The sequence below is a fragment of the Glycine soja genome, chromosome 19 (assembly GCF_004193775.1).
Source record: "Glycine soja cultivar W05 chromosome 19, ASM419377v2, whole genome shotgun sequence".
NCBI classification, from domain to species: Eukaryota; Viridiplantae; Streptophyta; class Magnoliopsida; order Fabales; family Fabaceae; genus Glycine; species Glycine soja.
The window spans coordinates 47,141,053-47,406,154 of NC_041020.1; the positions used below are offsets into that span (position 1 = coordinate 47,141,053).

A 265,102-nucleotide genomic window follows, 5' to 3' on the forward strand; every position below is an offset into this window, starting at 1 on the left:
ATTTAAATTTACTATGTATATTAACAAAAATATTTGTTGGTATTAAGGGAGTTAAGGGAATTAGTTTAGTTAGTTTGACACAATGTGTAAATTTTTGTATATCTTCTAGTATAATATTTAAAATCCTCTGTTTGAATAAATAAAAATCACTAATTAATATAATGTTTCATATTTATTAATAAAAATCGTTGAGTTAAGGGAGTATATTAGGGATTTCATTTCTATTAATTAAAAGTTATAGAAGCTAGCTAATTTAATGCTAGGTGATAAATGTAAAGGCAACAAATTAAGAGACATGTAACTTGCCTACAAAAAGAGAGACATGTAACTTAGGATTGAAAATGAATAAATGATTGACTTAAAGTTTAATTTGTATACATTCTCAAAATTTAAAAAAATTGCAGACATTTAATAAAAATTATTTTATTACCACATCATATTAATGAATGAAGAAGAATTAAAAATCCTAATTATAGTATTGAAAAAACAGAAAGTATGATAACCGAAAACCTAAAATAATATTTGGAAATGGTCTTAAGAATACTATTACTCTTTCTATTTAATTCTTTTAAGGAAAATATAAATACTAATATACTTTCAAAATCTCATAAAAAATAAAATATTAGGTGATTTTAGACCATCTCTTATCTATAATTTCAACCAATCTTCACTTGAAGTGTTTGAGTTTTTTAATTTATGATAAAAAAATAATAATACTTGATAATATGTTATGCAGAGGTATGAAAATCATGTGATTTTGGACACCTAATAATTTATTCTTTGAAAAAAAATAGGATGCAAGAGAAGAGAAAATAAATTAATGAATTAATTTAAATATATTGTCAATGTAAATTTTTACACATTTAACAAATTAAATATACATTTTTTTACAGAGAATTAAATAATACCTTAGATATGACTTTTTTTTTTTACGAACCTTAGATATGACTTAGTTATCACAAAAGCTAATGATTTTAATTTATATGTACTAATGTACTGTGATTATATAACCGTTTTATGAGACTTGAAATATATCCCTATAAATTTTTATTTTTTGGACTAACGGTAATATTAATTCTTAATTTGAAAATTATTTATAACTTAACTATTTGTCGCTTCTCAAAGATATATTTTGTAGAAATTATAGGAAGGTCTATCTCCACTGGCACTCGACGGACATACTTTGCCCTAAGATTATGATTTCTCCTACATAATTTTATATTTCATTAACGTTATTAAAATTGGGGGCTTCTGCCTCAGTAAATATTTGTTTTATAATTTAAAATTTATAAAAATATATTACTTATATTAATTTTGTGTTTATAAAATAAAATATTTGTTTTAAAATTAAAATTCATATCAATACAGTTTGTTACATTTGTTTTGTTCTATTTTGATTTTCAACAGTTATGTAACTTGAAATCTTTTGTTGTTGGATAAGGTGATCTATGTTTATATATATTTCTCTTTTAACAAAAACACCGGTTTTCTTTTTTTTTCTAAATTTTTTCATTTCCTTTTCTTATATAAAAAAATTATCTTCTTGCAAATAAGAACATTAGTGTTAAGGTTTGAGATGCTTTCACATGCGATCAGAATTAATAAATTGTTATATCTTGAAAGATAAATACAATCAAAATTGTTTAATAGTGTACGGAGAATATTTGCGTACTTTAACCAACCTAATAAAAAAAATTATATTATTGATTCATATTCTGTTATACTAAAATTACATTGATACTGTTATTTAGTTATTTAGTTTAGACATTACATTTTCTTATTATTTATTTTATTTTAATTTTCTAAAAAGGTACATGACCGTACTATTCAGGAAAGTCGTATGAAGAGAAGAAGCAAGACCGACACATAATTTATTTATTTCCTGTGTGTTGCTTTTGATGCGGTGTCCTATATCCTCGTTATTCTGATCCCCCATTATCGTGTTACTGTATTGCGTGCATGTCGCACTTGCTGTCTCTTGGATTCTAATCTTTCTGATGAGAGCATTTCCACTTATTTGTTACCACGATTTTTTATTCCGAAGAGAGTGAATAATGGGTTTGACATATTCTACGCAAAGGATCTGCTCGCATAAAGATAAGTACGTGTTTGGTTCTACATCCATTGAACCAAAATTATGGTACCGCCAGTTTAACGTAGAGGCAATTCTACATAGCTTTAGATTTTTACCATTCGTGTACATTCGAATAGTCTCCAGCAACATTCTTTTCCAGCCTTTTTTTCATTCCAATTTAATTTAAGTTCTCTCTCTTTTATATTATCTTATCTCTCCTCTTTATGTGTTTCTTGCTGTAGAGGCAATTCAGGCAAGAAGCCAGAGGGGATCCAAGTTACATTTAAGCACGTAATCATCTCTTCCACGTGGAATAATGTTAATTTTTTTTATTGTTTAAAGATTAGAATAAGTAATATATCTAGTAGGGGTATTCGGAGTGTTTATTGATTCGATTTTTAGAATAAAATAATTAATTAAATCAAACATAAAATAAAAATGTGGTTCAATTTTATTCAATTTTAATTTAACACAAAATTCAAATTAAACAAAATCAATCTTTTGTTATTTGATTTAGTTCAATTTAACATTTTTTTAATATATTATCATACTTTAAAATCTATCAACTAAAGTTAAGTAATTATTATGTTATATTATTTAAAAAAGAAATTTATTTTTTATTAAATTTTATTCAACATATTTTAGTTAAAAATTATTATTTGTATTTATATTTAATATTAATATAAAACAATATTATCAATTCGTTCTGTAACATAATAGTTATTTATGCATAACTTATTTTTTGTACTATTAATATATTTTTTTAACATATGAAAGTAAATTATGTATATTGATTATAAAACAAAATAAATTTAATAAATTATTTAATACTTATTATTAATTATCATAATAAAAATAATATAATTATAATATACGATTTAGGATCTAAAAATCAAATCAAATGATAAAAAAGTATGTAATTTTTTAAAAAAATTATTTTGATGGTTTTCGATTTAAGTGATTTTTGATTTTTTTTAAATCGATTTAACGGTTTATACACTGTTCAGTTTTGAACATCTTTATACCATTAACCCTACATGTATTGACAAAAAAAGAGAGTAAATAGAATATATACTGTTGATACTAAAAATAAATAATATTTAAGTAATTTTCATTTGCGAATGTCCACAAGTAAAGGTATCTTACTATCTTTTTTTTATGAGGTATTTTATTATATATCTATCCACACTATAAATAAGTGAGAACTCATTAAGCCTTAAGCTATCTATTTTATACTAATAATATTAGAGGATATCTACGTATGCAAATTTTTTTGTCATCCATTTATACGTACAATAAACTTCTTAAATTTGATAATATCTTAAAAATCAAATTAAGGATAGTTTCATATTAACTGAATGTATAAAAACTCTTATACCAAGAATGCATGTCAATTAAACTCTTAAAATAAATAAAGAATTAAAATAAAAAATAAATTAAAGGATTAAAGTACTTATTTCACCTACATGTAATTTGAACCCGGCTAAAGTCAATAATTTTCCTTCATCAAATACGGATTTTTGTCGTTTTAAAGAATTTCTCGTTAAGTTGCTACGATCAGAATTCAGAACTGTGGCTTTGGCGAAGCGGAGGGAGAAATTTATTGGTTCTCTCTTCTTTTTGGTATAAAAGAATGACGGATTCTTCATTGTTCTTTTCCCCTTACATTTATTGGGTTGAAAAATGATAGAATCGCATACTGGGTCACACCTTTAGACAAAACGAACTACTGTATGATATTCACATCATATTCCAATGGAAAATTATCATAGCACTTCTCGCTCTCTTATTCAATGTATGGGTGAAAGAAAATAAAACGACGTACGTGGTCGTTTCTTTCTTCTAGTACGGATGAGTTTGATTGTATAAAAAAAAATATTTAAATTAAAATAGAGAAAGAAAATATGAGACTCACAGTAATTTTTAAAAGTTTACTCATGAATAATAATTTTTTTCCAAAACCAAACAAGCACGTGGTTATGATTACAGGAGAATATGGATTATAATATCGCCTGTAATCTGTTTGTGATCGGAAAAGAGATCATGATGGAAAAAAAGGACGTAGTAAGATCCCTTGAGTATCCTAGTGATTTGAATGTTCAATGCAAGTGAATGCGCACATTAGTTAAAGCGAGTCACTTAATGCAAGTGAGGACACTTCTCTCTCTCGACAAAATCGACACATATGTATATAAACAGTTAAAAAAAAATGTAGATGTAAAGCTTGAGCACGCGTCAAGACATTTGAGCTTCCCTGTTGATGACATGGTGCTTTATGGTAGGGACCTTTGGTCGCCAGAACGTGAAATGTGTTCCAATTAATAAACAATATCACTATCGGAGTTTCAATTCGTTGACGTCACAAGTCCTGGAGCAGCGGCAATGATAAAGTCCTCAAAATTATTATTAAGATAAATTCTAATTAATATTCTTAAGTTATTGATCAAAGAATCAAAGAATTTTTTATTAAAATGTTTAAAATCGTGTTATTTATGATTTTTTTCCACTCTTCAAATTTGATAAATGCTATCTTCCAATTTAATTAAAAAAGAAAGAGATAAATATGTGAATAAAAGAATAAAAATAATAGTACCTTGTCCTCTTTTTTTTTTTTTTTAAATTATTTTCTTCACCTGTATTTCCACTCTTTGTTATTTTCAGCCAACGGTAATCCCACGGACTCAAGTGAAGCAAATGCCCAAGGCCCCAACCCAAGCACACGAAACTATGTCTGTGCGTAAGCGCTGACGCGATCCTCTTGATCTCACTATCCTATTAAGCTATTTTATTTTATGCTCGAATCCACTGACCTACCATGGCATAAAAATAATCTTGGAGTAAATTATACTCTATTACTATGACATTATGAAGATATATTCCCACTATGGGCCTGAACAATTGTATTTTCTTAGTGTCATTTCAACTTGAGGAGAGTAGCACAATTACGACATTGGGAGATTGAATAACCTCTTATCGAATAGACGTCTAGACAGACTAGACGAATTATGTTCCATGTCATTTTGAACCAAAAAAGGAATGACACACTTATGTTTGTACACATAAAAATTGAAAAGACATTTTTTTTTTTAAAAAAAATGATTAAGAATTATAAAAGTGGATCATTCTGCATTTGGGCTAACACTTGCCACAAAGATGAGCTCAATTTTTTATCATTAATATCATATTGTTTTCATTCACAAAATTTAAATTTAAGATATTGTTAAAAAAAACCAAATCTAATACCATTCGTTTTAACAATTGCTACTTGCTGGTAAAAAAAATAAAATTGGTGTTAAAAGTAAAATCCTAAAGAAACTTAAGTTGTCTTTGACCAATCAGGAGCTGGTTGAGATTGCCAATTCTGGAATTTGTCCACCTCGTCATCCTCATGCAACCATTGTGCAGAGAATTATGGAGTTCAGGAACCGTGACTGGCATATTTCGTTTTCTTATGTTGCTAGAGATGCCAACTGCATAGCTCATTCTTTAGTTGGTATTGGAGTGCGTCAGCTCTATAGTATTTGCATTTGGGATTCCCCTCTCCCTTCTCTCAACAATATTCTTCGTAGAGATAGTGTCAATTAGTTTTCTTTTGCTGTAAACTTTCAAAAGTTATAAGATTAGAAAAGTAAGAACAAAAAAAAAACCATTTAGTCCATTATTTTCCAAACAAATTTTAATTAATCTAAAAAATCATACGTATCAATTTAGTTACTAAAATCACAAATTAAAAAAGTCATCTTTATCCTTAAGTTTATCTAATTAAGATAATTTTAATATTTAAAATTATAAAAAGAAGGACTAATTATTATGAACTAAAATGGTATTTTTATAATTTTAATAAATACATTGATCAATTCTCATAATTTTAGTCACCAATTTGACGTGTTATTCAAGTCACACTATAACCTTATTTTTAGGAAGGCGGAAAGGAATTTAATGATATCTCTTTTAAGCTGGTTCTAGAAATATCTATTGTTAATGTTTTATACAAATCTCCATATAAGGGCGTTGGAGCAAAGAATACCACAGAATTTCACACTTTCTATTTCTCTCTTTTTCTTCTTGCACTGTATAAACACATATTAAGAGTTAAATTCAACACTTAACATATCAAGAGGAAATATCAAAATGAGACGGACACAAACTCGAGTTCATAGGGGCCCAAAAGCAAGGAATAACCCAAATCTGCCTCAATATATTTGTGAATTGTGATTAATGTCGCTACATCCTTTTTTTTTTTTGGAACAAACTGAAGTTCACCAAGGCCCAAGCATGAAAATGGCTAGGGTCGCTATCAATTTTTCTTTTCTTTTCTTGGAAACAAAAGTGAAAAGTGTCCCAAAAATATGTGTTTGAAAGGAAAGATGAAAATAATATTAGAGGAATTTTTTTATTGAGATGGGTTCCATACGCGTGGATCCTTGAGTCGCTCGGTTTCTTACGCGTGGACACTAGGGATACATTTGAGATGGGTTCCATTTTGTTGTGTACATGAGGGCCATGAAGGGTTTGATTAATAAGGGGTGTATTTTATTTTATTTTAGATTAAAGTGTTGAACGACTAAGATTTTAACTATTTTATATACGTACATGTAATTATATTGATTTTTCTAAAATGTGCCCCTACAATCTGGTTATTATTTTGTCAAGTACACTCATTTTTCTTTATTGTATTAAAATTGGAAAATGATTAATTAATTGGAAATGGATTGGGCAGGGGGAGCAGAATTTGTGGAATGTAGCAAGTTGCAAGATGATGTAGTTGGAGGGAGACTACATTCAGGAATTTGAAAACAAATTCAGTGATGCACCTATATATCCTTTGGTTTGGGAGTGAGTGCATGAGAATTGAAAGGGTTGTTTCTGGTTATTGTTCTAAATTCGACCTTACATGGAGATATAGCGAGATGCAGAGGGAGAGGACATAAAAGGTGCTGATGCAGAAATGGTGGGATATCTAGCTTCTTGGCTAGACTAGAAGGCATTGATGGTGTTGACACTGAACATGCTGTATCAGATGTTGGTCATATGCATGTTCAATATGTTGCGGAGATTCACGTCATGCACGAGAACAAGGAATAAAAAATAAAGCAGCAAGAGAAGTGAGAATGAAAACGTGGAGGAGTAGGTGCAAGGCTAGCTTTGCGGTCCAATGAAGGGAGGTTTCCTTTTCTTCTTTTTGTGTATAGATGGGAGCTCTTCAGCTTATGGATTTTTTCTTCTTCATTAAATCCCCATCTTTTGGTTTAATTAGCCTCTGTTAAGATTCATGGGTCTGTTCTCACTGTTCATAGTTTTGCCTCCTGTAGTAAATTAACCCTAAACCCAAAAATCGATATTGAACCCGCTTTTGGCCAATTTTCTGTCTTTTTATCTTCATTTCTTAAGATGTCTTCAAGTTAATTAAATTGTATCCCTTAAAAAAATTCAAGTTAACATCATATTTAATCAATTTAAATTTTTATGTTATAAGAGATACAATTGATGATGATTTCAATTTTGATCAATTTTAATTTATTATGAACATAACTAAACATTTCAAATATCAACAGCACTCTTTAGAAACTGAATGTCACAGCATTCTAATACATAATTGATAACAATCAAATATATAATTATTATTTTATTATTCTATATATTATATTGGATAAATATTTATTTAATATAATTATAAATTATCCTATATATTATATTGGATAAACATTTATTTAATATAATTATAAATTATCATACATATTTTTCATGAAATATAAGATTAAGAGATGATTTTTTATAATCTCTTCCTATTTAAAATCCGATTACTGGTAGTCTAAAATTTACTTTTTTTAGATTTTTTTTTCAGATTGCAAATCTTTTGTATTACTCCTTCAAATTGACTCTATTCAAGTCTTCCCTAAGTAGGACCTTCTGTCATTGCTACTTTCAACACATATTTGGATATTTCTTTTATTCTAAACTCTTCCCTTACATGTTAAGATATATGATGTGTGCGATTCTCTATATGATTGTTTTAGAATTTCTTTATTTGACTTATGTTTTTGTTTGGATTTTGAGTTTTTTTTAAATGATTATTGTGAAAAAATAATTAAAATGAGCACTAACTATTGTAAATACATAAAAATATTTACATTTGCAATAACAAAACACTTTTACAGATTTTTATTTTATAAAAAGTGACGAACTTATTATTTCAATACGAACTGCGAAGCAATTCAAATTGAGGTTTTTGAAATCTTAAAATCAAATACTATTAGTTATGATATATTATAAATTCAAGACATTATATTGGATTAAATTATCTTCCGCAATTCCTCTTTAAGATGCATTAAAAGGAATGTTGTTTGTATTAGATTAAAATTTGCTATAATATTTTTTTTTAAAATTAAGCATTTAAAAGCACGTTATAAATGCTTTCTTGAAACTAATAGTTAGTGTAAAATTAGTAATTTTAAATTTATTGATTTTAATTATTAAAAAATGATAGATGTTTTTTTTTAAAAACAATTACGCTTTTAAAATGTTATAAATTCTTTTTTGATTACGGTAGTTATAAATGCTTCTTGAAAGTAGGTTTAGTTGGTGTTGATTAATTAAATTTAATTTTACTAATTTTAAAAATTGTTATACATATTTTATTCTTAAAATTTTAGGTTTTAAATATATCATCTTATAAATTTTAATTTATAAAAAAACATTATTTCATAAAAATATAAAATTATATTTTCATAGATTTTTGTCTGATATATCGCACGAATTTATAATCTAATTAGGAAGAAGGAGGAAGTTATAGATCTCTCTTTAAGGATGCATAACTATAATGATCTCTTGTTAACGTTGTAATACAAATCTTCACAAGGACGTTTGAACAAAGAATACCATATAATTTTTCACTTTCTATTACTCTTTTTTTTTTTTCTCTTGCATTTGTATAAACTTAAACACATTATTAAAAGTTAAATTCAACAGAGCTACGTACTGATAACAAACTGAGAGTTCGCAGAGACCCAAGCAAGGAATAACCCAAATCTGCCTCCATGTGTGTGGTTGATTTTATTTTATTTTTATTCAAAATCTAGGAGTGCGACTCAGAAGAATGCGAATTAAGAAGCTATTAATATGAACCCGACGTAGACCATACTCATGATGAATGGGAAAGCACTGGTTATGAGTATACATGGAGATATTTTTTGAAGCAGAGAAAGCTTTGACTGCATTAGAATGAGAAAGAGATTGTGCGAAAGTTCAAGAGTTGTTTGAGAGTCCAGCCAGGTGCACCTAAAGTGGGTCCAAGTGGCGAGACCACAAAACTTGATGCTGACACTCGGTGACCGTGACTGCGTGGCATGTGAACCATGACTTAGATATTGCCATGGACCCTATTCTAGTCTCTTCTACCAGATACTACTACGGTTCCCGCGGTCACCCTTTTCCAGAACCTTCCCATGATGATTCCTCCCCGTTGGATCATTTAATTTGGACACGTGGCAAACATACAGTTTACGATCTCCTAACTTGCATGATCAAATGTAACCACAAATTCGTCAAATCACACCATCCCCACCTCATTTATACACACACCCACCCCCTCCCACTCTCCACCAACAAAACAAAACTTCTGCATTACTCTCTCACTCTCTTTTAGGCTCACTCACCAACACTTTTTTCACTACTTTCATTACGAACGTATATTATATGGCTCCTGAACTTGTCCCCACCGTTGCGTTCACGAAACCCGCAACCCTTCCAAGGCGTGCCTACGTGACATTCCTCGCCGGAAACGGTGACTACGTGAAAGGGGTCGTTGGTCTTGCCAAAGGGTTGCGAAAGGTGAAAACCGCGTACCCATTGGTGGTGGCGGTCCTCCCAGATGTGCCGGAGGACCACCGTAAGATCCTGGAGTCTCAGGGCTGCATCGTCCGCGAGATCGAACCCGTTTACCCGCCCGAAAACCAAACCCAGTTCGCCATGGCTTATTACGTCATTAACTACTCCAAGCTCCGTATATGGGAGGTACGCCTATATGCCTGTGTTTTTTGTTTTTTGTTTTTGTTACACTTAGATTCTCTACTCGGTCGGTTTCTTACGCGTGGAAGCCTCAGGATACACATGACGTGGCCTCCTCAATTTCTGCACCCTGTCTTCTTAAATTTTAGTACTCTTTATCTCACTTCTATTTATATTCCTTTCGTTTTTCTTGACGAAAATACCCTTGCTCTTATCATAATTTAGGGTTTGATTTTAGATTAGTACGTATTTAGGTGTTAATATATTATGTTATATTATATTGAATTGATTTCTTGATTGAGTAAGGTGTGAGAATTGTTGGAAAAAAAATGCTATACTATAGTAAATTGTGAAAATAATTAATTGGAAATTGGATTATGGATGCAGTTTGTGGAATACACCAAGATGATATACTTGGACGGAGACATTCAGGTATATGAGAACATAGACCACCTATTTGACCTACCTGGTGGTTACTTTTACGCTGTGATGGATTGTTTCTGCGAGAAGACATGGAGTCACACCCCTCAGTACAAGGTGGGGTACTGCCAGCAATGCCCGGAGAAGGTGCAGTGGCCCACCGAATTGGGCCAGCCACCTTCTCTTTACTTCAACGCCGGCATGTTCGTGTTCGAGCCCAGCATCGCCACCTACCATGACCTATTAAAAACAGTGCAAGTCACCACTCCCACTTCGTTCGCAGAACAAGATTTCTTGAACATGTACTTCAAGGATATTTACAAGCCAATCCCTTTAAATTACAATCTTGTCCTTGCCATGCTCTGGCGCCACCCAGAAAATGTTAAATTAGACCAAGTCAAGGTTGTTCACTATTGCGCAGCGGTATGGGGCTAATTTCCCGAACTCATTAATTAGTTTAAACAAATTCTAGTCCGTGTTTTTAAGAAATTTTTTAAAAAATTAAAAGAAAATATTTGTTTTATTGAAGTACGTAAAACTATGTTACTGTTTATGACTTTTTTTAATATAGTTTTCAAAATAAGTATTTTGTCCTTTTAGTTTGTTTTAATAATGTTGCTGCACGTACGTAGAAATTAAAATGGTTTTTGTTGTTAAATGTTTGTAGGGGTCGAAACCGTGGAGATATACGGGGAAGGAAGAGAACATGCAGAGGGAGGACATAAAGATGCTGGTGAAAAAATGGTGGGATATCTACAATGATGCTTCGCTTGACTACAAGCCATTGATGAGTGCAAGTGAAGCTCCAGCACCGGATGGTGTTGACAATATTGAACCATTCGTGCAGGCTCTGTCAGAGGTTGGTCATGTTCAATATGTCACTGCGCCCTCAGCAGCTTAAAAAAACAAGGAAGTGAAAAAAAATATATATATAAAAAAAGAATTGTGAAAAGAGAAGGTAGAAAACGAGGAGGAGTAGGTGGAAGACTTTGCGGTCAAAACAAGGGAGGTTTCTTTCTTTCTTACTTTTTGGTGTAGTTATTGGGAGCAGTCGTGGCTTGCTTTAGAAATTGGACCTCTCCAGCTTTTATGTATATTTGTTTTCTTTAATTTTGCTCTTTTGGAATATTCTTAATCTTTGGTGGGTCTGTTCATAAGAGTCTGTATCTGGTCTTGGTCTACAAGTATATGTGTTTAATTTATGTATATTTCTGTTGTCTCCTTAATTTCCTTTGGTTGGACTTTGCCATTGTAAAAATACTTTTAACTTTTAAGGCAATGCTTAATGATTAAGGGAAATGATGTCCTTTTTATGGTGTAAAGGGTTTCTTGTCTGTTTCCCGTAAAATTTAGGATATATATTGATCGCTCAATGTGGAATGATAGATTGCTCGAGGAAACAATGCGATTTGTTTTGAGGAATTTCCGACTTTAATTGGTTCTTCCTAGTAAAAGTAGTAAAATGAACCACTGGTCAAACGACATCAAGTTCCATTTGTCCTCCATATTGAAGCAAGGGTTTATTTGAGCAAGAAGCTAGATAAAAAGCTTTTACTCCTTTTATTTTAGTGAATAACATAAAGCGTGCAAATCTCTTGATACCATCATGTGTCTCCCCCAGTCTTCGGAATTAGTTCTTTAATTTTTTTTTCTTGAGGATATTATGTTAGCATGAACGGCAGAAGAAATAATAAGCCTGTCAATTTCCCGAATCAAGGTATGCTTGAAATAACTTTCCGATTAGACGCGGATAATTTGAGTGATCATATATAGAGTAAATTAAGTATGTTTTCCTTAGAAAATTATACATTTTTTTTAATTTTCACGTATTTTATGATATTTAAAGAAATTACACTGTCTTTTTTAGAAATATTATCTAAATATTTGATAATAAAAAATCATATGCATTGATAATTTTAATTTAAAAGATTAAAATATATTTTTTATTCTTATAAATATAAAAATGTTTAAAATTTATCACTTTAAAAGAATTTATTTATTTTTTATATTTATAAAATTTAAATATGTTACTGAAGTGATATTAGTCTTTTATTAATTAAAATTGTCAATAAATATGATTTATTACTTTAAATACTTAAACAATATTTAGGAGACCTATGTAAGTTTTAAAAATAAAAAATATATATGTAATTTTCTTAAATTTTAGGAGAGACATATATAATTTTTTAAAATCTTATAATTCTATACATAAATAAAATAGACATGTATAATTTATTTTCTTTAATATCATATGAGGTATATATAAATGTAACTTTTATACATTCTTTAGGATTGTTTGGATATGGGTGAAAATAAAAAATAGAGAAGACATAAAAGATAATAATGTGTTTTTATTTTTTTTCCTCTTTAGATATTAACTTGCATTTTGTTCAACAGATGTCTCCTTCGTAGTAGTTTCCTTCCTAACACCTTCAAAAGTGGTTAAGTTTTCTTTTCCAGACTTAATTATTACCAAAAAACTTTATTGTTGCAAGAAAACGACACTTTCAAATCAATAATAATATAATATTAATTCACTTTATATTGCTGGATCGGTGCATATTACGTTATTATGCTTACAATTGTTAATATAATATTTACATTTATTCCAAAATAAAAGTAGTATAAGACTAATATCATCGTGTGTTCATTTTTGGAATCGTTGGTTAGCTCTGAAGGATGGATTGCTTGACATATTGTCTATTCAATTTGTTAATTTTATGATATATCTATGTAGGGTAGGGAAAACTTTGATAAAGATTAAATTTTCAAATAATTATTTTAGAACATGGATTATAGATGTTATTTATTTTTATATTATTTTTTATTCGATTCTAACTAATTCTTATAAAATTGACTTGTAAGATGAGAATTACTTCAATATATTTTCACATAAGAAGTTCATCGTATTAGATCTAAGATAAATCTAAATATCATTTTAGATGTCATAAACTTAATTCAATCTTACATTATCACAATATAAATATATCTTTAGGTCAAAACCAATAATATACAAATAACATTTTTAGAAAATATAATAAAAGAATCCTAATAAAGATTTTTCTTATAGTATATTCTTAGTACTCAAAACTTGAAGTGTTACAACTATCCCTCACAAATAAGTCATGATAAAAAATGTAATATTTTTCTATCAAGATCTTTTTTCCACAAGCATTCCCTTTCATTCAAAAAGCTCCACATCTATTTCCCTACCAAAACTTTATTTATTGAAGACCTCTATTTTTTTTATCCCTAGACCCCCTTTTTTAATAGGTGAACACACCACTCCCCATTTGATCCCAGAAACTTTCCCTTCCTCACCTTTGACCATCCACAAAAATTCTTTTTAAATTCTATTAAGGATAACAATAACTTTTGAAGGTACTTTTAAAAAAGAAAAGAAATACAAGGATAAAGATGACAATACTGATTTGATGAGACAAATCCTTCCTCCGAAAGACAAATGTCTTCTACGCCATGGTGCTAACTTCCTCTTCATCATGTCAATGATTGGTTTCCATGTTACTAGCTTTCTTGCATCCACTCCCACAGGAATACCCAAGTAAACAAAGGTAAATTCATAGTTGCATAGTTGAGGATGGTTGCACACCTATGAATCTCCCTTTGATCAACATTAACACCCGCCAATCTACTCTTGTAAAAGTTCACTTTTAACCTGGCAACTAAGTCAAAGCATCTAAGAATCACCTTCAGTTTGATTGCATCTCTCGTACATTCCTTAAGGAAAAAAATGGTGTCATCCGCAAATTGGAGAATTGATATCTTCAACTTACCACTTCCCACCTCTGCACCAAAAAATAGCTCCTTCTGTTCAGGTTCTCATATCAAACCGCTCAAGCCCTTTGCTACCACCAAGAAGAGAAGTGGTGCAAGCATATCACCTTGTCTAAGCCCCTTTGTTGCTACAAATTCCTATGTTGGACTTCCATTAACTAGAATTGAGGTAGTAGACGATTGCAAGCAACCTCAAATCCAATCGATTCATTTAGCACAAAAAATCCCAATCATTGAAGCATGTAGAACAAAAATTCCCATCTCACAAAATCATAAGTCGGCCTTAAAAATGAAGCACAATTTTTTTTTTGCTTTAGCCCCATCAATAACTTTATTTGCTATCAGTAGTCCATCCAATATGTTCCTCCCCCTTAAGAAAGCTGATTGCCTATGATCCACCACTTTGTCCAAGATTTTGCTTAATCTTTTAGCCAAAAGCTTAGCAATATTCTTGTACAAGCATCCAATGAGGGATATTGGCCTATATTCTTCTAAGCCTTGTGGATTATTTCTTTTCGGAATAAGAGTCATGAATGACGCATTTGTTCCTCTAGGCAATCTACCATTTGCATGGAGTTCATAAATAGCTCTAACAACATCGCAATCCCAATGGCGGCTTTAATATCCTCCTTTGAAAACATAGTAGTGAGCAAATCATTGTCTTCCTCATCAATAGAACTAAGCTTTATTCCCTCCAATTGAACCTCCATGTTTCCTTCCTCAAAATTTTGTTGTTGAAAGAAGCCATGAATTTCCTTTTTCACCTTCCACTTGTATGCCTTTGATGCAGTTTGTTCTTCTCTTCCAATTTACCGTTGTGTGAAAAAATCTAGTATTTGCATCCCCTCCATGAGCCATTTGATTCGTCACTTGTAAATTGTAATGGCAAGACAAGACGAGCTAAAATTATTCATCGAAATCCAAATGGTAAGCTCATAAAATGTCGATTGAAATGAGAAGGTTAATTATGCATTCTATCTCTGGACTGGTACATCCTCTTTATATTTGATTATATGTAAATTCGATTAATATCCATTTGATAACAAAGAATTCTTTTAATATAAATGCATCACCATGTTATGTATACTGATGGCATACCATGTAATTGATAACATCTAAATGATAAATGCAGCCACGAGGACTTTCAACTCAATTTTTTTTTTCAAAAAAGAAAAATGAAAAATGGAAACATTGATGCAACACTGAACTCGACGGTTCGATTAATGAAAAATGGAAACATTGATCACTAAAATGTGAAGGAGGAGCAATAAGACTTGTTTGACATTGTGTCAGGAAGATTTGCCTTTGTTTTTAGGATAACTAGGAGGATACCCGTGTATATTGTAGCACCTATCAATAGTGTGGCTAGATAATCCATAGTGGGAGTTGCTTGGGGCATCCAGCAACTTTTTAAAATACAGAAAATACTCTTATGATATTTTCATTTATAAATAGCAGCTGCTTTTTTTCATTTCTGCCGTGTCATTTTTATTGCAAATTGTCCGTAACTTAGTGTAAGTCCTTTTCATTAAGGACGGTTTGGAAGCGTATTTCGTCTTCAATGATGTGTGTGAACTTGTTAAGTAGGAGTATACGGTGATTTGTGGTTGGTTTTCATCGTCGGAAAAGGAGAGGTAAGCAAAAAAAGTGGTATGCACATACGGATCAGCAATTCGTATGTCCATACGGATTGTCAATCCGTACGTGGCCCATAAGATTTTTTTTCTCAAAAATATAATTTATGATTTAATTTAAAATTAATGGTACAAATAGGGATCAAACTTGTGTAACCTGCATTATTAATAGAACACTTAAATCAATTGAGTTAAAAGACACATTATGTTATAAATAAATAGTTATATATAACACTAAAATTTTTAATTTATATTTAATGTATATGTAAATTTACATAATAAATTTTGTGATGATTATTTTTTATATAATAATTAATTTGTTTACATATATAAATTATAAATAAAAATGATAAGTTTAATAAGTATTAACAGATGTAACAAAATATCAAATTTATTTAATTATCAATTGCTATAAAAAACATCTAAATACATCATTCAATTAAATATCATATTTTTAAATTTGATTTCAATCATTATCTTAAACTAACAATCTTATCATATTTTTAATTTTAAATTTTAGTTTCAATATTTTTTATAACTACAAAATCAAATATATTTTTAAATTTACTTTCAATCATTATCTTAAACTAATAATTTTATCATATTTTAAATTTTTGTTTCCATATTTCTTATAACTAACAAATTTAATATATTTTTAAATTTGATTTCAATCATTATCTTAAACTAACAATCTTATCATATTTTAAATTTTAAATTTTAGTTTCAATATTTTTTATAACTACTAAATCAAATGTATTTTTAAATTTGATTTCAATCATTATCTTAAACTAAAAATCTTATCATATTTTAAATTTTAAATTTTGGTTTCATAATTTTTATAACTAACAGATTTATTGTACAATTAAAAATTATGTTTCAATACTTTTATAACAAATTTTAATTATTACAAATTTTCATTTAAATATTTATTCTAACTAAAAATTTAAATCATTTTTAATTATGATTTCAATATTTTCATAAGTAACAAATTTAATATCTTTTAAATATTTGTTTCATTTTTTAAAAAAGTTAAACAAATATAATATAACAATATTGAAAATTAATTGTTTCACCAATCTAATCTTAATTTTAGTAATCTAATTTAATCTTAGTAATAACTAATATATTTTTTGTAAATAAAATCAATACTTAACATATATATCAGAAAAAATTATAAAATTTCACTAACATTACAAAACAACATGACACTACGAAACAATTTAAATAATAATTGAAAAATAAAAAATTTCAAAAAAAAAAATTTATTCAACAAGAAAAACAAAAAAAAAACTCATACGGATAAGCAATCCGTATGGTTCATACGGATTGCCAACCTGATTCATACGGATTGCCGATCCTTATGGTTCATACGGATTGACAATCCGTATGAACCATATAGATTGATGATCCGTATGGGATTTTTCCATAAAAATGCCATTTTTTTTTGTTGGAGACGAAGAAGAAGAATCACAACGGCACGGGAAGCAGACGAAGAAGAAGAACCGCTAGGAACAACCATAAACACGAACGGTGACAGAAAGAAAAAGCGGCGTAGGAAGAGGAAGACGAACAAGAAGCGAAAGAAGAAGGCCATAGGAAGAGGAAGAAGAAGATGAATGGACCATAGGTGGCCGTAGGAACAGGAAGAAGAAGGATGCGTATGCGGTGGTGGTGATCGTAGGTACAGGGATAGGAGGAAGAAGAAGGCCATACGGACACTAGCTTTATTTATATCATTAAGGTGAAGGACATTTTTGTCATTTCATCCTACGTGTTGGATGCACCAATGCTGGGTGCACCAAGTAACTCCCCTCCATAGTTTGTGCATTGAAGTTTGTCCTTCTTGGCATTGTTGGGTTTATCATCAATAGAGGAATTCAAATTGGTAGGCTTTAGAAAACAAAGGCTAATTGAGAATGAACAAAATTGGTAGGCTTTAGAAAACAAAGGTTAATTTTATGTTTAATATTTATGAATAAATGTAAAAATTTCAATGATAAATTGACTTCACAAATCGATGGGTAAGACAAATGCCTTTTGGTTATACACGGAGAAAAAATGCAAATTATTTTGATATTAGGTAGTAGACAATCTGTTCTTTATCGAAGACAAATAATACATGCTAGAGAAAATAAGATTCTAAACAGGGTAAGCACATCAAACATTGGAAGTCACAACCGCTAAACTCAAATGAACTTTGATGCAACCCATGACCGATAATCACTATGCCTGCAATCACAAATCATCAAAAAGAAAACAATTTAGTTAATGCATTCAACTGAAATCTTTCAATCTGTATTTAAAATTGCTGAGTCCCTGAAAAAAAAAAAGAAAATCTGTATTAACCTTGTTTGCAATGTTGTTTGAGAGCCAGTCAAGCCCTTCATAAAGCCCTTCACCAGATGTGGCACATGTGCTCTGGATATACCTGCACGTGAAGAACATGTAGATGACAATGGGTAACGGAAGGAGCAAGGAGACAAGTAAACTGCAGACAACAATATTTTATATTACCAGTGACGCTGACGAAGAGAATGAAGACCAAGCTTATCAGTTATTTCAGCAGCATTCATAGCATTTGGAAGATCTTGCTTGTTTGCAAAAACTAGAAGCACAGCATCTCTCAACTCATCCTGACAAAAATTATAGGCAGCCATACAAGAGAAATAACAAAATTAAGCTAGGAAAACGGGTCCTCTAAACTAAACTAAGCCAATTTCTCATATTGAATCGTTTACTACCTCATTCAACATCCTGTGCAGCTCATCCCTAGCTTCAACCACACGATCCCGGTCATTGCTATCAACCACAAAGATAAGCCCTTGGGTATTTTGGAAGTAGTGTCTCCACAGAGGACGGATCTAATAGGAAAAAGTTAGAAAACATTCGGTGTTCACTACTGTATCTCAAAAATTTAATTCTAAATAATTCTGAGATAAAAAAAGATAGCAAAAGGCCAAACATTAGACAATTTAAGCCATATATAGAAGTCAACCTATATAATGGTAACTAGATGTTCAGGACCATAGCCAGACCTTGCTACAGTATTGGATCCAAGCAACATACATTAAAAAAGAGAGTAGAAAATGCCAATTTAGTTAATGGTTTAATTTTTATGTGCTTTCCGTGTAAAGACTAAATCCCAAATCTTTCACAATTTTAACTAGCTGGATCAAAATTGAAATTGATAAAAGTACTCACAGAATGTATAAACAGCACTATTTGGAAAGGAAAAAAAAACCCATAATTACAAATTACAAAATAAATGAAATGCAACCCCAAACAAAATATGCAGTTTGAATCATATGTCTTGTAAAGGAGAGTGTATGTATGATAGCACCAAGTTAATATTATTCACCACCAACCAACCCAACATTACTAGTGTAAGAAATTAGAACTACATTTCTCTCTCAAATAACACATAAAATGTAAGCAATTACAGCGAATGATAATAATGTTATAAAAAAAATCAATGAAAACATTCAGAATCTGACATGAGTATAGATAGAGAAAGGGAAGGGAAAAAGAAATACCTTGTCCTGGCCACCAACATCCCAGACAGTGAAGCTGATGTTCTTGTATTCCACAGTTTCAACATTAAACCCTATAAAACAAAAGTTACAGATTAACAAAAACCACATTCTTTTTCATTTTATTTTTTGATCACATATATTGTTGAGTGCATAATTTACAATGACATTGGATTTAATTGATGGAAAGGAATGGGAAGAAAAAAAAGGAGACGAAACATACCAATGGTGGGAATGGTTGTGACGATCTCTCCTAGCTTGAGTTTGTAGAGAATGGTGGTCTTACCGGCGGCGTCGAGACCCACCATAAGAATACGCATCTCCTTCTTCGCAAAGAGCCGGCTGAACAGCTTCGTGAAAGACAGCCCCATTTTCAACTATTCTGGAACAAACGTTAAAACATCATCGCCACATTTAAATTACCCTAATTTTATCGCTGAAAATTCAAATTGGAAAAAGAGAACGAAGATTGAAATCGTGATCTGAAGACACGGGACGCAGATCGAGGCCAAATCGTAGATTAAAACTCAGATCGGGGACGGAGAAACAAAATGGAAGGTGAGCATTTCAAAATTCAAATGAGAAGAGAAGGGACTTGCCTTGGTGATTTGAGAAAGAGAGATCTGGTTCTTCTCCTTGTGTTGTGTTTGGTTTGCAAATTGATTGCAGAAGAGAAGAGCGTTTAGTAGTAGATTTTATTTATGAGGGAGGGGTACCGTTCATTTTACGCGTTCCAGTTTTCAAAATCAGATTCAGAGCTTTGTTCTAGATGCCTTCTCAGGACTTCTTGTTCAATTTTGGGTGGCCCCTATTTTTTTTTCTTCTTCTTCTTATAACTCTATTCACAGGGATTTTTAATATTCTAAACAACAAATTATATTGCGTCGATGTGGAAATTAAATTCTTTTTTTCTTTTATCATAATTCCGTTTCATTTAACGAATAATATTTTTACATAATATAATAGTATTATGTTAAAACATGTACAGTAAAATATATTTAAATTTTATTATTATTTAGAAGTTCCAATGATAATAATATAAATTATTAATTTAAGATTGAATTATTTAAGTATTATCTGAGTTTAATTATTAATGAAAATAATTCATAATCAAACTTTATTTATTTTCCTTGGACTGATTAATAAGAATAATGATAATAATTTTAAGGAAAAGATGTGTATATTTGTCAAAAATTTGTCACCTTGGACTGATTAATAAGAATAATGATAATCATTTTTAGGAAAAGATGTGTATATTTGTCAAAAATTTGTCACAATTTAAGAAAGTTACCGAATAAAATTGACATATTATGAAAATGAGTTAAATGATAAACATAATTAGTCAAAAAGATTAGAGAACATTTTTAAATATTATGCTATATTTTGACTTAGTATAACTTTTAACATGATAAACTTATAAGAATTTAATTTTTATGCATTATCATTCCATATTATTAATAATAAATTATTTTAAAGAATCTCATTCCATACTATTAATTATAAATTATTTTAAAGAATCTCATGGGCTTAGATATGTAAATATTTCAAAATTTTATTCTGATTTAGGAAAGTTAGAAAATATTTTAAATGACGCACACATAATTAGCCAAAAGGATTAGACAATATTTTAATATTATGCTATATTTTTGTCTTTTTTATGTGAATATTATAGTACACGAAAAATGAATAATGAGATGAATGTAAAGTTTCTTTACATTGTTAATATTTTCTAATTAAATTCAACTTGTAAATATTATGTCTATTTCTTTAAACTTTAATATGTTTATATTATTTAATACATAATTATAAATATATGTATATATATATATATATATATATATATATATTATTTTTTATCAATATATTATTCTATTATTAAATGTATAAATAAAAATAATATATATAGTTATCACCATTTTAGCCACGATTATATTAATAAGTTGTGTTTATCAAAGTTAACAATAATAAGGTCAACTCATAAGGTTATCAAATAGTACTTGTATAGACGATGAGTTCCATGGTATTTTCCCATAAAAACAAAAGAAGTTAAAACAAGAGTTAAAGGATGTATTTAAAAGTAAACAATTAATTGTCTATCAACAACTGAGCCAATTAAATAAATTAGTATTCTGATGATTAAAAAATTAATATGTAATTGACATAGTATCAAATTACTTTGAAAAAATTTAAATGCAATATCATAGACATTGATATCATTCTTCAATCGAAAGTGGCATTTCATTGATTTTTGTCACAAATATTAACATAACAACAACTGAGATTAAATATAAATTTTAATTAGAGAAATTACGCTCACACTTATGGCACTATATCTAAATTATGTCATTAACTTTATTGCACATCTTGGTGTCATATGGCATATGAAGCAACTCAGCATTTGTTTATTATTTTCTCTCAGTTTTCTTCACCACATAACTACAGTGCCCTTCCAATACTGTCTGTCATATACATCTTCCCACAATTAAGTGCAAGACATATAAAGCATACAGCATAGTAAATTCAATATTCCACAAGGGTAAGAGAAGCAGATGACAAATGCTTATCTTTCATTCCAACCAGTCATACAGCAGATAACATGTCACTTCGGCCCCCAGTCATCCTAGCTGCCTGCTCCCCACGTTCACCTGGAAAATTCATACTCAAAACCTGAGTGGAAATGCTGACAACAGAAAATTATATTTTTTGTTAGTTTGACAACTCCAGGAAGAAAACGGTTACCTGTCCGAATTCTTATAACATCTGAGATGGGGATCACTGCAAAATCAAAGTTCTATTAGAGATGTGACTCCAAATTGAGGCCATTACATTTACTTGTTGACTTTAGAAATTGGAGTTTAATTCATATTGCCTCAAAATCTTTCGGCAAGAGTAAGCATGAACAATCTAATAGTTCTTGAATCATAAGATCACTCTTGCAAGTTTCTAGGCAATCCAATATATTAAGGATTCTGAAGAGTTCGGCGAACAGGCATGGGCGCTACACGTGAATATAATAATGTCAAAATGTCCATTTTCTAGATTAAAGACTCCCAGACTGTATTACACATTCGGTTGTGTTTTTAAACCGTGAGAACTGAGAAGGATATTTACAATAAACAGAAAAACAAAGATTTTCAGCTTGAAAACAGGATTCATAAATTGTTATTATCTCAGACTGCATAATTCATTTTAGTTTTTTTACTTCTTCTTTCAGTTGATAAACATTTTTATTCCTGCCCAGTTGCAAGAAGAAAAAACAAATCAGTGTTGAAAATGGAATAGCTATTGAGCTTCTACATTTAAACAGGATAAGCTGTTTGCCCTGGACACCAAGAAGAGTGATATCTGTAGTTTTGTACGAGTCAGCCTAACTGACTAAAATGGCCACATAAATATCCCTAGATTAGCACATAACATAATGATACAAACACATACAAAATAAAGAAAGCTTCAAATAGCTCACAATGTACAGTTCAACACCAGATAAAGTAGGTTTAGGCCTTACAGAAAATTTTGCCATCACCAATCTCCCCAGTTCTTGCCTCCTCAATAATTTTGTCAATAACTGCCTCAACCTATAGACATGTGTGGCAATATAAGGGAAATGAACACTTTCGTTGGTCCAAAAGTTATTGATGTGAAAAAAATTCAGAATAACATTGAAAGTGCTTATTGCAACTTCTCCAATCATGTTCTTTGCTGTTACAAGACAATATTCTGTTTTTCTTTAATCTTTTTAATATCCAGAAACTTGAAACAATGACCAGTCCTGTCACTGCAATAAGAAATTATGAGAGAGACAAAGCAGACCTGATGGTAATGGAATTATCATATCCATTAAAAAAAGTTTGTGCTTTTCTGTGCCTGATTGTTCTGGTGATGAAACTTGAGAAGATTTAAATCCATATGGAACGGATTTAGATTTTAGAACCCATGAAAACTATGGAGCAGCTGATACAATGGTGGTTATGGACATTATCATATTCATTACCAATAATATTAATCATTTAAATAGTAATAATTTGTTGATTTTTTCAGAGAAAATGGTTACTAGAGATTCAAAGCATATAGGCAGTAACTGAGGAATCTCTCATTCCCCACCTTGCTTTATTGCACTAATAAGAAAAGTACATTCTACAAAGTCAATTAGAGTGTATGAAGCAGTGATGTTACTGCCAAATGTCTACATTCTACCTTACCTGGTCCTTTCTCACCACTACTTCCATTTTAACTTTGGCAACAAAATTGTCTTCTGAAAATTCGGAGCCTGTGAGGAATACACGATTAGTTAAAGACAAGGGTGTAAGTGAAAGTGAGCATGTGACATTACTAAAAGACCTATATGCATAAAAGCAAGTATAGAACTCAAAGCCAAAGGAAAAAATGTATCTCTTGCACTACAGGTGATTAAAATGAGTTACGAACTTAAAACACAGCTAAAGTTGGTTGGCCACACAGGTATGGATGAAAACTAATTACTAACGATTAGTTTCAGAATGAAAAAAAAAATGGAATGAAGACAATAGAAGAAAAAAAAAACTACTTTAAAGTGAGTTTGTTTGTGAGGTAAACAAGGGTGTATTTAGTATTTGCCCTAAAATTTTAGTGGGTTAAGATTGCAATGCATTTTAAATTAAATTAAGGGTGAATGCACACTATCACTTTAAATAATAGCTCAATTTAGGAGTCTTCTTTATGGAAGGACATATATTCAGTTTTCAAGTACTTGTAGTCAGCTATGACTTACCTCCCTGCCTCTCTTTTGAACCACCCTGAGCACCAAAGCCCCTGACATCAGATACAGTGACACCACGAATTCCCATTTTCAACAAAGCCTTCGAATCAAGAAAACTAAAATTTAGTATCAGCATAAACTTGGTAAATCTAATGGCACAAGACAAAAAGTCTACGAGCTACATTAGCCAGCCAAGCCAAAATTATTCAAGAGTGGAGAAGGTAGTTGCTTTTCTCTAACACTGTCAATTAGGACAAAAGCAACTTACCAACTCATAGCATGTTTGGCTAACAGTTGCAACTTTTCTAAATGCTCAAAATAAAATATACAAAGAGTATTCTTCTCCAGGAGCATTCAATTCATTATCCAAAATCAAAAAATACCTTTAGAACAGTTATCCAAACAAGCACTCAATTAACAAAAAGCCACAACTCTCTTTCCAAAGAAGATGCCCCTTTCCATAGACAGTCAGTGAGAAATCAATGCAGTATTTTCACTTCTTTCAGAACAAAATTATTAGTAGTAATAACAACAACTAACAAGCACCTCTTAATTTGCACGAATTACCAACTGCTAGAAATCTACTGCTTAGCTCCACTTCAAGAAAACACAAGTATCAAAGTGAAGGGATGTTGTGGCAGTGCATTCAATACAGTGAAAATAACAATACTATATTTTGCTGTAGATACCCCACGGTATATATAAATTAAACCCCAAAAAATATCAGTCAAAAGGTAATGTCGTACCGCAGAAACCTGGGGAACTCGCCATGGCCTGTTCCACAAGAATTCAACAACATAAAAACGCCGAATATATATACATCAAGCTAGAAAAACTCATTTCAACTAATTACATAGCAAGAACCTCCCCGAGCCACAAAAAAAGAAGAGGGTTTTAGCTTGTAACCTGAGAATCGCTTCTACTTTGTAAAACTCGGATTTTGGAACATAATCTGGGAAAGAAAAACAAATAGCAAACAACAAATTAAGTAACATTAGAGTCATAGAGAACACATGCATAATGCATTTGTACCTGGAAGATTCTGGGCTCTGATTTGGGGAAGAATTGTTCCATTTACTCTGCGTCTTAGAGCCACATTGCGCTGAGGAGAATCTCCAATACGCTTGCGGATTAAGCAAGAACATGCAAAAGGCATTTCAGCTTGTTTGAGCTGAAAACTCACAACACCAAAAACGTGCGTTCCCGCGATCGCAGTCATTACTTCTCCTCTGAAGCACTCGGTCGGAGCAAACGCCGCTTTTCAAGTTTCAAGTTTCAACCCAGACAAATTTTATTTTTTTTATTTACTTACTTTTTGGTAATTAATAATTTTAATTAAGGTTTGGTCTGCCGATAAAGTAGATTAAGAGGAAGCCCAGCCCAATTGAAAACGGGCCCGGCCCAGTTGGACAAGCATGAGTAACGAAACGACGTTGACAGTTACCGATTTGGGAAAGAACATTGATTTTGTGTTGGTTGAAGATGAGTGAATTGGTGTACAGAATCAGTACGACGAATGAGTGGGAGGAGTTACAGAGCAATGGGTCCAGTTTGGGTGGGGACCTTGACAAGTCTTCTGGTTTCATCCATCTCAGCAAGCTCGACCAGGTTCATTTTTCATGCTTTTGTCTTATATCTGATGCGAACTTATATTAATAGTTCTAATTGATTTGGTGGTTTACGGATTTCGTATGCTTCATCGAGGTTGCGAATTTCTACAATGTCCGATTTTTTTGTTGAAAGACGAGTTATGATGTTGATATTATTGCAGGTTCGGTCAACATTGGAGAACTTTTTCTTGAACTGCAAGGAGGAACTCTACCTGCTTCGAATTGATGCTAAAAAGGTTTGCACGAAGTTTTCTATACTTTTCAATGGCTTTGGGTTTGATTGTCATTCTAGGAAAATTAATGCTGTTTGTAAAATCAACTTAACATAATAACATGTCTGTCTTAAGATTAAGATTGCGTTTGGATAGAAAATTTTAACTAAGGAAAATTTGAATTTTTGTAATTTAAAATTCATTATTTGAATGTTTTTTATGAAGAATTTAAAATTTTGGAATTTTAAAACAGAATTTTAAACAACTTAAAATCTGAAATTTCAATTTCCTTCTAAAAGATAAACTCTTAAAATATCGATCAGGTATAAGCATAGAAAGGAACACGTATAACTAGTACACAAAATCATATTTTCTCTTTTTTTTTCATTCTCATAATTTTAATTTTTTTTATCTAAACACAAAATTTTAAAAATAAAAGAATTTGAATTGAAGTATTTGAAATTCTTAAAATTTAAAATTTCTCAAAACTTTAAATTTTTCCATCGAAACACACTATACATTACTTTCATTTATTCAATGAAATAAAATCAAATGTACAATTGAATTAAGGCTTTTCAAGTTATATTTGACATTAATAACTGCCGAGCAAGCCCGTGAAAGTTGAAACTTGGAACTTCCAAGCAACCAATTACTCCAAGATAAAGCGGCCGAAATGCAGGCTCAAATTTTGTACTTGCGTCAGTGTTAAGCTCTGATGTAGATTGTGAGTATATAGAGTCTCACTTATTTTCTTGTTAATAGTAATATTTTCTCTTTCTGTGATACTGGTATCCCTCAGCTTGGTGATGGTTTGGTGTATGAAATTGTGGATGGTTCAAATAGCTTCCCTCATTTCTATGGGCCATCTAGAAGCTTTATTCCTCTCCCTCTTGATGCAGTAACAAAAGCAGAAAAGCTAACACTATCAGATGGTCGATTTAGTTGTAGTTTGCTTGATTTATTCTGCTGATCATTTGCCATCTTGTTGTTGTCTCATTCTTCTTTGTATTGAGTTTGTAATGAGAATGCTTGCTGCGTGTTATCTATCTAAGAATCTCTGTAATGGATAAACTAGACCTTAATACCTTAATGAAAAGGAGATGGATGCTGAAATGTTGTTAGAATCTTATGTGGGTTTTTACAGACAATATTTTACTTTTATTTTTTACATATCTCAGTCAACATTCTACTCTATTTTTTGTACCCTGCTTACACCCTCTTTCCCCTACAGTATCACCAATATCCGATACCTAAAATTAATCACCTGCATAATTAAATCCCATTGCTTGCAAAGTGAAGATTAGACCCAAGAACCACGCATTGCTGACAGTTAGAATGGCAGAGTGAAACACATGGGTACAATAATTTCATAGTGCAATGGCTGGGGTCTTCGAGGATGCATTACCTAAGTCGGTATTTATGCAATTAATTAACATCACCACAATTGTTAAGGTTTTTTTATTCAAGACATTCATGAAAATGAAAAGGGGAAATCATCAAGTTGCAAGTTTTCTTTGTTGGCCATTGTAGCAAGCTTTGCTTATTAAATTGTTCCAGGTTACTTTTTCCAAGCAATCTCAATTATTTCCTTGGTTTGCTTGATTTGAAAAAGTTCCATCACTTTAGTAGTTTTTGAGACCATTTGGCCACCTTAAAGAGTTTTTGGTGATAAAATAAAATGCTTACTACTTAATGATATGTAAGTATTCTATCATGGAAAAAGTTTAATGGAGACCCAAAAGTCTCTGCAACACTTAGAAAGACAGTAAAAAAAATATAAATATGATAGAATTTTTACGTGATACGAAGAGAAAAATAATGAAAAATGAGACCAATTTAATTACAAATGAATCATTTTTTTATGGAATGTTTAAAATAATAGAGTGTTTGTGTATGATACTCTTCTACTATTCCCATTCCATCATCTCCGCTAAGGATTGGTTAGTAGAAAGATTAAATGAGACCAATTTAATTATGAAGGAACCAAATTGCTAAAATTGATTTGTAAGGAAATATGAAAATATTAGCAAGGGACGAAAACACTGAAAGTAGGGGTTTCGTCGTTAGGATATCAGTTCGCATTTGTGAAAAGCAATTACAGTCCGAATGTTACTTGTCGTAAAGGTTGTTTTTACTCTTGCAACGAATAATCAGAGTACATAAGTTAAATGTCATGTATAAATAAGTGGTTGTTGGAAGAATAAGGTGAGATAATTCTCTCACATTAAAGCAATTAAAATTTTATAATATAATAATGATATTTTTTTTTAATAATTCGGTTGATACTATTGTTGTAACCTTTATGGTTGTCCATTTTTCGGTTATTCTCACACTCTAACATTTCATATGATAGTATTTCATTTAAGATCCTTATAGATTAAAATCCATTCATTGGTCAAAATCTTTGATATATAACCTTATAAGACCTTTACAATCAATTCTGACATAGTTCAACTATTCTCAAGATTATTTCTACAGACCAATTCAAGATTTTTTAACATGTTTTATCTTCATTTATGTTTCTGGAAATTTTTTTAAAAGGTTATCCATTCCATAACTACTCCAAATCAAGCACTCTTATCTATGAAACTCTTAAGTGATTGACTATCGAAAAAAATAGATGCATCTTGTTGGTACAGTTAATACCAATTAATTCCTTTAAATTACCTATATAATCTCACATTTGTATTATCTTTAGATCCCTTTTATTTTAATATGATTCGATTGGAATATTACAACTACACTAGCATTGCATCTATATGGTGGAAAAATTAATCTATATACACAACACCAATTCTTTGTTGGAAAAATAATTAGGTGGTCTAAAATTATTACCTATTCATGATTTTAACCATTTTTTTATAATGTATTCAAAATTTTAATTTAAATAATAATAATAATAATAATAATAATAATAATAATAATAATAATAATAATAATAATAATAATAATAATAATATCTGATTGTATGTTATGCATAAATTAACAATAACTGTATAACCTAAATTACCTAATAATTTATTCCCTTAGCAGGTGTGCTGCCAAAGAACTTGCATTATGTTCTCACAATGACATTGATATTGGCACCTTTAAGGAGCTTTTAATAAAGGGATTCACGGTAATTAAGAGGAGACCGGAATTGCATGTGGTGAGCATCCATAGACAAGGTTATCAAACTCAAGAATTTATATAAATTCATGAGAGTTCCATAAACTCGACTCATGGGTTCAACTTGTAGACTTGTAAGAGTTTACTTCATATAAAAATAATAACAAAATATCTATAAATAACATATTAATTAAACATTTCAACAATATAATAAAACAAAATAATAAATAATAAAATTTAGAATATTTAAATAACCAAGTCTAGTAATAATATATCACTAATAAATAATAACTTGCAGACGTTATAGTAGTGTTAGATTATTCTCATCGAGAGTTTGATGTTATTAGATAACAAGGATTTTATATTATTAAAGGTGAGAATTTTGCATTTGAAAATAACACACTAAATGAATGTATGTTGAATGCTAAACATACAAAAAATAATTAAAAAATGACTTATATTTTGGTATAATTTTTTTAACTTGTTAACTCGTTGATTCGATAATAAACTCGAGAGTCTACCAAATTTACTTAGAATTTATAGAAGAGTCAACTCATAGAAGACAAGTGTACTTATAAACTCATAAGAGTTAACGAGTTAACTCGAGAGTTTGATATTCATGTCAAATATAACATTAAGTACCACCTCAATGCCATCTATATATGTCTAGAGGTTGATTGTTTTTTTTTAAATGCAAAATAATTCAATTAAAATATAAATATTCGATGTTGATTGTTGACCAAAAAAGTAATAAAAATTGGATACGCAACTGTTACATTTGAAAGCATGGATTAATTAGCTTGAAGACATTATTTACTCAACAAATTTTTAACATATTTTATAATTCATTTTCTCTCTCTATTTCTCATCGTACCACCTATTTTATCTCACTATTTTCTTTTTTTCCTCTTCCTATCTCTCTCTTTTTGGTAAAAGTAAAATAAATTTGATGCACAATATAACTTTTCATTAGTTTGTTTCTCTTTGTTCTGATATACCGTTTTTGAAGATCCATTGATGGCTTGTTATGGATATGGGATTGAAAGGCCTTCAAATAGTTACAACGTTAATATAACACGCGACCAGCAGGCAGATTACTATAATATGGGAACTGCCAAGATAGCATGTTATTGTTCAGAGCATAATAAGCGCTCAGTGAAATTATGCGACAAGTTGCCCGGAAATGATTCAACACTAGCCACAAATAAAATAAAATTTCCAATTTTTTGAGGCGTACATTTTACAGCTCTCCTCGTTATGTTCATGAGCATGATTGCTTCCTTGTGGATCTGGTTCAATACATTTCAATGGAATCGCAAACAGTAAAGTATATGTCAAGAGTCTTGACAGACAAATAGTCCTTTGAGAAAAAATAAATAAGAGAGATAAAAAGGGAAAAAAGAAAAAGAAGAGTGAAAGTGTAATAAATGTTTTTATTTTGGTGTTATAAATATGGTAATTGCGTGTGATGAGAAAGAAGGGAAAAAAATACATGGTTGTAATTAATCTTTCCACTAAATTCATTTATTTACAAAGAAGCTAGCAAAAATACTGTTCAAGAAATAGGTGCACATTTTCAACACAACACATTCTAATTATATGTCTTTTCATTTTTAAAATTGATGCACACATTTTAATTAACAAAGTATATGCCCTTTGGTGACACTAATGCAAAAGTAAGACAATTATGATTAAGTATCATGAGCTAAATTGAAGATTTGAATAAAATTGTGAATTTTTAAAATTTTAGTGATTACAATAAAAAAAAGGGGTCTGAAATTGCAGACTATGAATTAAAGGGGACAAAAAAATGCAACTTAGCCTAATTTTTATTTGGGATAGTAAATATTTTTATTGGAGTATTTTTTTTAATATGTAGGCTAATAGAGATGTTAAAATACATTAAATTATGCGTTTTTTTATACTATTTTTATCTATTATATATTTTTGTATTATGTTGCCGTTTTCAATCCTTATTGAATGTTTTCTTTTCTTTTAACACATTCATAACTTCACACGTATAGCAAGACAATATATGCGGGCATAAATCTAACAATACAATTGGCTAGGGTCAATCTATTGGTCTACAAAGTACAAACATTGCCACCTGCCTAATGCCTACCAAATGTATATCATTGTGGGGTATAGGCATGAGTAATTGGATCAAATCAATATCTTTGCTTGTGGGGTTGAGGTTAGGGAGTACAACAAAAGAGGTAATTAAGGAAGAATCAATGTTGGGAAGAAGCTGAATTAAGTCAATGGCAAGTTCTACTTTGATGAGTTCGTGCTCTTTTGTCCTCTTGTTCGAAGTGGAGGTGATGAATCCCACACGAACGGCCAAGACCAATTGACATTGATGATTCAAATCGATGCTTTGAAATTGTTATAGATAGGCATTATCTTTGTCCAAGGAAGGAATATCCGTTGGGTGTTTCTAAATGTAAGTTCACTTTCGCCTACTTCATCATGTGGCCCCTTCCCTTTGGTTTTTACTTTTACGTGCAATTTAAGCCACACAGTGTTGCTAAAGCGTTCAAGTCCTAATGATTAATTACCCATTAAACCGGTTTTACCATATGAGGTGGAAATTCATGGATCCGTTCAGACAAAGATTTTGGTTACAAACTTTGTAGCAAATCTAATCGTCCAGATCATCAAACACGTGGAAAAGTAAAACAAATCCACATATATTCGAATAATTTTTGTTCACGAGTCTCACCTGAAAGAACCTTAACTCCCACGGGTAAAATATTTGTGGGAACTGGGAAGTACCTCAAAGCAGTTTGTGATGAATTTCTCTCCCTTTTAGGATCTCAATCATATGTTATAGCAGCACCTAATCTATTTTTTTACTACTATTTTCATTTTTTTAATAAAAGAAAAAATAGACATTTAAAACTAATTATCAACAAATATTACATTCTTCTAGCAATTTAGATTAAGAGTATAATAAATTAATAATCATGTACTAAGCTTGTTTCAGTTTAATCTAATCGATAATTTGGAGTTGACCATGATGATACTATAAAACTCTTAACAAAACTACTTTTCGTAAAGGATATTTGTTGTCTAGAATGAAAAAAAAATAAGAACATAATATACAAGGAATGAATATATGTAGGGACGTCCGGTGCTGTTATTCTAACTTAATTTTGACAACAAAGGACATTGGACGGTTCAATTATATTCTGAATATTAAAGCTAGCTAGTGACAGAGATTGGGGAGAGCTGATATATCACAGATTAGGCTATATCAAAGGTGCAACCGATCGTTGTGTACATAGTACATACATTGACTCAGCCTCATATAAGCCAAGCATAAAACAGTATGTGAATACCAACTAAGCTTTCGGTTGCAATTAGTCACAGGCTCTAATATTTTATTTTTTAATAATTTGGTTTTTGTGGAAGCATGCTTTGTATATTGTTCATCAGTTACCTATAGTTTTCAAAGAAGTACTTATATGGAACTTATTTTACTTAAGCTGCCAATGGTATTCGTGTTAGTACCGACACCCATGTATCCATCTCTTTGGCATGGACTATGGGAATGGGAAATTAATGGGGTATGCGTATTGGTGCTTTTGGTACATTCTGTCTGGAACCAGATTCAGCAATATTGTTGAATTGAAAAGGCAGACATGATTATATATAGTTGAAATTGATTTTTTGTTGAAGGAATTTCCTTTTTATGGACAGGGTCAGAAGTAGAGATATGGACGAGTTGATCTATTTCTAAATTATTCGAGTTCGATATTGTTTGTTTAATTAAATAAATAAATATAAATTTAAGATTAATTAAATAAGTTAAACTCAAACTTTAAAAGTTTGACAACAATAGTTTGTGATTATTTAAATTGATGATGCAGTTTTTATCCTTTATTATTTATATATTCATTATGAAAGTATGTAAAATTTTATTAAGAGTATTAAAATCAATCTTCAATTTTACATGTTGAACACATATTTTAATATGTAGATTATCATCTAATACTAAAATATTTATTAAATACTAAATAAAGTTAAAAGATAATATAAGGAAAAAATTCATAAACATAATAAAATTATAAAATGAGTTAAACAAGTCGAGTTTAAACATTTTTTAACAAGTAAAACTTAAGTTTTCAATTAGACTTTTTTAAGAATCATAGGAATTGAACTCCTTTAGTTCAATCCATTTTTCTTAACAAGTATAAGCCTAAAGTTGAACCTTTGAAATAAGTCAAATTGTGATTCCATAATAATCAGGGTAAGGAGGAGATTTGTTGGAAAATATCTTTTTCAGGATGGCATTGAATAATTGATTGTTAGCAAATCAAGTCTTTGAGAGAAGTTTAATTAATGAATTGTTTTCTGTTATATTTTATTTCTAAGAACACTATATAATAACAATACTAATTTAAAAAGATTAAAAACATTTTTAAAAAGTTTATTTCCGTTTCATATATAATAATTTGTTTGGTTTTCCGTAGGCTGCAAATAGACGTTCCAGTTGAAAGGAATAATTTTTTGTTTAAAACGCGGTGTCTTGGAATGAGTGCCATAGCTGATCAAATGTGTAAGCAAACATAGCATATTGCGTGCATGTAAAAACACTTCTCACAGTAGCATGACAGGCCCGTAGAGAGTCCTTGTGTTGCAAATTAATAAAGTATGACTCTATGAGCGCCATTTACTACTGATGTATGATGATATGATCCATTTTATGAGCAATCAAAACAATATAGCCACACAATTAGTTTACAGCCTTCCCCACTCTAGCCTAGACTGAAAAAAAAAGTTAGAAATTAGAGAAATGAAGTAAATTAAAAAAACTTCTTAGTATACAGCGAATTGAAACTCCAAAAAAGATGTAACCAATTTAGTGAACTAACCATCACACAATAGAATGGACCTACCACTTTGTCAATGACTCAATGGTGTTGAACTTCACATTAAGTAGGGTGCTTAATGCTTATCGCCTTTATTGGCAGGTTTATTGTTCCTTATTTGCCTTTGACATCTTCAATCATGTGTAAGACTAGAATAAAGTTTTGTGCTCGACAAAATCATTTCAAGCCTAGCAACAATTATAGTGGAGGAAAACTACTTTGGAGGGACAAGTTTTGTGTTCATATGAACCTTCCCCAAGTTGTTACATTAGGTGTGCGACTGAGCAATAATGGCATGCGATTTTTTCTTTAATCATTTAGATGAGTTTCAAAGTGTGTATATGAAATATACTAGTTTAAGATAAACAAACTGAGGATGAAATTATTCGCGCTTGCACATGATAATCAATGATAAAAAATTTGTTCTGGATTGCTTTATTACCAGAGTTTCATTATTGCAATATCTCTAATATTAGTTCAGCCTTTAATCATTGATATTAAAATTCTTAGATTCAATTCAGAACCATAATGCACAACGCTTTAAACAAAAGAAACAATTAATTAAATTAAAAAGGCTTATGGTGGTGAGGTTACTGGATAGTGCGATACAAGGTTTCAATCTTTCTGACAAATTAGGGCATAAGAAACATCGTTTGTTGCCAACATACGAATAAAGAGGATTTAGATATTCTTATTTATTAGAATTTAATTGAAATATAAGTGTAAGTTTTTTTATTCTGTTATCCAATAATGAATTGTCAAATGATTGAACATTGTCAATTATCATTTATAATAATCATTTTAAAAATCATATGTAGGTAAGTTTTAATCAGTTTACATTACAATAAGAAAATCTTCACACTTTTGCGTAAAAAAAAACTTTACACTATCAAAATTAGACTCGATTTATTAGCATCGTCACTCTTATTATTTTTTCTAAGCAAAATGATTTTTGTTAATGTAATTCACATTAATATCTATCTATATATAGATATACACTTAATCTAATACAGTATTCAATTATTAATGTGTATGATAAAACTCATTTCACTAATTTATACGTTTTAAGGAATTAGTGTTGTGGCTTTCCGCTAAAAGATATTTTACTTTCAACGAAAAAGAAAACACTAAAGATTACAGAGAAAAGCGAGCAATCGAAGAGTAATTAATAGAAGAAGTTTTTTTTTTTAAGAGATAAAAATATTATTAAAATCACTTAACTTCACACGAGACGTGCTTAAAGCTAAGCCCAGAAAAATTACAGTCTTGTGAGTAATTAGCTACCGTTTTTCAAATCAAGAAGATCACAACTATTTGAAAGAGGAGCACGCCCAGTCATATTCGCATAATATATTATCATGATGGGTCCAAACTTTATAGATACTAGTACGAGTGTTAAATGTTATTTGTTTAAAATTGAGTTTCCAAACAAAACTTTAATATACAAATACATTTTTAAAGGTAACTATGAGAATATTTGGAAAGCAAGAAAATAAATATTTGAGACAAAAGTATTTTATAAAAAGATCAAGATTTTTATTTTTATCTGTTGGATGATATTAAAATGCATCTATAATAATTTAAACTTTTTAAGTGTAAATCAAACATGTACCGAATGTATTACAAAATTGAGTTTACTATGCAAACCTGAAATGCTAAATGACGTTGACCGATGAGCATCTTTTTAGTCCTTTTGCAGAGAATGAACGTTGGGCAGCACAACAACATGATCTGCATTGAATAGTGAAAATGTGATGAGCCCGAAAAGCCCAACGCTATTTTCACAATTAAAAAGCCACCAGATTTAGAGAATAAAAACAGAATAAATGGATTTTATATGGGCAAGTTGCAAATTTTTGGCTCAACGACAACGAATCTCTCTTTAGAATTGGAGTTTGTTACAGAGACTCGGGGCAATTGGGCATGCTCGTGCATGAATCCTTCATGACCTAGCTAAAGTTGTTAATGCTACTACTTTATTAATACGTCTGAAACAGATATTGGTCCCATGCCAATACCATAGCATGATGCGACATTCTAAACTTAAATATGTGCGACTCAGTGTCCTATAACATTATACTCCGCATCATTATTATTCTTAATAAAATAAAAGAATTTTATATGATAAAGATTTTGTTTTTGCTTTTGCGACATAGTCCTGTTACTATTATTTTGTTTAAGATTCAAAGCATGCATGCTACTTTTTTTTTATACTAATTTAACTTTTTTTTTGTGCTATACTAATTTAACTTTTAATTATAAAATATAAGACAAACAATAATTGATAAACATATATGAATTCTAAATTAGAAACTCAATTTTGTTATATTCGCAATTTTCACGTACTTTGTACATTTATGATTTCTTTTATAAAAATGACAAAATGAGTCAAACAATTTTGTAAATGATTGAGTCAACTCGCCTTATTTTTAGAAAATAGATCCAACAGGTTAATTCACTCCATTTTAGAGTGAGTTAGCATGATAATTGACCTAAAAATTGAAAGAAGACAATGAAACCAAAAACTAAAGAATAAAACTTAAAGTTTCACTCAAATAAATAATGAATTTAATCAATTAACTAGAAATAAATTAAAAATTCACAAGTTCACAAAGAACTATCATTTATAAAAATTGCTTAAGGTGTAAAAAATATACTTTAAGTATACATCTACAAATAGCGGTCGGCATTCTAATATAATCCCCGACAATTTATTTTGAGTTCAAAATAATTTTAGATATATTTTTATATATGTTTGGTTTTACCTTTAAGAAAAATTTAGAATTTATTCTCATCTAAAATTGATTTTTGGATCCAAACTATTTGAATAACTTCTATGTTTGATTCAAAATTTTGTATTAAATTTTATTTTAACTTATTTTATAATAAAACATACATGGATTACATTATTTCAAAATCAATTTTACAAAATCAAATTTTATTTAAAATTAATTTTGTCAATGTCCATCTAAATAAACAGTATGTTTTTTCTTTTTCAATTTTTCTTAATTTTTGTGATTTTTCTTTTTCATCAAATGTATTATTCAAGTCAAGTACTAACAAAGATTGATTCAGTTGGTAAGAATGAAACTTATATTTTATAAACATGTGAGTTTGATTTTCTCGTCTTGATGAATAACTAGGATCCAATTCATCTAAACTTTTTCTATAAGAAGAAGAAAAATTATTGTAGTATAAGGTTTTCATCCTATGACCAAAACCAATTGATGTTATACGTGTGAGTGTCAACCATTAAGGAACACCGGGAGGTATGTATAAACCAAATTCTTGAACGTAGAATTATACAGTTTAACATGACAAGGGGAAGCTAATAAATATCCCGGAACAAACCTCTATATGCATGACAGCATGAGTTGTCAAACTTCGAAAGGCACATGGGCAAACAAAATATACATTATGGGGCTTTGTTTAGGTGTTTAATAAGCTGTTGAAATTTCTAATGTTGTCTTCAGAACAATTTGGAGACTAGTTTGATACATAGAGAATTCAATGTTGGTTTTGTTCAATTTAATAAACAAACCATAGCGGTTCTGTCAACAACCAATCATTCTGAAATGTTTAATCGTTGAGTGAAAGTTTAGAAAATGAGAGAAAAAATAATTAAAAAATTAAGTGGCGAATAATACCACCATTCTTTTGATAAAATAATGATGACGTTTAAATATGATTTACTTCTGTTAAAATAAATAGATTAATACAACTTTAAACTCATTTATTATTTTTTTTCTTTACAAAAATCCATTTATATTTTAGAAGTTTAAGTTGCTATTTAAAGGTCAAACATTATATATGAGTTTAATTTTTATGTGTAAAAACAAAATCATTATCAAGTGATTAGACATTATGATACATTAAAATTTGTTATTGAATTGAATGATAGTAATTTTATATGAGAGTACATATATTATTTTCTCTAAATATATATCCCTAAATCTTTAACACGTGTTTTGATGTAAAATTTGACTCATAAACTTTAATTTTGTTTTAGAAAAAAACGAAAACACTACTGCATTCTTCGGAACAACGCGAGCAGTCATGTACTCAGCGAAATAAACCGAAGGTGGTGGATCTAAAATTAGATTAAAAAAGTTAGAGAGTCTTTCATTGGGTTGTTTTGTATTTTAATTTTTACTGAAAATAAAAAATAGTGATAAAAATGTATTTGATTGAATTTTTATTTTTAGTAAAATTATTTTTCCAAATGAACCAAAAACTAGGAACAATAAAATTTCATTTTTAATAAAAGGAACCTCATTTTGGGTAATAAAAACGCGGTGACAATATAATTTTAATCAAATTAAAAAATATATTTTCTTTTAAAAATGCATTTTCAGTATTTTTATTTTTTAAAAGCAAAAAATAAGAAATTAAATCAAACATGTTTTTGAGAATTTTAATATTTTAAAAATAAAATTAATTTTTAAAAAATGAAAAAAAAATAAAAATATATACCAAACACACCCTAATAGTGAAGTAAATCGGTTGCTATATACTCAACGAGGGATGATATCGCATCTCTTGCCACTATATACAGATTGATATCACCTATCAGTTGCATTACTGCTTGAAAGTTATGATATGTTTTTAGAGCCAATAAGCTGCTGTTGACTACTCGTGTTAATTACCACAACTTTTTTAAAACATTATCTTGTAAGTTAAGGACGGCATGGCGTAAGTTACTTTCTATAAAGGATTCAATATGTACTTCTTTTTGTAAACTCAGCAATTTTTATTGAAAGATCCAACATAATTCAGTGGGTCCGGATTATAATTGATGCTGACTTTTTGGCATAAAAGCATTGAAGGACTATTGATGATGAAGCTGGAAAGATTGGACTGATCTGTAGTATTTACATTTTACGAGCCTGCCAGTGGCACACAAAGTGCTTTCCACACCAAATCTACCTTCATTTTTTCTTTCTCCAATGCTTGCTTTCTTTTTTAAAGCTTATAAATACTCTCTACCCACACACACATTGTTGTTATTAGGAAGAATACAATACAAGTTGCTCTTTTCGTGGTTCTAAGTGCTAACCAATAAGAGCATCTATCCCGAGTTCCAAACACTGCTTTTTGGTACAGCTGGCTTCTCGGCATATTCATCCCATTGAACCTCTCACTCTCCCACATGTCTCTTGAAGCCAGACTGCACCATTCATGCTACATTCTTGTTTAATTTGTCCCCACATTCTTCTATTTTCCTTCCTCAATTTGCTTGTGATTGAGCCTTGTCAAGAAATCTAACCAAAATAAACTCAAAACAAGAAAAATCATGTAAATTATACATTGTTAGTTTCTGGTTAGCATTTGAAGGCCTATATTGATTCCCTTTGACCCTTTTTGGTGGGGAAAAAGATATGGAAGAAACATTTGTACCCTTTGAAGGAATCAAGAATGATCTGAGAGGAAGGTTGATGTGCTACAAGCAAGATTGGTCGGGTGGAATCAAAGCAGGTTTAAGGTATGTAATGTATATATATGCTAGCTGAAATTGTTTAGCGATTAGTGGGGTATGTATGTACTGAAAGGTTTTAATGTTTCTAGGCTTCAACCAATGGTGTTTAATTAAACAGACATATATATAAGTTTCACAATTTTTGCTTCCCTTTCACAGGATTTGGGCCCCCACCACATACATATTCTTTGCTTCCGCAATACCAGTCATTTCATTCGGGGAACAACTAGAACGAGATACTGGTACTAAATATTTTGATTTCAATGGATTCTTCTTTTTCCTGAGAAAAAAAATAGTAGTATTATAATATATGATCCTTTTGAATTGAAAGAACTCTGGAAATAGGACGGTATTATAATTTATAACTACACTATCACAACTTGATGTTGTTTTGCATTTGCAGATGGTGTTCTAACTGCTGTTCAAACATTGGCATCCACTTCAATATGTGGCATTATACACTCAATCCTTGGAGGTCAACCTTTATTGATTTTAGGAGTGGCAGAGCCTACGGTGATCATGTACACGTTCATGTTCAATTTTGCGAAAGAGAGACCAGAGTTGGGCCGGGATTTGTTTCTGGCATGGACTGGATGGTGAATAATTTTTTTTATTTATGTTCTTGATGTCTTCATATGGAGACCTTGATGCAATTGTTTTCTAGTACAATTCATCATGATTTGGCTTAACATTGTCCTATTTTCTTTTATAACTTGACTTTGTAGGGTATGTGTCTGGACTGCACTGTTGCTATTCTTGTTTGCCATCTTAGGGGCTTGCTCTATAATCAACAGGTTTACCCGTATTGCAGGAGAGTTGTTTGGCATGCTTATTGCAATGCTCTTCATGCAGCAAGCTATCAAAGTAAGAACAGTTATCAAAGTTTACCTTTGCCATTCATTTGCTGTTGCTTAATACTAAGAGTTCACATGATATATTAGTATCTGAATTAGCAATGCACTTTGGCCAAATTCATTTTAACATCCTACCGGCATCATTGTTTAGGGACTCGTGGATGAGTTTCGCATACCAGAGAGACAAAATTCAAAATCAATCGAGTTTATACCTTCATGGAGGTTTGCTAATGGGATGTTTGCTTTAGTCCTTTCGTTTGGCCTTCTTCTCACTGCATTAAGAAGCAGAAAGGCTAGATCATGGCGTTATGGTACCGGTAAGTCTTTGTGTTCGGATCATAAAGGACAGGCACACAAGCTCTAATAGACTAATACCATGTCATAAACTGGCAATCCCAAAAACTATTAGCTGAAGACACTTAACTGGTTTTATATTACATCTCTTAACACTATGAATTTATTACAGGTTGGCTTCGCAGCCTAATAGCTGACTATGGTGTGCCTCTTATGGTCCTAGTTTGGACAGGTGTATCCTACATACCAGCTGGAAGTGTTCCACATGGTATTCCAAGGCGTCTGTTTAGCCCAAATCCATGGTCACCGGGTGCATATGAGAATTGGACTGTTATTAAGGCATGTAAATTGCAAGTTCTCATCTAATTATCCATTGTTTACTAACAAGTTGACTTGTAATAGAAGTATATATTGTACTGATTTGTTATGAATATAACAGGATATGGTTCATGTTCCTGTTGTGTACATAATCGGAGCATTTATCCCAGCAACCATGATTGCAGTACTTTATTACTTTGACCATAGTGTGGCTTCCCAGCTTGCCCAGCAGAAAGAGTTCAATTTGAGAAAGCCATCTTCTTACCATTATGACTTGCTCCTTTTGGGATTTTTGGTAAGCCAGTTCTTTGAGTTCCTTCCTAGCTTCAGATTTTAGCATTGAACTTTAATTTGTCATATATTCATACTTAGAGAATAAATTCTCATCCAACCACTGCCTTAAAAGTCATTTCAAAGATTATTTCTGATTGCTTGACGATATAATTTTTTTTTATACTGATATTTAGTACATGCCTATTAAAATTATACTTAATTGAATAATTCTTTTTCTAATGATAAATTTCAAAAAAAAAATTCTGGATGGAAGACCTTAATGTGTGGCCTGATTGGAATTCCTCCTGCAAATGGAGTCATACCACAGTCTCCAATGCACACAAAAAGTCTGGCAACTCTTAAACATCAGGTAAATCAAGTTGTCAATTTCTCCCTAATTAATTTCTAATTGCAAGCACTTTGTCAACAAGTCTCATTGAAAAAGAGCAATGGTGGTACAGTTGCTTCGTAACAAACTGGTGGTAACCGCACGAAAAAGTATGGGAAAGAATGCTAGTTTAGGACAGTTATATGGCAACATGCTAGAAGCCTACAATCAAATGCAGACCCCTCTTGTTTACCAGGACCCCTCTGCTCGAGTAAGTTTACTAACTTTTTTTCTTGTGTCACTGAAAATCATTGCTTAATCACTTTTAATCATTGCACAGAACAATTCCTGCTTAGGTCAGAGTGAACCTTATTATTTGTACCTCAAGTCATCAGCATATGACTTCTTGCTATTTATGCCACATATTATTATGACCATTGTTCAGGCACAAGGACTAAGAGAACTTAAAGAATCAACCATTCAAGCAGCTACCAGTATGGGAAACGTGGATGCCCCAGTAGATGAGACTATATTTGATGTTGAGAAAGAAATAGACGACCTGCTTCCTGTTGAGGTAAAGGAACAGCGTCTCAGTAACTTGCTTCAATCAACAATGGTGGGAGGATGCGTTGCGGCCATGCCTTTACTCAAGAAGATCCCAACCTCAGTCCTTTGGGGTTACTTTGCCTTCATGGCCATTGAAAGTTTGCCAGGAAACCAGTTTTGGGAAAGAATCCTATTACTCTTCACTGCACCAAGCAGAAGATACAAGTAAAAACAAAACATTCTATTTCTTATATATCCTTCTGACGTTCAATCCTCTACTTCATTCCTCTTACTGATCAGCAAATTTCTTCTTTATGTGCAGGGTGCTTGAGGATTACCATGCTACTTTCGTAGAAACAGTTCCTTTCAAGACAATAGCAACATTCACCATTTTCCAAACCATTTATCTTCTTATATGTTTTGGACTAACATGGGTTCCTATTGCCGGGGTCATGTTTCCTATGATGATCATGCTCTTAGTTCCGGTTAGACAGTACTTTCTCCCCAAGTTTTTCAAAGGGGTACACCTTCAAGATTTGGATGCAGCAGCATATGAAGAGCAAACAGCTCTACCATTCAACCTTGCAACAGTATGATTTTTTATCTTATCCAACAAACATAGCTTAAATTTACGACAGAATAAAACTTAGATACAGTTTCGTAAGTGTTTTTAGTACTGCTTTCCAATCAGAATTGAAGATTCACCTCAGTAATCTGCATAATAAATTTTTCCATTAAAGGTCAACATAAATTACCAACAAGATGAAACTTCAATTTTGATTGTAGAACAACACCAGAAACACCAATGCAGCCTCATCTAAGTTTTGCCCTTTATGATAATCCACATTTGCGTCATTTTTATATATATATTTTGTGGATAAACTTAATTATATTCCATGCAACTGTCCTAACAGCACTCGGAGTTTGGAGCTGGTGCTTCTCAAGTTGGAGAAGGTGAAATCCTAGATGAAGTTATTACTAGAAGCCGTGGAGAGTTTAGGCACACTAGCAGTCCAAAGATCACAAGCTCCACCCCAACACCAAGAACTGATCCTAAAAGCCATTTAAGCCCACGCCTCTCATTTAGTGCTCGCGTGGGTGAGTTCAAAACTGAGCAGAGTCCACGATCTGGTGCAAGAGGTCCCCTCAGTCCAAAGGCAGGAGAAGTGAGATTATCAAATCTGGGAAGAAGTCCACTTAATCCAGATTCAAAACAGCAGGACCAAAACTAATAATTAAACGTAGAAGATTGCAGTCATATGCCTTAGAAGGACTTTATAGGAGGCTTATTTGTTGCTACATTTCCATTCTAGTTTGTTCTTTAATTTTGCTTGTCATGGTTGTAACTTGTAAAGTCCTTTCCCTTGTCCCATATTCGACAGATATGAGATATGTAACAAAGTGTGGCGCTTTCCTATATCAATTGTATTAGTGAATGTTACTATATTTGTGCAAATGTATATCATCATCACAAGTTTGTTTCAATAAATTGTGACTAGTTTGAGTCTTGTATTACTTCTGATTCGTGTATACTACAATTGGATTTTATGGTTCATATCCCTCTATCACTTAGTATAATAGTATCTGTCTTCAAACTCATAGAAGTATCTACGAATCACCAAATAAATTATTTGATGCTTGAGATTACGTACCATGTATTTATGGCCACAGTCAATTTTCACATGAGATGTTGTTGAGTTTTATTAAAAAAAAAATCATAAATTAAAAATTCGATTAGAGAAAATTAGACAAGAACATCGACACGTGACAGTTTCAAATCATGCAATCATTTCTCATCAACAACACATATACATACTGAATGTTGAAACCATGATCGTAGGATTCCTTAAGGAATACAATAATATAAATATTTTGAGCATGGGTTCAATATATATAACATCTAGATGTGTACATCAAATTAAACCCGGTAGACACTAGTGGGTATATTCGTATGTTATTCTAAGCCCTAGCCAATACCATGGCATGCAGATTAAAGCATGTGAGTGGTGTTCATGTACTGTTTGTGTGCGTGGACTAACTTTTGGGGTCACCTTTTTGGTGATAGGCATAGCAGCGTCCTGAAATCGAGAAGATTCATCATCCTCTTATTGGTGGTCAAAGTGGTCATCATTGCAACATGAAAACAAGACCGCACTTGGCAACAGAGTTTACTAGGAAAAGAGGCTTTTAAAAGAGAGAGAGCGAAATAAAGTAAAGAAGCAAGTGTGAGCAGAATCGATTTCCAACCGCAAATCCAAATAAAAATGAAGAGGTAGCTCCCACATGACATTGTCAATTTCAGGAAGTAATCGTGGATGATCAAGCAATGCTAATGTCGTATGCTATTCTACTATTCCGTGGTGGGGTTAATTTCATTCATTTGGTCTAAAGAGGTTACATCTCTGTCAAATGATTCCTAAGATCTCAGTCGTTTGAGTACAAATCAGCAAAAAGCTCCAAAATAAATAACGTAACATCGGGTTATATATAAAGACAACAGAATTGGGTGCGGAATAAAACCAGAATAGGAGTATTCAAGAAATGACACCTCAGTTGACCATGGACCACTGCATGAGGCTTTGCAGAATGTGAAGTTATAAAAAATCATTTGAAAATAACCTTGTCAAAATTTGTGACCACACAAGGCTGGCACCCCTTCAAGCCACCAACTCCAAGTGCATCATCTTCAACCCTTTACATATACGAACAAAAAATCACTGAGCCATTGACACATCTTGTTTAACACAAAAAACTAGTTATAGAAAAAGGGTTCCAACTTGTAATGTGTAACATTAGAGAGCTGATACGTGCTCACTACTTATCTATGGAAACAGTAAGAAAGAAACTTATTTAAGAGAACTACACATGACATGACCCAGCAATTAATCAACCTAATGTATATACCAGTTATAGTGAAGACTAATTAATGAAGGACTAGTGGTAGAAATCAAACACAACTTTTTTACGATTCTATATATGCTATCAGCTGATTTTGGCATCAGTGGAAGAAGACAGAAATACAATGAGTCGTGAGATGATGGTCCCGCTAGCAGTATGGGTGTTGACCAACCCAAAGGCTAGGTAAGTAGATATCAGCTCAGTATCACCAATTTTAGAAACTTTAGAACATAATGATTAATGAAGTAAAGAATACTTGTAGATTGTTGAGTGGTAGAAACAGATGTAGTAAGCTAGATTCCTCATGTCGTCTACTCTGGATGAAGAATGTGCTAGAAAAATTGGTGGCCATCATTATATGCAACAAAGAAATAACGAAAGAGAAAGCATAGTGCCATAGTACTATCATGATGTGTATGAAAACTAAAGTTCCTCTTGGTAGAGAAATAGCCCATCATAAATAGCCATAATTATTCATGATTATACATGATCTTATGCATTCTTAGGTCTTTTGGTAAGGAGATATCCTCCAAAGAAAAACATCTTTTCATGAAAAATACAATCTTTTGTACTTATAGCTTTTCATGTGAATAGATACATACTGAAAGAAAATAATTCTTTTTTATATTTACATCTTTTCATTAATAAACATACAATTTCATGAAAAAATATCATATTTCATTAATTTAAAATTCCCTCTATTTAAATTAAAGAAGTTGTGTTTTGAAACATGACTTTTAATTTTTTTTTTAAGTTGTGTTTTTAATCATGACTTTTTATTTATTTTTTAATACATTTTGTTGAAGTTGTGTTTAGCAACAAGACTTTCTAATTTTATTTTTTTTATTGAATTGGTGTTATTAAACATGACTGTTTTATTTATTTTTATTTTCTAAAATCGTGATTCAAATCATGATGTTTTATATTTTTTCATTTTTTATTCAAAAATCAGTTCATTTAAAACAACTTTAATTTATTTTTAAAAAATGAAAGTCATGTTTTAAAGGCTTAAAAAATAGTTATGCTCTACTTAAATATTAAGTTATATAAACAATTATATTATATTAAAATAAATATTGATAAATTATATTAAATTAAACATCAAGTATAAATTTCATCTAAAATCTTAGAATTTTTTTGCATAGCTCTACACTTGAAGGAAGGTGTAAATAGTGAGTGCAAGAATATATATATATATAATGGTAACCATGGTAACCAATAGGGATGAAAATGCGGACCAAAATTGCTACATGCTTAAGTATATATGGATCCAAGTATGGGTATTTTCTTTTTCAAACATAGGTTTTGGACAAATGTTATAGTACCTACTCATTTTCTACCCTTGTCATCCTTATTCAAAACATGACTTGCCCATTTATGTAATGTTTTCAAAATTTACCTGTTTTTCATTTTCGTTATCTTGAATAAAAGTAATCCCTCGTGTAAAACTCCTGAGTGAAGCTATTTGCCTATTTTTGAAACAGGGGAGGCCCCGCTCCCAACGCACGCTAAAAATAAAATTGAAGAAGTCTTTTATTTTATTTTTAATTAGGTCCAACTATAAACTGAGTTTTGCACCAATTTTTTCTTGAGGAATTTAATTCCTAAAAAAAAATATTAGTTATAATAGCACATTGAATAAAATAAAAAATAGAAAATAAATAATTTTATAAAATATAAAATGGAGTACAATCGCTTACTTTTGAAGTTTGAACTTCTACTGGTACAAAAGCAAAAAGAATAAAATTTGTATATGAGTAAGTCACATAAGATTTAACTGAGAATTTCGGGAGAACTAGGACATGAAATTACTTAAACAGGAAGGCTTGGAAGTTGGAACGTTGTAAAATGCCTTGGGGCTCCAACAAGCACTTGATCTTAGTCTAGGTTTGACTAGCTGACTTGGCCCTCAAGTGAGTTTGGGCCTGTACTCTTAGATGGGCCTATACCATAGAGCAAGCTGCTAAAAACGTACATTGCTTAGGCCTAGTTTGTTTCGCTGGAAATAAATTTTTTGTTCGTTTTACCAAAAATATAATACTGCAGTTAAAAAAATTCCTTGACTTCAAAATTTACGATTAATTGTTTGATTCCTACTCACGTTCTCACCACCATACACAAATAGTTAAACTTTATATAAATGGATTACATTGTAGATATACATTGGAAAGCAAATAAAGACTCAGGTAGTACTAAAGTGTGTCCCAGTTTTGTTAAGTTCACTCGTAATTTTTTTCAAATATATTTTTTTGATAAAAGAAATACTCTTAAAGGAAATACATTTTCATCGAATATTGCAAAGTCAGACGTTTGAGAAAATACGTATTTGTTATGTATTTCAACTAGGCATGACAATGAAACTTATATCCATGGGTGTCCGCCCAAATCCGTCCTGATTTTGACAGAAAATATCTGAATTGATCGGGTATGAGTTTGAGTTCGGTAATTATCCGATTTTTTTAATCAAGATTGGGGTCAAGGTCGGGGATGAGAATGTCATTATCTGTTCCATATTCATTCTCGTACCCGCTCCGATGATGAAATTATTAAAATTTTATTATTTACTTGTTAAGTTTTTTTTTATAATTTTTACATAATTTAAGATTATTTTTCTTTGATGATTTTTGTAAACAAATAAGTTGCAAATAAAGTAGTTATAAATAAATGTGTAACAATCAACTTTTTTTTAAATCAGATTTTTAATATAATTTAAAAAAAAAAAAACTTTTTTACAAATCAGAATCGGCAGGGGCGGGGATATCCGATATCCAACGGGTATGAGGATGAGGTAACAAATTTTAATCCATAAAATATTAGGGACAGATACAAGTTGGGAATGATCAAATTGGAGAGGATCGGGGAACCTGAGAGACAATATCCGTCCCCACCCGTTGTCATATCTAATTTCAACAAGATATCTCAAAAACATATTTTATCCAACAAATAAAATAAACTCTGAAAGATCAACAAATGCAGTAAAACTCCAATTGGCTCGATAGCATACTGACCAACACATTGTTACTTGATACAATCTTATTTGCATTCCTGCCACATTGTGACTTTTTCTCCCCCAAAGATATTGAGACAGAAGAATTATTGTAACTGTGAAATTAATTACAATGTTTGCCTATAGCCTAACACGCCGGAAAATAAGAATAATTTGGATGCTTCTAAATTTGCATTTTCATTCTAGAGTACACTACAATTTAAACACAATATCTTTCAGCAGTAGGTAAATCGGGAAAATAATTTAAACACAATATCTTTCAGCAGTAGGTAAATCGGGAAAATAATTTAAACACAATATCTTACAGCAAGAGGTAAGAATGGGATTTTGTCTGCGATATGGGCAATTGGGCCCTACGGTTTTGGTAACCACCAACACCAAAGTTTGTCAATTTTCCATAAGAAAAACTGGGACTACTAACAGATTCTCTTCCTGATGCCATTTCTTTCTTTTTTTAAAACAAAATTTAACTATAGCTTTTTGAATAAATAGTATAATTAAATTTATATTATTATTTAAGTTTAAATTATTATGTAGGATAAATTTATTATTAATGTATTATAATTATTTTAAAATTTATATTAAAAATTGTTTTTATTAATTGATAGTGTAACAATTTTTATACTTATAGTACATAAAAGTAAGATTACAATCAAAAATTTATTTAATCTAAATTATTCTAGTCTAGGATAATAAGCTCATAGTTTAGTCTTATTTCATCATTGAAAAATGAAAAAAAGACTTCTATCTCTAAATTTTATTCAGATATAATTCGCTTAATCAAAAGATCCTGAATTAATGTTTTTGATAAATATTTGAAAGAAAAGTTTTATCACTTGTCTATGTAATTCAAGTGAAACAAGATTAGTTCTGGTAAAAAAAATATTTATTGGAATAAAAAAATTTACGCAAAAGGAATTCACAGAATCACATTAAAAAGATTTACGGAAAAATATTATAAACAACTTATTAAATAAGTACTATTTTTCAACTAAATATATTAAAAACTAGTTTAGTTAGTTGCCACTCTAGCACGGAGTTAACTGCCTCATTTATATACGATGACGGTTGAATCCGGGAAATAAATTCGTGAGTATAGTAAAAAATCATCGAGATCAATTAATCAAACTGTTAATTATGAAGAAAAAAAGTACTTGGTTACAATTTTCATGATAAAAATTAAATTCTGGGGAAAAAGGGAGAGAATAAGGATTCAAAGAGGATATAGAGCTAGCTAGCTAGAGAGAGAGGTTGAGATCCAGAGAGTGAGAGTGTTGGTCGTCGTTCTTACGTTGTTTGTCTGTGCCACCGCCACGTGGCGAAGGAGATGCAGATGAAGTTGGGAATCGCAGAGGTTGTTGTCCTCTGAATTCAGCCTCGTTTATGAAATCTTCCAATTCAAACGATGGCACCCAAACATGGTGTTGCTCTGTCCCCACTTTACTCCTCTTCTTCTTCCTCTCACTCTTCTGTAGTTCCTCAAGCTCCTTTCGTCGTCCATCGCGCGCGTCTCGGAACCTCCGCAACAGCGTGTAAAACTTGTTCATCATCTCTTCTTCTTCTTCTTCCAGTACCCCATCGTCTTTTCCCTTTCTCTTCTTATTTTCCATTATTAATGAATCTGCACAAATAATACCAACCTGAGAATATAAGAAGAATAGATAACAGTGTCTATTACGGGATCGACGCGGGGAAAAAGTTGCAAGTGTTCATACGCCGTGTCTTAATTTCCTTCTATCATGGTTTCTTTTATAAGCATACTTAACAAATATGGAATGTGATGTGTTGTTCATTTTTATGACAAGAGGAAAAAAATTTACTAAAGCTGCTCAAACTTTAGATATTTTTTATTTTATTTTAATTTAAGTTTAATGGTAATGTATACTCTCTTAAATAAAAGTAACTAAAATCTCTTAATTTTAAATGTAAATAAATCTTAATTACTTATATCTTATTTAATAAGATTTTCTTTAAAACATCATTAATTTAATAAGGTCAAAGGTTTTTTTATGTTTGATATCAATTTTAATAAAAGATAATTTAATAAGAATATTTATTTTTTTAATTAAAATTAACATAATATTTAATAAAGTTAACTAACGTATATTATAAGTGTAGAGTATTTTTTTCTTCTTCTTATAATCAAGTCTCAAGAAAATATATGAGTACATGTCTTTTAAAATAATTATTGTGAATATAACAAATTTAACATAAGTAGTAATTCGTGAAACATAAAAAAATATATAATAATTTGTGATGGGATAATAATATAAAATTACTTTATATATCCTATTTTTTTAGTTTCATTTTAATTATATTTTAAATATATATTTTTATAAAGAAATGTTATGAACACTAATTTTATTCTAAGTAAGCTTTAAATTTTAATTTAATCTAATTAATTATTAAAAAATTTTATTTTTACAATTATTTCTTTCTATAAGGTTATAGTTAAAATACTAATCGGAAAGAACCAATAGTTTATTTATTGTAAATGTTAATTATCAATTTTAAATAAAGTATTTATTTGTAAAAAGAGTAAAAGAATCAATGTGTACTTGTCAAAAAGAGATAAAGTTTATGTTTTCTTTATTCTTTTTCCATCACACGTATATTTATTATTTTTTCTTGCGAACATCATTATTCTAAACACAATAATGGAACACAGTAAAAAGGAATGCAAAAAAAAAAAAAAACACACACACACACACTTAGGAGTAGTTATTTAATATGTCAACTAGGTCCGAATTATTTGTTTTTTTAAAGTAAATAATAATATGAAATTATTGTGGGTAAAGAAAATGTCATCATTTATACAGTAATATGATTTTGTAGAACTGTTAATTAAACGAAATATAATAAAATCAAATATGAAGTATTATAATGTAAGATCTATTTCGAAAATAGTATAAAATAAAATTAAAAAAACATTATTTTGTTTTCTAAAAGAAATAAAATTAAGAGGAAAGGATTTTAGATTTGTCTATACTCCAAGTGTTATTTTAGTATTTTTTTTTACACTGTATTGATAAAATATCAATGTTTTTAATCAACAGTCTCACATTTTGTTTGTTTTGAGAAAGAAAATATTCAAAATAGATGTGACTATATAAAATAGTTCATTGATTTTATTTATTTAAAAAATAAAATTAGAAAGAAGAAGATAGATGCAATTATATGAACAAGATATGTTAATCTCATATTTACAATTTTTTAAGAAAACAAAAAGCTGAATAGCTTTTCATGCTAATTAATTTAAAATAGAATAAAGTTGATGATGTATCTCTTTTTTCCCTTTTCCTAATTCTTTTCTTTCGTTGGTGGGAAGAAGGGGCATAATAGTAAGTTCAATATTTGCATCATCAATTGGTATCACGTCATGTGATCATGTTAATCACGAAGATGGATGGAACTGGAATCTGAGACACCCATCAACTTACACAGAATTCTTTGATGACGTGCCATTGTTGGCGTCACAGCTTTGTGCTAAGTTACGTTAATAATTGGTCCAGAAAAGATTCGCAGCTGATAACTTGTATATAGTCTAAGTTACGTTACTCAACTTTAAATTAAGACATTTATTTAGTATCTAGCGTGTGGATTTAATTTTTGTATAAACTTTTTTTTTTTTAGATAAACTTAATTTTTGTATAAACTGTTTTGTTTATCTATGTCCTTCATTTCCCTGATCTGATATAAATTTAATAATTTGTCATGATTATTTTATTAAATAAAAATACTAATATAATTAAAGAAATATATGTTAATGACACTCGTTTTAACATATTCTATATTAATGAATTAAAATCATTAATTTTGATGACTTCTAGTTTAATGATTATTTCTTTTGATTTAGAGTTCATGAAAATAATAATTTTTAACTAATATCAGAGAGAGTATTACTAATAATTTATTTAATAATACTTATTTATAGAAATTATTTAATATTTATTTTTAAGATTTTAAAATATTTGATAAAATAAATTAAATACTTCTTAACTAGTATTTTTAAAATATTAAATATGATTTTTGTCTCTTAAGTTTAAATTTTTTTCTTTAGTCTCTTAATTTTTTTTTTTTAGTTCTTCCATAGTAAAAAAAATTGCCACAAACATAAGTCGTAAAAAATTAATTTAATTAGAAGAGAATTTTTTTTTCTTTTGAAACTAAGGACTAAAAAATTTAAATTTAAGATAGAGAATGCATATTTAAACATTTTTAAAACAAACGTTATTGTAATCAAAATTAATTAAGACCATCCTTCCACGTGGCAGTTTTAGTCAAAAGAATGCTAAACACAACTTGAAAATGCATGCCATACCACAGTGGAGAAACGGGGGTAACCTAATTAAGTTATGAATAAATATATAGTTCTAATTGTATGTATTGATAATATACACGAATAGATGAAGTAATTGAGAGATTGAAAAGTACTTGACAAATAAATAAGGGGTTATAGAAAATTAATTAATAATAAGTAGTTAAAAAAATTATGTAATTAATATTGCATTTGATCAATTATCATATTTTAAAAAAAATCAAATTATTAAGTTTTAAAAATGAAAATCTATTCATTCAAAATTCTCATTCTAAAGATAACATAATAAAGAGATGATGATGATTTAAGGTTAAAAAAAAATTGAAATATCTTAAAAGGAAAACAAAATTGAATTCAAATAATTCCATACCCGTGTCGGATAGGATACTATAGTGTATCTGTTTTCATATCCGCCCTTTAAAAATAATATTCATAATTTGTTCATATTCATATGAATAATAATTTTAATCATAATCTTCGTTCCCACTGAGTACTTATATATTTCTTATGTATAAGATTAATAATAAAAAATTAATAAAAACAATTACTACAATTATAATAAAAATTTATTCTTAAATAATTCAAACATTACATTAAAAATAAGAAAACATAACATTTGATTTGTCTAAAATTAATTCATAAATAAATAAAATTATAAAAATAATTATTCAACATAACAATTATTAAAGTTAATATTTTAATTGCTTAACAAAAATTCTAATTAAAAATTTAGTATTTTTTACTCTTTTAATAATATCCTATTAAAGATTAAAGAAATAAAATATTAGTCATAAAAGATATGATTATTTTTCGCAACAAATTATATGATATATACAGGATAAACCGCACTCATAATCACATAAATTTATAAGTATATATTATCTCATAACTGATCTCAATATTATGAATAATTACTCATAAATATTTTTACGATCCCTATAGGTTCCGGGTTTTGCCATCCCTACTTCTGCATGAACAGAAGTCTATGCTGAAAATAATTATCCATGTTGCCCCACCCCACCCCTACTTTCTTGCAATGGGAAAATATAAGTGGTCCCAGGAGGGTTGAGTAAGTAAATCACAAAAGCTGTCGATCTACATTATTTAGCAAATAGAAAGATACTTAAAAATCACTCTTTTCCAGTTTAGAGAAAAAGGTATATAGTTCAATTCCAATAGCCCTCAAAAATAAAAATAGGGGAGGGGAGATCAAAAGAACTTCTCTAATAATTCTAATTCTAGTTACCATTGTGACTTTCTCTTCTCAACTACTTATTAAGATATGAGACGTGGTTATACCTTTTTTCTATGAAAGGATATGATAAAAATGTATGATAAAAATGATGAGAATAAGAAGAGTATGAATTTTTAGAAAATTGACACCTTAATTTGAATTGTGCTTATTAGTTTCTTGATTTACATTACCAACTGAGTTGTTATAACTTATGTCTTTATATAGGTTATATAGGTGATTTTTACGCACTTCTATACTACTTAGTCCTAAAGTCTTCTAGACTCATCTATCATCCATCTTTGTAATATTTTAGGTGTTTCTGAGTTTAGATAATAAGATATTTTTCTACATTCATCAAAAAGTTTTTATACACTACCATATCTCTATAGGTGTAGAACTCTCTAAATAATGAATCACCAATTATATATCTACATTTTTCAAAATTAACCTTCAACACTACTACCAAGGATGTGTAATAATCAAGAATTCGCGGCGGGTAAAATGATTTGGTCAATCTTGCTACCATGGATTTTGGACAAAAGTTGTTATTGAATAGGAAAACTGAACAATCTCTCATCCATTAATTCTCATAATTTAATCTATCTAATTATGATTACAATTGGAAAAGACTCAAAGCTACTTACACACACAGAAAGAAAAAAACTATTTAAAGTAAAACTATTTATTTTTAAAAAACTATCTTAAAAATTTAATAAAACAAACAATAATTTATTTAAAGTGAATTAAACAAGAAGAGTTATAAAATTTTTTTTGAATAAATGAGAGCGTAATTTGAAATAATAAAAATCATTTAAAATATTTTTTATGAATGGATTGAATATTTTACAATCCAAATACAAAATATTAATGGATGGATTTAATATATTTTATTAAATGAATGATGGACATATTAGATTTTTTTAATGGATTGTTTTTAATCCATCCATTATAATCTAAATACAAAATTAACCAATCCATTTATTTAGCAGGCTGTTATAAACTTGGTTACAGTGGTCAGAATTATGTTCAAGAATGGAGGTGGGTTCGGGGTGTAACGATGTTGTTGCTGGGGTTCTCTATTCCACTGGTATTCACTATTTATGCCCTATTTATGGTGGGATGGGTTTAGAAGTATTTTGTGTGTTTCAGTGAGTTGGGTTTTAGGCACATGTTATTTTATTCTTGTTTCATGCAATTTTTTGCACTGTGTTTCTCGATGGATTTCTCTGTGCTATTTTGGATAACCTTGTGCTTCTTAAAGGATCTCTCTTTAATAAATTTATTTAGCCGTTTAAAAAAATTATTTAGCATACCTACTTTATTTTAACTTAGAATTTTTTTTTTATTATAAACCTTTGAGGTATTCTCTCAAATTTTAATCTTTTAAAATGATTATGAGTTTAATTTTTAATTCAAAATTTAATCACTTAAAAGTTTTTTATTTTTTTTACAAAAATATATTAATTGGGAATTGAACCTGATGCTCCCAACATCCTACTGTAAATCGATTCATTGAATTTGATTAATTTTTATGCTTGTTTCATTTTAATTATATCACAAATACTAATAAATATTCTAAGAATATTAATTAAAGAATATTTTTATTGAGAGACAAAAAATTATTCTTCTATTATCTATATCAACAAATAAAAGAAATATAATTTTATGTAAGCAATCTTGATCTTCATAATTTTTAGATTATTTTATCGTTAATAATATTAAAGTAGTAATAATAATTAAGTTTGTATAATATCTTGCTTTTTTATAATCCAGACCCACGCTCCGACAAGAAGCCCAATTTCTCTCACTTTCTTCAAAACAACGTGGTGCACGTCTCCGTCTACAGTTACTCACTTTCTCCATGCACCAATTTTCTAAAGTCCAATAACTCTTCGGATTTTCTTTGTAATTCAAATAACCTTTCAGATTTTGCCATTTGGAAACAAATCCTCCCAATGATATATAGTAATCCATATCAAAGGAAATATAACTAACTATTAACTACCCATTAATTACTCTCCAGTGTTTCGTTTATATATCTCCTATTTCATTTTAATATATCACATACCTAGACAATAAATTGAAAATGGGAAGTAAAGAAGAAAGAGGAAAAAGATATGCTACAAAATCTCAAAAAATTAATCTTTATTCTCATTTTTTTATATTCCAATTTATTCTTATACTTCCTTTTATATTTTATTTATTTATTTGTTATTAATTATTATTTTAATTAATTTAACATGCCTTTGATGGGATATATAATCAGAAACTCTCATGATCAATGAGACAATTTATAAACAAATGGAAAATATGTCATTCATTCATTCAATAATATAATTAAAGATTATTGTAGTATATTAATTTTTGACACAATATCATAATAGAACTACAGACATATATGTACCACAACATCTAAGTTTCCACAATAATTTACATAATAAATATCTTTTCTTTCTAGTTTATTATCCAGGACATTACTTATCAAGATCCTAATTATATTATGTATGCCGTTTGTCAACTTATAAGTGCCACAAATAGAACCACTCACTTTGTTAGTGATAATCAACTTAATTTTTTATGGATATAATTCAAATTTAAAAGGAATCTACAGAAGTATATTAGAATATTTGTCTCCTTTTAGAGATACTATTGGATTTATCACAGTATAGCGAATGGTGTAGTAGCAGCTAATTAATTAAAACGTGCATTGACCGGTATTCATCTTATGGTTCTAGAATTTAGATTGAACCAAATTCGATTCGCACAATATATATACATTTCCCGACAACAAATGACATTATTCAGTTTGAATCATTAGACAGTGAGAGATCGATCGAATACATATGGATAATCACACGTTTCGTGCCCACAACATTCGCGACTGCGGATAATCCAAATCCTGCATGCCATAGATTTGTTTCTGAATATTTCATCCTATCATTTTTATTTTACCGCTATACTCAGCACACTCCACATCCATATATTGCGATTAGAAATATCCATGGACTCCTTAATTAATGTTCATTTTGAGAACTGGACAAAAAAAGAAATTAATAAGACAGAGCAGAATGATAAAGTTTTTTATTTTTTTTCCAACATCAAAATGTCAATGGTAGATCACGGTCTCATTTGTGTTCATTTTCTTTTTGGCTCTCTCTCCCCCTCTCTTTTTTGTATTTTGCTTTTTCTTCTTTTCCACACGGTCTCTTCAAACATCATAATGGATAGAGAAAGTGATATATATATGTATGCTATCTTTAGATGTTTTTTAAAAGAAAATAAGAAATATAGTATTAGTATATCAGATGGATCAACTTGCAGTTGGAAGGAATCATGAGATGCCATAAAATGTCCTAGATTCTTTTCTCACTTTTTTCGTTAACTTTGGAGCTTGGACTTTATTCCATACCCACATTCATGCATTGTCCTTTGGTAGTTTCATTAATCATTTAGGAGTTACTGCGTCTTCTCCTTCCTTGAACCTGCAATAATTTTACAAAAAGAAGATGCAAAGGAAAAAAATTACCTACATAACACCACTATCCACAGGCCACAACTCATTAGACCCAGTCTATGTTACACTATCTCGAGCCAGTAAAATTAGGTTACTTGTGAAAGATTTGAATAATTTGCATAAGCTATATAGGTTATAAGTTTCACACCCCGTTGCCACTGATATAAAAAGATGTTCATATATAGTCTCCTATATATTTTTTTTTCTTGGAAAAGGCTTTTCAGTGTATGGTTACACGTGGTGTTGGACTAGGTGCATTGCACGTTAGTGACCTTCGTGACTCGTGAGGACGCCTGGTCCTGAACAATGAAACAGAACTTGAAAGGAAATTTGAAAATGGATATTATGTGTAATTGGTGTATAAAAGGAGTGCAGAATGATCAATGATGAAGTGAACTGGATTTGGAAGAATGTCCCACCATTGTGCTGCAAAATAATCGGTGGACTATAGAAGAAAAAGATCGTGGAGCACGAAAAAAAAGAAGAAGCAGAATGTGTGATAGAGCAGCAGAAACCTCAAACACAGATACAGGAACAACAGGAAATGAACTCACCAACAAGGAAGAACAGAGGGTGCAGATAGTAGAAAAGCCCAAACGAAAGGTGACAAGGCCTGCATACCTGGACGACTAGGCATGAGGGTAAACCAGGAATTGAACCACAACTTCAGCATATCCAGCCAGCATGAATCCATATCCAGCTTGATTGGAATTATCTTCCTTAGCTAGACAAATACAAACTAATTCTGTTATAGGAATATTCCTGCATACAAGCCAGTCCAAAATCTGTTATCAGGAATTATTATAAATACCTATGTAATCAAACAATCAAGCATGAAGAAAATAATACTTTCCTTTTCATTGCAATTCTCTTCTTCCGTAGTTCTGGAGGCACTGGTCCTCGAAACCAGACCCCTTTTGCACCTATCAATGTGCCTAAAAGCTGAAATCGTTATTTTATCAAACATTTAAAAAGGGTAATTAAATACACTAGCAGAGACGATTCAAAACGTATTCCCTTGAATCCCAATTTAACAAGCATATATTAATTACTTTCTTCTCATTCTATTACCTGTCATGTTATCTCTGCAATTATGTGCTGGTAACAAATAATATCAAACAAGATTGAAAAAAAATGGTTCAATTTGAGGACGCCCGGGGTATTTCAATCAGTTTAATTAACTTGATTTGACACTAATCATGAGTTTTTTTTCATTGATAGGAATCGAAATTGAACTTAATCAGGAGATTTGTTACAATTTATTTGCACTACTCAACCAATTGCTAGTTATACTCCCTTAGTATATCAATCATGAGTTTAATTTTGTGTTTGTGATAATTTCATCTTCTAAAACCCTAATGGCAACATTAGTTAGCTTAACATGTGCTAAGAGCTACAGAAAAGAAGAATAAAAAACTTTTCAAAGGTTTCTTTTTTTTAAAAGTAACCTTTTAAAAGGTTGGTTTACTTTAAAATATATAGTAACATATTTTTTAGAATGAGAAAGTGTAATGTTTTTATTTAAATGTAAGTTTACTTAATTTCCTGTCATGATGGATCAACAGTATGACCTATGATTGCCGTGGCCACTGGGCATGCATGACTGAAAAGGCAATTTGTCTCAACTTTGTCAAGCGGAGTCATGGGGGTACAAAATCCTCTTGAAATCACTCATGCTCACTAACTACTATGCTATTACTATCATACTCTTCTTGCTTTGATTTCCGGAGCTCCTTCCATAAGAATATTCTTTTTGTTAATTTGTTTACACTCTTGTCAGTCATGGTCATGAAGACACAAATGCCGAGGGAGTATTGGAATCTCTACAAGTTTCTGGTTTAAATAGTAAACTGATTCATGCTGGACCAAATTATATCACTTTCCGTGGGAGACAAAAGTTCGGTGCTTCTGTTAAAGCATTGAATTCTATAAAAAGAAACAGCAAATTCATTAAGTATCAGACTATAGGTTTGCTAAAATAGCGTGGTATCATCCATAAACAATTCAACTTCAATGTTTTATTTTCTTATGTAGGAGGTCCATTGGTCATAATGGGATGTGAAAAATGGGGACTGGGATCTGTCAGATATATAAAGCTATTCAAGACCCTCCACCGGTCCACTTAATAAAATAACAGTTTATTGACGATAATAATGGAGTTTTTATAACCAAATCTCATGCTTTCTAATGCAACTAGTAGAAACTTTTCACACAAATATATGTTGCGAAAATCATGTTCATGTGGGAGGAATGACTAGCAAATTATTTATGACCAGTTGGACTGTGATGAATTTCAATCGCTGACTGTAAGAAATTAGTTGTGTCCATAAGAGCATATTATTGTTCTGTACCCCTCAAAAAAATCAATGATTGACACATAATCATATTTTTTTAGCATATCATCAAACATTCAAACATCTGGTTTTTAAATTCTAATTTATGAAATAATATTTGTTAAAAAAATGTCAATTTTTTAAATAAATTTTAGTACTTCATCAAGAGATTATTAGATAACTGTTAACTTTGGGTTCACCCAACAAAATATAAATAACAACAAAAATTAGATACATTAACAGAAAAATTAAAAATGTGTCAGGATTATCTCTTTTATATAAAATTAAATTGCTAATATTGATATCGATAAATTTAATTTAGCTAAGAATACGGCACATAATGCTAGCAAAATCATATATCTATTTTTTTTTTTGAGAGAGGATATATCTATTTTTAAACAAACGGAATTGTGTGTGTTATAAGTAATTACTGCATTGAGGTTGAATTGTTTTATTAATACTCTCGATAAAAAATAATATTATTGGTTAGATTTTATTTACACGATCGAATTCTACATTAGTTAGATTCTTTTTCTCTAATACTCAGAAGGTTATAATAAAAAAAAACCCATAAAAACATTAAAAGCATATGTGTTTCACATAATATAGTCATGTCTGAGCAGTGGGGATCATAAATTTGCTCATCATACTGTTACGACACAAGCAATGAATCAAGCAATTAAGTACTTCAAACGTCAATTCCAATCCTGAATAATCACGCGAGATATTTAGTCTACAATTGGGGAGGAGTATAAAAAATACAACTCAACAATCATATAACATAATTAGATTCAACATCATGCTATACATATATATTCCCTAATGGCCTAATGAATCACTACTTCCCTAGCTAGCTAATAATTAATTATATACACGCGCTCATTTTTTGCTCTAGTGGGTCAGCAACGAGTTATGTCATAGTCTAACACTGACTGAGGAGTGCCCTCAAGCAAGCAAGAAACCGGTGGAATGGTTAGTGTCTCCAAATCTCCATAAGCATTCCAACAGAAGGGGTCATGCACAATATCTCCTTGAGAAGGAAGAAGCTCAATATCTGAGAGTGTTAAGTTGGTGCATGGGACAGAGTCACTGCAAGCAAAACGCATAGGTGGACTCCTTATATCATAAGTGCCCTTTATGTTTGTGTAAATGATATTTGAAACAGATACTGCGGAGGTCTTGTTGGTGCACTCCTTAGTGAGGCAGTAGAACTGGTCAATTATGATGGGATTTCTTACACTAACCATGTGGATATTGCTGAATGTTACTCCAGATACTGATCCTGATCCACCTTGCCAAGTCTTGATCCTAACCCCATTATCTGTCACTTTTATGAAGGAGTCTCTCACCATAATATTTGAAACACAGGCTCGAGAGTTGTGATTTCCCAGACTACCAATGCTGCATGCATAAGTTAACCAGGTATAGAACAGTTAGAGATGTCATAAAAGTTTAAAGAAAAATGCGTAACTGCACATTCTTTAACCCACTCTTTTAAATACATTACTTTTATTCACTAAAATTTATTAGAAATCACAAATTTTTTTAGATCTGCTTCTTATCTAATAAGTCTTACATGTAATTCTGTAGTTTTTAATAAATTTTAATCAATCATAAAGAATGTGTTAGGAATGTTTTAGAATATGTGCTATTAACCCTCCTCAAAATTAAATTCGTGTTCTTTTATTTATAATAGCTTGAGATTTTGGGATACATAGATCAAGGTATGGTGCTAGAGTCTCAATGACAAAGTAATCTAGAGTGTCATCATTGTCTCTTCCATTCTACGTTAAAAATTCAAATAGTGGACTGAAGCAAAAGTTAAGGGAGTAGTTGGTTTATTTTATGTTTTTACTTTCAATTCATGAGTTTTTATTAATATTGCAAAAAGGAAAGCTTATTTTTACTGTTATCATAAGCCCGCTATCAATAAGCCTATTGATGCAATATTAGATAAGGAGATTAAAGCTTTTTTGAAAGCAAAAAATAATAGGTTACCTAATTCCATGACCAGGTCCACATGTAATGTTCTTAATATCGACATCGTTGCAGCCGGATCCAATGGATACACAGTCATCACCTATAAAAGATAATAATTTAGCAAACAAACATTAATAATGCCTTTTGATGCATTAGGTGTGGAGAATTACAAGAGTTTCTCGTGCCTAACCATTAGAAATAACAGAATTGTATATTTTCATGTCATTGGTATTTTCTATGTGAATTCCATCAGTGTTGGGGCTTAGTTTTGGAGCTGTTATGTAGATTGATTCTATATGGACGTTTTTGCAGCCATCAAATCTGAAATGGAACTGGGGACTGTTCTTTATCCTAAGTCCTTGCACAGTCAAGTTGGAACTCATGAAAAACCTTATGGCCTGCATCACGTAGAATTATGCTCAATCACAATGCAATTATACAAATTGAAGATGTAGTCATGTAAATAGAAGAAGGGCTTTGAAAGCTCACAATTGGGCTATCACAAGGTCCTGGGAGTGTTGTCCCATGAGGCCCCTGAGGCATTTATTGTAGGGAACTTGGTGTCAGTGGCTGTTTGCAGCACCTTAAAAAAAGGGGGATTAAATGTGTTTTTAGGTCCTCAATTTACGGCTGTTTTATTTCCTATACTTTATAAATTTAATTTTGGTCCTTGTATTTTTCATAATAGGTAAACTTCGTTCCTTTCTATGAAATTTAAAATACTATATGAGAGATGAAATTCACCGATTATAAAAAAGAGGGACCAAACTCACTAATTATAAAAAAATAAGAGAACAAGACTCATCCTTTCTAAAGTATAGAAATTAAGACAAATTTTAACAAATTTGAGGGACCTAACTGAAACACATTTTAGCCTTTAAATAATCTTACAATTCAATTTCATGAGTACCTTGTGAGGCTTACAGGGAAGGTCCCACCATTTTTCTCCTCTCCCATCTATTAAACCACTTCCTTCCAGTGACATTCCATTGATTCTATAAAAGACCAGCCATTGATGCCTACTGTTGTTCTTAGGCCAAGATTCAGGTCCATCAGGTGGCATAAGAGTTCCATCAACCTTAAATTTGAGACAGAAAAGTTCACTAGTAAAATTTACCCCTTAAAACAAGTAACGAGATAATTATGAACCAAAAGAGGAAAAATATGTATACATTACCTTCAATACCAAGACACCTTGACAAGGACCAGTGAAGATAGTGGACTGAATGAGAAAGGAGAAACCTTGTGGTACAAGGATAACATTAACTGCTGATTCACTTTGGCAGGCACTGTCCCATGCCATCTTGAATGATCCTGTATCATCTGTTTCTCCATCTCCTATTGCTCCAAATTTTCGTACATCAAGAATGCCAGAGGCATTGTTATAGTTCTCATTATGTGGAGGGCTAGGAGGTGGTGCAGGCTTTGGAGTCTTACAAGATTTATGAGAATGTGAGTGTTTGTGTTTTGTATGATGAGAATGATGCCTAGCTTGGACGAGAATAACTAAAGTAAGGAAAAATATACAGAATGCTAATGGTAAAATGTGAGAATGCTTCATTCTGAAATTTTTCTAGCAGGGATTGAAAAAGAAAAGAAAGGAAAGAAAAACTAGTTGAGGTAAAAGAAACTAAGAAAGAGAAGATGTCTAGTCTCTAAAACTCAGAAAACCTGAGACCAATTGGCTTAGTCACTCAGTGCCAACAACTAGGAGAATGAAATCAGTACTTTCTAATTGTTGACTAATTAGACCCTGAGATTTGGGAAGTAGAAAGAAAGAAAGCAGTGTCTCTCTAGTTTTGTAGTACAAGTGAAGTGACCACTATGAGCACTAGAACACAAGTTGCAATAAGTTTAACTGAGTTTGGCCTTTGGAGTGCATGCAGAATCGAAAAAAGCTTATGTTACTATATATAATAACAAATCGTAGTGGATGGTCTGCTAAAGTTTCATTATCACGTTTCCAATTTTTTTAAAAGATTTTCGGAGTGGGAAACGACAAATAACTCATAGCATTGTCTTTCCTTTGAGAATGTGGAGTCTGCATAAGACTGTTCTGAAAAGAGCCGAAACGGAATAACAAGAAATCAGATTAGTGGGTAGTCGACAAGCCTCCCATGTTCTTCCCATAACTGCCATTTTCTTTTGGCCCCATATTTTGTTATTCTAACATATATAATTATATATATTACACGTATGTTAAAGCTATATCAATAAATTTAAACCCTTCTTCTCATATTTGAAGAATAGATATGCATGTATGTGTGTATAGTAGACACACAAATCGTTTGTACAAATCATTTGTATCTGGCTTGCCATGATGATGGCAAAAAATAAAATAAAATAAATTTATGGCTGAGAAAAATTATAGATATATCAATAATCTTTTGTAACCACCGAGCATATAGATGGTTGTTCTTGTTTAACAAGGGTCTCAAATTAATTCGAGTTCTTGAGACTTGTTATTTATGCATCCATCCTTGTTTTATTACTAAACATTCATAAATGATTGCACATGTAGTATCGTATTCTATGCAATATATAATGTAAGTCCTACTAATGTTCAAGTGACCAACCCAACAAGTAAGTAACATTACTGAACCAAATAATTTTCATTTGGTTTCAGTCTCAAAAATGAATTATGCCAAAGGATGCTAAATATTGATACCTAATTACCTATACTCCATGTAAGATGCTAATTGCTATATTAAAAAAAACAAATGAATACTCAATTACAATCTCAACGTTAATATAATGTAAATAATAGCAGAGAAGACAAGAAGTATGGGGCCGACTGAATTTTGTCTCTCGATAGTTTTAAAATTACATGAACGCAGTTCTGAAAGTATATAATAGTTAAGCTTTGTCTAGATATTAATTCAAAATATGAATCCTGTTAGAGAGTATCTAAGAACACTAGTTAAAGAATAAATAATAAGCAGAAGGTTTCATTTAAAAATACAGTGAACATACATTAGTTTTTTTAGAGGAACATACTTTATTTTTTACTATAAGAGGAACATTAGTAATATCATATGTTATAAAATATTCTCTTCAATTCTTTAACCAGAAATTCACAATATGTGAATATACAATATCTTAGATCTGTAACCGTCCATCACTCTGAAGTTTAAAATTCATCTTTCTGCTTTCCTTCCCCTCGATCAGCCCAAATGGTGCCACTAATTCGGGTCAGGGTTTCTGAATTTCCTTGTGCTACTGATAGCCAATGATGGCAGTTTGGTATTTTTGTCAGTAACAGTCTCGAGTGGCTACTCAAATGTCTTGCACAAGCCTTTCTTCCCGTGGTGTTATTTAATCCGTTTCAGTAATAAAGAAGTTGTAACAAATTAACAATTATTATGTTTTTTCCACATTTCAGCTAGGGAATGGCTTTCCATTGTCCTGAGATATCACATTCAGTGGATCGAAATTCCAAAGCACCAATGATAATCTATAAACTGCGTTCAGCATGCAAAAAGTTACTAGCTAAAACCCAATCCAATTGTTCAATACTTTTTTACTTTAAAAGCCGAAAGAGAAAAGTGGATGGTCAAGTGGCTATGCTGTGCTGCACTAGACCAATCTGAATTTCTTAATCCGAATACAATTGGAAAGACAAATGTTAGCAACATATTGCATTCTCTATTATTATTAGTGAAAATTTATTGAAAAATATAAATTTTACAGGTCTAATCTCTTATTTGATAAATTTCTCTCTACTTGATAAATTTTAATAAATTTTAACTAATATCATAATATTTGTTAAAAAAAAAGTATGTCACAGATAATTGCTAGCACTTCTCTAATTGAAAAGAGAAGAGTGTTAGCAAGAATAAAATGCTCTACTTAATATCATCAGTTAGTTCTTATTCAAAATTATAAAATCACAAGCTAGTAAAGTTTATTAAATAAAAAGTAAGACTTAAAAGAAAATTGTAATTATCAATATATTTTAATTAATAATAAAGAGAAAAGAATCTGAAACAAAATAGATGTAAGCCTAAGAAGGCGTACCTCCATAAATTATTACTAACACCCTAATACATTTTGAAAAATCAATTCAAAATGTAAAAAATTACATTTTGGATTTTTTACATTTTGGATTGAGGTTTCCAAAATGTAATGTGTTGTGGATAGCAATATATAGAGGTACAGAAGAAATGTGAGAAGGCTTTTTGTGAGTATAAATAGGTGTATGGGCTTGACCTACAAATAAAATTGTGGTCCATTTAAATATAAACTTATTTAGCCTGGTAACCCTTAACCTTGTAGGCTAAATGGTTGGGATCCACAGATTACCAAGCCAGTCTACAAACCATTTTTTAAAACCTAATATTGCTCTTAAGGTTTTATTATTTAATGTTTTATCATAATTTAGAATAGAATCTTAACACGTAAGATTTTATTATTTGAATAATTCATGCTTTTATTGGATTTTTACTATTTGAATTTTATTGTTCATTACAATCTTATTCGACCCGAATAAAATTGCTTTATGTGAAAAATATTTATGATCTCTTACCATAAAAATACTTTTTTTTCCTTAACACATAATTTCACCAAATTAAATAATAATGATATTTTTCTTCTAGATATATTTTATTTTTTTAATTTTTATTTGAACTTTAGAACAATTGTGCAGTAATGTGATTAACTTGCCAGTAACTTAATTGATAATATTATTTTAAATAAATAAATTCTTGAATTTTTTATATAAGAGACTACGATTAAGATTACTTAATCATTAAAAAGTAATTTTACAAGTTAAAATGAGAGTTCTCATTTTTTTTATCCATAAATAAAAAATAATGTTAAAATTTTATAAAAACTCACATATTTTTACTCAATCAATTGAATTAAACTTATTGGGAGAGTTTTTATGTAGGTAAAGAAATAAAATCAAACTTGCTAAGAATAAGTTTTGAATTTTTTTTCATTAATTGGATTAAAAGTTATTAAGTATTCTTGAATATGATATGATAGCATAAGACCTACACTCAAATAAAGAAGTCAAATTGAATTCATACACCGGTTATAGTAACCCGAATAGCATGCGTTTTATATTATTATTATTATTCCTGGAAGATAACACGTGTCTCTTGATATTTTAGGAAAAATCTTCATCAATAAGTTGCATATCCGAGACAAAGCAAAAATTCTAAGTGTTAAGGTAGATACACATGAAGCAAAGAAGGAGAATGTCCAAGCAAAGGTATGGCTTTCATTATTCATTACATTACGTACCCTCTCTATAGTACTCCCTGCTTAATACAGTATATATTTTCTGTAAGGTGGCTATTGTCACCGGTGGAGCCACCAGAATAGGCGCAGAAGCAGTGAAGATATTTGTGGAAAACGGAGCATCCGCAGATCATAGCAGACATCAAGGACGAATTGGGTCACAACTTGGCTACTTCATTTGGCTAGAGAAAGTGAGTTACCGCCACTGTGATGCGAGAGAAGAAAAACAAGTTGAAGAAACAGTTTCTTTCACCTTAGAGAAATATGGTAGCTTAGACATCCAAGGCCCTTTATCAAGCATTCTAGACTTCGACAACGCCATGGCCGTGAACCTTCGCGGTGCAATGGCAACCATAATTTGCACGGCCAGTGTGGCCGGTTCCTTCGAGGGATGCGCCGGCAATGCATGATTACACCGCATCCAAACACGGCCTTATTGGCCTTGTTCGATATGGAGCCTGGTGAAGTAGAAGCTATGGAGTATGCTTTGGCGAACTTAATTGCATGGAATCACGTTGAAGGCTACTCATATCGCTGAAGTTGCTCTCTTTCTTGCATCTGATGATTAGGCTTATGTTAGTGGACACAACTTGGTGGTGGACGGAGGCTTCTCCATCGTTAATCGTGGCCTTCCTAGCATTAAAAATTAATAAATGAACCCATCATCTGATGCAATAATGCACTGTGTCCAATATGAGAAGCCAATATTATCTATAACTCTATAGTCTATATTTTTCTTTATCTTGTTTCCATTGTGTTATAGGATTTGTGATCGTAATACACAATGAAAACACATTTTTTTATTGTGTATTGTGCTACATTACATAATAGAAATATGTTTGCATTTGTGTGTTGCAACCTCAAAGTTGTGTATCACAAAGGAAACAAGTTTTTGTCAAAGATATTGCTGTTTATTATAAGAAAAGGTGAACTTAGAAAAACGGGAGTGGGAATAACAACCAAAATCTGCTGCTAGCAATGGTAAAAGAAGTTCAGAAATGCTTAACCTAACAAGTACCAACTCAATGAACACAAAATAACTCGGTCGACATACTTAGGCCCAAGTTGCTTATTAAAGGCAGCCCATATCTTAAAACCAGTCTTCACCCCTTTCCAGCAGGGTAAAAAGGAGACAACATGATTTTTTCTGGAATTATTAGATTTTTTTTATAGATTTAAATATGTTTTTCATATTTAAATAATAAGTCATTTTTATTTTATTATATAAATTTTATTTTTTTATCTAACTATTTAGTATTTTTTAATATTTTATTGTAATATATATCATTAGTCTTATCTTGTAAAATGATGACTTGAGTTTAAAAGATTCATTTTATTTGACTTAACCACGTCAACAAAATTTACACATCATTTTTTATTCTTTAAAAAATTCATTTTATATATTTTATTAACTAAAAGAATTAAAAAGAAAACTTGGAGTTTCCTTTTCAAACCCTAAGGGAGGCATTTGGGTGTTGTTGTTTAGCGGTTGATCCAGCGCGCGCTGGATCGAGAACAAGATCTTGCCATAGACGAGGTTCGCGTTGAAGTGGTAGAGATGGAAGGAGAGGTACGGGAACGTCGCGGTGATGATGCGGCGAAACTCAGTGCTGCAGTGCATGGTGGCGATGAAGTGGAACACGACGTTCTCCGGACAAGACACATGCTGCAGCATGGAGAACACGCCAGCGAAGGAGACGCGGAGGTAGGTCACGTCATCGCGATGTGGATCACGGAGTCACTTTCGCATGCAGTTGCAACATTCTCTTCTATTGCGGAATGCCAGCACCTCGTGGAACGTTGGAAGCTAGTAGGTCGCCGAAAAATGCGCATCCACAACAGCGAAAAACAGCACCACCACACACTAGTGAGCGTGAGAGTGTTAGGGGCATGGTGACGAAAGGGGAGAATCAAGAAAACCAGAGAGTGGAGAATGATTAAAAGAGTATTTTTGTGAAGGTATAGGGGTATTTTCAACCCTTCACACAGATTTTGCTGGTACAAATTTTGCTTGACGCAACAGTGATTAGGCGTTCATGGTACATTCCATCTCTCAGGTCATCATTTCAAAGAAACTAATGATAAATATTAAAGTGAAATATAAAAAATATCAAATATTTAGATGAAAAAAATAAAATTTAAGTAATAATATGAAAATAATTTATTTTTTTAAGTATAAAAAATATATTTAAGCTTTTTGTTTAAATATTGGAATCGGATACTTTGTCAACAGACAGACCTCCGTGATTGTATTCTACTTTTGGAGAGCATGTTTTTTCTGTTCAAACTAACGTTCGTCGTGAATTCAGTAGTGCACCAACGTGAAACCATTCTCTAATTTATTTATTTTCTTATTTACGCTATGTTTAAAACTTTTTCTCTTTTACATCCACGTCAGAAATTTGTCTCGTCTAAATTGGAATACTCACAATTGAAACACCAACACCAAATGTGTCTGAATCCTTGTAACCTTTTGTCACAGTTCACCTCGAAAGATCCCAAACCTGATAGCCAAACTTGTCCCCTATGAAAGTTCAGAACCCAAACTCAGGAGACTTGTATGTACGCTTGTTACTTGGGTGGGGTGTCTTTCACACAAAGCCATTCCTACTAATATGATGTTCTTCATTGGCCCGTCCACATTCATTAGGCTTATGATTTGTGACAACTACATGTGTGCGCATCTTAATTTCAAGTTTTAATAACAATTTTTACAAGGAATCAATTATAAAAAAGTTTTGACCAATTATTGGACCTTATAGTTTAGTCAAGTAGTATTGTTCTGCATTAATGCGTTTGTATTTTATACACACGTCTCTTTACATTACATCAACGATAAATACCGCATTACATATTTGTTTCTTTTCTCTCTCTATCTCTCTTTGTGTATTTTGTTATATTATATATATATATATATATATATATATATATATATATATATATATATATATATATAATTGCATAAATAGAAATTCTTATAAAATTATATGTTATTGGTAGTTCTTCATATGTTAAAAGTAATGATTAATTGACATTTGATTGGTATATAAATATTTTTTTCTGTAAAAATTAAAAACAAATATAGAAATTTATAACAATTCATTCAACCAACTAAGTTATATCTTGTTAGTGATGAATATATAAATATAAATTTGATAATGGAGTATATGATTCGTATTTCGTTGCATATAGCGGCTCTACATTCTTTTATAATTTGAAAAAGGGGATATTAATTTCTTCAAATCGGCATGGAAGAATTATATAATATAGTCTTAAACATCTAGAGAACAATTAAATTCTATAATTGTATGATTGCATAAAAAAAGTAAATAATAGTGTGGTTTGTACGAGTTGGAATGCTTGACCTTTCAACTGTACATTAAAAGCATGATGAAGGCCATGTGATTGGAAACAGAGTGTAATGAATTTTATATGCTATGCACACAGTTGGAAACGTGTAATTCACCTAAATAATGAATGCATAATCAAATTTCTTCAGCCACAGTTCATGTATATTTATTTGATTACGCATCCTTAAGTACTGCATTACGCCAAAAAGAAGATCAAAGACGGAAGCAAAGAAAGAGGATTAGTCTCAATTAGTTTGAACAGTCGCCACAAGAAATATCTGATTAACAATATTTTAATTTCAAATATAAGATCAATAAGACAATAGTTGTTGATACTTAATCACGATTATAATGAACATTTCAACAGTTAGTTCGCATCACATATCTGGAGCTTTGCACTCTACAAACCTTATAAATATAGGTTATTACTAGGGGTTACTTCAAGAGCTTTTTTTCCAGGTTTTGGGGAGAGCTCATTCACTCATCACTGCCAATGACAAAACAAAGGTGCCCCTAGTTAGATCTATCTCAGACTCAATCTCTTTTTTATGAACTTTTATTGTGTGTGTGTAGTACTAATATCATAGTTTTATGGTTAATTTTGTTCATTCAGATTTATATATACTTTGATGAATTTTGATTAGTTGACTTAATTTTTTTTTATGTGATTAATTAGTTCTAGGTTGGAGGGTAAGGTGGCTCTTATCACTGGAGCAGCAAGTGGGATTGGTGAAGAGACAGTGAGATTGTTCGCTGAACATGGAGCACTTATTGTTGCAACAGATATTCAAGATGAACAAGGTCACCGAGTTGCTGCTTCAATAGGGTCAGAGAGAGTGACTTACCATCATTGTGATGTGAGAGATGAAAACCAAGTTGAAGAAACAATCAATTTCACTTTGGAAAAACATGGTCGCATAGATGTTTTGTTCAGCAACGCTGGAGTAATAGGTTCCTTATCTGGGATCCTTGACCTTGATCTGAATGAGTTTGACAACACCATGGCCACAAATGTTCGTGGTGTAGCTGCCACAATTAAGCACACGGCACGTGCCATGGTTGCTAAAAGCACCCGTGGATCCATCATATGCACCACTAGTGTGGCTGCTACTATTGGTGGAACAGGTCCTCATGGTTATACCACATCAAAACATGCTCTTCTGGGGTTGGTGAAATCAGCTTGTAGTGAACTTGGTGCTTATGGAATAAGAGTTAATAGCATATCCCCTTTCGGAGTTGCAACACCTCTTGCATGCAAAGCTTTCAACTTTGAGCCTGAGCAAGTTGAAGCTAATAGCTGCTCACAGGCTAATCTGAAGGGTGTTGTGTTGAAGGCTAGGCATATAGCTGAAGCAGCTTTGTTTCTTGCTTCTGATGATGCTGCTGTTTACATCAGTGGTCACAACTTGGTGGTGGATGGTGGGTTCTCTGTGGTTAATAGAAGTTATTCTTTCACACCAGCTTAATTACATGTAGAGCCAAAAAAACATAGTTTTGTGGCTGGTTGGCATTAATTTCCCTAGCCTTCATCAAGTTGAGAACATGATGATGTCATGCAGTGCGTCAAATTACCTTGTTACTGGGACTTTTTTTTCATTTGCACTCTACTAATAATTCTGCAATGTCTCTTCTTTGTTTGTATTTTCAAAGCATAAATTCATCAACCTTGTCTGCTTGTGACTCAAAAGCAAGTTTGCTTTCTGTGTACTTTTCCTTATCTTGCGTTTAGGTTCTTAGCTCAACTGTTTCACTCCCTCTTTTTTTTGTCCCCCATTTCTATTAATTTGTATTTCATGTTTTGTTTATATATATTTCTTATGTTTCATACTGTGTTGCCTGCATATATATAAAGTCAAGGATAGTTAATTTGCTGACTTTTTCTGTGGTCTAAACTAAAGAACTACAACCCTGCAACGAGAGACAATAATATTAAAAAATGATGCATACACAAGGTGTTCATATAATCCAGAGAGAAAAAGTAGTCGAAAAAAGAGAAATGTAGATATGATATCTGCTTTGAACTAGTTTCTTGCCTTCAGTTGTGTCTTATGTCCACCCTTGATTTGAAACCAAACTATAGAAAATATGATATGATAAGAGGAAGAAAAAAAAATGAAATTTTGTATAATATTATTCGTATATATTTTGCCATTATAAACTATATCAAGATACTATCTTCCTAGCTTTTTACACTTTTCGTTTCCTTAAAATAAAAAGTTGAAACACATTGTTTAACAATAAAAATTGAGCTCAACAATTTTTTTTAAAAATATTTTTTTTTAAATGAGTTAGGGGGGATTTTTTAAAAGAAAATTAACTTTTTTTCTCTTCCTTTCTCTTTCCCTCCCCCTTTTCTTTCCATCTACAAACTCTCGAAATTATTTACCGATAAAAAAAAAAACTCTTGAAATTTGATTCTCTCTTATAGTCGAATTTCTCCACCACAAAGGGCGAAGCATGAAAGTAAAAAAAAAAAAAAAATTAAGAAAAATAGGTAATTAATAGAGAGAAAAATAAGCATATTAGATAAAGACATAAGGAACAGGACTACAGGAGAGGGATGTGCTTTAGAGGGATTCAAATTCCCCTATTTTGTTATTTTTCTCTCCTCTCTTTCCATTCTCTCGTTGTTTACCTGCTCGATCACTCTTTTACATGCTATGCTCTCGTATGTCATTTTAAAAAAATTTAAAAAACAAATATCAAATAATTTTTATTTTTATTTTTAAATTCTTGTTTTTTAAAGTTAATTTTAAAAGAAAAAAAATAGATCAACTAGTGTGTCATTCAACATGACTGTGTATGTATTGAAATACTAGTTGGGAGACCTTACACATCCAACTCTTTCTTTTCTTTTCTTACAAGTATATATTTGTTTTAATAATTTTGATGGAGATACAATTAATTAGCATTAAGCATTAAATATAGACATTTTGATCAATTCACTACATCATAGAGATTAACTTCTTCTACTAGTATCAACTACTTTGATCAGTAATATTTTTAATTTGGTCCATGCTAGTCAACTTCTAACTCGAAATGCCTCCAAGTAACCATCATAACTCTAACAAATATGTTATACTAGTAATTCTACCATTTATTCTCTTAAGATAATGAATGTCATTTGCGGCGAAATTGTCGGCCACTAAGGACCAATCTACAGGTTTGATTCCAGCATCGATATTTACAATTTGAAAGATTCAATTTGCTTGGCAGCTAGCAACTCAAACCGTTCAACTCATCAAGGGTTTATTTAGTGACTCGCAACATTTTAGTTATTTTTTAATTTTTTTATTAATTAAAAATTTATTTGACTGTTGAATAAATTATTATTTTTATTAATTTTTAGTATTTTTTAAATGTTACTTGATTAATTCAACTAATATTTTTTAAAATGTTTATTTATAGTTTTTTATATTTATTAGATTTTTTTAATTTTTTTAAGGTAAATTTTTTTTATTTTTATTCTTTATGTAATTTTACATTTTTTATTAGTTCAACATATAATTTAATCAACACTTATGATCAACAAGGGTTTGTTTAATTTTCGACCATCAACTAGCTTTCTAACTTTTAATTAGTTTTTCAGTTAATTTTATTAAATATAATTATAAAATAATTTTCTCATCATAAATATTTGTTTTAAAATAAAATTTATAATTAAAATTAAATTTTAGATAATCATGTTATTAATATGAAATATTCACTAACTTATTAGTGACTAATCTTACTAAAAAATCTAACTGATATCTTTAGTGAGTTCTTTTATTCCAATTATATTTTTTTATTTAAAATACTCAAATTAAAAACTTTAAAGAATATGATTATATCTGAGTTATATCATATTTCCTCTAGTCTCGATTATAAGAAGAACAAAACGATTTCACACTTATTAATGAAATTAGTTAATTTCATTAAATTGTATTACTATTAAAAAAATATTATTTTTTTTAACTATTCTTCATTTAAACTTAATATCAAACAAAAAAATCTTTATTCCTATTAAGGGAAGGGTATTTTAAAATTTATCTTGTTATATAAGAAAAAATTAATTAAGATTTGTTGATATTTGAGAGAAAAAATAATAAATTTTTGCTATTTACATTTAAGATAAAAAAGAGTATACAATATTAACAAGTATTATCATTATGAATATACATACATACTATTGAACTTGTGGATCAATTGAGATATTATTGTTTCAGTTTAATTAAAAAATTTAAATTTAAATATTAAATGTGTAATTATATTAAATATTCTGAAAGATAAAACAGACGTGAATTTGACTCCAGTAGAATTATTTTTCGTAAAAAGTTCATACAGTTTTTTTTATAAAAAAAAATATTTATACACTGTTATATGCGGCCACAGACCGCAAGGAAACCAACGTCAAGTGGCCACAGGTTTACTAATTAAAGTTGCAAAACCATTGGGAACTAACTACAGGAAAGACAAAACAAATGTGTTATTCAGTCTCTTTGTCCCGTTTATTTAGGCTTTGCCATTTTAATTTTAGTTATGCATATTATGCTAATATGAAGACGTGCGGGGCTTGCCGGCTTCATGCATATATACAATTATTTTTCTCACGAGATAAAATTAGGATGAATAATTTTTTTCGTACGGAATATAGTTGCACATCATATATAATTATTTTTTCAGTATTAGCACAGTTTCCCAAATATGCATGATTGCAAACAATACCATCGATCAAAGCCAAAACAGATTTATACTCTATTTATATGTATAAATAGACATTTATACACACAAACAAAAAGTGTAACGTGATTTAGGGTATGTTTGTTTACCTGTTTGGACCTCCAAACGGCCATTCACGGAATATTGAATGCCACTCCCATATGCTTGGCAAATTTTTTTCCGTTACGTTGAATACAATTACAATGAAAACGTACGTAGAATCCAAAGTACCTTGTCACTTATTTTTCACTCAACTTGGGTTTAGAAAGCTAAGTTTAACTTAACTTTTCTAACTATAATCCAAACACACACTTAGCAGTCCCAAACGAGTGTTATTGAAGTTTGTTATCAGGCGCGTGGTTCTTGTATATACCAAAAAATGTTTTGACCTACTTTAATATATTTTTTCTCATTAGATAAATTTTATTAAATTAATACATATAAATTCATTCACGCGGTTTATACAAAACTCATTAATTTAATAAAAAATATTTTGCTGACATCAATCAATTGTTTTTTTTTATAATTTTCACTAATAGAATTTAAATACTCTCATATATTAATAGTATGTTATAGAATTCTATACAAACAATATCACGTTGATTAATACCATGAGGATATTAATCTCACTTGTAGTATAGATAACAAGTAGTTGAATGGCTGGAGTGGAGAGAGAAAAAGAAAGAAGAACAGATTACGTGTTCGCGTCACATGCACATGATGAAAATTATATTATAGTATACCATTTGGAGCTAAGGGGAGAGACTTTGTGTATAATCTAATTAATCAGTTTGTCGCTTGTCAACCCCACAATCGCAGGAAGAAACACGTGAAGTTTTAGTAAATGATAAATGTAACGCAAGTGTACACATTTTCTTTCACACCAGTTAGAGTAACCCTAAAATGCATCCAAATACACTGATGAAGGAAAAAACGAATATAGCAGAATGATAACTATACTCTAGTAAAGGCTATGACTGCTGTGCATGGTGTTGAAGTTGTGATGATATTTGTTGAGAAACCATATTAATGATTCATGAGTAACACTTGCATTGCGATTAGGTAGCTAGAAAGTTATGTCAAAAAAGGTTGCTAGAAAGTAGTAGAGCCTCCCATCTCAGTTTTATTTATTTATTATTATTAAAGAGAATACTACAGCTAGCTGTGGAATATTATTCATTATTGAAGTCAACCGATTGACAAACACCAAAAAAAGGTACTATAAGCCATGAGAGACAGGGGACTTATATAAAACCACGTACTATTTCTTAGATTCACATATAACACATTGACCTGTATGCTGTAGAAATAATATATTAATTAATACTATATATAAACACTTACAAATATATTATCTATATTTACATGATTTTTTTTATTTAATCTGGTTAACTAGTACTTTTAAGGCTTTGATTAAGAAATTAAAATAAAAAATATTTATTATATAAATTATGGGAGAGAAAAAAATCATGAATAATTTTTCAACTTCTAATAAAAATATTTATACTTTATGTTTTTTAACCCATGCTTTAGAACATGTTAGCATTTGCCTTTTTTATTATATAGTTTTTGTAATATTAGACATTTAGCGCATCCTAATTTTATCACTCAAGTATATTCCTCCCACCAAATCTGCTAGAAGCTTTATCATAACCCAACTTGCTAGCTACATTGTTTTCGGTGGAATCAGCACCTCAACCCCTGCTGCACAAAATCCAAATACAGAACGGGCTTTTGTAATAATCCATAGCTAGAAGGTAGGACAACCATAGCAAAATACATAAAAACTTAAAGGGCCCAAAATCACTTCCCCAACATGCTTAAGCCCAAATTGCTTATAAAACTTGAAATTTTTTTGGAATTCATATTTTAAATATTGGGACCAGATACTTAGTAACAGACAGGTCACAGATCATTAAACCAGTCTGTAGTGATAGTGATTTACAATTTTTAATTCTCTTAGTTTATGACTTTATGCTATCGTATTTTACAATTTTAACTTTTTAAGACTCGTTTTCACTTTTACATCCGCATCCAAACTTTGTCCTCCTCATCCAAATTCCAATACCCACAATTGGAATTCAACACCAAAATACTAAATGTTTCTGAACGTTTGTACTTTGTAACCTTGTTTGTTTTTCTTTAAAAAAATTTCAGCCCAAAAGATCCCAAACCTGAAAGTCAACCTTAAACTATCAGTATTGAGTTCCATGAAAATTTAGAACCCACAGCTCCCCCAAGAGGCGTGTAACTAACTGCAACAACAATCATGGCATTGGAGACAGCATGGTATGACCTTGTGTGTTATGGCATAATTGGCATGGCCTTACTAGGTGCCTTGTGGGTGCTGGAAATGAACGAAGGAGCTTCCCGAAGAGATTTTGAGACCACCTTTGCGAGCCTTTTGTTGTCTCGACCTGAAGATGAAGTGGTCGTGAGTGTGTTGCACAGAGGCCACGTCAGCACCCCACAGCTATGGACAAGTTGTTGGCGAGGACTTCACCCCTTTTGCCTCCTTGTTACCCGTTTCCTTTCCTTTGTGATCATGCTTTTGTTCTTACTCTGGGATGTTCTCGCATACGATGCAAGCATCTTTTTTTACTACACTGAGTATGCTCTTCTTCTTTTACATTCTTTACTATCTAAATCTTAGTTTTTTTTCTCTAAAATTAAGAAATTGTGGTACTGTCTCTATGCCAAATACTTTAAACTGATTAAGAAATGTCATGCCTAGGGTGGCAGAACTTGTTTCCATGTCCATAAAGATTTTATTTTCTTTCTATTGTTTGCCCCAACACTCAATGTATTCCCTTGACTAGAAAACTATGGAAGGAATTGAATAACATGCCAATTGTAGTGTTTATATAGGATTATGAAGAGTTGAAGACTTTTTAATTGTATTGCATTTATTTGCAGGTGGACTATCATATTGGTTACCATATATTTTGCGGTATGTCAACAATGACAAATTGACAATCCCATCTGTTTTAAATTTGTTATCTAAGATGGACTGGGAGTGGGAATCACGTTCTCTGGGAACTAGCAAAGTAGGAGTCAGTAGAAGACCTATAAAACAGTAGTTGTTTCTTTAAGAACAAAGTCTCGTTTCTTAGGTGTGTTTAGTGTTGTTCTTTGATAAAAAATGAAGTTTCACCTTGATGATTTTTATAGCAAAAGGAGGGCAAAGGTTTATATTAAAGGTCAACAATCAACATAAATTACCAAGATGAAACTCAAATTTTATTAGGAGAATAGCACCAAAAATACCCAAGAATTTACATCTAAGTTTGTTATTTTTATTACTAGCATCTAGTTTGCATTTATTACTTCTTTGGAACTTTGGTTTCAGTTGGGGACCATTGTATCTGCTCATGGATGTTGGCGGTGCTTTAATAAACCCCTCATTCACAATGGAGCAAAGGCTGAGTTTCTGAGAAGGGATGTAGAAGAGACAATGTCTACAAACTTAATCGCTTCCAACAAGTTGGAAAGCCAATATGTTGAAGAGGACTTTCAACAAAGAGCAGGGTTTTGGGGTTTCATCATGCAAACTATATATCAGGTCAGTCAAACACTTCGAATTCAATGTTTCCTCTGGAAATTCACACTGAAAATTGTTATATACGTGATGATGGTTTTAGTATAGGTTAACTGATATGCTAGATGGTTAATGCACATACCTTCTCAGAAAGACTACCTTTTTGGCCTAAATGTGTTAGCAACAGCTTTCAATTATTTGATTTTATCTGTTTTTGGGTGTGAGCTAAATTCCTATTTTATTTCTATTTATATCTTAAAATGGTTGATATCAAGATACATAGTTACATACGAGGTATGCAAGATATTAAATAAATTTGTGTTTAATAGGAAACTAGGAGAGTCGGAAAGACTGTAAATATATGAGAGTATTGGAATTAGTCAAGGCATGATATAGGATGGATTGAGAGGTTTGGTTGAGATATTGGAATAATGGTAAGGAATTGTGGGATGTAGGAGTTTGAGAGTGTCCGTATGTATCATCATATAATCTTGTTATGAGTGTAACTTAGTTGACAACATACGCTGAATTTGTGGGAGAAGACCTAAGTTTGATTCCCGTAAAATACACTCTTGGATAGGGGTGATAAGCTTTAAGTGTAAATAACTCTCCATAGCCGGTCAAAAGGACGAAAGCTTGTGGGAATACCTTGGAGTATCACTCGGGAATACCAAAAAAAAAAAAATTTTTAATAAAGACTTTCCTCATTTGTAAATGTTAGGATTGTGTTACTAGTATTTATCAAGTACATGTGGAAAAGGGATGGAATATTCCCAATTGAGTTTCTGTCGATCGAAATCATTACAGAGAGAAATAGTGACTGATGATTAAGTTCAAGTCTAAAGTTCAAATGTAAGAAAATAGCTTTAAGCCACAAGGCAAGCATAAGTCACTGGGGCTAGCTTTTGCAGTTCAAAACCATTCACAGAACCTAGTCTGAAAAGTTTTTTATTTCCTTTTCTTATTGTTTTATTTCTTTTTCTAATTTGTTGACAATATTCAGGTTGAATTGATTACTGCATTTAACAGACTTGTGCAGGGGCTGCCATCCTAACAGACATTGTATTTTGGGTTTGGGGTGTTATAGTCCCATTCTTACAAAATCCTCACTTAAGACTAAGCCCAGTGAGTATAACTGTAAACCTTCTGTAAATTAACTGTTCCTGTTCCTAGTGCATAATTCTCCTTTCATTCACTGTGTTTCTGCATACAAGCACTAGAATTACTTCCAACTAAAGATTATTTACAAATTCCTCCTCGTGCTCTAGATTGATTGAATAAACAAGTCACATAATGATTTCACCTACTCATTGCTCGTTTCACTCCCACGGCGTACATTATTATCATAAAAACCTTGATAATTCTGTCTATGCTATTGATTGTATAATAATTCATCCTTCTAAGAAAGAAACTCTCATCGATTTTTATTGGTCTGTACTTGACAGTTGACGGGTTGCATGCATGCGTTGAATGCATTTTTCCTCCTTTTGGATACATCTCTCAATAATCTGGTAAGTGCCATACACCCATGAATAATGTTAGAATACAAGTATTGAGGTGAAGTCCCGTTGAAATTATACCGGTTGCGCAACAAATAAGTTTAAGGACAAAACTCAAATACACACATACAAAAAGGTACTTTTGATGCTGTTCTTCAATCAGAATTAGAGTTCTACCTTGTGTTGTTTTTTTTAATGAAAACCTTTATTTGTAGAGATTACCGAAGTGAAACGTTGGAGAACAGAATCAAAAGTACTTAAAGAAACTGCATCCAAAGTTTTTTCCAAAGTTTGATTAAGTTCTGGTTTAAAAGCATTAGGCACTTATCCAGCTCACGGTTGTGATATTGGTGCATTCATTGGCAGCCATTTCCTTGGTTTAGAGTCTCCTATTTTGTTCTCTGGAGCTGTGGCTACGTCATTTTTCAATGGGTCATCCACGCCTTTGGTTTTAAATGGTACAATAACTATGTTTCCTTCCTTTCCATTATCAGCCACAAGCTTTGTTCTACAACATTAGTTGTAAGCAAATGTTGTTGTTCCCAAACAGGTGGCCATATCCCTTTCTGGAGCTTAATAACAAGTGGGCTCCTATATGGTGGGTGACACACAATATCAAATTGCTCAAGTCTTGCCTTATTCGAATTGCCTTTTACTGATTAAACTACATACAATGCAGGTATTTGTGCCTGGCAGTAATTCATGCCCCTTGCTATGGCGTGTATTATCTGATAGTGCGAGCCAAAAATACGATTCTCCCCAGATTGTTCCCTCAAGCATTTTTGTCATAGGAAGTTTCAGAAAAACTAGGAAGGACATGCTTGTTGCGGATACATGGTCGTACACATCAAGAACAATCCTCAATTTCACATTTCAAGAACGATGTTTAATTCTACGTGAAATTTTTGCTGGTTCGTATAGTAGGAAATTTCTTTCGGTTTTTGCACAAATTTAACAGTAAAATTACGATGTTTAATATGTTTAACAAAATTACTATGAAAGACCTACTCAACTAAATATGTGTTTGAATAACACATTGAATCACTCATTAGAAAAAGTCACAAATCACAATTACTGCGATGAAAGAACCAAAAACTCCAAATAGTAGAAATCTAAGCTCAGCTCTCTTGAGCACATTCAAAAACTGTCATCTCCAATACCAATCAGACTGAATATTGAGACTTAGCAGTTAGCACGTTTGGTTAAAGTTTATTTCAGATAAATAGTCGTTTCTTCTTTAAATGTGAAATAAATTGTATAAAAGGATAAAAATAAACTACCTAAATATCTTTTTCAGGTTTATTTTATCTATAAAAATTAAAGATAGTGTCAAGATTTATAATAATTCACACATTCTAATCAATCAATTGAGTTAGACCTCTTTGATAAGATTTTTTTTTATACATATGCTATAAAAAAATTACTTAAGCGATTATTTTATAATTTTTAATAGATGAGAGATTATTTTATAACTTTTAAACAAATAAGCAACCAAAGTGAAACCTCAAATAAGATAAGGACCAACTGAATAATTTAGGCAATATTTTAAAACTTTTATTACCACCCGCCTAAAACTTTTAGTGCTACAGTTTTGACCTGCGCCACAAGCAGCCTAATACAAAAAGGGAAAATAAGTCAAACTTTATCTTATCAGAGTATCAAGTTAGTAATACTCAACCATTGATGCATTAAATGCTTCTACAAGCTTTTCTCTCAGCTGCATAAATAAGATATCAGACAAAGACGAAGTTGTTTCTGCAAAGGCTCTCACAAGTCACAACAAACCCTTGCAAGATTTCAATGACAAGTTTTTGAAAAAACTATGAATATAAGATTTCATTATGAAGATAGTTAGAGTTCTAAAAAAGCGCTCAAAATCCTCTAAGTATTTGTAAAAAACCTTCTGTATAAGCTTTGTGCATCTTCTCTATAAAACCCTTTTCTTAAAAACTTAGTTATGAGTTTTTATACTAGACCTTCAGAGTTCATATCCATCTTTTAGACGATTGTATCTAGTCTTTAAACCTTACCCACAAACCTCTGTCTATGTGCTTTTGGTGAAGCCTGAAGAGGCCTCCTGTAAATAATACCTGAGATATTTACTTGGAAGGACAACTAAAATACTACTTGGTTTAAAGCGATAAGTGACTAGTTAAAGAATGCTTGTAACTTGGATAAGTTATTATGAAACTTTTGTAGATTTGCTAAGAACAAGTATAAAAATCATTGTTTTATATTCGTTTATGTTTTTGTAAAAGTGTTTTACAAAGCTTTTGTTTATATTTGATTATGAAACCCTTTAAACAAAAACACCTTTATCAAACGAAGTCAGAGTCTTGCAACAATATTTACAAAATATTTGAAAACACAATTCATCCTGCTTTCTTGGGTACGTTTTCTAACCTTTTTTACACCATAGAGACTACCATTAACATGTGTGGGCTGAGTATATTACCTTATTATGTTACAATGACCATTTAAACCGGTTTCATTTTTGGCACTTCCGCCGTTACCTCTTGAGATGGACATTCTTGAATTTGACCATGTATGACTTTCAGTGATTCATTCGATGGCAAATGTTCATCAACAAACCTAAATGGTTCCCCTTAATATGCTTAACATTTAGCCTAGTCAATATTAGTAATGAAGGCTTATGAGCAAATTTCAAAAAAATTTCGTTCGTTATTTTGCATGTCAATCTCGTGAGAAATGATCTTTATTATACGTCACATGTTAGTACATTTGACCAGCCTAATATGTTAGAAAATTGGATAAGATAATCATGTCATATTATTACAAATAACCAAATAACTTATTAGAAATAAAAAGAGTTAATCTAATCGATAAGAATTGAGTTCATATCTCAATGTGAATTTCAATCTCACTATCAACGTGAAAATTTTGATGAATAATTTAAAAGTAACTTTACAAACTCTTATTGAGTTTTTGGCCTTATTTTATAATCTTGGCCTTAACAAGCCCAATTCATCTAAAATTTTTGCAAAGAAAGAAAGAAACAACTTGATAAAAATATTTTACCTCATCATATACTCACCATAAAAGAAATTTAACGTTTTCCTTTTTATTTATTTATTTATTTATCCTAAAAAGAAAAAAGAAATGCAAGTGAGGAGTTGGGATTTGGTTTGAGGAGGCGGTGGCGGGTGGCTGTGGTCTTTAAACCCTTTCAGTTATTTATTTATTTTTATCTTAAATAAATCAAAGCACACACATGTTGACATATAAGGTATTTATCTTACCCATCGCAAAGCAACAGTCCAATAATTTAAGATCAGGAAGCCCGATCGTTTCTAATCCTAGAATCCCAATCTCTGTCTCTCTCCCTCTCCTTATTGCAATAACCTAACCTCGTGTCGTGATCCGGGCACTGGAATTAGGGTTTGCGCTTTCTGTGATCCATAATCAAGAATCGAAAGGAGAGAGAGAGAGATGGACGACTGTTGTGCCGTTTGTGCTGAGCCTTTGGAATGGGTTGCGTACGGACCCTGCTTGCACCGGGAGGTGTGTTCCACGTGCGTCGCTCGTCTCCGTTTCATCTGCGACGATCGCCTTTGCTGCATCTGCAAGACCGAATGCAACCTTGTTTTCGCCACCAAGGTATACGCAATGCCCAATCCTCTGTTTACCCTAATTTTTTTATATTTGTTTTTGTTAATAATCGGTGAGATGAAATTGTTTTGCATATGTTGCCCTAAACGTGTGGAGTCTTTGCTAATTGCTATACATTGCAATCTGAATTGGTTGAGTTAAAATGTTAACGTGCCACACATTGACGCTTACTGTTGTATTCGATTATGACATGTGTATTTTATCATTATGAATTAGAAGAATCGTTCGCATCTTTTAGCTCTAGTTTGAAGTTGTGCTGAGTTATTCTAGGGTAGAATTTGTCCCTAATTTGAATCATGTTGTGAATTTTCTACTACTAAGATTACTGTCACTTGTCCTTGGGCAGCTTATTTTTCCTGCATTTTGGGACAAGAAATTTTAACATGGATTGCATATTTTCTTCTTCTTCTTCATTAACTTGTTTGTAATGCATCCAGAATTGTATATGCTTATATAGTGATATAAGCTTGGGCAGCTTATATCACAATATAACTTTTTTTTTTTTATTACTGTCACTTGTCCTTGGGCAGCTTATATCACAATATAAGTGTTTTTTTATCCTTATTGTCATTTCTAAACTACTGAATTTATCCATTCATGACTTGGTAAACTTACTTGGTTTGGAAACCATAGTTTTAATTCAGAATTGTAGCCTGTAACCCTGTCACGTTTGCTTAAAACCTTGGCAGTAGGGCTTCTTTTGTTAATTTTACATTGTTGTAATTGGTTTTCTCTTTCAATGTTGTTGATATACAATTTTACTGTATACTGCCAGGCTCTAGGTGATTATACAAGGATGATCAATGATTTTTCGACCCTTCCTTCAGAGGTGAGGGAGGGCAAGGTTGGATCATATTGGTACCATGAGGATACAAATACATTTTTTGATGATATGGACCATTACAGGATGATCAAGGCTATGTGCAGACTTTCGTGCAGTGTATGTGACAAGATTGAGGATCAACCACAGGATGCTGCATCAAGGCGGCGAGCGAAGTTTAGGAATATAGGGCAGTTGAAGGGTCATTTATTCCACCGTCACAAGTTGCATATGTGCAATTTGTGTTTAGAAGGAAGGAAGGTGAAATTTCACGATATGTCCCATATGAATTCCTTGGATAACAAGAATTTGTAACCTTTGTTTTGCTCTTTGATTGATTCTGAGACTTAACCATTTCTATGACATAGGTTTTTATATGTGAGCAAAAACTATATACCAAAGCACAGTTGAATCAACACATAATCTCAGGTGATTCTGAGGTGGATGGAAGTGAGAGTGAGAGAGGCGGTTTCATGGGGCATCCCATGTGTGAATTCTGTAGAACCCCATTTTATGGAGACAATGAATTATACATGCATATGTCTACAGAACATTATACTTGTCATATATGCCAAAGGTAACAGCTAAGCTAATTCCATGCTCAATAGGGGTGTAATAAACTGAAGATTCATAACATTGTGCTTCTTAATGCAGGCAGCATCCAGGGCAGTATGAGTACTATAAGAATTATGATGACCTAGAGGCAAGATATCTGCATTAGGATTTTCTCTTATTAACTAAATGGATTTACAAAAGCATTCCTGTCATTTGAACTGGAAATACATATGTCTTATTGCACAGATCCACTTCCGTCAAGAGCACTTCTTATGTGAAGATGAGGCTTGCCTTACTAAGAAGTTTGTTGTTTTTCAATCTGAAGCAGAGATGAAGGTGACTGATTAATTATGCACATGGATCTTTTATGTTTTGTCTCTCGTTTTTAATGATTTGTTTGGAGTGTGCCTGTGTGCTGTTCATGCATCTGCTTAATGATTTTCCATGCTTGTGTGTTTGGATGCTGATTGTTTTTATCTTATACTGTAAAATTATTAGATGTGTTGGTCCTCCATTGTTGAATTTCATTTTCCTTGTTCATGGCTTAGAGGCATAATGCTATTGAACATGGAGGGCGGATGTCACGGTCCAAGCGTAATGCTGCTCTTCAGGCAAGTATAACGACATTCTTTTTTTTTTAACCCACTTCTTATGTCCATTGACACTTCTAGTTTTTGATGACAAATTACTTCCTAGATCCTTCTCACTCCCTATGGAAACGTAACTGTAGCTTTCATTCCTCCCTTACAGATACCAACTAGCTTCCGATACAGACATGGTAATGAACATGAGCAACGCCGTGGAAGAGGTCGTACGTTTCGTCGTGATACTGAAAATCAACTTTCTATGGCCATTGAAGCTAGTTTGGAAACAGCTAATGCAGAGCGAACATTTCGTGATCAATCGACATCAAGTATTGGGCAAATTGCTGTTGATGATGGGAATGATGATATTGATTCTCTCATTCAGCCATTTGAATCATTAGCTGCTGGAGGTTCTGAATCATCTGCAAGATACCTTCAAGCCTTGGGGCATAGCTCTAGAAATGGGCCTCTGGAAGATTCTTCCTTTCCACCTCTACCCATAACTTCCAGCAATGGCCAGCAAAGGTCCAAACATGAACTGGAAGGTTCATCTAGTAACACTATGGCTGCACGTCTGCGTCGGCATGGCAACAGAACTGTATCCGTTGTCAATTCTGGTAATGCTTGGCCAGCAGCAGGCCGTGGACTGGTACAAACATCAAGTAATCCTTCACAATCTAAACCGTCAACAAATAATGTTCTTGGACTGTCTCGTAACACTGGGCAGATGAAAACAGTAATTAACAGTGGACCTTCATCATCAACTTATGCAGGTTCTATTCAGGCTACACAAAGAACTACTCACGGACAATTACCTGCTGGTTCATCGAGGAACACACGCGACAATGTCAGAATTGTTCACTCTGCATCTGCTCCAAATCTCATGGAGAACAACTCTGTTGAAATTTCAATTTCTGATTTTCCTCCAGTTTCTGCTGCACAAGTGAGTAAGTTACCTGCCAGCAGCCAGTCTAAATTAAACGTGGAAAATTTTCAATCTGCTAACAAGTCTTTGGTTGAAAAGATTCGTGGTGCTCTTGATTTTGATGAAGAAAGATACAGTATATTTAAAGACATATCTGCCCAATATCGCCAAGGCACAATAGATACAGGTACATATGTGGACTATGTGCAGCAGTTTGGCTTGTCTCATCTTGTGCTTGAGTTGGCAAGACTATGCCCGGATACTCAGAAACAAAAAGAGCTTATTGAGGCTCACAACGCTAGTTTGCAAAGAGATGCTTTCCCAGAAATTAACTTAGTTCGAGGCACTGCTAGCACCCATCACAAAGACGGTAATTTAAACAAGAAAGGTAAAGGTAAGTCTGTAGATAGTAGGGGGAGTAACTCCACAGAGAAATTAGCAGATAGCTTTTTAAGCACTGTACATCAGCTACAGGCAAATTATAAATCTTCAGAAGAGAAAGTGGAGGTGCTATCAAGGGGTGATTACCGCACTGACAGGGGCAAATTAAAAATCAAGCAGCAGATTGATTCAAATCCTGGTAGTCAACCTACAATGAAGCTTGGTGGGCAGACTGAAACATCAAATGGCAGTTTATCCGATCAAAGTAAAGAGGATGGGGGTGGTGGGAACAAGCAACGCAAGAAAACTTCAAAGTTCCTGAGAGTGCGCCTTGGTGATGGTTCTGTTTCATCCCTTCTTGATCAATCAGATCCTGGAACAACAGACAGCTCAGAAGGTAACAATGATGACGTTGGAGGAGGGCCTCCTGTGCGAGGTGTTTGGCGAAAAGGGGGAGGTCATAAACTTTTTCCCTAGTTTTGCTTCACCGTGACTTTGAAAACGTGAAGCATCAAACGCAGTTGAACTTGCTGGCTAAAGCCATGGTTGAACTGCAATATAAACATGAATTTGGTTTTCGGCTTAGGGAGTGGTATTGGATTATATCGGATTTAAGTTAGATTTAAAGTATATCAAGCTGGGATGTGACTTTGACGTTTTGTTGAAGGCCAAACGCCATTGCCTGAATGGGCTTATATTTTATTTTTGGTTTGGGGTATACTTCGATTTTGATCAAAGACAGAGGTGTTCATATGCCAAGTGTACTGTTTGCTTTTTACGAAAGTGGCACTGTTTCTTACTTTGCGATTTGCTGTCTCATCTATCTTCTGCAATTGTATTAGCTTCTGAGGCCAGGCTAGACACTTGTCGACTGGTCTATGTCAGGTTTGTTTGGGTGTCCGGAATGTTAAAAAGAATCAGTAATTAGTAATAATATAAATAAAACAAGGGTATCTTTTATTTATATTTCGTAGAATTGATTTTAAATGAATTTTGAAATACTAATCAGTTTGCAAATTATGTTAAACAAAATTATTTGGGAATGACTTAACTAGGATTGGCTTTACATACAATAAGTGAAAATTTTATTCTTAAGATAACTTATTTTTACCTTCAAATTATTTTTTTATTTTTAAATTAAACGGTAAAATTTGTTTTTGCTTTTACGAACAGCCACTTGGTATTTTAAACAAACAAGCTTTAAAATATATAACCGACAGATCGTGTGTAGAATTCCTGGTGGAGATTTGGTATAATATTTTTAAAAAAAAAAAATGTATAGCAAGGAGGGTTTAAGTCCTGAACTAGAAGAAGAATTCTACGCTGGAGACTAGTTTCTATCAGGTCAACAGACAGAAGAAGACTACTCTATCCATGGTGTGAGAAAAATTAGCACGCCCATCACTAGGATTGACATAATGCAGCGAGACAAATATCGTTTCTCTAACAAGAATACAATTAAAGGGACTTAGTTGGCTAAAGTAACAATTAAATCAAAGAAATGTTGGAAAAGGTGAAAAAGAAAAAGAAAATAATTAACTTGGACTACTTTTTTTTTCATAAGTCCTTATACTTACAAAATTCTTAATTAAATCTCTAAGTTTATAAAATTATTTATAGTTAAGATTCCATAAAAATACATGGATTGATCTAAAAATTCTGAAATAATTGAACAATTAACTTTTTTTTAAGGAAACTGATCAATTAACTAAATACTTAATTAATCTGTAAATCATTTGAAAATGTCAAATAATTTCCTGTGCTTTGCTAAAATCTAACAAAAAATTCAATTAAAAACAATATACAAATTCAACAATTTATACAAACTCTTAAAAAAAAAATCTAAATTAACAAATTAATTTAGCCAAAAAGAAACAGCGCGCAAGCAAGCTTATAAATCCTTGAGTTCCGTCGAATGGACTCATGCTTAAACCCTACCTCACTGTATCGTTGAAGGAGCTAAATGGATTCGGCGAACGGAACAACTGCGGTGGAGGAACAACGGTTAACTGAACGGAGCATGCACCGTGGCCCCTATCTCGGTGACATCTCAGCTCTCTGTTTTCTTCGCATTCCCAATCTCTCTCTTCCTTTTCTTCTCGCCGGTAATAATGTTTTGCTCTCACCGTTTTCAAGTTTCAATTGCACAGTGTTTGTTGTACTTCACTTGTTTTGACCTCTTCAATGCTTCGTTCAGGTCTGGGTTCGGAAATTACGTTGTACGATTTAGAACTGAGTAAGAGAGTAAGATCCTTCTCTGTATTCGAAGGAGTTCGCGTCCACGGAATCGCTTCTAGTTTCCCTCAAGAGAATGTAATTGCTGTGTTTGGGGAAACGAGAGTGAAACTGTTTAGCTTCGCATTTGATAGCGCTTCTCGGAGTCCAGAGTTGACGTTCGTTCATTTGTTGCCCAAGTTTGGTCACTGGGTTTTGGATGTTTCCTTCCTCAAGGTGAGTGAGAGTGAGTACTTAACGGATTTCAATTTCGAAATAATGAGTGTTTCTTCGTATTGTGTTCTAACTTGGGTTGCTTTTCTTTTTTCTTTTTACTTGGTAGTAGGGATCCTTACCTCATTCCAATGTGGAGAGTGAGTTTCTTGCTGTAGGATGTAGCGACAATTCAGTTCACGTTTGGGATATTTCTAACTCTAAAATGGTTCTTAAGGTTCAATCTCCAGGTTGGTTTCAACTTCACTATATGCCATGGATTGGTTTTTATGTATATATATATATATATATTTTTTTTTTTTTTTTTTTATTATTTTTTTTTTTTTATTTTATTTTAATGAGGTTGTGTTTGTCGATGGATCATAGTGCGGTGCCTTCTGTACTCAATGCGATTATGGGGTCACAATCTTGAAGTTTTCCGAATTGCGTCTGGTACAATATTTAATGAGGTAAGAGATTTGCTGATATTTTAATGTTCACAATTGATGTTCGAATTGCCAGACAAGACTTAGGGAGAATATGTTTTTGAACATTTTAATGGAATTCCTTCCCTCATCCTTTCTTTTACCTGGTAAGTAGTAAATGATGGTGAATGCTTCTTGGCCTTAATGTTATCAAAAGGGATATAGAAGAGGGGCATAAAATACGTAAGGAGTTTATAAATCATGCTTTTAATGACAATGGAAAGGTTAAACGGATTCTGCAAATGGAACAACGCTGGGAAGGATGTGGAGTAAATATCCCCTGATAACAGGGGAAATTTAATCCAGATGCCTAATAACAGATCAAATATCCTCCATATGCTTTCGTATTTGTTAGTCTAAATTCAGCTTCTACAGCTCCAGTAGATTGTTGGCTGGAAAAGCCTTCATCATAAGTCACAACAATAGTCAAATAGAACCGTTGTGCTGTTGACTCAATCTTGCTTGGTTTCCACAGACTAATACCAAAGTTCTCATGCAAAAACACTCAAAACAGTTCAAGCAAATCCCAATTATAATCTTGGTGGAATACAAGTATATAACATAACTTAGTTGTAATTGTTTATGCAAACCCTTGTGCTACATGCATAATATGACACTACATGACTAACTTTGTTATTTTTATTTAAGCTTGGACATGAAGGATCTTTTTTCTGCACTGTATCTCTTTATGTTTTACTTAAATATTATCTTTGGTTTTCTTCATAAAAGTGTTGTACTGAAAATACTTGCCACTATCCTTTTTAAAAGATCTTTGTGTTTGTTATGGCCTGGTGTTTAATGTGTTGATGTTTCTATTTTCTTTTAATTACTTCAAAGAGTTTGGTTCGGGCAGATTATTGTTTGGAAAGTTGCCCCTCAACATAATAAATCTTCAAGTCATCAAGAAAACCATTATCATCAGAGCATTTCATCCTCCAATTGCTGTCAGATAAAGGATCAACTGTATGAGGCTATTCATGTATGTAAACTTATTGGACATGAAGGTTCAATATTCCGAATAGCATGGTCGTCTTGTGGATCTAAACTGATATCTGTCTCTGATGACCGGAGGTGAGTTAGTTTTCTCAAGTCCTATTGTATCACTGATTTATGTTTTTTCTTAAAGATAATGACACATGTCATGATTGTTCTCCTTTTATTAATACAGTGCACGTGTCTGGGCTGTTGCTACTGAAAGGGAGCATTCATTGTGCCATGATCCTGTTGCCCTTGTCTTATTTGGACATTATGCTCGGGTTTGGGACTGCTGTATGTATGATAACGTAAGCCAGTTCTGTTTGGTTTTTATTTTCTAAGGTTAAATAGGATCTTTTAATACAATGAAAAAAAAAATGGTCTTTCATTTCATACAAATGAAAAGCATTATCTTAAGAAGATACCTTTACTGATAGTCTAATATTGTTTACCTTCCTATTTTTTTATTCATTATATCATATTCTGCTCCTCCACCCCCAACAAAAAGGTAGAATTGTTAGTGTTATACCATAAAATTTTCCACTCTATACCAATCTTACCTTTTTCCGAATTTCCCCTTCCAATGATCACTATTAGCAAATGAATCCATTATTCTGTTCTGATGTAATTTATTTTAATTGGAATGTCTATTTACCTTTGAGATAAAAGCCTCTTCATAGACAGATAGATCATATTGTCAAGATTTAAGATTTTCACTTTTATTTATGGCCCTTATTCGCTTCAAGTGATTTAGACACTTCAGTCTTGTAACCTGTTCCTTTAATTATTTGTGACCAGCAAATACATAAAAATTGAAATGTACAACAATATTTCAGATATTCATGTGCTGCTAGATTAAACTTTGTGGATCATTTTACCTCTTAAGTTGTAATTTTTTTACTTTTTGCCACTAAGAAGTGAGCTTTTTCTAACATAATCAATTATTATTTTCACCTGTCTGAAATTTTTACTGCTAATGATAAATTCCAGTTGTTCAATCAATTTTTTATCTACTATTTTACTCATTAATGCATTTTTTGTGACTGTTTCATAAATTTAATACTATTTTTTATAAATATTGCTACTACTTTTATAAGTGGTAATGTCATCCTTCATAATATCATTCATTTTTCTTAAATTAAAGTTACAAATTACAACAACTAAGCCTTTTTTTAGTACTCAAATTTAGGCACAACCAACACTGTTTTGAATGCATTTGACAACATTAACATTGTACTCATACTGTATTTATTTGTCTACACAGATTTTCATTTATATTGACTAATGGGTTTCTGCAGTTGATTGTCACTGTCAGTGAGGATTGTACATGTCGTATATGGGGAGTTGATGGTAAACAACTGCAAGTTATTAAGGAGCACATGTAAGTTATAAAAATGAATTCTTGATTGTTGAGAGTTAAAATTTTAATTGTTAATATTTGGAATTTTCTGTGGCTCTAATTTAATAAGCATTGAAGATTATCTAGACTTTTTGACATTCTCTGAACTGAGTATCTACAGGAAATTGCCATTGGTAGTTTGTTATCTTGAGTCCCTTGAACCTGTAATAAAAGTCATTGATTTATGTTAAGTTGTTAACCCTTGAAAGACCTGACTCAAATATCATTTGTTAATTGTTACGGATTTTTTTGGTTGATAGATATTTGCATGAGGTTTAAATGAACCAAGGAATCCCATGACCCGAATCTTTGATTTTCCTACAAATGGATGTTTCAATTCTGTCATTTCTAAAAGTAAAATTAATTGGATGTATGACATAGTATTGTATAAGCCAGTTCTATTTGCCTTATATCTTGCAATTCCAGCGTTCTACTGCTTCACAAGAGTCATAACCTGAGTACTACCTAAACTGTTTTCTCTGTTAGATTTTATGAGACCAGAGCTGTCCATATTTTCATGTCTTTAAAGTTCTCACAGTTTCACTTGTAAGAGGAATTAGAGTCATAACAAAATGTGTGCATTCTGTGTTGTATACAGTGGAAGGGGTATATGGAGATGTTTGTACGACCCAAATTCATCACTTCTTATAACTGCTGGCTTTGACTCTGCTATTAAAGTACATCAACCTCGTGCTTCTCTGCCCAGGGGCTTGGAAGCAGCACAAGGGTCCCCTGGTAGGACAGAGATGTTTTCCATTTGCATCCCTAATGTGTTGAATCATAGTGGATTTATGGACAGGTAGGGTTATTAAATATAATGAACTCACTTGGGATGACTACTAACATTAGAAAATTTGGAACTGCTTTTGATATGCCTTTGTCTTCATACTCAGTTGTGTTTTCCGATTTCCATGTTGACTGGCCTTTTTGCCTCCTTTCTTGTTGCAGCAAGAGTGAATATGTTCGATGTTTGCGCTTTTCCTGTCAGGATTCTCTTTATGTTGCTACCAATCATGGTTATCTCTACCTTGCTAAATTATGTGATACTGGTGGTGCTCAGTGGAATCAACTTGTCCAGGTCAGCAATGGAGCACCAATTATCTGCATGGATTTATTGTCCAAGGACTCTTTTGAACTTGACTGTGGTGCTGAGGATTGGATTGCTATTGGAGATGGTAAAGGAAATATGACAGTTATTGGAGTTTCTAACGATGATTGTACTCCTACTGTGAGATTGTGCTTTACTTGGCCTGCTGAAATGGAGAGACAGCTCTTGGGTACTTATTGGTGTAAATCTCTGGGATGTAGGTAATGAATTTCTTAAACCATGCATAGATACATGATGCCTGTTGATGAGATGTGAATCTATCCTTCTTTCCTTTCCCCTGATGCTTGTCCTGGCCTCGCTATTAAAATGACAGTATGTAATAAAAAAAGAAATGCACTCCACGCCATTATTAAACTTTAATCAGGGAAAAAACTCACTTATTCCGAATGTAGTTCAAGCTATATCTCTCTTTGGTTGACAGGTCATAAGATCATACAATTCAAACTGTGTTAAGCATACTCATCTCAGTTTCATCTTACCATATATATCACATAGCACTATCAAATGAGAGATTCTAGTTAGTATGTTATAATCCTATGTAGTTGTCCTAATCTGTTTCTTAAACTATTCTTTTATTTTGCTTTGTTTCAAATTAATAAAATATTCTCATTCTCTGGTGACACAATTGTGTAGGTATGTCTTCACAGCTGATCCTAGAGGAACATTGAAACTCTGGAGGTTGCCTGACCCTTCACAATCTGATCTTCCGAGCTCCATGAGGAGTAACAACGTATCATGTATAGCAGAGTTCACATCAAATTATGGAATGCGGATAATGTGTTTGGATGCATGCATGGAGGAAGAGGTATTCATCTGTCAATGGATTAGTATCCTCTCGTCTTTGTTATGAGAGAGAAAGGCATAGAATAATTAAAATATGACCCATCATTACTTGTGTAGGATTCATTCATTTTGCTTGTGGCTCTCTCTCATAACATGGTATTTTCATGTACTTCTAGCATGAAAGGATCCAAATCTATCTCTCCATATTCTACATTTTATTCTTATTGGGGGTTAGTAGGTGGAATTTTGATGTGTTCATTGTTGCTAAATGATTCTCTGTGGAGGACTATTAGATACTCAATAGAATCTGACTTTATGATGCAATTAAAATAGCATTTTAACAAAAAAATGCTTTTATGTAGAGATAGACCTTAATGAGATTGTTCGATAACTACTCATGAGGAACAGAGACATGGGATATTTGTCATTCTGAATTTTAAAATATTATGATTTGAATATACTAGTTTACAATTCAAAAATGGAAATTCATCTGAAATCTGAATTGCAGGTCCTAGCATGTGGAGATGTACGTGGCAATATGGTCCTGTTCCCTTTGCTAAAGAATCTGGTGCTGGGCATATCTGCTGCACAAGAAATGAAGATACCTCCAGTAAATCATTTCAAAGGAGTTCATGGGATTTCAAGTGTCTCCAGTGTTTCTGTGACTAAGCTTGGTTATAATCAGATTGAGATATGTTCAGTACGTTCAGCTATTCACCCTTCTAATTGTGGTGATCCAAATTTAAACTATTTGCCAAACATAAAATCCAGAGCACTCTTAATATTCTAACCTGAAAGTGCAGATATGGTTGTGGTCTACCTTGATTCTAATTGTTGATTTTTATTCTTGTTCAGACTGGAGCAGATGGCTGTATATGCTATCTGGAATTTGATAAAGAAATGCAGAATTTGCAATTTACGGGGATGAAACAAGTGAAAGGGTTATCTTTGATTGAATATGTTTCTGTGGATAACAACTCCGGTGATAAATTGTCAAGCAGTTATGCTGCTGGTTTTGCATCAGTGGATTTCATAGTATGGAACTTAGCTAATGAGAATAAGGTACTTTGACTACCTTTTCTTTTTACTCTGCTAAGTCAATATTTACATTCCCTTATGCATTGCAGTATACCATTACCACTTATTATAGATGTGATGATAACGTATGGTTTTATCAGGTGGTGAACATTCCATGTGGTGGATGGCGACGTCCTCATTCCTATTATCTAGGTGATATACCAGAGATGAAGAACTGCTTTGCCTTTATCAAGGTTTGCTTTCTGCTTTGAACCCTTAACTATTGAAAAATTCTGTATGCATTTCCTTGAGATTTATCTGTCCTAAAGCCCATTTACACCTGTTCATTAGTCATTAGATCTTTCTGCTCAAACTAAAAGTTGTTAAACTCTTGTTAGAAAATCTATGTAGTTACTGCTTTGAATTTGAGATCATTTTATGGATTGGGCTTGTATATGAGCTCTATAAGATATTCATGGCTTCAAGCCCCTTTTTGTGGCTTCAATGTGTCACCTTTTTTATTGGTTGAGCCTAACAATGAGGATGGACTAGGTAAATTTAAATAAAAACCAACTTTAACCTGATTTCCTTCTTGACATGTGCTTAATTTTTTTATATGTAAAAAATTTCCCAATCATATGTAAGGGTATTTGAAAGAAACATTTGGTCAGCTTGTCTAGCTTCCCTTTGTTCTGTTTCTTCTATAACATGGGTGTAGGTAGAAGTTAAAAAATTACTAAAATTAGAGTTGAAATTTATCACTGCAATTGTAGCATTAATCTTAGCAATTTCTTAAGCTTTTTCCAGCAGTCACTTTATTAGGTACTAGGCCTATTTTGTTCTGGATGATTATTTTTTGTTATCACAAACAATTTTCTGCATAACCCTAACAAATAAGGGCAATTATTACAGGATGAAATGATAAATATACATAGACACTGGATTCATAATAGAGATGGGAAGGTATATCCTCAAAGTTTGCACATGCAGTTCCACGGTAGAGAGATACATTCCTTGTGCTTTATCTCTGATGATGTGCTTGTTGGAGATAATTATAAGTGTGCCTTATTTTCTAAATCAAGTTGGATTGCAACTGGATGTGAAGATGGAACTGTGAGGTTGACATGGTAAGACCATTGTTGTCTGCTCCTGTAGAACTTGCTTGAATGCTTTATTATACCTAACCTGTCTGTTTGATTTAGGTACTCTCCAGGTATTGAAAATTGGTCTACATCAAAACTGCTTGGTGAACATGTTGGAGGATCGGCGGTAAGATCAATTTGTTGTGTGTCAAAAGTATACACCATTTCATCAGATACGGGCAATGTACCTGATGGGAGGATTGAACTGAATGCTGCTGTTGAGAACAATGATAACCCAACATTACTAATATCAGTGGGTGCAAAGCGTGTCTTAACTTCTTGGATATTAAAAAATAGGAGGCTGGACAACAAAAATGACTTCGTAACTGATCATCAGTGTAATTCAGAAGGAGTTGATGATCAGTTTTTGTCAAATTTTTCCTCATCAATGACGTTCCAGTGGCTTTCCACTGATATGCCCGCCAAATATTCAATTACACACAATACTCCCGAAAATAATGTGGAGAAAATAGTTGGTATTGCTGAAAATGTTTCTAATACAAATAGTGATGCTAGAATGGGATCTCTGGTTTCTGAGAGCAGAACGGCAAACTTGATCAGAGATAAGCATGAAGATGACTGGAGATATCTTGCAGTCACTGCTTTTCTTGTTAAATGTTCTGGTTCCAGGTGAGAAAAGAGGCTTAATATTTGCTTTCTTGCTCATGTATTTGGTTAAACTCTAACTAATTTGATGCAAAAAATAAAACCTGAAACTAACTTTCCATTTTGGATATCTTTCAGGATATCTGTCTGTTTTGTTGTTGTTGCATGTTCAGATGCTACACTTGTGTTACGAGCTTTAGTTTTGCCCTTTCGCTTGTGGTATTTATACTTAATCCTGTCAAATTCTATTATAATTTTTCTCTGCTTTCTTATTTTTCTTTCTAACATTTCACATGGTTCTTTTCCTTTTACCTGATGGCAGGTTTGGGGTTGCTTTACTGGTTCCTTTATTGGCACCTGTTTTATCATTGCAGCATATAATCTTTCCCATGTGTAGGCCTCATAAAGGTTTGTATGCCATGCCAGTGATTACTGCCAAGAGTTCTCCACCTCTTAATTCCTTCATTTCACGTTGATGTGGTAGTTTTATTGAAATAGCCCATAGTATTGCTAAGTTCAAATGCACTGGCATTGAGAAAGCCTAAGTTCAAAGATGAAATTGTCTCAAAGGTTCGGTTTAGTTGTGATCTCAGGGCTGCTTTTTAATAGTCCAAAGGCCTTGCTAGAATAGTTACATGGGTTCATTAGGATAATAGATTGTGACTAGTTAATTTGGTATTTGGTGCTAAGTTTTTCTTATCAGTCATTAGTAGTTGGAACTTTGAAGTCTTAAGTTTCAGAGGGTTGGATTTATGCTAACTCGTGTGTAAGTTATGGGAAGCTTATTCATAGGTTTGTAATACTTTCAATAAAATGATTTTTTTATTATTATTTTAGATGTGCTTCTGCCTCTTGTATAACGTCCCAACTCCCTACTAAAAGCATACCCTGCTTGTAATGCTAAATTTGTTATGTAATGACATTATTTAGATAATGGTGATTTGTAGTGTTTTTTTTGTCATGCTTAGTTTATGAAACGACAGAAATAATTTGTCAAGATGACAAGTTGACTATACTGTTTCCTTTCTCATATAATTTTTAAAATACTTGCTATAATAATTTCAGGGGTTGTTGCTCATATATGTTCTGTCTAGCACCTGTTTTGCATAATTTTATTCATCTTATGTCTGAACTTTCTTTTGCAGAAAACATTCAAGTTGGAAATGTTTATATTGTGATTAGTGGGTCTACTGATGGAAGTGTTGCTTTTTGGGACCTAACTGATAGTGTTGAAGCTTTTATGCAGCAAGTTTCAGTTTGTAATGTTGAAAATTTTTTTGATTGCCAAAAACGACCACGCACAGGCAGAGGAAGTCAGGGTGGAAGACAGTGGAGATCTTTAAGCAGAGACTTATCAAAGAAAAGACAAGACGGCAAACTGGTCACTTTGAAAGCCGAAGACAGGACCCAAAGCATCAGTTATGCTACACAGGGGACCTCTTACATGCCAAGCAGTTCTGCTGACTGTGAGATGGTTTGTTCTCAATCTACACATATGGTTCCCCCAGAGTTAGAAAGCAAGACTGATAATTTGTCAGTGGAAATATGTGAAATACGGCCTCTATGCCGTTTGCAAAATATTCACCAATCTGGTGTCAACTGTCTCCATGTTTCAGAGATAAAGGGTGGGCAAATTACTGATAATTGTCATGTGTACAGCATAGTTACCGGGGGTGATGATCAAGCACTTCATCATCTCATGGTTGAATTATCACCTAAATCAATAAATTCAAGTGAAGGAATTTTGATCCCAGACATCATACATTTCGTCTCTGTACCTGAACATGGAAAGGACATCAATTTACAAAGTCAGAGCAAGAATTATAAGATTAAATTCTTAAATTACCAAAAATTACCCTCTGCCCACAGCTCTTCTGTCAAAGGTAAAGCTGTGTAATAATACCTCTCTATCTACATGTTTTATTTCCTTGGTTTATAAAGAATAGTTGGCATGTCAGTCTTTCATTGTTTGATTCAATGCTCTTCTCTTTCCCCCAAAAAAGTTCAATTGCTTCATCTAGCATTTTGTCCCACTAAGAATGTTAAGCCTATTATTCCCCATATAATTGTTATAGTTTACAAAATACAAGAATATACTTGTCTGGTAGATTTGCCGAAAGATTACATTTGCTTTTCATTTGCTAAATTACTTATGGTCCTTGAAAACAATATATCCATTTTTGAATCACTTCATCAGATTGAAGCCAATATCTGGAAATGCATATTAACATTTCAATAAGTTTGATCATTGGTGCATCATAATCAACCTTTATTGTATGAAGGTGTCTGGACAGATGGATCTTGGGTGTTTTCGACTGGACTTGATCAGCGGATCAGATGCTGGCATCTTCTGCAGAGCAAACTAATTGAGCATTCATATCTAATAGTTAGTGTGCCAGAGCCAGAAGCGTTATCTGCTAGGGCTTGTGGCAGGTGATTGTTATATATGGTATGATGATCAAGTTAGGTGATTTATTGTTGCTTCTCTGAACTCTTGCTTTTGTCTTATGTAGGAACCATTATCAAATTGCTGTTGCTGGAAGAGGGATGCAAATAATTGAATTTTCTGAATCTTTAAAGAAGATTGGTGACTAGTGTGGAGAGTGAAGTGATTTTTTTTTTTTTTTGTTTTATTTATTTATGTGTCAGACTAATTTATTGGGGGGGATTTTACCAACCTCGCTCAGATGAATCAAATCCTGCTGGTATTCATTTTTTTGTGTGCATGTGTGTGTGCACACACCCAAAACATCTCCCAGGTCCCAGCAAACAGTGCAGCTGTTGATTATGTACATCTACATGTGCAGTTTGCCAGGTGAAATTTTCTGTTTTAAGCCAAGGGAGCATTATCAGTTATTTCTGACAGAGACCTCTCACCCTCACAAACACAACCCCCCCTCTGTCTTGGAGCTGGGTTCTGCAAATGCCTCTGGATCAAGTCCCAAGGGGTCGAAGTTGTCACCTGGATAGAAGGGGGACGACCTAGTCAACGGTATTCAGCAGTGCAGTAACCAACTATGACTCGAGTTGCATGTATGGTTGTTCATTGCGCTAGACATTGGACTTGGAATTTTGAGATGATGAATCATCCTCTCATTTTACAGAGGAAATTAGCAGTAGAAAGGCAATAGCTTCTGCCTCTTCCTACCCTAATGTCAATTGGAACTCTCATTGAATTTGATGTCATTGCTACGGAGGAAGAATAAAATATGCAATTCTCTACATGAGCTCTCATAAAGCTTATGGGAAAAGATGGTTTTCCAGCTGTTTTTCCAACATAGGAGGTTATCAAATAGAAAAAATGGTACTCCTCATTCCAAAGACTGACCACCCAGATTTATCAATCAATTTAGATCAATGTCCCTATGTAATGTGCCTTATCAATTTAGATCCATCTTTGCAAGCTACCTTTGTTCTTGGTAGGAATATAATGCAAACATCATTTTTGCGCATGAGCTAGTGAACTGCATGAGGATGAGCGTAATAAAGCCCTAGTGGAATAGACTTGAAAAAGCATATAATCGAATCTCTTCGTCCTTTATTCATTATTGTTTGGAGGGGCTAAATACCCCTTTGCTATATAAGCTAAATAGTAAATATCGCCTCACATGGAATGGTGATAATAGGGAAACATTCTATCCCACCAGAGGAGTCGGAGATCCAATGTCTTCGTATTCGTATTCTTTTTCTTTCTAATGATTTGCATGGAGAAATTCTCGTTTTATTCATGATGCTGTGGTCACAAATCTTATGTTTGTTGACGATCTCCTTAATCCTACAAAAGCTGCAGCTCAGCAATTGCAAGTTATCTTCACATTTTGTGTTCTGTATCAGGTCAGAAAATAAAAACACAGAAGACCACCATCTCTTTTTTTTTTTTCAGGAATGTTAATGAGATTGGAGACCTCATCACGCGAGAAGTGGATACTTAGTGGCAACAGGTCTGGGCAAATACCCGGGATCACTCCCTTGTCAATGAAACAGAACTAGCTTGCTGGATGAAACAGACAATGCTTATCAATAGTTGGGAGAATCGTTTTAGCCCATTCAGTGTTGGGGTCCTATGGCAAGTTTCCTGATGCAACACCCCAAAGTTCTTGGAATTTCCAATGCGAGAGAGAGAGAGAGAGCAATTATGTAGAACACATTAAAAAAATGCTCATAATCCTTGACTATGTAACCTAAATCAAGGAAAGCACCAAGAGTAAGTATGCTGATAATAGGGGAATTCCTAGCACCCTTTCTTATATCAGGTAGGCCTTTCCTCCATCACATTGGAATACCTTAAACACGGATACGAAGGCTCAGAGCATCTTTAGTGGTGTTGATATAAGCAATTTAATTTGTGTCACTCAATCTTAAGTAATTTAATTAATTTTCTCTCCAATGAGCATTTCTATTAATAAGTTGTTTAACTCAAAAATATTATATTTCTCTCTCTTATATTTAATATAAGGTTAAGCAATACATGAGCAATAGATGTTTATGTAAGCATCTCTCTAATTTTTAGCAACTCAAAATCATCTTTAGTACATCAAAATATATTTTTTTTGTTAAATAACTTCCATTGTAAATGCTCTAAAAGACACCAGGGGAGATGGCGGTCACTGCATTGCAAGTTAGCAACATTTATATTGGGAAACTTCCCAATATTCTGTTATAATATTGGTCACTAACGCCTTCTTGGTTGAGCTCTGGGGACTGGGGAGTGCTAAAGGATCTTGAACTTCCCTAGAGCCTTGGCATCAGGAAATTTATATTGGGAATTATTACTTGTAATTCCAGCAATTTCATTAAGAGAATTACAAAGTGGTTGACCGAGAATTGGATTATCAAAGTGAGTTAAGATTATGATATTCTTTAGATTAAATTAAAAATAATGTATTTTTTATTTACTATCTATAAAAATAAATTTACTAAGAATATGATGATTTTAATTGTTTTTGTTATGATTTATGAAGAGATACATCTTAATTTTAATTTTAACTTTAACTTTAGAAGAATTAAATCCTTAATATAATTTTTTTAATCTTTACGTCAAGTCCAGCCATACTCTCAACGTGGATTACGCACGCAAAACTTCGAAAGAAAAAAGTAGGTGTTTAAATAAGAGAAATGTTTGGGGAAAACTTGACTGTCTATGATCAACGATTGGAGATTATTTCTTTCTAGGCATTGTGAATTTAATTAATGCTTCATGTTTTTCAACCCAAATAAATTAAATATATTATAGTAGTTTTTTTTTTTTTGGTACATGTCAATTAATTCTTTCTCCTTAAAGAACCATAAACAAAAAAAAAAAATGGCTGCAAGTTGTGTCTTGGCTGGTCGATAGCATGTTATGGTAGCGTGTTTTGTAACGAACTATGAGACAAATGCACGTTACCACATTAATGGTTTTTTGATCCAGAATCCTAGAATATCAGATCTCCACCTTTGCGTAGAAAAGTTGCCAGTTTGCCACCACAAGCCCATAATCAGCTTCACAGTGTGGAAGCTTAGATACCCATTTTTAGAGCTTCAATTTAAACGCGGACTCCATCTGTATCTCTGTCCACAGACTGTAAAGTTCAATCCTTGAGTTGTTCTTAGCTGCTTCTTTTTTTTTCGCTTCTCAATTTTTATTCCGTGTGAATAAAAAGGGAAAAAGGAGAGTTTAATATACATGTGTAATTTTTTATGATGTCAACCAATCAATAAAAAATCATAAAAATTTTAAGATAATTATTTTAAAAATTAAAAAAGTTTATTATGTATAATTACAACTAAATTATAGTGTAAAAAAAATTACACTATACTCCATATGTATTATTTATTAAAAAAAAAAAGCATATGATACAAACCTATAAAGAAGCATGGTGTGTTCCTTCTCTTCACGTTCCTTTTATTCTCTATCTTTGTGCTTTTAGATTAGAGACGCACATGGTTCCGTTCGTTAGCCATGGAAGAAAGGAATATATAATCAAGTGCGCACTCAAAATAGAAACATTATGTGCAGTGCTCTAAGAGCAAATAGCAACATATTTTCATGACGAGAAATTAATAAGGTGAAGTGATTTTCCGATGCTGCCAAAAACTGAATGTTGGGGAATCTGATCAAGTCGAGTGATTCTATTCTAGATATTAAACATTGTCAGCTCAGTGCAGAAAGTTTTACAAAAAAAATATATTAATTATCTCATTATGGAAGATAATGGATATAGGTTGACAAAAAAAACCACGGTGATATAGAATAAATTAAAGAAGGATTATATTTAAGTACTTCAGACTTCAGAGGAAGTTAAAGTCATAAGTAACCTCATATTGTCGTTGTAAAGTAATGATAAAAAATAATTGTCATTGTAAAGTAAAAAACATAAATATATGAATAACGGTTTTATTTTATTTTTAAAAAAATAAAACAGCATCAGGTCCCTAGTTAAGTTGAGTAGACGCGCGTGCCTCTTTACATTCATTTTGTAATTTAAATAGTATGTGATTTTCTAGTTGAATTTTTAAGAAAAAAATTATCAATGTTCGAATGAATTTTATTATGCTAAAAATAATAAAATACGGATTGTTATTTACTTTTTAAATGTATACCAAAAAGATATTCTCTAAGCGATAATTAAAGACCAAGTTTCAGACGTACGTTTTTATACATACAATCAAGTGTGCTTGAAAACATAACTATTTTTGTGAGTTCCTCTCAAATAAAAATGTTGTGTTTTGTCAAAAAAATTCTCACTGTTACATAAAAAAAAATCTTTAACAAAAGATCATTTTATCTAATTTTTTATATTTTGTCTTTAGATTAAAATTAGCAACAAATATACTGTCAATAAATTTGAAGAACTCATAACTAAAATTTAAAAAATTAAAGAACTCAAATATTTTATTATATAGAAAAAGTAGACTATATTTTACCTTATCGTCCAATTGTAATTCATTATTTATAATAAAATTATTCATTTTAATAAAAATTATGTTAAAAATTATATCAACCATATTTTATAAATAAATGAGAACATAAACTACAATGCATGATCATGTATTTTATAAACCTTACGTGTCAAACGTGATTAAATATATAGTAGTATCAACGTAAATTTAAAATTTAACTACATGAATTGTCAAACTATAAAAGACGTGAGACCTAAACATGACTTGAGTTTGCAGAGATAAAAAAGATGTGACACTGATTCTTGATAAAGAAGCTTACGCAGAAATCGTGACACTCAGACACCAACCGCGTATCACCGTTACGTGCCAATTTGCCCAATCTTTTGAGGCTTCACTGACACCATTGACACACCTATGATTATTTTATTTCATTGTTACTCTCTTTACTTCTTTCTTAAATATAAGACTTGATTTATATTTTTTTTAACAAAATTGATTAATATAATTAATCATATTAAATTTATTAATAATTTATATTATTTTGATGAAATTATCTTTAAAATTATTAAAACTTATAATTTTTTTCTTTCTATTTAATTATTTTCCCCTAATTAATTAATATATTCTAACTTTTTTATCCAATTCTTATAAAAGAAATAATGTACTTATTATTAAGTAATTGTGTAAAAATTATTTATACTATAAATATATCTTTTCTTTTCTTTTTTTGGAACCACTTTTTAATAATCACCGGGTTCTTTATTTTTTTAATTGTTATTTCAAAAAATAATGTTATATTCTCTTATAAGTTATTCTTCTATCTTTATAAAGAAAATGATAAATAAATTAAAAAATTATTTAATATATTAAAATATAAAACACATTCAATACTTACTATACAAAAAACAGTATAAAGATAGTAAAAAGATTTAGCACATATTTATTTCGTCATTATAACTTTAATGACGTTGGGCGTAATACACTATTAAAGTACTATAAGTGAGAAGTGAGATCTTTCTGTTTACTTTTGAAGATCATCACACTTGACTGTCTTTGACTCTTTGATCTGTACATAGCTAATGGGTTGTTGAGTTCTAATATGCTCAAAATTCCATCACTTGTTTACTCATTTAGCTTCAATTTTGTTGGTTGGTCACCACTCACCAACCTTCTACTTAACCAAACCACCTTTCAAATAATTAACAACCATAGAGGATTATGGTGTTTCCACTGGCAATAATGTATCAATTAATTATTTAAGATACTTCAGCTCCTCAGTCATCACAGACCCCATTATATGATTCATAGCTTTAATTACTTTGACCATTGTTAGCATGCATGTAGTATACATTTTCTCTGTACTGTACGTGTTCTACATCATCTTCCTAATTCACAGTTATCTTTTTGTTGATAGCTAGCTAAAACTATAAGTTTTTAATTTCATTTTCCACGGCCGTCAAAAATTAATTTTAATCATTTATTGTTTTTTTATTTGGATTTGATTTTGTAAATCTTTTATTTGTTTAAAAAACTATTGATTCTTATCATCACTCACTAATACTTCAAAATAACTACTACTAATATAATACGATTAGTTATATATCACATTAAGGGATGATGGAATTATTTTAAAATAATAAAAATAACTCTTTTTTCAAAAAAAAGTCAAAACTAAATTTGACCTTATTTAGAGCCATTAAAGCTTTATTCAAACATTTAAACAATACTGTAACTGACAGCTTAGTCAACACTTATAACATTGATTAGGTTAATTAAGTTAATTTATTGTTGAAAAAGTGATGAAATACCGGAAAGTGGTAGCTGCTTTCTTACCCAACTAGCTCCATCTAGTGATCGATATATAAAATCATCCAGAATCCTGTTACTGACTAAAAATTGTTATTTTGCCACGGATTTTGAATACGACGGTCATATTCCAGATGCCCTTACGAATCACATTGCACACTAATCACCATTGTCTCCACTGATTGCTTTAGCATGAAATTTTGTCATTATGCATTTTGTTTTTTCTTTCCTTTCTCTTCCAGCAAGTTCAATCACTATTCAGCATTTTTATAAATATATTTTTTTCCCATTTCCCACACCACGATACAGCACAAGAACCATACCGTATAATAAAACAAGATTAATTATTCAAAGAGTCCATAACGATGTTGCCTTCACGAAGATTAAAATAAAAGTGGTCATACTTTTAAACTCAGCAAAATGTTTTTAATATACTCATTAATTAATGTCCAAATCTGACATAGGTTCACATACATGCTCTTTTTTTTATATAAATTTTGCATTAATTAATCTTACGCATATGGAGTATGTAATTTTTATCAGATTAAAAAACACAAAAAAAATGAGAAAGTGAATATTAGTGGATATTTTTAAATTGAAAAAAAAAAGAAATTATGAATTATTTTTAAAATAATGGTATTTTTTTACTGCAGTTATTAGTAGTATTTTTAAAATAACAGAAAAAATGCTTACTAGTGGTATTTAAATAGTAGTAATAAATTACATTCAAGTGCCTTTGAAATTTTAACCAACGAATGATAATGGGATCTACCTGTAACATATAGTGCTACCGACACGGACAAGGACACGTTCTCGGTTAGGGTTGGTGCGTGACCGGCCGTATCCAGTTACAGAAGTGCTCCTCTCGCAAATCGCAATCTCACCAACCCCTTTGATTTGGGCGTCAAATCTAACGGCGACACCGCAGGTTCCGGTGTCCGGTCATGTGGGGCATTGATGACTATAAATAGCGAGACAACGTCCTTTGCTCTTCCCCACACCAAACGAGCCATTTGGGAGTTAGGTTCTGCACGCTCTGCTTCCAGCGAGTGTTCTTTCTTCGTTTCAACACCTTAATTTGCACACGCTGCTTCTTCAGGTTCGGTTCATCACCCTTCTCTTCTCTTCTTTGTTTTCTTTCATAACCCTAATCTTTCTTTAGCTTTGCTTTGCATCATTTTATATCCCTAAGTAGCATTTAGTTACCAAGTTAAACTGCTTGCTGTTTTGTCCTATCTAGACCGTTACGGTTATGGATCTGAATTTTATTTATAATTTTTTACTTTATTTAAATGAAATACTACTATTTTCTGCTGAGTCTTGGTCTTTTGTGGTATAGATCTGATGCTTTCACTACAATAATCCGTTCTAATTGTTTTTCTCTCACTGGATCTAGTTTTTTGTGCCTGATGTGATGCTGTTCATTTAGAATTTTTTGCTTGTTGAACTCTAGCATTGTGTTCGTTTACAAATGATTTCAATTAGGACTAATTTTTTTCCTAAGCGCCCTTTCAGTTTATGTTTCCATTCAAAATTAGAGTTTCATATCAGAAATCTGTGTAATAACCGTTTGCTTTAAAGTTACATGTTACAGGTTTTACCAAAATGAAATTCCAATTCTGATTGGAGAATAAGTGAATAACACCTAAAGAACTGCTTCCAAGTTTTGTCCTTCTTGAAATCCAATATATTCTGTCCAACTTGATGCCCAGGGATTCTTTATATATATATATATATATATATATATATATATATATATACTTTGCTATCGTTTTGTCTGCAATTATTTTTTTCAGGACCAAAAGCTTTTTCAAAAAAGTAGATCAAGATAAACTATTTTAATCAATCTTGGCATAAACTTTCGAGTTTTTCTTTCAATTTGTTGTAGAGATGCGTGCTTTAATTTATTCCTTTTGCAACATGATCTCGATTCTGGAGCTATCTACCATTCAAAAGCTCCAAGAGAAGTTGTATTTTTTTAAGGCTTTTGTGCTTTGTAATAAACATTGTGTTGTTTTTTTGTTTCCTGTAGCTTGAGAAATGGCACAAGAAACCTTTCTATTCACATCTGAATCTGTAAACGAGGGTCACCCCGACAAGCTGTGCGACCAGATCTCTGATGCAGTGCTCGATGCGTGCCTTGAACAGGACCCTGACAGCAAGGTTGCCTGTGAGACATGCACCAAGACCAACATGGTCATGGTCTTTGGAGAGATCACAACCAAGGCCAACGTAGACTATGAGAAGATTGTCCGTGACACATGCCGCGAAATTGGATTCATCTCTGATGATGTTGGTCTTGATGCTGACAAATGCAAGGTGTTGGTCAACATTGAGCAGCAGAGCCCTGATATCGCCCAGGGTGTGCACGGTCACTTCACCAAGCGCCCAGAGGAGGTTGGTGCTGGTGACCAGGGTCACATGTTTGGCTATGCCACTGATGAAACCCCTGAGTACATGCCCCTCAGCCATGTCCTTGCAACCAAACTCGGTGCTCGCCTCACCGAGGTTAGGAAAAATGGTACCTGTGCTTGGCTGAGGCCAGATGGCAAGACACAAGTAACTGTTGAGTACTACAATGACAATGGTGCCATGGTTCCAGTTCGTGTCCACACTGTCCTAATTTCCACCCAACATGATGAGACTGTGAGCAATGACCAAATTGCTGCTGACCTTAAAGAGCATGTTATCAAGCCTGTCATTCCTGAGAAGTACCTGGATGAGAAGACCATCTTCCACCTTAACCCTTCTGGCCGTTTTGTCATTGGTGGCCCTCATGGTGATGCTGGTCTCACTGGAAGAAAGATCATCATTGATACCTATGGTGGGTGGGGTGCTCATGGTGGAGGTGCCTTTTCAGGGAAGGACCCTACCAAGGTTGACAGAAGTGGTGCCTATATCGTGAGGCAGGCTGCAAAGAGTGTTGTGGCAAATGGCCTTGCCAGAAGGTGCATTGTCCAAGTTTCCTATGCCATTGGTGTCCCTGAGCCCTTGTCAGTGTTTGTGGACACTTATGGAACTGGGAAGATTCCTGACAAGGAGATTCTTCAAATTGTGAAGGAGAATTTCGACTTCAGACCTGGAATGATCACCATTAACTTGGACCTTAAGAGGGGTGGCCATAGGTTCCTCAAGACAGCTGCTTATGGACACTTTGGAAGGGATGACCCTGACTTCACCTGGGAAGTTGTGAAGCCACTCAAGTCTGAGAAGCCTCAAGCTTAAGATTGTTGTGAAGTTAATCACTCCCTTCAATGGATGTCTTGCTAGGTGTGGATGAATAATTTGCGTGTTCCATGACTACTACTACTTCATTCATAGGTCTAATGTCATCTCATCAATACTTAAACTGTTTTTTTTTTTCCTTTTCTCCTTTTACTCACAATTTATTTTTTGGTTATGCAATGTTACCGTTTTGATGCAATGGAAATTTTATCAGAATTTTGTACCAATTGATTGCATTTTGAGAGGGTGAAAAAGGTCTCTGCAATGTATTCTTTAACGAAATTGAAAAATTGTTTCCTTTGATCCTCCCAAGCAAACCGACATTGACCTTGGGGAGGAGTTCAAGTTCAACTCAGTTGCGCAGGTCACATTGACCGGTTTGATTTTGTAATACGATGATACAATAGGATTTGAACTCAAGCAATGACTTGTTTGGAATGCATCGACAATATTGATTTGATAACAATGATTTCCATTTCTTTTTTGGTACATTATTGTTATCCTATTTAAAAACTTGAGAAGTTATTTGTTGAATGAATGCTTTGCTGCGATGAAAGAAAGAAAAATAACTGTTATACATTGCTTTATATTTTACATTAAAATCTTATAGGAATTGTTTCTGCTTCAAGCAGGACATTTGCATTGTGTACTGATTGCAGTAGCATATAAAGAAAAACGTAAAAAAAAGTTATATGAAAAACTGTGTATGAGTATAATGATATTCCACGAGTGTAAAATTTTTACAAATTATTATAAATAACTAATGTAATTATTATGAAAAAAATCATTTTCAATTATATGATAATTTATAATTGAATAATAATATAATACTAAGAAAAAAAATTAATAATTTTTATTTATTTATATCAACATGTTTTAAAAATTGGTCTTTTCTAAAGGCAAAATAGACTTGCACAGAACTTTTACTTTGCTTGGACGTATTCCATTTCATCAAATCGTCCATACGTAACTTTTGGATAAGCTAAGCAACTAGAAAACACGCATATTATGTAAGAGACGGATATGATGCCACGTAGATATCAAAATGAGAAATGGTCGGAATATATTCTCTAATATATGCTTTCAAACATACTATTATTGACTGAAATATAAGATCACAAAATTTTATAAGTTATTTTTTATTTAATGAATATTACTTACGATTTTGTAGTTTTAATTAATGTTAGTCAATAATAAAGAACGTGTTAGAAAAAGTACAATGCTACTACTCCTAAATAAAAATATGGTAAGTTTTAAAATTATAATATGCTACATATTATCGTATACATTTATGGACGTTTTGAATACAATCCGAAATTGAAATAAAATTCTCGCCTTTTATGGATATTAGTTTATTTATTTAAAATTATCTAAAATATCATTTGCGTAGCATTGTTTTCTCCAAATATATCTTCTAACACTTAAGGATTAATTATTTTCTCTAAAGAAATCTTTTAATGGATAAGTGATGTTTGTTTCATGGTATAATTTGACATTCCTGGAAATAATGTAATTAAGAATGTTTTCCTGAATAAATTTTAAAATATGTTTGGTTAAATTTTAATATTTCTGGAAATATTTTAAAATTTTAAAATAATTATAGTAAAATAAGTAAAAATAGAAATTATAAACGTGTTAGAAAATGACTTCTGATATTATTATAATAATATCACTTTCTCCTCCCTCATCATCAAAAATAAATAAAGTAAAACATGACATTATTACTTTTCTAGAATTCAACAATACTCTAAATAAATTTTCAAAGCTGATAACAAATACTATATGAGTATACGAGACTAATTAAATTACTATATCAAAACAAAATGATTGTCCTGTCAAAACAAAATGATTGCAATTCAGACCTATATAATAATTTTTAAAGTTGGGACATAAAATCTGAAGGAGAAAGTGAGAGGTTAGTGGACAGTGGTCTTGCTCTAGGGCTTGAATGCGGACTAGACCCATTTTTGTTTAATTCTTTAGAATGTGAACTAGTTTATTAGGTTGCAGCTTAAGGGGAAAAAATAAGAGTGTTTTGTTCATTGTAAAGACTTTGAAACTCTTTGTATTAGTTTTTTGAAAAAGAGATAGAAATATATAAAAAATTGACAATAGACTAGTAATTGGGTTGAAACTAGACAATTCAAAAATATCAAATATAAAAAAAAATAGAGAACCAAAACTATAATATCACAAAACTATAGAAATCAAAAAGCGATCTGAAGCCTTATTATTTGTTTCAATCAATTGTCAATAGTTATATTAAAACTATCCCGCCATTGTTACATGTTGGCTAGACAGTTTTTCAATTTATTTTTTATTCACTTGGTTGCTATTTTTTTTCTGTTTTTATTTCTTAAAAAAATCGTGTATTGCATGAAGGGTAAACCATTTGTCAAACTATTGAGCTGTCATCTTTTGTTTCATAAATAAATCCCCTCAACAAATCAAGGATAATCAGCATATACAATGCTACTAGTCTGTTTGAACATTATAATACTTGGCGACGATTTTAGAGGTCTAATTGATTAAAACGTAGGTGATTTGAGAGGTATTTCTTTAGTAGCATAAATATCTTTCGAGACATATTTTCTTGTTAAGTAAAAATCATGTGTTTCACCTGAATATGTGAGTTTCATTTCAGAACAGGTAGAACTCACACAACCAATGAGAAATAATGTATTTAAAAGAGAATGTGAAAAAAAATGTTAAAAACTAATAAAAAAATACAATAGAGAAATTATAAAAAAAAATATTTATCGAAGATTATTATTAATAGCATCTAAGGACTGATTAAAAAAATAGCTTCTAAAGGGATTTGAATACGCATACGTAGAAATGATATTTTTTTAATTCTTTTTTTGTAATTTTTTTTTTTAAATTCTGAGTCCGTGTTGACTTTTAAATTACTATTTCAAGACAATAAATTTCAATCCGAAAGATTGAAATTCAATGTATCTATTATGCCAAAATAAAATAACCTTATTTAGCATAAAGAGTGGCTTGTTTACTTCTTAAGTCATCGTTAATTTATTTAAGTGGGTGGGGCTAACATAGTGACAAATAATTTGACTAAAAAATCATTATTTGATACTTTATGGAATATTATGGAGCTTATTTGACAAAATAACAAAGAAAAGGAAATGCATCATGGGTCTTATTACACGTTAATTGACTTTTTATGTTATACTCGAATATTTAGGGCATCGAATTAAAATTAGTGACTATTTCATGTATTAACTTCTAAAATTACTTGAAATTAAAAATATTATATATATATATATATATATATAATTTGGTAACAATCTGAAATTGCATCCGGATGATCTTGCTAACGTATAAGAGAAAACAAATGATTATACATTAACTAATGATTCTAGGAGTTGTTAAGTGTGATGTACATCTACTTATTTGTTAGATATAGTATATAGCAAATTATATCTATGACCTTAAAATACACAAGTGTAACTTCTTTAACAAACTTTTCCAAAAAAAAGTAAGTATACATTAGCAAATCATTATATATATATATATATATATATATATATATATATATATATATATATATATATATATATGTTTGCTTTTTATATAAAATTATCATGAAAGATAAAACAGGTAAAAAAAGAAAGCATACTTATATTTAAAAATGCATAAATAATTCATGTTAATGATTTTTTTTAACTGAATATGTTAATAAGTTATGCCACAAAGTCTATACTATTTTTAATGGTAACAATCATACAATGTGATTATTTTTTAAAGTAAATAACATGAAGAGAAAAACCAGTTTTTTTAAAGGCTGAAATATATATATATATATATATATATATATATATATATATAATATTTTTCATACATTTAATATGTTTTTTTTAATTTACTATCTGAAAAATATTTTTATTATTATTTTATCATATGATATTTTCAAAATTTTACTTTTGCTATTTGTTGTCAGTATTGATTTATTAAATGATAACTTAACAAGTTAACAAAATATCTCATCATTCATTAAGTGATGATATAATAAACTAACATAATAACACATTATCATTTTAATAGATTTAGACTAATAATAAATAACCAAAGTAAATTTTGAAAATATGAAATAATAAAATAATTTTTTTTATGAAATAAACTGAAAAAAAATATATTACACATGTGAAAAACATTTTTGAGTATATATATATATATATATATATATATATATATATATAAGCCTATACAATGACACAATTACAAAAAGTATACCCTTGTAGACCCCTAATTCTACTCGGGCTTCAAAAAACAGGCCTCACCCAACCCGTATACAGTAACTATATCCGCTAATGTAACAAAAGCTTCAAGGAACTTCACAGAAAAAAAAATCTGTTGTTATTAGAATTTCTCATTGTAAATTATTTTTTTTATAAGTAAGGATCGAAGATGAGTATAAATTTTTTTACAATAACTTATACATCTTCCTCAATTAATTAAATTAGAATTTGTTGGTCCATTGTATTAAAAGTAGAAAATAGATTATATATAGATAATATAATTTTATATCATAAATTAATATGTATGATAAATTTATTGATTTTTAAAATAATTATTTTAAAATTTAAACTAATAATATTTTTTTATTAATTAACAATATAAAAAAATTTACATTAATAATTGATAATTATTAAATAATATAATATTGCATTACATATTATTGTTAATAAATCACGTAAATTCCTTGTGAAAAGTTAGTGATGAGCACTTTTTTTTTTTGTAAACTTCAATTTTTTTTTAAAAAATATGAATTTTAGTCATATGGACATTAAAAAAAAACCAATTAGTATGAGTCCTTTGTTTTCTTCCAAAAGTAGTGGTTAAAAAAATAATTTATTCGACTCAATTAATTGGATGTTAGTTGAACCCTGAACATGATATGTATATAGTAGATTCTTGATAATAGTAGCAGTAACAAATCGGTAGTTAAAATTGGAGTTTACTGCTACATTATCACATTGTGTGTAAACGTGTAAACAATGTTAGTTGGGTTAAAATCTTTGTGTATGTAATAATGGCATTACATTCTTTACTCTTACCTAATTATAAACATATCAAATTCCAATCTAGTCAAAATCTTGGACCGCTTTATCCTACGCCCTCCTCCCTACTTATCCTGCGCATATTTCGCCGTTTTCTCGCCGAGATCTTGAACTATCTCCTCCGTGTTCTCACTTTCTCAACTACACAATATTCTTATTGAATTCCAGGTACTCTTCGATCTATTATGCACTCTTCAATGCCTCTTACCTTTTTTATATTCTTAATTTCACTATTTTTTTTTGTGCAAAACGTGATATGGACGTGTAATAGTTGGTTTTGTTTTAGACTGATCCGTAACTGTTGGCTTCGATGTCAGTAGCAATTTTACTCTGATTGACGGAAATTCAATTCGTTCTGATTGATTTGCACTTGCCAATTGAATTTTGTGTGTGAGGAAAAGTTGATGTTGTGTTGTAAAATTTTCATGCACTAAAATGGAGGAGGTTCAATTACTGGTTCAAGATCAAATTATGGTGAATTAACAATATTAATCAATGTACTTGGACAAAAAAAATGCACAAATACGCTATTTCCTTCGTTCTTTATTTCTTTTGAGTTGTTCAATTTTGCGATTGCATGCTGCTATGATGTATCTTTTTTTTGGCAACGAAAATCTACATGGAAGTAGTATTTTCTTTTTCTTTTTTAATTGTAAATTTAGACTTTATATTCGAGCTTAGTATGTTAGCTATTAACTAGTGTGAACTGATGGAGTTGTGAATTATTATCAGCGGAAAGAATCATGAGTTGCTTCGGCTGTTGTGAGGAAGATGACTACCAGAAGACTGCTGAAAGTGGAGGACAGCATGTGGTAAAAAACTCAACAGGTAATTGGGTTCATATTAGCTTGAGGAATGCCCCAGGGATAATATACAGTGATCATAACTAACAAGACATCACCAGAGCAATCATGCATCTTTAAGTGACATTTCCATCTGAGTTTATTGAATCGTTAGTATGGGATTTAGTTGTCTAGATGCTCTGTTATGACACTTCATTTTGTTAATTTGTTTGATGTTATATTGCCTGAAATCAAATTTGATTTAATTAATGTGATAAATTGTATTATGCAGGAAATGATGGAAACAGTCGTGCATCCGAAACTGCAAAGCAGGGGACTCAAGCTGTTAAAATTCAGCCCATTGAAGTTCCTGAATTACAAGTGGATGAACTCAAAGAAATCACCGATGGCTTTGGAGAAAGTTCTTTGATTGGAGAGGGATCCTATGGAAGAGTATATTATGGTGTTCTTAAAAGTGGGCAGGCTGCGGCAATCAAGAAATTAGATGCCAGTAAACAGCCTGATGACGAATTTTTAGCCCAGGTATGTGTCAACCTATGCTTACTGTCTCGTCATTGAGGTTGTTTAGATCCAATAGACAATAAATCACTTGATTTATGAACTTTCAGGTTTCAATGGTTTCACGGCTGAAGCATGACAATTTTGTTCAATTGCTTGGTTATTGCATTGATGGAAACTCCCGAGTTCTTGCTTATGAGTTTGCATCTAATGGGTCTCTTCATGATATTTTACATGGTATGTGTGGTTTTGCTTCAGGAACCTACTATTGAGTATTGACACTTATGAACACTTGTTGAATTCTTTTTCTGTGTTAGAGGAATTGAGAATATTTTGGACTTTGATGTTAGTTTTTTTTTTTGGTGCTGTGACAAGCAACGGTACCACTTGAAGGATATATTTCTTTTATTAATTTTTTTTATTATATATTGTTATGATTTTATCATTGTCGTTTATATGCAGGCAGAAAAGGAGTTAAAGGAGCACAGCCTGGTCCTGTTCTAACATGGACTCAGAGAGTTAAAATTGCTGTAGGGGCTGCCAAAGGGCTTGAGTACCTGCATGAGAGGGCTGATCCCCACATTATCCACCGGGACATCAAGTCAAGCAATGTACTAATCTTTGATGACGATGTTGCTAAAATTGCAGATTTTGATTTGTCAAATCAGGCTCCTGACATGGCAGCACGTCTCCATTCCACCCGTGTCCTTGGAACCTTTGGTTATCATGCACCAGAGTAAGATGTGGATATCAGATTTTCAAGAGATATTGTATGACATGCCTTATTTGAGCCACATTGGTTAACTTATCATAGACTTCTTGATTTTGAGCATAATAGGTGAAGATTTAATGAAAAAGTAATAGGAAGTTTTCCTTCTTCCCTAGTTGACTAGAAGACACCGCCAATTCCCATACATTCTTTTTTGCGTCTGTGTTTCTTTATTAATTTTAACTAATGATCAATTTGGAAAAATTAAACTATTCTTGTATATTTAGTTAGTGTCCTTGCAATACCTTTTTTTTTTGTAAGTAAAGATTTATTGAGATAAAGAAGGCAGAACAAGTACATGATGTACAAGTTTTGTAAACAGTAAATATATGTTCCAGACTTTATAATAAACCTTCTAAACAGCACATCCCACATAAAAAAAAATACAAACAACCAAAAAGCCCCTTATATGTCAAAGATAAACTGCAAATTTGACTAATATCCACTGACCTGTCTAATCTCATGGATGCAGATATGCAATGACTGGCCAATTGAATGCCAAGAGTGATGTATACAGCTTTGGTGTTGTCCTTCTGGAACTTTTGACTGGAAGGAAGCCTGTTGATCATACACTACCACGTGGGCAGCAGAGCCTGGTTACTTGGGTAAATGCAAACCTCATTATTGCAATATAATTTCCTGTTGTCAAAAAGGAGAAAATTTAAAATGTAGGCCAGCTAGCTGATCCCGGTAACTGATGTGTTTCAGGCTACACCAAGACTCAGTGAGGATAAAGTCAGACAGTGTGTAGATGCAAGACTAGGAGGAGAATACCCACCCAAAGCTGTTGCTAAGGTATTCACTGTGTGTTGTAGTATATTTTTCTTCCTTTCTTTTTTTGTTATTATGCCATTTTCCTTGCCGAGGTGTTGTGTGTGGACTTGTTTGAAATAGGCCTATGAGTTAACAAACTAATCAAAATTACCTTAGATTAGTCACCTGCAGAATTCTTATATCTTTTGCAGTTAGTAAATGCTATGCATGAGGCCAAAACTTGAATCTAAAACCTTGTTATATAATTCCCTTTGGGAGAAATTTTATTGAGTGATTTAATTAGTTGGACGGCAATGGCTTTCCCTGTAGTTTTGTTCTCTGTTTTTGAACTTGAGAGCCAGTAACAGATATCGTAACATCACTAACATGAGAGCAGATAAATACTTAAATATAGTAGTAGTATACACTTTTTAGATGGACTGTCTTAGGAACCATAGGCACCCAGGATAGCCCTTGGAAAAATTGACTAATTACTTAACTAAGGCCAATATTAATGTATAACAGCAAGATATTTCTTAATTATTACAGATGGCCGCTGTTGCTGCCCTGTGCGTGCAATATGAAGCTGATTTCAGACCAAACATGAGCATTGTAGTCAAAGCTCTTCAACCTTTATTGAATGCAAGACATGGGCCTGCTGGTGAAACTCCAAACTAATCTTTGTCTATATTTATATCTGTATCAATGAGTATGTGCATAAGTGTGCACGTGAGATATAAGAAAGTGACTGCTTCAGAAGCGGATGGAAATTTGCTTGAACATGTTTATATATCCCATTGTTTACATTGCATTTATTTTGTTCATAATCCATAGGTTCTCTGAGATTTACTTGCTTTTATTTTTCTTTTTTGTTACTTGTTTGCTTAATTGTTTTCCTTCTTTCCATGTTCCTTCTGCCAGGATCATCGCCATCTTAGGTGAAATTTTTGCGAAAAACAACAAAAAAGAATACGAGAAATGTTAGGAACTTACTGCTCTTATAAATAGGGGTTATAAGATTGTGATGCAGGGAGAAGGGAGGAGAAGAGAGATCATGGATTTGAATCTTCCACTAACAAAAATAAAACTAACAATTAGTAATTAACCTTTGCTGATAAAAAAAAAAATACTACTCTTATAAATAGTTAAATACATTCTTTTCTATTAGTTGGAATTTTGTTGAAAATCATGAAATTTTGTGGGTCAAACTTCTCTTTCAACAAGCTCCATCCACGATTATAAATCTTGTTATTTTGACTAATAAGATCCAGTAGCATCCGTTTGAGCAATGAAAAAGATGCGGGGTTGCTATTCTCACCTCCAAAATTGCAATTCACACCCCTTATTTTTCAGATTCCACGGGAAGGTATTTTAGGAAATAAGAAAAAATTTCAGCACATGGGGGTGAAAATAGCAACTTACAAGTGATACTACAAGTAGTCCACAGGAAAGATTAAGAGAATAAAGCACTTTCTATTTACACTCCATATTTGCGGAGTACATCCCAAATCCCTCTTTTTACATCTTAATTATTCATTATGTCCTTTTCAATTAAAGGAGTACACTATCTTTCTGAAATATCATATATCTATTCTAGAAATGTATTTCCAGAACTATATATTATAGTTCAGAAAATAAGTATATATTATTTTAGAAAGACATTTATGGAAGAAATAAATTTAAGATCGATGAAGTTGTAAACGCTTATCTTGCATTCCCATGTTTGTTAGTCTTGTTTTCATCCTATTATTAGTATTCTTTAAACCTATCTAAAATCTTATTTTTATTCTAACTTTATTGTTTTTTAAACTCTAATTATGAACCCCATCTTCAACTAATGGTATATAAAAAAATATGATTTTGGCAAAGTTATGCCAAAAAGATATGCCAAACTTCGTCAAGAGTGTTGAAATCTTTGAAAATGGAGTGTCGGGATGCATGATGCATTAAGAAGCTCGCTCATGCTGATCGTAAATTAAGTTTAGTTTTGAAATTTTATTTATAGTATGTTTTTTATATTCTTATCATCATGCTTGTAAATTAAATAAGATTTTATTTATATTGGCAATATGTATATTTTTTATACTGTAGTAAATTGTTATATAATTGAAAGTGATTAACTTTTGTAATAATTATTGAGAATTGCATTTAAATGACTTCCAATATATGATTATTGCCATTAAAGAACAATATAAGATAGAATAAAAATAAGATTTTAGATATTGTTTAAAGAACACTGATGATAAAATGAAAATAAAACTAAAAAATATGAGAATGTAAGATAAGCATTTACGACGTCAACAATCTTAAGTTTATTACTGTTGGAAATATCTTTCCAGAATAATATATACCTATTCTAAAAATGTATTTCTAGAACTATGATGTATAATTTCAAAAAACACATTTATGGAATAGATATATGGCATTATGGAAAGATATTTCTGGAAAGGAAACCAGATACCTAGGGGTGTACTCTTTTAAGTAAAAAGGATATAATAGATAATTAGGATGTAAAAAAGAAGCTTCAGGTGTAATTGAGGGTGTGAATAGTAAGTGCCTAAGAATAAATGGAGAGATAGTAATTATTGAAATTTTGATAATTAATAAGTAAATTTTTTAATTTATGAAGTGTATATTTTAATTTCTAAAAAGTTAGACTTAAACGTTTTTAATAATAATACATTTTTGAGAATTAAAATATAAATTTTAGGAATTAAAAAATTTACAAAATTAAAAAAGATAAAATTAAAAATTATAAGAACTAAATAAATAATTAAACCTAAATAAATTATGTATTGCAATATAATGCATTAAACGGACAAGAACTGGGACACCTCAAATAGCAAAACCTCATGTGCAAATATGCACATTTGTGATCTGTTGTCATTGCAAAAATTGCAGCAAGTGGAATTCTCCTCCACATGATACCTTTTTAATAAAGGTGTGAGAAAAAGTGTGAGGAGGATAAGTATTTAAGTGAGTCCTGAAGAAGTTCTTTAGTGGACTATAGAAAATTCATTTCCAAAAATTTGAGACTTAGTTTTAATTTTAGTTTTTCAAATTATTATATTTATTGTTTAACATTAATATATTTACTTTTATTCTATAAATTACAATCATGCTCTAAAGAGTGAAATTCAATTAGGCAGTCATGATATTTTTTTTATCTTTTTAAAAATTCATTCTGCACAATATTTCAAAATTAGTCAAAATTTTCTCTCTTAATTATTAATTATCACAAACTATCATCCTTTTAATCCTTTTCTCTTTTATTTCAAATTAAAATTGTAATATTTTTAAAATAAATTTTAATAATTAAAAAAATTATATCACACTTAAATTGCTTCTTTTTTAATCTATGACTCAAAATATTTATTTATTATAAATGTTAATAATATAAAAATAAATATATATCTCTTGTAAATATCGAGACGAACAAAATCTCATTTTTTTACTAATAATTTAAACAAAATATTTATTTGTTAACAAATATTTGAGGTAAATAAATATTATTTATCTAAAAGGTTTTTTCTGAAAAAAAACAAATATCACATTGTTCTACCCTGTTAGGTTAAAAAATACAATTTAGTTTATTTAATTTAACAATGTTATGGTTGAAAAGAACATAATGTTTTTTTTTTTTTTTTTTGCATGGGAATCAAATATAGCATGAGAAGGATACAACAATTTACACACCTCATTTAATCAATTAAACTAAATCTCGTGTGAACAAAATGTTTCTTTTTTAAAAAAACATAATGTTAAAATAAATTATTTTCCCCTCCCTAATGGATGTGTCATACAGTGTCCTCTCGTATGTTTACATATAAAATAAAGTATACATTTTTTATTAATTAATTTTTTCAATGATTTTTAATATATAGTGATTTATTGAAAAAGTTATATATATTTAATATACACATATCATCCTCAAGTTTATCAAATTTAATAATTATATTATATTTAATAACGTATCAAAAAAATGTATATTTAATAAATATAATAATTAATAATATATAAAAAAATATTTTTTTAATTTATATGTTTATATAAATATTAAAGTATCAATATTAATAAAATACTAACTTAATACTTGTATGTAATTTTATTTTATTTTTAATTTAATTAATTTAAAATATTTTTATGAAAATAGTAATTAAAATAAATATTTTGTAAATATATATGATTAAATTTATCACAATACATACAATTTTATTTCATAATAATTAAAAGTATAAGTTCATATATATATATATATATATATATATATATATTATGAAGTAAAACGTAATATATACTAGGAAAGAGAGTGTACATTTTAACACAAGGAGAGAAAGGAGTACAATAATTGTATCTCTAAAGAAATAATAACGTAAATGATATTTTAATAACAACTTTTTTAATGAAATGTTAACAAAATGTTACTGAAAGATTAAAATAGAGTAAAGTGTCATGCACTCGAATTTTTCAGGAAAGAAAAGTATAAATTTTAACAAAAAAAAATAGTAATTTAACAATTATTTGAGAGGATGTAAATAAAAAAATTACAAATAAAAACTCAAAATTTATAGTGATTTTAAATTTTAAAAAATAAAAGTAAATAAATAAATTAGGGAAATATAAATAAAATTACACTCATTTTACAGTGATTAAAAAAAGATTTAAAGCTTGAAACTTTTTAATGGAAATCTTTCCTTTTAAAGTGAAGGACAAAATCTCGGATTTATCGCACCTAGCTTCCTTTGTTGCAATTTCGGTCGCGTTGCTCTGATTCTGATTTTATGTGTTCCAATCTCTGGCCTGCCTGCCTGCATTCGCCATTCTATTTTTTCAGATCATCATAGCCTAGCCGGTAAATTCTCTCTCCTCTCTCTCTCTCTCTCTCTGTAATGTTTCGTTTTACGATTTTCTCTCGATTTTTTCCCAACTATGAAACTCATTGAATTTTGTATTCTCACAGTTATTCTTAATTTTCTTTATTGACCTTGTTTGTGTCGTGCAAATTCAGTATTACACTGTTGAATCAAAACTGTGTCGGAAGATTCTTAACTTTCCACGTACATAACGAATTCAACAGTACCCTCGTTCTATTTCTACGATGTGAATGTTGGTCGGTGCAACAACCACTGGGATGCTTTGCTTTCAAACACACATTAGTTCCAAATATATATTAATATTAGGAATCTATGCGGAGTGTGCTTTTCCTGATTTTAGTAAAGCACTTTAGTTCTCGTTTTGCACTTTCTTAATCAATTTCACTTTTAACTAAGAAATTGTGTTTATTGATAGTGAGCTGCCTGTTAGTAATTTTCATTTCCTTCCATTTCATATTTCATATTTGCTAGGGAGTTTCAAAGGGAAAGCTCTAATTGAGATCTGAGTTGAATACTTGCTAATCTTTTCAAGTGTGCATGACAATGAGAGCATTTTTCTTTATAGTGTCCTTTCTTTCTCATTTCAATCCATTATTTTTGTTTCATTCCCTGTTATACTAATCTGTGTCTTTGAAGAGCAATGACTGTGCCAATGAAGTTAACTGCACCAGAATAATAATGAACAGAGATAACTGGCTATCCTATGTCTAAAACTCTTTCATATGCTGGATTGCATTGAGTTTTTCAGGTTAGATATGGCAGTCGCTATGGCTATAATGACCAAGCAGCATCTGCTGACCTACATCTACCTTCTAGTTTACATTTCACTTTCATCAGGGGTTATTCTGTACAACAAGGCAAGGCACAGATATGCCAACAAATTCTATCTTTTCTGTTTTGTGATTAGCCTTATACTGTATAACTATAATTTATTTTGCTCAATCTCTTTCCTTTTATTGGCTTTGGTTTATTGCAGTGGGTCCTCTCCACATTGTATTTTAATTTTCCATTTCCAATAACACTCACTATGATCCATATGGCTTTTTCTGGTGCGGTGGCCTTTTTCCTTATCCGTGTTTTGAAGGTACAAGTTTGTTGGAGTTCCCGATGTCATTAGTTCTTGACTAGCTTTTTCTTTGCACTTCTCTAATCCCTTCTTTATTATTCTGTTCACTTACTGCTATTCTCATTAATAATATACATTAGATTTTTCTTGAAAATATCACTTAATTAACCAGATGATGTCTTTCCCCCTTTTCAATTGATGCAGGTTGTGTCGCCAATTAAAATGACCTTCCATATGTAAGAATTTTACATAGACACACCGTTTCACATTTCATTCAATATTTCTGGCTTCACACAGAGTGTCTTATTTGCAGATATGCAACTTGTGTGGTCCCTATAAGTGCCTTCTTTGCAGCTAGTCTGTGGTAAGCAACTGAGTTCATTGACTTAAAGTTGTAATTTGAGCAAAGCCATTAGTTAATTCACTAAATTGTAATGCATGTGTCTATGCCTTAAATACTCACCCATATTCAATTCTATGATTGTAAAATTAAGCTGGTGTCAGTTATTAATTTCCCTGTCGTTTTAGCAAAGATGATGATTGTCTGTTTCTGTCTCTGTCCCTGTCTCTCTCTCAAATGTCTGATCAGGGTTAAGGTGATCATATTTATCCTCCTACCCTTACTATGATTTCAGCGTGTGTTCTTCATTTTCATATTTGTGACTCATGAAAGCCTTTTGGTGTATGCACATGCTTGGGTGTACAGGGCCATTCTGTGTTGTGTCACAAATGATAATTATGAATTTTTATTTGTAGTTATGCAAATATTTAACTAACTTTTTTTATCAGAATTTTATAATGTATTTGTTATTCATTCTGCTGATAACCTTCTGCTTCTAGTTGGAAATCTGATATAACAAATGGTATCATTACAAACTTCTTGGATCAAGAAAAACAGTCCACCACAAATACAATAATCAATTTCTGTTTGCAGATATGAGAATTAGGAAGATTTAACTATCCTTTTATGAGGCATGTATGATGCTATGATATATATGATATTCATTATGTAGACAACCTGACAATCTCATGCATTTAGTAGGAAATTAGCTGACACAGCTCATGATTTCACAACATTTTCTGAGCTTAACAAATTTTTTAAAATCATTGATTCTATATCATTTAGATTGGGTTTTAATGCAATGGATGGCTTTTATATTGGTATCATAGTTGATTTATATAAAATCAAATAGAAATTGAGGTAAAGTTGTATTAATAAAGATTACTCTATTGCATAGCCTTTAAATAAAAAGTTCTATTAGTTGCTTTAAAAGCTAGTAAACTGCTCCTCAGTTTCATTACATGACTGTATTGTATATATTCGTTAAATTACTCTATTGTCTATTTAGGTTTGGGAATACTGCTTATTTGTACATTTCAGTGGCCTTCATCCAGATGCTTAAAGCCCTGAGTAAGTTAACTTTTGTGTATCATCTTTCCATTTGACATTTTTTTTTGCAGATAGACTTCCTTAATGAATGGTTGTCCCTTTCCTTTAATTTACAGTGCCAGTAGCAACATTTGTTGTGGCCGTTACTTGTGGAACTGAGAAATTAAGGTGTGATGTATTCTGGAACATGGTGCTGGTCAGTGTTGGAGTTGTCATTTCCTCCTATGGGGAAATTCATTTTAATGTGCTTGGTACAGTTTATCAGGTCACGGGAATAGTTGCTGAAGCTTTAAGACTGGTTTTAACTCAAGTTCTTCTTCAAAAGAAGGGCCTGACACTAAACCCTATTACTAGCTTGTATTACATAGCACCTTGCAGGTAGATGTGTTCTTTAGTATTTGAAAACCCATATATAGTTCTGATTATACTGGTGGGAGGGTAAAAAGCACGTGAAACCTTTTTCATCTCTATGGGATGCTGATGTTGATTTTGACCTGTATGTTTATAATGCCACTGAATATTGTGGGTTTTGTATCCCTCACTATATATGGCTGACTTTTTGCTATTGTTTGAATTAGCTTATTTTGTGTTCAGAAAAAGCTTATAGTCAAAATGTCACATGTATAAATCAGGCATGCCCTTCTGAAAGAATTTTCTATGTCTTCCTATTTTTCATCATGCATGTTATGCCCTGGGTAACGGAATACACATGGTATAATGGGCGAGACAAAGCATCATGGATAAAATATTTTAGGAACAAGAAAATTATGATGATTTTTTTCTTTATTATTTTTTATCTTTTGATCTCTGGTTCTTGTAATGTGTTTATTAATGTTCTTTTATCAATATGACTTTTTTTGGGTATCTTTGATTAATTTGGTGCTTAATGGAAGGCCTGTGGTTTGACATTGTGCTTCACCTGTAAATGATTGCTCTGCTGCTTCCTTCTTGGGTCTTGGGTGTATACTTATTTAGACTGCACTCACTTTGACTCAAGAAGGGGAATGAGGCTGTGTGGGTGGCACATTTTTAGGATACCTGTGTATTGAAAAAGTCACAGTACATTAAAGTTCAAGTTTACGTTTTTGTTTTATCTGCTTTAATATTGACCATTTACACACTACTGTATGCAGCTTTGCATTTCTTTTTATCCCATGGTATATCCTTGAGAAGCCTGAGATGGAAGATCCACATATGCAGTTTAACTTCTGGGTATTTTTCTCGAATGCACTTTGTGCTTTCGCATTGAATCTTTCCACATTTTTAGTGATTGGCAGAACTGGGGCAGTAACTATTCGGGTGGCTGGAGTTTTGAAAGACTGGTTACTTATCACTCTTTCAACTGTCTTATTTCCTGAATCAAAGATTACCGGGCTTAATGTTATTGGCTATGCTATTGGTATATGTTTCTTCGTTGAAAAGACATTATAGCATTTCAATTTCATTCATTCCATGGATTTATTCTAAGTGTCTCTTAATATGAATATTTTTGAATGGGCAGCTTTAAGTGGTGTTGTTTTTTACAACTACCTTAAGGTCAGGGATGTTCGCACATCTCAACTTCAAAGTATCCAAGATGAATCAGCAAAGGTCAGCCTTTTAAGTAATTTTTGTTTGCTTTATAGTTTGATCAGTATTCGTGCATTGTTTGTCGTAGGCCTATTCTTGTGTTAGATACTTTGAATGGTGATTCCATTTTATAATTTATTTCATGAATAAGCATTCCCATCTTTGTTAGCAGAAAAAAGCCGGGAATGGTGATTCCATTCCATGACCATTCCTTCCTAGAGAGGTGGAATCGGTGATTCCATGCTCCATGAAATGAGATTTATTTATTTTATTTAATATGCCTTCATTTATTTTACAGAATGATAACTATTATCCATTTTATTTTAATTTCTACATTTTAATTTATCTCCAACCTATCGTTCGTGTCCTATAAATAATTTTGATTACTTATCTCATGTAAAATTTTATTGAATAATAATTATATAAATATGTAAAAGAGTTTATACTTGTAAAACATAAAAAAAAATGTGAAACTTGATTATTATTCAAAGTATCCTAAAAAAGTATTTGCAGTATTTTATCCAAACATTGTACACGTGTTAATTTTTTTAGACATTATTCGTGAGAAAAGTTGCTTCATACTTTTTATCATGAAGGGATTTATATAATTCAGATAAAGTTTGATTTCATTACACATTAGTTTTAAGGAGGCATATTTATTGGTTCAACTTTTGTTCTTTGCCTTTTTCAATAAATATAGGAGCTGCAGACGGAGAAGAAAGCAGATGATGCCATGGACAACAAAGATGAGGCTTCATGGAATGATTCAGTTTCTGATACTCATTTAGATGAAGAAGCACCTCTAATCTCTTCGCGGATATCTCATTTTGGAGTTGGAAGAAAGCCAGCTTAGTGGCAATCTAGCTTAGAGTCTATAAAGAAAATCTCATATTGGAAGAAAGCCAGCTTAGCAGCAACCTAGCTTTTAGGGACAAAGAGCTTGCAGGAACCAAATCAAAGTATCTGTCTTACCTTTCTTCCCAAAAGGAACACACAAACGCCTCCTTCCAAAAGAAGAGGGATAAAGCAAGGAGAAAAAAAAAAGAGCGGAGGAAACATGCATATTCTTTTGATAGAGTTTATTAGTTTCATGTTTAAAGTATATCCAGTAGTAAATCGATTCATTCTTGTATAGGCTTGGCTTGACCATGCAGTGAGGGTTCTGTTTCCTCCAAATGCACCGTCTCTTATAACTGATTGATGATTCTTGAGTTGTCAGTTGCTAGTGTAGCCAATATGGAAACGCAGATTGACTACTGTTAATTTTAGTTTAGTTAAAATTTGAAAATGATATGGTTCAACAACTGCTGTGCCACCTCATTTTCTCCGGGACCTGCCTGCATCTTAAAATGAAAACTTTTCCATTTCATCCAATTTTAGGGAGATTGGTTATTCTTAAAATTAGTGGTTCATTAAATTGGGAGAATGATTATTCCTTGTAATTCATATAGGAGGAAAGAAATTCTTTACGTACTCTTTCATTTCACCATTTTGTAGTAAGGAAAGTTTAAAAAGAAAAATAGGAAAAAGACGCCAAAATCATAAAAGCATTTCTCCACACCCCAAAGATTAAATTCCATATGTGCATTTTCTTTCCAATGTCGTAGACCGTGTGGTTTTTGTTTTGTTTTCTTATTGGGAAGAGACCCTTGCTGATCAAACAGTCATGCAGAATTTGACTTTCCATTTGTATGTTTGCTCGATCTCAATTTCTTCATTTTTTTACTCAATCTCCAAATCTAGCTTTACTTTGTAGTTTGTAACAATTTTTGACAAATTTTGTTATGATTTGGTTTGGGAAGCTTGTCCGAGAATTGACGCATTGAAGACCCTGTGACCGAGGACATTGACCAACAGATTGGAGGAACCAATATTCAGTGAAAAGGATAAACCTACTGTTGCATGTTGCCATAGACCTATAATGCTATCCAAATCACATGATGCTGACCTTTTCATTGTATTTTTATTTTTTGAATTTCTTTATGAATATTAATTGAGCTGATTGCAATGGAAATTGCTGTTTTGTACGAAAACTTTTTCGTGCCACTTGCACGAATGTGTGTTTTCTCAAAAACATATTTTTATTTTTTTAATTAATATTTTTTTTTTAAAAAAAGTATCCATCCGGGTATGTGTTCCTGTGTTTCGTGCAACCTTTCCTTCGTGCTAGATAGCTCTGCTGGATTGCAATTGGACATTTTTATTTTTCTATTTCTTTGTTTTTCGCTATCGGTTCAGATTTTAGAGTGGCCCAAACTGGTTTGAACAAGTGAGGAGCAGCAACTTTGGGTCTATTCTAGTCCAAATCAAAGAAACGCGATAATAATAATAAGAATTAAATAAATAAGAGAGTGCATGATGCAAAATTAGAAATAGAAAAGTATAAATAAAAACATTTATTATATTACAAAATATTAAATAAATCAATGCTTACTATTTTTAAGCCATGTAAAGCATTTTATAGAATGTATTGAATGTTTCCGTTTATATATATATATATATATATATATAATGTATATTTTAAGTTTTATCTGAATTTAAAATTATTAATGTAATATGTATTTTTTAAAAGAACTTTTAGGAAGTGCAGATGTATTTTTATCCTGGAAGTTCCCAACCAGGATAAGCATGAATTTGTCTTGCAAGCTGCTATAAGTTTTATTTAGTTAATAAAAGGAACGAAAGGAAAAACTAAGCAAGGATGCAAATGTCGAGTGCTAATGCTTTATAAAAACTCATTAAAATAGAAAAGAAAATAAAAGAAAAAATTTGTGATTCTTAAATAACTTTAAGGAAACAAATATCACCAAATACAACAAAGGTATCACTTTAAGGAAACAAATATCAATTTACTGGATAGCTCGAGGAGAAATCAAGGAAGAAATGGATTGTGTGAAGGGTATTCATCCTTTTGCCTTTTGTAAGCCCTGCGAGACAGTAGCAGAAAGAACAACTACTTAGTTTCTTAGTAATATGAAAAGAATCAGCCACAAGATTAACTGTTAGCCACCTCGAAGCATTAAATCCTCCAACCGCAAGTGTTCACACAATGATTAGAAGCAATGGGACTTTAATCATAGCATGACTTTTTCTTCCTCCATGAGCCCTTGGTTTTTAAATGACACACAGGAGGTTATGGAATACAAATTTACCTGAACTTGAAGCTCCTCCTCTCCCACCTGTGTAACAATTTATTCAGTACTTAAAAGGGGTTGCAAGACAAATATAAAACAAATGCAGTTCTTATTTTTGTTAAAGCCCTATAATCAGTAGCAAAATCTCAAGGTCCTTTCAAGGGAGGTTTGCAAATAAGAGTACAGGGTGTCTGGACAATTACTTACCAGATTGCAGGCATGTGTAAGCTTCTGAAATCTGCAGCACAACGTAAGAGTTCAGTTGGTCTTTCCACTTAACAACGGGGTATGACAATGGCCAAAAGAAGTGTCGTCCCCTCTTCAAGAAAACCAACTCTTTGTTCAATTTAGCACAAAATAAAATCAAGGCCAGACATTGGGATCCTTCTCAATGCTCTGAGTAATAGAAAGAATGGGGTGAGGGAAATAGAGGGTGACCAGACACAGAGTCAATATAAACTAATGTAAATTTGTTCCTTTGTATTATGATAACATTTTTCCCCCACCTAAAATCATATAATATGGCAATCTAAAACAGACTAAATGACCATCATCTTCATTCACTACACAGTTAGCCTTTTGTAGGGAGGGATGTTAAGACAAAATATTTCTCCAAAAGATCACAGACTCTACGTATCAGTTTACACTTCACAATGAGCAAGCTCTGAAGAAAAACACGCTGAAACACTCGGGCTTATGATAAATGTTTTACTGTCAATCTGTCATAGTCTAACACCAAGTCAAGTCACACCAACCATAACAATTCAACACTGGAGTAGAGTTATAAAAATGCTCCTATCATCCGAATTCTTGTGATGATATAGGAGAGAAAATACAAAAGAAAAAAAAAATGGATGAACTGCTCACCAGTTTGAACTTAGACTCAGTAAGAGGCTTTTCAGAGAAGGAAATAGATCAGGGTGAGATTCCCACACAAACAGCAAAAGACAAAGTACCTGTTCATCGTCTAAGTTCAACAGTACTTTATTTAGAATAAAAAGTGTTTTATTATTATTATTACTATTAATGTTAAGTAATAATAAACTTAAAGAAAACCCAGTAGGAATTGGGGAAATAAAGCTGAGGGGTATTAATAAAAAATGGGTGAGGCTCAAAAACTGAAATTGAGTTTGTTAAGGGAGTGAATTTTGATTTGGCAATCGCGATTGAAAGAATTAAAAACCCTAGACACTGGGAATGAGAAAATGAAAAGACTTGGGAAGGATTTGGACGCGAATTGGGAGGGAAACCGAGCAAGATTCTGGCTTCATCGGCATCCATTTGTCAGTGACAGAGCAACATTTAGACTCAAGGATTGAATTTTATTGCAGAGTGCAGAGTCAAACAGAGTAACTTCAAGACTTCAAGCACATCCCGTAATAAACGTTTTGTTCCCGCGACCCAAAAACCTTTCCGAGTAATAATTTAACCGGATTGAATGGAGAATGGAAAAATGGTTTACTTTTGAAATTTTGATAAATGTTAACCTTTATTCTAAAAGAATTAAAAATAATAATATTTTTATTAAACCATGTAAACTTATATTATTTATGATTTTTTCAATATTTTCTCAGGATTTTTAAAAAAAATTCGTAATTAATATTCTTAAAATATTAGTAGGATCCTAAAAATTTATATTTTGTGATTGCTTTTGTGTGTAAGAGAGAGAAAATTTAAACGAATTGAATTTTAGGGGCTCATTGGTTTTAAGGTTTAAAAAGGACTTATATACTACTTATAGATAATTTATTGATGAGATTTTTACGTTGATAATAAAATTTAAATTTTAAACTTGCATTCTTGAAAGATATGAGCTCAATTTTGATTAATTTAACCAATATTGGAAATATTTTGTATTGATTAATAGTATAAATGTTTGATATTGTATTATTAATAGTGTATGAAAATTACACCTATTCATTAAATGGTAAAATATAATTTTAATATCTTGAAACATATCAAATTCAATTTTAGGATCTCCAAATTTAAAATGCCCTATATTTTGATATTCTATTTCTGAATGTGAGTTATATGTTATTTTTATCACTAACTTAAGCAAATGAAAATGATATATCATTCACTTTCACTTTCAGGTGTAATAATAATAATGCAATATTTTTACTCTAGATGCCTCGTGGTTAGAAAAAAAAAAATTTCATTACCTTTTTTTTGATGCAATATCAATATTGGCATGTATATGTATACCTTGGTTCTCAAATAATTGTAGCAACATGTTGATCATTGTTATCCTTTTCTCTGTAAAAATTTCGAGTTACTGATTAAATAATGTATTGTTAATTTGACCTTATTGATCAAAATTCATAAGATAATATGTAACTAATTTTACTAATATTATTATTGCTATTATTATTATTATATGGCAGCAATATTAAAAAGGGATATTAATAAAGAAAAAGATTTTAACTAACTTGTGTTATCGTAAAGGAAAATAATTCTTGAACTCTCCCATATGATATGCTAAAATATACCTAAAAAAAGAAAAAAATAAATAATAAAGAAAAATGATAGATATAATAAATATTTGATCTAACAAGTTAAGAAGTGTAGGATAGAAACAAATGAAAAACGTTAATAAGATATTTAATTAAAATATTGGGGTCTCCAAATATTACTACATGTATAAAATACTTAGAACAAATGAGTATAATTATTATCTCTTAAAACATTATCCCAATGGCCAAATATGTGATGAAGAAGCCCGAATACAACTTTCTCATTCAATTTAGGTTAATTACTTTCTCATATATACTACATCAGTATTCAGTTGATATGAAACCTCCCAAAATTTACCATTCCCACACGTGTTACTAGTCATGATGATTACACTTTTTTTTTTATCATTTTACATTCTTTCATACTTTAAAGATGATAAAGTCCTGCTGTAAAAAAAGTATAAAACCCTCCTAAACAACTGTGCTTAAAAAAAAGACTAATTGAATTGTACAAAAGTGTAAATTAAACACACGTATAAATGATAAAAAAAACGTATAAATTTCTTGCTAGCAAATATAGTATATATCCAAATAAACCGTTCTCAGAACAAAAGACAGATATAACAAGAGCAAATAAATGTGAAGTATCCATAATCCAACATTGCATTGTACGTATATAACATGATAATATATATAAATCAAATTTTCGATTACGATCCAGAATATCCACAAATGGTCCAACGGCCACACAAAAACCTCTCAATGGTTTACCTAGAAAATAGCACGAGTTGAGGTTGAAGAAGTGTTCTCCTTCAGCTACGTACTATTTTTTAGGCACCAGAAAACCAGTCATGAAAATAGAAATACCGTTTCTAGCAAAACATCGCTCACAATTAAAAATAGCAGTGCATGCATGCACGTGTCCTAAAGTTGAGAAGCCAACGGCACCTAAGAATTGGCAAAAATATAAACAGTTTCATGAATTCATTGGTGCAGAAACTTCGAACAAGCACTATATAAACCCACCTCGAGGCCATGGAGTCTTCAACGGCCTCTCCATATCCCCCCCTAGCTACAGAGCAGCCAAAGGGGAGGAATAATAATAAGCCTATATTCTAAGGCCGGAAAAATAAAAAAGGAATAACAAAAATGTCTGGAAAGGTAATTATCTCGGCTGTTTCTCTCATCCTGGTGGTTGGAGTGGCCATAGGTGTGGTGGTGGCCGTCAACAAGAAGGGCGAGGATCCCACACTTCAATCTCAACAAAAATCAGTAGGGGTTATCTGCCAAAACACTGATGACCAGAAGCTCTGCCACGAAACCCTAAGCTCCGTGAAGGGCATGGACACCGCTGATCCAAAGGCTTACATCGCCAAGGCGGTGAAAGCCACCATGGACAGCGTGACCAGGGCCTTCAACATGAGTGATAGGCTCAGTACCGAGTACGGAGGCAACGATAACGGAACCAAGATGGCCCTTGATGATTGCAAGGACCTCTTGCAATCCGCTATCGAGAGCCTCCAACTCAGCATTGACATGGTTCACAACAACAACTTGCAGGCCGTGCATAACCAACAGGCTGACTTCAAGAACTGGCTCAGCGCTGTTATCTCGTACCAACAGGCCTGCATGGAGGGTTTTGACGATGGCAAAGAAGGTGAGAAGAAGATCAAGGAGCAGTTTCATACCGAGACCTTGGACAATGTTCAGAAACTCACTGGCATCACCCTTGACATTGTGAGTGGTTTGTCCAACATCCTCGAGAAGTTCGGGTTGAAGTTTAATCTTAAACCCGCGTCTCGCCGTCTTCTCGGCAAGGATGGGTTGCCCACTTGGTTCTCTGCTGCTGATCGTAAGCTTTTGGGTCGTGGATGGAGATCACGTGTCAAGCCCAATGTTGTGGTTGCCCAGGATGGCACTGGTCAGTTCAAAACCGTTGCCGATGCTATTGCTTCCTACCCAAAGGATAACAAAGGTAGATACATTATCTACGTTAAGGCTGGTGTCTATGACGAGTACATCACCGTTCCCAAGAGTTCAAAGAACATTCTCATGTACGGTGATGGCCCTGCTAAGACCATCATCACCGGTCGCAAGAACTTCGTCGATGGTGTCAAGACCATGCAAACTGCCACTTTCGGTAATTCAATTCATCCTTCTTCTTTTAATTATTATATGATCCAATAACACGGGTATTCATGACAGTGATCAATTTCTCTGCGTGACATGTAAAATTGTATTAACATAAATTGTAAATAATTCATAGAGATTGATCAGCATCATGAATACTACGTACCTTTTGCATGGATGAATTGATTTGATTTTGCTTCCTCGTTGCAGCCAACACTGCAGAAGGGTTCATTGCCAAGGCAATGACATTCCAGAACACTGCCGGTGCTGAGGGACACCAAGCCGTTGCATTCAGGAACCAAGGAGACATGTCCGCTCTCGTTGGTTGCCACATCTTGGGTTACCAAGACACCTTGTACGTCCAGACCAACAGGCAATTCTACCGCAACTGCGTCATCTCCGGCACAGTCGACTTCATCTTCGGCACCTCCTCCACCGTGATCCAGCACTCCGTTATCATCGTGAGGAAGCCCCTGGACAACCAGTTCAACACAGTCACCGCCGACGGAACATCCCAGAAGAACATGGCTACAGGAATCGTGATCCAGGGTTGCAACATCGTCCCAGAAGCCGAACTTTTCCCTACAAGGTTCCAAGTGAAGTCATACCTTGGAAGGCCATGGAAGCAATTCTCAAGGACGGTTGTGATGGAATCCACCGTGGGTGACTTCCTTCACCCCGAAGGATGGTGCCCATGGGCCGGTGAACACTTCGAAGACACCTTGTACTATGCTGAATACAACAACGATGGACCTGGTGCCAACGTTAACGGAAGGATCAAGTGGAAGGGTTACCGTGGTCTTATTAGCCGCGAAGAAGCTACCCAATTCACCCCTGCCCAGTTCCTACAGGCTGGAGCCAACGGTGGAAGCGACTGGTTGAAAGCTCTCCGTGTTCCTCACGCACTTAGCTTCATGAAGGCTTAATTGAAATTACACAAACACATATCCATGCATCATCAATTGAGTACTGTTAGAGAGTGTGATGATGAGGGTCATAGTCCGTAGACAATTTGTTATTCTTTGTATTTATCTTTGGAGGTCTACCGGAAATATTTTTAATGAAAATTTTTAAAATTGCTTTGATTAACATATGCTTCCATTTCCTATCATCACAGAATTTTGGTGCACCGGCAAGAAAATTGATTATTATAGACTTGGCTTTAGTGCCAATCATAATTGCTTGTGAACACCAATAACTTGTTATTCTTAGAATAATTATAATTTTGAAATTAATCTCAAACAAAAATTTATTTAATATTGATTTAATTATTTAAAACTACTAGTTAGCTAGTAAGAAGCATGAATCAATAAATAAAGAGGAGGAATAATGTCACCGTTAAATTAGAGGAGAGGAATCTACTATATATGTGTTATTTTACTCGTTTGAATGTTTTTTTGACATAACTTGTTTCAATGTTAAGTTAGAATAGGAATAAAAAGTTTTTTCTTCTACACCCTAAAATCTTATAGTCTATCTTTATATGTTCCCAAATTATACATTTTACTTATTTAAAGAATGATTGAACATCAAATGTACCAAGAATTCGAACCATTAATTTCGGGACATTATTAGTATCACTTTCCTACAATGTTTTTTTTTGGTACTATAGTATTATTACTTAAATTTTGAATCCTCTAGTACCTCGTGGATTAAGCAAAGGAAAAGTACGATGAGTGAAATAATAACTAGCCAATTTGTTCATATAAGGTGAGTTGAATTTTTAAGGGAAAATGAAAGGAAAAAAGGTTTGTACTTGAATTTTCTTTATCAACAAAACTAATATTGTAATGGATAACATTTGTCTATAAAAAAAATGACTACCCAAATTATTTATTTTTTAGATAGTGAACGAAATAATGAATTAAACAATTTTATCCATTGCGAAACCTCAAAGGGGCCCAAAAGGCCATGGTGGGAAGGAAAGAAGACCAGTTTGCTGGGCCTAATGGGCTTATGTAGCGGGTCGAATCACCACAGTTTTCAGTTATGAGTTTCCACTTCACCTCACTGGCTCTGCTGAAACATGAAAGCAAAGCACAGAAGAGGAGCTGCGGAATTCTTCACTTCATCTCAGCGAGACAGATAGAAAAAGCATTAACGATGAGGTTTCGCGGAACCTTTGTTATTATTTTCCGTTATCTTTATCGGCTGCGAAACCATTTCAATTCAAACTCCTGAATTTCCGGCATCGAGCTTCATTCTTCCTCCGTTCTTACTCTGCCGGTAATCCTTCCTTCAATCTGTTTATATGTTCATATTTTACGGTTTATATAATTATTTTAATTTCAACATTATATTCGTTGATCGTAGTGTAACTATTGTTGTTAACAGAGGTGCAAGCTCAACTGTCCCCGGAGCTCTTAAACATAATGGAACAAAGACTCTCCGCTATTGAGTACATGACTGCTTCTTTTAACAATTTTCTAAATCAGGTAATGCAGTTGCTATTCTTTTTTTCAAAATTTCTCTCTCATTCTCTTAGATGTTTTGTTCATTAGTTTTAATTGAACTACTTATTAGTTTGAGAATATTTTGCATTTTGGTCCTCTGTTATGGTTAATGAGTAACTGCAATTTTATTCATCCGACAACATTTTTATCAAATTTAGTCTCCTTTTCTTTTAATTGCTACAATATAGTCTTTTTGTCAGTTTCTCTCTGCTTGAAACTCAAATCTTCCTCTTTTTTTTTTTTTGGGGGGGGGGGGGGGGGCGGAGGTGTAAAATGGATTTGGAATAGGAAACGATTTCAATGATTCTTATTCAAGAAATTAAGGATTTGATTATATAACAATTAAAGGATTAAATTTGAGCAGAAATTTGCTAAGGGGCCATAGTCATGCATTAACCGGACCAAAATACAATTAAGCCTAAACTTAATCTTATAATTGAATTATGTTTCAGTTGATTATCTTATGTTTAATTTCTGTTGCTCATTGAAGACAGCCAGAAGCATCACCATCAGAGTATGCAAGAGCTAACTAGGAGCTTTGGAAGCTAAGTGGTTCTATTGACCTTATTAAGGAATTGAGGGGCAAACAGAAGGTAATGAGTTGGTGCAAGTTTACCTTAGAAAACAGCAACTTGACTAAATGGCAAGTCGTGTAGGCTTTTGTTTTGTTATTCCTTCTGTGGTAATATTTTACCACATAGGCCATAGCCTTTAGGCATACTATCTATCTCTTTGCATTACTCGAGTGCTTTATTTACCATGCTTTTCTAGTTTAAAGAAATAAGAAGGAAAAGGGGGAGGAAAAGTTCTTCTTTTGGGGGGTTATATTATCTAATGTTACCTTTTTACTATCTGCAGGAAATTGATGGCTTGAAGTCACTAATAGCTGAATGTTCTGAGGATAAGGACATGCTTAATATGGCTACAGAGGAAATTGGTCAGGCAGTGGAAGAAGAAAGAAGACTGCAAAATTTTCTGTTGAAGTCATTACTTCCTAAGGATGATGCTGATGATAGGGATTGCATTTTGGAGGTGCGACCAGGTAAAATGTTGCTGTTGAAAATGAATATCTATTATTAATGTTCATGAAACAAATGATTCAATGAATGTTTGCTAAGTTGTCTTAGGACTTGTTCATCACTTTGCTATTATACCCGTTTGCTTGTCTCTATGCTTTCTTTCATCCCAATTTTCATTTTGTTATACCATTTTTGTCCAGGCACTGGTGGGGAGGAGGCTTCCTTGTTTGCGATGGATATCTTTAGAATGTAAGGTTACATTTATGTTACTGGAATTTGATCAGAGTTAGGAACTCTTGTTAGTTTTCTAAAAGGGATCTTGCCTGACATGATGTAGGTATGAGAAGTATGCTCTCAAGAATGGCTGGAAGTTTGAAGTAGTAGATATAGCTCAATCTGATCTTAAAGGATACAATGTACATGTTTCATATATTAATGCGCAATAAATATGACCTGATTTTCAGTGCTTTACAAGTGTTTTGAAATATTGATTGTGGCATCCACCATGCATTGCAACCTTCTGTTAGCAAGAATTGAATTTCATCTTGCAACTGATGTACTTTGAACTATTCTTTCTCAGGAGGCTAGTGCAGCAATTGCTGGAGTCGGTGTTTTTGGGAAACTAAAATTTGAGAGTGGAATTCATAGAGTCCAGAGTTTAGTTAGCATCTCTCAGATATAATCTATATGTCTGTAGCTAAATCTAGTTTTGGCAATCACTAACGTTCTTTTGTAACAGCGAATTCTTGTGACAGAAAAGTCGGGATGTATTAATACCAATGCTGTTTCTGTTGCAATCCTTCCTCAGGCTGATGAGGTAATTGGCAATCACCCCTTATGAATCAATGCCCTGTGATCAGAAACTTGAATGTTTGTTGTTTTTAAAACTATAAAAAAGTGCGTTCAACTGTTGGTTACTCTAAAAATGATTATAAAGGAAAAGACTTCACATACAATTTATGTCTCTATTTTTCTCCTTTGGTTCTGTTAGGTTGATGAATGGAATTACAAAGACCAGGTTAACACCTTAGGAGAACCACACCACAAAAGTTAGCATTGTGGTTGAAGAACCCAAGGCCTTGTAAATCCCACATTAGAATCCTATACTTCTGATGTGAGGCTCAAGTCCCATATCTTACATTTGCCATGCTCCACAGCCCTAGTGCCCACACGGGCTGGCTGTGCACTAACCCTTTGACAAGTGCCGAGCAAACACTACAATGCCGGTGTCACCACCTGCGCTGCTTGTTTGCAACCAAGAATCATTGTGGAAAACTCTCATATCATTGATAGAAACCTGGTATCTTTATTGCAAAAATAAAGGAATGAACTTCTTAATTTACAGAACAGAACACTCTCACACACTCGGCAGTTCTCAAAGGGACTGCACCTCCCGAGTCGAAAGCCCTAATTCTCTTACAGATTACAAGATGCGCCTCCCTCTCAACCCTTTTTCGTATTTATTGGCAACATGCCTTCTTTTTTTCTAATTATCTCAGTTCCAATCTAACTAACTAATTATTCCACTAACTGTGATCTGTGGGTTATCTAACAGAGATGTTTTCCTACTTTTTCTCTTGCTAGTGTCTCAGATATTATGCATGTGCTCATATGCAGGTAGATGTTCAATTGAAGCATGAAGACTTAAGAATTGATACCTATAGATCTGGTGGTTCAGGTGGTCAGCATGCAAATACAACCAACAGTGCTGTTAGAGTAACCCACATTCCAACAGGGACTATGATTACTATACAAGATGAGTGTTCTCAACATATGGCTAGTGTTTCAAAATATTTGGCAAGGTTCACATTTAATATTTTTTATTGGAAATGTGCATCTTTGTTTTGTTTTAGTACATACTCTCTCTCTCTCTCTCTCTCTATCTCTCCCTTTTTTGTATTTATAAAGTGCTTCAATTAACTCCAAAAAGCTCTCTGTGAGCTGGAGTTAATAATAGTGCTACAATTCCTCTTATTGACATGTGATTAACTGTCCCTGAATAAATTTTACCTATAACTCCAAAAGGCAATTTGTTTTGGTGTGTAACTTGGTAATTTCTTGTAGTAGTTGTGCTTTTCACCTGACATGGATGAAGCCATTAGCACGTTTCCAATTAAGTGAATTGCATGCCACATTTGTTTTCTCAGTTGAGGCAGGGAGGCAGCTTAAATTTGGAGTACGCTTTGTGTTTATTGTTATTGTGTTCATTTAGGAAAGGAAAGCATGCCTGTGGTGGAGACTAGAGTTGCATTTTAGTCTGCAGACTTTCTGTCTGAGTTCCCCCCTCCTAATATTAGGTTTCTTTCCTCAGGGCCGTGTAACTGATCATACAGTTGGTATCACTTATCACTCGGTAGATGATGTGATGCAAGGTGAAAATCTTGATTCATTGATGCTCTTCTATTGCAAGAAGAAATGGATGCAATGGCCACTTTTAGCTCGTCTCAGTAAAACCTGTGGATTCAATTAAACTTTTCTTGATTATTAACAATGTCTTATTGGTGTAATTTACTTCTGAAAAGATTAAAGTTTCATATTTTGCTTCTGATGCAAGCAGGGAAGAAGTTGAGATAACATATCACCGAGTGGTGTGTATATGATTATATTAGTTATATGATCAGCATGTTTATTTGTGTTTCAATATTATGGCAAAAGTCTGCCCTTTATTTTCTTTTCAGATTAACTTATGAGAGGTTTGAGAGCTGGTGAAACATGAAACGTAAAAGATCTATATTTCTGTTTCTGTATTGGTTGACCAGAGAGTGAGCATTCTCATGTCTTAATTTTTTAAATTCCAAACATAAGAAAAGAATTGGTGGTGTCAGACTGCATAATTTCTGTTTTGTACACGTGTGAATGCAATGAAGTCTCATACTACTGGATCAAATATAGTCAAACTTTAAGCATAACATTACTTGCACATAAATTTATTAAAAAAAGACAATTACATCATCTTTAACTCATTGCATCAATAACATTGGTTTGATATTATTATAAAAGATTCCACGGGATAGATTCAATGTGTCTGCGTACATTACTCAAACTTCAACAGTTAAACTAACTGCAGCAGTAAGCGAGCCGACTTAAGAAGATAAATAAATGAAATCAATTTCCCTCCTTAAAAGGGATACTTCAAAGGCTAAAATTTGGACTACCAGAAAACGTTAAAACGGTTTGGTTTATTATGATTAGAATTAATTGTCACGACTAATTTCAAATACACATTTTCGGTTTTCAGTCTACACTATGTGGTCATAATATGACACATATATACTGATAAAAAAATGACACATAACATAAAAAAAATATCTAAAAAAAATAGAAGCCCAATATTTACTATCAATTTATCCAAGCTGAAGTTGCATGGCATTCACACACCTCCAGCTTGTGGGGGGTAAAACAGAAGAAGCCCAATACCTTATTGGCCCAATCTGGTCCTCATTCTTCAGCACATTCCTGATTCATTTTCTTCTGTTATGTTTGCTACAAATATTAGTAGGTTGTAGAATACATTAGCTGTATTTTTTTTTATGTCTTTTCTGTTGTCCTTGTTAGTGTTTATCCAAATGGATTTCACCTTGTATATATATTGTCCTCGTTGGGATATTCAATACAACAAAGAATATTTCATCATTTTTTTTGTCCTGCATATTTATCTTTTACTCTTTTAGTAGGGTTCAACCCTGTAAATAATAGTATTCAAAACAAAATATTCCTTTAAACCATCAAATAAAAGAAAATAAGAATTAGCTTTAGGATCTAGAAGAAAATTTACTGTTTAGAAAGATTATATCAATACTAGTAAAATTATGTTAGTAGGGTTATTTCTTAGTTAAACTTTTTAGTCTAATATTTACAATCACTAAACTTTTGTTATTGAAAATTGAATATAACAAATTTGGTTTTGTAGTCCTAGCATGTCCTGCCCCCAAAGTTTTAAAGATCGGTTACGTGCTTAATTTTCCCCTTCCAGATCTCAGTCTTTCCACACATAATAACACTTGAAAGTGACCCAATTTTACTTGGCAGGCATCGAATCGCGTCGAATCTTTCATAAAGACAAAGCATTATTCAATCGTAATTCCTTTTCTTGCAAGGTAGACTATTGAAAATTGCAAGAAAAATAAAATAAATGATGATAGATAGCTTGCGATTATTCCTTGCCGTTCATCTTCCATGTTGCACCCATAAAATATAAAAATAAAACGCATGTACGTTTCAAAATGACATGCTCTAGCTCCACATGACATCGATTGCTAGATATTTTGGAACAATTAATTGCTAGATTTGGGACCCTATAAAAAATAAAGATCCCAACTTGGGCAATAAATGGATAACGAGTTATTACTTTATTTAATCCTTTGTTTATCATATGTTTCCTGTTTCAGTGCCATAGGATCCACTTTTTCATTATCACAAGTATACATCATAAATCCGAAAACGTAAATCGACAATATTTGTATAATGCAAAGACTTTTTTTGTTTTGGGTACATAAAGACCCTTTTAAATACATGAATGATAACTATTTATACAAACACACATTGTTTTGAAATTTCATTTACATTAGTACCCCTTCTCCGGTGTATTAATTTTATTTATCTAGAATAATCACATTATATGATCTTTTAAGAAAAATTTTATGACAAAAATACTCTTTTTTCTTCCCACCAACACTTTAAATCATATATTTTATGGATTCTTCATTGGTTTTTGTTTGATTTATGTTGGTCAAATTGATTTCTTCATACCCTTGTTCGATTTCTTCATGCCGTCGTAAGTTATTGATCGGGAGTCATGGATTTCATTTGTATTTGTACCGGAGGTTTCACAGTTTGATGCAAATCACAATTTGTCTCAAAGTTAGGTGTATTTTTTTTATTTCCTTTCTATATTTATTTGGTACGTTTTTTGAGTTAAAGGTTTTCATTTTAGGTAGTTAGGTGTTGTTTTTTGATGTTGGGTGTTGTTGTTGTTCATTGTTTTCCAAATTCAAAATGCTATATCATTGTGTTTTTGTTGTAAGGTTTTTGTTTATTACTTGTAGAGTGTTCGATAAAATATCTCATTCAAGGGTTACATCTTATAACAGTGTTAGTGGGAGTACAATATTTGTGAAGGATAATTTCAACCTTTCACAAACACACTAATAAAGTTAATTAATGGATTCAGTCAGAAATACAAAAAAAAAATATATTTTAAGAGAAAAAATACAGGTGTAATATATCCAAACTTAAGTGAGTGTTTTTGTAATTTACTCATAACTATGGACACATCATTGCAAACATCTAACTCTCCATGAACATCATAAGGGGGTGTTAGATTTTGTCTAAAGTACATATACCATGAAAATCACCTAATTTGAATGGATTACTAGGAAATCCTCAATTTCCTCAAAGTACCCTGAACGGATCCATGGATGATTTTGCTAAGAGTTTGTGTGGATGGAGTTGGGAGGAGAACAAGTTGTTTGAGCTAGCTTTGGCAGCGGTGGATGAGCAACACCCTGAACGGTGGGAAGTGGTTGCAGCCATGGTTGGAGGAGAAAAAAGTGCTGGAGATGTTCAAGAACATTATGTGATCCTTCTGGAGGATTTACTCGTTATAGAATCTGGAAAATTGGACAATACACTTGGAGAAGTTATGCCTGTTGTCCTTGTTGAGTGTAAGGAGTCCATGTGCTTGTCCCATGATGATACAAGCTCGTAACTCCCTTTTATTTGGTGGAACATAATATTTTTAGAATGGAAGCAAGAAATATCAATTATGAACTTGCTTGGTCTCAAGTTTCTGTTTATCAAGCTGTTTGCTGTAATATGTTGATTCCAGCTTGGTCATTCAATTGGAAATAATATGGTGTGGTTACAGAAGTCATCGGTGGAGCAACTTGGCTCATGATAATTCGTTTGTGCTTCTCTTTTCTCTCTTTGTTCTTTTTCTGTTTGGTTGAGTAGAAGTTGCTCACCAACACCTTGCGCTTTTCTGTAGGGGTGCACTTGATTTTTTGTTCGAATTTCTAGAGTTTAACTATTCAGATTTCGTTTTGTAGCTGCTGTATTTGGTTCATTATTTTTATGGGGAAACCAGGTTGATTCTTGGTGATCTTTTTTTCTCCCATTTCATGGTTAGATTCAATTAATCCAAGTCCCTTGCTGTTGGCTATTCTCTCGAGTCTTGATGATTGAATTTTGCCAAGAGACAAAGGTTCTGCCAGAAAATCAGACCCATTTTAAGTGGTAATCACATATTCAAATTGGCTACCTGGCATTGACTAAGAATTCGAACAACATAGATAGGGGAATCGGGCAATCGTTAGAAAGAGTCACCGGGCCAGCTTTAAATTAAGACACAATTAGTAAAAGGGTCTAGTCCATAATTGGTTTATCTCGCAGCACGTCAAATAAAATTAGATGATTTAATGCTTGATAAAAACATAAAGTAATACAGTACAAAAAGCTAAAAGAAATGCCTGATTTCAGTGTCCATCTTTATATATACAGAAATGTATGTGCATTGGAATCTAGAATGCCACGTTACAAAAATCCACTCCCACGTACTTCTTTCCTTAAAATAATGGCAAGATTTATACTACAATTGGTCCGTCAATGTAATCATCTTGCAGGAACCTTGGTTGATAATTCTTGCTTCACACACCGTTGCCAGAAAGCTAAAGATCTCAATGAACTACCCCGCTCAATGTGCTTCTGAACTGCTAATCGAAGTGTGGCAAAATCAATATCATGTCCATCATAAAAGTTATATATGACTGTAATCATGCTTGTGGAATGAGTTTCACATGAAAGAAGCAAAATTATTTACCTTAAAATAAACAGACAAAAATTGCTCACAGCCGGGCAACTGTGGATGTATGGAACTGAAACAATTTTGCATAATCAAACAGAGCTGCAGCAATCAGAGCCAATCTAATAGGGCTATTGCATCAAATAAAGCAGTAACACCTAGAGCAAATCTAATTGCTTAGCAGATAAAATGTTCATTTGAATAACAGATTACAGAAATGGATGAGGGAAGTGGAGTTGGAATAGGAAAGAGACAGAGCCAGGGAAGAGGCAGTGCATGAGCGTAGCCCTAACAGATCTCTCTCTTTCTCTCCTCTCATTTCTCACTTCTCCATTTTCTGTTGATAGCTCCATTCGTGCTCTGCCTGTTCCCAGCCTTTGCCCTGTCTCTTCCTCTTAACTCTCACTCCCTTTGGATGGATTAACTTACCTCTATCCTTATCAACATTATTAACCACCTTTGCCCAAAAAAATGTCCCTTCTGATAAGGTTCTCTCAATTCTCAAATATTACCCTCTCAAAATTGGGTTTTCAGATTACTCTTGAGCATAGATTTGATATAATCCCTCTCTATATATAATAGTAGTAATTATAATAATTATAATTGTACCACAGGGAGGAATGAATGGTTTGTAGTACAAGCATGTACTAACAAATTTCAGTTCAACGCTGCCCTTTGGATCCTACATCTCCTCGTTTGTGTTATAGAAATAAATTGAAAACCTAATTTGGTTGTTGTGGAAAACAGGTTAAGGTAATTTGAGGCGCAAAAAGTCAAATGGGTGAATGAATATAATGAGAATGGATCTAATCATGTGACGCTGAAAGCAACGGTTCTTCTTTCAGAAGAAGTGCAACTAGCACCACCCAAATGTTACTGCAATTTCACCAAAGAAAACTAGCGAACATATCCGTGTTGTTCGAGTTTTTGGTGTGATTACCCGTGACGTGAAGGAGCTGCAACTATATAAATATCCCTAGTCACGATAATATTACTACGTCTGAGTTTAGGAGGGTAATTGTCATTTATCCATGTAATAATATGCATGTCCCACGATAAGAGCTACTAATTCAATTTTCATGGTTATGGTCATTGCATGGTTAAACTCATAATCAATATCGCTACCTTATTCATGTTAAATATCATTAATTTTGTCATGTCATAATATAAAGTAGATTAATGAACTTGATTGTGATATATAACCAGAAGCTTGTATACATGTCAAGTTAAAATGTGGAATGCTGGAAGGAAGAGTGTGATTTATTTGCCTTATTGCTCTTATACCACTCTGATGTAAAAAATAAACCAACATAATAATAAATTCTATAATAGAGTAATAGAGACAGTGGAAATAAATTTTTTAAACTTGTAAAAATCCTGTTAGGAGCACCAATAACATGCATGTTTCAGTTCATAGAGAAGGGACTAACCAATGACATATCTAGAACCTATACATTCCATTTCAAAAAAATAAAATAAAATACAACATATATATTCATGTTTAAATATGTATTTAGTCATGTAATATATTACTCTTTTAATTTTACACTTTATAAATTTTTTTAGGTTAATTTTTTTGTATTTTCGTTTAAATTTAATTTGATCTTTTATTTTTTAAAATTTAATTTCATATTTTTCTTTTAAATTTGATTCAATTTTGATCATTTCAAACACTAATCTTTTTTATTTTAAACTCTTTTTATTAATGCTGGAGATAAAATATAAAATCCAACTAATAATGGAACATAAAAGGACCATAAGAATGGTAAAAGTCCTTGAAATTGAATACAACGAGCAACCCAAAGATTAAAAATCTATATTAGATCTTTTTTTTTTTGTTCATAAAATTCATTTTTCAACCAATTTGTATCATATTTATGTTTTGGATCTTTGTGAATCTAATGGATAAGTCTCACATAATTTGGATCTTTGTGTCGTTCGCTTGATTCATAAAATCTGCTTGCTTCTTCTGTCTTGGCTCGAGATCTAGACCAAGCACAGAAGAATCCGATTCTGATTTGCATTTTGTAGAAACTGTTTTGGCTTGCTTTTGACTTTTGTATAAATGGCTTCGAGTATTGTGGTCCTTTGTTCTATTATGTACTGTGTGGCAGGTGCAGAAAGTGTCAAGTATATTTTCTTAGAACAATAAAGCAACGCGAATTCGTTCGTTGTCAATACAAGAAGAGATGCGTTGCGTGAATAGATTATTGTCGCGGACGCCATGTTCCTTCCCCCGCAACATGTGTACGGTTACATCCGCAAAGCTTAACTACATGATCGACGCTTACATACAAGGCAACAACATAAACAATGCTCGAAAACTGTTTGACGAAAACCCCTCGTCCCGCAACCTCGTATCCTGGAACATGATGATGACTGGTTACGTCAAACACCATCAAATTCAATATGCCCAGTACCTGTTCGATCAAATGCCCTTCAAAGACACGGTTTCTTGGAATATCATGCTCTCTGGTTTTCACAGAATCACAAACTCTGATGGGTTGTACCGCTGTTTCTTGCAAATGGGAAGAGCTGGTGTGCCCCCCGATGACTATACCGTCTCCACATTGCTCAGAGCGGTTATAAGCACCGAGTTAGATGTTTTGATCCCCCAGCTTCACGCTCGAGCGCTGCATTTAGCACTTAACTTGAGTGTGTTTGTTGGGTCTTCGTTGATCAGAGCTTATGCCAGTTTAAGAGACGAGGAGGCTTTTAAGCAAGCGTTTGATGATATATTGGGGAAAGATGTCACGTCTTGGAATGCTTTGGTTTCTGGTTATATGGAAGTGGGAAGTATGGATGATGCTCAAACAACCTTTGATATGATGATGCCTGAGAAAAACATAATTTCATGGACTACTTTGGTGAATGGTTATATCAGGAACAAGAGGATAAACAAAGCAAGGTCTGTTTTTAACAAAATGAGCGAGAGGAATGTGGTGTCTTGGACGGCAATGATTAGTGGGTATGTGCAAAATAAGAGATTTATGGATGCTTTGAATCTTTTTCTTCTGATGTTTAATTCGGGAACTTGTCCCAATCATTTCACGTTCTCAAGTGTGTTGGACGCATGTGCTGGTTGTTCATCCCTTTTGACAGGAATGCAGGTGCACCTGTGCGTTATCAAGTCTGGCATACCAGAGGATGTCATCTCATTGACCTCGCTTGTGGATATGTATGCAAAATGCGGGGATATGGATGCAGCATTTCGTGTTTTTGAGTCCATTCCGAATAAGAATTTGGTGTCATGGAATTCAATAATTGGTGGCTGTGCCAGGAATGGAATAGCTACCCGAGCACTGGAGGAGTTTGATAGGATGAAAAAAGCTGGTGTTACACCAGATGAAGTTACTTTTGTAAATGTGTTGTCAGCGTGTGTGCATGCAGGTCTTGTTGAAGAAGGTGAAAAGCACTTTACTTCTATGTTGACCAAGTATGAAATCCAAGCAGAGATGGAGCACTATACTTGCATGGTGGACCTCTATGGAAGGGCAGGGCAATTTGATGAAGCTTTAAAGTCGATCAAGAATATGCCATTTGAGCCTGACGTGGTGTTGTGGGGTGCGCTGCTTGCAGCTTGTGGCCTGCATTCAAATTTAGAAATTGGAGTGTATGCTGCAGAGAGGATCCGCAAACTGGAGAGCGATCATCCTGTTTCCTACTCAATTCTTTCAAAGATCCAAGGTGAGAAAGGAATATGGAGCAGTGTAAATGAATTGAGGGACATGATGAAGGAGAGACAAGTCAAAAAGCAGAAGGCATCGAGTAAGCTCTTTCTGTAAATCCAGCCGAGTGACAAAGATTATGTGCTGTTTATGAGAAAATAAGTTCCCCCCCATAAAAAAGAGAAGTTATCATTTCTCAGTCTTTTGTGGCTCATTATACTCCAATGAATTCCTGAGGTACATTAGAGTAGAGCCCATGTGATTTGGGAGTCTCAAACATCCTCAAGCCACTGGCGAGGGAGCATGCCAGATGAACTGTCAATCACTCATTTCCCTTCTTGGCTTCTGATGAATCAAATGCTCATTTTATTGAAGATTTCTGTAGTATGAACTGTTGTTAAAACGAGTGGGGTTAAAATGTCCGAGTGAACTTTTCCAACTCTTGAATTTTCAAATACAAAGTTACAATTGGAGGACAATAAAAGCATTGGTAATTCTCTGTGGTGAATGGGGATAAGGTTATTCATGGTTACCAAAAAATATTGAAAATTGAGATATACGAGGGGAAAACACCATTGGGTTCCAAATATGTAGACATTGTATATCTACATTTACTTTTTGTCAATTTCTTTTTTTTTTATGGGTAATGAACATCAGTTATCTTAGGGTATATGTTTATTTGCAAAGGTCGAAAACAGGAAGATGTAATTTGGAGAAAGTGAAATGAATAACTTGGAGTTTTGACTACTTGTTACGTGGCAAATTGTGAAAGATAGCTTTCAGCTTATTTGTTTTATTATAGGAATTAGGAATTACCGAAATATATGTGAAGTTGCAATTTACTTTTATTGTAACCAAAAGGATGTATGAGGTGATTTATCAATTTTCATTCTAAAGTTCTTACCTGCTCAAATTATATAATGTTAGACTAGTCAATTAGAATCTAGTCATCTATTTTCCATTATGTGAAAGAAGAAAAATTAAAAGGTTAACTACATTATTATTATAATATTAATATAAAGTTGTTACAATATACCATATGCTACTGTAAATTTATACATGAAAACATTCACTTCAATTCCTCAATTTTATTCAACTCCGTAATGGACTGAAAGTTCTTGCGAAAACTGCATTCTAAGGTACTGCAGCAACCAGTGAATCGGTCACATTACAATGATAATCAACATGTTTTCAACAATCAAAATAACTACACAAAGCAACTTTGACAGTCTATTTCAACGGAATGCATATATTTGAACCAAACCTTTTGGTACCACTGCAGGATAGTTGGACACTGGTTTAATGTCTGAGTTGTGAAAATATGAGTAACAATAAATTAGTCAAAAAGAATGGCAACAAATAAATAGGAGTGACAATAAACACGCCCAGCTTAGTATATGGAATACTATCATTCAAATAACGAAATACGCCATCCCCGCATTTATATGAGTATCTCTACTTTAGCGAGACTATTATTCTAGCAATGCTACAAGGAACTTGGCTCTTTTTTAACTTAACTAACGACAATTAGTAGTTCTTTCAGATGTAGTAATAAAGGGTAGTACAAGGCGACAGCCACGAGGAAATATCCAATTCAAATCCAAATCCAAAGGCCAAAATGGTGTGGGATAGCTAAGAAGATACACATAATGCAATTTTAAAGAAGTTATAACATTAATTTGATGGTTGAAGGGAGAATGTGTGTAGGAGGTGGTAAGTTTGACTGAATTCCTCTTACTAACAAAAAAAAATAACAAATTAACAATTAATATTGGTTGAAGAAAAAAATTAAAAGTACATTTTTAACTCATACTAAGAAGAAGTCTAGTCCGTATGATTCTATAGACAAAAATATCATATGATAATATATATATATATATATATATATATATATATATATATATATATATATATATTAATTTATCATTTTGGGATAAGTTTCAAATTAATATCCTAACGGGAGTAAATCTTAACAGATGTTATAACCTCTGAATTGAAAGTTGTAACATCTGTTATCATTCCTATTTTTTTAATTGAAGATATAAAATATTTTACGAGTTCAATTTTTTTTTAATTTATGACTTTAAAGCTGTAGGATTTTTGTTTTTTTAATTACGACATTAAAGTTGTATAATTTTTTTTATTTTACGACTTTAAAGTCTTAAAGTCTTATTTTAATTTTTTTATTGAAGTCATAACTAAATTTAGGACTTCAATTTTTTTATTCCTTTAAAAAAATTGTAAAAAAAATTAATATTTCTATAAATAAATATATTTTTACTTTTTTTAGTTCTATTTAATATTTTCTATATATTTTTTATATGGTTTTATTTAATATTTTCTGTATTTTTGTATATTATTTTATTTGATATATTTTCTATGATTTTTATATGATTTTATTTAATATTTTCTTAATTTTTGGTATATTATTTTATTTAATATATTTTCTATATTTAATATCTTCTATATTTTTTTATATGATTTTATTTAATATTATCTATATTTTTGTATATTTTTCTATACTTAATATTTTATATTTTTTTTACTAATGTTAAGGATTATTATTTGTTTTTAAAATTAAAAAATAATGTAAAAGACTTAAATTTAAATAAAAATATTAAAAATGTACTACATGTTCCTTTGACAAAAATATTTTTAGAATGTACTACATGTTCCTTTAACAAAAATTTAAATAATTATTTGTTGTTGTTGAGGAACATCATTACCACCATGACCATCATCATTATCATCATCATTAATATTTTGTTTTATTAAATGAACATGTAGTATATTTTAATATTTTTATTTAAATTTAAGTCTTATGCATCATTTTTTTAATTACAAAACAAATAATAATCCTTAACATTAGTAAAAAAATATATAAAATATTAAATATAGAAAATATTAAATAAAACAGTATAAAAAAATATAGATAATATTAAATAAAATCATATAAAAATATACAATATAGAAAACATAGAAAATATATTAAATAAAATAATATACCAAAACTTAAGAAAATATTAAATAAAACTATATAAAAAATATAGTAAATAAAATAATATAAAAAATATTAAATAAAACCACATAAAAAATATATAGAAAAAAATATATTTATGTATTAAATAATTAAATTAAAAATTAGTTACATTTTTTAAAAAAGAATAAAAAAATTAATAAATTTTTTTAAAAAAATATTTTTTTTGACTTTAAAGTCATAGAAAAAAGTTCAACAATTTTAAAGTTGTAAATTAAAAAAAAAAATTGTAAAATATTTTCTGATTTTAATTAAGAAAAAGATAGAAATCTATTATAACTTATCTCTCCATCAAGATATTAATTTGAAACTTAACCCAAAATGATAAATTAAAAAAACATGCCCACTTTTGGTACTTTGGCCTGACCTTATCAGCTGTCTAATACTTCCAAACTAGTTTTTGAATTCTGACTCTGGCTGTTAGAATGACATCGAAGTCACTCAGAGTCCACTCTGCTACTTCATCTTGTGCACTAACAAATATCTCAGTTCCAGTATCAATAGAAGTCCATATTCTTTTAGCAGGAGGAGTGCCAGGATCCTGCACCAAGAAATTCAAATAGTTTACCAGACTTATGATCTTCCAACACTAGAATGGAAATTCAAATACTGACCTGATAGAAGTAGAGTCTACTGGAGAGTCCACCAACATCAAGTTCCCAAGTCCTTGGATCCCCAACCCAACCATCTCCTACATAAGCACCCCATATAGGGTGAGGCAATAACTGAACAATCTCTTGTGCCTGAGGATTGCTCCAAGTGTTTGGGAAATTTTCGGTGTCATTTCGATAAATTTTCCTGTTATCTGGAGTGATATGAAATGGTGGACAGTTCCCCAAATCTGTGGGGCTGCACCAAGCTGGTGTTTTAGGATTAATGATCATCTCACCATATCTAGTGACATCAGTTAGCACATCTCCATCACAAGGAGCACCATTGTTCTTCCAGCAGCTACTCATGTCTAAAAGGTAGAACTGGCTCTTAGGTCCTCCTCCTTTTTTTATATCTAATCTCAACCTGACTCTAAAATTTGGTGACTCTGGAAGCTGAATCATGAAACCAAATGGTTAAATTTGGTCAATCAAACCAGATACATTGAAGGAAATTGAATGTTGACTAGCTTACCAATTTTATGACTATTCAAAGTTTGAATCATTATAAAGGAAATTGCGGACAAATAAAACCTCTACTTACGGTTTTAAGCATTCCTCTTGTGTCATAATGGTAACCTCCAGAAAATCCTCTGGTTGCATCAGCTCTCAGGTACAATATCAACCGTGGATACTTGTTTGAAGTCTTGAGCTTATGTTTGAACACCCAACTTCCCACATTAACTTTCTTCTCCCAAGCTACCTCGTAATAAGAGTGATTACCATTTCCACTACCCTCACAATCAGAATCCAAATCATAAGTACCATAGAATCCTCCTTGCATTATGGAATCATTGAGCTGTGTCTGTCGATGACACAAAATGGGTTGGTTCATGCCACCCCGTCCAAAGCATGAAAACCTCCCCGGATTAATGGTCGCACCTTTTCCCCGTCCTTAGGGCATAAACCAGACATTGTGTCATAGTTGCCATTTTTCATCATTACCATCCAAAATTGCCAAGGCTTTAGGGATGGGGTGTCTTCAACTTGACATAAAGAACCCAGATACAGTTCCTTTTGAACTGCATAAAGATCTGTGTTTTTTATATCTCCTGGTCCCAGACCATGAAATGACTCCAAGTTTTTTATCAGCTTCTGTGACCTTGTGTTGCACTGAACCTGAACCTGAACTTGTGTTATAATATAGTCAATGTCTGTTAGTGTCATGTGATTTGGCTTACTTGAAAGATCAAAACAATCAGCAGCTCTTGGGCTACCCATAAGAGGAGCTTCTTGGCCAACCTCATTGCAAAAGTTCCATGCTTCAAAGGCCACCCTCGATCAGTCCATTTGTCTGCATTCCTGGGTCTCCTAATGCAGACACATAGCTTGTGGCAGCTGGGAGACAAGTCACGCTTGACACAAACACAAGCACATTCAGCAACAGAAACAAACTACGTAACTGCTTATCTAGTATCTTTCCCATTCCCACGGGTTCCCTGCCTCAGTGGCCTACACACTAGACTAGATAGAGAGCCTCTAAATATAGTAGCACTTTACGTGGTTATTTTGCTTACCTAAAATGATCTTATAGAGAATTCCTCGTACAACTTAACTTTTTCACATTTTATGGTAATTAAATTTATTATAATATTTGTAAAAAAGAAAAGAAAATTTTCTTTATTACGTAATATACACTGGTGGAAAAATTTCTCCCAAAAAAATTAAGGTTATTTTTGTAATTTTAAATACATTAAAACAGTAATGTTTAATAATAAATGATGCAATAAAAAATATCATTTAATTACCTACCATGCACTATTTTATTGCAAATAGAACAGTTCAAAAAAATATTTTGATAATCATGCAATTAGAAAATCCGATTTAAATTTTGTTCATTAAATACACGTTATAGAGTGTTACTCACTCTAATTTTTTTCATGTTACCAAAAAAAAGAATGTGGGAATAATAAAATTTAGTATGGTGAAATAATTAAATGATAAATCTATTTACTCACACTTTTTTACTTATTATTCTTTTTAAAATATATAAAAGTCATTAAACATTAATATATTATAATTCTTTTTATTTCTCTACAAGTTAAATGAATAAAAGGTTAAAATAAAATTTTAATTCTTTTATATCTTTATTTTTTGTTAAAAATTGATCCTTAAGTTTAAGCAGTTTTACTTTAACCCTTTTAAGAAGAATTGTTTTATTAGACCGAATTGATTCGTTAAAACTAGATGATGGATGCCTCACCATTAATCTTCATAATTGCTACAGTATCCATCCTTTATATCACAATTTTTTTTAGATTCATCAATCTGTTGTGCCACTAAAATCAAATTGTAATTTAAGCACTCGAATTGTATGAAAGAATACTTATCTTGGTATTATTCAAGAGACTTAGCGTTTGTCACTACTCACCAATCACCATTGATCCCACTTACATCATCAACCTAGTCAACATTTGAAACCACGACATTGGCTACTGCTTCCAATGTCAAGGCTTGTACTGCATTTGCTTTGATTGCTTAATATATTGCCACGTTCAGTTCCTCATCCTGTTCCAAATAAATGTAGATGAAGTTTTACGTAAAATCTGGATTTAGATTTCCATATCAAATTTTATCATGCCCGGTATATTTTAGATAAAACATTGAATTGAATTTGGGTCCAGCACACCTAAATATATAAGTTAAAAAAATGCTTACAAATATTCTTATTTAATAAAAATATTTTTACGTTCTCTTATATTTTATATAATAATTTTTTTAAAATTTTTTAACGAACGCTCAAATCACTTATACCAAACTTTTTGTCTCTGCATAGTACTGCAAAATGCACAATTGCACAATTGCACAAATGTCAAATAAGAAATAAATCAATTGACCTATTTAATTGTTGTTTTTCACGTGCGTTTATTCACTGACACAACAAAAAGCCGAAACCAGTTTGTCGTTTGGTGAATTTACGAATGCCCAATGTGTACAACTGATTAACGTGGGCTTCTTTGGGCAATGTGTTCCGGTACCTTAAAATAACGATACATCTTAAATATCTCATTAATATTTTTTATTTTTTATCTTTTTCCTCCCATCTCATAAATCTTAATATAAATTTGATTCTTTGAAATAAAAGAAAAAATAATTAAAAATAAATATTTAAATTAAAATTACACAAAACTCACAAAATTTTAAAAATTTCTCTCATTTCTTACCAATTTAATCACAAATCAAACCAAAAACAAATGTTGAATAGCATATTAGATGTTTATCAAACATTTTCCTTTTTTAGTGTACAACGAGATAATAAAAAAGGAACCTATGATTTTGTACAATTCAACTCCATAGGATGAAAAACCAATACATTAATTTTATTTACTACTTACCATTCAGTACAACTAATTGACAAATTATGTTTGAATAAAAACATGAGTGCCGATTAACGGGAATCAATGATGACGAAACGCAAACAAGAATTGAATTTTAACACAAATAAATTTGATATAACTATTATTAATTAATTATGGGAAAATCAATTAAAAAGAGATTTATTTGAGCTCATTATAGAAGTAGTTAAAAGTTCCTCATAAGGTGTTAAGTCGAGAGAGACTGCAGCTTTTTCTCATATAAATACACGTAGCGATAAAATGTGTGGCCAGCAGCAAAACAAGCTTCGTCTCAGCTGTTTTCTCATGACGATCTTGTGGTCCTTGAATATAACTTGTGGCGTGTTTGCTTCCACAGCGTTGTGATGTTTTACACGTCAAGTTAGAAACAAATAATTCTAGCTAGCTTTCACGTTTTTCACTAGAATCAACGTGATTTCGCTGCTTCAAATGGGAGTCCAAAACCCTGTTCTTTTCCAACGAAAGAGAGTGGGGGTATCGAAGAAAAATCACATTTTCACAGTTCGGTTAAGTATCAACCAACAGTAAATTTGGTTCGAAACATGAGGTTCACCTAATTAAGTTTCTTCCCAAAACCGAGTAGATTTGTGAAAAAAGATGACAGAAATCGATACGTTTATAAAATTATCCTCTTGTGTGGGAAACGCGCAAAGAGAGCTCACATTCGAATATACACTCCCCAACCACATTCGATTTTGTCCAAGCCACAACTCCAGCTCCCAGCTCCAATTCTACTATGCCACCACCCATATTCGATTATGCCATGTTGCACAATTGAATATATGTTTATGCCGTCCACAATTAAATACTGGGTTATATATATATATATATATATATATATATATATATATATATATATATATATATATATATATATATATATATATATAATCAAATAGTAGGTAATATAACAAAATGTATTAACAAAAAAAAATAAGTTCGTGAGTCTCTCAAGATAAATAATACATTGAGAATTAGTTTGTTTCAAAAAAATAAATTGTTTTACAAAAAAATAATAAAGCAAAAAAAAAAAAACAAGACGTGGGTACAATTGTAATTTCACAAATACTTTATTTATATTTTATTACTTACTATTATATATCACTTTCTTTCTTCTCTTTTATCTCTACCTAACAACTCTAATTTTCACACTATTTCATCTTTCTTTCTTTTTTTTCTCAAACTTTCTTTTCATTTCTTTCATCACAATCAAAGACACAGTTAAGTAATAGGCTATAATCAAGTCTTGAACTGTCATTATTGTAACGTTCATTTCAAACACAATTCATAAAGAGGATGATTCGTGACTTGATGTTGATTCTGATTTAAAATAAATATCACACATATAAAAAGTAAATATATGTTTCGGAATAGGCTTTCTCAGAAAGTCTAGAGACAACCAACCCAGAACATTAGAATGTGTAATTTGCCTCACCTATAGGACAAGCATGAGTTTTTTTATACTTGTGTTTGATATCAATCTATCATCGTGATTTTCGAAGGTGATATATGATTTGACCATGTTCTGTGACCTAGGGAATAACAAATTGGATAGTTGGGTACGTAGTAACGATACTAGAATGTGATTTGAGTCATCGACGTGTTGGGACTCAATCGATGGGTCACTGAGTCATGGGTTAGAGGTAGACATTTGGTCTTATGATACCGGAGGGTACAACCACCCCACCTCAAAGTGTTGTGGCACAAACAGACTAAATATATGTTAAAAACCTCTGCTGATAGATGATTGGAGAATACACAATATTTATAATTTTTCTTAATACAAATATTAAGCTAGCACTTAGTTTTATTTTAGAATTTTTATAAAATAAGTTAATTTAATTACTCATTGTTCAATGAATAAATACTTTACTTCGCTTAACAGATACTCTTCTTCTTAACTAAATTTCCCCTTTTTAATTTCATATAATTCAAACTGATTAATTTTAAAGTATTTCTCATTTATTATAAATTTGAACAAACTTACACTGTAAAGATTAAACTTATATTGAATCAACCAACCACACTATAAGAGACTAATTCAATATATTCAGTTTATATAATTAAAAGTCCTAGGTTTAAAAATAATTATTGTGAGCTAAATTCTTGCACCTATAAATCAATACATAAAGATATAGTAGGTTAAAATGTTTTACTGCAGCAAAATAAAAATCATTATTTGAAATTCCGAACTTTCACCATGTCTGTAAGCAGTTGAACGGCGAGAGAAAGTGAAATAATGCATCTGGAATCAGTTCAGAATGATCGGTCCCTTTCTATTTTTCCTTCTAGTAACTTCCTTTGTACTTATGATTTGCAACCACCTCTATAATTGATGTAATTTCTGAACAAAATATTGCTCCAAATAATTCAATTACTATCACCCCTAAGAAAAAAAATATATTTATCAACAATTTTTGCAGGGGAGGATTATCTTCCCTGGTTCTTCCTTTTGCAAAAATAACGCTTTGCCACTTGCAAGCTTCTGTACCGAAACAATTAATGTATTCTACTCTATCATAAACTGCCCCCCAAGAGATGAGGTAGTGTTATCTTCCCACAGTTAGAGGGGTCAAGCTTCCTGAATTGGTCACAAATTTGCAACACATCTTTTTCCTGTATTTTACCCATCTCTTTCAGCATGAAGATTACATACTCTGACTTGCTGAAAACAAAAGCCAAGTGGGAAAGAAGAGCAATGGCAGATGGAAATTTCTAGTAAGAACAGTATCTAACAAAATAATCCTTTAAAATAATTCATTCATGACTCGCACTCTCTGCCCCTACCTCTACAATTCGCATGGTGCATGAAGCATCCAGACACGGTTAGTATTATCTTTATTTAGAAATTGACATTTTTCACAAGAGATGACAGTTCACCAAAGTAAACAAGAAAAGAAAAAGAAAAAAAAAAAAAAAAACTCCAATCTATAATGCTGAATTAAACAAATTATAATTATGCCCGCACATGACTACTGCTTTTTATGTTTTTGTTAAATATATTTTAATGCACCTCCAGATTTCAGGAATCATAACATATGCACTCCATAACCAACCATGATGTTAGCTATTGTACTTGAGGGGCATGGTATTTATTATTTAATTAGAATATCCTAATAATGGCATCCAAGGTATTAGGAGCTATTTTCCTAGTTAGATTAGATTCCCAGAATTGCAATCAGGCCCCAATTGGTGACTTCACCTAACACTCAACAATCACGCCCCAGATGCAGACACAATTGTGGTAGTGATGCAGCCACAGTGAGTAAAAGAGTCTTGATGTTGTGGCCGCAATTTTGGTTGCTGGCTGTTTTTTTTTTTTTTTTAATTTGGTAACAAGATTTTAATTATTGATCCATGATGGCAATTTCAGTAGCAATATCAAAGTTTCAAGACTTTTTTTGTAAGTGCATAAGTGGCTGCATTTATATGTTGTAATTTCTTACAATGTTAGACATGGCGATGAAACCGCAACCGCAGTTTAAAACATAATAACAAGAGCAGGAAAAGATTGGAGCTAAAGTGATGATGATATTGATACCTAATGAAACCAGTGTTGTTGATATCAGCAGCAAGCAAATCCTGGACGGTAATTTCCCTATGCAAAACCTTCTTAGCCATTCTCCGATGCCTTCTATCGATTCTAGCCTCAGCCAAATAGAGAAAAGCCCGAGCCACCATGAGAGTAGAAAAGAGCAACCAAATAGCCGCAAACAAACGACCAGGAAGCGTCTTAAAGGCTCGGTCCCCATACCCAACCGTTGTGACAGACATAACCGACAAGTAAATCGAATCAACCCAATCCAACCCTTCCACAAAGTACAACACCAAACTCCCAATCCCAATACACATCACCACAACCCCAAGCGCCAAACCAACCTTCAACCTGATCCTCATCCTTCCCTTCGCCACATCAACGATGTAATTCCGAGCAGAAAAACCTTCCCTTTCACTCGCACCCATTTGCAGACCCGTTAGGATCATGTTCTCTTGCAAATCCAATACGAAGTTCACGAGCCCGCTGAGGAGTATGTCTATGAACCCAAACCCCACCAACACAAAAGCGCAAGCGAAGATTTTGGTGAATGGGGTTAACGGCGCTATGTCTCCGTAACCTATGGTACACATGGTGACTATACAAAAGTAGAGTGCGTCGACCACAGGGTGTGTTTCGATGCCGGAAAAACGGTCCCTGTTGAAGGAGTATATGACTACTCCTATGGAGAGGTACACGGCGAGTAACCACATGCCTTGTCGAATTATGGAACTTGATTGAGGTTTGGGGAGTTGGGGTGTCTTAGGTTTGAGGTCTCGCATGGTGACCATCGCAGGTGCCGTCTTGCAGCGGCTCAGTTTTTTCTTCTTGGGAGGTTGTTGTTGTTCGGATTGAATCTCCTCGGCGGCGGCGGCGGCGACGTCACGCGCGCGTGTGGTGGTGACGTCGTTGAAGGACTTGGAAGATGGAAGAAGGCAATCGGCGATGGGTTGGGAAGTGGTAGTGAGAAATGGCTCGTCTTCCATGGCAGAAAACAAAAGAAGGAAAGAGAACATAAAGAAGAAGAGATGAGATTGGTCTGTGGATGTTTTTACGGTCCTCACGGAGTTTGAGAATGGTTTTAAGTTTCATTATTGTATTGTTTGCCTCATTACTACTCAGCCACCAAACACAGTCATCAGTTGGAGGTGGGGGGCCATGCCACGTCATGCTTGGGGGTTCTGGTTATTTCAAGCAAGCCACATGAGAGCCTTGCATTTTTATTTTTTTTTATACTACTTTCGGGGGAAAGCCATGAAAGAAATTCAGACATAATGTGACTTTCGTTACTTAAGTTATATTTTAATTTTTAAAAAAATATTTGGTTCATTTATGTTTTTGAATGCTTTATTTTGATATATTTTTTATGATTTTGCATTAGTAACTTCTAACTTTACTAATATTTTAAATTTTAAAATAATTAATTTAACGATTAAAATTCTTATTATTTTTATTTTATTTAAAAAATTAAAAACACCTTAATCTTTAGGTATGTGTTTGGTTTCTATTTTCATTTTTTGTTTTCATTTTTTTTTATTTTTTGAAAATTATTTTCATTTTTAAAAGATTAGAATTCTAAAAATATGTTTAGTTTGACATTTTAATTTTTGTTTTCATAAAAAAATACTAAAAATGTATAATATATTGACTTTTATCTTTTTATATTTTTAAATTTATTTAAGATTATATTCATTATAGTCTAGGAAAATGAGATTTTTGTTCTCAATTAAAAACGAGAATCTCATTTTTCTTGTTGTTTCCTGTTTCATTTTCACTAAAATGTTTTAAAAAATTCAATCAACTAAACATATTTTTATTTTGATCACCTATTCTCACAGTGAAAATAAAAATAAAAAACAATTAAATCAAATACCCATTAAATTTTCTCTTTCCCCGAAACACCAACAACTACCCTAACCCCATGTACCCACCATCGTTGGCGCACCACCGCCAACTTCACCCATTGTGCCGCATGACTCCACCCCCCACAAACCATCGCACCACACCTCCAGTCTCGCCTTCGCCAACAATGGTTCTGTTTTTGTTTGTTTTTTTTTTCTCAGATCTCGTTGTGGCAGTGTATGTTGGCACTGTGTGTGGGTTTATTTTTTTTTTTCAGATCTCTGTGGGGGAGGAGATGGTGCACCACGTCGACAACGAACCACCGCACCGTTGGCCTTGCCTTCACCAACAATGGTTGTTTTTGTTTTTTTTTCTTTTCTTTTCTCCAAATCTACAATTTGCAGTATTAAGATGAAATAGTTAAAACAATGTTTTTTGTCGAGTTTGCAAACAGAAGGGGAAATATTCTAGATGTGGGTGTTCTTCACACAGAGGAAAAGGGCTTGGAAGGGTCAACAAGGGTGGTTGTGTTGATCCCAAAATCATCATAATCACATAACATGTATTAATTAGTTAATTTGTTAGCCTTGTGTAATTCATTTAAACACCGAGCACAAAAATAGTTATGAAATGTAAGGTAATGAATCAATCATCTATTACTCTGAATTTCCTTTGTAACATGCTGAATCAATCATGTATTATTATTTTGATTTTGAAAAAGATAAAAATGCAAAGGTAGGTTAATGAGGAGAATAAGGACCTTTTGAGCGTAAATAAAAATAATGATGATTTTAATTCTCATTATCTTAAATTAATTATTTTAAAAATTAAAATATTAACGCAGTTAAACGTTACTAATGAAAAATCATAAAAATACCAAAATAAAACTAAAGTATAATTTAATTGATTAAAAGTAACATTGAGCCAAATTGATACTAACAAGTAACAATCAAACAAGCACAACACACATAACAAGTAATTTACTCTTTCTATAAAACTTAACAACAAAATAAATTACTTATTGTATTCCAATTTTAAGACTTTTCACAAATATATATATATATAGACCCTCAAATTTGTAAATTTATCTTTTAAGACTTTTTCTATCGACAATTCATTATTGTATTCCATCTAACAAAGTTAAGTGCATATCTACATTACAAATAAGCTTGCAGGTTGGTCTGATCTAAAAACTAATGATGTTAGACAAATTTGATGGTCATCACTTAATTAAACCTATTTTAAAAACAAATGATTTAATTGAACTCAAACAAACCGAATATTTTCGGTTAATTGATTTAACTCAGGTTGAATGGGTTGGATTATACAAATTAGTGGCGTCAACCCAAGAACTATTTATTGTTATGTTTTTATCAACCAATGAAAACTTATAATTCTCTAGAAATGAAAACCTTTTTTATCAAAATTTAGAAATAATTTTTTTATCGATTAATGTTAATTATTAGTTTTGTTAGTTTGTTATGGTGATAAGTATTTAAACTCACCATCTTTTCCTTTTTCTTTCTCCCTTTAACTAGTGAATTAATCTTACAACTCTTAAAAGTTTTATTATCTAAATAATCCATGCATATTTGTTATATTTTTTAATCTTAAACATTTTCTAGTTTTTTTTATAATTTTTCAGATTTTTTTTTTAGATTTCCAGATTTTTAATATTCTTTTATTATTTGGCTCGCAGACCATATCATTAACATACGGGAAATGGGCTGCACACAAAGATTTCCTTTTAATTTCACCTGTTAATCTAGTTCCATCTATTATTATTATTATTATTAGACCAGACTAAATGGATCATATTGACTCGTATAAATACATATAATTAATAGATAAAAAAAGAAAATTAAAAATATGATAAATGTTATGATATACAAAAGATAACAGGGAAAAAGAGAGAATATTAAATGTATAATATCAATGTTAAGATTAAAAATAAAAAACAATTGGGTCTCATTCAGTCATTTGTCTCCATGCTGTGCTAGTGAGGGTTCTACTATATGTTGTCCGGGTAAACACAACTTGCTAATTAAATTAAGTCCAATTATTGGGTAACTATTTCTCCCATTCCTAGCAATAAAATAAAAGTCGTAATAAGGGTCTATGCCAAATAGGATGGCAACAAAATGGGGTCAGGAATGAGTTTAGCTCTTCCCGTCTTTGTTATTGCAATAGGCAAGGTGGATAAGAATTCGGTTATAAAATAGAGGGTTTAAAATTTTAATGCCCATTTTTATTGATGTTGAATTTCATTAGGTTTGGATATATCTACATATAACTCATTATATTTTTTATAATTTTAATTTACTTATATATTAAATTTTTTATTATATTTTAATTTAAATAATATATAAATATAATGAATAAGAAGTAAATTAAAATTAAAAATTCAATTATATTTTTAATCAAATGTATATTTTTAACTTTTTAATTTAATTATTTAACTATTAAGCTAATTTATTTATATTTTTAAAAATTATAACAATAAAAACTTTAATATTATATATATATATATATATATATATATTCTATTTTTTCACAATACATATACATATTATTATTATATGATATAATATGTATATATATGTTGTGACAATAGAATTATTTAAAAAAATGTAATAAGAATATAATAATAACACATATTGGTATAAGTATGGGTGACAGATATGAACATGATTTGATATTTATTTTTATTTTTGTTTAAAAAGTTTGGATAATATCTAATACCTATATTCATATTTGAATGAAAAACGGATATTTTTTGTCAAAATCATAATGGATTTGGGACAATACTTGCAAGTTCAAGGTTATTTGTCATATTTAATCTTAAAATGGAACGAAAAGAAAAGAGATAGAAAAAAGTGACAAATGTAATGAATAATATAATTAAGAAAATATTGAAAAACATATTTATAATTAAAAAATATATTTACTGTAAAAAATATATAATTAAGAAAAGGAAAATTGAAAATGAGATTAAAAAAATGTAAGTAAATATTTATAATTCTGCTAATAAAAACATGTTTAGACTCATTTGAGTCATGTCTCATTTTGCAACGCTTTTTATACAAGATACAACATTCTATATATATGCGGATAGTTTCTTGCAAGGGTCTTGTTAACGGTGTATTAAAGATATTGATTAAGAAATTAAAAGAAAAAGTTATATTGAAATTATATGAGAATATATATATTTTTTTTTGAAAAAAAAAACAAATTTTTATGTATCTTCAAAAAAAATAATCTTTTTACCTTATAATGAGTTTTAATTACGTTCTTGCAAAAGTCAAGATATACAACTCAGTTTTGCCATCTCACTCTTAAAATTGGTCTTAATTACATTCGGTTTGTTGCTACGTAACTACGTTATTGTCGTGCTATCTTCTAAGAATAAAAGACAAAAACCAATCAGTAAGAAGAGACTAAATAGAGGATTAGAGATAATCCAGCTTCATTAGAGAGCGTTGAATGTCTGAGAATTTTGCTGAAACCGGAACTATTATCTCGTTTGGCTTTTTTTAAATAAAAAAAAATGTTTGAGTACTGACTTTGATGTGAATTTCTATCTATATATGTTTTGAACTTCAACTTGAACTTGCACACGCACTCATTTATTTGCATATGCTTTTACTGCACCTGAAACCAACACAAGTGACAACCCACCAAACTCATTAATAGTCCGACCAAAATGCTCTTCTTCTCAATAAGTATCTTCTTTTTAAGGTTGCTAATCTGTATCTTAAAAACACTTATTAAAAAGTTTTAAAAAATGAAAAGTTTTCATTTAAAAGTATCATTAGATATATTCTTACTGTAATTTTCAATGTAAAAATATTTTATTACGAATTCTTTAATATAATTAGTTTCCTTAGCTCTACCCTTCATATAAACATACGATCCAATTTAATTTAAAGACGCATTTATACTATACTTAACAGATCAAAATCAATTTTATCAAGAGAGAAAATAAATTAAAGTAAGGAAAAATTATATATGTAATAAATGATGTGATGAAAAATGAAGAGAAATTATAAAAATAAGATTAAAGAAAAAATATATGTAGGATAATCATAAATAACTCTATTTACAGTGTCCATATTTGATTTATGCGTAAATCTTTTTATGTGCATGTTAAACTTACATTCACTATTAGATTAGAGTACGTGGCCTTCAATTCATGAATGTCTTCACCACACACGCCATTGGCCCCCTTGGCAACAACTGGTCAACGACCTTCGCAGCCTCCATATAAGGACCTCATCAACCACCATAGAAACATGTGTGCCCTTCGCTTTGTTCTTTAATCTGTTTTTTCCATTTTCTCCATATACCATTTTTTTTTTATCAACTAGTACCTTTTAAAAAAATATAAAATCACACTGTATTAGTATCCTAATTCTTTTTATCCAATTAGTTTTCAAAAAAAAAATTATTCATTCAAATTATTTCTTTAGTCTTTTTATGTAGCTACTTTAATCTTTTGTAAAGAAAAGTATAAAGATATTTTATTTTTTGAAAAACTATTTTAATAAAAAATATTTAAAAAATAATTACTATAGCAACATTTTTTGAAGGAAAATATAACAACGTTAATTTTAAGCTTACTTAGTTGGTGAGTAATTTTTTTTTAGGAAAATACATCATTACTTCGTGCAGTTCGTGCTGTTTTTTTCTCGTAACAAATAGTATTGCTCATTTTAGATATGTAATTCAGAATCAAACGCTGATGCATGTGACATAAAATATTTGACTATTTTTATTTCCATTCCTCTTCATTACTTCATTACTAATAGACTCCCCTTTTGATTTTCTTTTCCTATGATATCCTACAAAATACACTTCCCTTTAGATTAAGTTTTCCTCTTCCAGATTTTGAAACCTTCGTCCTCTCCCTTTCTCTCGTTCAAACTTCAATCTCACCATTCTTTTTGTTCTACCTCTCAACACTGCCACATTCATCATTCAGTCCTAAGAACAATTCAAGTAATCATCATCCTTTGGCACTTTGTGATTGGTTCAAGTGATTATGTTCACACAAGGACATTGATACATTCTAACTTTGTCTTGTACTTTCAATAATTGATTTCATAGATCCAAAAAGACTCACTAGACGTCTAAAAAACTCTTGACATATCCTGCATGAAGTGAAGTCACCGTACCAGTATACTGTATACACATGACTTTATGTCCCTTTGCAATCTTGTTTCCATCTTTTACATCTGGAATATACGAAACATTTTCTCTGCCAATTCCCCCATATAATAAGGATTTTATTATAATCTCTAGAGCAATTTCTTGAATGTAACTCTGTGACGCGGAATGAGAACAATTTCATTAATACAAGACTTATGCTTGTGTGCAAAGGGAAGTGTATTTTTTGGTATTTTAAAAAAAAAAATCAAAAGAAGAGTATACTAGTAACAGGGGTCGTAAAAATAGCAAAAGCCTTATATTTTTATCTTTTGGTTTCTGGGCCAAGTTTTTCCGTCAAATGTTTCGTTAAAAAAATTTGTTCAATTGCTCCAGCATAAGAAGATAGTAACAAATTATTCGCCGCAAAAATAAAATGGTAACAACAAATACATTTGTAATAAATTTTTTATAATGAAAAAATGTGTTAATTCAACATCTTTTTCTACACCAGAGAGTCTAACGAAGTATAAAAATGAGTGGTATCAAATGAATATTTTCCTTAAGAATCCACCTAAAACCAAACTCTTCAAGGGAAAGATAAAAAATAAAGAGAGTAAATAAAAAATAAAAAAAACTCCCCATCTATCAACTTATTACATTTTTACTTTTTTTTTCATATTCTTCTTTTTCAACTCACTTATAATATTAGTTAGGATTTTTCGATGTCGCAGTTTAATCTAAAGATCTAAAGAGAGAATGACAAATATATATATATATATATATATATATATATATATATATATCTTTTGTTTTATTGGTAATATCATAATTAGGATATTTAATTATCCAGTGAAATTTCAAAGTATATTTCAGTCTTTTGAATTAATTATAGAACTAATTTTTACTTTTAGATTGAGGTTTAGTTATATTTACAATTTTTCGTTCCTAATTAACGACGTGTTTTGCTAAAAATTGAACATATATTTTCTCTATAAATATAAATGTATAATATGTGTTGTCAATTAAATTATACTTAAAAGTTTTGACATTATTATTTGTCGGTTAAATTAAATCAAGCTATTTTTTTTTTCATCCTTGAGGATTTTTCACCGCCTAAACAAGTGAAGGAATTTGTAACTGGTCATCGCTGACATAAAAATTCAAAGATTAAAACTTTTGAAGTTACAACTTAGATTAAATGGCAACAAGCAAAAATCATTTCACCACATTGCAACTGGGAGAGTTGCATGGCTGCACCGCCTGATAAAAGCACCGTAATATTATTGTTAGTGATTAAGTTATAATATTTAATTATATTACTTTGTTGCTATTATTATTTTTTTGAGTGAATGATATTAAGCAATTGACGTTCAAGTCTCTTCCTCCAAGTGTGCGCGTGAGTTGAGTTAATTGTGTTTGTGGGTTTATTTTATCCTCCCACTGTTATCATTTTTGTAATTTTATATGAACCTAATTTTTAGTTGTTTGCTTCAATTTGGAATCACATTCATACTATTTTATCAATATTTTTGCTTTGTCGTCAATCGAAAAAAATAAATCAGGTCCGGAAAGATGTGTTTGATTATGAAAAAAGTTTGAATGGTTGAAAATGAAGCATTGCTTGATGTGATTAATTGCTGGATACTATTATATATAAAATTGGATGTTTGTTTCCATTGGGTCCTAGCATTAATTATGTTATGCACATTAATATACTATCTTTGGTGTAAATGATTTAACTCTTTTTTTTTATGCACAAAAAGGATTACTTGAATTGGAGATCATAGTATAAAATAAATATATGAAAAAAAAAACATGAACTTTTTGTACTTGAATATGCCTATTCTTTGCTTTATTCATGAATACGTCTATTCTTCTACTTATACTAGTATGGCTCCTTTCATTTTGAGACTAGATTAAGTAACATGGTGCCTTGGAGAGAGATACTTTCCTTAACAGATAGACTCTGATAAGAAACAAACCTTAAACTCTATATATGTAATGTCAAAAAGGAATCTCTAACTGCCTCATTCAGATTCCAAATATAAAAAAGTCTAACATTACTCTTATGTCGTCTTTACAAAGTAACACATACGTACGTACTCCCTCCATCTTAATTTCATTAAAAATTAAAAAATAAAAGCAACCCCAAGATTTGAATACATAAATATTACTAGTCCTTAAAATATAAAACGATAACTGATTTCATAAAATAATAAATTATGACACAATGCTTGGCGGAACAGTTTTTCCTACACCAAACAAAGTTTAAACTTAAAGCCAGGCCAAGGAGATCATGAAAACATAAAATATGAAAAGAATGACTTATAAATAAATCCTATGATGACATATCATATGCAGATTCTTAATTTCTTACTAAGCCTTTTTTGTTGTGATTCAGTATCATCATCATGGCAATGTCCGTGATAAGAACAAAAGGAGGCCTAGTTAAGCCAGCAGAGGAGACTCCCTTGAGCACAGTTCTGGACCTATCAGCCATCGATAGATTACCTGTTCTAAGATGCAATGCGAGAACCTTGCACGTGTTCAAACACGGTGGTCCTGAAGCGCCAAGGGTCATAAGAGAGGCCTTGTCCAAAGCACTGGTTCCGTATTACCCTCTTGCAGGAAGACTCAAAGAATCCAAACCAGGGTGCCTTCAAATTGAATGCTCTGGTGACGGCGTGTGGTATGTTCAAGCATCTTCTGATTCCACCCTTCACTCTGTCAATTTCTTTGATGATGTTCACTCTATTCCTTATGATCATCTTCTTCCTGATGCTATTCCTGAGACCCAATGCATCGACCCCCTCGTGCAAATGCAGGTATATAAATCATCACGTTACAATTTTCTTGATAGCTCAAGTTCGACAACAATTGTTCCATAAACATAGTGCTTCCAAGCATAACCAACCAATCAAATGGTTAAAATAATTTCACATTTACTTATTTTAATACTTTTTTTATAATAAAAAAATCACTATTATTTTGTAGGTAACAAAATGATGGGCTTCAAATTATGAGACAATGAGAGAAAAATGTAAAAATAACAAAAATAAGAATTTTAAAATGAATGTGTGATTAAAAAATGACAGGTTAACATTTGAAAACGAAGAGATATTATAATATAGTGTAGTATTGGTCGAGAAAAAGATGATAAAAGATCGGTTGAAGTGATTTAAGCACGTATAAAGAGATACTAAACATTGGTGAAAAAAGTAAAGTGTATAATTTTTAGTCCTCTGAAAGCAAAAAACCAAGAAGAACATTGTTAAGGGAGACTTTGTTGAAAAATAACTTGTATAAAATTTAGTCTTCAGCATGTTGTATTATATGTTGATGGAAGAACAATTCTTGAGGCAGTTAGTGTTGTTATCTTTGAGTGAATATGTCAGTCAATAAACTATGGAATATATTGATTTGCCTCAGGTAACACAATTTGGTTGCGGGGGTTTCGTGATAGGCCTCATATTCTGCCATAGCATATGCGATGGTCTTGGTGCTGCACAGTTTCTAAATGCAATCGGGGAACTAGCAAGGGGACTCGAAAAACTCAGCATTGAGCCAGTGTGGAACAGAGACTTCTTTCCATCTCCTCAAACACCCCAAGAAACTGCATTGCCACCAACACCACCTACAATGCCAGATTACAAGCTAGAACCTGCCAACATAGATATGCCCATGGATCGAATCAACAGTGTGAAGCGAGAATTTCAACTAGCAACTGGACTCAATTGCTCAGCCTTCGAGATTGTAGCTGCAGCATGTTGGACCACTAGAACAAAGGCCATTGATCAATTCGAGGCCAACACTGAATTGAAGTTAGTGTTCTTTGCAAATTGTCGCCACCTCTTGGACCCTCCCCTACCCAATGGTTTCTACGGCAATTGTTTCTTCCCAGTGACAATCACAGCTTCGTGTGAGTCACTTAGAAATGCTACAATTGTTGGTGTGGTGAAGCTGATAAAAGAAGCCAAGGCCAAGTTGCCCGTGGAATTTGACAAGTACTTGAAGGGTGAGCATTTGAAAAACGGAGAGGACCCTTTTGCGCCTCCGCTCACATACACCACTCTCTTTGTATCTGAGTGGGGGAAGTTGGGATTCAACCACGTGGACTACCTGTGGGGCCCACCCGTCCACGTGGTTCCCATTCAAGGATCCAGCATCATACCTGTGGCCATTGTGGGGTCCCTGCCCCTTCCCAACAGAGGGATTCGTTTGATGACGTGGTGCGTGGAGGAGGCACATCGCCTTCCTTTTCTTCATCACATGCATGGTGTCGTGAATCATGTAAGCGGAAGAATAATTAAATGAAGATTCTACTTTGCCTTCTTTTATGAACCTGAAATTGCTATTTCCTGTTCCTTTTAATCCCTGATCTTACCATTTGAGATAGATTGTAATTTCTGAATTGTGTTATGGGTGGGCTGCTGCACGAGTGAAATTGTAAGGGTGGGTGTTCAAGAGAGCCTCCTTTCATAAATAAATTAATTAACTAATTTTGTTTTGACTTTTTAAAAAATATTTATTGATATTGTGATGAACATGAGGAAAGTATAGCAAACACCCTCTTAAGTCACGAATATTTTGTTATGCAATACTGCAATAGACATGAGTAACAATCATCCTAAGTTTTTTCCTAAGCTTAACTCATTGTGAATCAGGATAAACCGTTATTTCTTCTCTTTTCTTATTTCCAAACTCTTTAGATTTACAATTGTGTAGACTATAACTTTATTTCGAAAGAAACATTTTCTATATTCTAATCAATGTTAGATTTTTCATGCCACGTAAAAAGGAATGCCGGAGCTAAGTAATTCCGAGGTGATTACGATACCTTTAGTTTTGGTGCCACCCTGGACGTGGTGGTTTCCGCTGTCCTGAATATATGCATGAGAGCCATAAAAAGGAAAATAAAAGCCACATGCAAAAAGTAATGAAAATCACGAAACTTCTTCAGATAAATATATACAAAATTACAAGTCCTCGTCACTTTCGTCACTGTACGAAACAAGGCCAGTTAGGGCAACAACTTGGGACTTATCAGCTTCACCATTCAATGGCTGTACTGTTTCCAACGACTTACTCTTATCATTCACAGGAGTGTTTCCTGCCTTTGAAATTTCCTCAGCATTTCCTTGATCCACCTTGGCTTTTTTAGCTTGAGGCTTGACTTTTATAATCATGCCTAATGGGCCAGAGGCTGGATTCTTCTTTCCAGCAGACTTCTGTTCCTGCACGAGAAAACAGGGTGATGAAAAGCATGAAAATAGCAACAGCTAGAACACATGATTTCTTATTTAAAACTGCACGCATTGTTGCAATAACTAATGAATTAAACACCCCTTCAAAGATTGGCAATTGAAGGATTACAAATTATGGCTTCTGAAGATTCCAGATGAACAAAAACAGTGCAAGGGACAAAATAAACAAGGTTTAATTGTATTTTTAGTCCTACTATAGCTGTGTAGTTTTAGTCCCCTGACAGGGTTTTGAGCAAATATAACCCATCAAATTTCCAATAAATTTCTAACTAGTAAGACTATTTCAAATTATCCAATATAAGAAAGTTGAGGAGAATTAAATTAATTTAATGTTAAAAATAGAGGGGCTTGATTTGCACAAAGTCTAAATTAAAATTAAAACTTAAGAGACCAAAATTGCACGAAGTCTAAATTAGAGGACCACAAGTGAAATTAAACAAATAAATAATATCGTTGAGCAGTCTAGGGAGGATAAGAGGTTCTAATCTAGTTACACTGTTAATATAAAAAAACAGCCTCCAATCATGAGATTTGAAAACCACCAAAAATAATAGCTCGTATAAACTTTAAATTTCAGAAAACAGAACTAAAGAAAGGACAATAACTATAGACAAGTGTTGGTATGAGAGTCAAATTGATGGCAGAGGTCATCCCCTTCTGATAATCTAGCATTCAAAGATCTGATTCAGCATAAATAGACCTCAATATTGGCCTATTATGTAAAACTGCTATTGTAGGAATCAGGAAACCAGTTGCAACATTATTGTGTGAAAATGAAAACATTATTAAACCAAACCCTTGAAAAAATGGTAGCAACACATAAAAGTCACCAACCAACCTGGACGACAGGTAATGGAGTTTTTTCCTTTACTTCATGCACGATGTTGGACTGTGCTTCCACCGCTGCCTGAAATCAGCATACAAGAGCAATATAGTTAGAAAAATCATTGACCAAATAATGGACATGTGATGATAAATATACTTCAGCCATGGCAAGTCCAACATACTCCAAGAGAAAAATCAAATAACAAGTACAAGGAACTTGCATTTTTTATTTAAAATAAAGCAATTTTCTCATACAGTAACTGTAATGACTTAACTTGAAAGCTTCGGATTTGTTGGGCTTCCTCATCTGCCACTTGTCGTTCATATTCCCTTCTTGTCTGAAAGGTGAATAAAAATTAATATTAGAAAGACAAACAAGCACTTGAATAAACTTTGCATCAACAATTTGTTCAAGCATTTCATTTGTTGATTTTGTTCTCTGTAATGTTAAATGTCATCAAATTGTTTCCAAACGATCTAAAATAGCTGTCTTGCCAGTGGTCTGTACAACCATTGAAGCAAAGGACACATATCTAAAATCCTGTGGTTTACACTTTCAGGATCCATCTATGAAAATTTCATGAAACAAGATGCTGTAAAGAGAGAACCAGAACTCACTGTTTCATAAGTATCAAGAAACTCAGTCTCATCTTCGTCTAAAGCTTTAGGAGGTCCTGTGAATGTGATAATTAGAGATTCAATCCAGAATAACAACAAAAGACAACCATGTAGAAAAGTGGGGTAAAAAAAGCTGCCTATACGTAAGTCAAACAACTAGCACAAACTATGCCTATCTCAAAAGGGCAAACACAAAGTAAGCACGAAAGAATTAACAACTGCCTTGGCAGTTGGCATTGCCAAACACTAGCACATTCAATTAATGTAAAAAAAAAAGGCAAGGAGTTTCACTGTACTCCTAAGTCCTAAGGTGAAGGCAAAATATAATGGTTATGCAAAATGATGGTTGAATACTCACTGTGCTTGAACCTTTCATTAAATTCCGCATCTTTTTTATCCTTATTCTCCTTTAGAATCTGCATTCGAAAGCTTCTTCAGTAAGCAATCCCCTTATAATCAATTCGTGAGGATTACAATGCAAATTTTGCTATACAAGAAAATGAGAAAACAAACCTCGTAGAGAGGTCTATCCCTCTGGGCAGTGCCGTCTTCAACTCGTTCACCTCTTGTTTTTTTAGCTTCTACCAACTGTTCCAACAATAAATCGAACAATCACGCAGAAAAAAAAAACATTGAAACGGTAACGAAACCCTAATTTATTATGCACAATTGGTGGATTCGAGAATGAAGTGCGAGTTTGAGACTGAGAGAGTTAGTTTGTTTACTTGGTCTTCGGAGACGAAGTTCATAATCCTGATAGGACGATCCGAATCTTCATCCATGGCTTCAAGTTTTGCGAACTGCGACTGAAACTTCAATTCCGAAAAGACAGAAAAGAGAAAGTAGCAAACTAAGATGGTGAAGAAGCCTTTGGGCCGTTCTGTGTCTTTTGATTACGGGTACCGAATCCAGCTATAAATTGTTACAAAAACAATAATCCAACTACAAATAATAAATAAATACTAACATCATGTTTTTATTGTCCTATTGGGTTTAGTATGTTTTAAAAAAACGACATTACCTTCATCATAAATGTCTCGTCAACTTGTATTGGCATAAATTCTTCAATAATAAATGTTTACCATTTTATTTAAGATGATTATATTATTGAACACACATACAAAAGTTACATCTCATTTATGTTTATTATATTGTTGAATTGGATTTCATTTCATTTCCTCGCACTTAAAGGATGTCAATATTTCATCACAAAATACATCTCAAAGGTATTCTCGAGATAAAATAATTACACCAATGGAAGAGGATCCAACATTGCCTCGTGAGGAACCTCAAGATTCTTTTAATGGATTAAGAACCCAAATGATATAGTCATTAAATTCGAGAATCGTTATAGAGAACTCAATTTGGATGTTAATGATGAAGAAAATCACACAACATATGATAAATCTTTGAAAAGTCTTGATGACAAGGAGTTGTGGATGGAGAAAAAAATCTCACATATGAGATATAATTTAGCCAATTGTCCATTTTAGGGGAAGTGTAAGCTCATGAGATGACAAGTGAAACAAATACGAGACCTGCAGAGAGAGATTTATATTTGAAGGGGGTAAAAATGTTTGGAAAAAATAGATATGGGACTTCTAACACTTAAAACACTTGGATCACTATTTATATTACAAATATTTTAGTGTTTTGATATAAAAAAATCTATGGTCATAAGGAAAAGGATAAATAATACGTGAATTGAAGATTTCAAACTAACTAATATCTTAAATGTTGACTTCATATAACTAGGTTTATAATAAATATTTTAAATAAATACATTATATTATAACTAATTTTTTAACATATAAATTATATTTTTTATCCTTTCGAAAAGCTTGTATTTAAATGTGTTTTAAATTTTTTAAATTAATTCTAATTTTTTATTCCTTTTATTATTAATATATATATGTGAGGAGTAGAAGGTGTCACATATGAGATTTTCTATGATTATTGGTATGATCTAGATTACACTTCACAATGAGTTTTTTCACCTGATGAGACTTTTAAAAAAGATGAGTCAGTTATTTCTCAAGTAGGGCAAAAAAAAAAACCAATCTCATTGTTGAGCCTTAGCTAAGGAACTAGGGCTTAGGATTAACAATATCTTTTCTCTAAAAATGAAAATTTGACATCCTATGGGGCATAGCCAAAAGCATATGTCATTAGGATGCATTTATCCTAAAAATTGTGAACCAAAAGTATGAGTTTGTTGTTGTTGTAATCATGTTTATTTTTCTATCTACTTAATGCTAAATTTGGCAATTTTCATTAATACCTTTAATCAAATTGCAAGAAATGTAAAAAAAAAATCATGTTGTAAGAAGAAATGTGTTATTTCAATCTCCTAATGTGAAACATTATAATTTTTTTTTCAGTGAAAGGTTTAGAGGCTTGTGTTGACGATGATTTTTCATAGCCTTGCATTGATTCAATAATGTCAAGAAAACTCAGCAAATTGTTAGATGATAGAATGAAGAAGGGCTATGGACAACAAATATAATAATTCACTAGAAACATGAGAAGCAAAACAAATAAAAGTAATAAAAACAACGAAAGAAAGAAAAATCAACAAACTTTTCTTTCTTGTTGGAACTTTATATGTTTTCTCCTCTAGATGCTTGTTTATCTAAGAGGACGTATGTGTAGGCTTTATGAATGAGTTTTTAGTACAAAGTTCCCCACCCTTTAATCTTAGGCGATGCTACTATTGATAGATTGTTACAAGGGAATGACACATAAACATGAATTACTAAACCACTAACTAATGTTATAAACTCCTTATTTTACTCGATACTCCCCTGATGTTGATGTCAGTCAGACTAAAACTAGAAGAGAGGTCGTCAAAGAGCAAAACTTAAGCACAAATTATTATTGCGCTTTGATTAATCCTTCAGACTCTAACTTAATGTTCTTATTATTTGAGCCTTTCTATGGGCCTTATTTGTCCTTTTACTATTCTTGAAATGCTCAAGGACTTCCTCCCACGCACCATCACATTCCTTTCCACCTTTGTTGTCTGTACAAAATCCTGATCAAGCACAAAAACTTTGTATTCTTGTTTGGATGGTCTAGCTTATGCCTTTAATCTTCTGTCATGGATGCATGAAATGTTTTGAAGTATCATTTGTTTCTTATAAAAAGAATCGATAGTAGTAAATTATATATATATATATATAGAACTATATTGAGTACAAAAGTAGTATGAAAAAAAATAGATAAACAGGATATTATGGATAATTACATGTAAACACTTCAACATCATTTAAAAGGATATATGAAACATTTGAATATTTCATATACGAACTTCTATTTTTGTCTTTCTTGTAAAAGGATTGAACATTTGAATATTCTCACATAAACTTTAAGCATTCTTAATCTTCGCGGACTCATTCTTAAGCTTATCATTAATTATTTATAAGTTATCAATCTAGATGTACATGAGATTTTAACTTGTCTTTGACTTAAAATATTTGATATGAAAGAAAGAGATAGGGAAAAAATGAGATAAAATAAAATATGAGTATAAGTTAAACATTTTTTAGAAGTATAGTTAGATATTTTTATATGTTAGTTAATTAGTAGCAATATATCTTAATTTTATTTTATGAATAAATAAGTATTTTAATTCTTGAAAGTATGAGATGATAACAAATTGATAATGAAAGATGAAAAATTTAAATTTAATTATTGAGTGTTCAAAAAGTATAATTGATTATAATATTTAAGAATTAATTTAATGATAAATTATATTTTTTTATGATAAATTTAAGATTAAATTATAAAATTTAGGATTCATTGTTAAATTATTTGTAAGATTAATTAATCGTATTTTTACTTTTACTTTTTTGAAGATTAAATTAAATTTTTTCATCATCCTTTATTCACACTTCACAATTCACACTTCAGACTTTCATGTATTTATCCAAAAATTTTAGTGATAGTAAATTTTAATCCTTTTGGGCACGTGTTTCCGTGCTTGACAGTGGGCGAAGTAGAGACGTAGTGCGGACGTTGGAGGTCACGTCCTAGTGTCGCAGGTAGCGAGTAGCAACGTGGCAACAAGGAAAGCAACACTTAAGAGATGAAAAAAATGAGGTTTCACCTTCACTTTCACTGCGTGCGCGTTGCTGTTGTTTTTTTTCTCTCGCGTGTGAAAAATCTCAAACCCCACCCTCCCCAGTCCAAAATCCAATTTACGAAGAAGGGGACATAACATTATAACACAACTAGAACAGCATTTTCTCTAATCCTACTCGCGGGACTCGGAATTAACAAGAAGAGTGCCCAAAAGTCAACAATTTCGATTCTTGCCCCTTTCACCACCATTACTTCTTCATTCATTCATTCCCCCAACCTTTCTCGTCTCTCTCTCAGGTACCCAAAATCCACACTTTCTTTCTTCTGACCAAATCTTGATCTCCATTTCAAACCCTAACTCGTTTCTTGAATTTGGGATCTAATTGTCTCTCTGCAGAGGGGATCTATGACCAGCTGATGATGGATGGTGGCTGGGTATTCACCTGAATTTGTTCATTCGTGATACCCTTTGATTGAGTATCTGAGCAGGTTTGGTAGAATTTAGTTAGTGGATTATTATTTTGCTGTGAGTGGAATATGAATCTTGATTAGGTTCTGTTTGTTTTCTTGGAAGTTTTGATTTTTTTCACTTCAATTGTGGCTTTAGTACATTACATTTTGTGAAGCTTGCTTCTTGATATTGGGTTTGTGAGTGTTTTCTTGTTAGTGGCCTCCTTGATTTTCAATGGCTAACCCAACACAACCTAATGTTGGGTTCACCCCTGAGAGAGAGAGTTCAAACCCTGAGAAGAGTCCAATTCCGCCCCCTCCAAGTTTTGTAGCCTCACCACCTGGTTTTCCTCCACCAAAATTGCATTTACAGCAAGATCAAGCTTCTTCCCGTTCCGTTAAAACCCCAAACGTTTTATCACCAGCCAATGGGGTTACCACTGGCAGTCCTGTTCCTCACTTGAGCACCCCTCCTGGACCCCCAGTTTTTACGTCGCCGGTCCGTCCAGCTGCTGTTCCGTTTCGTACGTCGCCTGCATCACCTCAGCCACTTGCATTTTCTTCCGCCTCTTCTTTGCCAACATCATCATCGCCGCTGCAATTTTCAAATGGATCGTTTGAGTCGCAGCACCAAGTTTCTGATAGTATAGAGGACCATGTTCCCTTGGGAGAGTCATCCTTTGTTCTCTTTTCAGCTCATAAGGTATATATGTGTATTCTGGTTTCTTTAATTCATAATCAAGGCATGGAATTTTCCATTGAATTATCATTCATCATGCTTAATTTTTTATAATATATTAACTTTCCCTTCTATTTGCTAAGTAGGTATTGAAACGGAAGAAACAAGCTAATGTACCCAGTTTGGGTTTTGGGGCATTGGTCTCTCCTGGGAGGGAGGTTTCAATGGGCCCTCAGATAATACAGCGTGACCCTCATCGCTGCCAAAGCTGTGGTGCTTATGCTAATATATATTGCAACATATTGCTTGGATCAGGCCAGTGGCAGTGTGTTATATGTCGGAAACTGAATGGAAGTGAGGGGGAGTACATTGCGCACAGCAAGGAAGATCTTCACAGATTTCCGGAATTATCTTCACCCATGTTTGACTATGTTCAAACTGGGAACAAGAGACCTGGTTTTGTTCCAGTTTCAGATTCCAGAATGTCTGCCCCAATTGTTCTTGTTATAGATGAATGTTTAGATGAACCTCATCTACACCATCTACAGAGTTCTTTGCATGCTTTTGTTGATTCTCTCCCGCCAATAACTAGATTAGGAATTATACTATATGGTCGTACTGTATCAGTGTATGATCTTTCAGAAGAGGCTATGGCATCTGCTGATGTGCTTCCTGGGGACAAATCACCAAGTCAAGAATCTTTGAAAGCATTGATTTATGGTACTGGTATATACTTGTCACCAATGCATGCTTCGCTGGCTGTTGCACATTCCATATTTTCATCATTGAGGGCATATAAATTGAATGTACCAGAAGTTTCTCGTGATCGGTGCCTAGGAACTGCTGTTGAGGTTGCTCTTGCTATAATTCAGGGCCCATCTGCTGATCTGTCCCGGGGGGTGGTCAAAAGGTCAGGGGGAAATAGTAGAATTATTGTCTGTGCTGGCGGACCAAACACTTATGGGCCTGGATCTGTTCCTCATTCTTTTAGTCACCCTAATTATCCTTACATGGAAAAGACAGCAATTAAATGGATGGAGAATCTTGGTTGTGAGGCTCATCGACACAATACTATAATTGATATTTTATGTGCTGGAACATGCCCTGTAAGAGTTCCTATCTTACATCCTCTTGCAAAAACATCAGGTGGAGTTTTGGTTCTCCATGATGATTTTGGGGAAGCCTTTGGTGTTAATTTGCAAAGGGCATCTGCCAGATCAGCAGGCTCTCATGGTTTGTTAGAATTGCGCACGTCAGATGATATTCTCATTACTCAAGTTGTTGGTCCTGGGGAAGAGTCACATGTAGATACCCATGAAACATTTAAAAATGACACTGCTCTTTATATTCAAATGCTAAGTGTTGAGGAAACACAAAGTTTCTCTCTCTCCATGGAAACTGAAGGAGATATCAAAAGTGATTTTGTCTTTTTTCAATTTGCAATTCAGTATTCAAATGTGTATCAAGCTGATGTGTCGAGGGTCATTACTGTTAGACTGCCAACGGTAGATAGTATTTCTGCATATCTTGAGAGTGTTCAGGATGAAGTGGCCGCTGTACTCATTGCAAAAAGAACCCTGTTACGAGCCAAAAACCATTCTGATGCAATTGATATGCGAGCAACAATAGACGAAAGAATCAAGGATATTGCTCTAAAATTTGGCTCCCAATTACCTAAATCTAAACTTCATAGCTTCCCTAAGGAGCTTTCTCTCCTACCGGAGCTCCTTTTCCATCTCAGGAGAGGACCACTATTGGGAAGCATTATTGGCCATGAAGATGAGAGGTCTGTGCTGAGAAACTTGTTTCTGAATGCATCCTTTGATCTATCACTCAGAATGGTAGCTCCTCGTTGTCTAATGCACAGGGAGGGGGGAACTTTTGAGGAGCTACCGGCGTATGATCTTGCTATGCAGTCTGATGCTGCTGTTGTACTTGACCATGGCACTGATGTCTTCATTTGGTTGGTATGTCTCCTATTACGTGTTCTAGCATGACATATTCTTAGTTGGAGATGTGGACCATTTACTTATAATCTCTATCTTTTTTATGTTTGGGGTGGGGGTGGGATGGTACTTAATCAGTTATTGTTACTACACTTGCTCTCCCGCTAAAAGATTGCTCATGTTGTTTTCAGTTAGCTTCCTGCTTTGTATAATCAATGAAAACAAAAGGATAATTTTCTTCATAATGGATTGTGTTATGAAATTTAGAAACCAAATTGAGTCTGGTCATAGTTGTTAATGATGTGCAATAGTGTGTGGTGTAATTGCTATGAGCCCCGGGCAGTAACACCCAGATGTTTTTGTCCCTTGTTTTTCCTAATTTTTTTGTCTTCATTTCTCCTTTTCTGTCTTGTTTGTCTCCAGCCTTTTCTGCTATCAGGCCAGTGGCTGCTGCCGTTGCTAACAGCAGCTGTGGCTGGTGGTCAGATGGCTAGCCAGGGTTTTGGCAATTAGCAACCCATACTAAGGAAAAAGAAACCGTGTTCTTTATTTTTAGTGTCTTGACTTAGATGGTGCATAACAGTTTTTTCTGCTTATGGTGTGGCTTTTTTGTGCTCAGGGGCATTGCTCCCTCATATTTAAGGTTTGAGTTATTTGTACTGTAATAGTAAGGGAGCTTTCTTTTAGCCATGGAGGTAAATGAGGGCTTGGGTCTGTAATTTTTCATCTTTTTCATTATTGGATGCCAGGACGGGTTATTGTTGAAAACACCTTTTATTTAAGGTCTGTTTACAAATCTTTATTAAAAAATTTGTCTAAATTACACATTTCTGTTTTCAACTATTTGTAATTAAGCCTCCTACAAATTTTGTTGATAATTGGCATGGCAAAACATTTTTGCTTATGTGGTGTCAAATTTGATGATGAGAGACCCTTTTTTGCTGCCTTTACTGACATGGAGAATTAGAGATGGGTGGATACTAGGGTACTGAACTTGCTCACATTTGAGGACTATAAATAGAGCAGCATGAGAGCAGACCCTGTTTTGTTTGTCACGTCTCCATATTCTTTCCTTGTTTAGAATTTTCGTTTTCTTGTTCTGTTTGCATTCTCCTAAGATATGTTTTTGAGTTTTTTTAATATTCATGGGTGGATCCTAGGGTGCTGAACTAGCAGCTGATGAAGGAAGAAGTGCTGCTGCTCTAGCTGCATGTAGGACATTGGCTGAAGAACTGACTGAATACCGTTTTCCAGCACCTCGAATCCTTGCATTTAAGGTTAATTTTCTTTACTTTTAACGTCATACCAAGTTTCATCTTCTGCTTATAAGATATACTTTGACAGTTTACATTTGAAACAGGAGGGTAGCTCCCAGGCTCGATATTTTGTCTCTCGTCTCATTCCTGCTCACAAGGATCCTCCTTATGAGCAGGTAAACAGCACTATCACTTTTTTCTTAATCCTGAGACTCAAATGTGTTGTTTGGACAGGCTATATCTACTTTGGTAATGATTTCTTCACCTCAGAAGGGATAGTCTCATTAACTTTTATTTGAATGATGCAACTTTTGCAGGAGGCAAGATTCCCACAACTGAGGTCGTTGACATCAGAACAGCGAACAAAGCTGAAAGCCAGTTTTGTTCACTTCGACGATCCTAGTTTCTGTGAATGGATGCGAAGTTTGAAAGTGGTGCCACCACAACCAAGTTGATGTTGGAGACCACCTAAAGGGTCTTGGGTGCATGTTCCAACTCGTTCGTTATTCTTTGTTAAGTTGGTGAAGCCAAGTTTGTTTGCATGATTTGGGGAACACAATGAGATCTTGCAGATGTCCCCCGAGACTCTCGCCTCAGTGCCTCCCTCCCATTCATTTTGTTCACTTAAAACGTCCAAAAAATTGCAAGGTGCAAAAAAAGCTTTTTTTTGGGGGGTGGGGTGGGGTGGGGGGAGGGATGACTGTGACAAAGAAATTTTTCACAATTTTCGGTTAAGATGTTACCATAGAGCAATAAAAGGATTTCTCGTTATTTATATTTATACCACTTGTTGGCTGCCAAGTGTTTTATTCAATCTCTTTCTTTAGTCTCTCATTCCTAGTGCCTGCTTGTTTTAGATTTTGTAAATTTTAACTACTGAACATGATTGAGATGCGTTTAAACTATTGAACATGATTGAGATGCGTGTCAGAATTAGTTTTAGTTAGAAGTTTTATATTGAAATGTGACTCTGCGTTTGGAGAATTGATTTTGGTAACTGATAAGATAGGTACTTGTGGCATGTTGGGAAATTCATTGTAAATGGAAGAATCATGTTTGGGATGTGAAAGTTATAACTATTAGATTGTGAAAATCACATCGGAAATGTGGAAAGTTACATCTAAATCATGAAATCAAACATGTAATTAGTCTCTTAGAGGATGTTTAGAAAATTGAATTTGGTTTATAAATAACTTTTTGATTGAAAATTTACAAATAAGTATGAGGTTGTTTGTTGTGTTATGATAGGCAGGGGATGCTACAACGACAAAAGTTTTATTTCTACTAGGTGAGATTATGTTATACCATGTGATTCAATTGAAGATCAATTATTAACTATAACATTCTTCTTATTAGTTTTTTTTTTTTTTAGGTTTGGTAGATGTTTTTACTTTTTTAAGAATTTTAAAATGAAAAATTATGATCCTCATGTTTGGTATGTAATTACTAAAAAAAGATTGTAAAAAAATTATGATTTTTGAGAATCAATTTTAACTTATTTTCTTGCAAAAATATTTTTAACGAGGGAGGTAGATAGAAATCTAATTTTTCCGAGTGGATGAAAAGTTTTATTTTACATATTTTCAAGAATTATGTTTCTCAGGTGTGAAAAAATTTTCTCCTTGTCAAACTTTTAAATGCTTTTCTATGTGTTCCTCATTTAATAAGAAGTTAAAAATAATAGATTACTGTTAATTAGTGTTTTAAGAATATTGCTTAAAGGGGATCTTAATTTGAAAATTAATTTTAAAATATAATTTTTATTTTCAAAACAAAAAAAAATATTGTCCTCCAGATGTTTTGGAAACTTGTTTTTCAAATTAGGTTTTTAAAACTAAAGCAACTTTACGACGTTTTAATTTATTTATTTTTCCTAATCTTCCTCTAATTTTTCGCAAGTCTAATATAATATGTCTTAGGCAATTCTCCTCGAGTTCTCTTTTTAGATTTCTACTTCAACCCTTTTAAAGTTGCTCTGCATTGATCGGTTCTGTAATAGCCTTTGTGCCTCAACAATACAAACAGCGAATTCCTTTCAGTGCTTACCTATTTACTACTTTGACCTCATAGATTTTGGAAAACCTTCACGAGTCCAACAAAATTGGTGCTTATCGTGACATTTTTCTCATTAAATCGGTTCCATGACCTTCATAAGAACCTTTAGGTAAGAGGATCAAATTTTGCGGCCAGAGTTTGAAACTTAAAAGTTATTAATTATATTCTTTTAGAAACGGAAAATCAATTCAGGAAATTTTTATACGATGGTTCAATTAGTTCATATTTTTTTAGTCATAGGATCAAGATAAAAAAAAAAACTATTGAAAATGCCTATTCTTCTTTTGTTGAAGACCTGAAGTAAATACAAATGGTTTAATTACACATTTTCTAGAAATTGACTTGGTGAAATCCCATGTGTTAGTTTAAAAGAAATACTAAAAACAATTTTTTTGACATATTCGCACATTTTCATTATTAACAAAAAAATTATTGAAAATTATAAAATTATGTAAGTTTGACTTTCCAGTAAAAAAAAAATGTAAGTTTCACTCTTATTTAATGAACCTTATTATTAATTCCTTGCAAACCGGATTTCAGAAAATCATCCTTACAAAACTGCCACCAATGTGGAGATTTTTTCATCATTATTTATTATATTTATTTATAACGCAAAATATTATCGAAGGTAAGGCAAAAATTTACTCCACTTCACTCGTCGCAATAAAAAGTAATACGTTATTTATGGTGGGTTTGGATGAAAAAAAAAGTAGAAAGAAAGAAAATAGATAACAATATATTTTTTATTATTTGGTTAAAGAGAAAAAAAGATTGACTTGTTGAAATAAATATTTAAGTTTTTTTTTCTTCTCAATTCAAATTTAAAAATTTTCTCTTTTTTTTTTCTTCAATTTCTTTTTGGATTCAGTTTTTTTGCTTCAATTTCTTCGGTTACATTGAGAGTGAGTAGCCGAAGGAAGCTGCAGAGTGGAGTAAAAAAAAAGAGCAGTGTAAGAAATTAGAAAGGGCGAAAGGCGCACTTTATCTGAAAGCAAAAACCCTACCTAGGGTCAACCGTGACGCCACAATCGCCTTCGGCATCTTTGCAACGGGTAGCACATACCTTGCATTTGAAACCCTAGCCTAGATGGTTCTCTGCTTCAGTTCCTAATCGGTAATAATTCTCTTTTGGCTATTGCAGGATCAGGTGCTCCTCGTCCTTCACGATGGCGGGAACTGAAGCCAAAAAAACTGAATCCAAAAAACCTGCCGCTAAGCAATCCGGTAATTCGCATTACTCGTTTTCGTGCATGTTCGTTTGCGTTTCGTTTTTTCTATATGTTCGTTCTTCTGACGGCGTCCGAACGAAGCCTTGCAGGTGCGAAGAAGAAGGAGGTGAAGAAGGAAACTGGCTTAGGTCTCACGCATCGGAAGGCGGAGAACTTCGGAGAGTGGTATTCCGAGGTATTCTGAGTCGTTTAATGGTTTATGCTTGTTGTTTTGACCTGATCTGTGTTCGGTCAAAGTTGCTCGTTCATCCTTGAACTGATATTGTTTCACTGTATGACAATTTCAGTAGTGTGTGTGTTTTGGTTGACTTTGGATTTGGATTAATTTGGCAGGTGGTTGTTAATGCGGAAATGATTGAGTACTATGATATTTCCGGTTGCTATATTCTGAGGCCTTGGTCAATGGCAATATGGGAGATCATGCAAGTTAGTTTCTTCTTCTTCTTCTTTTTAGATAAATGAATAAGTGGATGCGTTTGTGTATAGTGTACTTGTTTTATACTAGAGTTTCATTCAATGCATGAGTGCTATATTGCAAGAACATGAATACAGAATTGCAGATTTATTTCTTTTAAATATTTACATAAGTCAGAGTTGCTTTAATTTCGAAAACAATGTGCAGGAGTTTTTCGATCCAGAAATAAAGAAAATGAAAATCAAGAACTGCTACTTCCCATTGTTTGTATCTCCTGGAGTTCTGCAAAAGGAGAAGGACCACGTTGAGGGTTTTGCTCCTGAGGTGAGAGTTTGTGAATCTGTTGGGCCATGCAATGTTGACTGTTCAATAAGTTAGTTTAAGTTTTTTTTTAACTAAGGAATATTCTCCCGGAATATCCTATAGATTGGTTTGGTTGTAAAGATTTGGAGATTGTTGCATGCTTAAATCAATTATTTGTTCAATGGTCTAGGGCTTTCTTGATCAGGGACATGCTATGCTGTATTGTGATGTACAAAAAAAAAAAGTTTAGCAACGTTTGTTTCATTTAGCTAATGGCAGTTTTATGTGTTGGAATGGTTATTTTTTATGATTTGCTGTTTCTTTCCAGAAGGACATTTTATTTTGAAAAGATTAGTACTTGTCTGATTGTCTTACTTTTCCATCAGGTTGCTTGGGTGACAAAGTCTGGGGAATCCGAATTAGAAATTCCTATAGCTATTCGTCCTACTAGTGAAACAGTGATGTATCCCTACTACTCTAAGTGGATAAGGGGACATCGTGACTTGCCTTTGAAACTTAATCAGTGGTGCAATGTTGTAAGATGGGAGTTCAGCAACCCCACTCCATTCATCAGGTAGTGAGTAGTTTTTTTTTTTTTTTTTCTTTCACCTTGTTTTCCTTTGGCCATGTTATATAAGGATTAGTTGGCTGGTGTTTATACAATGAACAATTTCAAACTTAAATAAGAGGCTTCAAATTATGGAGTATTCAGCCTTTGTATGTATACTCTTACATTGTGCATTCTCCATGTTTTATTTATGATTGGATGTTCCTCCAGTGGTGATTATGACAAATAGGTCATAGCGAAGCAGGCTTGTATTTCTTTTTTTCTTTTTACCTTAAATTTGCAAGAAATAATAACTGTTACATGTTAAATATCTTATCAATATAAAGAGGGTAGCCTTGGCCTTGTGATCTAGAGGTCATGCGTTCATGTCCTGGTACATTTAATGCCAACAAATTGATGGACGATGCAGTCTTCCTACTATGGTCGTGGCTCAGAAATTTGGAGAAGGACTTTAACACACACTATAATCACTGGTCTACCAATCTTAGTGCAGGATTTTTAAGCATACCATGATATGTGTATTATTACCATTCCTGTATCCACACTCTATCTATGGTCAGAATTAGGTCTACCTGGAATCTAATTTGATCTGTAAATTGTACCTTATCTAGTACCTCTGGTACTCTTTAATATATATATATATATATATTTTATCTTTGCTGATCAAAAAAAAAAAATCAGGTGGGAGCCTAATGCACTAGGTTTCCCTTAAGAAATATTTAATTATTAATATGGTTTTGGATACTGTTGCTGTTATGTAAACTAATTTATATTATGGAACTTTGTCTAGTCCATTGTGTGGTGCTCATAGAAGTTTTGATTTCAGGAGTCGCGAGTTTCTTTGGCAAGAAGGGCACACTGCTTTTGCAACAAAGGATGAAGCAGATGCAGAGGTATTGCATCAAATAGTTATTTTAGGAATTTGTCTTTTTGAATCAGTTCAGTTGTATAAGCTGCCTTGATTTCGTCATCTTCTGTCTTTGCATGCTTAATGAAGAGTTGTCAAGGCCCTTCTCTCGTCTTGTGCTTTATGAACAATTCTTTTTCTTAAATGAAAAATATAAAATGTCACTATCTTTTCTTTCTTGGGGTTCTGTAGTACTTAAGTTAGTTATGATCTTCCCTTTTGCTTTAGGCACATACTATCTGCATGTTATTTTGTATTTTCCTTCCACCCAAGCAGGCTGATGTCCATCTTTTGGAAATTTGTTTTCAATATATTCTAAACTATACTGCTTCAGGTTCTTGAGATTCTGGAATTATATAGGCGTATATACGAAGAGTATTTGGCAGTTCCTGTCATAAAGGGTAAGAAAAGTGAGCTTGAGAAGTTTGCTGGTGGACTCTACACTACCAGTGTTGAGGTATATGTCTGATTCTTGCATAAACAGTTGTGTTATTTTAATGGTGTAAGCTGCTTATAAAATTTTGATGTTCAATTTTGCTAGGCATTTATTCCAAACACTGGTCGTGGTATCCAAGGTGCAACTTCTCATTGTTTGGGCCAAAATTTTGCTAAAATGTTTGAGATAAACTTTGAAAATGAAAAGGGAGAGAAAGCAATGGTCTGGCAGAATTCATGGGCCTATAGTACTCGAACTGTAAGCTTTAATTTCTTGAATATACATTCATTGGAGGATTCCTCTACATCATATTGCATCTATATTTGTTTTTTTTAACAGATTGGGGTCATGGTGATGGTTCATGGTGATGACAAGGGATTGGTACTACCTCCTAAAGTAGCATCAGTACAAGTTATTGTGATTCCTGTGCCTTACAAAGATGCCGATACTCAAGGAATCTTTGATGCCTGTTCTGCAACTGTGAATACATTGAATGAAGCAGGTATTCGCGCTGAGTCAGATTCTAGAGATAATTATTCTCCTGGATGGAAGTATTCCAACTGGGAAATGAAAGGGGTTCCTCTAAGAATTGAAATTGGGCCAAAGGATTTAGCAAATAAGCAGGTCATCAACTTTGCCAGTGTTTTATCAATTCTCATATTTGTCATTTTGCTTCCACACTGTTAGTTTTTCAGTGAACACCAAATAAATCTCTTTGAATTTTGCATAGGTTCGCGCTGTTCGACGTGATAATGGTGCAAAGATAGACATTGCTAGTGCTGATTTGGTTGTGGAAATAAAAAAGTTGCTCGATACTATTCAACAGAACCTGTTTGATGTTGCAAAACAAAAACGAGATGAATGCATTCAGATCATACACACTTGGGATGAATTTGTGCAAGCTTTGAACCAAAGAAAAATGATCTTAGCTCCTTGGTGTGACGAGGAGGTATGAATTGTGTATTTTCTTTCAAATATAATGTTCCTGATGTCTTGATATGTTTTGATTTTTAAGGAACTTCATTGTTTGAGTAGTACACTACTGTTGTCACTCTTTGAATGAGATCAATTGTGATTTATCTAGCTAGGGTGCATTTTTTTATTTCGCATAGTTGTGCATAAGAATATATCCAAACTATTTCAAAACTTCCAGTCTGTTGATTCCTGTATAGAATGTCTTTTGTCATTGCAAGGTTAATGATATACAATGCATTTGACTGGGCCAATCCTAATTAGTCTACATTTTATAATTTCCTTCTAGCTTGCACTTCATTAGCTATTAAGAATACCATAAAATCCAAATAGAACTGAATTGGTTGTGTCATCAATTATTTCCTCTTGAAAACAAGGTGTTTATTTGATACTTTTAGAAACTCCATCGTGTAATGTATATTTTCTTTTTATCATGGGACATTACATAACTGTATTATGTGTAATAGTTTTTGGTCTATAATGCTTTAGGAGGTTGAGGCTGATGTCAAAGCGAGGACAAAGGGTGAGATGGGAGCAGCTAAGACTCTTTGCAGTCCCTTTGATCAGCCAGAACTCCCAGAAGGTATAATCCTTTTGCATATTTAGGTGTTATTATTTTATTATGCAATAGAGCTTTAAAATCTATATGCAGCCTTTGCTTCTGTATGAACTTACTATCTGCTAATGTTTTCCCCCTTTAATGAATAACATCATTAATATTTGTGTTGCTTATTGATTGTGGTTGGTTTACAGGCACCAAGTGCTTTGCATCAGGAAAGCCTGCAACAAAGTGGACATACTGGGGAAGAAGTTACTAGGCTACTGGCTGTTGATTGTGGTATTTTCTGGAATTAATTTGGTATTTAATGGTACCTTGTACGAATTTGTGGATCACACAGATATTAGTTTTCTTCTCTTGGGAATATTTTTCAACTGATAGTTTTACTTTGATTTTTATATGGTGCAATATTTATTTTGGATTAAAAGATGAGTATTACATTTGTTGCCGTCCAATTATTGTTGGGGAGCGTATTGGACTCTTGGTTGTGATGATCCAAAATTTCGGATAAAATTTCACTCAATTGAACGACATCATTACTGGAAGTGAAAATTGATTGTACAATCAAATGTAGTTTGTATATAATATAATATGGAGGAAGAAAGTCTAACGAATGTTAAGCTTTTAAATGAGTTTTAATTAACACTTCTATACTAAAAAATATATTTACAATACTTGCATTTGAATGTGTATTTATTCCTTACTGGATAATGTCTTGAAGAGTCATTGATATTATGTCTTCCTAGAATGCCTTCCTGAATGATTATAACTTTTTTGTGATTCATCTAATTGAATTATTGAATTATTAGGAATATAAAGTGGTGTGCTGGAATTGTGTATTGACTATTGACACCCCTGCCTAGTTTTTCTCTTGTTCTAGGGTTGTGGCGGTGGTTTTGGTTGTTAATGTGTAGACTGCAAGTTATCTTTGTTAATGTGTAAAATTTTAAGGTAAATATATTTTTTTTATTTATGCTCAATTCTTAAAATGAATGCTTTTAAAACGTTGGCAAATGCAGATTTATATTTTAGGTTCCTATATTTTCATGCGTTTGATTTTGTACCGAGATTGCTAAGTTTAGGGTGCTTTTCATCACAAATGCGGATGCTCTCCTTTTGTCCTCCTTTTTTTACATTTACATATTAAGTCAAGAAGCATCAATGACAACAAACTTCTGACAAAAGGGTACAAACTTCCATCCAATGCCAGTTCATTGTTGGTCTAAGCGCGTTTTATTCTTAATAATAATTGGTTAAAGAGTTGATAAAATGGATTTGATCTGATGAGTCATTTATACTTAATTTTTTTATATGTTGTAGGTTATTATTAACTCATCAACCTGTATGAGGATGGAATAAATTGACCCATAGGGGGCATTTGTATAACAATGTAGTTTTATGTTCTTGATAATCACATTTTCAGCAATATTATATTATACCTTGAAATATTATTCCTATAGACGTGTTTGATTGATATTTAATAATTTTAGAAAATTTTAAAATTTATTTATTTGAAAAGTAAAAGTTAAAAAAAGAGATGCAGAAGAATATAGTAGGAATATATAGTTATTGTAGAAAATAGTTTTCATTATCAATGGAATGTTAGATATTCAACCCCTCTTTAGAATAGAAATTGCGCCCATTAGATTTTTTTCCCTTCCTAATTTTTAATCTCAAGTTCCCAATCTTAAACTCATTTTTTTTTCAGTTTGTTTAAAATTAAAAAAAAAAGTGCTTCTAAAAAATGGTTGTTTATTATTTATTTTTTTCAGTAGATGGGGTTCACTTTAAAAGTAGAAAACTATTTTTTTTTTAAAAAAAGTTTAAACAAACATCAGAAAACTTAAAAAGTTTCTTATTCTATTGAAAAAAAGTATTTTTTAACAGATAATTTTAAATAAACAGACCCTTTATCTTATTTCATTATTTTTTCAGTTTATATTCTTTATTTAAATTTTAGGTGATTGCTATTTCCACTCCCTCTTTTTTACTTGTACACTTCCTCTTCTCGTTTGTTTTCCTAAATTACCCTGTAAGACTCACTCCCTCACCTCTTTTCCTAAAAAAGCAGAGACAGTTGCCATTTTATGATCCCATCACCAAAATCACTAACTTTAAAATTTTTGGTTTTTGATATAAAGTTGGGATGGATAGAAGGGATGGATTTGGTGGTGACAGAAGCCTAGGTGAGGTTTGTTCAAAAAGAGTAAATAGAATTCTAATGATGCAAAGTGGATGCATTAGAACAAAAGGTGTCGAGAATGGTGCTGATTTCTTTGAACGTTGATCAGCATTATCCTTGTATTTAAATTGTGTTTAAGAAAGGGTATCTACATGTGAATATGCAAGGGTGACAACCTTTGGTCAAACCTTCGTGCCTGCAACTTTAGGATTTGACATGTAATATGCAATTAGTGATGCAAATTGCAGGAGCAATGAATCAGCCATGTACTCAACCACATAATCTTCAAGGTCTTGTGGGTTCCAACCACGGAGAAGAATTTCAAGGTCTTGTGGCAACCCAATTCTTGTACCTCATCAAAACGTGAAGCATAAGAAAAGGGTATGCGAGTGTAATGTATTTTCTGGAAGAGGGTTACATGATGAGAGAGACAAAGGAGGTTTGCTTATTATTCTAAAATTTTAATGTTTAGAAGTTTTTTTTATCAACAACTCAACATTATTTTGGAGGCTGACCAGCCTTTCAGTCACAAAATAGAATGGACATGCCTTTTTTAACTCAATTTCGAAAAATAAAACAAGCCTATTATCCCTATTTGTTTTTTGTGGGTTGGTGATGATGATGCAAGTCAAACCGTTTTACTTTGCCAACATTAAATTTAACTAACTTTTTGGTCCATTAAAACTAACTAATTCTAAATGAGCAGTTGTGTGTGCATGTTTCGGATATACTTGCCTACTGGGAGTCTTACTCTATCTTATCTCACATCTTCGTTGCCAATGGTATCAACTAGAATTCAGATGCATAAGACTACCCAGCTGATTGCGTAGCAGACCCAATGGCAGGGAGTATGAAACAAATTACAAAGAAAAGTAAGATATTTGTGAAAAGTCTTTGATAGACCAAAATATTAATGGAAAGAAAAAAATATTGTGACCTGTTGTAAAAATTTAATAAAGCTGATTTGTTTATATCCTCAAGAACAAATCCTCAAGAACAATGATCACGTGACTATCAATCATTGTCATTTATGTAACTATCACTATCAATCAAACATATCCTATTAGTATAAGCCTTAAGTATGAAAGACATCCGCCACATTGTGCAACGGATCGCTTTGAGAGATGAGATAGGTTTATGACGAAGGAACCACTTGACATTTTATCCGTTTACCTATAAATATTCCATGACAATCCTAGCCAGACACACTATTCATATATCAATATTGTTACTCTGCCAAATTCTGACTTACCACACCTATGAATCCTAACCTATCCATGCTTACTGTCCACAACCTTATTCACTCCCATCACAAGTCTTGGAACTGGGATATTATAAAATATATTTCCAATGAGGAGGACATTGAGGCCATTAAGAGAACCCCTCTCTTTGACACTACTACCGAAGATAAGCTTATTTGGCCCCTTGAAAAGAATGGTGTTTATTCTGTTAAAATCTCCCTATAAACGGCTTATGCAAAATTTCACTACCCAATTTGATCTGCATGTCCCTGGTAACTGGCGCCTTCTATGGTTTCATCAAAGTTCTTCCCACCCGCATCAAACTCCACTCCAAAGGTATTAATTGTTCCCATTCTTTTGAAAATTGTTCCGCATCCCAGTTCTGTCAATTGGGGTTTGTGCATCAAGAATGAAGCTGGTTTTTTCATCATAGCTCGCACAGCTTGGTCGAATCAACCTCTTTATGTTTCTGAAGGTGAAGCCATGGGTCACCTCCTCGCTATACAGTGGCTTCAGGAGCTTGTTGTTTCCCATGTTATCATTGACATGGATTGTAAGATTGTTGTTGACAAGCTCAGGGTTTCCTTTGCAGATCATTCTGACTAGGTTCTATCATTAAGGAGTGTCGTCGATCCCTCCTCTCTTATTTAATTTCCAAACTTTTCTGTTAATTAAGTTTGTTCCAAGGCAAACTAATGCAGTAGCTCATTCCCTTGGAAGGGTTGCTGCATCTCACGCTAGTCTCTTTGATTATCATACCATTCCCTAATGTATTGACTCTCTTCTTATTGATGATATGAGTTAAGTTTTGTTCTCTCTAAAAAAAAAACGAGGTAATATGGGTTCAGAAAATTTACTAGTGTTCCATCGTGTTTGTTGGGCGTTGGGTTCATTGCTTTAGTTAGGAATATTATAAAGCACTGTTGGTTATTTTTAGTAAGGGGGGAGAAGGGTATATACTGGTTCATTACGTATTTATGTCTGAATTTTATTTGTTGGTTGTTATTGTCTTTTGGTCTTTGAGGAAAAATAAGGACTGTAATTTTAATATTTTGTCGGGCTTCATGATATGGTTGAGTATATTTATTTTTTGTGTGTTTATGAACATTTATTTTCATATCTGAATTTGTATTGAGCTCGTCCTCACCACATAGGTGTCACAAAAATGTCCTGTAATTAAAGGGATGGGGTCCAATAGAAGTAGGCTTCCATTTTTGTCAAATCATTGTATGATTATATCTCAACATTTAACCATTTTCTAATCTTCATCCTCACAGTTATTAATTCCACTACTAAATCTGTTGCCATGCTCAATTTTTTAGATTTAAAATATGGATTCATAATTCTTATCATGTTACTAAAGGGGTCTATCTCAAGTTGAATAAAATATATCAATTGTAAACTTATGATCGTGATATTCTCTTTGATTTCTACTTAAAAAATAAATTCTTATCGCCTTGGTTAAAAATATTAAAATTCATAAAATTGTTAAACTAAAAGTAAAATAATGAATGACAAGAAGGTGATATACTTCAAGGCACACGCATCTGCCAATTCCAACTACCCACATTGATTCAACTAAGCGTTAAGATGGGCTAATTAATATTTAATATTTACCAACTAATTCTTACCGTGAAGTATGGGTTGACCAGAGTTAAATTTTTCATTGGGGTCGTATTTTTTTTTTTTTTTAAATTATCATTGGGATCGTATAATCGTACTCATGCATAGATTCAATTAAATTTTGAGATTAAACGTATTTAAAATTAAAAAAGTATGTAAAGCGAAAAAATAAAGATATATACTAATCTTAATTTAGGAATTCAATTAGAATGCATGAGTATGTAATTTTTTTTACACTATGTAATTACATATTGTCATGTACGAGAGATAAGGTTTTCTATATAGAAGGTTAATAATCTTTTGGTTTCAAAGAGACTTACTTTGATTCAATCGGTCCTCCACGCAATATCCATTTAGTGTGTATTTAGATTGGTGAATTTTGAATGAAATTGATTTTACATAATTGATAATTATAGAACTGATTTTGATAGAAGTAAAAATTACTCCTATTTGCTTCAATTCTAACATGATTTTTATGAATTATAATTGTTTTTATCATGATTTTAAAAATAATACAAAAATGAAAAATTTAATCAAAATCAAAATTGATCTATGTCACCTTAGTCTATCATGATTTTGGAGACTATCCAAATACACACTTATTCTATGCAGGAGACTTATCTTTGAGGAAAATATGTGGTGCAGATCGATGTCTTAGACAAAAAAAAAATACAGAATTTTTGTGGGGTGAGCAAGAGAATTCTAGAGAATAACATTTGATTTTGTGGCAACAAGCTTGACAATTGAAGGTCTCGGGAGATTTGGGATCAAGGAAAGCAAGAAATGTGAATGATGCCATGCTTAGGAAGGATGCTTGGAAGAATAGACAATTAGGCCCTCGGACTTATGAGTCTCTATGGTTAGGTCCAAGTACAAATGTGACTCAAATAATAAGCATTATCAAGCAAAGGAAAAATGCCTCGAACTTTTGGATTGACATGTAAAGTTTAGAATCATGTGGACAACCTTATTTGGCTGCAGGTTGGGAAGTGAAATAACATGAAGTTTTTGAAGGACACTTGAGTTCTTAGTATATGCATGCACCCTGCTAAACATAGCGACTGAAATTATTCCCAAAGAACAACTTTACATGCTAAACAAATAGAATAAGAGCAAGTCTCCCTCCATCAAACTCATTGGATGATGGTTTTCTAGCTTGGACTCATTCTAATGATGGCCAACTCATAATTACTATTACTCTTCAAACCATTTTGAGACACATTCCTTATCAAATAGCTCTCTCTTTTTTCATGACATTTGAAAATGACAAGGTCCCTAGCGCCTAAAGACTTCAATAGCCAAAGATATTCTTCCTAATTTGCTTGAAGCCAAAAGACATACAATCCAAGACAACACCTACCCTTTGTGCCATAAGCTAGTGGAGAGTAGCATACATGTGCCTAGAGATTGCAGCTTAGCATAACAAGGTCAAGGTTAATTGGGTTTGTATGCACTTCATTTTACTAAACCCTCTCTTTTTCCATTGGAAGAAATATCATTGGCTTTACGCCAATATTAAGAAAATCCAGTCCTGGAGCACTTTTTTTTTGGAGCCATCCTAGATTATATATGGAACCAAAGAAACAAGCATGAAAGGGTCCCACGATCGATGAAGCTAAAGTTTTGTATTCACGCTTATGAAAGCCAAATCGTCTAAACTTTTGCTTACCAACCTCATATTTTACATCAATGGTTGAAACCCCCCACGCCCTGAATGGATAAAATTAAACTCAAATGGTTCACTTCATACTTGTCACCAAATCTCAGCTTGTGGTGGAGTTCTAAGGGACCACATGGGAGCATTCATGTTGAAGCTAACTCTCATGTTTTGAAGCCAAATGTGTGTGTGTTTCTTAAAAAAAAAAATTTCAGGTTGTCGTTCATTTGCTTTTCTAGAGGACGTGATAGGTTTCGTCCTTTTTACTCACCTTTCCAACTTATATATTCTCGATCTTACTAAGGAAAAAAGTCTCTCTTAAATAGAGCCAATTATTTAGAGAATTCAATCAATATATACTCTAAAAAAGTTCAATATCACCAAGTTTATTTTGTCATGTTACGACAATCAGAGTTGGTTGCATTTTATGAGAATGAACTTATGAGAAATAAGTCTGTTATGTTTTTTGTTGTTATGTGTTATAGTGATAATGCCTCTATAATATTTCTACGTGGTTTTGAGTTTGACAATTACCCCCTCCCCCAATTCACAAAACGAAGAAATAGCCCTCATATTGCAAATGTTTTCAACCTTAATCCAACTTTGGCAATACTACAGTATATCTTCAAATTGAAATGCATATCGAATCGCATGTAATGGTTTCTTTTTATTCATTAGCAAGTGTTGAGTAGTACCGATGATTTCTTTACAAGTGATAAAAAAAAACAATGTACCTCCACCAGCATATATAAATGATTCTAACGGTTTAATTTTTTAAAATTAAAACTAATTTTCAGTTTTTGTAGTTTCATTTTTTTTTTCAAATTTTAGAATTATTGTCAAACTTATATTTTTGTTTTCAAAAGTTCACTATGAATATATATATATATATATATATATATATATATATATATATATATATATATATATATATATATATATATATAAAAGGAGAGATTAAATTATACCGGTGTAACTTTGATAATTATTATATTATTTTTATAACTTGATATAAAATATAATTTTTATTGATCCAATCGTTGAATTATCTACATAATATCAAGATCATTTGAGTCAAATTTTATCAAAAGTGAACAAAAACATAATTAAATAATTCATATTTTAATATATTTTGAAATATTTATATTACGTCGATTTTAGTTTATATGAATGAGGTAGGAAATAATTTTAAATTAATATGAAATTTTATGTATGTGATCTATATGAAATGAACTTTCAATCCAATAATAAATTTCAAAAAAATATTATCGAACTAAAATTTATAAAATAATATAATTATCAAAGTTATATAGGTATAATTTAATCTATTCTCTTTCTATATATATATGGAGGCCATACTTTAAACAATTGGAACTTGGTGATCAAAATTACATAATAACAATACTTAAAGGATCAAAAAAGTACAATTAAACCTAAAATAAAGTTATTTTAGTGATGATAATTAAAAATTATCAATGTGTTACGGTTAATTATTTTAAATATGTGTACTTACTAACAGTTCAAAAATTTAAATGTCAAAAAGTGTAAAATACTAACAACAATATTGTTAAGCTGACAGAATGAAAACATTGACTCAAATTTAAAAATTAATGAATCAAATTGAATAATTTAATAATAAAAGGATCAAATTGAATAAATTAAATAAAATAGGAGGATAAAAAATATAATTTAACCAATTTTAAATTAGCTGAAGCAGTTGATCTGAATAATTTTACTTATTGGATCTCACTGAAATCTTAATTTTGTATCAAACAATTTGCGAGATACTATATAAATATTTCCGCTCTCTTCCTAAAAACGCAAATTTGAAGAGAAGTTGATGATTTATCGTCACCCTTAATTGTTAGAATCCTAAGGCTAATTCACGTTGTCTGATGATTTCAAGTTATCTAATTATCTATGTCGCGAAAACCCACGCATTTGATTTCAGGCATGTTCGGAATGTGTCGGGTGTTGGTTAATTCTGTCATTAATTAGATAAACAACACATGAAATGTGTACCTCATTAAAATCTTAGTCACAAATTACGCAAAGCATAAACACTATACTAAGGTTAATGATGCTGCACAAAGCATGTTCAGTATTATTTTTCTTTGCGTAATACATATATATAACCACATCAAGCTTTGTACGGAAAGGTTCATGTAAAGGATATAAAATCTACCAAATTATGTGACCGTGCTTTAATAGCTCCTTTTATTAATTATGCTTGCTATCAGACTAATAGCGTAACTTTTACATAATTAAACGAGTAAAAAATAAAAAAATAACCTTAAATCAAGATATGATATTGTGGTTAAGGGGCTGCTTTTAACTTTACATTCATTGACTGAGTCCAAACTTTAGCCAACAAATTAGAGAATTCACTCTCCTAATATTCATAAATCCACCATGCTAGTAATTTATATGCCACAAACAAATCACACAATGTATCGGTAATTTACATTATTTAAAAAAGAGTTAATTATTACAAACAATTACTTAAAATATTCTTTTCCACATCAAGGGAGGGGATCGGGATTTGGAGCATTATCCCCTAATAGAACTGGATTTTTTTTAATGTAAACCCCTAATAGAATTGGAATAGGTATTATTTTTGGTTTTGTCAAATATGTACACATTTTTAAAGTGAGACTCCAGCTTTGAAATGCTATTTACGTTTTATTAATTCTATTGTTTAAGCATAACTACCATCATTATAAATCACACATTAAGGAATAAGGATGAAACCAATTATAAAGCTAGAATGGATAAAAAAAGATTTTTTTAATTTATAAATTTTTATAATGAGATAAAAGAAGTTAATAGTGTGATGTGATTATGCATAAGAAATATTGTTCACAATATTAACAAAGAAAGCAAATGACATAATGGCTTGTTTTAAAGTCATGTTCCTAACCCATGTATATGGGTCAACCCAACACACCACCCTTCGAAATGGACCCAAAAAAAATTACATGAGTTATAATTGGTTAAAAAATTGGACATGACTCACTTATGATGTGGTGATCCATTTTGGGGGATCGAATTGATTCACCTAAAAAAATCTAGTATTTTATAATATTATTTAACACTTGAAAGTTTTAGACTTTTATATTTTGTAATATTGTTGTAAGACTTTAAAGTTTAAAGTTATAAACTTTAATTTTATTTATTTAATGTCTTGTTCAAAATTATTTTATTTTAGATTGTTATGTAAACATGAAATGTTTATCATTTTTCTAAATTTTTGTTATTACAATTTTAACTTCTGAAAATATGTCTTGTTGTAGGTGTAGTGTGTGGATAGTGAATGATTTAATTTAACTAATATTTTTTTAATTTATTCAAATTTATTTTTCTAAAAAATTTGACTTTCTATTGATTTTTTATAAAATAATTTTTTCAATTTTAGGTGAATTATTATGCTAACTCATTTAACTCATCAACTCGATGTGCGAAAATAGACTAATATTTTCAAGACTCAACCTTAAATGAGAGTCAGGTTGATTGATCTATTTATAAGATTGATTGAGAGGAATCGAGTCCAACATATCATATTAATCCATTTTTATAATTCTAATTTTTTTCCTTTCTTTTATCTAAAGATTATGAATTCCATTCTCACCAATGACTTAGATTTGATAACACAGATCAAAATTTAAGTCAATAATTTTCAAAAAAAAAAAAAAAAAACTAATGCACAAGTTGGCTATGAAATTATTGCCTTCTAACGTGACAAAGAAACTGTTTTAGTCAACTATCAAGAAAATACTTTTAAAGTATATAAAAAAACAACAAAATGAAAAGTGTATTTAATTCACTGAAAATAAGATCTAAAAAGACTAAAACAATACTTTATTGCCCTGGAGTGAGAGGTGTTCCTTTCAAGACTCGAGCTCTAGTTAGTGAAAACGATATTTTCGATGGGTTAATTTTCTAAAAAAAATTCATGAATAAATAGATTTTGAAAATATTATAAATCTTGATTTAAAATATAACTTTAAAATATCATATATTTTTTTAAAAATTCTAAAATCGTGTTTTTATTACGTTTTCAGTATTTTTTTAATATAAAATACTTGAAGTCTTGATAAAAAAAATATGATTTTAATATTTTTTTAAAACAAATAAAATATTTAAAGTCTTAATACAAAATACGATTTTAGTATTATTTTCAAAAAATTAGAGTATTAAAGTGATATTTTAAAACACAACTTATCCCTAATCTATAATATTTTTAAAATTCATTGCTTGTAATGTTTTTTTTTTAAATTACCCCCACCCCTGTAAATTTGCCGATATTTTCAGTTTTACATGAAATACTATATGTTTGTCAATTCTTTCATCCTTATAATGGTATAGATGCTTTACTGTGTGGAATAAAATCATTTCAATTTAGTTAGGGTTTGGTTTATCAGGCATAGGATACCTGACTTTGGACAGCTTAACTTTTCACATGCCAGAGGGTGAAACTTAGACCTTTGTGTCTCTGATATTGTCTGTTCTAGGACCCTGTCCCCCTCTTTCTAGACATATATATGTTTTAATAAATTGATCATTCGTTGAAGAAATAGTTTACAGTAAAATTTGTATTTTTTTTTTCCTATTAAGACAGTTTATTTGGTGGTGGAAAGAGGGGCGGGGTTAGTTGTTTCCTTGTGTGAAGCTCAACTTTGTAACACAATTAATTTTATTTTTTTAAAAAAAGGACTAGATGAGATGCATGCCATGGTTTGGATTTGTTTGTTATGGATGGGAAAATGACGAATCTCATTTTATTTTATTTTTTTTTTTCTGGTTGGCCAATAAACGACGAACTTCATTTCGGTCCAATACACCACAAAGCCGAATTTTATATTAGTATTTTTTTATTTAAAAATACCATTTTATGCTTTTTTTTACTATGTTAACATAATCAACATAAATTAAAGAGAAAAGTTATATTTATATGCTTGTGTATAACTAGTGAAAGAGAGAGAAAAATATGAATTTAAATGTAATATATCATAGTTTAAGTCATCCAATCACATGTATGATAACTCCGTCGATTTCGATTATATTTTTTTAAGTTATATTTAATATAATATCGAAACGCATCAGTTAAGAGATACGGTTGAAGGGTAAATAAATATTGTTCCCTCAATTTATCTTTTCTGGATCCGCCATTGGCTTCCAGAGATTAGTTTCTGATTTTTATTTGAGAAATATCTTGTGTTAAAAAAAATAAACTCTAAAAATATTATATAATGTAAATCAAATATGATTTTTTTTTGCTGTTGATTATACGCATTATAGAATAATGGATTAGAAGGTCAGATAGAAACGGAAGGAATGGTGGTTATCCTAAATTAAAATGACTGTAGTCTTCTTGAATGAAGGGAGAGGAATCCCAATTGAACCATGGTTAGGATTGAAAATAAGTAAATTTGAATGGAGCTCGGGTCAATTCAACTCATCATCTGGTTAATATTTAATTTAGTTTAAAATTTGATTTAAGTATGATATAAATAAATTTTTTTAATTTAAACTCGACTTGATTCGTGTACAACTTAATTCAACTCATTAGTTTAAATTACATGAATCAATTTTTTAAATTCTATATATTTTTAATTTTTAATTTATTAGTAAATTTTAAATAAAATAATTGTTTAATTTTTTTAAGAAGGTAAAATTGAGTGCATTTTATTAATTTTATATAACCACAAGATATAATATTAAAAAAAATATAATTACAACCATAAATAAAAATTACCTCATCTTGCATTAATAAAACAACAGAAAATTCAATCAATTATATAAATTTAATATATATAAATACATCAAACCAATTCATAAATAATTAAATTACAAGCATATTTATTTATTTAACGAGATTAATTTTTAGCTTAAATTTAATTTATTTGATTAATGAATAAGTTTAACAAATTGATTTTCGAATCACATTTTAAACTATTTTTTAGTTGATTCGGTTGATTACCACTCGTAAGTACGAGGATTCAGCAAATCAGCGAGCGTTGCGAGTGTGAACTCTATTTTGTATTATTATCATTATGTTACAAGGTTGTGGTTCCCTGACATGACAAGACCATCACTTCCCCATGCTCACCGGTTTTGCTTTTTATGGCTAAATTTTGTCCCCCTCCCATTCACCCTTCATTTATATTTTATTCTATTCTTTTTTTTCTTCTACAAAATCACATACATAAAATTAAATGAACACTTTTTTTAAATCAGGATTTATACCGTGATATAATGTCTCGTCACATTAACACGTAGAAAAAAATAATTTATTTAATAAAAGAATCTTATTTGATTTTTTTATGTATTAACTTTCTTAAGTGAGTGACAACAATGTAAACGAAATTAATTTATATCCAGTAAATTGTGATATATCTGACTTAGAACAAAGAAAATTAACCACTTTTTAGTTTATTATTATTTTGACAGATGGTATAAGAAAAACATTATCATAGAATAGAACAAATGATTAGTAATATGAAGCGGTTAAAGTTGAAACAACATAGTATGATGATTGATCAAGAATCTTGACTTGACGGAGTTTACGAAAATGGGGATTGGAATCAAAGTAACTAAGTTAGTAACAATTGTGACTTGTGTGTGAGTGAAGTTAAACAGTAAAGTGAAGGTAGCTAGCTACATCTACATGCAAAGCTAAGCTAAATTATGAGGAAAGGTGCTGTTACCTTTGCAGTTGGCGTTGTCTGAAGTTGTCTGTGTCTCTGTGTATTGCAAGTCACTGTCTCCGCTTTAGCAATACTAGAAACCAGTCCTGTGCTTGTGCTTAACGAGTTCATCACCAGTCCCATCTTCAAAATCATTTGCGTTTCTCTTTTTTTCTGGAGAGTTTTGATTTTTGAAGAAGGGAGGGTGGTCCTACTTCTTATTGTTTGGAGGGCAGTAACAGTCCCTGTCAATGATTTTTACTTGGGTGGTGAATGAGAATGACCCACCCAATCAATATCACACTCACACTTGCTTATTGCTGCTGCTGCTGGGGTGGGGATTTTAATCAATGAACCAAACCTCCTCCTCCTCCTCCTCCTCCTCCTCTTCTTCTTCTTCTTCACCCTTTCTTTTCTCTCTGGGTCTTTTTCATCACTAGCAAAACTTGGACTTGGAATTGGAGTTGGTTCAAAAAGGGAAACCTGGATCTCAGTCATATGAGGATACCTTCAACTGTGAGTTCTCTTTTTCATTACTTCTTTCTCTCTCATTTTCTGCATTCTCCCTTGGAGTACTCCCAATCTCTAGCTTAGTAGTGGATGATGGAGTAAGATCTACAAGCAAAGTTAGATGAAGAATAGCACTTGTTGGATCATACACTGTTCACCTTGTTTTGTAATTTGTATCACTGATTCTTAAAGAAGTGGCACTCGGTTAGTGGAAAACTAACTGGCTGGTGATTGGCTTTTTCACTTTTGCTTGTTCTTTTTGTGTTTAATTTAAGCCTCTTCTTGCACTGTTAACTGTGTGGAGAAAATGTAGCTGATGATGATCTGAGGAGATTTTCAATTCCTCAATGTTGAATCGTGTGCTGCTGTTTCTAGATCCTACATGAATTTCATTTATTTTTTTTTGGTCTTCTCTGAAGAAGCATGTGAATTGCTGTTGTTCATGGCTTGATAAATTGGGAAAATTGCTCACGTTCTCGCTGGTAGCACATGGTAACTGAAGGTGAAATTTTCTCTTGCAGCTCGTGGAAGTGCTTCTTGTATTTGCATTGTTCTGTTCTAGCCCATGGACAGTGTGGAGCAGCAACACTCTTTGCCAACAGACGAACGAGGAAGTTCGACCTCACAGTGTCAGCATCACTGAATTTGGTGCAGTTGGCGATGGGGTCACTCTCAACACAAAAGCATTTCAGAATGCCATCTTCTACCTAAATTCCTTTGCAGACAAAGGTGGAGCAAAGCTTTTTGTTCCGGCTGGCCGGTGGTTAACTGGTAGTTTTGATCTCATCAGTCATCTAACTTTGTGGTTGGACAAGGATGCAGTAATTCTTGGATCAACGGTATGCCACTCTTTGTGAATAATGTAGGACAAAAGAGGAAGTTTAATATAGTTGTTAGCTGGCTTATCTGCAGTTTTTCCAAAGTAGAAGACCACTCTGAGCATAGTTTTCTTATTCTTACTAGGCAGTGGTCTCTTTTAGTTAATCAATTGCCATAAAATGCAAGGATTGTATTTTAACTACTAAATTTGGTTAACTTGGGTTTGAATTTTTTGCACTGGGATTAAGTCCTACAAATTTTTTGATAGTCTAATGAGCTCAGACATTGCAGTTTCAATTATGATATGTTTATACTACTTGTTACAGAACCCTGAAGATTGGCCAGTTGTTGATCCTCTACCGTCGTATGGGAGAGGAAGAGAATTGCCAGGTGGAAGGCATAAGAGCCTCATTTATGGGCACAATCTGACTGATGTTATCATAACAGGTCAGTAACATTCAACAAAATTATCATTTTCTCAATACATATTGGTATATTGAAGCTATCAATGTTTCACTGAAGGTAATAATGGAACTATCGATGGTCAAGGGAGTATCTGGTGGAACAGGTTTATGAACAGAACTCTGGATTATACACGTCCCCATTTGGTAGAATTGATGAATTCAACAGGGGTTCTCATTTCAAATTTAACCTTCTTGAATTCTCCATTTTGGACAATCCATCCTGTATATTGCAGGTTTGTCCCCCACTGAAAGATTGAGTTTATATATTATTCCTTGTTTTCCGTAGTTCAAGTACTTCCATTGCCTTTTAAAAACTGTGCAATAGAGGAGCTTTCATGAGTAGGGGGAGATTTGAGACTGTTTTTATGGATGAACAGCCAAGTTACAGTTCAGAATGTCAGGATCCTTGCTCCTCATGATTCACCAAACACGGATGGAATTGATCCAGGTGAACTTTCTCCCTTTATGTCATAATATCATACCATACTATTGTGTAATTGACAATTACCAAATATTTTACTTTAACTTGAAAAAGTTTTGGACTTTTGGTGCGGTATCAAGCCTTTTTCATAAAGTGTTTTAAAGAAAAAAAATTCATTTGGGCTAAATGAAGACTGAATATCTAAATTTATGCAATTGTGCATCATGGCGAAGGTAATTTCCTAGCTTTAGAGCAATGTACCCCTTAAACAGTATTAACATCCTCAAAATTAAGATTTATTAGATTCTCACACACATTCCTTTACCATGTGTCCAGATTCTTCTGACAACGTATGCATTGAAGACTGTTATATAAGCACTGGTGATGATCTGATTGCCATCAAGAGCGGGTGGGATGAGTATGGCATTGCATACGGTCGCCCAAGCACAAACATTATCATCCACAGGCTAGTTGGTAAAACTCAAACAAGTGGGATTGCTATTGGAAGTGAGATGTCTGGTGGTGTATCTGAAGTTCATGCAGAAGATATTCAATTCTATGATTCATATAATGGAATCAGAATAAAGACTTCTCCTGGCAGGGGTGGTTATGTTAGAAATATCTATGTCTCTAACGTGAGCTTGGCTAATGTAGATATTGCTATTTGGTTCACTGGTTCATATGGGGAGCATCCGGATGATGCTTATGACCCAAATGCTCTACCTGTAATAGAAAAAGTTACAATCAAGGATGTGGTAGGAGAAAATATCAAAACTGCAGGTCTTATAGAGGGTATAGAAGGTGACAATTTTGTCAACATTTGCCTGTCAAACATTATCCTTAACGTGACCTCAAACTATCCATGGAACTGCTCCTACGTTAAAGGATATTCTGACTTAGTCCAGCCAGAAGCTTGTGAGCCTCTCAAGGAGAGAATATTCCCTGATCATTGTTCAGATTGTTACTATTTGACAAATCAAATTCAGAGTTCGAATAGTCAAAATAGAGGTGCTTGGTTTATGTCTTGGTAAATTGTGGAGTTTATAGCATTATTATGCTACCAAAACTCACTTTATAGCTGAAATTTGATTGGTGCATTTTTTCAGCAGGACAAACTTCAGGTGACATAAGAGGTTGAGTGGAGTTGCCCAACTGTGATTGTCCATCTGCAGAAAGATACCGAGAAATGATTGGTTTTTGTAACTTGTGTGCAGTAACAAAATAATTGAGTGATTTATCAGAAATAGGAAGTTGGATGATTTCATGTCTTGCTTTTTCTAGCTACATATGGCTTTGGAAAAGAAAATTGCAAAGTTTTGTGTTTCTAATGATTCTAAGGGAAAGAATGTGTTTGGCTATTGATAGAGGTGAGATATGGCTACCCTGACATAATTCCCTCTTGCCAAAAATGTTATCGGACACAGGAGATTTTGCAGTAGTACGAGGCTGGTGCTTGTTGGCTTTACATCCCTTTTGATTGAATAAGGAATCCAATAAATAAACTTCCTAGAAAGGTGGAATTTACTCAAAATTACATACTTGCCTCCTCTTTTACTCTCACTACATCAATAGGGTTATTATTTGCTGGTGTTTTCATTTCTCTTTTAGGCTGGTACATAGAGGTCTAATGATCTCAGGATTGTACCTGGAACTGGAAAGAATAATAAGAACATCAAGGTGCAGATGTAATCGAGAAAGAGAAAATGTTTCCTCTCGAAAATGAAGCCAAAAAAACATGGTAATAATTAGATGAAACCTATGCCTATCAGCCTATGGTAGGGGCACAATGCTCAAAACTCAGAAGTTATAGCCAGTGATTGAAATGCTAGGAAAATTAATATCATGATTGCTTTAATACGAGAATTAAAAAATTGACATGGTTAGGTTCAGCTGTATTTTTTTTTTCTTTTTTTTTGTTGAACCTGAGGTGTCCTTTGATTAAAGTTAAAGATTAATCCTTCGAGATAAGGAACTGATCTCTCCCAACTTATTAGACGTGGGTGTTTAAATATACTGATTAGGATTCTATCATTAATAGTATATAGTATACATAGAAATAGAGTTTATTTTTTATAAATTTATTGCCATATAAGGATGTCCTTCTTGGGCTTGAAAGCCTTCAAAACAGTGAAATCCTTCAAAGGTTGTAGGGCCAAATCTGCATTTCCTATGCATTCAATAGTATGGGCTAAAGCTTACGTGAAGCGGTGACAGTGAAACTTCCGTTTCTTGATCAAGGGGCTCTGTCTCTCCAATTCTATTTGGCAACCTTTGAAACCCATAACAAATTACTACACTGAAAGGTTAAGAAGAGCGGCGTTTAAAATGATGCAGTCTATCTTACCCAAGATAATAATACTCCAATATTCATGCTGTCTAATACAGACTGGAGACTGCAAACTCTACATGAAGCTCCCTCTCTCAAGCTCCTTTTCTATTCCTGTGGCTTCTATGACCACAATTGTGATAATAGACACTTCAAAAACTTTGATGGTGCTGCCAAAGTAATCGCAGATATAGATCATTTTTTTTAAAGGGTTTTGTTAATGCACACACTATTATTATTATTTTTTATTATGAATGCTCATAAACCTCATCGATGAATGCAAAGCTTGCAAAGGAAGATAGAAAGAGATCAGATATTGAAGGAATTGAATAACATGAAAATGAACTAGCCCACAAAGTTAGTTATTATAACTGATTATATAGTTAGTTGTACGAGTCATTAACTCATAACTAACTATAACTAATTAAGTTAACTCTAATTAAATATAGACTCATCAACTAAACTAACTTTAGTTACGTAATTATTCATGCTAAAAATGATTTATTAAAGTACACATTTTTATTTTTTAATATGAGTACGTTCACTAATGCTAAAAAAATAAAGGTATCCATGTTAAGAAATCCCTTTTTTAAAACCTCTCACCATGTAAATAACTAAATATAACATTTGAATTCCCTCTTCCAATGATGAGTTGTCCTTTGGAAAAGATTCAAATTTAAGTAATCGCTGTTAGGTAGTTGGAACACAATTTTTTCTCAGAAACTGAGACTTTACTACTGGTGAGCAAAAACAGGACGAAAATGATTACAAGAAAGAATATGTTGGCCTGTTGGGTAGTTCCTTTTCCCAACAGAATTATTCCACCAATTAATTGATAGTTTACATTCTAAATACTCCTATGGTTTGTTATGGACATAAATTGGTTCTTTTTCATCAGGTAATGAAAGAGAAAAATGCTTTAAAAATGTCAAGTACTATGGTTAACCGACAAGTTTGTTTTTTGATGATATAACTATTTTTTTATATAAAAGTTAACTGTTGACATAAATATTACTGCACGTATTTACACTAAAGATATGGTGCATCATACTAACAAATAATTTTGTTAGTATAAAAAGTTAATGTATACTATCAACATATCATATTATTAGTATAACGTATTCTGCTATTTGTGTATATTTATAATAACATCTATAGTAATAGCTTATTTTTTGTTTTTATTTTATTTTTTAAAAAAGACTATACTATTAAAGATAATCCTAATGTATAATTGTCTTTCGTTAATATATGAATGTTTTTATAGGCTGATCATCTCATGCAAAAACTACAAGGCTTGGTTTGTGTTTGGTTTATTATCACACATTCTAAATCTTGTGCCCGGAAAAGTACGTGTCATGATAGATTAACTTAAACGTTGGTTTGAGTTCTAGCAATTGATATCCAAATCCAAATACACTTCAGCAGCAGCGTTTTTACACAACTTATGAAATTTCAGGACAAGTTAAAAAAATATTAATTAGGTCCAAATATAATTTTAAATAATAAATTTAAATTTTTTGTTCTTTAGGATAAGTTAATCTTTGTATATTCTTAGCTTCTTTATATATATATATATATTCACTTATCTTCCTTATATTATAATATATATACATTTTTTAATTAATATTTATATTTATGTAATAAAAACTGTATTTTAATTTTTTAATTGAGGTATGCTTTAAATTTTAATAAACACCAGGAATAATAAAATATTTTCAAATAACCATTAAATTATTTGTCAACCAATTAATCTATGCTTTTAGATTTTCAAAATTAAAATTTTGAAATGTGCATTTTACAAATATTTATAAATATTCATATAGTATATGAAATATTTACTAAGTTTTAGCTTAGTGCTTTTTAAATTTTGTTTAGTAAAAACCTAAATCAAATTTTAATGGAATGATTTTTTATTTTATTTTATTTCGGTAAATCTAAAAATAAGGCCAAAGGAAATAAGATTAATCTCCATCCATCTACAATAAGGTTAAAGTTCATGTCTCTGGGAGGAGCCTCCCATAACATTAAGCGTATGTTTGTTAGTTTGTGTAGTTTGTTACCAATGTAGTTTCTATCTTCCCAATGCTCAAAACGCAAGGGATGTAGTTTTCTTACTTGTGCGTTTATATATGCCTCTGAATGACAGAATATGGGTTGCAACGTGTACTCAAACATGTCCTAGCTAACTCATTAAGAAAACACCTTTCCTGAACTTTTTCCATTGCCATTCTACGAGAACGTTAAAGTTGATGTCGTTGGGTGGAGCCTCCCATAGCATTGTCTATTAATACGTCTGAAATAGGTGCCATTAATGTAAAAATATACTTGTGCAGAAACCAAACTTCAGAATTCAGTTTGTTAGGAGGCAAATAAATATCGTTGCTCACACTCTTCCAGGGATGACAACTTCTTACGTTATACTCAGTTTTTTATTATATACCCTCTTGTATCTTCCAACTTAGAATGAAAAGTCATGATTCAGTTTCTGTCAGGAAAAAAAAAACTCTCTCCATTGCTAGTCAATCATATGTGTTCCCTCATTTTTTCAAAAAAAAAAAAATTAATAAATCAAGATAGTAGTTTTTACATTATTCATTTGTTGTCAAAATTAGTTGATTTTTTAACCCAAAATATCTAATTGATATCTTTGAAATGATTATTTAATGATATAATCTCTCTTAATTATTTGATGTGCTACTCGTTGGGTAGCATGCCGGCTAAAAAAAAATGGTCTAATGCTGACCAAATCCTTCTTTTTATGATCTTTTTGGTCCAGGCTGGCTGAATCCTTCAACAACGCGACTGCAGGTTCTTCCCTGTTTATTGCTTACTCCTTTATCCTCTTATTATTATTATACATCGTTACTCTTTTTATTGCTTATAAAAATAGCACAAAATCTCTATATATGTTCCAGGACCCTTTCCAACACTCAGCTTAAAATATTTAGTTTCTCTTCCATTAAATGGGCCTTCCAAACCTTATTGTAGGCCCAACTCTTGCCGTGTGCCGGTGGGCTGTTGCTTTCTTGAATTTAATGTTGCTTCTTGTGCTCTTTCCAGAATGATCTTTTAACCTTTCAGAATGTTATTCCACAAGTTAAAAAGGAAGTGCATTTTATAATGTAATTTTACATTTTGAAATTAAACATTCCAAAATGAAAAAGTGCATGAAATAATATGGAAAGTGCAGAAAGCAATAACCGCCTGCCTGATCCCATATCTTCTCTTTAAATCAACGCAGTATTCCAGGAAAAGGAACACCGACTAAAGAATGACAAAAATAAAATAAATGTGTAATGTCATAATTGGGTCACATAATTTGTAGAACTTATTAAAACAAATATATTATGCTCTCGTGCTTTCTTATTTTGTGTTCGAAATAACTTATTTTTCTATATTGGTTTGATAAACTCTTTCATAAACACTTGCGAAAGAAGTGAATATAAAGGTAAAATGATTACATTTCTTTTATAAGTTAAAACTATTGGATTAATTAATATGTTGGATTTATTAACAGGTTAAACATACTTTAGCATACCGAATGAATAATAACATGTTAAAATTTTATTTTAGAGGAACTAAAATGAGACGAAAATTTTTAGATAGATTGATTCAAAATTTCCATATTTTAGAAGGATAAAACATATTTTATCCAACCAATTTATACATATTAGTCTTTTAAAAAGTCAATTGAGGTAATTTTTATAAAGTTAAACTTTATAAGTTGATATAAATAATGAAAAGTTACTTCATTTTGCTTGTTTTTCTTTTCTGATAAATGGTTTTAATTTCTGTAAAAAATAAAATAACATAAATGTTTTTAATTAGAAAAGCTTATCCAAACGTGATTCTAATAACATCAAAAGAATACGCACGACGCTTGTCAAAAGAGAAATTCTATTAGGTTGACATTCAAACATTGATAAATTTGGGACTTGACATTTGATTCTAAATTAGAAGTGGCAGTCCACTCCATCCACCAACTAACCTGTCAAAAAATGGGAAGGGTAAAAGGTTAACTAATTTTTTTGAAAGTAGGTTAAGAAAGTCAACTGACCACATTTTATGATTGGTTTGGTTCATCCGTCAACTCACTTAGATAATAAAAAATCAAATTAAATAAAAAAGTATTTTAAGTGCATCGAACTAAACTGTGCTGTTTGAAGATTTCTCCATATCTGTAGGAAATCAATTTCGGGTAATCAACTGACCTCCAATATCTTTAAATCATGGAGATATCTGGATTATGATCTTATCCTTACAGGCTTCTCCATATTTATTTTTTATTTTTTACTACAACTTCTCCACTTTTCTTATTTACCTGAGAATTGGGATACTACTTTTTTAATAAAAAATCCATGCATGTACAACATTTTATAAGGAGTTCCCATTCCAAGTATGATCATCTAATCTTAATAAAAGTATACTCTCTAATTCATTTCTTCTTACACACATTTTATTAATATTAGTTAAAATTTATTTAAAATTACAAAATTATAAATGCAGCTCATTAAATATGAAATAGAATTTACGAAATTTTTTATTTTTAATGAAAAATTTATTTTTATTAGAGAGCGTGTTAACATTTCTCTCTTGCTGACGATACTCATATATGCACCTAAGAATATCAAAGTTCACCATCATAATTGAAAATTAACAAGGCAACAAGATAGTAGTAAGGCTGCCAAAAATTCAACATTCCATATTTCAGCCATTTTCAGGTAAGGCCAAGTATGTTTATATTGAGATTTTAATTGGGAGATTTGAAATTAGTAAAAAAAATCAGTCCAACCGAGATCCCACCACAACTTGCTAGTTAATTCAGATTGACGAGTTAATATATTGAGTTTAATTTTGATACTGTAGTTTTTTTTTTTTTACATAATCACATGCATAATTAGAAATTATACCTTAAATATAATTTTTAAAATAATAATTATAAAATTCAAATTATATGACAATACTAGCACTTATTGCTCACCTCCAACACTTATTTATTTTGCTTTTTTCTTAACTGCCTTATTTATTTTGCTTAGTCAATAGTCATAATGAAATAATAGTGCATAGACGTATGGGTACCGTGGGAAAGAGCTAGGGTGTAATTGTGGTTTCCAGATCCAATATCTCGGATTTCTACACCTAATTTAAATAATGTACGTGCAATATATAGTACTGATAGTTGTTTCCATTCGACTTCCCGATTGACTATTGTCACGCAGTTTTGTTATGTTATCAGATCCGCATGAATGCAGGATATGCTTTCGGGATCTTCAAAAATATTGGCACACATCTTTGAATGGATGAACGTGCATGTCTCCTAAGGGCTAAGGTTGTAAAGGCGCAGATTAAAAAAGAAAATATTTGTTGTTTAAAAAATACATAAAAATCACAGTATTAGAAACAATTTTCTTTTTAAAAGTTATTCAATCATCATGCTCGCAACTATTAATTTAAAGGATTATGATTATTATTTAAGAATAATACATTAAAAAATTTAGAGGGAGAATGTTATGGTTTCCAATAGTTATAATTCATTTTAGTTAAATTAGTCAAATGTCATATTTGTATATGAAAAATATTTGATGACACCTATTATGTTATAATATACCTAAAGAAAAAAATAATATATATTATAAATTTATGAAGTGCATTATTATTCTTTGCGTATAGTGATGACTTTAAATTAAAAAATACATTTACTTTTTTCAAAGTACATTCTAATTCTCAATTTAATTAATACTTATATAAAATATTAATTTAGTTCTTTGCGTGCAATGGTTTTGAATATCCTCTTTCTCTTGCTATGCTAAACTTGGAGAATTGAATGAAACTATTAATTATAGAAAAATGACAAGACTTGGTAGATTGAATTAAAAATATTGATCAGTCACATACAAAAAATAAATATAATATTACTAATCCTTATACATTTTATTTAACTTAATTTCGCCCCCAATGTTAATTTACTGTATCATATAATTCTGTCGACAGACGGTGTTATAATTAAGTGCGTGTTAAGAAATAAATTAATTTAAGGAAATAATTTTTCAGAAATTGAGAACCAAATAATAATTTTTTATCCGTAAATACTTAATTAAAAAAATCACATGGGAATTAAATTGCAAATCTGTGACGTATATAACATAAGTTATATCCAGACTATTGTACCAAAAGCATCAACTTACATGCACACTCCTGCAAGTCGAACTTGAGGTTCAAACGATTTGTGTTTATAGAGTCATGCATTCAGAATCAGAGGTGACTCTTAATTAATCTGTTTTACATATAAGTAAATAAAAACAGTAAACACCGCGCATGCCTAATCTTCTCTTTTAAGTTGTGTATATACATAGAGAAATTAAGTATATAGTTTCTCAAAATTCCGCTAGTTGGTGGAGAAAGTAGTGCATGACTGAGGAAGCTGTGGTGACCCTGGAATAGCACCATTTCCATTGTTATTATCATCACTGCTTCTTGGTACTCCAATGATTGATGAGATTGCTGCCATCAAAGCTGCAGTGAAGTTCGGATCCGAAGCAATGGCTGCACTAACCGTTTCGACCATCGACGACGAAGGTTGTCGTTGAAGAAGGGGCATTAATGCTGCCGGTGGAAGCTTCTGTTGGAAGAACAAGGGGTGACCTAGTAGGTGGGGACCAGCAGCTGCCGCATGCAGTGGCAGAGGGAACGTGGCGCCATGGCCTGCTGGTACTCGGTGCAGCTGCATGGCGTTGTTGGGGTTTTGGGTCAAGTCGAGAGTGATGGTTGGGAATGGAGCTGAAGCTGATAGGGTTGCCATTGAAGCATAGGGAATTGAAGAAGAAGAGTAATATCCTGCAGAGTTTGTTAGCGCTTCCTTGCTTGGGGCTGCCGAACCTGATAGCAGCATGGCTGCGGCTGCTGACGTAGTATTTGCCATGGCGGTGGCGGCCGGCGGCAAAGGGTGGTTGTGATTGCCTTCGTAGGTTGTTATCAACACTGCTTTGTCATCTGCACATCTTTGAACCTGTGTTGAATATATACCAGTATATATTTTTAGCAATATACACACAAATGAGTACGAAAAATGATTCTTTCACATCTCTCTAGGTGCCTTGACAAAGATAAGAAGAAAGAAAAGATAAATAATTGATTTGATTGATGATGTGATGATATGAAGAGATATGTTAATAGAGTACTATCTGTAATTTGCGAATGTCTAAAGATCATCGTCCAAGGAATATAATGTATGACATGAAGAAAAGTACCTGTTTTCGGACCGGGCATCCTACAGCCATAGTGCAGCGATAGTAAGCACGAGGGCAAGGGTTACCCTTGGCCATTTTTTGTCCATATTTCCTCCACTGACATCCATCGCTTATCTGAAAGGGCCATAGCATCGAACATTAATTGTTCATTCAATTACTGTGTGTTGTTGGACAAGATGCTAACAATGGAATTTTTCTTATTGTATATGGTATTGTCAATGTTGAAGACAAGTATGTGGTTTTTGACTTCGCTGCACCAAGATCCAGGTGATAAAAAACAATTTGGTTGAAACATTATGTCTAACATTCAGAAGATAACAGTTTCACTTATTTTTTGCATTCATGCATGAATAACTATTATTTGTGCATGATTCACGGACTAATCTGTCCATATATATTATAGTATGACGACCACTCTAACATTAGGTGTCTTACATTAGGAACCAATTTGTTAGTATGTTTAAATTATAAGTTATTTTGATTGTTACTTATGTTTATATACAATCACGTAGGGTTTGGTTCCAATAGTGAGAGGTTCTTCCTAATGCTCCTCACAAGATTTTCATTTTTATTTTGATAAGTGGGATCGAAGTGGAGCTCAAAGAGAAGCTATAGGCAGATGAAAGAGGGATGCCTATTATGTGTTATGCATTTATGGAGAAAATTAGAAAATTTTACAAACCATGGAAAGATAAGGAGCTTAGGGGATTAATTTCGAAATGTGCAAGGGCATCAAATGTATCAAGAATTTGACCAATGCATGGATGCCGTGAAGATGAAGAATGATTAGTCTTTGATGGATTAGCTGCAATTTTCTTTGTTATGTTATTTTGAAAAACAAGTTATTTTCTTAGATTAATCTTTTTTGGAAATTGTGCTGAGACAATTTTATGTTCTACATTGGATAGAATCAGCATGTTAATCCATGAAAAGATCAACATTTAAAAAAAAAATTCTACTCACAATTTAGTCTAAATTAAACACTGTTGACGGATAATAAAAGTCTTTCAAAGCACGTGCACTTATCATGTCAACTTTCACTCGCCACATATACACTCAATGTTAACAAAGATAACTTGACACTTGGACAAATTAAATTGTTGATATATTTATATTTTTATAGATTAAATTGATGATTTTCATAATTTAGGAATGAAATTATCACCAAGTACAACGAAAGTGCTTATTCCATATCTTAAAGAGGTTATAAGATTTGGTGGTGAAGGAGAAAATAGGTTGTGTGTGTTCCAATCTTTCTAACAATAAAAAATTAACAATTAACAACTAACATATGTTTAATATCTTAAAATTAATCAAATTTATTTAATATTTTTATATTTAATAAATAAAAGTTCAATGTCAAATAAATATTATATATGTTGAAATTCTAAAAGTTGTTATTCAATCACACAATGTTATATTAATGATAATTCCTTTTTGATTAATAATAGTATTTTTTATTCCTAAGAATAAAAAATATATATAATTTTTTTAATAATAATTTATATACTTTGTTAATTATTTGAATTAGATTTCTTTGACTTTGAGGTTGGTTGGTAAGACCGTGTGTCTATTAAACTTTTAGTAATGATAGTATTTTTTTTAAAAAAAATTATTAATGATAAAAACTTTTATAAACAACGGTTCATGTGTCTATTAAACTTTTGCGCTCTCAAAGTAAAAACTATGATTTAGAATTGCCGGATCTTTTGTTAATTAACTAGCTAAAATTGAGTATGCGGAGTTTATAAAATGGAAGGAAATTAATTACCATGGGAGCTTCTGATCTAGCACGGACGGAAACCCTGGCTTTTCTGAGAGGAATCTGTTCTGCAGGAAGTTGTTCTGCAGTTTTGGGTTGTTCCTCTAACTTGGATGATCCCCAACTCTGTGAAGAGGACCGGTCAAGAACATCTTCTGCAGCATCAGGACAAGCCTGCTTTCCAAGATTCAGTTTAGTCAATTGAGGGTCGTCATCACGATCATGTGTTTTTGACATTACCTCCGCGTTGTTTGAACGATAAACCGATACATCTTGATCAGTCTTTTCATCCGAAACCGATGCATTATTGACCACGTCTAATTTCGTGCTTGCTCCTGGGTCCACAATTTTTGTTTCCACATTCTGTTCCACAAGTATCAGTTCAGTACTATGGACATAGATTTTTAACTGTTAGTACAAGTACGTGTGTGCATGAATTTTGACAGTTGTGTTAAAGTACTTTGAGTTTTAACTGCCGGTAGAAGTACGTGTGTGTGTGCACATGAATTTTGCAAAATGAATTTTTTGCAGTTATCTCCGGAGTGCAATATCTTCTATCGGCAGCTAGATAAGATTTTTTTTTTCCCATATGCTAGGGTCAAGTCAATTTTATCTGGAAGTACTGCTTAGCTGAAATGGGTATTTCATAGAGTCTGAACAGTGAAGGTGCTTTCAAAGGAGGAAAAAATAATGAGATTTGTTAAGAGTTATTTTCATGACATTAATTAAATACATTTAAAAAAAAGTAGAAAATATTGTATAAAAAATAAATTAGAAATAAAAAAGTTAAATGTTGAATATATTTTGTAACTGTTTGAAAAAAAACTTATATCATAATTTGTTTGAAAGAATGTATTTTTATTTATATATGCTAAGTAGAATGAGTTTGAAAAAAAGGGATGAATGAAAATAGCAGGCTTTCTAATTTAAGTGAGGCACGCTACCCTGCTTCTTCACTTACATATATATATATATATATATATAAAGAAAAAATAGCACACAGACATATAACAAACAAATCATTTCATAATACTGCTTGAATAAAAATAAAAATAAAAATGAATTTTTAATCAACACGGCAGGAAAAATTTATATGATCAGCTCGTTGATGAAAATATATCCTTACTTTAGGTTATGCTTGTGAGGATGAAAGGTGTTTCATTTCAAGGCATATAATTAAAAATTGGAAATTTATATATATAAACTCGCCTTAGGAAGCTTTTGTTTTTGCAAGGCGTTGAACAACTGAGCTTGTAGTTGGGCATAGTTTTTGGTTATCTGGTCCAGCACACTTCTTAACTTGCTATTCTCTTCTTGTAGTTTCCCCAATTGGTTTTCAAGAGAACTCAGCTGATAACAAAACAAAAATTAAAAATTAATAAATAAATAAATTCTGCCAACACGCAAAATAATTACATACCATATACAAACCTCAGTTTCAGGATTTTCACTATTGTCTGCTTTTTTCATTCCAGCACTTGCACAAGTTAAATTGAGTCCAGTCTGCATATATATACAAACATCAAAATAAATTTATTGAAAATTCACCTGCATTAAGTACACAGGGATGCAGAATTTGACAAATCCATGTCTAAAACCTCACGTTTACATGGTGGTCAGTGGCGCGTGTTGGTGATCCATCGGCGGTGATGCTTCCATGGCGATCATGAGTGTCATGTTGATCATCACGCTTCTGATAATCATCATTGGTATCACTGCTACTAGTGTTATTTTTATGATCAGGTGCCGATGAAGTTGAGAAGAAATCCATTTCTTTGACAGAAGGAGGATCTGTGTGATCTATACTATGGCTGAGGAAGAAGGTCAATTGACGGTGGTGTGGGTTGTCCATGTATGTATGTATTTAGTGAGATGCAGAGAGAGAAGAGGTAGAAGAAATAAAGTGGTAGTTTATGTTGGCATTCAACGCAATGGGTTTAAATGTGGCATTGCATTGCACCCCCTTCCTCCTTGGACCTTGAGCTAGGGGTCCCACAAAATGGAAAAAAAAGGTAATGCTGTTATGCAAGTAAGAGGTCCACGGAAAAGGTTCAACGCTGAGATTAACTCAGGAGGGACCCAACTTTCATTTCAATTGTCTTTCCGTCTAATTATTTTCTTATTTAAATTTTATTTTTCTCTCTCCTCTACAGTTTCAAGAATAGGTTTCTAATTAAATTAAGGATAAATTTTTAAAAATATTATAGTTATAAATAAATTTAATTTTAATAACTAATTTAATTTTTTTTTATAAATATAATTGAATGCACTAGTTCAAAACAATATTGTTAAAACTTTTTATCAAACAAAAACTCATCCTGTTATTTTCATAAGAGAAACATTTAAATATATTTTTGGTATTTTTAATTTAATAATTATATTTTTTTTAAAAAAAAATTATTATTTTTAGTTTTTATAAATTATTTTTGTTTTATTTTTAATGTTTAAAATATTTTAAATAATATTTTGAGTAGTATTTATCTGTAAACAGACCATAGCAGTGAAAAAAATGAAAAATAAAATAAATATTATTTATAAGGACTAAAAATAAAAAAATAATTTTAAAAATTAAAAACACTAAATTATAAAAAAAATAAAAAATGGGAAAGAAAACGCTGAAAAGTGAAAACAGATTTTTATGGCGATTTGGGAATGGCGTTAAGAAAAAACGGGGTTAGGGATCGGAAAAAGCCTATGGTCGGGCAACCCATCCACGTGGGGTAGTCCCATAAAGTCAACCCAGTTGACGGCACGGCTCTCTCTATCGGATGGTAGTTGGAGTGAGTGGGGCCCACAGGATTGGAAAACCTAATCCCACTGACTTTGAAGGCAACGACGACGTCATTGGGATCAACCGTCCATCTCAATCGAGGTTTATTGAAGACCCAACCTTGCAATCCTTCCTCATTTTTTTAGGACAATCTTGTATTCCTTTCTTATTTTTAAGGACACACGGACTTTACATGTAGATTTGAAGGATTTTTTATCTTCTTCTTTATAATTAGATTTAGAGTTTTACTTTTGTAACATTTACTATAATAAAGATTTATATTAAAGGTCCGGATGCACATAAGTTAATGATATGAAAAGAAAAACATTAAATACCTAAAATAAATTATATTTAAGTTTTTTTCATTCTTCTATCAATATAAAGTATACTAGTAGAAAAATGAATATAAAATTGCTACATCAACATTCATTTTTTTTTTAGAGAACCGATGTTAACAAAAATATGGTGACATATATTCATAAATAAAATTGGTTGGTTAACATCGATTTTTCTAGAAAAATCGATGTTGTGTTAGTTAAATTAAATCATTAGTTTCTACCTCTTCTCGCGTTCATTCTGAACCATTTTTCTCGTTTTCGCTTGCTCTCCTTTTCACTTTGGCGCTATCCTTCTCACTCTCACTCTCACACACTCTCTGTGGTGACGCCATCGTGTTCTCCTTGTCACCCTTCTCGTGTTGCCATACTCGCGCTGCCATTCTCACTCTCTCGAAGTTGTCATTCTTGTGTTCTTGCGCTGCCATTCTCACTCTCTTGATCTGTCATTCTCGCGTTCTCGCGCTGCCATTCTCACTCCCTCGCACTGCCGTTCTTGCCTTACAAAAGGTTAGTCTTTTGTAATTTGTGTTTTTGTGTTTGGTTTTGATGGTGTTGGTAATGCTTGTTTCTCGCGTTTTCGCTCACTCACAAGAAGCTGGGCTCATTATTGGTTTTGATGGTGTTGGTACGTAATGCTTGTAGATATGTTTGGTTTTGATGGTGTTGGTAGTGCTTATTTCTGACATTCTCACTCACTCACGAGAAACTAGGGCTCTATGGTAATTGGTAATGCTTGTTTGGTTTTGATGGTGTTAGTAATGCTTGTAGATGCTTGTTTATTGTTGTGCTTGTTCTTGGTTTTGATGGTTTTGGTAATGGTTCTTTTTGTTTGTATGTGCTTATTAATATGAGACTTTATATTGGTGTGAGAATTTTGTCACAGCCTTATACCCCTACAATAGGAATATCAGTGTTAGTTTTCAAAATAGGAATATCATTGGTATCATATTGTTGGTTGTAAAGATTTAATTTATTGGTATCATATAGTTATGTAAAATTTGTCATGCATATTAATGTCATGTTTATATTATAAATGGAGTTTAGAAACGATGGATGAACATTAACAGAACGGGAAGGAAATGACCCTCACAATGATGAAGATTAACATAGAATCAGAGGAAATGTTTAACACTCTTCATTTTATTGATGATGTTAGAAATTATTTCAAGACTATTCTAAAATAAACATGACTTGATATAATACTTTTGCTTATATTACTTTGCTTGTTAAATGTAACCTTATTGTAAAGTGAGTACAAAGTGACTTGCAATAGTTTGGTGAGTAATTAAACACTCCTCTGTATGTTATAATTTAAAACCATTTACTTATCTAATATGAATTTCATGTTAATTTTATGATGTGTTGAATATCATGTGCCCATTTATGAAACTTGGTGCAAGATTTACTCATCTAAACTTAGAAGAGATTATGGAGTGTAGGATAATTTATAATCATCATACGAAGACTACAAAAATTAGAAATAGATGGAGGAGTTTTGCATAATCACAAAATTTACTTCCTGGAATTCAAATAATATTAAAGTTCACATATGCAACTTCTAACTTTATTTTATTCTGACTTTGTTTATATTTAAAGTACATTACTACTCTAATATGTTATCATCAATTTGTAAATTTTTGTTTATAAGTTATTTTGTTTAGAAATGTTTATAACTACTTTTGGTGCATGATATATTAATATACTTTGTTTATAACTTTTTGTGCATGACTAACTTTTATGGTTTTTTTTTTTGTATAATTTTCAATGATAAGTTGTGATATGCATTAATTACAGGTTGGTAATTAAAAAAACAAATATGATATTTCAAAATAAACCACAAAACAACATTTGTTTTTAGAAAAACCAATATTGTTTTTTGCTACAACATTATCAATTTTAAAACAATTGATGTTAATGTTAATAAATTAACGTCAGTAGTTTTAACATCGATTAATAATCGATTTTAAAAGTTCTTAATAACCAATGTAAAATATTTATTTTCTGGTATAGGAAAAATATAAGCCAAAGAAAAGGATAAAGATAAACATACACTTCATTTTAAGGTGGATTGAAGTACAAAAAAGATAGAAAAAATAAGAATAAGCTACATTAATATTTTTTGACGTTTTGTCAAATGTCTCTCGATATCTCTTTTTTAATGTTTAAAAAAATATTACAATTATACTCTTTACAGGTTATACTAATCATCTTAATTATTTGATAAATGTCATAATTTGTACCGCTTAGAAAATATAAGTTATGACCAATCTCTTAATGAATATTAGGAGATGTCAGTGTAATTTGCTAGAGAGAGAAAAACATTACAAGTAAAATACAAATTAGTGATAATCAGTTAGCATTGCCCTCTATATCAACATTCATAATTAGTGTTGAACTAATATGTATTTTTTTTTTTGTTAATTTAGTTATTTTGCAACTTTTTCCTTGTTCTTTTTCCTTTGTTCCATTAGGTGAACCGGTGTTGATATTAGGTCACATTCATAACTTATTAGCATCTCAAGGTTGGAAGATGATAAGTATGCCCCTTGAAGCATAAATATTTGTTCTTTTTGAGCATTTTTCATTTGATACCATTGTCCATTTAGGTTTATCTTTGAATAAATGTCACACATGCTCAAATTTATATTACTCGTCTTCATCTTGAAAATAAATATTTTAACAAAAGAAAAAGAACAATGCAATACTTTCATCATCTCAAGGAATGATAATGTAAGAATATTTTGATGATGATTAAACAAATAAAGACTTGTAAACTCAAATTTGTCAAGAAAGATGAGTATATATTTTAATGTAAAAGAAAAAGACAATCTAAAACACACATATCTCAAATTAGGAGAATATAATTTTCCTTTTATGATAAGCTAATTTAAATTTAGATGAAATTTATATAAAGTATTTCATATTATTGTCATCAACTTCTCAAATTAAACAATGACACGCCAAAACCACCGCATGCCTGCTGCTCGACGAGGATCACATTCAAACATTAAAATATAAATTAGTCTCAGTTTAATTGGTCAATGACTTAATGGTTATGGAATCTGGATGTGCCACTTGATTTGATATGAATATCTGTCTGGCTTTTCTTTGGACTTTCTTCTCCTCGTGGAGTAGTAAATAATCATATAGAAAAACCAAGTATGTTCAACGATGGCAGAGAATGACCAATCTATTGTCATTACCCCACAAAAGGAATTAAGCCATATTTCTCTTTCCATGTGAATAAGATGTGCAAGCTATATGAATATCTTCAAGTCAATGCCAGGTTACATAAATTTGTATTAAATTCATCTTTCTTTGTTGGTAAGTTAGACAAAGTTGGCTCTCCATAGACTAGAAATGTACAACTTGTTATCATGCACGTCGTGGTTCCCAGCTAGCAGCTGGTTCATTTATTTTCTAGGAATATGAATTTAGTGTTACAGCTATAAGTTGAAACAGTGGTATTTTATGGGTTTGCATGCCCTAGAAATTAATATAATTTCCTTGTATTAATTTGCCGATTAATTAAATAAATAATAATTGAAAACTGAAGCTGAAAAGCCCTTGTTTTTTTTTTCTTGCCATATCTCTCAAATAATAATTTAACCATGAGGTTATTTTTCTTATTTAAGAGATAAGGCAACACATCTTGATTAAAAATTAAATTTAGATTATTTTCTTATTACAAAGTTTGAGTATACACTCTTTCTCCTTGTCTCTTCCTAATTTATGACGAGGGATTGATTGTGATGTTACAAGAAGCAGAAGAGAGAAATTAGGCAATACAATACAACGAGCATTTGGGTCTAGCAACAAAACGGTGGGTAGAAACAAAAATAATCCATTCCAACATGTAAATTAAAAGAGAGTTTATATATGGAAAAGGAAGCGAGGAAGGAGAGAAAATTATTATCCAAGGAAGGGAAGGAAATCTTGTTAATTAAACGCAGTGTCCCTTGCTATTCCAACTTACATGATGGGGTGTTTTAGACTTTCCAAATCTTTCTGTTATGAGATGAATTAACTTATGGCCAAATTTTGGTGGAGTCAAAACCATGAAAATGCATATCGTAAAAGCCTCCACTCCATCATTTGCAGTTTAATTACCTTGTTCCTTTAGAGGGGCAAAAGATTCCTGGGGTTGGCGATCGATTTGGAGCATAAGGAGCTTTCACTGTGAAATCTGCTTTATTTTGTTGGTATCAATTAGCTGAAAACAATTTTGTTTGAACCTAGAGATAGATCATTATCAACAAAAAAGTTCTCCTTTCAAACATTGAAGCAAAGAGATTTCACTATTGAAAATCTTCTTTAAAAGATTATTAACTATTGTATCATCTAAGTCTCCTACTATAGATAGTTACTTGTGATCTCAACTAATTTATATATATTTTTTAATTTATAAAAAAATTAATAACACTTAATTATATATATATATATGATGGATCTAGAAACATATTAAAGCGGACTAAATTTTTTTTCTTCATTTATAATCGTTTAAATGTCTAACTTTTAATAAGTAATAATGTTTTTTTAGTATTTTTACACCTTGGATCGGTGCCTGCCCCGTTTCCATCTGTTCTTGTATATATATTATTGGCGATCGATTTTAGTATGGATCATGTTAGTCATGAAAAATTTGAATCACTTAATAATTTCTGGTAAAGATAAATGTTGACACAGCTTTATGATGGAATGGCAAAGCTGGAATTGGTGAACTGGAGTGCTAAGGAATATCGAGGACGGGTCTTTTTGTGTAGCTTGGGGAAATAATTAAATGTTTTGGAATTACTAGCAGACATATTGGAAACACTTGCAGTTCATGAAGGGCCGGTAAAGTTGCAGTTGCTGCAGGACCGGGGTTATCAAAAGGTGCATATTGAAAGTGATCCTCATGCAGTAACAGTCAGCCATGCTTCAAAAGAATATTCAAAGCAAACAAAACCTCTTTTCTCATATTGACATTACTATTATTGATGACATATTAATTGGAGCTTACTAAGAGTTTCCAAGAATGTGGTTTTATTTTGAGTCCTAGAGATGCTAACAAATGTTCATTGTTCTCGTACGTATCATGGTGGACGCTGGAGTGAGAACAAAAACGTGGACCATCTTATGCGTTGGATATGGATACCCCTCCCGACTCTATTGTAACTTAGGTATTTTCTCGAGTCTTCACTCTTCAATGTATATATATATATATATATATATATATATATATATATATATATATATATATATATATACTGCGTAACCTCTATATTTGAATTTTGATTACTCAGATAAGATTTAATAGTCAAAATTTACTTGTTTTACTCTCAAATAAAAGTGGTCTTGGTATTTGTTACTAAGCTAACTAAAATTGAAATTAAACGATTCTTTTAGTTTCAATATATCTGATAATTAGAGTTTTTCCTTCTCTAAATCGAGAAGCCAAAAAGAGTTAATAACTTCTAGTTAGGGTCGGCAACTGTGGGAACAGATACGAAGGCGAAGTCAAATTAAACAAACGCCACACTTCAATTAATGCATGACCGATTGCACCCACACGCACACAGAAAAACAGTGATAAAAAATGTGTTTGAGAAATAAATTTATTTCATCAGTTTATACTAACTTGTAAGCTACTTTAATTAATTTTTTGGTTAGTTTTAGATAGGATTATTTATTTCTATTATTCTATTTATTTTATTTTATCAAATTTTAATCCTTAAAAATTAATTAGATTTAAATTAATTAAAATATAATTATAATTACCTACAAACATAATTTTTTACTATTAAATAAAAAAATTCTATAAAGAATTGTACCCTTTGAAACATGAACGCATTAGTGACTTTTAAGGATTGTGTACATTTTTGGAGTAAAATTTGTAAAACTTTAAGCTGGAATCAAATTTAAGTAAAATTTTCTTGTGCAAAAGTATTTTTAGGAATAATTAAACATGTCATTAAAATAAGTTTTTTTTTTTCCAAATTGAGTTTGAAGTTCTCCGAACGGAAAATCAAACATAGTCTGTATACCTTCTAGGATGCAACAGAACCGACCATCTCATACCAGGTCGTAGACTAACTATGCCCTGAAGCACTTGAATCATCTACATCCATTAATTAATATCGTTTAAGGAAAATTGAACTACGAAATCAATTGAAGCATAATTAAAGGATGAGGTTTTAACTTAACAATTTCCCTCAACAAATTAAAAGTCATTTGAGGTGAGGGACAAACTCTTGATGAATAACTAAAGTCTGTTCATCCAGGACATAACCACCTCTCCCTTTTTATAATATGTCATTGTATAGGAAGGCTTGTCTTCATACATCCCTATCAAAAGAATTTCTTCGATTAATTAAGTTAAGTCAAGGTCTCTAAAAAGTTTGTAAGAACAAAGTTATCTAAATACATCTTAATTCTCATATCATTTTATGTTTATCAATTACTGTAATTTAAAAATTACTTTATTAAATAATTCTAATTTAATAAATTAGTTTACAAACTTTCAATTTAATAATAAGCAATAACATGAAAAATTTTAAGTTAATTTTTCGGTTAGCTTTATCAAATATAAATTAAAAAGAATAAAAAGACGAAAAGAGAAAATGAGTAGTTCTATTGTATGATTTTCTCGGAAGGGGTAAATAACATAGCCGCAAATATAGGGCTGAGATCCCCAGTCCCCACCCAACACTCCAACTTTAATTACCCGCACGTTCAATCCAAAAGCGTCAAAGTTCAAACCCAAACTTCACGTGTATGTGAGTCTATTCCCTTCCTAGTTAATTCACGCTTCCATTATAATAGAGTAATAGACGCTTAATCTCTTGTTATTAAGCATTAGGTTTAGTACTAGCACCGCAAATAATTCAAGACAATGTTAATTTCTCTGTTAGTTGGCTTTTCTTTTCCTTGTACGTTAAGAATTTGGCTCCTTTAAATTAATAAATAATTTGGTATCTCAAGAGAAATCTTTTATATACAAAGGTTGATTTGACTTCATCATTCTCTAAGGGATTATCTATATACATATAAAACTTGGCTTTTCTATAGGCTTAACCCAACATAAAGAAAACCTTTTAACTTGAATTTGTCTAAGGGATTTTGATGCTATAAATTGACAGATTTTTTTTTGTTTATTAATTTATTAATGAAAACTAAATTAGTTATATATACTTATATGTGTGTATTGTAATATTATCACTTATTTCATTATTAGTTGAAATTGCTCACTTTCCTGAGCCAAAGATCAATCCTTATACAAAACTGATGTCAACATACGCATGAATGGCGTGGATCTCTGAATGGGGGACGAAAGATAAAAGAAAAGAAAAAAAAATCAACTAATTGAAAATGATCTTTAATCTTTTACGTTTGTCAACTAGTTTTGTTTTATTACCATCAATATTTTGTATTCAGAGAACTCCCTCGTTCTACTGTTGCTTAAATTGGTTTAACTTTTAAGGGTCTTGTTTTCTCCACTCCATTGTATTTTTATTTTAAACATAACAGTTTTCAGATAAAATTACGAGGTAGTGTCAACTGTCCAAGTGTGTGCAAACCTGCAAAGGGTTTTAGTAACTAAGTACTTGCAGCAAGCCAAAACAGATTAAAAAATAATTTTGAATAATTAATCTATCTCCATCTTCATTTAATACATATGTTTGCTAGTATTATTGTTGTATTTTGATAAAGACTGGCGGATCAGGATCCTTTTAAAAAATAAATATTTATTATCATACATATAATAAAAATAAAATATTTTTGTTCTTCTAAAAATTTTTAAGTTCGATTTTAGTCTTTTCTATAAAATTGTTTGTTTTTTTCTATCAACTTTGAAATACATCCTTTTTTATCTTCAAAATGTTATCTAAATCTTTTCTCAACCCTCTATAAAGTGTTATCTTTAATTATTGTGACGGACAAAAGTGATGCATTTTAAAATTAGGAAATGAAAAATAAATAAATAAATTAGAGAAATTAAAACTGAACCTTAAAAATTTTAGAAAAACCAAAATCATATTTTACCTTCTTAAAGAGAGTGAAATATTCAACTGAACAAAACATAGGAAAAAACTAGTCAATAAAAGATAAAAATGGAAGGCAACTAAATAAATTAAAGACACTTGGGTCAAATTATGGAATTAGGGGTGCAAAAAATAATATCACTAAATACATCTTCATATTTTTCACAAAGTTAGGGTGCATCTGTACTCTGAGTCAGTGAGTCCTACGTAAGTCTGTCAATAATATATATATATATATATATATATATATATATATATATATATATAAAATAAAGATAAAAAAAATAATAATAATAATAAGTGCGCGCCCGAGATTAAAAAAAGTTAATTAATAAGACAAAACATAGATTAGCAAAAATATATAGCGAGACGGCACGCACGTATGAGTAGTTGTAATCTGAATGCTTGGAAGCTAGAACCATCTTGATGGTCATAAAAAACCGACAAAGAGATGCTTTTCATTGTACTTAAAATATAAGTTTAATCAATCAAATCAGTTTTATCATTTTCTGCCCATTTTTTCTATCTTGTTTCGCTTTACATAGCAAATAGCTAGGGTGGCGACTTTTTAACCTAAAAGTCACGGTTCCCGTTGGACCAAGTTATTGTGATCATAGGGAGGCCAACCCATGTTAAGAATTTGGAAAAGGTAGCGACCTCATATCATATATATATCCCAACGAGAAGAGAAAGGGAAAGAAAGGTCTAAGGGTAGTCCCCAATTTTCAACTATGCGCGTAGATTAATGATAATGGCAAATTTTGAATTAAAATTATAATTAATTTTGATTAATAATGATTATAATTTTTTTGATTTATTATTGTTTTTAATGAAATAATTAAGAAATTAATATTTTTGCAATTTTTTATAAACATAAGTCAAAAGAAGAAGATTTTAAATGCTTTAGAGGAGAATTAATACAAAAACTTGAAGAAAAAATCTTAAATAAAAGTTAGAAAAATTGAACAGCTCGCTTAATGTGCAATTCAAGCTTAGCGCTCAATCTCGACTTAATCCGAAGCGTGAAAAGTATCTTAAGCCTATAAAAGAAGTAAAAAACAGACAGAAAAAATAACACACCAAGTTTGAGAGCTCTCTGGTGAATAAATCTAAAACCTGAGCACCTCTAATAAGAATAAGTCTCCTTCTTAGTCATTTCCCCATTTCTTTCTTCTAGTGATCTAGCTCTTTCTTCCATTCACATTAACCTCTGAATTGTAAAGTCTCTCATAATTATGAGAGGTAAAATCTCCATTGTTGAAAGCCTAACAGATCAACACTTATGTAACTTTGTCTACCATCTATTTAATACAGTTCTATTTCTATTATTTTTCTCTGTGTTTTTCTGCTTATCATGGCTTGATCATTCATATAATGTTTAGAGGGTTTAGAGGATAATGTATTGAAAAATGATTATTTTCTAAAGAATTGGAAAAGAATATCTAAATAAATTCATTACTAGAAATAGATTGATATTTGTTTTGTCCAATTTTTGCATCTCTAATCTTAATGTGGTTTATTATTTTTATCTTTGCAAAGAAATTTGAGAGAAAAGAATAAATAAATTAGGTGATTCGTTGCGGGAAACCACAAATAGTATCTTAATAGATGTGAGTGGAAACAAAAATTTCAAAAATCGTTAACTTTACATTACAAGTAGTTTTGACATGTTAAGTCCTAACATTATTACATTTTGAATTCATCTTTTTGTATTTAAATCATTGTTTATTTTTTCTTGTTATTTCTTTTTTTATTTTACTCGACTTCCAAATCTTTTATTCCTTAAAATAAATTGACACATTTATCAAGAGTTAACATCTTTAATTTTTCCCCCTTCAAAAGTGACATCTTCTATGTTTAGAATACTCCATTATCCGCTTCCTTTACGGTAAGCATTCACGGGAAGAAAATAAAGTTCATGACTATATACTATATATATCAACGAACTTACCCACCCTCCCTCTATTATGATCCTGCCTTCAATATAATCTCTCTCACACACACATATACCTTAATTACCATTCCGATTTTTACAAGCCAATGAAGTCATATAGCTGACTATTTAAGATATGTCAACATATATAGTTCTTGTTTCAGATAATAATTACAATTGAGAATAACATGTTTTTTAAGCTTTACATTGATATAGGTATATATACATAAGAATTCAGACACACTTTAGAATTTCAGTCAAACCGTCATTCACTGATATATATACTTAAGTAACTAGTTTCTTATTCAAAGAATATAATTAAACATGGAGCTCTCCGGCCCAATGCTTTCTAATTGTAATTTGTGGTTTACTCAAACTATCATTTTACTTAGTAAATGTTATTGAAAGACTAATTTATCAACACCTTTAACACTAAAGAACAAGTCCTCTAATTGATACTTTTTTCACACTCATATATTCTACAATCAAACACAACACATGCATGAGGGACCTAAATCCTTTTTTCAAACTATGGCTATTACAGTACAGATTAATTTTTTTTATTGTTTTCCCCACATACAAATATACTGGAGTTTAATAAAAATGTAACAGTATTACTAGTATTCATAATAAAATTGTAACTTTAAAACATTTTTTTATACCTAAATATCTGTTTTTTTATCCCTCTAAATATCATAATCAATTTCCTGATTTTGATCTCACTTTTTTTTGTTAAAATTGTAATTTACCGTACCTTTAGTATTTCTTTTTCTTTTTTTCAAGTATATATAGTCCGTCTATTAGTCTTTCATTTGTTTTTCTGTGTTCTTAACTATATACGGAATCAAATGACAAATTGTTGATATTTATTTAGAGAGACTAAATAGACAAATTGAAATGTTAACAAATAAAATATTCAGAAGACTATTAATAAAAAATTATATAAGAAAGAAAATACTAACAAGTTTCAATTCTAACATTTTAAAAATCAGCGAGTGATTAAATTAATAAGAAAATTGTGATCGGGGAATTGACCAAAGAATGGGAAGTATCAAGTATAGTTGACTAGTGTGACGATAAATGACTGCAAAACAGCATTATTCTACAATTCAGAAGTCTAATTGATTGTAAAAAGGACACTAAAGCTTGTTGGATGCAATCTGGCTTTCATGTATATAGATAGTATGGCTGGATGGAAAATCGATGCATCTTTTCTGCAAAGTCAAATTAATTCGATGAGTTTAAAATTTGTGGAGTTGGCTATGGAAAAGAATGAGGATATTCAAATACTCCTTCTTTTGCTAGAGTTTAAAAATTAAATCATTGAGTTGAGCTTGCTTATATGTCGCAAAATTATGGTAAGGCATAGGCTGAATCCTCTAAAAGATAGATGTAAAAGTAAAACAAATGGTTAGTTGGACGCTTTCTATGATCAAGGATGGGCCTAGAAAAAAAAAACTGTTTTCTTGAGATTGAAAAAACTGGGTTTATTATAAAGTGGAAGCTACCATCTACAGAAAGAATAACCCAACTTGGAGAGTTATTATTCTCAACCTCGTTTTTGGTAAGTTCATCCCAATTGTTTTCAAAATATTTTTTTTGACAAAAACACGTTTCTGCTATAATCAGTACACACAATATTTTTTTTTCCTTGTTAGGGGTGTGAATTAATCATAAACAGAAAAAAATTTCCATTATGTATTATGACATACAATGAAAACAAGTTTCCCGTTGTGTATAAAAAACTTATTTTTGTTATGTAATTAATTCTATATGCAAGCTAATTTTAAAAAAAGTTACTTTTAATAGTAATTAATTTAATTATGATACAAATTATATGTTTAATATTAATAAATTTGATTACTATTTTAAAGGGTAACCTGTATCGTAATTAATTCTATCAATATAAATTATCCTTTCGAAAGCATGTATTGAAGTTTGTATGCTTATATAGGTTATCCTTCATATCTAAAAGGAACATACTTTATTTTTGGTGCTTTTGGATACTTGCATACATTTAAACGATGCTTCTTGAGATTAATGCTCTAAGTGATGTCTTCTAAATTATGACCTATGCATCTGCTGTTTTGTCAAACATTTATAAGGGATTGAGTTTACTAAACAACAAAATCAAAATTGCCATAAAAATTAATCACTTTTATTTTTCATGTGGCTGCAACTAAATCGTTAACCAACATGACTTTTACTTTCAAATGTGACAATTTCAGAATAATGAGTACACATGAACATTCAAGTTGTGGCAATGTATTTAGGTTGAGTTGTTGGTTTGAGTGGTGACACTTGCAACGTAGGCCATAACTGATGCTAATAGTTGGCCTTGTAGGCGATGCTAGTTATCTTGGTTATAAGTCGTCAGCTTAAATATGTTAGAGATTTCTGAAATATATTTAAATTTCGTAATTGATCTTTGAAAAAAAATTGTTTTGTTGGGTTTCTGAGACTTCAAAAGTTTTGTGGGAGATTTCTACTGTTAGTCTCCGTCCAAAATGTGATGACGTGTCTGTTAATTGGACACGTCAGTAATATACGCTGAAGCCACGTCAAAGGGTGGTACACGTCATCAAATGATGTCATCCTAACGCCCAGGTCTAGGCCCAACCCATTGATCCACCTAAGCCTAAGCCTATTTCCAACTTCGTTTCATTGCGACGTAGCAACACCAGTGTGAACTCGAAAGACCATACTAGCGACACCCCCACCAAAAAGAAGACAGAGTCGTCAAATCCAGTGATTGCTCCGTCGGGGCGGACGCTAAGTGTGCAGGACAGGATCAACCTCTTCGAGAATAGGCAGAAGGAGTATTCTGGAGGCAAGCCGTCGAAGCTCCAACGCCTCTTCTCCGACGTGCTGCAGCGATGGAGCAGCACCAGTGACATAAGCATCAACGTTAGTAGCGGCGAGAGTAAGGACTCCGATAGCCCCTTACCCACGCCAGCATCCTCTATTTCTCAAACCAAGTTCATTGTCATTTTTGAACATAAGGATTGAATCGATAAATCGAAGAAATTTGTGAAAACCGATCAAGGGTCTTCTCAGGAAACAGGGAAAGTTTCAATTTTTTATGAGGACAAGAATAAGGGGTTTAAGGATTACATAGGTGTTGGTGTTTATGAGGCAACATTGAAGAAAGGTTCATCTGAGGTTGTTGTTGTTGGTCCTATGTTGTCTTTTGGGGATGATGATGTGAAGTTTTATGGTGGGGCGAAAAGTCATGTGGTTACACTATCACTTATTAGGGGACCCCGAAGTCATTCTCAATCTCTATCAACATAGTTTGAAGGTGGCAATGGACTCAAATTTAGGGATGATTCTGTTCGTGTTGCTCAATCTTCATCGAATGAGGTTGAGGACTCTTCTTCATTCCCTAACAAGGAAAAGGATTCCCAAATCCAAAAAATGAAGTACCAAAAACCATTACCTAGTAGAAATGAATAACAAATGAGCATGACACAAGGTAAAAGAGATGGTGCTAATGAAAGTAGCAAGATGAAACAAGTTTTAGAGACACGTACAACCCTCTGACGTGGCTCTGCACGTGTCTAACTAATGGATATGCCATCACGTTTTGGATAGAGAATGATAAGCGTCAAATTTATTAGATTTGCATATGCATTTTGTAACATTTATTTGACATTTTAGTTAACTTTGGGTCTTGTTTTGAATTAAATTAGTTTTAAATTTAGTTTTTACTTTTTCTTAGGTAGAATTTTATGCTTTAGTTATTTTTAATGAATTTTTGATAATTTTCAGCAAAACATGTCATTTTGGCCAGCGCTCCAAAGGCCCAAAATCAATGAAAAGTTTTAGAAGGAGAAATTGCAAAAGTTGAAAATAAAAGCTAAAAAAATCAAGGGCAAGATATTTTTCAAGGATAAATCAACTGAAGAAGAAGATAATTACTTGAATTAATTAGAGATATTTTTTTTGTAATTTCTTGTGATTATCTTAATTAAACCTAGCTACAATTCTATAAATATGAGGTTAGGCATTAATTGTAACGGTGTAGAAATCAAGAGCAGTTCTTAGAATTATATTTTAGGCTTCCACCTACTAGACGCTTCCATTATTCCACCAGGCACTTTAGGTTTCATTGTATTATTTTTATGAGTAAAATTCCTTCCACCTAGGAGAGGAAATGAAAAACCTTATTTCATTTTAATTCTATCAATTCAATACTTCATCCTGAGTTCTTTATTTGTTTCTGTACTTAATGTTTTTATTTGAATGATCATCTTATAGATGAATTTAGGAATTGACTTGTGTTTTGACGAGCCTTGTTGAAAATCAAACATGAATCAAATACTTAATTGAGATTATCTCTAGGGATAGAATAATCTTGGTTAAACTTCACTAATTCTCAACCATTAATGTTGATTGCTTGTGTCGTTATGTCCAAGGGATTATATATCGGGCAAGTAGCTTAAAATCTACGACCATGCGGAAGCTGGGATATAATACATTAGTGAATTGGGGATGAAAAAGATAGAAGAGTAGAAAATTGTGAAGTTACAATGGATCAAGGGAATTCTAAGTTTAAACCTAGACATTCATTCAGCAAGATCGATGTCACCATCCAAGTCTAATATTTCTATCTTTACTTAATTATTTTGTTGTCATTTAATTTTTATTGCAATTTATTTTGTGACAATCACAAAACAAAAATACAAAAATCTAGTTCTTAGTTAAATAATTACATGAAATTCTTTTGTTATTCCTTTGGGAGACAACTTAGATGACAACTTAAAGGCCCACACTAATACGTTGTTTTTGTAGTGTACAATAGATCACCATTGTGTAATACCAATTGTGTCCAATTGAATTAGTCAATGTCAACAATAAATTAAATTCACACAATATAAACAATTAATTATATTCAAGAAACAAACCAATTTGAATAAAAACAAAGAATTAGTGAAAAGTGTTCATGTCGGAAAATACCAAGGAAAGAAGGCAAAGGACTCTAGCTCAAAGTCATTATCAATGTCTTCCTCTAGTTCTGTCTAATCATGAATTTGAAGTAAGGCATGCAACTCACCTCTATTTATACATAATATTCTCTAACAATACCGTCCATGAGTTGCAATCTTATTATTCGCTTTTTGTCATGCCATTGGTGCGACCTTAGTTTTGTCACCTTCGTACATAGTACGAAATGTGTGATTGTGTGTGTCTGGCATGTAAGGTTGCGGTGTCTCTGTAAACTAGTTTGCAAGTGTACCAATTTGTCACAAGTAGTAAAGACTCGGAAGTCCGAGCTTCGATTTCCACAGAGACTTTATTTTGTACTTGCATTGGATAATTTCTAATTTATAAGAGGAAAAGATAAGATGGGGTAAAAGATGAGTAAAAAGAACAGTAACTAAATAATAGACATTAATAGAAAACAAAAAAAAAAAATAGGGAATTTAATGAGATGAGAATGTTAGGACCTAACATGTCTTATTTGCCTAAAATGTATCATTTGATATTTTTCTCTACCAATTAGGTAAATTTTTTCTACCCACATCTATTAAAAATTCTTGTCCCTGATATCTCACGATGACAAACATATTTTACCTATTTATCTCCCAAATGTCTTTGCAAAAATTCAATAGATAAAATGCATGAAGTTCTAATTCTAGATGATTGCTTTGATGCATGAGCATAATACAATCACTCTATGTCTAGCAATGATTTTATTAAGATATCCCTTCCTTTTAGTTTTATTAGAAACTATCCTCTGTCGAGCAAGACTTTTCTTGTATTTCTATTAAGAATTACCCTCTCTCGAGTACCTAACCCCAAAGATGATGCAAAGATGAATGATACATGAAATTAAAATAACAAAGAAAACACATGTTTGCATTGATATATATGAATTGTACAATACATCTTTTGACTTTTTAGGTTTGTCAGACCCTAACTAAGGGTTTAGCCTCTCATAAGCATAAAGGGTCTTACACTAGAAAAGGGGTATAAGAATTGATGGAGGAGAAGAGATGGAAAAAGGAAATAGAAAATGATGAGAGAGAAGAAAAAATTCCCTAAAGAGTTCTTAGAACGTTGGGTGTGTATTAGAGTGCTATGAGAGACACGGTGTGTTTTTTCTTCTTTGTTTGACTTCCTTTGTATAGTATTGAAGTAGACTTAGACTTAATATAAAAAATCTTTCTTATTCATATTTTTTATATTTTCTACATCTTTTTGGATTTTATGCCTCTTTTCATATCTGAAAATTATAAATAAAAAAAATATTAATTCCTAACATTTAAGTCAAAATTAACTACTAAATAAATATTTTTTAAAATACTTTTATTATAAAAACAACACATATTTAAGCTGGTTCGATCTTGTTGCCACGTCTCTAGGGTATTACTCTGTATTGTACTTTTAATGGTTTCGTCTTCTCGAGCATAGAGTGAGTCGGACATCATTTCGACTACCTGGTATCCATGGAATGAGTCGACATGACCGGAGTGCCGGGTGGTGTTAAAAAAGAAAACATGCAATTTAAAATTTGAAGAAAACTGCACATCTACTGTGGTTCACTCCAACAGGTATATTTATTCCTGCTACGTGATAAGGAATTTTTTTTTTTGAAGAAAGCTAACAACACACTAAAAGTTTTGCATTGCTTTAACAGTGCCATTTAGCAGACACAACTCATAAATTAAAATGGAGTCATCAATAAGCGCACCTGCATGCGTGGAAGGAATCAAAGTTGATGCTCGAGTCAGGTCAACCATTCTTCATTTGGTGGGCAGGGCACTACTGAGTCATTGACCACCCCAAAATACGTTAGCCCCTCCCTTAATGCTTTCCCATGTTCGTCCCACTCGTCTTCCTCACTCGATCATTTTGGAATCTATTATGCATAAAACTATTGATACTCGTTTTTTTTGCTTTTCATGTATTATTAAAAAGTTTATAACAATTTATTTATATAAAAATGTATGTTTTTGTGTACCAAATAAAAAATATAATTCTGTTCTTATCGTATATAAAATCATTATACAAACCTGGATAGTATGGTTAAGTATCTGGCATATAATATAGCCCATTTGAAACCAAAGTTATACTTATATTGCGAAGATGTGATATTTTCTTTACTTTGACAACTTGAAATAATTTATTCTGCCTAAGTTTAAAGTTTATATTCAATGAATATTTTTTTTATCACGGGTTTAAAAAATCAAGTTAGTGCAAAAAACAGAGAACGAGCCAGAGCTATTTGTTTAAACAAAGTAACATATTCGCTCGTCTCTAGTTAGTCTTATTCACCTCTTTTTATAAAAACTAGAAAATTATTGACCATTTTATTCAATTTATGTCAGTCGTGGCCAAAAGCCTGCAGGCGGATAATCATAATCATATCCAAATTCATGTGTTTTGTGGCTTATGTCATTGTCAACACTCCATTTCCACCTTAACAAGTGCTCCGTTAACTACCCAGAATTGTTCAATAGTGTGTAGCTTTGTCCCCTACCCCCTTATACCTTTTCAAATCATGATGTTTTCACTGTTTTTTTAACCTTTTCTTTATGCTTACTATATCATCACTAATTAAAAAACATATTTTAAAATTATAACAATAATTATACAAGATAAACATTTGTATGTAAGAGAGGTATAATAAAAAGTTATGGAACAATCTATTTTCCTATTAATATGCCAAATTTGGATTTAGATCCCCACCAAGGAAAAGACCATATTTGATACGAACAGTGGATGAGTGTGGATCCTACTTGTTCTATCTTCATCTAATTGCAAACGGTCCCGAGAGTCAACCAACAAAAAAAAGTGGGATGATGGTCAGTTTTAGAAAATGAGTTAGAACGAGTCAATTGGCTGAATTCAATTTATCGTCATGTATATATCTTTTTTTAAATTCATGTTTAAATAGAGTAAGATAAATTACAACATTTCTTTTTTCAAATATTTAAGGAGATTTACACCACTAAAAGTGGAATACAAGGAATTCCATTAAAATGGCCTAAGCCGCCTGGTAGAGTGGAATACAAGGAAAAAAAATAGTTTACAAACTCAAGATAGGTTGCGTGTAGAAACAAATTGGTGTACGTAACTTTTATAAACACACAAATGACGCTATTGATACTTTAGGAAAGGGTCATATTTTATAAAATATAATTATATAATATATAATGAAAAAGAGGATGAAAAATAACAGTAGAAATATTGTATGAAAAAGCATTCAACCCGTACCAAATGAACTTACAACACATGTCCCGATCAATTGATAAAAACCACTTATAATTAATATTCCATGTGATTCAGATCCGCCAAATTCGTCATTTTGCTATCCAATTTTTTTGTGTGATTATTCCCTCTTCACACACCAGCCTATAAAAAGCCTTCTCCCTTGCTCCTACACTTGAACAAATTAAGAGTAATTGTCACCAACATAGTAACATTTAACCACACCTGTGGCCAAATGACATCCTCAGTTCCCTTGGTCTCCACCTTATTGCTTTGCTCTATTGCTCTTCTCTACTCTGCATCATTTGGAGCTGAAGCATGGACCTCGCCCTACATACCCGTCTCTTCCCTCATCAGCAAAAGTCTTTATGACACATTTTTCCTTCACAAAGATGACACTGCATGCCCTGCCAAAGACTTCTACCCCTACGACGCCTTCATTCGTGCATCCAAATCCTTCCCTGCGTTTGGTACCACCGGATGTTTAGCAACACGCAAGCGTGAGATTGCTGCGTTTCTCGCTCAGATTTCCCACGAAACCACTGGCGGCTGGGCCACCGCACCCGACGGCCCATTTGCATGGGGTCTCTGCTTCAAGGAAGAAATTAGTCCTCAGAGTAATTACTGTGATTCTACTAACACCCAATGGCCTTGTTTCCCAGGCAAAAGCTACAAGGGTCGAGGACCCATTCAACTTTCTTGGTATGTATGATCATTGCTTCTTTGCTTTATTCTTAATTCTTATTTATTATTATAACTTAAATAATTAAATTGATCCTTAAAAGTGTGAAATTTAAATTTAAATAATTTAATTTTGAAGATAATTAATGACTAACTGATTCCTAAATTATATAACTTAATATCAAATTTTTTTTCAAAAAAATATAATTTAATATTAAATTGATTCTTAAACATTAAAATTTGATGACAAAATAATTTTATAAATTTAACTACATGATTAATTTATCGTACTTTTTACACATTCAGAAATTAAATTTATATTTTTTTTATTTTCTAAGAATCAATTTATCACCACATTACATTTTTCAAAAGGCTAATTTACCTATTTATTCTTGTTCTAATTTAACAATTAATCTTGAATTTGAGTCTTAAATATGAATATATATTAATTACTTTATCACTTGCAATAAAAAAAACTCACCCCCTCACATCATATATTATATAAAGAAAAACATGCACATGCACTTATAATTGTGAATGTTACTTAATGTATAAGAGAAGCAGTTGAGTTGTTTAATAACTAGGGTAAGATTTTGTGCAGGAACTACAACTATGGTCCAGCAGGGAAGGCTTTGGGATTTGATGGGCTGAGGAACCCAGAGATTGTGGCGAACAATTCTGTGATAGCCTTCAAAACTGCTATGTGGTTTTGGATGACAGAGCAAAAGCCAAAACCTTCATGCCACAATGTGATGGTTGGGATATATGTGCCGACAGAAGATGACATAGCAGCAAACCGAACAGCGGGTTATGGTTTGGTGACTAACATAATCAATGGTGGACTGGAATGTGGGATTCCTGGTGATGCAAGAGTGAATGATCGGATTGGGTTTTTCGAAAGGTATACGAAGTTGTTCAACGTGGACACTGGACCTAACTTGGATTGTGCATATCAGAAACCCTTCTAACTCTTTCGTTATGTTTTTGTTTTGTGTTTTTCTTTTCCTTTAATTTAATTTTTTTTTCTCTGCCAAGACTTTAATAATGTATTGAAAGAAAGCAAATACTACCTGCTTCATGGAATTTTCCTAATGTACTCAAAACAGAAGTTGACAAACAAAGTTTTATATTATTCTTGATCGTGTAGTGCCACCATTGCCGGAGGATATTCTATACACGTTCTCAGATGGAAATGTTTATTGTAAAATAAATTTATACTAGTACATTTTGAAGGAGAGAGAGAATAAAAAATATGTGATGACTACTGATGACGGAAAAAAAAAAAGATAATGTAGCAAAGGTGTTTGAAATAATATGTAACTACGACCAAGTAGCAAATAAAAAATATATACAAAGAAAAAGGAAAAAAAATGAAAGTGATGGTGCCATTCATCATTATTTATTTCTCCAACTTATGATTCTTTCAAATGTTTAAAAAATAACAAAATATAAAGAATTAAAAAAATGGGGAAAATGCAAAAAAAATTCTAGATATATACAAAAATATGTTCAAAGTAGAGAAGTACTATGAAATAAGTTTAAAAAATAACAGTTAAAGTGTTTCAAAAAAATTCTATAAAATATTTTTTAAATATTTATAAATAAGTATAATGGAAACAATTTTGAAAATGTTTGTAAGACTAATTGAAGAAGAATGATAATAAGTACAGTGTATTGTATGTAAAATATTACAAAGTAGAATGTTATAAGCAAAAAAACTATTTCCAAAAAAAAATCAAAATATTGATAGGTGATAATAAGAAATCTTACATGTTTCAAAAATAATAAATATAAATAATGTAAAAGTATTTAGAAAATAATATACAGAAAATTATTCATATTAGGTATAAAAAATATGTTCAAATAAAAGGCTAAAATGAGAAGAAGAAAAAATATTACAAAATAAATAGTACTTTCTATCAAAATATAATTAATTTTTTTATTTCAAAAAATAGGTAAAAACAAAGGTCATATCAGGCATAAAAATTATTTTCAAAATAAAAGGTCATTCAGATGAAAACAATTACAAAATAAATAGAAAAAGTAAATATAAAAGTGTTCAAACATTTTTTTCATAATAATTAAAATTTTGATTTTTTAATTAAATAAAAAATATACACAATTTGGTAAAAGTTAAAAAGATAATTGAATAAAAAAATAATAAGCGTATTGTATAATATTAGAAAATAGATGGTTAAATGTAAAAAAAAGTCCAAAAAATATACAAAACATTAAATTGTGATAACAAGAATTTAAAAAGGCTTCAAAAAATATAAAATATGTAAATCATTTGTAAAAATTGTTATACTACGAACAACAAATTTTTACAATAAAATCATTCAAAGTAGAAAAAATAGTATCAGATAAGTTTTAAAGAAATAAGGTTGAGACATGAGACAATTAACAAAGGCGTATGCGTAATAAGGTTGTGACGATAAATATAGTAGGCATTCGTAAGCGTTATAAGGTTGTGATGATACGATCAGATTTCTCATTCTCTGCAAAAGCATAGGAAGAATCCTATATCAAATTTACAATGAACTAAACAAAAGAAAAATCAAATTAAAAATTCAATATCTTAGAAGAAGATAAACATATAACAAAAGTTTTCTTCAGTCATCGAAAGATAATGCAGAATAGTGGGCTTAGTAAACAAGAAATTAAGAATGTGATATATGTGCATACTTTTGAGGCTCCAATAATAATTGGAGGCTTGCTCCTTAGTTTTTGCTATCTTTGCCTTCACATGCTCAAGATGATACTCAGCATAATACACAAATTCAAATGCATTCATAATCATGAAAACATCAAACACAAAAATTGATAGAAGATAAACCTGAACCCAAGATTGGACCATGAATAAATTAAATAAGGTCAAACAACCTTTTTTCTTCTTTTTTAATTTCTTGTATTCATTCTTGTTGCCAGTGTTAGATGAGAGAACTAGAAAATGAAATCATTGAAATTAGTGAATGATTACACAGTGATGACTATATATACATCAACTTGAAACTAACTGACTTTTAACAAACTAACTGAAATAATTACTTTTACAACTATTTAACTAACTCTAATAGTCAGTATTCTTGCATGCCATGTGGATACCCATCAAGTTTCTCATTCTCTGCAAAAAAAAAAAGATTAGAAGAATCATATATCAAACTTATAGATGAATTAACAAAAAACAGTCTAAGTTAAAAGTACAAGTGTCATTCAATAATAAGTTATCTAGGAGAAGATAAACATAACAAAAGCTTGCATCAATCATCTTAAGAAAATACAAAATACTAAACTTAGAGTAAACAAGAAATAATGTGCTATAAACAGTAATTATTTGCAACAATGGTTCAATATGCAAGTCAAACTAGAATGGAATCTACTTATTTTAAAGTTTGACAGGGTCAAAATTACAAATTATTAGGTCACTTTGAAATGATAGGAGAGTCAACATTGTTTTACCTGGTAATTGTAGGACTATTAAGAGGTTCTAATCCAAAATGAGAAAAATCATGTGGCATTGATGTTGGCTCATTCATTCTTGACCGTATTATCCCCAACTACCTGAGTGACACTAAAAACACTGTCATCACCGAAAAAGAAAGGAAAGAATCGAAACTGTTTTTCTACAGAGAATGATTAAGGCACATACCTCTGCACTGAGATTCTAGCTTTTGGGATCATAAGTAAACATCTTTGATATTTGAAATAAAAACGCAAAGGTAGGGCAAGAACACGTTGATATCACTTGAACCCTACCAAATGAAAAAATAAAACTCATGAAATTACCCCAAGGAGGACACCTTATTACATAGAAACAAATTAATCAAATCAATAGAAGAATTTACACACTTTGAAATTATAAAAGTAAAACGGCCACATAAAAAAAAAATCAGAACATCTGAACATGAATAACATGGAAGCAGAAATTAGTGGTCAATAATGTCAACGGTTAATACAATCAAATATATTAAAAAGAGAGAGATGCAAAAGGGCATCCATTCCCCTGTGTAACCAACAAAAGGTCAATTGCAGATTAGTTTTCCCAAAAATAAAAGAGATAGAAAAAGAAACTAATATCTTAGCACACCTTAAGATACAGTAACACGAGAGAGACAATAGTGAAGCCTGGACCTTGATTGTTTGCAATGGGAGTGTAGAAAGAGACCAATGATTTTTTACTAGGGAGCTTTTGGTGGGAAAAAAAATTGTTTCCTGAAAATGAGAAACTTAATTTTTCCATCTTTGATATTAATTTTAAAAAACAACATGAAAAAAATGTTTTTGAGAATATTTTTTTAATCAGTTTTTCAACAAAATTTCGTGAAAGAGATGAAAAAATATTATTTTGTTAGGTAATTTTTCTTTTACTATATTAAAAATATCATCTTACTCTTTATTAAATATTTACTATGATAAAAATATTACATAAATGTAATATTTTATTCCTAAAAAATTTATCTTAAAATTTTAATGATTAATCAAATAAATTTTATTCACTACCAAAAATACAATTTCCGGAACTCATCACTTCTAGAAATCATAATTCTAAAATATAAAAATATTTCTCCTTTGCCAAACGGCTCATTGGTTCCAAACAAAACCTGCTTCTTTTTCGACACTGCACACACAAACACAGTGATTTATGCCTTTTAATTACCACAGTGCGTGTTTTTGTTTTTAAAACAACACTTTAACGGTCTAAAAAACCACCGCCAAATATTTTATTTTATTTATATATTAATTATAGTTTAAATTGCAAATGAAAATAATATTTCTTTTATCTCATTAAACCGTGAAATAAAGTGATTTAGATAAAGCTATAAGAACCAAAAAGTTTTAAAAAAATATTAGAGACTAAAATCAAAATTTAAAAATTTATCAGAAAAAAATATTTAAGCCTTATAAAAATATAAAATTTAATATATATTTAATTCCCCTTTATGTTTACATTTTCTCTTATCATAGTAATATATAAAATATATTATATTATGATTGATATTGATGAAAAATAGAAAATGTAATTAATAATTTCTTCAATGCAAAAAGGGATAATATTCTAAAAATAAAATAAACTCATTAATACACATGAATAATGTATCAAGCAATATAGAACTGAAAATAATTTAATTTTAATAAATATATTCATCTAAATTTTAAATTACAACAACATATATTTTTTTAGAAATGAGATAAAAATAATAATAAGATAAATAAAAGTGTTGAATTACTTTTTATGCAGTACCTTCCAATCAATAAAACAACAAAATAAATTGGAAAAATACTTATCTAACGCCAATCTATTCATTTTAGTCGTTTATTTTTTAATATATTTTTAAGCTTTGTTTAACATGACATTCTAGAGTAAAGGAAATTAAAATTCTTTCTTTTTCTAATTTGATATTAACATAAAAATGAAAAATAAGATATTAAAGATAAAGTTCTATTATTTTTAAAAATAAAAGATATTATGATTTATAATTATTAAAAATAAAAAATTTCAAAACTCAAACATATTTGTTTTCCCTATCTAAAAAAAACATTTTTTTTTGTACGGTAGCACTTTTTTTCATTTTTAGATTTTTTTTCATTATTTATCTTATTGATTGGAAGGTAATAAAAATAATTCAACATTTGTATTTAGTTTCTCATGATATAATATGATGAATGTTTTTTATTTTATATTTTTCTTTCTTTTGCAATAATATTTCTCTTCAAAAATTAAGAAAATATTGTATTGTAATAAATTCATATTTGATGCAACCCAGCAAAAAAAAAATAATCATATTTGACGAATTTGTGTGCATGTTTATTGGAGAAAATTGCAAATAAAAAGACATGAAAAGATTGAAACCTTCTAATAGTAGATAGGGATTATAGTATAAACTTTGTTTTTCTCATTTTATTTTCTAAATACTTCTCTCTCTTCTAATCTCTATTTTAATTATTTATCAATATATTTTTTCTTTTTCTAATAAAGAATATTTTTAATTTAAAAAAAACATTATAAATTAGATTATATAAAAAAATATCATATTCAACTTGAGTCTTATAAATAAGAATGGATGAGATATTATGTTTATGTGAAGTTCAATGTCTTTTGTAGGAAATAATACCAAAATGGTTACAATTGGCCTGATCATTAAAAACACTAGAAATGGTATCCCATATACAAGGAAAGAAAACCCAAGGTTGGTATATGGAAGCCTAGCGTCCCACGTAGGATTGAACCTCAACGCAAGAATTAACAATAGAAGTAATGCAACCGATGTAGGAGTACCATAATCCATTACCAGAAAAAATTTCTACATTTTGTTAAATCGACAGTACAACAATTTATAATAATATTAAGTGCTTAATGCGGTTGTAATCTCAGATCTAACTCTGCCCCGGGGGCGTGTAACATTACTCTTTCTAGGCAAAAAAAAAAAAACAGAAATTAAGACTCTGGCATGGCATAATGCATATTTTCATTTGCTCTCAACATAATAATAATTTTTCTTTCCATTCCTCGTTCCTCACTCTGCGTCAGTCTTAAAATTGAGGAAAATAAGTTGGAAAAGAGAAATTCAAGCAGTTAGAAGTTGAGTTCTAGAAAGAAAATAAATCCGGTAGCCCAGAATGAGTAAGAATTAATATACAACACTATTCTTTTTCCATTATCTTGAAAGAAAGAGCAGAGTGAGCTATGCATATACATCACCTATCTGTGCATATACTTCACTAAGATTTTTCTAAATTTTCTGATCAGTGACCTCATTAGAGTCTCACTCTAGAGGACAAAATCTAAAATCACCGGTGAAGGAAGAGGCAGTGTCATGTTCTTCACTTAACACCCGAATGTGTCTACCCTTGTGATCTTCAACCTCTTCACCGTCGATAAGAACATCCTACACCATCAAAACAAATACCACATCAATTCACAAAATGGAACATATAATGCTTTTGTTTCTCAGATAAGAAAAAAAAAAAAAAAAGAGTCAATTAACTTACTCCCAAGGGACATCTCCAACCATGACCAAATCCCCTTCTTCATCTTCATAAGTTAGCACATGGCATCTCTCTGGTTGCACTCCATTCATTTCTGTTCCCCCTGTTAACACCCCACAACATTCCATTATTATTTTGCTGATTCAACACTCTCTGTCTTATTAGTTTAAATGTCTTATAAATTACAAAATCTTGCGAGTTAGGAAGCTCATGTTAAAAAATGTGTTGTTAATATTCAACAAAATGAGAGGATATAAAACAATAGACTTACAAAGAATGGTAGTGTCAAACATGTGTTCAAGAGTCCTGACTAACTCATAGTAGCCTCCATGAGCTAGTATATTGAGCTTCCTTCCGATTGGAATCCCTTCCATGTACACCTTCACAAAGAAGCTGCTATGATCGTTGCTGCAATCATTCACTTCAGCAGGAACTTGTGAATAAATGTTCACAAAAGGGTGGTGTGATTGTTGCCATTGCCCCCTAAATCATCAAATCAACACACATGGCATATATAAGCCTTTCAATCAATTAATTAAGGTTATTGATTGTGGGCTTAAAATTTTGATTGAACATGCACAAGTAAGTACTAATATATACAAACCTTGAAATAGAAGAGGCAAAATGTTGAGTGGCGGAAATGCCGAGTCCAAGCCTAAGATCAGTGGGAAGTTCTTGAGTGAGAGAAGATGCGGTTGAAAGGAGGAGGTGACGGTTGGTGGTGCTGCTAATAGAGGAGGAAGAAGAACTAGCGGGTTTGCCCATTGTTGTGAGAATGAAGGGAAAAGGAAGTAGAAAGATGATGATGGCACACCAAGCCGCCACCTTAAATAAACGAAGAAAGGGATGATGGTCCTATTCGTAGAATCAACCACTTCCTCTGCTGCAGCGCCACTTCCCTCAAATGTTGTCATGCCAGCCGACAACTACACGTCCCAAAATTTCATTTGTTAATTTTTATTAATTCAGAGATTTGAATTTATAACTTCTATTTATTTTTTTAATTATCAAGTTAATTTTATATAGATTACATCATCTCATGCATATATTTCTTTCATATAATCGTTATTGCCATTAAATATATAAATCAATTGGAATGAATTTTTTATAGTTCAACTAAAAATTATTTCATATGAAGAATGTATCTAATAAAAAAATACAACAATATCCATTAGATTAGGTGATCTCACGAAAATAATTTTTAAGATGATTGTATAAGTTAAAATAGAACTATTATAAACTAAGAAACCTTCATGTATATATTATGTAAGTTTTAGAAAAATTATTTTTAATAACTACTTTTTATAATTAATAATTAGTAATTTTAATTAATATTGGAAACAAGTGAAGAATATACTAGTAGTTTAGAAAACGAGTATGGAAGGAGTTAGAGGGAATGAACATAGACTGCAGACAATTGATGGGCAAAAATGGGTGGACAAGAGAACATCGATATCTGAAACCTTGTACATACATGCAATATCCATTAATGAATGTTCAATGGATATAATCATCGTGTTGCGCATGAGGGACCTTGATTGGAGAGACAAAAATATATAAAGGCATTGGAACTGGTGATGCTACATAAACTGCTGTATGCTCAGAAAACATATTGATGTACTTCCTTGAAACGCTCTCTGAACAGCAGAAAACCCATCAACGACATCACAACATACTTATGAAGATAAGTTGTGCGCATTTATTACCCGCTACACTAAACCCAACTTACTGTCATCTCTTTTTTTCTTTTCAAGAGTTAAACTTAGACAAACTGCAAAGCTAGCTATCATTTACTTTTATGGAAAAATATTTATTTTACTAAAGTATAAAGTCATTTGTATTTAATTTTTTAAATGATTAAAATATTAATACTCGTCCTTCTTTTATTTTCAAAGTTAGAGCATGAATATGTTTTTCGATAAAAGTACTACTATTCATAACAATATTATGATAACAAAAAAGATTCACAATTATGGTAACATTAATATTTTTTTAGTATAGGTTTCGTTTCTATTGACATGGGTTTTGGCACACTCTGTTTATAATTTCTGTCTTTTTGTGTAATTTTGTCTTTTAATAAATTTGGATTTGGTTTAACATAAGATTTTTAGGAAGTATCGATCCAGTTGGGATGTTGGTCTTATTTTAATGTTTTTCCTAATCTTTTTCTATAGAAAAAAAAATACATTTTTGTAATAAATACTACTACTACTACTGTTATATTAAAAGTATGTGTTAAATGAATGTAGAATCGTAAATATCGAATAATACCACTTTCTTAAAAGTTAACTAATGCATCGAATTATTCACTTGGTATATTTTTTCTCTTTAAAGCAAAACCCTCATAAATACTCCTTCGTTTTCCAAATTAGTGTCCTTTGAAAAAAGGCTACATAACATGTATGTATGCTTGGCTTTCTTGTCTCGCACTTTGATTTATTTTTAAACTTATTGAATCCATCATTTAGATAGATTAATAAAATTTTAAGTATAAACCTTATTTTTGCTATTAAAGAAAATTATATTATTGGTAAGATCCTCAAACGGTAGTAATTACCATAAATTGGAGGAAGTAGTAATAAACAGCGGAGACATTGTTGAAAAAAGATGTTATCAATGGGAGGGAGCAACCGATAACAAAAAAGAATCACAATTGTCGAACAACGTGACAAGTGTGAATCTACTAATGACTTTTTAAAATGCTCAAATGATACCCATTCCTGTCTCGGGGACAGAAAATCAACCTTATTTTTTTGTTTAACAGACACACAAAACAACCAAACCACACTTCTTCTTACCACATAGTATCATATTCTCCGTTTCTTCTCCATTCAACACCTCGCCCCCACGTGTAGGACTTCACGCGTCCAACGCAATCTTCGTCTCCCTCGTCACATGTTGATATTTTTCCATGTTGGTTCACAAGCATAAAGAGGGAACAAGAATTAAGAACCGAAAAAAAGAAAGAAAGAGGGAACAAGAACTTGTATGCTTGGATCTAAAGAAACCGCAAATGCTAGCCAAAGAAAAAGGCTCGAAACTTTCCACTTATTTCTTTGTTTTAATCGACAAAAAACTAATATAATTAACCTAGGTACCAGGGGTACCACCAACCCATATACAAAGATAAAGCATATAGTCTTTTTTTAGTGTTGCACGAACATAGATTACACCTGATTAACGCCAACCCACGCGCGCAGAGCATAAATAAAGCTCAACCAAAATTGCCACACAAGAAAACCAAACCACTTATTTCTTTTGTTATTTTCTACGCAATCGAATACTACCTAAATATTCAAAAAGAATAAAAAATAAATAAAAACAATATTAATCAGTATCTTTCAAACATTTGTTGAAAAATAAAAATTAGAAACAATATTTCTATATTATAATAGTTGAAAAGTTACTATTATATTTCTTTTTTATGATTTAATCCGTGTCTCTAAGATTAACATAATACTAAAAAGAAAGAAGAAAAGGTAAAATGTTCCCCGCCACCCCAACCATAATAACTCCATAAGGTTGCTTTCATTAGCCATCAATTTGTCATTTGGTCTCCAACACAGTATTTGCGTTGAACCTTAGAAAAGCAGCGTGTAACCTACATTCCCCTAGCTTTTGTTCAATAGCAGGAGTAAATGTGTCTCACCATGTTAAGACCAAATCGTCCAATTTCTTTATATGTACCACCTGATTTTTTCAATACTTGGCGTCTCCGTCGTCTTTGTTAACCCCCTTTAGGCTTTAGCAATTGAGTTCATTCCAGTTCATAGTCTCTCCGTACAAAGTCGAATAGTGGAACAATAACGGGGCAACACCTCTTTAAATTTCTAATGTTGGTTGCTTCCCCATAAAGTACTCATTTCATTGATTCCTATTTTTAAATCTATCCTAGTCACCTAACTAATTGTAATGGTATACAAATTAAAATTGAATGACAACATACGGGATTTTGACCAAAATGGGATAATTTTATTTGGAATTTATCAAATAGGAATATATTTCAAATTAACTTCTAATAGAGGTAAGTTGTAGGGATTTTTACGAGTATGAAGTCTTAAAAAAATTCATGATTTCGACCTTTTTTTAAAATAGTGAAGTCGTAAAAACTCCAACGACTTCAAATTCACGTTTTAATTTTTTTAAAATTATTTATATAAAGTCATAAAAATTTTAACAACTTTAAAGTTGTGCTAAAAAAAATTAATTATCTATATAAAGTCGTAAAAATTTTAACGATTATTATTTGTTTTGTAAATTAGAAAAAAAATTATGTAAACAAAAGACTTAAATTTAAATAAAAAAAGTACTACACATAAATTTGTTAAAGAAAAAATATTAATAGTGAGATGATGTCTCATAACAAGTTCTTATGAATATGCATTATAGTCTTTCATCTTGTTGTACTTGATTTTTTTTGTGGTTGTTGTCCTTCTGTTTCACGACCTTTTGTTCTAAGATGATCATGTATAATTGTTTGTTGTTATTGAGGAACATCATCACCATGACCATCATCATTATTATTGTTATTATCATCATCTTTCTCCTCATTCTCATGACCCATGTCATGCATTTAAGTAGGTAATGATGGACAATAACAAGAGTTTAATGGTGGTAGATTGTATGCAAAATGGCAAAGCGTTGAAAGTGGTAACAAACATTTGTGAATGTCTTTAAAAAACATTTGAGGTAGAAGGAACTTGTAATGAGTATTAAGGCATATATCCAAAGAAGTCCATTGATTGATAAATAGAGTGTGCATGTGATTGATGATGTTGAGGCATATATCCAGAAACACGTACAGGAGGTACACTAGGTCTAGCATGTGATTAATGGTGGTGATGAAAAGGATAATACTGAAAATTAAGAATTAACAAGTTAGAAAAAAAATGAATAACAATAACAATAATTTATGAAATGGTGTCCCTTCACGCGATATATATAATCTAATTCAGTGTATATATCATAGCATGTATTCTGAATTTTCACACAAAATACCATGGTGAACTTCACCTTGGAAGCGAAGAAAAATGGCCTCAATATTTGGGTCCATATCTTATGCTTGATCCTTCAAAGCAACAAGATGTAGCACCTCGATCGAATCACACCAGAATGAAAAGGATTCAGGGGTTGTATAGATATGAGAATGTACAGTTGAGGATGACTTAAAGAAATTAATTGATACTACCTATACCAACAAGATATATCTACTTTTCGGTAACCCGTTACTTAAGAACTCCATAACTAAGCGTGCTTAACTTTAAGTAGTTATGGGATGAGTGACCTTCTCAAAAATTCTCCGAAAATCATGTAAGTGAGGACAAAGCACGATGAAAAGTCTCGTGTTGATTTGTGGGGTCAATCAATGATCCTGGAGTAGGTAGAGCTGATTTTTTAGGTCTTGGAAAGAGCTACTTACAGAGGGTTCTGACCAATAAGGATGTTGAGTAAAGTGTCACCGCGTGAAGTATCATAATATGAGAGCCGAGTTGAAAATCAGGGATGTTACACTAGACATATTAGGAAGGTCAATCACTAGTCGTATACATAATGAGAATGACAAACCAATTCTAAATAAGCCTAAGAAATGTTCATTGTGTAGAACTAAAGGACATAATCATAATAATTGTCCATATAATCAAGTTGACAACTAATATTATTTCTATTTTTCAATTTTATGTGTATTTAATTTGTATTGTTCATTTTATATTAATGTATTATGTTGTTTTTTTTTATTTTAATAACTATTTTTATTACTAAATTATTTTCTATTGTTAATATTAAAATAATTTTATCAAATAAAATTAATTAATAATACTGTACAAACTTATCAATTTACTTAATGATAAATGTAAAAACTAATTAAAAATATTAAAAAACATTAATATTAAGTGAATATTATTTGTTAATATTAGTAACAAAAATATAAATAAAAATTGAAACAAAAACTATTTAAAAAATAGAGAAGCCATAGAAATTAAAACGACTTTAAAGCCGTCAAATTTTTTTTTAAAAAAATTATCACAACTTTGAATTTAGGAAAAATTTATCATTATATATAAAAAATTAAAATTAAAAACCGAAGTCATTATATTTTTTATGACTTCACTATTAAAAAAAAAGATCAAAGTCGTGAATTTTTTTACAACTTTATACCCAAAAGTCATAGAAATCCTTACGACTTACTCTTATTTGAGAATTAATTCCAAAAATACCACCATTGGGTAAATTTCAAATGGAATTATCCCCTTTTGGTCAAAATCCCGACACCATACTCTCTCTCTTTTTGTCTTGTGTTAAAGATCATAGATGTTCCCAATTCACTAAATCAGAGACTAATTTCGCTCGTGGTGTGTGATTGTTGTTGACCCATAGAAATTTTGCACACAAAGATTATCAAACATGGACTATTGTACTAAATAAATCGTTCTCCCACGCGTGGATACAACAAGGTCTTACACCATTGTGCCAGCCTTTGGGTTAATGACAACATACTCTTGTTACATAAGAGATTGGTGTCTTATAATCATTCTTGTCCTGGATTAAATTGTTTACAAAAGACTTAAAATGATAAAAATAACCTATATAAATGTTTAAAAATATAAAATAAATTTTTTATAATCATCAATAAAATAGAAATGAAAACAAAAGGATATCAATCCATAAGTATGCTGTAGAATGTTTGAATAAATTGGTATTTAATTTGATTCATTTAAATAGTCATAATACTATTTCAGAATAACTGTTATGAAATATGATTTTTATATTTCAGAATAGGTATATCAAAACAAGTTTCTAAATTACTTAATTATTCCTATTTCGGAATAGTTATTTTGGAATATGAAAATCGGAATACAATACTCTTTCGCAAATGGTCATTAGGTAATAGGGGTGCTTGATGAGGGGTAGTTTTGTCTTTTGGAGTCTCTTTTGGTGGTGCAAGAAGCAAAAAGAAGGCGCAGGAAGTAATGAGCATGATCAACCCACACACGACGTCATATCGGTCATATGGCCCATGTTCAAAGTCCATTAATGAAACATAAACTTCATAGATAATTGATATAATCTTCACTAGAGAAGGTCGTGACAATACTTTTTGTTCTGCCAGAAACGACTCTTTTTCGAGTTTCATAGATTTACTTTCCACTTTACAATCTACTAATATTTGAAGACTTCCAAGATAGTTTTACATGGTTGCCTAAACTGCTAACAGGAACACAATATACTAGCAAGATCAATCCTAAAAATAGTGGTAAAGCAAATAGAGCAATAGTATTATAAGATAACTAAGAGTAACCTGTAGCAGTGCCGTGGATGGTTTTAGACTTTTAGGCCGTCAAGGAACTTGGTTAAGACCCCAAATTTTGGAGGCCTATTTTTTTTATAAAAAAAAATTGTTGACTTTAATAATTAAATAATAAGTCTTGTTATAATAATTTTAGGAGAAGCATTATACTGTATCAATAGATTATTTCGTTTTAATTATAAATGTTACACTACGTTAAAGGATTATATTCTTTTCCATGTGCATGCATTATTGTATATAAAACATTATTGACAATTCTTGTAATTTTGTTATCACTAATTTTTTTTTAAAAAAAACACATATATTTAAATCTCATTTAAGCTCAACTGCATTGCATCATAAATTAATTAAATTAGTTATATTATTCGTTGACAGAGAAATATTAAAATTTCTGATATATAAAAATTTATCAATAATTTTGCAATTAAAAAAGTTTAAACAAATGAAATAGAGATTCAGAACTTATATTAGAATAGGCTCCAAATAAATTTTACCTTGGGTCATAAATTTCTTAGGCATGGTTCTGCGTGGACACGGATTCACTATAGTCGCTGCGGTGACAGCATGAAATCTCCACCGTTAAAAATAAAATATATAAATTAAACAATTTAAGTAAAAAAAAAGTTTGGATTGTAAGTGTAGGATCTTGTAATTGGTTTTCAACTGCTGCCAGTCCAGGTCCGGCCTGCGTTGTAGAAAGTTGGTAAGGTCCTTTGGTGACACTTGATTCTGATAATCAATTTAAGAGTGAAAAAAATCAACAAACTTCACAGCAAAGGCTATTGCGTAATGTTTGGAAATCACCACCATTAATTTTACCTCAATTTTGCTCCAGCCTCCAAACTTTATCAAATGCTGCTTTCATACTTAATCTAGAAGCATCAGTATAGGCCCCTTTATACGACAAAAAAAAAAGTTTAACAACGATAGTGATGCAGTGTAAAAGACTAAAAGTTGATAAAAATAAATAATATGTGATTTTACAAAGGAATGCACTTTTTAATATAAAAACAACCTCTTGAGTAAAATGCACTACTCTGTCCCATGCATTGCGTGATTTTGGCCAAATTTTCTCCTTTTTACCCTAATTTTAAAGGATTTTTTCGTGTATGTATATGTATGCAAAACTTACGTAGTGTTTGGTTGTGAAGAATGAAAACATAAATAATGATTTTTTTAAAAGAAGTTAAATAAAATTGAAAGTAAGATTGTTTAGTTGAGGTGAAAAACAGTGAAAAAGATATAAAATAATTAAATTTAAGTCGATTTGTAGATAAAAAATAAAAAATAACTTGATTAACACAATTCCTATTATACCCTCCTTGTGAAATACATGTTTTTCCCCTTTATTTTCACAACAAAGCCTTTTTTTATGACATAGGCCTATAATCGATTATGACTAATGGATAATTTATTATATGCCACTTTCAAAGCAATTTTATTTTTTTTGCATTGGACATATAATCGATTATACCTTAGACATCGATAGACATAATCAATTATATACTACTTCAGGAACCAAATTTTGTTAAAAGCGGCACTGAAACTAGGAGGGAGCAAACAACAAAGAAAAATAAGAAGAAAGCTATTCACAAAGAGAGTAAGAGACATAGGTATATACATTTCATGAAGAGATAAAGAAGGTTATTTTTGTCAACTCAATGCATCACGGTTTCTCTTTCTTTTTATACCGTGTATTTCATTTTTTTTTCATCTCAATTTTGGACCCAAAGTCTGTCACGTGGGGATCACTTTTTTTTTTTTTTTTAATCTTTCACCCATATTTCACCCCTAACAAACGCAATTAATTTTTAACTTTCATCTATTTCCACTTTTTGATTCCTATCTCTTTCACACGCATCAAACTGAGTTTATTATAACAACAAATTAATTGAATTAAAATTTGAGAGTTTACTTAATTTCTTATTATTAACCTCTTAAAATGCAGTATATGATGCAGCCAAGTCTTTCATGGGACAGTATAGCTGACTTGAACAACCTTAGTATGAAGTGTATGCTCAATTGTCAATTTATCCATATATTTCTTTAGATTAATTGGAAAAGAAATCTAAAAAAAAGGGAAGAAGAAAAGGATGAGTACATTCATGAGTTGATGTGGAATGTCAATAGTTCTTAATCGTCACAAACTTGGTGTACTATGAAATGCGATGGATCGCATGTACCTTCAACTTGACCAGGAATAACTATTTTAACCGGGTATGAATACTATCCAAATTTTTAAAAAGAAGATGAATATCTAATTACTCCCTTACCCGCACCTACCATCTTTACATTACTTCTTATAATTTTTTGTTACAACACACACTTACAAAGAATTTTGTTGTTAAAATTTTATTTTATTTTTTATAATTTTTAACAATATAAATTAATTAGTTTAATAGAAAAATAATTTAAATAATAAAATTAAAATTATATATTTAACTACAAATATAATTTAATTCTTAATTCTTTATCTTTAATTTCTTTATTATTATTTACTTTTATATATTGTTTGAATTAAAATATAATTAATAGCTTAATATATAAGTAATTAGAATTATATCCCCAAACTCAATAAAACTCAACAAGAATCAGAATGAGTATTAAAGTTTTAAACTCTTTTATATCTGAACATGTTTTACTTTTTACGAGAATGAAGACAGGAAGAATCAAAGTCGTATTTGACTTATATCTTTATCTTGTTGTCATGCTTATATGATACATTTATGTGAGAGAGTTTGTTGAATTGATATGTGGAAAAGTTATTTTTGGTTTCATTGGATGGTACATTGAAACTTTATCTCCCTTACATGAAGTAATTTCACTTAAGTAAAATATGAGGTTTATATATTTTAACTTTTATGTCGTTGTTGTATTTCTTTCAGTGAAAAAGCTGATCCAGTTTTCTATTTTTTTGGTATAGAAGGAGGATAAAAAGATGATCCACTTAAATAAAATTAATTTTTTAAATTTTATGATCGATTATTGGTTTGCTATACTCAATTTGTATGTTTTATATTCGTGTGTCAGTTTCAATAATTGATTATTGACATATATAACCGACTAAAAATATATCTTAATTAAGTATATTACCAAATTAATTGATTATATTCCTGTTATGCTAAGGGTGTAAAAGTAATTTTCATACATTTTCTAAATCCTCTCATCTCAAGCAATTTTATAATTCTATTTCTCACATATTTTTCTTGAACCAAATAACCCAACATTCCCAACATTTGACTTTTTTCTTTAATTCGATCTCTAATTATCTTTATGTTATTTCGATCTATTCTATTTTTTTCCTCAGAACCAAATAGAGCACAAGTGTCGCATATAAACAAAGAAACATGACTTAGATTTTAAAAAATCCAAAAGAAGATATATATATATATATATATATATATATATATATATATATATATATATATATATATCACCTAATTTTTCTATCATGTATTTCTTTTAGAAATGGAGAAGAGTGTGTATTTGAAATATTCTTCTTGGAGATCACAAAACATCTTTATTTGTAGAGCAAATTATATTTGCATCTCGTAAGTTTTTTTCTAGCCCAATAGGAGGGAATTGGACTATTTACACTGCATGGGCACCTTTTATTTTTTCCTTCTTGCCTGTTTCTATCTCTCTTAAAAATATATATTAGCATACATACACTTAAAAAGCTAAGCTAAATTAACCAAATATAAGAGATAAAACATTTTGGAATAACCTACAAACACAACATAATTTATACAAAATTAATTAAAAAGTTAAATGATGTAAATTACATCTAAAAAAATTATGGTCAAGATATTATAAACTTTTATTTATTATTATCAAAACGTCATTATTATGCCTATTAAACATGACAAAACATTTCAGAATGTGTTTTTTTTTTTTTAATTTTCAATCAAGAGTTTTGGGAAAAGAGATCGAGAACTTTCTGAAATCAGAAAGGAGTGATATGATTTTCGTTGGACTTAAATTGTAGTAGGCAAATCAACTTCCCAGAAAATGCCTAATACAAAGCTGTTGACGACGACGGACAATCAATTTATTTCATGACGGTGAAAGTGAAAGTAGAAAGTAAAAACTAAAGGGATTAAATGCTATTTATTTATGTTAATAACATCAAATTGAAATTATAAAGAAATTAAAGAAATCACACAAACACAAAAAATTTAAAGAGATTTGATAAGTATGTTTAGGTTTTCGAGAACAGAACCACTGTTTTACTTCTTTTATTTAATAAATAATGAGGCTAAATCACCACACACACACATACATATATATATATATATATATATATATATATATATATATATATATATATATATATATATATACACACGCGCGTATATATATTATTTTTGCATGTGTATTATTTTAAGTTGTGTATAATATTACGCACTCTACTCTCTTCCAATTTTTTTCCGTCCATAAAATATGATTCATCCACAATAATTTATAATATTTTTTTATACATTTCTTATGACAAAACTTAATTTATTTAATATTTTAATTTCTTTTCATCTCCCCAATAATTTCAAGAAAAATTATCCAATCTCGTTCTACAAAACAAACATGATTTGTATAATGGACATCTTTAATATGTTATCCTCACGTCCGTTAAGTGTTATGGTGTCCGGAACTTTGTGTGTCATTTTCGGGGTGTGTGGTTGTTGCATTGCATCGTCCTCTTGCTAAATTTTTTCCTTGAGTGTATCTAGAAAAGATTATAGATATATTGATGAATACGAAAAGTACCGACAAGAGTACACCGTGACACGTGAATCCATTGTGAGCTTCACGTGAAAGTGGGAGTCCACTCACATATTTTTCTCTTCCTAATATTGAAAATCAGACATGATGCATGAGGGAGGCTGTGACTCTTTTGTTGCCTACTCTTCACCCCTCCACTTAGATGCTTGTGCTGGAGTGTCCTCTAAGCATGCCAACACACCCCCACCGTGGGCCCCACCCGCCACCAAAACCTTAGATTCCATGTAGTGGGGTTATTATCATCAACAATCCCTTTAAAATAGATGTGTCTCTCATAAACTCATCCATAGATCTCATCTTCCACAAGTGATCATGTCGGGAACCTATAGATCTTTATCCTTAATTATAAAATTTAGATCTTCTATATTGTCTTGCTTATCCCCTTTCATGTTTTCCCTTAATTATAAAATAATGATAACATTTCGGTAAAAAAAAAATATATATTACAACAGAATGTAATTTTTGTTACCCCACAAGTAATTTTTTAGTGAAAAAAATGAGAAGGGGGACACGAAACAAAAGCATCTGATTTCAGTCCGTGTGGAATATAATCAAGATATCGTGTCTGTGCATGCGTGATTCAGTTTGTTTTAAAAAGAAACAAAACAATTACTTTTTTTTTTAATTTATAAAAAAAGAGAGAAAAAATAATGTGTGTATTTAATTTAAATATCTCCTTTTTTATATAGGAACATAGTCTGTCATATTGAAGGAGAAATAGGAACAAGTAATTTGTTTGATATATCACATCATTAGGTAAATGGGGGAATAAAAATGTTGAGAGCTAGCAAAAGAAGGATATGATGCAGCTGGTCCCCCTTTCTCTTGATTGACACCTAATCAGTATAATATAAAATGACAAAAGAGAACTGCATGAATTTTGTGGACACCTTTGAGGGAATCCCCGAAAATTTATTTCGCCGAGTACTAGGAATTAAATTGTGAAATGACTTGTATGCCATCCCCAACGAAGACCACATGGACTAGTAGCATTTATTACCAATTCGTCTTAATTCGTAGAACCATACATTAATTCCCTCACCCCCAAGATTTTTCTTTCGTACAAGAAACAACCACCAGACTGCGATCTCCATTATTTGAGTACTACTACTTTGCATAAAGGGTTCAACAATTCGTGCGTGCACAGTGCCAAATCGTGATCACATGAACTTAATCTTAATCTGTTAGCTAGCTTCAAATGCGTTATTGGGTCTCACAAAAAGGAGCTAGCTAGGAAGTGAATACTACTATTATTTACCTGCCACACACACAGAAACAACATAGATCTAGAAGCAAAGGCAAAGAAGGATTTCAAGCTCAATTGTTTAGCTTAATTAATTTCCTTCAAGCAAATGATGATTCAGAAGATGTTTGACTCCACCCGTTCTGGTATGACAAGAAGCTCCTCCCATGTAGCCTCCATGTAAGTACTAATTGTATTAAATTCTTATTACAAATATTTGTATCATATATTCAAGGGTGTTTCATCCTTGCTATCTTTTCCTTATTTGATTTTAATCTAAGAAGGTGATTTACTTATTTCAGTAATGACAATGATTTCCTTGAGCTGGTGTGGGAAAATGGTGAGATTGTTGTACGAGGAGGTTCATCATCAAACAGATCACGAAAGACAAACGAGGAAAGAATACATGAAGATGCCAGCATTAACAAAAGAACTAGGTTAAACCCATTATACTCACTTGAAGATCACTTTCTACCACAAAGGGACTCTGACATGAGCTCTTCACACCAAAGCAATAATGGCCAAGATTCGTGTCAATCCTCCGAAAGCAAGAATTCCTGCAAGCTTCATGAAGAATTTGCAAACTTACTTAAGCCCGTTACCACAGGCAATAGTCACTTACAACAGTGCTTACCTTCATCTCCGCTCAAGAAACAAAGAACAGATTCAACCCAAACACCAAGACCAGCAAAAGTGAACTTCTCCAACTTTTCAATACCTGCAGTGTTTCTCAAATCTACTACTACTACTACTACTAATAATTATCAGGGAAACAGTGCAACTCAACAGACAAAAAATCATTCATCTCCAGCAAGAGTGGAGGAGATTGAAGCGCTCAAGGTTGACAAATCAGCGAAAGAAACACAGTGTTTTCAGAAGCAAACATCATTAACTGTTGAAAGAAGCACAAAATTACCAACCCCAGCGGTTGATGAACACTCTGAAGCTGCTGGTCATAACTGTGGTGTTCTTGGAATTCACAGATCCCAAGGTCAAACCTCAACCTCAGAAGCACTTAGAGCCAAAGCAAAAGCTTATAATAATAATAATATTAACATGTGTCATGAACCGTTGCTAGCATCTTCTTCTGTGTGCTCTCTTGGAGCCTCCAACGACCCAAACCTTGGTTTCAGGAAACATGAGGACACTGATGACTCAACGTATTTAAGTGATGTAAGTGGAAGTGAAACCCTAGGTTGTGTTTACCTTCTTTAGCCCTTCGTGTATGCTATCATCATTCACATGGAACCTGGATTTGTTTTGATGCAGAATGATGGAGAGCCTGAAGATATGGTAAAGCAAGATAGGGAGGGTAACAGAGTCAAGAGAAGCAGGAACCCTGAGGTTCATAACTTATCTGAGAAGGTGAGGAAAATGTTTAGGAGATGATAAAGTAGTAGATTCCATCAAGCACACTACCCTAAAAAATATATTGAGAAAAAATAAAATAAAGATGAAGAGCTCGTATATGTGTTAACTAATTCCGTGTAACTAAAAGTAGTCGTGGATGTTTTGCAGAAGCGAAGAGAAAAAATCAACAAGAAGATGCGTACATTGAAAGACCTCATTCCCAACTGTAATAAGGTATGTGCGTTAATTTGAGTGAATGCTACTGTGTTACCAGCTAGAAATTAAATTATTATATGATTTTTTATTATCATGATTCTGACTAATCTCTACTTTGATATGTAGTCAAGTTGATTCTTAATTTCTTATAAATTAAAAAACGCGACTACGTACATATTTGTAGAGATTAGCCAAGAAGATAGATGAATATATAATAGTCTCAGACTATCTAATAAGTTCTCGTTATTACCAACTTTGTAATTAAGCAGTATATCTAGTTTTTCTAGTTAAACTTTCTTGCACTTGTTTTTCACTAAGTAGTGTCTTGTACATGTCTCTAGGTGGACAAAGCATCAATGCTAGACGATGCCATCGACTATCTGAAGACCCTAAAGCTTCAGTTACAGGCAAATTTTCAGGTCCAACATTTCTGTTGTACAAATTATATATGTTTTCCTAGACTTGGCCTTAATTTACAAATATTAGAATTTGAATGAATGAATGTGTTAAATATATGAAATGAAATGATGCAGATAATGTCAATGGGAAGTGGGTTATGGCCACTCATGATGGGATTCAGGCCACCACAGCTACCTATTCCACCACTTTCTGCTATCACAGACAGCAGACTTATTCAGATGTTTGGTTCCCCAAACCAAATACCACCCATGCCAATGCCTCATGCACCTTTCTTCCCTATCATTGGAAATTCTGCCACACAATCACACTTGGCTAATAACACCACCACCACAGCTGCAGCTACCACCAACTTGGCAGAACATTTAGCTAATTCTCTACATGGAAATGCAACAAAGCTAGCGCCACCAAGTCAGATTTCCTTTCAACACCACCACACCTCTACTAGTACTCCTACACTAGCTACCCCTTTCATTTTTCCACAAAAATAGATAAAAATGTATATGAAGGGAAAACTATTCATGTAACAAAATTAGATTAGAGATGTTAATTAAAGACGAGTGTAAAGTTGGTTTACCCTTTCCATAAAGATGGCATATATTTTCTGATAATAGAATATATCAGCTTTAGAATCTGACACTTCACAGTTTCATGCTTTCAGCCTCATATATACTGCTCCGATATGTACTACCGATGAAAATGATCCCCACACGAATAAGCTACAGTATGCGTTTTTGGAGCAGCATAAGCGACAAAATGTTAATTATTTAGATTAGGATAAAAAAGAAGAAGAGAGATTCTGATAAAATTAATTTTAAGTTATTGGAATTCGATTTAGTTGTGTATTTAAATCAATTGGTTTTAGTAATAAATATTATATTAAAATGTGTGTTAAAACTTAATTATTTTTGTAATCAAAAGCCTTCTAAATTTTTTATAAGTACTTATTTAGTTCGATTAGTATTTTAGTTTGTGTTTTCTAGGAAATAAATACCTATTTATATAATTAATATTTATAACAAATATTTTAAATATATAATAATATTATAATTAAGATTTGAAACTAATATACATTTTTATATAAAAATTATATTTCAAACTTATAAAAATTTAAATTTTTATATAAGGTTATTTTTAATTATTGACATTTTTTAAGAAAAAAATATTAAAATTAAATTTAGAATTAGATATAAAAGAAAGTAAATTTAAAGAGATACGTGATTAAGAAAATAAAAAATAAAAATAAACATAATTAAAAATGAAAATTTAAGGTGGTTGAAAAAGAAATATTTTAGTTGATTGAAAAAGCAGTGTAAAATGTACATTTATTAAAGAGAAGGAAAAAATGTTGAAAATGTATAATTGAAACAATGAGGAGAGTAAAATCTCTCTCTCTCAAATTTCTATTCTAGTCTACAATATAAGAGTATATTTTTTTTTATAGAATAAAAAATATTTATTTAAAAGTAAAGATATAATTTTATAGATTTCAAAAATAAATTCTACATGAACAGTTTTTTACACGTCAAAATTAATAATAATGCGAATTTTATCAATTTAACTATTAAATTATAAATTTTCACGTAAAAATAACTATTAAATTATAACTTCACGTTATCTTAGTTTGTTTGTCTCGAATTTTATTAAAATTGAACAAAAATAAAAATGCAATCAAATTATTCATATATATTTTAAAAAGTATATATTATGGCAACTTTTACCTATATGAATGAGATGTGAAATAACGTTAGACTAATACAAATATATATATATATAATTTAAATGTAACTTTCAATTTAATATGGTGTGTTTTAAAATATAACTATTCAATTAAAATTTATTGAATAGTATGATGGTTGATGAGAGGTTATTTTTTTTAAATATATATATATATATATATATATATATATATATATATATATATATATTATTAATATAAAATATTTATTGACTTAACTGAAAATTAATTTTTAATAAAAAAAACTTGAATATGGCATATGTATTATTGTAATTTGATTCTCCCATTTATAAATAAATAAATAGATGAATTAACTTTAATATTCAAAATTTAATATTTATTTCGTTGTTTTACTAAATGAATATTATCAATGTAAAATATTTACCGACTTAACTGAAAATTAATTTTTACTAAAAAAATTTGGATATGACATATGCATTATTGTAATTTCATCTCTTCTATTTATAAATAAATAGATGAATTAATTTTAATATTCAAAATTTAATACTCATTTCGTTGTTTTACTAAATGAATATTTTTCATTCAATTAAATAATTCAAAGCTTGTTAAATATTTATTTATATACAACCTATTATCTCGAATACATTAATAAAAAATTATAAAATTGAAATACATTATTAACTAAACATGTAAAATTGAATTAAATATTACTATCACATAAAACGCAACCACGTTAGCTAGGCTACAGGGACAGCTTGCGTGTTGATCCCAACCTGCAGTGTTCGACCAATAATTGTTGCCTCCAACGGTTGGCTTAATTATAAGACGTGGTATCAGAAATATTGTTTGCGGTATGCATGAAACGTTATCGAAATGGGGTTGTTTGTAAAGATTTTCTAATGGGGACTGTTTTGTACGTGGAAAATGTCACCATGCATGCATATTGCCAACATGAATGGCGAGATGCATGTGGGAGGGGACTCACCATTTCTTCTGGCGATTTGGGAGGGGACTCGTCATTCCTTTTGGTGATTTGGCATGTCTATATCGCCATTAGGTCTGGCGATTTGTCTTTGACGTGAAGAAGACGCAGACTTGTGTGTGCAGAAGAGATATGTTGAAAATACGATTTTTTTTAAGAAAGAAATACGTTTAAAAAAATGTCATTTTATTTAATTATTATAAAAAAGGAAACATTAAAAATATGCCTTTTTTAAGAAAGAAATACGCTAAAAAAACGTTATTTGATTTAATTGCTATAAAAAAGAAAACATTGGAAATATGCTTTTTTTAAGGAGGAAATACGCTTAAAAAAAGCATCATTTTATTTAATTGCTATAAAAAAGGAAACATTGGAAATATATTTTTTAAAGAAGGAAATACGCTTAAAAAATGTCATTTTATTTAATTGCTATAAAAAAGGAAACATTGGAAATACTTTTTTTTAAGAAGGAAATATGCTTAAAAAAAGCATCATTTTATTTAATTACTATAAAAAAGGAAACATTAGAAATACGATTTTTTTAAGAAGGAAATACACTTAAATAAAAAAGAGTACGTATTTCTATATTTTGAACAATGTTACGTATTTCCTTTTTAAAAAAACATCATTTTATTTAAGCATATTTCCTTCTTAAAAAAATCGTATTTCTAATGTTTCCTTTTTTATAGTAATTAAATAAAATGATGCTTTTTTTAAGCATATTTCCTTCTTAAAAAAAGTATTTCCAATGTTTCCTTTTTTATAGCAATTAAATAAAATGACATTTTTTAAGCGTATTTCCTTCTTAAAAAAAATATATTTTCAATGTTTCCTTTTTTTTATAGCAATTAAATAAAATGACGCTTTTTTTAAGCGTATTTCCTCCTTAAAAAAAGCGTATTTCCAATGTTTCCTTTTTTATAGCAATTAAATCAAATAACGTTTTTTTTAGCGTATTTCCTTCTTAAAAAAGCATATTTTTAATGTTTCCTTTTTTATATGACATTTTTTTAAGCGTATTTCTTTCTTAAAAAAAATCGTATTACATATCTCTTTTGCACACAAGTCTGTGTCTTCTTCGCGTCAAAGTCAAATCGCCAGACCTAATGGCGACATAGACATGCCAAATCGCCAGAAGGAATGGCGAGTCCCCTCCCAAATCGCCAGAAGGAATGGCAAGTCCCCTTTCACCTGCATCTCGCCATTCATGCTGGCGATATGCATGCATGGTGGCATCTTCCACGTACAAAACAGCCCCCCATTAGAAAATCTTTACAAACAACCCCATTCCGAAAAATAGTTTGTAATAAAACCCCCAATGGGTCAATTTGCCTGCATGAAACGTTGTCGAACTAATTAGAGGTTTCATTTTCCTTTGAGATGAGAATTTATGTATAACTCATCATAAAACGTTATTCTTCTTTTACTCAGACCGGCTTAAGGCCTAAGCAGCCGAAACAAAAGTTTAAGGTTTCCAGAAAAAAAAAAGTCTGCAAAATTTTTTTAGTACTAATATAATTTTAAAAAAAATTATTGTAAAATTATATTTAAAAATAAATTTTAATTAAAATATTATAAGTAACTGTTAATTTTTTATTGATATCGTACGTAACAATTAATGAGCAACAACTCTTCACCAAAATTATAGCTTTGTTTAGAAAAAAGAGATTTAACAGTTAATAGTTAAAGAAACTTAAAAAAATTTCTCTTTATTGTCTATTAAAAAAGAAATGTTAAATGAAATTAATTACGACAATTTAATCGATAATTTTGCATCACAAAAAACCCAAAAAATTAATTTTAAATAAAAAAGTAATAATTTTAATAAACTATTTTATGAGTAAATAAAAGGTTTTATTCTTAAATTTATTTTAGACCTTTCAAGTCCTTGAACCGCCCTACTTTTATGAATTTAAATTATTGCATCATAGGTATGTCATGTGTGAACCAATCTGACAACATTGTCTACAATAGTTTGTTTAAGCCCGTGATTAAACAAATCATTCTAAATAGGTTTGCATTTAAATAAATCATGTTTGATAAATTTCTCCATAAACATTTTTACCTGAAGAAAATAAAATGAAATAAATTATTTCGTAAGTTAAAATTAATTTATGTATAAATTAAAATATGAAGATAAAAGAAGTAATTGCAGAGGCCAATGAAAGATGGGGGTTGTGTTGAGTGGGCATAAAGCTTATATGGCTAAGAGGAAGACACTTTAATTTATACAGAGGGCAAGAAGTGGCCAATACAATCACTTGAGGAGCTGTGCTGAAGAATTAAGATGTAATGATCCCAATAATATTGTTATAATTGTGGTATGGAAAGTAAGGCCGGGTTCAATATTTAAGAGAATATGTGTGTTTTGAAGCTTGTAAGATTGCATTTGTGACTTGTGAGTACATGTAGGCCGTTAATTGGATGGGATGAATGCTTTCCAAAAGATATTTATGGTGGCCAATTATTAATAACAATTAATAAGGATGTGAATAATCAGATGCTTCCTTTTGCTTTTACAATGATAAAACTGATACTAAAGACTCCTGATATAATTTGTTGACCTACTCATAAATGGCTTAGGTGGGTTTTAGCAAATTAGATGGTCATTTATGTTAGATCAACAATACATAGTTGATCTCATTAGAAAAGTCTTAGACATACAAGGTACACTAAAAAGAGCCAACAACCACCACCATAAAAGAAACAACTCTGTATACACTATTCACTACCATTTTTTTGCACATCCCTCGATCCTAAAGAGTTGTCATTTTGTTTCAGTCTAGATACAAAGGGTAGGTGTAGCCAAGTATTTCCCAAAATGCTTCCACATCTTGCTACTAGCATTTTCAGACGAGGAGAAAATGTAGTGGACACTCACACTGAAAATATCTAAATGCATAGAGGAAGTTATACATGAGGGCTTTTTGCCCTGTCTATTCAATGGTGCGTGTTTGTCCATAGAGTAATTATTTTAGGATAAAATCCAGGAAGTTTAGAGGAAGTTTTGGTCTTAAATCTATTTATTTTTAAAGGATAGGACAGTTCTCAAATAGGCCTAAGAAAACTTTCTCATCAGCTGGGTTGAGGTAAGTCCAATTGAAAATTCTTACCACTAAACAGCTTTTACGAACAAGTAAAAAGTTTCTAACTACACAATTTAGTTTGTTATAATGTTTATAAAAACCAGTATATCCTAAAACGGCACTTATGTTACCTACATCACTCGATTACAAGTCACTTGTCAATTAACAATTTAATTATTGACTAATGAACTAAAACATCTTTTAAAGCCAGTTTTTTAACCAATTCATAGGCTATTCTAAGTTACTAACCAATAGTTAAATCATCATTAGTTAATATATTTGAGGCCTTTTTTTTGTGTACAACGATCTCACTAATGTTAAAACTTATGATCTCATACATATTATCCAAATCCTCCACTAATAGACTAACCCTAGTGGATGCATATTTGAGGCATTAAAAAACATAATGTTGGTTACTTAAACAAACAATGCACATTGTTCACAAATAATTACCCCACCAAAGTCTAATAAATGAGGTGTATGATTTGACGTGTATCAAGATTAGTTGAGCACACCTCAGCAGCCAGCTCAGTTCGTTACGTTGTTAGTCCTGATATCAATTAATAGAACTCAAATAATTAATTATCTATTTTAGAAGAAGAAACCACGGTCCACGGATGATAAATTTTAAAGAGAGAAATGAAACCCTTGTAGGAAGAACCAACCCATGCATTGACAACTTTTTCCATAGTGCCAAATCATTCCTAATGTTCAGCTGAACCTTCTAAGATTTCTATATCAGAAACATATTCAACAATCACCTCAGGCTATCTAGTTTTCAGTTTTTTCGAGTTTCTTTCAATAAGATGCTCTTCTTGGGAAGAAATACTAGATAAGGATGAGGACATTTCTTTCACCATACCGATGCTTACAATCTTAATATAGTAATATAGGGTTTACTCATACCATTAGCATTCCCAATTGTTGGTAGCGTACTTCGAAATTCGAAACAACAAACTCTATAGTCAGTGTCAAGGACACGGCAACCATAATCTTAAAGGAGCTTTATAATTGTTTGGTAAGATCACAGCGTGTTTCCAGCGAGAAATTAATCCCCGTCAAGTTTTTTTCTTAACATAAGGTGATTCTGTCTGGC

The 265,102-nt window shown here is 31.6% G+C and overlaps 27 protein-coding genes, 1 long non-coding RNA gene and 4 pseudogenes across 37 annotated transcripts; 21 read left to right on the forward strand and 11 right to left on the reverse strand.

Moving 5' to 3' along the window:
* The first annotated feature begins 9,656 nt into the window (after window positions 1-9,656).
* Window positions 9,657-11,823, forward strand: LOC114399193 (galactinol synthase 1-like). Its single transcript, XM_028361325.1, has 3 exons — window positions 9,657-10,087; window positions 10,469-10,924; window positions 11,169-11,823. Exons 1-3 carry the CDS (start codon window positions 9,770-9,772, stop codon window positions 11,400-11,402), a joined length of 1,008 nt encoding a protein of 335 aa, XP_028217126.1. The 5' UTR covers window positions 9,657-9,769; the 3' UTR covers window positions 11,403-11,823.
* A 6,121-nt stretch (window positions 11,824-17,944) lies between these two features.
* On the reverse strand, window positions 17,945-20,274 carry LOC114400862 (ADP-ribosylation factor-like). 2 transcript variants are annotated; one of them, XM_028363513.1, is made up of 7 exons: window positions 20,060-20,274; window positions 19,684-19,837; window positions 19,464-19,534; window positions 18,672-18,791; window positions 18,445-18,563; window positions 18,277-18,358; window positions 17,945-18,159 (listed from the first exon to the last, which is right to left on the reverse strand). In XM_028363513.1, the coding sequence occupies exons 2-7, from the start codon at window positions 19,829-19,831 to the stop codon at window positions 18,154-18,156; spliced, it is 546 nt and encodes a 181-aa protein (XP_028219314.1). In that variant the 5' UTR covers window positions 19,832-19,837; window positions 20,060-20,274; the 3' UTR covers window positions 17,945-18,153. The 2 variants fall into 2 exon arrangements, with proteins under 2 accessions (XP_028219314.1, XP_028219313.1); XM_028363512.1 differs by having other exon boundaries at window positions 19,684-19,842.
* A 1,462-nt stretch (window positions 20,275-21,736) lies between these two features.
* Window positions 21,737-25,498, reverse strand: LOC114398249 (nitrogen regulatory protein P-II homolog). Its single transcript, XM_028360428.1, has 8 exons — window positions 25,228-25,498; window positions 25,102-25,147; window positions 24,942-24,969; window positions 24,208-24,295; window positions 23,660-23,727; window positions 22,966-23,035; window positions 22,200-22,235; window positions 21,737-22,105 (listed from the first exon to the last, which is right to left on the reverse strand). Exons 1-8 carry the CDS (start codon window positions 25,412-25,414, stop codon window positions 22,041-22,043), a joined length of 588 nt encoding a protein of 195 aa, XP_028216229.1. The 5' UTR covers window positions 25,415-25,498; the 3' UTR covers window positions 21,737-22,040.
* Window positions 25,499-25,645: 147 nt separating this feature from the next.
* Window positions 25,646-27,144, forward strand: LOC114398250. Its single transcript, XM_028360429.1, has 3 exons — window positions 25,646-25,803; window positions 25,967-26,041; window positions 26,817-27,144. Exons 1-3 carry the CDS (start codon window positions 25,678-25,680, stop codon window positions 26,985-26,987), a joined length of 372 nt encoding a protein of 123 aa, XP_028216230.1. The 5' UTR covers window positions 25,646-25,677; the 3' UTR covers window positions 26,988-27,144.
* An 11,777-nt stretch (window positions 27,145-38,921) lies between these two features.
* On the forward strand, window positions 38,922-43,603 carry LOC114400381 (boron transporter 1-like). The gene is made up of 12 exons (XM_028362815.1): window positions 38,922-39,481; window positions 39,635-39,717; window positions 39,879-40,071; window positions 40,201-40,339; window positions 40,481-40,646; window positions 40,796-40,962; window positions 41,063-41,236; window positions 41,489-41,584; window positions 41,676-41,813; window positions 41,988-42,313; window positions 42,411-42,678; window positions 43,003-43,603. Exons 1-12 carry the CDS (start codon window positions 39,378-39,380, stop codon window positions 43,318-43,320), a joined length of 2,172 nt encoding a protein of 723 aa, XP_028218616.1. The 5' UTR covers window positions 38,922-39,377; the 3' UTR covers window positions 43,321-43,603.
* Window positions 43,604-49,089: 5,486 nt separating this feature from the next.
* On the reverse strand, window positions 49,090-49,699 carry LOC114399695. Its single transcript, XM_028361905.1, has 2 exons — window positions 49,672-49,699; window positions 49,090-49,614 (listed from the first exon to the last, which is right to left on the reverse strand). The coding sequence occupies exon 2, from the start codon at window positions 49,601-49,603 to the stop codon at window positions 49,232-49,234; it is 372 nt and encodes a 123-aa protein (XP_028217706.1). The 5' UTR covers window positions 49,604-49,614; window positions 49,672-49,699; the 3' UTR covers window positions 49,090-49,231.
* Window positions 49,700-60,059: 10,360 nt separating this feature from the next.
* LOC114399701 (polygalacturonase At1g48100-like) lies at window positions 60,060-63,242 on the reverse strand. Of its 2 annotated transcripts, XM_028361915.1 has the most exons (6): window positions 62,550-63,242; window positions 62,283-62,450; window positions 61,862-61,906; window positions 61,563-61,770; window positions 61,391-61,472; window positions 60,060-60,793 (listed from the first exon to the last, which is right to left on the reverse strand). In XM_028361915.1, the coding sequence occupies exons 1-6, from the start codon at window positions 62,931-62,933 to the stop codon at window positions 60,292-60,294; spliced, it is 1,389 nt and encodes a 462-aa protein (XP_028217716.1). In that variant the 5' UTR covers window positions 62,934-63,242; the 3' UTR covers window positions 60,060-60,291. The 2 variants fall into 2 exon arrangements, with proteins under 2 accessions (XP_028217716.1, XP_028217717.1); XM_028361916.1 differs by lacking the exon at window positions 61,862-61,906.
* A 1,519-nt stretch (window positions 63,243-64,761) lies between these two features.
* Window positions 64,762-67,278, forward strand: LOC114398890 (annotated as a pseudogene).
* A 2,918-nt stretch (window positions 67,279-70,196) lies between these two features.
* LOC114398067 (short-chain dehydrogenase reductase 3b-like) lies at window positions 70,197-71,789 on the forward strand. Its single transcript, XM_028360198.1, has 2 exons — window positions 70,197-70,473; window positions 70,643-71,789. The coding sequence occupies exons 1-2, from the start codon at window positions 70,460-70,462 to the stop codon at window positions 71,430-71,432; spliced, it is 804 nt and encodes a 267-aa protein (XP_028215999.1). The 5' UTR covers window positions 70,197-70,459; the 3' UTR covers window positions 71,433-71,789.
* A 4,868-nt stretch (window positions 71,790-76,657) lies between these two features.
* Window positions 76,658-80,772, forward strand: LOC114398066. The gene is made up of 8 exons (XM_028360197.1): window positions 76,658-77,274; window positions 77,581-77,614; window positions 78,014-78,226; window positions 79,232-79,327; window positions 79,648-79,713; window positions 80,068-80,159; window positions 80,252-80,299; window positions 80,381-80,772. Exons 1-8 carry the CDS (start codon window positions 76,934-76,936, stop codon window positions 80,490-80,492), a joined length of 1,002 nt encoding a protein of 333 aa, XP_028215998.1. The 5' UTR covers window positions 76,658-76,933; the 3' UTR covers window positions 80,493-80,772.
* A 2,170-nt stretch (window positions 80,773-82,942) lies between these two features.
* LOC114398307 (E3 ubiquitin-protein ligase ZNF598-like) lies at window positions 82,943-87,556 on the forward strand. 2 transcript variants are annotated; one of them, XM_028360490.1, is made up of 8 exons: window positions 83,152-83,319; window positions 84,107-84,412; window positions 84,520-84,728; window positions 84,806-84,854; window positions 84,953-85,042; window positions 85,255-85,317; window positions 85,457-85,952; window positions 86,064-87,556. In XM_028360490.1, exons 1-8 carry the CDS (start codon window positions 83,152-83,154, stop codon window positions 87,071-87,073), a joined length of 2,391 nt encoding a protein of 796 aa, XP_028216291.1. In that variant the 3' UTR covers window positions 87,074-87,556. The 2 variants fall into 2 exon arrangements, with proteins under 2 accessions (XP_028216290.1, XP_028216291.1); XM_028360489.1 differs by having other exon boundaries at window positions 82,943-83,319; window positions 85,457-87,556.
* A 958-nt stretch (window positions 87,557-88,514) lies between these two features.
* Window positions 88,515-100,079, forward strand: LOC114400277. 2 transcript variants are annotated; one of them, XM_028362643.1, is made up of 20 exons: window positions 88,515-88,701; window positions 88,794-89,047; window positions 89,157-89,274; window positions 89,411-89,493; window positions 90,362-90,579; window positions 90,677-90,791; window positions 91,782-91,864; window positions 92,481-92,681; window positions 92,831-93,190; window positions 93,624-93,795; window positions 94,282-94,473; window positions 94,629-94,835; window positions 94,952-95,044; window positions 95,703-95,917; window positions 95,993-96,562; window positions 96,677-96,757; window positions 96,861-96,946; window positions 97,684-98,421; window positions 98,821-98,971; window positions 99,052-100,079. In XM_028362643.1, the coding sequence occupies exons 1-20, from the start codon at window positions 88,560-88,562 to the stop codon at window positions 99,131-99,133; spliced, it is 4,161 nt and encodes a 1,386-aa protein (XP_028218444.1). In that variant the 5' UTR covers window positions 88,515-88,559; the 3' UTR covers window positions 99,134-100,079. The 2 variants fall into 2 exon arrangements, with proteins under 2 accessions (XP_028218444.1, XP_028218446.1); XM_028362645.1 differs by lacking the exon at window positions 88,515-88,701 and having other exon boundaries at window positions 88,951-89,047; window positions 89,154-89,274.
* Window positions 100,080-106,189: 6,110 nt separating this feature from the next.
* On the forward strand, window positions 106,190-108,871 carry LOC114399049 (S-adenosylmethionine synthase 1). The gene is made up of 2 exons (XM_028361147.1): window positions 106,190-106,325; window positions 107,259-108,871. The coding sequence occupies exon 2, from the start codon at window positions 107,267-107,269 to the stop codon at window positions 108,449-108,451; it is 1,185 nt and encodes a 394-aa protein (XP_028216948.1). The 5' UTR covers window positions 106,190-106,325; window positions 107,259-107,266; the 3' UTR covers window positions 108,452-108,871.
* Window positions 108,872-113,523: 4,652 nt separating this feature from the next.
* On the forward strand, window positions 113,524-117,206 carry LOC114400806 (pto-interacting protein 1-like). Its single transcript, XM_028363444.1, has 8 exons — window positions 113,524-113,697; window positions 114,262-114,357; window positions 114,604-114,854; window positions 114,941-115,067; window positions 115,293-115,566; window positions 116,072-116,204; window positions 116,308-116,394; window positions 116,902-117,206. The coding sequence occupies exons 2-8, from the start codon at window positions 114,273-114,275 to the stop codon at window positions 117,028-117,030; spliced, it is 1,086 nt and encodes a 361-aa protein (XP_028219245.1). The 5' UTR covers window positions 113,524-113,697; window positions 114,262-114,272; the 3' UTR covers window positions 117,031-117,206.
* Window positions 117,207-121,054: 3,848 nt separating this feature from the next.
* On the forward strand, window positions 121,055-126,623 carry LOC114398117 (probable sugar phosphate/phosphate translocator At3g17430). The gene is made up of 10 exons (XM_028360267.1): window positions 121,055-121,204; window positions 121,975-122,083; window positions 122,203-122,310; window positions 122,497-122,528; window positions 122,606-122,656; window positions 123,642-123,703; window positions 123,799-124,060; window positions 124,816-125,081; window positions 125,184-125,272; window positions 125,952-126,623. The coding sequence occupies exons 2-10, from the start codon at window positions 121,982-121,984 to the stop codon at window positions 126,102-126,104; spliced, it is 1,125 nt and encodes a 374-aa protein (XP_028216068.1). The 5' UTR covers window positions 121,055-121,204; window positions 121,975-121,981; the 3' UTR covers window positions 126,105-126,623.
* A 1,384-nt stretch (window positions 126,624-128,007) lies between these two features.
* Window positions 128,008-129,776, reverse strand: LOC114398891 (annotated as a pseudogene).
* Window positions 129,777-131,873: 2,097 nt separating this feature from the next.
* LOC114399822 (pectinesterase-like) lies at window positions 131,874-134,057 on the forward strand. Its single transcript, XM_028362041.1, has 2 exons — window positions 131,874-132,978; window positions 133,179-134,057. Exons 1-2 carry the CDS (start codon window positions 131,988-131,990, stop codon window positions 133,892-133,894), a joined length of 1,707 nt encoding a protein of 568 aa, XP_028217842.1. The 5' UTR covers window positions 131,874-131,987; the 3' UTR covers window positions 133,895-134,057.
* Window positions 134,058-134,998: 941 nt separating this feature from the next.
* LOC114398892 lies at window positions 134,999-139,111 on the forward strand (annotated as a pseudogene).
* A 2,582-nt stretch (window positions 139,112-141,693) lies between these two features.
* LOC114399008 (protein RADIALIS-like 3) lies at window positions 141,694-142,542 on the forward strand. Its single transcript, XM_028361105.1, has one exon. The coding sequence runs from the start codon at window positions 141,854-141,856 to the stop codon at window positions 142,145-142,147; it is 294 nt and encodes a 97-aa protein (XP_028216906.1). The 5' UTR covers window positions 141,694-141,853; the 3' UTR covers window positions 142,148-142,542.
* A 292-nt stretch (window positions 142,543-142,834) lies between these two features.
* Window positions 142,835-143,825, reverse strand: LOC114399009. The gene is made up of 2 exons (XR_003663632.1): window positions 143,258-143,825; window positions 142,835-143,147 (listed from the first exon to the last, which is right to left on the reverse strand). It is a non-coding gene; the product is annotated as an uncharacterized LOC114399009 (long non-coding RNA).
* Window positions 143,826-145,104: 1,279 nt separating this feature from the next.
* LOC114399161 (pentatricopeptide repeat-containing protein At4g02750-like) lies at window positions 145,105-147,654 on the forward strand. The gene has a single exon (XM_028361286.1). It carries the CDS (start codon window positions 145,429-145,431, stop codon window positions 147,022-147,024), a length of 1,596 nt encoding a protein of 531 aa, XP_028217087.1. The 5' UTR covers window positions 145,105-145,428; the 3' UTR covers window positions 147,025-147,654.
* A 2,669-nt stretch (window positions 147,655-150,323) lies between these two features.
* Window positions 150,324-152,020, reverse strand: LOC114398893 (annotated as a pseudogene).
* A 3,961-nt stretch (window positions 152,021-155,981) lies between these two features.
* Window positions 155,982-158,640, reverse strand: LOC114400859 (two-pore potassium channel 5-like). Of its 2 annotated transcripts, none has more exons than XM_028363509.1 (2): window positions 157,492-158,635; window positions 155,982-156,615 (listed from the first exon to the last, which is right to left on the reverse strand). In XM_028363509.1, the coding sequence occupies exons 1-2, from the start codon at window positions 158,499-158,501 to the stop codon at window positions 156,468-156,470; spliced, it is 1,158 nt and encodes a 385-aa protein (XP_028219310.1). In that variant the 5' UTR covers window positions 158,502-158,635; the 3' UTR covers window positions 155,982-156,467. The 2 variants fall into 2 exon arrangements, with proteins under 2 accessions (XP_028219310.1, XP_028219311.1); XM_028363510.1 differs by lacking the exon at window positions 155,982-156,615 and adding an exon at window positions 157,347-157,409 and having other exon boundaries at window positions 157,445-158,640.
* An 8,186-nt stretch (window positions 158,641-166,826) lies between these two features.
* Window positions 166,827-168,997, forward strand: LOC114400811 (acyl transferase 4-like). The gene is made up of 2 exons (XM_028363449.1): window positions 166,827-167,300; window positions 167,905-168,997. The coding sequence occupies exons 1-2, from the start codon at window positions 166,887-166,889 to the stop codon at window positions 168,787-168,789; spliced, it is 1,299 nt and encodes a 432-aa protein (XP_028219250.1). The 5' UTR covers window positions 166,827-166,886; the 3' UTR covers window positions 168,790-168,997.
* Window positions 168,998-169,407: 410 nt separating this feature from the next.
* On the reverse strand, window positions 169,408-172,090 carry LOC114400812 (PSME3-interacting protein-like). The gene is made up of 7 exons (XM_028363450.1): window positions 171,908-172,090; window positions 171,696-171,770; window positions 171,541-171,598; window positions 171,183-171,238; window positions 170,840-170,902; window positions 170,578-170,646; window positions 169,408-169,709 (listed from the first exon to the last, which is right to left on the reverse strand). The coding sequence occupies exons 1-7, from the start codon at window positions 171,962-171,964 to the stop codon at window positions 169,452-169,454; spliced, it is 636 nt and encodes a 211-aa protein (XP_028219251.1). The 5' UTR covers window positions 171,965-172,090; the 3' UTR covers window positions 169,408-169,451.
* A 3,214-nt stretch (window positions 172,091-175,304) lies between these two features.
* LOC114398253 (protein transport protein SEC23-like) lies at window positions 175,305-180,580 on the forward strand. The gene is made up of 7 exons (XM_028360432.1): window positions 175,305-175,562; window positions 175,663-175,754; window positions 175,933-176,418; window positions 176,541-178,361; window positions 179,501-179,617; window positions 179,701-179,772; window positions 179,914-180,580. The coding sequence occupies exons 3-7, from the start codon at window positions 175,951-175,953 to the stop codon at window positions 180,049-180,051; spliced, it is 2,616 nt and encodes an 871-aa protein (XP_028216233.1). The 5' UTR covers window positions 175,305-175,562; window positions 175,663-175,754; window positions 175,933-175,950; the 3' UTR covers window positions 180,052-180,580.
* Window positions 180,581-182,541: 1,961 nt separating this feature from the next.
* On the forward strand, window positions 182,542-187,585 carry LOC114400251 (proline--tRNA ligase, cytoplasmic-like). Its single transcript, XM_028362603.1, has 13 exons — window positions 182,542-182,703; window positions 182,793-182,875; window positions 182,970-183,055; window positions 183,214-183,306; window positions 183,503-183,619; window positions 183,985-184,172; window positions 184,993-185,059; window positions 185,408-185,530; window positions 185,615-185,767; window positions 185,849-186,133; window positions 186,240-186,458; window positions 186,971-187,064; window positions 187,235-187,585. The coding sequence occupies exons 2-13, from the start codon at window positions 182,818-182,820 to the stop codon at window positions 187,297-187,299; spliced, it is 1,548 nt and encodes a 515-aa protein (XP_028218404.1). The 5' UTR covers window positions 182,542-182,703; window positions 182,793-182,817; the 3' UTR covers window positions 187,300-187,585.
* Window positions 187,586-200,305: 12,720 nt separating this feature from the next.
* On the forward strand, window positions 200,306-204,177 carry LOC114398056 (probable polygalacturonase). 3 transcript variants are annotated; one of them, XM_028360178.1, is made up of 7 exons: window positions 200,306-200,945; window positions 201,461-201,778; window positions 202,085-202,205; window positions 202,281-202,455; window positions 202,600-202,670; window positions 202,980-203,651; window positions 203,753-204,177. In XM_028360178.1, the coding sequence occupies exons 1-7, from the start codon at window positions 200,928-200,930 to the stop codon at window positions 203,779-203,781; spliced, it is 1,404 nt and encodes a 467-aa protein (XP_028215979.1). In that variant the 5' UTR covers window positions 200,306-200,927; the 3' UTR covers window positions 203,782-204,177. The 3 variants fall into 3 exon arrangements, with proteins under 3 accessions (XP_028215979.1, XP_028215980.1, XP_028215978.1); XM_028360177.1 differs by having other exon boundaries at window positions 200,308-200,945; window positions 203,750-204,177; XM_028360179.1 differs by having other exon boundaries at window positions 202,980-204,177.
* A 6,906-nt stretch (window positions 204,178-211,083) lies between these two features.
* On the reverse strand, window positions 211,084-215,904 carry LOC114399037 (probable WRKY transcription factor 47). Of its 2 annotated transcripts, XM_028361133.1 has the most exons (7): window positions 215,582-215,904; window positions 215,410-215,481; window positions 215,188-215,328; window positions 214,219-214,341; window positions 213,988-214,152; window positions 212,217-212,330; window positions 211,084-211,975 (listed from the first exon to the last, which is right to left on the reverse strand). In XM_028361133.1, exons 1-7 carry the CDS (start codon window positions 215,828-215,830, stop codon window positions 211,355-211,357), a joined length of 1,485 nt encoding a protein of 494 aa, XP_028216934.1. In that variant the 5' UTR covers window positions 215,831-215,904; the 3' UTR covers window positions 211,084-211,354. The 2 variants fall into 2 exon arrangements, with proteins under 2 accessions (XP_028216934.1, XP_028216932.1); XM_028361131.1 differs by having other exon boundaries at window positions 213,988-214,341.
* A 19,454-nt stretch (window positions 215,905-235,358) lies between these two features.
* On the forward strand, window positions 235,359-237,081 carry LOC114399287 (chitinase 10-like). The gene is made up of 2 exons (XM_028361451.1): window positions 235,359-235,962; window positions 236,543-237,081. Exons 1-2 carry the CDS (start codon window positions 235,496-235,498, stop codon window positions 236,907-236,909), a joined length of 834 nt encoding a protein of 277 aa, XP_028217252.1. The 5' UTR covers window positions 235,359-235,495; the 3' UTR covers window positions 236,910-237,081.
* Window positions 237,082-242,530: 5,449 nt separating this feature from the next.
* Window positions 242,531-243,757, reverse strand: LOC114397998 (auxin-responsive protein IAA20-like). The gene is made up of 4 exons (XM_028360100.1): window positions 243,533-243,757; window positions 243,200-243,411; window positions 242,932-243,031; window positions 242,531-242,828 (listed from the first exon to the last, which is right to left on the reverse strand). Exons 1-4 carry the CDS (start codon window positions 243,691-243,693, stop codon window positions 242,768-242,770), a joined length of 534 nt encoding a protein of 177 aa, XP_028215901.1. The 5' UTR covers window positions 243,694-243,757; the 3' UTR covers window positions 242,531-242,767.
* Window positions 243,758-256,023: 12,266 nt separating this feature from the next.
* On the forward strand, window positions 256,024-258,878 carry LOC114399143 (transcription factor PIF3-like). Of its 2 annotated transcripts, XM_028361269.1 has the most exons (7): window positions 256,024-256,436; window positions 256,559-256,949; window positions 257,025-257,429; window positions 257,526-257,621; window positions 257,775-257,840; window positions 258,164-258,241; window positions 258,356-258,878. In XM_028361269.1, exons 1-7 carry the CDS (start codon window positions 256,366-256,368, stop codon window positions 258,728-258,730), a joined length of 1,482 nt encoding a protein of 493 aa, XP_028217070.1. In that variant the 5' UTR covers window positions 256,024-256,365; the 3' UTR covers window positions 258,731-258,878. The 2 variants fall into 2 exon arrangements, with proteins under 2 accessions (XP_028217070.1, XP_028217069.1); XM_028361268.1 differs by having other exon boundaries at window positions 256,025-256,436; window positions 256,559-257,429.
* Window positions 258,879-265,102: the final 6,224 nt, after the last annotated feature.

Bases quoted from the DNA above. Each gene is read 5' to 3' on its own strand.
- LOC114399193 (XM_028361325.1), top strand. From the start codon at position 9,770: ATGGCTCCTGAACTTGTCCCCACCGTTGCGTTCACGAAACCCGCAACC. The intron at 10,088-10,468 runs GTACGCCTATAT...TTATGGATGCAG, and splicing joins CCAAGCTCCGTATATGGGAG to TTTGTGGAATACACCAAGAT. The intron at 10,925-11,168 runs GTATGGGGCTAA...AAATGTTTGTAG, and splicing joins TTGTTCACTATTGCGCAGCG to GGGTCGAAACCGTGGAGATA.
- LOC114400862 (XM_028363513.1), bottom strand. From the start codon at position 19,831: ATGGGGCTGTCTTTCACGAAGCTGTTCAGCCGGCTCTTTGCGAAGAAG. The intron at 19,535-19,683 runs GTATGTTTCGTC...TTTGTTTTATAG, and splicing joins CACAACCATTCCCACCATTG to GGTTTAATGTTGAAACTGTG. The intron at 18,564-18,671 runs GTAGTAAACGAT...AATTTTTGTCAG, and splicing joins TGCACAGGATGTTGAATGAG to GATGAGTTGAGAGATGCTGT.
- LOC114398249 (XM_028360428.1), bottom strand. From the start codon at position 25,414: ATGACTGCGATCGCGGGAACGCACGTTTTTGGTGTTGTGAGTTTTCAG. The intron at 25,148-25,227 runs GTACAAATGCAT...TTTCTTTCCCAG, and splicing joins CAGAGCCCAGAATCTTCCAG to ATTATGTTCCAAAATCCGAG. The intron at 23,728-24,207 runs GTAAGTCATAGC...TATTCCTCACAG, and splicing joins TTCAAAAGAGAGGCAGGGAG to GCTCCGAATTTTCAGAAGAC.
- LOC114398250 (XM_028360429.1), top strand. From the start codon at position 25,678: ATGAGTGAATTGGTGTACAGAATCAGTACGACGAATGAGTGGGAGGAG. The intron at 25,804-25,966 runs GTTCATTTTTCA...ATATTATTGCAG, and splicing joins ATCTCAGCAAGCTCGACCAG to GTTCGGTCAACATTGGAGAA. The intron at 26,042-26,816 runs GTTTGCACGAAG...GGTATCCCTCAG, and splicing joins TTCGAATTGATGCTAAAAAG to CTTGGTGATGGTTTGGTGTA.
- LOC114400381 (XM_028362815.1), top strand. From the start codon at position 39,378: ATGGAAGAAACATTTGTACCCTTTGAAGGAATCAAGAATGATCTGAGA. The intron at 41,237-41,488 runs GTAAGCCAGTTC...TCTGGATGGAAG, and splicing joins TGCTCCTTTTGGGATTTTTG to ACCTTAATGTGTGGCCTGAT. The intron at 42,314-42,410 runs GTAAAAACAAAA...CTTTATGTGCAG, and splicing joins GCACCAAGCAGAAGATACAA to GGTGCTTGAGGATTACCATG.
- LOC114399695 (XM_028361905.1), bottom strand. From the start codon at position 49,603: ATGGAAAATAAGAAGAGAAAGGGAAAAGACGATGGGGTACTGGAAGAA.
- LOC114399701 (XM_028361915.1), bottom strand. From the start codon at position 62,933: ATGAAGCATTCTCACATTTTACCATTAGCATTCTGTATATTTTTCCTT. The intron at 61,907-62,282 runs GTACTCATGAAA...TAAATGCCTCAG, and splicing joins TTCCCTGTAAGCCTCACAAG to GGGCCTCATGGGACAACACT. The intron at 60,794-61,390 runs GTAACCTATTAT...TTATGCATGCAG, and splicing joins GGACCTGGTCATGGAATTAG to CATTGGTAGTCTGGGAAATC.
- LOC114398066 (XM_028360197.1), top strand. From the start codon at position 76,934: ATGGCATTGGAGACAGCATGGTATGACCTTGTGTGTTATGGCATAATT. The intron at 79,714-80,067 runs GTAAGTGCCATA...ATTCATTGGCAG, and splicing joins ATACATCTCTCAATAATCTG to CCATTTCCTTGGTTTAGAGT. The intron at 80,300-80,380 runs GTGGGTGACACA...CATACAATGCAG, and splicing joins AACAAGTGGGCTCCTATATG to GTATTTGTGCCTGGCAGTAA.
- LOC114398307 (XM_028360489.1), top strand. From the start codon at position 83,152: ATGGACGACTGTTGTGCCGTTTGTGCTGAGCCTTTGGAATGGGTTGCG. The intron at 84,413-84,519 runs GTGAAATTTCAC...TCTATGACATAG, and splicing joins TGTGTTTAGAAGGAAGGAAG to GTTTTTATATGTGAGCAAAA. The intron at 84,729-84,805 runs GTAACAGCTAAG...TTCTTAATGCAG, and splicing joins ACTTGTCATATATGCCAAAG to GCAGCATCCAGGGCAGTATG.
- LOC114400277 (XM_028362643.1), top strand. From the start codon at position 88,560: ATGGATTCGGCGAACGGAACAACTGCGGTGGAGGAACAACGGTTAACT. The intron at 93,191-93,623 runs GTAATGAATTTC...ACAATTGTGTAG, and splicing joins TGTAAATCTCTGGGATGTAG to GTATGTCTTCACAGCTGATC. The intron at 95,918-95,992 runs GTAAGACCATTG...TGTTTGATTTAG, and splicing joins GGAACTGTGAGGTTGACATG to GTACTCTCCAGGTATTGAAA.
- LOC114399049 (XM_028361147.1), top strand. From the start codon at position 107,267: ATGGCACAAGAAACCTTTCTATTCACATCTGAATCTGTAAACGAGGGT.
- LOC114400806 (XM_028363444.1), top strand. From the start codon at position 114,273: ATGAGTTGCTTCGGCTGTTGTGAGGAAGATGACTACCAGAAGACTGCT. The intron at 115,068-115,292 runs GTATGTGTGGTT...GTTTATATGCAG, and splicing joins TCTTCATGATATTTTACATG to GCAGAAAAGGAGTTAAAGGA. The intron at 116,205-116,307 runs GTAAATGCAAAC...GATGTGTTTCAG, and splicing joins AGCAGAGCCTGGTTACTTGG to GCTACACCAAGACTCAGTGA.
- LOC114398117 (XM_028360267.1), top strand. From the start codon at position 121,982: ATGGCAGTCGCTATGGCTATAATGACCAAGCAGCATCTGCTGACCTAC. The intron at 122,657-123,641 runs GTAAGCAACTGA...TTGTCTATTTAG, and splicing joins TTCTTTGCAGCTAGTCTGTG to GTTTGGGAATACTGCTTATT. The intron at 124,061-124,815 runs GTAGATGTGTTC...TACTGTATGCAG, and splicing joins TATTACATAGCACCTTGCAG to CTTTGCATTTCTTTTTATCC.
- LOC114399822 (XM_028362041.1), top strand. From the start codon at position 131,988: ATGTCTGGAAAGGTAATTATCTCGGCTGTTTCTCTCATCCTGGTGGTT. The intron at 132,979-133,178 runs GTAATTCAATTC...TCCTCGTTGCAG, and splicing joins CATGCAAACTGCCACTTTCG to CCAACACTGCAGAAGGGTTC.
- LOC114399008 (XM_028361105.1), top strand. From the start codon at position 141,854: ATGGATGATTTTGCTAAGAGTTTGTGTGGATGGAGTTGGGAGGAGAAC.
- LOC114399161 (XM_028361286.1), top strand. From the start codon at position 145,429: ATGCGTTGCGTGAATAGATTATTGTCGCGGACGCCATGTTCCTTCCCC.
- LOC114400859 (XM_028363509.1), bottom strand. From the start codon at position 158,501: ATGTTCTCTTTCCTTCTTTTGTTTTCTGCCATGGAAGACGAGCCATTT. The intron at 156,616-157,491 runs GTATCAATATCA...TTTTGTTTTCAG, and splicing joins AACAACACTGGTTTCATTAG to CAAGTCAGAGTATGTAATCT.
- LOC114400811 (XM_028363449.1), top strand. From the start codon at position 166,887: ATGGCAATGTCCGTGATAAGAACAAAAGGAGGCCTAGTTAAGCCAGCA. The intron at 167,301-167,904 runs GTATATAAATCA...GATTTGCCTCAG, and splicing joins ACCCCCTCGTGCAAATGCAG to GTAACACAATTTGGTTGCGG.
- LOC114400812 (XM_028363450.1), bottom strand. From the start codon at position 171,964: ATGGATGAAGATTCGGATCGTCCTATCAGGATTATGAACTTCGTCTCC. The intron at 171,599-171,695 runs GTTTGTTTTCTC...TTTCGAATGCAG, and splicing joins GGGATAGACCTCTCTACGAG to ATTCTAAAGGAGAATAAGGA. The intron at 171,239-171,540 runs GTGAGTATTCAA...TCACATTCACAG, and splicing joins TAATGAAAGGTTCAAGCACA to GACCTCCTAAAGCTTTAGAC.
- LOC114398253 (XM_028360432.1), top strand. From the start codon at position 175,951: ATGGCTAACCCAACACAACCTAATGTTGGGTTCACCCCTGAGAGAGAG. The intron at 178,362-179,500 runs GTATGTCTCCTA...GGTGGATCCTAG, and splicing joins CTGATGTCTTCATTTGGTTG to GGTGCTGAACTAGCAGCTGA. The intron at 179,773-179,913 runs GTAAACAGCACT...CAACTTTTGCAG, and splicing joins AGGATCCTCCTTATGAGCAG to GAGGCAAGATTCCCACAACT.
- LOC114400251 (XM_028362603.1), top strand. From the start codon at position 182,818: ATGGCGGGAACTGAAGCCAAAAAAACTGAATCCAAAAAACCTGCCGCT. The intron at 184,173-184,992 runs GTAGTGAGTAGT...TTTTGATTTCAG, and splicing joins AACCCCACTCCATTCATCAG to GAGTCGCGAGTTTCTTTGGC. The intron at 185,060-185,407 runs GTATTGCATCAA...ATACTGCTTCAG, and splicing joins AGGATGAAGCAGATGCAGAG to GTTCTTGAGATTCTGGAATT.
- LOC114398056 (XM_028360177.1), top strand. The intron at 202,671-202,979 runs GTGAACTTTCTC...CCATGTGTCCAG, and splicing joins CACGGATGGAATTGATCCAG to ATTCTTCTGACAACGTATGC. The intron at 203,652-203,749 runs GTGCTTGGTTTA...GCATTTTTTCAG, and splicing joins TTCGAATAGTCAAAATAGAG to CAGGACAAACTTCAGGTGAC.
- LOC114399037 (XM_028361131.1), bottom strand. From the start codon at position 215,830: ATGGACAACCCACACCACCGTCAATTGACCTTCTTCCTCAGCCATAGT. The intron at 215,482-215,581 runs GTGAGGTTTTAG...ATATATATGCAG, and splicing joins CCACTGACCACCATGTAAAC to ACTGGACTCAATTTAACTTG. The intron at 215,329-215,409 runs GTTTGTATATGG...TTTTGTTATCAG, and splicing joins GTGAAAATCCTGAAACTGAG to CTGAGTTCTCTTGAAAACCA.
- LOC114399287 (XM_028361451.1), top strand. From the start codon at position 235,496: ATGACATCCTCAGTTCCCTTGGTCTCCACCTTATTGCTTTGCTCTATT. The intron at 235,963-236,542 runs GTATGTATGATC...GATTTTGTGCAG, and splicing joins GGACCCATTCAACTTTCTTG to GAACTACAACTATGGTCCAG.
- LOC114397998 (XM_028360100.1), bottom strand. From the start codon at position 243,693: ATGGGCAAACCCGCTAGTTCTTCTTCCTCCTCTATTAGCAGCACCACC. The intron at 243,032-243,199 runs GTAAGTCTATTG...GGGTGTTAACAG, and splicing joins GTTTGACACTACCATTCTTT to GGGGAACAGAAATGAATGGA. The intron at 242,829-242,931 runs GTAAGTTAATTG...TTGATGGTGTAG, and splicing joins GTTGGAGATGTCCCTTGGGA to GATGTTCTTATCGACGGTGA.
- LOC114399143 (XM_028361268.1), top strand. From the start codon at position 256,366: ATGATGATTCAGAAGATGTTTGACTCCACCCGTTCTGGTATGACAAGA. The intron at 256,437-256,558 runs GTAAGTACTAAT...TACTTATTTCAG, and splicing joins TCCTCCCATGTAGCCTCCAT to TAATGACAATGATTTCCTTG. The intron at 257,841-258,163 runs GTATGTGCGTTA...ACATGTCTCTAG, and splicing joins TCATTCCCAACTGTAATAAG to GTGGACAAAGCATCAATGCT.